Here is a 288,358-nt window from a genome sequence, read left to right on the forward strand (position 1 = left end):
CATTTTTGTATTTTCTCCTTTCATCAATTAAATTCATTATCTCTTCTGTTACCCAAGCATTTCTATTAGCCCTCGTCTTTGTACCTACTTGATCCTCTGCTGCCTTCACTGTTTCATTCCTCAAAGTTACCCATTCTTCTTCTACTGTATTTCTTTCCCCCATTCCTGACAATTGTTACCTTATGCCCTCCCTGAAACTCTGTACAACCCCTGGTTTAGTCAGTTTATCCAGGTCCCATCTCCTTAAATTCCCACCTTTTTGCAGTTTCTTCAGTTTTAATCTACAGTTCATAACCAATAGATTGTGGTCAGAGTCCACATCTGCTCCTGAAAATGTCTTACAGTTTAAAACCTGGTTCCTAAATCTCCGCCTTACCATTATATAATCTATCTGAAACCTTCTAGTATCTCCAGGGTATTCCATGTATACAACTTGCTCCCATCAGGTTTATAAAATCTTAGCCAGCCAAACTACAGGCTAGCTTGAGTGAAACAGGCCGTCGTGCCCTCATGTGCTAACGGAATATCCCAAGCACATCAAAGCAGGGGAGCAAGCAGCAAATGAAAAATTTGGGCTGGGGTTCCGAAGAATGTTTTGAAAGATGTTATCGTGTCTTGCAGAAACCTGCTTCGTAGGCCAGCACGAACGGATCCTGGCTAATGGCACTTCCAGTTGTTGAGCTGTGTTTCTTACAGGCGGTATGATACATTGGTGGCCCCCGAGCAACGTGACCGCTATTGGAGGATGAGCGTTGACCATTACAGTGGGTAGTTCCCCTCGTTGGCACAGGGGCGAACACTCAAGGACTTCGCAAGATGCTTGCATTTGGAACCGAGTCCCATATTTGCCTCTCCATAGCAGATGTTTTGGTGTGAATAAAATGAAAGAAATTACTATAGTAAGTTTGGCTGTATAAAGGGAAATAAAAATGAAAAGTCATTGATCTAAATTCCCATTACAATCATCCTGCGGTCATTCAGCATGATATATTGAACGAAATAGAAAATTAAACGGAAATTAATCTGTTCAAAAATCTTGTGAATGAAAATAAAATGAGAGAAAGGTTTCAGGAATTACTACAACCAATCGCCGTTTTTTCCTCAATTGTTATTTATTCATGACTGGTTTCGAATCGCCTGGCGATTGATCATCAGATGAAACAATTTAGTTTGGAGTATTGTGGGGGTCGTGCATCTGTGTCAAATACAGAGACGAAAAAGTAAGCTCTGTATGTGGAAAAAATACTACGATTGTAAGATTAATTTGATGGTATTACTCACTGTTTTTATACTTGTGGCAGGCACTGCTTTGGAAAACATAATGTGTGCTTACCAGTATCGTTAAATATCAAGTGAAACAGGTACTTCTCCACCGATGGCGATTCTCACATACTTCACAAAATATAAACAAACCAAAGAGTGTGGTTGTTGTTGTCTCCAAAGAGTTCTGTGGAGGCAGAGAATTTTCTTTGCTCATTTTTCGTTTTGTGTGGCATTCGTAATAAATTATATATTTATTACATTGCTTTCTTCATAAAAATTATTATTATATTTTAACATTGCAACATTTTCTTATGCTATTTACAAAATGTACAACAAAGTGATTAGGACAATATTTCTGGTAGTTGTGTTTGGCATGTTTCTCATTGCTCAATAAACAGAAGAATGAGAGGGAGTGTGTGTGTGTGTGTGTGTGTGTGTGTGTGTGTGTGTGTGTGTGTTGTAAAAAAAGGTAGAGAGGATGGTGTATAGGTGTGGTATGAGCGAGGTGGGGAATGGGTATGCGAGTGAATGAGTATTTATCAGTTTTTCAAATTTAAGGACTCTTTAAAATTTTGGAAGAATGGGTGGTTTGCTAAATCAATTTGTTCATTTAAGATGGTGTGGGGTGTTTTATTGTTATGTATGAAAATTTCTAATTGTTCCAAGAGGTCCATTTCTATTCCTTTGTCTACAGTGAGTAGAATGTGGAGGTTGGTTTTTATATCTGTGATTGAATGACTATTTTGGGCTAGATGGGCTGCAAAAGTGGGTTTATTTTAATTTTTTAAATGGAGTGCATCAGTGTGCTCTTTGTATTGGATTTCAAAATTTCTCCCTGTCTGTCCTATGTAGTAGCAAGAACAGGTGTCACAAGCTAATTTGTATATACCTGATTTGTGGTATACTGGCCTGGTTCTTTTAATGTTGTGAATTATTTTGTTTTGTATTTTGTTGTTTGTGTGGAAACTGATTTTGACTTTGTGTGGTTTAAAGAGTTTTGTAAGTTGATATGATACATTATCAAGGAAAGGCATATTTAATTTCTTCTGGTGCTGAAGAAAGGTTTGTTGATGGTTTTTGCTTAGTTTTCATTTTTGCATATAGTTTGTCAACTATGGTTGGCTCATAAGCATTATTGTGGGCTATTGTTTTTAAAACGTTTAGTTCCTTGATTTTTACAGCAGGTCCAGCATGAATTTTGTTTACACAGTTGAGTGCTGATCTGAAAAATGCTAGTTTATGCTGGTTTGGGTGGCATGATGTATTATTTATAACAACATCTGTTGTGGTGGATTTCCTGTAAATTTTGAATTTGTGTTTGGTGTTGTGACATGTTATGTTTAAATCAAGAAAACTAATTCCCTGTTGTGTTTGGTGTTCATCAGTAAACTGTATTTTGGGATGTATATTATTTAGTTTAGTGGCTAAGTTTTCTACTTCAGTTGTTGTTTCATGGGCAGGTCTTGCATCTTGGTCCTCCACTGGGGTATGATCCCTGTGGCAGGTGATTGAGGGAGTGGTATAGGGACGGACCAGGATGTTGTGGCGGTTGGGTGGGTGGTGGAACAGCACTTTAGGAGGGGATGGAAGTATCTTGGGTAGAAAGTCCCTTATTTCAGTGAATGATGGTAGATAATCAAAGCCCTGATGAAGGACATGGTCCAGTTGTTCCAGTCCGGAGTGGGATTTGGTGACAAGTAGGTGCTTCTTTACAGTCTACATCAAACCCAGTATTGCAGTACCTACAATTTGACAGCTACCACCCCTTCCACACCAAAAACTCCCTCCCATACAGCCTGGCCACCTATCGTAAATGCATCTGCAATGATGAGAACTCCTTCTCCCAGTATACTGAAGGCCTCACAAAGACCTTTGTGGACAGGCAATACCCTCCAGACCTAATTCACAAACAGATCTCCAATGCCGTATCCTCACACGCACCTGATCCTCACATACATCCGAAGAACCAACAAAAAAGAAGCCACCCCTTGTCACCCAGTACCACCCCAGACTGAAACAACTGAATCATGTCTGCTGTCACAGCTTTGATTATCTATCATCATATCCTGAAATGAGGGACATCGTACCCAAAATATTTCCAACATCTCCCAAAGTGATCTTACACCTCCCACCCAACCTCCATAATATTCTAGCCCATCCCTATACCACTCCTTCCCTCCTGACCCCTGCCGTAGGGATCTTATCTCCATGGAACGTCCAGATGCCAGACCTGCCCAATCCATACACCGACCACTACCTACTCAAGTCCCATCACAGGCTTATCCGACCCCCTCAGAGCTTGGACACCTGTGAAAGCAGCCATGTTACATTGGTGTCCAACATTAAAGCAACAAATGCAAATTTTGCAAGATTGCATTTATTTTGCCACAAAACATTATAAACAGGTGTTAGTAAAGTAGAAACAATGTAAAGAATAAAGAACATAAACATCTGCAACATGCATAATGGCAGACAAAAATGTTCTTTCTTCTCTCAACTTAACAGATCTGCACACACATTCTGACTACAGGTTAATTTGTTCAGTGTAGAGTGTAACCATCTCTGGCAGTAATACAGGCTTTGCAATGATGGGGCATGCTGTAGATGATGTCATCACTTTATGTCGAAGCAATAACGTCCGTTACTCCTGCAGAGCTGCTCGCAAGTCTTTGAGAGTCGTTGCTGGATGCTGATGCAGCCAGTCTCCCTAGTGCATCCCAGTCATGGTCTATGGGATTCAAACTGGAGAGTGAGTAGGCCACACCATGTGTGAAATAACTTCAGCTCCCAAGAAAATAGCCACCTGTGCCCTTTGAGGTCGAGCATTATCGTCCATCACTACAAAGTTTGGGCCAACATCATCTTGAAACAACTGCACACAAGGTCCCAAAATCTCGTCATGATACCTGGCAACAATTAAACCTTGCCGATTCACCTGTACAAGCCATGAAGAGGTGTTCGAATGGTCAATATAATCCCTGCCAATATCATTAGGGATCCTCCTTGATATTGGTCTCTTTCCATAATGTTTGGGTCCTGGAATCGTGTTTCACGAACCTGCCGTGAATCACTCTCGCCGGCCGAAGTGGCCGTGCGGTTAAAGGCGCTGCAGTCTGGAACTGCAAGGCCGCTACGGTCGCAGGTTCGAATCCTGCCTCGGGCATGAATGTTTGTGATGTCCTTAGGTTAGTTAGGTTTAACTAGTTCTAAGTTCTAGGGGACTAATGACCTCAGCAGTTGAGTCCCATAGTGCTCAGAGCCATTTGAACCATTTGAATCACTCTCCAGACCGAATTGGGACTCATCTGTGAAAAGAACATTCGCCCATTGTTCGACCATCCAGGTGGCAAGTTGACAACTCTACACTAGATGTTCCCTTCTGTGAAGATGTGTCAGAGGTACACATACAGCAGATCTTCGACAATAAAGGCCACTCTGCTGAAGCCTTCTCTATATTGTATACAACACGTCCAGTGGATGCTGCGAGGTCAGATGCCGGTTGCCGTTCAGTACTAAGGCTGCACTGTTATTCCCTTACAGCCAAATAATGGTCCTCTCTCTCTGATGCAAGACGTTGTCGGCCCTGTCCTGGTCTTCAGAATACATTTTTGGCCTCTATAAGCCGTCATCACATCCGAGAAGCAACAGAACGATTCGTACTAAGCCATTGGACCACAACACTTTGTGACTGTCCTGCTTCCATTCTTCCTAAGGCCCTTTACAGTAGAGAGTCTGGTAGGTGTCTTCTCTGTGCCATACTGCACTGTCTGTGGCTGGTACACAGCGACTGTGGATGTGGGACTATCCAGCAAACACTAACCAATTTGAGAGGTGTCCTGACTTCATTGTTGACGTGGTTGTCCATTGACTCGAATGCCATCTTGCGTGCAGAACACGATTGTAAGAACATCTGTCGATAGTTTGTATGACTACATCAAGAATTAGACAGTAGCGGTTTGTTGCTTTAATTTTGGACACCAGTGTTTACACCAGCTCTGCTGAAACCACTGCACCGAGTTTTACATTGGTATGACAACCAACCAGGTGTCAACTGGAACGAATATCTATCGCCAAACTGTTGCCAAAACAAGGTGCACCACCCAGTGGCACAACATGTAGCAGAGCACAACATGTGAGATTTCAATGGCTGCTTCACAACTCATGTCATCTGGATCTTCCCCATCACCACCATCTTTTCTGAGCTGCCAGGTGGGAACTATGATACAGCACATCCTTTGCTCCTATAACCTTGTTGGCCTAAACCTAAGGTATTCACTGCCCCCCCCCAATAATTAGTATATGTGTGTGTGTGTGTGTGTGTGTGTGTGTGTGTGTGTGTGTGTGTGTGTGTGAGTGTGTACACCATCCACTGTCCCAGTGTCCACACCCAATTTGCATCCCCACATCACCTAGTTGTCTGCTGGTCTGCTGTTATCTATCCGCCTGCATCTGCACCTCTAGCTAGCGCACAGTCGCTTCGCACTCTTCCACGAGCCACAAGACACTTCACCCTCCCCTCCCCAACCCCATCCCTACCTCCCGCCCCAATCCATCCCTCACCCCCCCCCCCCCCACCGCACTCCAGTACACTCACCATGGGCCAGGAAAGAGCTGGCTGTCGACTGAGGACAATGTAGAGAGACAGGCGTGTGCGCGTGCGCGTGTGCGTGTGCGTGGGCAAGCGCATGTTTTTCCTACAAGCTTGAAAAAGGAAGTGCATTTCGAAAGCTAACCAATCTCTGTACCTTCTGTTTGTGTACCTATCGACGACTAAGGGCTTCTGCATTTCTGTGAGTCGTCTTCTTTATCCATAACTAATTCGGAATTTTAGTAATATTATTTAAATATGAAAACAGACAGTCTCATGGTACAAATGATACGAAAGTACCACAGTTTGTTCAAAAACACGTAAATAAGCATTGCTTCCCGTGGAACTAGCCATTTCCCAATTTCAGTAAAATCCCATATTATAACAAAGTTATTTCATTCACAAACTATACTTAGTTTTAATATGAAAAGTAACTGATAAACCATCTCCTTGCACAAAATCTATTAGAACATTACAATTTTAAATTACTGTTACAATATTTCTCAACACCATTCACCATAATTTTCTTTCGAAGTTTAAAATTTATAATTTTTAATCAACTAAATAATACGTGCTGAAAACTATATAAAAGACTAATATACAATTCGATCCATGAACCATGGAACTTGCTATTAGTGGGTAGGCTTGCGTGCCTCAACAATACAAACTGCCATACCGTAGGTGCAACCACAATGGCGGGGTATCTGTTGATAAGCCAGAGAAACGTGTGGTTCTTGAAGAGGAGCAGCAGCCTTTTCAGTTGTTGTAGGGAGAACAGTCTGGACAATCGATTGATCTGTACAATGTCAACCAAAACGGCCTTGCTCTGCTGGTATTGTGAACAGTCGAAAGCAAGGGGGAACTACGGCTGCAATTTTTCCTGAGGGCTTACAGCTTCACGATATTGTTAAATTATGGTGTCATCCTCTTGGGTACAATATTCCAGAGGTAAAATAGTCCTCAATTCGGATCTCTGAGCTGGGACAACAACGGACGATGGCGTCATCACCAGAAACAAAACTGGCCTTCTACGGATCGGGACATGGAATGTTAGATCGATAAATCGGACAGGTGGGTTAGAAAATTTAAAAAGGTAAATGGATAGTTTAAAGTTAGATATAGTGGGAATCAGTGAAGTTCGGTGGTACAAAGAACAGGACTTCTGGTCAGGTGAATCTAGGGTTAAAAATACAAAATCAAATAAGTGTAATGCAGCAGTAGTTTTAATAATGAATGATAAAATAGGAATCCGAGTAAGCTACCATGAACAACAAGTGAAAACATTATCGTAGCCAAGGCAGACACGTAGCTCACACCCACCACAGTAGTACAGGTTAATATGCCAACTGGCTCCGCAGATAATGAAGAGATTGAAGAAATGTTTGATGAGTTAAAATAAACTATTCGGATAGTTAAGGGATATGAAAATTTAATAGTGATGGGGGATTGGAATTTGATGGTAGGAAAAGGTAGATAAGGAAAAATAGTAAATTAATATGGACTGGGGAAAGCAATGAAAGAGGAAGCTGCTTGCTGGAAATTTGTACAGAGCGTAATTTAATCGTCACTAACACTTGTTTCAAGAATCATGAAAGAAGTTCGTACACGTAGAAGAGATACGGAGACATCGGAAGGTTTCACATTGGTTATATAATGGTAAGACAGATTTCGGAACCAGATTTTAAGTCTTAAGACATTTTTAGGTGCATATGTGGAGTCTGACCACAATGTATTGGTTATGAACTGTAAAATAAAACTGTCGAAATTGGAAAAGTACAGGAAATTAAGGGGATTGGACCTGGATAAGTTGAAAGACTCGGAGATTGTCGAGAGTTTCAAAGAGAGCATTAGGCAACGATTGACGAGAAATCAGAAAAGGAATAAAAGAGAAGACGAATGCGCAGCCGTGAGAGATGAAATAGTGAAGACAGCAGATGATCAAATAGGTAAAAAGACAAAGGCTACTAGAGATCCCTGGTTAATACAGTAGATAATGAATTTAGGTGATGAAAGGAGAAAATGTATAAAGCAGGCAAAAGGAAAAACAAACGTTAAAAAAAACCTTATTCGTTAGATGGTACACGACTGAAACCGGCATAAGGAAAATTAAAGAGGCCTTTGTAGAAAAGACAAGCAGCTGTATGAATATCAACAATATGGATGGTCTATACAAGGGATATGTACTTGAGGGCAATATTACAGAAATGGAAGAGGACGTAGCTGAAGATGGGATATGATATGTGACACTGAGAGAAGAATTTGACAGAGCACAGAAAAACCTAAGTGGAAACAAGGCCCCAGGAGTAGATAACATTGCGTCAGAACTACTGATAGCCATGGAAGAGCCAGCCATGACGAAACTATTCCACCTGGTTGTAAGGTGGTGTGGTCTCTTGACCTTCATTTCTTACATATTCTGTCCTCATAACTTGACAAAATAAAACCAGCACACTCACAGATGGTGGGCAAGATGTATAAGGCCGGCGAAATACCTTCAGATTTCAAGATTAATATAATTCCAATTCCAAAGAGATCACGTGCTGACATGTGCGAATATTATCGAACTATGAGTTTAATAAGTTATAGTTGTAAAATACTAACGCAGATTCTTTACAGAACAATTGAGAAACTGATAGAAGCCGACCTCGAGGAAGATCTGTTTTGATTCCGAGGAAACGTAGGAACACGCGAGGCAACACTAACCCTACGACTTCTCTTGGAGAGATAGGTTAAGGGAAGGCAAACCTATGTTTATAGCTTTTGTAGACCTAAAGAAAGCTTTCTACAATGTTGATTGGAATATTCTCTTTGAAATTATGAAGGTAGTTGGGGTAAAACACAGGGAGCGAAAGGCTATGTACAACTTGTGCTGAAACGAGACTGCAGTTTTAAGAGTCGAGAGGCATGAAACGGAAGCAGCAATTGAAAAAGGAATGAGACAGGGTAGTCGCTTATCCCCGAGGTTATTCATTCTGTACATTGAGCAAGCAGTAAAGGAATCCAAAGAAAAATTTGGAGTAGGAATTAAAGTCCAGGGACAAGAAATAAAAACTTTGATGTTTGGTGATAACATTGTACTTCTTTAGAGACAACAAAGGACATGGAGTAGCAGCTTAACGGAATGGACAGTGTCTTGAAAGAGGGCTATAAGGCGAACATTAAAAAACCAAAACAAGAATAATGGCATGTAGTAGAATTAAATCAGGTAACGCTGATGGAATTAGATTAGGAAACGAGATACTTACAGTAGTAAATGAGATTTTCTATTAGGGCAGCAAAATAATTGATTGCCACCAAACAGAGAGGCTATGAAGTGTAGACTGGTAATGGCAAGAAAAGGGTTCCTGAAGAAGAGATACTTGTTAACATCGAATATAAATTACGTGTTAGTAGTCTTCTCTGAATGTATTTGTATGGAGTGTAGCAATGTATGAAAGTGAAACATGGATGATAAACAGTTTAGACAAGAAGGGAATATAAGCTTTTGTAATGTGGAGCTACAGAAGAATGCTGAAGACTTGGTGGCTAGATCACGAAAGTAGTGAGGAGGTACTCAGTATGACTGGGAAGAAAAGAAATTTGAGACACAATGTAACTAGAAATGATCGGTTGGTAGGAGACATTCTGAGACATCAAGGTATAACACTCCTTTCTGCTACAGCTATACCATAACCTCGAAGCTGGAGGCAGGTTGTGAAATAAAACTATCTTATTAAAACAATTATGGTATAACGCAACAGAACAGTGTTACCCTCTGAGAGGAATTTTGCTAGGTTGACCGTGTTGTACCTAACGGAAATGGCTTATCGGAAATGAAAGTCAGAATTACGTAAATATTCGAACAGGAACAAACAATATTTTTGCCTAGCTATACTGTTTAAAGAATAAGGAAAACGGTCGCCAGCCTAATTAGGCAAGAGAAAGATTAACGTTCTCGTTTAAGAAAGTAGGTATGAGTAACTTCAACGGATAAACACAACCTATATTTGGCCACACATGAGTGCAATGAACTCTGACACATACATATGTTTACGATAAGATTGAAACTAACAGCTAGAGCAGCACAAACTATTCGCAAAAATATAACAGATACCGAAACACACTGTTACTTTCAGGGCTTGTTCAAACTGAATGGTCTTTATAACATAACTAGTAACATTCACTGAAGGATCATTAATTGGACATAGGTTCAATATTATTGTTCAAACATTTTCCTAGCTGGCATGAAATTATAAATGTAGTTCACTGCAAAATTATGAACTGGTCACAGGTTAAGTATCTCTCAACTAAATACTATTCTGTTTAGAATGAAAGTTACATGGAATTCATTTACAGGTTATTTCTTACTGTCTTTTGAATAAAGAAACTATTGTTTTCATAAATAATGGTAAAGGATAACCTGTGGATTTTATTACACTATTAGTATGCACTTTCAACACCCAAAAGAAACAAGTGCTTAGCAAGCATGAGTATATAACTTTCCATAAATGCAGTTCACGACTTTTACTACAGTGAGACACGATGTTGACAACTTTACAAGAAACTGACTCACGTTTTAAAATTTACTACAGGCAGCACTGTGATCATTAACTAAGCAAAACTTTATAAGCCTCAATTTTAAAAACTTTAATTTATAAAAGAAAAAAGTAAATGATTAAATAGGTGACTTTGAAACTTCACAAAACTACATTTACTGCCTCCCACAGTTTCACTAAATCCACAGTAAATCTGAATATGCCCTTCTCATCCAAGATCAAACAACATTATGTAATTAACCGTCTAACTTTGAGGCTTTCATTTTTTCCACGAAATAGGACAACGGTAATCATAGTTCAGATGGAGAGGAACCTGAGAGATGTTGTGATAGGGAAAAAGTCAAGGTAGGTACATAAATTCAGTTATAAGTTACCTTATATTTGTGCACACTAACACATCCAATAAGCTGATCCTTCACTGTACATTATTATAGTACTCCTTTACAGTGATTGCGCAATGTGGTGGCAACTGCATGTTGGTAGGTGGATTTGCAGGCAGAATTGCTGAACTCTGTCCCTTCTTGGTGGCGATGATGGATACCAATTCCAGAATCGTTCCAGCTATTTATCCATCAATCTGAGGCATTGGAAAGTGGCAGAAAAAGCCTCTCTCGGAACCAACACAATATACAAAATTTACATGGCAGTGCACTGTGTAGCAGCTCGTCCCCGACTGACTCTTGTTCCACCTTTTCTACCTAGGTCAACCACAATTTGCGCGCGCTACACAGTTCCGTTCCCGAGGGGAACCACTACACCTTTTACATACAAACTAACTAAGAACCATAAGTGAGGATCAGCAGTTTACATAACAGTAATCAAATACATTAAATAAAACAGAACATTTGCACATATTGACATTTCTACCAAAAATTATTCACACAGAAATTACAATTATATACAGTAAGTTTTGTTCCCTCCAAGTGGGACAAAGAATTTAAATGACAGATACACTACATTGCACAGAATCAAATCAAGACATCAACGTTCTTACAAAGAAAGGAGTATACAATTTTATGTTATCGATTCAAACACATTCACAGATACTCAATGTTATAACATTAAACCAAAGCAAAAGGCAAAATAAATGGCTCAAATGGTTCAAATGGCTCTGAGCACTATGGGACTCAACTGCTGAGGTCATTAGTCCCCTAGAACTTAGAACTAGTTAAACCTAACTAACCTAAGGACATCACAAACATCCATGCCCGAGGCAGGATTCGAATCTGCGACCGTAGCGGTCTTGCGGTTCCAGACTGCAGCGCCTTTAACCGCACGGCCACTTCGGCCGGCCCACAAAATAAATCCGTACAGCATTAGAGCTATGGTGTTACAAAGGGCTCGCCACTTTAGTACTGGAGGAAGTGTGTGTGTGAGTGGGGGGGGGGGGGGGGGTTAAAATCGTAGAGGAACGCTGAGAGATGAATACAGTAAATAGATTCAGAAGGACACAGGTTGCGGCAGTTATACGGAGATGAAGAGGTTTGCACATGATACAGTAGCATGGAGAACAGCATCAAACCATTCTTCGGACTGCAGACAACAGTAGTAACAATAATAATCAATTTCTAAGCTAATTGTGTAGCAAGATTTCATACCAATAACACTTTTAATTTACAATATAAACTATTATATATAAATGTAGAATTATTTTGATTAAAAGTCTTATTTCCGACTATGTGAATAACATTACACACATTTTTTTCTGACCATTTTCAAATGTGAGAGAGAAAAAATGCATGCAGCGGGTTAACTATATAAAATTAACTGGCAGATCAAACCTATTACATGGCATGCACCATAACTATCTGTGTAATCGTCTTGCAAACCAGTTCCTACCTCTCGACCACGCTACGTCCGAACATTTCTTTCCCACTTCAAAGTAATCCGTTTCGAAGCGTCTATCACCTCGTTTCTATGCAAGGGTTTCAGGCCACGTTTTAGCATCTAAAAGAGATTAAATATAAAGAAAACGCAGGAATTCTGAGTTGTACGAAAATCTGATACGGCGTGTGAAGTATCATTGCACACCATGACTATTAGAAATCGTTTCATTCCAGCTTTCGTTTCCTCCTGCTGACTTCGGTGAATCAGTTTTATTATTTACTGTTATAGAAGATACAACTTCATGACCGGTAAGTGAATCTAAAAGGATATTCGCTGTATGCACTCGTGAATTCGTGTGTGTGTGTGTGTTTGTGTGTGTGTGTGTGTGTGTGTGTGTGTGTGCGCGCGCGCGCGAGTGTGTGGATGTAGGGCGCTCAACGGCGAAGTTTTTACTTTCTTTCAGTTGTTCGAGGTACAGCTCTGCTTTCCTCGCCATCACTAATAAAGTCATAAATGTTGCAACGAAACAGTAAAAATCAACAGCCAAGATGTCATAAAACCGATCTGCTTTCACGGCTTACACAACAGTTTAAGTTTATTGCAGAGTCTTTCTTCGTATTAGTTATCACCTCAGTTTAAAACAAATGTCTCAAAATGAGAGCGAAAATAGTTGAATTACTAGCAAAAATATAGATCAAGCACACTATTATTCTCTATAGCGTTTATAAAAGAAAAAAGAACCATGTCCAATTTTTGAAAGAGTTTAAAACGGCTGTTATTCGCATTGCTCATTCGGGTGTGCAGGAATTGTTTATAAAACGTGAAATTTAGCTTGTTTGTTAATATCGACGTTATAATAAACATGACCATTAACTTTGTTATCATTAACAGTAGAACAAATATACGCTTGCACTGAGGGAGGGGAGGGTACCTTTTTTGCTCTTTGTGCAAAAGTAGTTCCCTGTGGCAATATTTCCCTCATACCATACACACTTCTCTTCTCTAGGCGCCTTTCATACTAAAGCGATATAAGATAAGCTATATATCGTAAGCGACATACGATTTGCGACACGCACGGACAGATACTTGAAATCTAGAGTGAGGTGTAGAAAAGGGTCACAGCGCGGTAATTGCGCAACATATCGTAAATGACATATCTCTTCCAGTGCCGCTTGCCGGTCTCTGCAGCGATTAGTAGCGTACGATATTTCGAACCGTTAACATGACGGGAAGAAGAGAAGACAATTCTGTACTTCATATCATTAATTTAGTGAAACCTCATCAGTGCATCTGGAATTATTCCATTGCCGCATACAGTAAGACAGATGTGAGGAGTGCCGCATGGAGGGAAATTTCATCAGAAATACACTACTGGTCATTAAAATTGCTACACCACGAAGATGGCGTGCTACAGACGCGAAATTTAACCGACAGGAGGAAGATGCTGTGATATGCAAATGATCAGCTTTTCAGAGCATTCACACAAGGTTGGCACCGGTGGCGACACCTACAATGTGCTGACATGAGGGAAGTTTCCAACCGATTTCTCATACACAAACAGCAGTTGACCGGCGTTGCCTGGTCAGACGTTGTAGTGAAGCGCACCATCACGTTTCCGACTTTGATAAAGGTCGGATTGTAGCCTATCGCGATTGCGGTTTATCGTATCGCGACATTGCTGCTCGCGTTGGTCGAGTCCCAATGACTGTTAGCAGAATATGGAATCGGTGGGTTCAGGATGGTAATACGGTTTCGTATCTCTAGCAGTCGAGATGACAGGTATCTTATCCGCATGGTTGTAACGGATCGTGCAGCCACGTCTCGATCCCTGCGTCAACAGATGGGGACGTTTGCAAGACAACAACCATCTGCACGAACAGTTCGACGGCGTTTGCAACAGCATGGACTATCGGCTCGGAGACCGTGGCTGCGGTTACCCGTGGCGCTGCCTGCGATGGTTTACTCAACGACGAACCTGGGTGCACGAATGGCAAAACGTCATTTTTTCGGATGAATCCAGGTTCTGTTTACAGCATCATGATGGTCGTATCCGTGTTTGGCGACATCGCGGTGAACGCACATTGGAAGCGTTTATTCGTCATCGCCATACTGGCGTATCACCCGGTGTGATGGTATGGGGTGCCATTGGTTACACGTGTCGGTCACCTCTTGTTCGCATTGACGGCACTTTGAACAGTGGACATTACGTTACGGATGTGTTACAACCCGTGGCTCTACCCTTCATTCGATCCCTACGAAACCCTACATTTCATCAGGATAATGCACGACCGCATGTTGCAGGTCGTGTACGGGCCTTTCTGGATGCAGAAAATGTTCGACTGCTACCCTGGCCAGCACATTCTCCAGATCTCCCACCAATTGAAAATCTCTGGTCAATGGTGGCCGAGCAACTGGCTCGTCACAATACGCCAGTCACTAGTCTTGATGAACTGTGGTATCGTGTTGAAGCTGCATGGGCAGCTGTACCTGTACACACCATCCAAACTCTGTTTGACTCAATGCCCAGGCGTATCAAGGCCGTTATTACGGTCAGAGGTGGTTGTTCTGGGTACTGATTTCTCAGGATCTATGCACCCAAATTGCGTGAAAATGTAATCACATGTCAGTTCTAGTATAATATAATTGTCCAATGAAAACCCGTTTATCATCTGCATTTCTTCTTGGTGTAGCAATTGTAATGGCCAGTAGTGTAAAAGACACAGGTAAGTGCATTATTTATTTATTACGTAAAAGACAAGTAATTAAATTGTAATATTATTAACTCAAGCTGTAAATATTTTGAAACCCTCACACTAAATAAGTAATTGAATTTCAAAGATTAATTATAATTCAGTTTGACAAAATTGTCATTTACAAAAATGTTGCTTCAAATTAAATTTTCATTAACGTGATAAATTTAAGAACTGAAAATTATTTTAAATCAACAAATGGTGCTCTATAATGAAGTACAAAAAAATGTTCAATTGTGTGAGAAATATTATGGGACTTGACAGCTAAGGTCATCAGTCCCTAAGCTTAACCTAAATTATCCTAAGGACACACACACACACACACACACACACACACACACACACACACACACCGATGCCAGAGGGAGGACTCGAACCTCCGCCGGTACCAGCCGCACAGCGCCTTAGACCGTTCGACTAATCCTGCGCGGCAATGAAGTACATACAACTGTTTTATTTTAAATTTTCGTAATCTTTTATTTTAATTTGAACCGTTTAAAGGTGTATAAAGAATTTATTGTACAAAATGGCTGGGTCTTGTAAATCTACACATCGCCATTGTGTAGGGATTGCACCAGTTCGTTTCAGAAAGTATTCACCTAATTTATTTCGTAAGGGATTTGCATCGTTCAAATTGTTGCTTTGACTGAACGCACTGTTATCTGGTAATGCTGGTATCACAGAACACTTATTAAATTGTTGTGGTACATACGGTTGGCGTTCTCGTCTGCGCATAAAATTATGAAGAACTCATGCTGCCTTAATAGTCTGCACAGCGTTACTTCTGTTGGTATAAATTGGTCGCTCAAATAGACGAAATTTTGAGGTTAGCATTTCAAACTTGCGTTCCACACTTTTATGCCTCCTGATAGTCGAAAGTTGAATATTCTTCTGGCATCATTTAAAATTCTTTTTGGAAAGGGCCGCATTATATTATGCTGGAGAGCGAATGCTTCATCTGCCACAAAGCAGAACGGAAAAGGATTGTCATTTGCCTCGCCTAGGCAGGGAGTTGCTTCGGGTATTCTCAATCTATTACTGTGCAATAATTCTCCGAGTGTTGATTTGCGGAACACAGCACCGTCACTATTCCGTCCGTAGTCTCCAACCTCTATTGCGATGAACATTCCATCTGCGCCAGACAATGCCATTAGAACTATTGTAAAGAATCCTTTATAATTATAATCTGTGGACCCAGTATTTGGGGAACACTGAATGCGGCAATGTTTGCCATCGAGAGAATCAATACAGTTAGGTAAATTCCATAACTCATAATAACGTTTTGATATTTGTCTTCAAGTTTCCTCCGTTGGTTGTGACATCTACAGCGGTTGTAAGTGAGACCATATAACAGCACAAGTCGAATGAACAATGTAACTGAGAGTTGATTTACCTCTGTAAAATTGCAAGGAAAGATTCTGAAAAAGTTGCAAAAATTTTGTGTCTTCGTTTTCAACATGTTTGACACTACAATAAAAACAAAATAAGAACTATAACATATATATTAACTAAATTGAGGGCTTCAAATCGTAAATCGTTGCAAAAGTCTCACTTTGTTTTCATACGTATAAACAACGTTGTGTTTTCATTTTATTAAACAAAATTGTTAAATAAATCCTATTGATGTCTACTTTTTAAAGTCTTGTTTCAGAAAGGAACTGTCGAGAGCGATGGAAGAATATCAGAACCAGCATACGTGCGTTCGCTGAGACCACCCGTCTGGAGCTAGCCAGAATTCAAAGGAAACGTATTATTTGACTGAGCATTTAGCCTTTCTGCAACCGCATTTGAAAGGAGGAAATGCGTCCGGCAATCTTCGCGTTAGAGAGACAGCAGTAGAGGAGTGCAATATTACTCAAAACGATGAAAGCGACACATTTGTTGAAGAGGAAATGCCTGACGAAGCTTCTTCCGTGCAATTACTTGAAAAACCCGTCCGTAAAAACTCAAGTGAAACACACAGAAAAAGTAAGGATGGATGAACATGAAAAAATCTGCTAATAAAATTGTCCAAGATGCTGAACAGCATTTCCTTCTTTCTCTTTTACCTGATCTGAAAAACCTTAGCACACATCGGAGGAGGATTTTCAAAATACAAACAATGTCTCTTTTACGTAAGTTGTTGGAAGAGGACGAACGAGAGAATATGGAATACAGTGTTTCAGTTGGTTCCAGTCCTTCTACTTGGAGTTCGTCGTCCCATCATGACATCTTACAAACTCAGTCTAACATGAACAATATTGCACAATATTGCAACGACTTTGGAATTCAAACCGATTACCCCAGTGCTGCAAGAAAGTGAAACTAACTGGTACAATTTGTAAAATATTATAAACCGTTATAAAAATAAAACTGCTCAATTTCATTAATATTACTGTTTACATTTATTTCTATTTACCTTGCAGCAATCAGAAGTTTTTTTTTTTCAAGGGTTTGTGACACTAGGCGCTTCAGAAAATGGAAGTTTTCAGGGTCCATTCGATAAAACTCCCTGAATTTTGATTCATGTTGAGACGGCTCTCGAGAAACAACAGCCGAGCTGTGGTACGCGTTGGTAAGATTGCAGGGATGTATCCAGTATTTCCTTTTTCTCATCCTACACCTGAACCAATAAGCCACTACAACGTCTTTCTCACTTGAGCTCATATTTGTAACTGAAGCAGTGAGACTTGTGTTCACACCACGTTTTTATCGCCCAGGTCACGCCGATTTATCGCCCATTGTCATGGACCTTCCCAGCAATACATCATCTCAATACCTTTCTTACTACATATAGCTTATCTTAAGTCGCCTTAGTATGAACGGCGCCTAAAGGCTCCGGTCTATTGTTTACAGAATGCGAGCTAGATCATTTCCTAATTATTCTTTAACACCAGGTGCGGAATCAATAGAGTGGCTGTTCTTAGAGTAGTAGCCGAAATACGTAGTGGTATACCTCCATCGTAAGAGAAAATGAGATTTGCCGACTGTAAATCATGGGAGACTTGAGTTTTTAGCATACTGCTTTTTTTATATAGCTATTACTTGAGACAGAATAGGGGTACCAGTTGAGAGTTCTACTCAACATACACAGACGGAAAGAAATCGCAACACCAAAAAATAATCTAAAGAAATGAAATTTAGGGATTACTTTTGTCTAGGTAATATATGTAAGTGATTAACACTGCAGGATCACAGGTTAATGTAAGCGTGTGACAATCCATTACCAATGTGGAATGCTGGTATATTAACAATCGGTGTAACCGCCAGGATGTTGAATGCAAACATACAAACGCTCATGCATTGTGTTGTACAGGTGCCGGATGTCGGATTGTGGGATGCAGTTCAACGCCTGTTGCACTTGGTCGGTTAATACAGGGACAGGTAATGCTGTTTGTGGATGACGCTGGCCGGCCGCTGTGGTCGAGCGGTTCTAGGCACTTCAGCCCGGAACAGCGCTGCTGCAACGGTTGCAGGTTCGAATCCTGCCTCGGGGATGGATGTGTCTGATGTCCTTAGGTTAGTTAGGTTTAAGTAGTTGTAAGTCTAGGGGACTGATGACCTCAGATGTTAAGTCCCATAGTGCTCAGAGCCAATTGAACCATTTTTTTGGATGATGCTGGCGTGGTCGTCCTACGATGTCTGATATGTTTTCCATTGGCGACAGTTCTGGTGATCGAGCAGGCCAACGAAACCTGTCGGCGTTTTGTAGGGCATGTTGGGTTACAACATCTGTGTGTGGACGAGCGTTATCCTGTTAGAAAACACCCCCTGGAATGCTGTTCATGAATGGCAGCACAAGTCGAATCACCAGACTGACGAACAAATTTGCACTCAGGGTGCATGTGACAACCACGAGAGTGCTCCTGCTGTTATACGAAATCGCCCCCGAGATCGTAACTTCAGGTGATGGTCCAGTGTGTCTAGCACACAGACAGGTTAGCTGCAGGCTCTCAACTGGCCTGCTAACTAACATACAGCCACCAATGGCACCGAGGCAGAACTAGTTTTCATCAGAAGACACAATAGACCTCCACTCCACTATCCAAAGAGCTCTCAGTTGACACCACTGAAGCCGCAATTGGCGGTGGTTTGAGGTGAGTGGAATACGCGCTATAGGGCATCTGTCTCGGAGCTGTCATAGAAGTAACTGATTTTTAGCAGTTCGTAGTGTCACTGTGGTGCCATCTGCTGCTCAAATTGCTGCTGCAGACGCAGTACGATGCGCCACAGCCGTACACCGAACACGATGGTCTCTCTCAGTAGTTAGTGTCCTAAACATGATCTGGTGACAATATCTTCCAGTGACCACCGTTGTCAGCAGTCTTGTACAGTGGCTACATTCCTGTCAAGTCGTTCTGCAATATCGTTAAAGGAAAATCCAGCTTCTCATTGCCCTATCACACGACTGCGTTCAAATACAATGAGCTATTGGCAATGGCGTCTTCGTCATCTTAAAGGTATGCTTGTATAACAGCAACTCACTACGTCCAATCTCAAAAGTAACTAGCGCTCACGACCGTTACAGCACGTATTTAAAGAAAACCTGATTGGTATCCTCATAGTGGTGCTACAAGTGCCACTCTTACGTAACTGGCTCGTCTGAATAAAATAGACGTCCTCTTTCAGATGTAGAAACACACCTTCCAACTTTCGTTTATCTCGCACTACTCCTCCTTTGTGTTGCGATTTTTTTCCGTCAGTGTATGTAGAACACGGATTCAAAATCACATGCAAGCTGAATGGTTTGACAGACCAGGAACCTATTTCGACGATCGCCATCGATCACGAACTAACCATTCGACTTTTTCAGTATTTATTCTGATGTCATGCAGCGCCAAGAACAAAGAGGAATTCTATAAGGGTAGGGAAACCTTCACAAGAGTTAAAATATTTAAAGCTGAAGCGGAAACCGCGCTCAGATTCAGATCACGACTGAGGCAGGCCTTCATTTCGAAGTTTTCAAGCTCCATCTTAGGAAAACGTTTGGAAGTAGAAGCAGCTTGCGGCTGCTCTCACGAGGGAACTGATGCAAGTGGCGTACGCGAATGCGTTTGATTTCGTATTTGTAGGAACATACCTGAGGTGTAAATCACGAAAATGTACAAAATTTGTGCTATCGGCAGTTACACGTTAAGTTACAAACACTTTATATTCCTCTCGCAACGGCTTATATCGAACATGATATCCTGACTTTGGTATTTTTAGCAACAGCAAAAATTTCTGAGGAATTAAATTCAGAATTTGCAGTGTATGCTGTTGTAGATGCGTTTATATTTTTACATATATCAATTTCCATCGCTTTCCACGAACCATGGACTTAGCTGAGGTGCTGTGTCTTGCATGCATCGATGTAAATGGCCACACCATAGGTTCAACCACAATGGAATGACGTCTGTGCAGAGGTCAGACAAGTACTGTATGTGATTCCTGAAGAGGTGTAGCAACTTTTCAATAGTTGCAGCGGCAATAGTCTGGATGATTGACTGATTTGGCCTTGTAACATTATCGAACATGACCATGCTAAGCTAATATAGTACTGCAAACTCTTCAAAGCAAGGGGAAACTCAGCCGTTATATTTCCCGAAGATATGCAGCTCTACTGTTTGGCTTAAAGGTGATGGCATAGTCCTGAGTAAAACATTATGGAGATAAAATAGTTCCCCATTCGAATCTCTGGGTGGGCACTACTCAGGAGCATGTTACCATAAGGGGAAATAAAACTAGTGTTCTGCGGGTTGGCGAGTGTAGTGTTAAATCCGTTAATCGGGTAGGTAAGTCAAATAATTTAGAAAGGAAAATGGATATAGTGAAGATCGATGTAATGGGAATTAGACTAGTGCGGTTGTGGGAAGAACAAGACATTTTGACAGGTCCGTACAGGGTTATCAACACAAAATCAGATAGGGATAATATTAGAACAAGCCTAAAAATGAATAAGAAAATTGGAATGCGGGTAAGCTACTGTTAACAGGATAGTGAATGAATTGGGTGAGTTGAAACAAGAGGTTCCTGTGAGTTTCGCAGCGAGTGCTAAGCAACGATTGACAAACAGAGACGAACGAGTAGTCTCGAGAGCTGAAATAATGAAAGCTGCAGAAGATCAAATAGGCAAAACGTCAAGCATCTATAGAAAGCCTTCAATAACGCATTGAATATTGAGTTTAACTGATGAAAGGAGTAAATATAAAAGTGCACCAAATGAAGCAGACAGAAGAGAATACAGGCGTCGAAAAATAAGAATGAAAGAATGTGCAAACAAGTAAGTCATGAATGACAAGGTTGTAGAAGCATACATAGCTAAGCGAAAAATAGATTCAGAATATAGAAAAATTAAGGAGACCTTTGCATAAAAGAGAATCACCTGGAAGCACGTGAAGAGTTCAGATTCCAAGCCCGTACTAAACAAGGAAGAGAAGGCAATCAGACTGAAAGAATACATACAGAGTCTTCATAACGGAAACAAACTTCAGAACAATATTATAGAACGAGAAAGTAGATGAAGATGAGATGGATGTTATGTTGCTGCGAGAAGAATTGGACATAGCTCTAAAAGACGTAAGTCGAAATATACTAATAAACCAGAACTTTATGACCACCCAACTAATACCCATACGCCCAACTTTCGCACGGATAACAGCGGCGACGCGGCATGGAAGCAATGACGGCTTGGTAGGTCGTTGGAGGGAGCTGGCACCTCGTCGTCACACACATGTCTACACCTACATCTACGTGATTACTCTGCTATTCACAATAAAGTGCCTGGCAGAGGGTTCAATGAACCACCTTCAAGCTGTCTCTCTACCGTTCCACTCTCGAACGGCGCGCGGGAAAAACGAGCACTTACATTTTTCTGTGCGAGCCCTGATTTCTCCTACTTTATCGTGATGATCATTTCTCCCTATGTGGAGGGGTGCCAACAGAATGTTTAGGCAATCAGAGGAGAAAACTGGTGATTGAAATTTTATGAGAAGATCCCGTCGCAACGAAAAACGCCTTTGATTGCCACTCTAATTCACGTATCATGTCTGTGACACTATGTCCCCTATTTCGCTATAGTACTAAACGAGCTGCCCTTCTTTGAACTTTATCCAAGTCCTCCGTCAGTCCCAGCTGATGCGGATCCCACAGCGCACAGCAATATTCCAGAATATGGCGGACAAGCGTGGTGTAAGCAGTCTCTTTAGTAGACCTGTTGCACCTTCTAAATGTTCTGCCAACGAATCGCAGTATCCCTATGTATTTAGTTGAATTTACAGCCTTAAAGCGTAATCCAGGGTCAGTTGCCACTTTTCGCATCATACAGATATATTATCTTAATCATTTTGCAATTCGTTTTGGTCATCTGATGACTTTCCAAGACGGTAAATGACAGCATCATCTGTAAACAGTCTAAGACGGCTACTCAGATTGTCTCCTGTGTCGTTAACATAGATAAGGAACAATAGAGAGCCTATAACACTACCTTGGGGGAACGCCGGATATTACTTCTGTTTTACTCGGTGACTTTCCGTCTATTACTACGAACTGTGACCTTTCTGACAGGAAGGACCTTTCTGACAGGAAGTCACGAATACAGTCGCACAACTGAGGCGATATTCCAGAGGCACGCAGTTTGGTTAGAAGGCGCTTGCGAGGAGGTCACCTAATTCCGGTAAATTCCGAGGACGAGGGCGATGATCTCTGACGCCACGCTCAATCACATCCCGGATGTGTTCGTTCGGGTTCAAATCTGGCGAGTTGGGGGCCAGCACATCAATTGGAACTCGCTACTGTGTTCCTCGAACCATTCTATCACATTCCTGGCCTTGTGACATGGCGCATTATCTTGTTGGAAAATGCTACTGCTGTTGGGAAACATAATCGTCATGAAGTGATGCACTTGGTCTGCAGCCAGTGTACGACACTCCTTGGCCGTCATGGTGCCTTGCACGAGCTCCACTGGACCCATGGACGCCCACGTGAATGTTCCCCAGAGCGTAATAGAGCCACCGCCAGCTTGTCTCTGTCCTACAGCACAGGAGTCAAGCAGTATATTGCTCCCTCCTACGTATATCTCGCGAAGAGACCATGAGGATAAAATCAGAGAGATTAGAGCCCACAGAGACGCATTCCGACGATCCTTCGTTCCACGAACAATACGAGACTGGAATAGAAAGGAGAACCGATAGAGGTACTCAAGGTACCCTCCGCCACACACCGTCAGGTGGCTTGCGGAGTATGGATGTAAATGTAGATGTAGATGTAGGTGCCAAGGAGCTGTTCCCCTGGGAAACGACGGATTCAGGCCCTCCCATATGCATGGTGAGGAAGGTATCGGGATTCATCATACCATGCAACGCTTTGCCACTACACCAACGTCCAGCACCGATGGTCACGTGCCCATTTCAGCCGTAGTTGGCGATGTCGTGGTGTTAACATTGGCACACTTATGGGTCATCGGCTGTGAAGGCCCATCGTGAGGAGTATTCGGTGCACTGTGTGTCCAGACACGGTTTTATCCTGCCCGGCATTAAAGGCTGATGTTAGTTCCGCCACTATTCGCCACCTGCCCTGTTTTACCAGTCTGCCCAGCCTATGACGTCCGACATATGTAATGAGGGGCGGCCGCACAACCCCACGACGCCTGGACGTGGTTCCAACTTGGTTTCGCCACGTGTTGAAGACACTCACCACAGCGCTCCTCGAACACCCGGAAAGTCGTGTAGTTTCCGAAATTCTCGTGCCCAGCCTCCGGGCCATCACAATTAGCCGCCGGTCAAACGCAGATAAATCGTACGCTTTCCCCACTCTGCATACGGAGAGCACACTCACTTATACTACAAGCACCGTGCATGTTTCTGACTAGCAGTTATTCCTCGCCAGGTGATGCTGCTCTCGTCTGGACAGGTTTATATCGATAGTGGGTCAGAGGGCATAATGATCTGACTGATCAGTCCCCTGGAGTAGACATTTCCTCAGGATTGCTGAGCGCCTTGGGAGAGTCAACGCTGTTCCACTAAGAGTTAGCCTCAGATTTCAAGAAAAATGAATAATTTTAATTCCAAAGAACGCAGGTACTTACAGGTAGGAATAATCGCGATGTGTGCAGACAATGTAGTGCTTTTCCATGTTGGTTTTGCAGTGGCTTGACAATGACACGTAGTCGAAATTAGCTAATCGTACGATTAAATAAAAATCGCATTGCAGCCTACTACAGACCATGTGTATGTTTATTATACATGTATCAGGGTTGTAAGTTACTGAAACAAATTGTTTATACGAATGCGTGGTGACTGTTCCTTCGGACATATAATTGATTCGCCTAGATGAACAATAGATCCGCGTTCTTCAGTGCGGATGTAAAAGTACATCCGACTTGCAGCAGGAATCTCAGAGTAGCGAGCGTGGAGGAAATGGACAACGACTGCGGATAGGAGATGCTCATTGGGAGTGTGGGTGGGCCGTGACGCTTGCCGAGATAGTCCTCGCAGTTGCGATAACACTCTGTGCCGGATAACGCAGTGGTTAACTCACCTGCCTAGTAGGCAGGAGATCCTGCTTTCGTATCCCCGTGTGGTACACATTTCCACTCGTCGCCGCTGATTCCGCATTATGTCCCGGTGCAGCTGACATCAGTAATCCCTTTCCTTTCGTTTCTCCCCCTCCACATTCAATTTACATATAACAAACAAATTGTTTACAGAAAAATGGAAAAGTGGGAGAAGCTGACTTCAGAGAAGGTCACTTTGGATTCTGGAGAAATGTAGGAACACGCCAGGCAGTACTGACCCCACAACTTACTATAGAAGATAGGTTAAAGAAAGACAAATCTCCGTTTATATCGTTTGTAGGCTTAGAAAGAAATTTTGACAATGTTTACTGGAATACACTTTGTGAAATTCTGAAGGTACGAGGGAAAAAATGTAGGAAGAAGAGGTTATTTGCAGCTTGTACAGAAACAAGACTGTAGTTATAAGAGTCGAAGGATATGTAAGGGATGAAGTGGTTGAGAAGGGAGTCAGACAGGATTGCATCCTGTCCCCGATGTTATTCAATCTTTTCAGTAACCAAACGCTAAAGAAAATAAGGAGTGATTTAGAAGGGAAATAAAGTTCGAGGACAAGAAATTACGTTTATGAAGCGTGCCAGTGACACTGCAATTCTCTCAGAGACGACAAAGGACTTGGAAGAGCAACTGAACGGAACACATACTGTCTTTAAGACAAATTACGAGATTAATAGTAACAAAAGTACAAAAAAGGATAATGAAACGTAGTCCAATTAAGTCAGGTGATGCTGATAGAATTTCATTAGGAAAAGACACCTTAAAGTAGTCGATGAGGTTAACTATTTGGGCAGCAAAATAACTGACGATTGGCGAAGTAGACAGAATATAAAATCTTAATGTGAAGCATGTAAAGTGTTATACATGGCGATGTGTGCAGACAATGTAGTGCTTTTCCATGTTGGTTTTGCAGTGGCTTGACAATGACACGTAGTCGAAATTAGCTAATCGTACGATTAAATAAAAATCGCATTGCAGCCTACTACAGACCATGTGTATGTTTATTATACATGTGCAGGCCGTGGATCCCCACAAATACAAACTTTGAAGAATATAAAATGGGTTAAAAAGAGTATTTTGTTAACATCGAATATAAATGAAATATTAGGCGTCTCTTCTGAAGGTATTTTCATGAAATGTAGCCTCGTACGGAAGTGCAACTTGGACGATTAAGCAATTTAGATAAGAAGAGAACACACACCTTGGAATGTGGAGTTGCAGAAGCTTACTGAAGAGTGGATCAAATACCTAATGAGGAGGTGTTGAATCGAATTGGGGAAAAAAGAAGTTTATGGCATAAGTTGACTAAAAGAAGTCGCCAGTTCATAGGACATATCCCAAGGCATCAAAATGTCGTCAGTTGCGTCATGGAAGTAAGTGTGTGTGGGGGGGGGGGGGGGGAGGGGGTTAAAATTGTAGAGGGAGACCAAGGCTTGAATACAGTAAGCAGGTTCAAACGGGTGTAGGTTGTTGCAGTTATGCAGAGATGAAGAGTCTTGCACTCTATAGACTAGAGTGGAGAGCTGCATCAAACGTCTTCAGACTGATGACCGCAACGACATCAATAGTCAATTTCCATATTTCATAGCTATCTTTCGTTGAAGTGGCTTGAAAACTCAAAAGTCTCCAAAATGGTAAGGAATTCAAAAACATACGTTTTTGAAAGTTTAACACAGGCTACTTTTCAGCTGTTTGCGTGAGGGTGTCCTCACGTGGATGGACTTGCTCCTTGAACGGTAATATGCGAACCATGTAAAGGAACACATGCGCGGGCATTTTTACCAGCTTTCAACAAAAAATCAGACAAAGCTGATGAATTCACAGCTAGAACCAGCAAACCACTCGAAACTGTGTAAAGAAAGACAACAGGAAAGCCCCCCTGCTAAGAAAACAAATAACAGAAAGACTTCCCGAACGTAGACAGAATCGAGTGAAAGGAGCAGCAGTCCCCTCATTGACACGCTCCTTCAGTCACAGTTTGCATTGATTTCCATAGTCGTGGTGCCAAGTGAAATATTAATAATTGTAAGTGCACACTCTATTTTATATTGTGTAAGTTATAATATTCTCGAAATTAAGAAAGCTTGTTGCTATTAAAGTTCTTAAATTAATTGTGTGACACTTTTCAAAGAAGGGTACATAGACCGTTGGCTCAGTATTACAGAAGGCGAAACCGATTTAGTATGACATATGGTTTAAGATCGCGGTTTTATGTCAGACAATACTGATTCCTCTTATTTGTTTGCTTGCAAAAGGTTAAAAATAACATGAATACTACACAATTTGTCTGGAACAATTCTACGAAAAAAATGTGAAAAGAGGCTCATATTGCAGAAGACTATATCATCTTACGTCATCAAAAATCGCTTTCCTACAAAGGTGCTTTGAAAATGGCAGAACTATTGATTTTGACTTCTGAATTGTTAGATCATCATTCATTGTTACCAAACTTGGTACTCCCTGACTTATAGATAATGGCACAAAAATTTAAATTAATGGCTCGAGTCCACTGAAGAAGTTGTGGCAGCCATAGATCGGTATTTTGGAGACCTTTTCTCGCCTTATGGGTGAAATCTACGTAGTGGAAAAACGTTGTATTATTGACCTAAGGTTGAAAATAAAACGTGCTTGATTTCAAAAAGTTTCTCCAAGCACTCATTTTCCTTCAGCGGATCACACCAACCTCAAAAGCAGCATAAGTTTCATAGCCTTTTTCCGTTAATGATGATACGTCAAACTCTTTTGCGAATGGTATACGGGAATGCAGCGAGGTAATCGCAAAAATCAGCCTACATTTCGACTGTTAATTTCCCCACTATTCTCAATACACTGTATGTACCGCAGCCACCTTGGTTGCTTGCACCCTGCAGTTAAGGGGGCGTTGGAATGCCGCAAAATGGTAAAAAATCACATTTTGAGTTGTGAGTTTATAAAAAATTTACAATTTTCTGCTTAAAATTTTGCAGAATTTGTGTAGAAATTTTAATTAGAAACAGGTTTTATTCATTCCTTAAAACGATTATTAATGATTCCGTCAACAATCGCAGTAATACATACTGTAACTATTGACAGAACCGTTAATAAACGCTTTAAGGAATATTTAAATAAAGTTGCTGTTCCCTGTCAACGAAATGTTGAAGGTGAAGAATTTTTATTTCAGTTTTCAAGAGGAAAGTTACCTGATCACTGATGTATTCGTATTTAGACCTTCCCATTTGCAAAACGTTAGGTACAGAAGGCTGTGGGTTTCACTCTTATGTTGTAGAAATTTTAGCCTATCAGTTGGTACCATTATCATAGCAACCAGCTGTTTTAAGTCTAGAGTTTCGTTCGCACCTCATTTAGAGTTTGTTATTTGTCTTCTTGTTACTTTTGGTGGTGAGTGACATAAATTGGTTGGCTGGTTGCTTGATTTGGGGGGGGGGACCACGTAGCGAGGTCATCGAGATTAGGGAAGGCAGCCGGCTGTGGCCTTTCAAAGAAACCATACCGGCATTTGCCTGAAGCGTTTTAGGGAAACCATGTAAAACCTAAATCAGGATGGCTGGACACAGGTTTGAACTGTCACCCTCCAGAATGCGAGTCCAGTGTGCTATGACATGGTTTCTACGATATCTAGGATTGCATAATTATTTATAGAGAGTGAATTTTGTGGGAATCTGTTTACAGACACCTTTTGTGTGATTCTGTTATAATTTCTTAACACTCTCGGTATAGATATGTCTTGATAATTATTGTCTACTATAGTTTCTTACCTCCATAAAAATTTCGTCCCAGTGTTTGTTTATGGAAGCAATTAATGATATGAACTTCATCTGAACTGCTACAAAAGTTTCTGAAAATACTGTTGTATGTTCATAATTTAGTTTTGAAATAAATGCATATATTTTCCTGCAGCTGTTATGATTTTAGTATTTTGTCTATTTCTACTATTTTCCATTGTTTTTCCAAACGCTGAATTACTCATTAACTTGTAGAAACCATTTTCAAAATCGTTAGCTTCTTTTTTCTCTTTCTGTGTTAAAATCAATGTCTTTTCAACCAATCTGATTGTTCAAATGATTAGATTCTATGAATTTTTTTAAATTTTAATCAAAGTTTTAAATAATGTTAGAGACTTCTTCTAATTCAACTTCGAAAATAAAACTATATTTATAATTATCTGAAATTGTGAGTAGTTTTTCAGCATTAAAATATTATGAATCCATCAAGTCGAATTTTTAAATGGTAAAAACTGAGATATTGCACAACCATATAAATTACTTGCATCTAAATATGCAATATAATTTAATTGTTTTGTTGGCTTAAAATTTTTCATTTTTTCTTATTTGATTTAGAATGTCTTTTAATACTTTGAGAAATTCCAACTCGAATTTCTTTTTCGAGAAGTAAAATCATATCATAATTATGTAATAAATCTAATCCAATTTTTGTCAATTTTAACATAAGTTCCCAAGATAATCCAGGAACTGTAAAACACCAAGATGGATCAAGTTGATAAGATTTAATATATGTATCTCTAAAATTTTTCGAAAATATCTGCTGTTTTGTATCTTTATCTAAATTTTTAATACTGATTTTTTTCCAAATTCTTTTTGCTCTTTCATGATCTTCATCAGAAAAATTATCTTTATTAAGTCTTGAATAAAAACATTCTTTTTTAGGTAATATAGTTTCTTGTAATTTTTCTTCTGAATCCATATATTCATAAGAATAAATTCCGTTTTTAATTATTTAATCTAATGTTTCACCTTCAAATTCTTTTGCTGTTTCTCTAAATTGTTCTTTCGCAAGAATAGAAGGAACACTTCTTGAATGATTGTACTTTTTAAATTCTATTTTTTGACCTTATGTTCTTTAGAATGTCTAATTTTTCTTGTGATTCAAAATATCTTAAACATCTGTTGCAAAGATAAACTCTTCCATTGTGTTTGCTTGTTTGTGCACTAATTAATTTAGAAAGTTTTTTTACCCTACAGTAATTATTTTCGTTTCGAATTAGAAGAAGATTAAAATGTTTTCCTTGTTTATTTTGTGTATGGTAAAGAGGATTTATAATTTTATCTCCTTCATCGCCTTCATATGCATAAATATTAATTGAAATCTTTGATTTCTTTTCAAATTTTGGAATATCTGTTAACTCAACTGGAAAATTAATTTTTCTTTTCCAAATATTTCATCTAATTCCAATCCAATATTTTAGTATTCACTAGCTCTTTCTCCATCACGATCTATTTGATATAAAGCTGATTTTACTGCATAAATAAAACCTTTTTGATCTTTGTTTTTTTACATTAACTACAGCTTTTTTTATCTTTAATTAGTTTTGGTAAATCTATATAGGAAGAACCAAAAATTGGATTGTGTCTATTAGTATTTAATTCTAAATTATCTATATAAAATAAAGACCAACCCGATTTTTTCCTTTGCATTTTCTTCATTTCAGTCAATAGTTTATTTGTAGATTTTTGATAACAATCTTCTAAATCTTTTGCTCTTAATAAAACTTCATCAGTTGTTTTAATATTAAAGTCTTGTATTTCATCTTGTCTTTTAAAATTACAATTAAATTTCATATTAACTTTAACTGGTCTTCTTTGAATTAAACTATTCTATAATTTAGTGATTATTTCTTCTTTAATTTGATTAAAAAATTCTTGTGGTTCAAGAATTATGAGTATTATTAATTCCATAAGCTATTATTGATGATGCTAATGCAGATGCTTTTTTATAAATTCGTTTAGTTGATTTGAAAGAACTTCATCATCTACGAAATAGAAACTTGGTACATTTTTCTGATAATTCTTTTGCTTAATTTCTTGATATTTATCTACTAGACGATTTTGAAAATAATTCTCATTATCGATGTTAATAATTCTACCCTCAGATCTAGTGATAAGATTGATTAACTGGTTTTTAAGATTAGAAATATTTTTAATTTTTTTCGTTTTACAGATTTGATGAAGTTTGGCTCAGCTTAGGACATTATAGTATCGTTGTGATGATGGCACTGGTAGCAGCGCATCAGGTTTGGAATGTATGGTCAGACTGTGATTACTTCATAACATGCTTTGATTTTTGATGGAAGCACTGCTCGATCAAAAGTGAGAAAAAGAGTGCGTGTGGGCATTAAGGAAGCATCTACCTTTTTCATCACCCAGTGGACTGCAATAACACTCTGATCAGAGAGGTACATTTGGATTTGTGCCTCTATCAGACAATCGAACAGCCTAGTATAAATAACTCAACAGGAAGATTTCAGCATTAGGTGGGCCTTGACATGAACAGGATAGCTGTGGTGGAGAGAAGCTGCAAGCAGTTGTTGTGCTTGAGAATCAGAAGTAGTCTCCAAATCAAAGTGCCATTGTGTAAATGAGAGCAGGGTTTCACAGGGCCAGCAATTTTATCAACACCTTTCTGAATAATAAATGGATTTGCTGTAGCTAAGGACTGACCATCTTCAGTACATGAAACGATGAGGAACCGTGATGCAGCTGGGAGGGTCTTTGAATCATTAGCCACATTCTATTTACGTTTAGTAGACGTTGACTGTGAAGATAATTGGCTCATAGCAAGAAAATCCCCCATGACTCCCAGTAACTCCGATGGCGCACTCCCAGCTGTTGGCCCCCCTCAGAGGCGATGGGTTTATTGTGAATTCTGTGTACAATACTGATCCCTGCCCGATATAACATCAGAGATATCGAGAAAGCCCCATTTATTTCATTCTTGTTACTGTTGTTAAAATTTCTGAGGTAGTTGTCTCTGGCTGGGAGGTTGGTGAGAGTGCTCTCCACATAAAGTTTATCTGCAGAATTCGCTCCTGTGTTGTTTCCACCAGCACAGCTCCAACCACTGTGAATTTAAATTGTGGAGCACAAGAAGGCTGCTAACCAACTCGAACTTCCCAGTTTGCTGTCATTGTTAAAGAAGTCACCGTTGCTGTCGCAGTCGGGGCCAGACATCACGTGGATCACCACTGGAAGTTGGCGTGACCGCCGCCGCCACCTCCGTCACCACCGTGTGTAGCTCTGACCGATATTGCCGAGGAGGCTGTCGCTGTCGCCGTCTGTGACCAAGAATCATCGCCTTGCACCAGCTGGACGAGGGAATTCTCGCCCAGTCGTCGCCCTTACCACTCGCCTCATGGCCGTTGAGCGTGCAGTGTGTTCCACCCTTGGAAGTGTAGTATCAACTAGTGATGGGAACAGTCGAATGAAAAAAATCGATTGAGTCGGTTATTGGTAAACAAGCGACCCATTTTTCATTCTATATTTTCATGTGGTACTACTCTGTATATTTTCTTTCAGTTGAACCAGATATTCCTTTTTTCAACTGAAACCACTTTTTATTGTTATAGTTGATTGAGCCATCCATCCAGGCATTCTTCTGAGTGATGGTGGTGGTGGTAGTGTTTAACGTCCCGTCGACAACGAGGTCATTAGAGACGAAGCACAAGCTCGGGTTAGGGAAGGATTGGGAAGGAAATCGGCCGTGCCCTTTCAAAGGAACCATCCCGGCATTTGCCTGAAACGATTTAGGGAAATCACGGAAAACCTAAATCAGGATGACTGGAGACGGGATTGAACCGTCGTCCTCCCGAATGCGAGTCCAGTGTGCTAACCACTGCGCCACCTCGCTCGGTTCTTCTGAGTGAAACTAACCTACAGTACATCCACTAGTTGAGCTAAAACAGTGTTAGACAATCTGGGTACGCATACCTCCAGAAGGTAGCCCTTCCCTCGAGGGTACTGAAGAAAAAGTTTAAATAAGAATTATACATATGCATTTAATTATGTACTGAATATAATAATTCTCTCTTTTCATAATTTAGAATTGATTAATACACTGAGGTGACAAAAGTCACGAGATACCTGCTAACTTCGTGTCGGACCTTCTTTTGTCTGGCATAGTGCAGCAATTCCACGTGGCATAGACTCAACAGTCGTTGATAGTCCCCTGCAGAAATAAAGAGCCATGGTGCCTTTATAACTAAACTCCTCCCTAACAGGCCATGAAGGCGCAACGGTAGCGACTGGCCGCAGTGTTATCCTCTGCCCATAGGCGTCACTGGATGAGGATATGGAGGGGCATGTGGTCAGCACACCGCTGCCCCGGTCATATTTCATATGACTGGAGCCGCTACTTCCGAATTAAGTAGCTCCTCAGTTTGCCCCACAAGGGCTAAGTGCACCCCGCTTACCAACAGCGCTTGGCAGACTGGATGGTCATCCATCCAAGTGCTGACCCAGCCCGACAGCGCTTAGCTTCAGTGATCTGACGTGAACCGGTGTTACCACTGCGGCAAGGCCATTGGCATGCTGCCTTTATAGCTGTTCAATATTTGATACAGGATTGCCAATGCAGGCTGTTGTGCACAAAGTTACCTTTCGATTATGTCCCATAAATGTTCGATGGGATTAAAGTCGAGCGATCTGGCTGGCCAAATTATTCCCTCGAATTGTACAGAATGTATTTCAAAGGAATTGTAAACAATTGTGACCCCGTGACACGATGTATTATCATCCATAGAAATTCCATCGTCGTTTGGCAACAAGTAGCCGGACATGACCATTCCCAGTCAATGATCGGATGAGTTGGACCAGAGGACCCAGTCGATTCCCTGTAAACAAAGCCCAAACCATTATGGAGCCACCACCAGGCTGCACACTGCCTTGTTGACAATTTAGATCCATGGCTTCGTGGTGTCTGCGCCACACTCGAACCCTGTCATCAGATCTTACCAACTGAAATCGGGACTCATCTGACCAGGCCACTGTTTTCCAGTCGTCTAAGGTCCGGCCGATATGGTCACGTGGAGAGGCGCTTCAGGTGATCTCGTGCTGTCAGCAAAGGCACTCGCGTCCATCGTCTGCTGCCATAGCTTATGACCGCCAAATTACGTCACTCTGTCCTAGGGGATGCATTCGTCGTACGCCAAACATTGTTTTCTGTGATTATTTCACACAGTATTGTTTCTCTGTTAGCACTGACAACTCTACACAAACGCCTCTGCTCTCTGTCGTTAAGTGTAGACCGTCTGCCACTGCGTTGTCCGTAGTGAGAAGTAATGCCTGAAATTTAGTATTCTCGGCACACTCTTGACACTGTGGATCTCGGAATATTGAATTTCCTAACGACATCCGAAATGGAACGCCCCGTGTGTCTAGCTCTGCTTTCAAAGCCTGTTATTTCTCGTCGTGTAGCCATAATCATGTCGGAAACCTTATCACATGAATCATCTGCTCTGCCAGTGCACTGCCAGTTTATACCTTGTGTAACGATACTACTGCCATCTGTATGTGTTGTAAGTGAGGTGCACTTAAGTGCTGTTTATGAAATGAGTGGAGCCCTGAGCTATACCTGATGGCTAAAAGAGCCAGACACAAATGGAAATGCTATCTGACATTAAAATCAAAGCAAAATATTGGGTCGCCACCAACTCTAGCCACACGACAGACAAGAGGTTCAACTGAGCTGGAAAATTAATCAATTCAGTGATAAGGGAAAAAAAACTCCTAAAAAACCATTCATTGTAATGTTACTCATAGAAAACGGGATGCAATTATCAATATGATCCAGGGATTGTTCACATGACTCAAATATTAGAATAAAGTGAAAAGTGTGTGAACACTGTGAATAAGAGCAGCTTGCAGCAACATTCCTGAAAACAATATCTATTCTGAAGAATTTGTTTTAAATAAAAAGGGAACGCTACGGATGGGCTAACAAGGAAACTACAGGGTGAATGGCGTAGGTCACGGAGACGTAACATCGGTACACTGGATAAGACTTGAAACAAAATTATTTATTTCTTAAGACATTGATATAAGACGTCTATACAACTGCTGTTGCCTGGTAGCTACGTACGATTGCTTGTGAAACGCTACACGATTCACAACGTAATCTCTTAATTTAGAATCGCGGTCGTGATTATAGGGGGACGGGAAAGGTTAATTTTCGCATTCAGTCAAAGTATAGCAAGGACGGCCCGAACACCAACATGCAACGAAGCCAGGAGGTTTGTTCCGCTGTGTTGAGAAATGATTAAATAAAAGAGTAAATTTGAATATCACGGTTGCATTTGAATTTGAACCTCGATTTGGAGAAACCGCCTCAACTAGGGCCACGCATACACGCTTACGCGCTTAACATGAAATCACAAACTTCAAATACAACTGAATAATCCGGACAGGGTATATTTAATATTCCAAAATCAGATCAATAAGTAAACTCTATGACAGAGGCAGCGGGCCACCAGGAAGCTATGCCCACAGTTAACTCGTGTGGCCACGTGGTTCGCGGAGACACAATTTCTACGTACCGTGGCCAAATTTTAGCAACTTTAATCCACGCAGCCACGAACAATTAACATTTTACAGAGGACACATTTGAATAGACAAACGGTAATGGCAGAGGACCAACAAACTCTAATATTAACCCACGTGGATTGTTTCCAACGGACATATAGCAATGAAACAAAGAAAATTCACAAAGAGGCAAAAATTATCAATTTTGGAAAAGATTAGCATGTACACACACGCAGTCGCAGACACACAAACATTCACACTGAACCAAGGGCGCACTTCCTACGTGAGACCGCTTCAACATATGCAACACCTTTGTGCTACGTTTTTCTTACGGACCAAAGTCCGCATTAGGAATCAAACTGAAAGTCTGCAAAAGCCTTGCATTCCTTGCTGCGACAAGGCGCAAGTTCAGTGAGACTGAATTACAAAATGTACCCCTCTCGCTACGAGACAAAGCGCCACTCGGTTAAATCAACTCACCCTTCTTCCAAGAGACCTCGGCTACAGACCCTCGGAGAGCTGGAAGCAGACTGCCCATCTCACACTAAAACTTCTCCCACACGACCCCAGGGCCAGGAGAGCCCAAAGATGAAGCTTCCGCCACCAACCTAACACCGGTAACTTCTACTCAAGGGGAACAATCCTCTTTGCCTGCCTGAAAACTGCAAGGGTTGGCCGTTCTGTAATACTACCGCTGATTCTCTGCAGCAGACTAATCCACGGTAAAGCAAAATGAAACACACCCACATTCATTCACTCATGCATGCCAGAGAGCTTTGGAATAGGAGAACAAGGGATAAACATTTTATGGGATCATAGTCGTGAGATGGGTTACATACAAAAACATGGAAGACCTATAACGGCGTTATAGACGCATTTGCAAATCTGAGAAGAACCAACATAACAACCATATGATGCTTGCAAATCGTAGAAAGAAACAGGCTACGGCTAGATTGAATCATAGCTCAGTCTTCTCTGGTAAGAAGTTTAGCAACGAAAACACCCAAAGTGTTCTGTAGGATGCTAAGTGCACTGGAAATCAAATAAAATGATAATGAAAGGGGACTATAGGAATAACACATAACTAATTAAGCTGATGTATCGTTGGTGTTACAAAGTTGAGATTGGAGTTCCCTGAAGGTATGTCAAGAAGGAAGGAATATTGTCAAATTTTAGCGATTGTTTGCATTCCAATTTACTCAAAATGTGTGGCGATGTCCATTAATTAAAATTCATTTGAGTCTAGCCCTTAAACACTTAGTCATTTATGTGTAAAATAAATATATAGTGCAGAAAATTACTATATCAGCCACTTTTGTACAAATCTTACTCAAGTAGCAGCCAAATGTTATTTTATACGCTCCACACATGTAGGGACTATTTTTGACAACATCATTGGAGGCATCAGCGATCCAATCATAATCTTTGAAAATAATTAAGACATTCTAGATCACAAGGCACGTTTATTCAAAGATAACCAGTTTCGATCATCAGATGATAAATTTATGTTAGGCCAACAGGAAGAAACTTCAAAATAAGGTTTAGAAAACATATTAACGTTAGCGAATACAATCCTCAGCATTTAGAGTTCATTTGAGAGAATACATGTGTTTTGTTAATGACATCACCAGAAAAGTCAGCAGTCTTTAGAAGGCAGAAAAAGGTAGAGTATTGAACATCCTAGAAGAAACTGAGATATGCACTCACATGAGGAATCAACCTAACAATACCCTTCATGAACAAACAGAGTTAGATAATAATATGTATATACAGAACTTCAACGATGTTTTGACTGAATAGGTTCAGGTTAGAGTTCCCCTTGTTTCCTGCATGTAAAATCGTCTAATTTTACATCATATGCTGGTTCACCGTTTGATAGAGATGCGAACTGGCAACCTTGTTACAAGGTAGACACAGATTTTGCCTTATATCCGTCTTAATATATTGTTCATGACTATTCACTTCAGTTTTTCTCTCTTCATGTACAGGGTTATTACAAATGATTGAAGCGATTTCACAGCTCTACAATAACTTTATTATTTGAGATATTTTCACAATGCTTTGCACACACATACAAAAACTCAAAAAGTTTTTTTAGTCATTCACAAATGTTCGATATGTGCCCCTTCAGTGATTCGGCAGACATTAAGCCGATAATCAAGTTCCTCCCACACTCGGCGCAGCATTTCCGCAGCAATGAGTTCGAAAGCATCGTTGATGCGAGCTCGCAGTTCTGGCACGTTTCTTGGTAGAGGAGGTTTAAACACTGAATCTTTCACATAACCCCACAGAAAGAAATCGCTTGGGGTTAAGTCGGGAGAGCGTGGAGGCCATGACATGAATTGCTGATCATGATCTCCACCACGACCGATCCATCGGTTTTCCAATCTCCTGTTTAAGAAATGCCGAACATCATGATGGAAGTGTGGTGGAGCACCATCCTGTTGAAAGAGGAAGTCGGCACTGTCGGTCTCCAGTTGTGGCATGAGCCAATTTTCCAGCATGTTCAGATACACGTGTCCTGTAACGTTTTTTTCGCAGAAGAAAAAGGGGCCGTAAACGTTAAACCGTGAGATTGCACAAAACACGTTAACTTTTGATGAATTGCGAATTTGCTGCACGAATGCGTGAGGATTCTCTACCGCCCAGATTCGCACATTGTGACTGTTCACTTCACCATTAAGAAAAAGTGTTGCTTCATCACTGAAAACAAGTTTCGCACTGAACGCATCCTCTTCCATGAGCTGTTGCAACCGCGCCGAGAATTCAAAGCGTTTGACTTTGTCATCGGGTGTCAGGGCTTGTAGCAATTGTAAACGGTAAGGCTTCTGCTTTAGCCTTTTCCGTAAGATTTTCCAAACCGTCGGCTGTGGTACGTTTAGCTCCCTGCTTGCTTTATTCGTAGACTTCCGCGGGGTACGCGTGAAACTTGCCCGCACGCGTTCAACCGTTTCTTCGCTCACTGCAGGCCGACCCGTTGATTTCCCCTTACAGAGGCATCCAGAAGCTTTAAACTGCACATACCATCGCCGAATGGAGTTAGCAGTTGATGGATCTTTGTTTAACTTCGTCCTGAAGTGTCGTTGCACTGTTATGACTGACTGATGTGAGTGCATTTCAAGCACGACATACGCTTTCTCGGCTCCTGTCGCCATTTTGTCTCACTGCGCTCTCGAGCGCTCTGGCCGCAGAAACCTGAAGTGCGGCTTCAGCCGAACAAAACTTTATGAGTTTTTCTACGTATCTGTAGTGTGTCGTGACATATGTCAATGAATGGAGCTACAGTGAATTTATGAAATCGCTTCAATCATTTGTAATAGCCCTGTATATTCTACACTTTTATTATTATATATTGTACCCTTATGTACTAATTGTCCAAGCACTGTATTTAATACGTATGTGAGTACATGGCACAGATTTATCTAGATATTATCTGTTGTTTGTCCTCTGCATCAGATGCCACTGATGATTGGTTCTGCACCCAAATACCGGTATGGAAATTAAATATTTTACATGCTGCTCATGGTGATAACAAGATGTCTTAAATATTTACAAGCTGCAGAGATCCAAAGTTGCAAGATTTTAATATTTAAAGACCGAGTTGGCGTCTCAGCTTTCGCTTTACTACCCTCAGTTTCAATCCTTGTCTCGGACATGAGGACACTAGCTTTGGTAGCAATAACAGACTTCACATTTGATCAGAATTTCTTTGAGCTTTGTGAGAGATCCTAAAACTAAATTAAACTCCACCCGAACAGGCCTCGGAGTCCCAACAGTACTTACTGACTGCCGTGTCTCCTCAGCCTATTGGCATCACTGGATGCAGGTATGGAGTGGCATGTGGTCAGCACATCACTCTCCGAGCCGTTCCAGTGATATTTTGCTGTAGCAGTCGTTGAGGGCATCACACATTGCCCCTTGCCAGCCAAGTGAGCATTATTCAGCATTTCCCTATCTCTTGTTCTATGCTTTGTTTTACACCTTTTATCAGTAGTCTGACTTTCTTCAGAAATCTCTTTATAGCGACTGCATACCATAATGGATCCCTCTCATCATGAACTTTTCTGTTGGGTACATATCAATCAATTGCATGATCAACTGTATATCATAGAGTGTCCCTCTCATCATGAACGTTCTCCAGAGTTAAATATTTCGAGTTCCTTATATTGAGATATGACACTACTAGAAATAAAACAAGCTGGAACTTACTAATATTCTACTCCTGTACACTACTTAACTATGCCATTTGTATTTCAACCGTGTATGACTAAATATAACATGGTTATTACCAAACTCCTGTAAATAAGATATTCCTCCTCTTCTTCTTCTTCTTCTTCTTTTGGTGACGCCTCTGGCCTGCAGTTTTTGCTGGGTCGGCGTGGTTACAATCGGATTTGACAAACTTAATGTGAAAGGGTGGCCGGATGCCCTTCTTGCCGCCACCCCCCCCCCCCCCCGCCCACCATCCCCCGCCTGAGACGGAATCAGTGTGCCCCACTTGTCTGCATCTAGTGTAAATCATGAAATAGTGCAAACATGTTGCAAATATCTGCAAGTCGTGGAACTGAGGCTGGACGTGGGTACCAGCTCGGTATTCACCTAGTGGGATGTGGAAAACCGCCCACAAACCCCACCCATGGTGGACAGCACACCGGCCCTCGAAGTTAATCTGCCGGGTGGATTCGATCCAGGGCCGGCGTGCCTGCCCGAGACCAGGAAGCAGCGCATTAGCGCTCTCGTCTAAACTGGCGGGTAAATATGATATTCCTCCATAATTTATTATTCAGATGACAGTTTTCCATCTGTTGACTATCGATACCTATACTACTATATAAAGAAAAATCTTAATTTAATGTTGGTACCAAAAATATCTATACATTCTTGGTCGATTTATTTCAGATTTTTATACATTACTCTGATAAACGTTCAGATGATTATGTGGTACATATTCATTTAATAAATGATGTATAAATACATATATACTGTATAAAATAGAAACGTCGTTAGCAAAACGGATTTACTTCAAATGTTTACACAAAACATCTTTTTCATCGTTGGTAGTAAATATCTTCAAAGCTTCGTAACCAATTTATTTAAGATTTTTACACAACACACTAATAAAAATTCGGACACAAATAAACTACATTTTTATGTATGTGGTATATAAATATCTATATGTTATATGAAGGGGAACCATTGTTATAAAAAATCTCGAAATTTCAAATTCTTAGATGATATTAGTAAACGTTCAGATGGACAGATTCTACATATTTGTAAATAAATATTGTGTATAAAATATACGTATTACATAAGGAGGAACTGTTGTAAGGAAATATTTCGAAACAGTTTTCATCTATTTACTTACAATTTTCACAGTACGCTCAAATAAAATTTGGACAGCGATAGACTATATATTTTTAAATACATATAGCATTTAAATATGTACATAGGATACAATAGGCAAACGTTGGTGTCAAAATTATCTAAAAGTTCTTGGTCGAATTATTCAAATTTTTGGGCAATACTTTTATAAACATTCAGACGGGTATAGGCTACAAATTTTTTTTCACAACACTTCGCAAGTTTTCTGTTAAAACCAATTGCGAGAGTAAAAATGCTCTGCTGTGCTGTGAAAATGTGTGGTTTAACTGTCTTTCTCACAGTGAATTTTAACTACTAAATTAGGGAATATAAACCATTAGGTGAATTGGTTCTCCTGTTTACATTCCTTCTTCTAATATATAATCTTAAACAAAATTTGCTTTCACAACAATGTGCACTTTCGATTTATTCCTCGCAGTCGGTTTTAGCATAAAATAGGAAAGTTGTATTTGCGGCTTGTCGGCTTATGATTAGAGCACTACTATGGAATATGAATCGTCCGAAACTTTGTGATTGTACCTATTTGGAGATTAAAACTATGCAAAATACTGTCGTTGAAGTTACTATCCTCACAGGTTCAGCAGTTGGAGGGGCCTCTCTCATATCCTGTATAACAATGATCCCAATCGATTTACCAGTCAAGTTTAAGCCGTTTCAGTTTCCAGTGAAGTTTCCCTTTGCAATACTAATAAACAAAGCTCAAAGTCAGAGAAAGTGGGAAAGAGGAGGTAGACAGAAAAGGAGGAAGAAATGAACATAGAGAAGAGGACGGAGGAGATAGATGGAGAGAGGGGGCGAGAAGAATAACAACAGAGAGAGGGAGGAGGAGTCGATAGACAGAGAAAGGGGGAGGAGCAGGGGATGGACAAAGAAAGTGGAGGAGGAGATGGACAGAGAGAAGGTGGGAGTCAGAGATTAGGACGTACAATACATCCAACTCCCATATATATTTAGCAATTGCGAATCGATACCATTCTCGGTAGTAATAATATATTTCGGTTTGCCATAAATCATTTTAAAGAAGAATAAATGATGATTGAAATTGATACTACAGTATTAATGGAGATATTTCAATCAGCCAAGCAAAAGATTTGATGATATTGACACGTCTCATTACATTATAAAGCTAGCATTACATTTTTCCGGTGATCTGTTTCAGCTTTCCGAAAACTAATTAACTTACAAGCAATCTGTAATTAAAGTTAGCACCCATCTAAAATTATTGTTACCATTTAAGCTAATATGCATGTTTGCTTCAGAGATTTGACTTTAGAATGTTTCTCTGATTTTTCTGAACCAGATATCAGTCTTCATTATTCAGTTAAGCCCTTCATTTAAAAATCTGACTGAATTAACACACTTTGGTAACATTACAACTGTACTCATAAATAGGTAGTCCACAGTGGAGGCATACAGTGTGTTAATCAAATAACACTGAACTTTTATAATTTTCCAACTAACCAACCTTTAATTAAACCAAATTATTACTGATAGCAATGGGCCATATACATTGTTAAATTCTCACCCTAGAGTTTTCACAAAATATCATAAAGCCATTTTATGAATACCACTTCCAATCCAGGTATCTCCATGATACTTAGGCACCAGCATACATATGGCCAACATCGCCATGTCACTCATGCAGCAACTTGTATTATCTTTTATTAATTTATTTGAGTCACCAATGAATAAACTTCATTCTGGTTGTTTCTTTGTGCCAACACCATGGACGTCTGCGTATTTGTGTCATATCAGGAAATCTAGTGTGTTAATCGACTGTGTGAACTGCAATCAATGTTGTGACATTCTGTCAGAATTAGATTGTGAAACTGCAGTGTAGATAATTTTCACTGTCATATTGATTAATAGGATTTCAAAAGTGCCTGCCTGTGAACAATGTCTTACGTGAAATCTGAAATTGGTCATTCTATTGTCATTAGTGACAGTAAATGCGAAAACAAGTCAGAGATTAATTAAACGCCGTGTTGTGTATGTTACTGAAGAATTGATCATAAAACAAGTTTAGAGCAATCTGATGAACTTCCAACGGTGAGACACCGATTGCAATCAAGAAATCACAGGTAGGTAAGTTTCATACTGCCTCTTTATCTAGTTTGCAGAAAATACAAATCCTTCTAATTGCTTTAGTTGCCTTTTGTACTTTGATCATCATTGTATATATTCAAAGGGTTCAGGCATGTTTGTTGCTATTAGATAAAATATATGTCCAGGTTGACTGGGCTTCTGCACAATCTGTTCTAGGTAGTTCTCAGAGAACACATTTAGTAATGCTTCGTAGGACGCCTTGTCATGCCCAGCACTTACAAAACTGTAATTTTTCCAATTGATTATTCGATGATTAAAGCCTTCTCCAGGATGACAGTAGTACCTTACACATTTGTGAACTTAGGTTTCGTTTAAAGTTTTCGGTTACAACTGGAGTTGATTATGAGTTTATGCTCATCCTTGACACTGAATCTTGTGTAGACAATTGCGCAAGCAGTTTCAGTTTCTTTCTCGGTGGATTTGAGTTTCTTGTCTATTGTGACAAATACACAAGCCCCAGCCAATACAACTAGGAAACTTCTCAATAGTGCAGATCAATCAACAGACAAAAAACTCAAGCCAAAAAAGACAATGTGAAGTATAAGGAAATAACATCCTCCCCCTCTCAATCACGCCCACCAATCCACCTATCCTACCTCTCAGATCACCTACACATTCTCCCCAGATCACCTATATCTTCCTTTTATTCAGAACAGCAACCAAATTTCTAAACAAGAAGGCACTTTCCCAAGAAATTCGTAAATACAGACGCCATCACCATATATCTCAAATAATACCTAGGAAAAACTCTGTCTTTATAAAATCCACTGATTCTCATCTCCACAGCGACCTACACTACCATCTACCATCTCCTGGTACCCATGCTATCCCCCATCTCTTGTCCCCGCCCCATCCAAACCAATCATATATGCTACAGTGCCAACTAACCCTCACTGACATGGTCAATAAGTTCAACCATGAAATTACAGTGCAAGTGATTATGATGGAAAGAAATTCCAGCTCTCAACTAGAAATTTGTACAGTAGCCTATATCTGTAATGACCAAGGCCTTACATACCTATTCCACCATTCCTCAGTATCACCAGCCACCAGTGACCATGTCATTGATAACCAAGCCTTCATTTACCTCCAGTGCTACACAGAAGAACAGCATAGATCCCAATCCAAAACCATCTCATACCTTCGTTGCCTACAGGATAATATCCACTATGCTAAGGAATGTAGAAAGTTCCTCACTTATCCACACTATTTAAGTCCCAACATCTTCACAAGGATGGCCTAAACGTCAAATTCCTCTTCGCTGCAATACATGCAATGATCCCGATTTCGAGTTTACACACTAACACAAAGCCAAACTTCCTAAGTCACAGCCCAAAATGACTGCTCTCATACGACTGATGGATAGCCCATCCACTGTAGCAACTGCATCCCTTCAATCCAACAACTGAAGATATAGTTCTTTTCATAGTCCTACAAAACATATACCCTTCTGAACGTCTCCACACTGTCCACCGTATCGTTCTAGCTATCCAGTCTGTTATTCACCTCAATGTCACAGCTACCTATTCCCACAAACAGGTTAATATCGTCCATCGTTTTCAGCTGTTTATCAGGCCTCCATTCTAACGTCCTCTCCTATGCCCTGCCTTCCCCTCCCCCTTCCCCCAAGCTTTGAAAATGGCGTAACGTTAGTGTAACATCCTAATATCCAACAGTCAATACCTTAAGACAAGAAACATTAGTCTCTAATTCCGTCATTAAGCAACATATCCACGATGTGGTCCTAAATGAAACCTTCCTTCAACCCCCACGACGCAATCCACATGTCTAACTATAATCCTCAACAAATTGTCAATGTCTAAACTGTGACTCATGTTATAGTCGCCATCTGCTACCTTTAACTTATCCCCAATTGCCTAGTTCAACCACTCTGCTGAACATATAATCCTTACTATCTCTTTTAACACCTTAACGATCACCTGTGCCACTAAATTCATTCAATCCAATCATCCCAACCCTTAAATCTTCATCAATGTAAACCAGTACTTCTCCACCTATATTATTGCTGCCACCCTAAATATTCATACCTAGTTCCAAGCTAAATTCAAGTGGTTGCCTCAGTTTATTACCTTCACACAGCACCACACTCGTCCAGAAAGAAAATTAACTCCTGATGTAATATTTTTCAGTAACCTCCCTGGCAGCATGCATGCAGAGGTCTAAGATTCAATAGCCAGTGATGATGACCTTGTTCTGCTGTCAATCCTAATCCAAATCTAAACCATAACATAATACCTTAATGAATCTTAGATTGCATCCTCATCGATATTAGTAATTACCATGTTTCCTCTACAGTCCAGAAGATGTTGCCACCACTGCTCCTGCCATATAACAAACCTAGGCTGAAGTTGTGGCTACGCACATACTCATTCACCCATTCATCCCGTCTACCTTAATCGTCCTCCTCTTCTCCCAAAAGATCTTGGAATACTTATAGGCTCCTACCATTTCTTCCACAGTTTTTCTGCGCTAATGACCAACCCTGGTGACAGACATTCAGTAAAGTCAACCTACCCAAAAGTAAGTAATGGAAAACTTTTCACTGACACAAAGACCACAGCCCTGCTCAAAACTAACCCTTTCTCCAAAGCAAAAATTTTCACCCTGCTAACCTAAGTAAAGCCAGTGTCCTCGTCTCTTACTTCCAAGAGACATTCACCAATCCTGACAATCGTAGTTTTGACCACACCATGGTCTTATCATTGCATGGACTTGCTAATAGGACTGCTATGCCTATTCTGGAAAAAAATTGACCTTTGAGTTTTGGGTTGTCTGCACGTCAAGGGCAATGATGGCATCAGTGGCGACTGACCTTTACCACATGATACCATCACCTTTACCAATGATATCATCATCATCATCATCATCATCATCATCATGATGCGAAACAATACAATCCTCCCTCTCTGCTCTACGCTCTGCCCCTCCCCCCTCAAATGGCTCTGAGCACTATGGGACTCAACTGCTGAGGTCATTAGTCCCCTAGAACTCAGAACTAGTTAAACCTAACTAACCTAAGGACATCACAAACATCCATGCCCGAGGCAGGATTCGAACCTGCGACCGTAGCGGTCTTGCAGTTTCAGACTGCAGTGCCTTTAACCGCACGGCCACTTCGGCTGGCCCTCCCCTCTCCATCACTTAGAGCACAATATTTTCGCTGCCATTAAAATGAATCAGCCAGCTACAGTGTAATATTTTAGTGGGCGCTAAAATGGAACACCAAATACAAATCGTCCCAGTACAGTCATCTTGTCTGTACTCGGTATCTGATTGATATGGATTTTTTGCGTTATGGTCAGAAGTATGTATCCAAAAAATTGCGCAAAAGATTTAACTTGCAATATTTCCACATATAAAATGGATCAGCGCGCACACACACACACACACACACACACACACACACACACACACACACACACAAACACACCCACACACACAGCCAAAAAACAAACGAACTGACGAAATAGAACTTCTATTTTTGTAATTCACTAGGAGAACTTCTACTTTGTTTACATTCAACACAACATGATTAAATACGGTGCTGTAACAAGGCATAGATGAATCGTAGCCAAAGATTATGGTTCAAAAAGACGGGTATGAAAATACGATATCTCGAATACACATTTTTTCCACCGGAATAAATTTATTTATCATAATAACTAACGACTTCAGGTACAAAGAACATGCAAGTGGCTTGGCATAATAAACAGGTGTAATTACGAATCTCTAATCACTGTGGATGTGAATGACCTTAAAGTTGGTGGTGGTGCTGGGCTGATCAGGAAGACCTGCAGTTCACCACCCTAGATGTCGTTGCAGTGGTGTGGTGGGTAGATACCAAATGGTTGCCTGAAGTCCCACAACAAAAGCAACCATGTTAAATACTCTTTATATCCCCTGGCGCCGGCCGGTGTGGCCGAGCGGTTATAGGCGCTTCAGTATGGAACCGCGCGACTGCTGCGGTCGCAGGTTCTAATCCTGTCTCGGGCATGGATGTGTGTGATGTTCTTAGGTTAGTTAGGTTCAAGTAGTTCTAAGTTCTAGGGGACTGATGACCTCAGATGTTAAGTCCCATAGTGCTCAGAGCCATTTAAACCATTTTTTTATCCCCTGGCAAAATACAACAGTCGTGTTGGTATTAGATAGTGGCTAATCTCTCCAAGACATAGGTCACGCTTGGTCTGCGAAGTGTTTTTAGATTAGCAGGCAGCCTTTTTTCACAGCCAGCATGAAGTGTCGCTCAGGACAGTGGGCAGAAACAAGTGTGGCATAGTGCAGTCAGCACTCCTGTGATAGTGCTGACTTAGGGCCAGAAGCAGGGCTGCGCATGTCTACCGGCGTAAGCAGTTGTGCTACCTGGGGCAAATTCACAGCTCGGTGCAGGACACATTGGGGTTGAGATATCAAACTGTGGACCTCAGTGTAGATTTCTGGATTAGCAATTTTTGAAATTTCTTTGGAGTGTATGAAGGTGAAGTGAATGGAGAAATGTGTTGATAGAGGCCTAGTACTGACCCATGCTCGGTAGGGAGTGGAGACATGGTGAATATTGTTGATAAAGTGTGTGTGATGTTTGGGATTTCTGGGTGTGGTCTAGAAATTTGACAGGGGAGGACAACTAATAATCACAAAAACAATACACATAGAGGAGAATGTATATAGACGAAGAATATCAAGCAGAAAAAATTTATAGCAGGTAATCAACTCATGGAGGAACAGAAATTCATGAAACGTGAACAAAAGTAGGGATTACATATGTAATTTTTAGGTGTGGGGGTTTTTAGGTGTGAAAGGAGGTATTCCGCAACAGCACTGTTGGCTTTATTAGTTGTAATATGTGGCCAGTAACTCCCAGGTATTATTGGTCTCCATCTTCCAGGTGTTAATAGTTCAAGTCTACAGAGGCCTCGTTTTTGGAAGCGCAGTAATTGGTGATTTGATGTCGGTTTGCAGTCGACTGTATCGTAGTGTCTTGTTGAAATGGATGGGGTGAGGTGGAAGTCAGGAAGACAGTGTTGGCAGGTGGTACGTCCTATTCTCTACATCTATACATTTACATGTGTGCTCTACCAAGCCAATCTTATGAGTACACTCCTCATACAGCAGTCACTTTGCAACTGAACTCGGGCTCGTTTACTACCTATTTTTCACGTGGCTCATCTGTAAAGGGGGTTGGTAGTAAACGGTTGCATTTGCGCCCCTATTATTGAGTCTGATATTGGCTGGCTTTTGAAGAGCAGTGAATTGAACTATACACGTTCAGATTGAAACTTATTTATTCAAAAGAAACACTTTAACGTTGTGGCCATGCATTTTTAAGTTCACAAATAATAATCCGTGCAATTCGTACACTGTTTGTCTCACACCCACACACTTTCACTTTGTTCCTTCGCATACCCTGGCGTCCATGCTTGCACTCGCGGCACTTTGCCGCTCCCAGCTCGCCACCACAACGGCCAACGACAAAAGACCCCGATTTTCCCGCTCACATCCACAGTCCTGAGTCGGGTCACATGACACCACAGTAGTCAAAATAATTGCTAAACATGGCCACAATTCGTTTACAGTATTTTATAATATTTCAATACTTAAATCTAAATACATTATATAATTTTACAAATTATCACCACACTTATATAATTCGTTGCAATTAAAAGAAAACCAAAACACTATCCAACGGAACTACAACGTCCATCAAAACACAAACAAATATTTTCCGGTCTATTTTGCCCAGCATATTATCTCTGCTGCCGTGCTTTAAATTTTAAATTACTTGAAAGAGTTCCATATTATCCCCTGTTACCTTACATACCCCCACTTCATGGAGACATTACCTTAGTAACGGCAACATGAAGTAGCACCAAATGGAGAGAACCCATATTACTTTATATATTAAACATTTTAATTATAACTATAATGGCACCAAAACACGTAGAACAGTGTTATAGTGGTGAGCTAATCAGTGTATGTACTGTCATTAGGAAACATACATACATAATCCAACAATGTATCCAACTCAAATATACAATTAGATAGTATCCTATTGAGTGACTGGGCAGGCAAAATAAATGCCCATGTTAGTCTATATGTAGGTTGCCGACCACTGCACATTAACACTTCCACTTTTTACACAGTTGTTTCTGTAAGTTGCACGAAGTTGTTGTAACCAGATCCTTGTGTTCACAGGTTTATGCATTGGAATACAGTCTTTCCAAACTTGTCAGCCAACAGCACTGTGCTTCCTCTCATTAGCCAAGCCATCCTATCAAAATTTAATCAAATCCTCATAAATCTTGCCTAGACATGCAGACCCACATTTCCCAGGAATCAGGCTATCCAAATCCTCCCTGGAACATCATGTTTTCACTGATCAGTTCTTATTGAGGTTTGTACAAATGACAAACATGCACACAAATCAAACACAAACATGGCATAATTAAATATATTCTATTTCACCCTTCAAATGTTCCCAGATCAGGACCTCCGACACTTCTACCCCCACGCACCAGTATCAACTCCAGGTGCCATAGATACATTAGAAATTTTAATAAAATCTCAACTTTTTTTTTTTTTTTACAAACTATTTGCAGATTTCCTCCCTCCTATATTCTCCACATATTAATACAGAAATAGACTATATGTACAGTAGGTTTCAGTTCCCGTATGACTTTCAACAAGGCTTCTATCACACCCACACCAGTTGTGCAAATCCATTGGGCAACAGATTCCCCTATTGCAAATATATACAGTATAATGAAGTTTGTTGACCACCAACAATGGCATCGCAACATACACAGTAACACAAATAATACTCCAATTATAAATACACGTATACATAGCCCCCAATAATTTTTTTTTTTTAACTTGACAATAGTGTACATGGGAATCTCACTTCCTTAACCTTTATTCTTTTACCACATATTTTTTCAACTCCGTTACATTTCTCAGTCCAAATGGCTTTTTGGACACTGGATATACCAACCTATATGCATTAGGGTGTGGACAACCCGTTATCTCAAAGGGTCCATGGTATAATTCAAATAACTTTTTGATTTCGCCATCAATGTCACTGGATTTTTTCTTGTTCCTCACCAGCACCTTATCTCCCTCCTCGAATTTTGTTGTCTTATACCTTTCTCCATGCCTCCTCTGTCTCTCATGTCCTTTCTTTAACATTTGCTGTCTGGTCACCTGCATCTTCTCTTGACTTGTCAAGTCTTGAGATGGAGGAAAATCTATGTGTTCTGCTATTAGATTGTCAGGCTTGATATCTTTCATGAGCTCATAGGGTGAGAATCCTGTTGCACAACTCTTCACTGTGTTCATAAGATCCTCAAACGCAGTTATATATTCTGCCCAAGTACTATGCTTTTTACTACAATATGTCCTACATAGCCTACCCAGCTCCCTCATATACCTCTCAGCAGGGTTCCCCGCAGGGTGATACACTGAAATCCTTATATGCTTCATCCCAGATCTTTGCATTAACTTCCCCCACACACTAGATACAAATTGTGCTCCATTATCAGACAGAACATTCTCTGGTTTTATAACATTCACAAAGTAATCTTTCTCTAGCTTGTTAATTATATTCTGGCTAGTGGCCTTTTTCAGTGGATACAGCCTTACAAACTTTGAGAATACATCAACAGCTAAAAGAACATACTTTACACCCCCTCGACCTGTTGGCAGCCTCCCAAATAAATCAATAGCCAGCAGTTCACCATTTCTTTTAGGAACAATATTCTGCATCTCTCCTTGTACTGCAATAGTATTATACTTCACTTTTTGACATTTGTCACAAGAAGCCAACTGTCTCTTTACTCTCCTGGCCATGTTGTTAAAACTAACATAGTCCTGCAGTATTTCCAAACATTTTTGAGCCCCATAATGCCCATGGCTAAGGTGGATGTAATTTATTAATTTTTCCACATGCTCATCTGGAAAACATACCTTCCACTCCTCTTTGTCCAAATTTCTTCGTCTAAATAAAATACCTTTATAAATTCTATAATATTTAGCTATTTTTTCATGTTCTTTACTTCCAAAGTTTGTTTTGATAAACTTCAAGGTTTGGTCCCCATTCTGAAGTCTCCTCATGTCCTTACAGATGGATCTGATTTCCTTCTCCCCACCCACTCCTTTCATATACAATATCTGTAGTTCTTTCTCGTCTCCATTCCCTTCATGTTCTTCTCCAATGAAAGGTAATCTTGATAAGGCATCAGCCACATTGTTGTCTGTGCCCTTAATATATCTTATCTCATAGTTAAACTGCTGCAAAAACATGGCCCATCTCATGAGTCTATTATTTAACAGCCTACATTCTTGCAAATAGCTCAGAGCCTTATGGTCTGTGTAAACAATCACTTTCCTACCTTCCACATATATCCTGAACTTCTGAAATCCAAAAACTATGGCTAAAAGTTCCTTCTCTGAGATACCATACATCAATTCATGTTTGGATAGCATTCTGCTTGCAAAAGCGATTGTCCTGTGCTCGGTCTTCCCATCTACTACCCTCTCCTGAAATAGCACTGCCCCTATCCCATAATCTGAGCTGTCTGCCCCAATACAGAAAGGCAAAGACAAATCTGGATAGAACAAAATTTTGCTGTTTTTTAAGCTATTCTTGATGGCTTTAAATTCCCGGTCACAGTCAGATGTCCAGCACCAGGTTACACTTTTCTTTAATAGTCTACATAAGTTAGGTGAATTCAGGCTATAATCACTTATGTACTTCCTATAGAATGAACATAGTCCTATAAATGATTTCAATTGTTTCCTGTTCGTTGGCACCTTGCAGTCAACAATAGCCTTGATTTTCTCTTTATTGGGCAGAATGCCATCAGGAGTTAACTGATGACCGAGAAATAGTAATGTTGCTTGAAAAAATTCACACTTACTTAACTTAAGGGTCATCCCCCCTTTAGATATAGCCTTGAATACATCCTCCAACAGCTGACAGTGCTCTTGCCAATTGCTACTCGTAATCAAAATGTCATCTACGTACATGGTCAATTTTCTCATTAGTTCATCACCCAACACATGACTTAAAGCCCTTACAAAAACTGCTACAGATATTGATAAACCAAATGGCACAACTGTAAACATATAAGTCCTGCCCTCAAATAAGAAAGCAGTGTACTTTCTGCTCTCTTCAGCCAATTGCACCTGCCAGAACCCTGAAGTCAAATCAACACTTGACAGAATTTTAACATTATAAAATTTTTTGCAACAGCTCATCCATGTTCTCTGGCTGATCATTTTCTTTGACTATTATTTTATTTAGCTTTCCTGCATCCAGTACTATTCTTATAGAACCATCCCTCTTTTTCACCACTACTATTGGATTACAATACTCACTCCTCCCCATTTCCAGTATGCCCCACTTCAACATCATCTGTATCCTTGCCCTTACAGCCTCTCTATTAGCTATTGCTATAGGATAAGGTTTGGCCCTTATCACTTCATGTGGCAATACCCTCAAAACATAACTGAAATCTATGACTTTTCCAAGTATGTCAGAGAACACATGCTTATGCTTACAAAATAAACCTGTAAGCTGCACCTTTTGTTCCTCATTTAAATGTCCCATTTCATTTACTTTGTCATGTATCTGCTGTTCAGTGCAGATCTCATCACCTACCTCTTCTATCCTTTGTAAATGAGTAACTGTCTCACCTCCTTTTAATTCCCCTTTAAATTTTATTCTTCGTCTATTTCCACCAGCATCAAATTCTACCACTCTGTCCTTTACAAAAATGCTACAGTCATACTTGTACAAGAAGTCCATACCCAAAATTACATTCAATGCCAAACCCTTCACCACAAAGCAACTAATATCAAAACAATACTCATTACTATTAAATTCCAGTAATACTTCCCTGCTGATGGGCTTGCTACATGTCCCAGTTGCTGTCTTAATTTTGACTCCTGTAACTGGTAATTCTATTAATCCTAAACCTTTAATTTGCTGCCAGAAAGATTCAGAGATTGCAGATAAACTTGAGCCAGAGTCTAATAATGCTATATCTGCAACTCTTCCCACACTGATATCAATTATTGGCTGTATCACCTCTATTTCTACTCTGTTCAGCCCTGATTCCTGTAATAAATCTCTTTCTACTTCACTCCTGCTTTCCTCTTGCATAATGCAAATATCTTTAGGTCTTTCTCCAAAACATACATAAGTATCCCCTTCAAACAGATCCTTAATAGCAAACTCAACATTCTCTTCTTCACTTAATTCTTCCAATTTTCTGGCAATTTTAAATTTTATTTTACCCCATTCTTCAGGCAGCAAAGCTTTATGTAATTTTGCATAGGACACCCAATCACTCAAATCATAATCAGCCTCCTCCTTTCCTAACCATCCACAATTAACATCTTTGAGGCTTGCATCATCAGTTAAGAAAACATAGGTTTCAATTTTATCTTCTGGGCAACCTACAGCAAGATTCTCCATATCATTACACATTTCCCTATCCACACTGAAGTCATTATCACTACCACAGTTAACACCTGCACCCACAAGCACAGTAACCTTATCAGTAGGTGATTTACCAGCATTTTCCACATTGTCAAATACACCACTCATATTAGCCTTTACATCACACTGAATAACCCTCACCTCACCTTTTCCACAATTCTCCATACTATTTCCAATAGACATCTCTACCCATTCATCACACCCATTATTACTGTGAACATTGCCCCTTAATTCCATATCCACTTCTGTTCCCCCTTTTGATGAAACTACCTCTGTCTCTGATCTTTCAATGAATTTTGCTGCACACAAACCAATATTGTCCTCCTCTGCTTGTAATTTCTCCTCCCTTTTAAACATGTCATCAATGTAAAACTCCCACTGTTCATTGCTGATATTAGCCTTGTTCCCTTTTTTCCTCTTATACCTTTTATCTGTATTTCTATAATTGTTAAAACCACCCCATAGATTTTCATTTCCTAAGACAGCATCCATATGACATATCCCAATATCCCTATTTTCCTTGCTAACTTTATTACTCATCCCATCATGTCCTTGTCCGGCCCTGTTCACATAATTACCAGCCCCCCTGCGGACCTTAAGTGAGGCATCAATTAGTTTTTTGATTGCCTACCCTGTCCATTTGCATCTGGCATTCCTACTCTCATGCCTTCTCTATCACTCCTCATCTGATCAAAATTGTCTCTTCTCCCTCCAAAATTTCTGTTATACCTTTGTGGCTTGCTTCTCCAATCTCTATCCTGATTATTCTGATCACTTCTATCTTCTCTCCACCTGTTATGGTTATTACTGTATTCATAATTAATACTGTTTCCCCTTTCATGATACCTTCCACTCTCCCTATGTTCCATGTACTTAGGTCTGTAACACAATGCCCTGTCCATATTATCCACAAAATTAAGAAATTCTTCCACTGAATCTGTTGTACTGTGAATCAAATCCCATTGCAAATGCTCTGGTAATCTTCTCTTTAGTGTAGATATTTCTGTTAATACGCCCAGTGGCCTATCCAGATGATTTAATTTATTCAGTTCTCTAACACAGAACTCTCTCATACTTTCCCTTCCACTCTTGTAACTGGATCCATTCAAAAAATCGTTTTGCAATCTTAATTGTTTTGCTTGGCCCCAGTATTTGTTCAAGAACAGGTTTTCGAAGGTTTTAAAATCACAAAATTTATCATCATTTTGGTTTGCCCATGTTTGAGCTCCCCCTTCCAACTGCCTCTTAACGTATTTAATTTTTGCCTGCTCACTCATCCCTGTCACAAAGTTATCCTTACACGCAGCTAGAAAGTCAACTGCATGGTATTTATTCTCCCCATTAAAAGGTTTTGACTGAAATCCATGCCCCAGAGGATATTCCAACAATAAATTTCCATTCCCTGCTGCCACAGTATTAACTGTTTCCCTCAAGACATTTATTTCCCCTTCTAATTCCTTCTTATTGTCAGTAATTCCCTTATGGCAATCCAGCACTCCTATCTTAATGGATTCAATGTCTGCCTCTGTTTGTCTTTGAAATAATGTGCATTTCTGTTCCTGTCCTGAATCTGCCCCACAAGATTACTTTGCACAGTGTCCACCTTGGCTACTAGGCCTCTTTCAACCTCATCAACTCTCTCAATAATTCCCTCAACAATTTTAACTGTGTTTTCAACTTTATCTGTAATTTGAGTGAATTTGAGATCTAGCTGATCAAATTTTTCACTCATTGTCTTTATTTTATCACTAAGCCTTAATTCCATATCCCCTATTTTCGAATCCATTTCTCCAACTATTGTAGTTTTTATATTCCCTATTTTCGAGTCTATTTCTCCTAATTTACTAGTAAGTTTTACAAAAAATGTGCTGAGGTCACTTCCTGGTATCCAGCCTATTTCTTTTGGCATGCTAGGGCTACTACAGGTACTCCTAACATCCACTGATTCGCCTTCACTTTGAGATTCACGCGTCTCATCGGCGATGGCTAATGAAAGGACACAATTTTGCAATGTAGCTGCTGGCTGTACTTATCTTTTAAATCCTCGTGTGACGCGACGTCTGCAGTGAGCTCCGCATTACAGCTATGCAATGAATCTTAATCGGCGGCGTGGACACACAGCAAACTCAATCAGGAGCGAGAACACGTTGCGTAGGCCCCTGGCAGCATGTAGTCGTGTTGGTCGGTGGCACGGACGACGGCGTTGATCGTCGGCAGCACGTGGATACAGCTTCGACTGCTTTACCCGTAGCAACACATGGACGTGGCACGGACGACGGTTTCTTCTCGCGGCAGCACGTATCGCGGCACGGACGACTGTTTTACCCGCGGCAACACGTGGATACGGCAAGCACGGCGGTTTCACCCGCGGCAACACGTGGTCGACTCATCAGACTGTGTAACTGACTGCTTCACAATCGTGGTGGCCTTATATCGGCGTAACCACGGGGCAGCGCGTATCTTGTCCAGCACAAACACTCCGGTACTGCTAATGCACCGATTTAGCTCAGAGCCCCCACACTGACTGTTCAAAAGCCTAACAGCAGACGGACATTCGATTCCGAAATACTATGGAATATGGAAGAAAGTTCTATCCCGGACGAGCCCCCAAATTGCAACTGAACTCGGGCTCCTTTACTACCTATTTTTCACGTGGCTCATCTGTAAAGGGGGTTTTTGTGGCGGCGTTCGTAGCGACAAATAATTCGCTGTAGAAACGGCTTACGAAGTCACCGCCACACTTTTAATAGCGGGCCGACCGGTCCGCTGGAACAGTGAACAGAAAGATGAAAACCCAAACACTCTGATTAAATAAAAGTCGGTACTTATCTTTATTACGAAGATACAGAAATACAGTAGTGAACTCCGTGTCTACAGAAATCTGTCTAGTTCGAGTCGGAGCGGCTAGGTCAGCGTCGGCTGACGACAAACAACAACTCTGCTGCGATGAACACACAACTGACTAGCAAGTACACAATTCGGTGGCGAGTATACAACTGAGCGGCGAATACAGAACTGTCCTAGCGCTCGCGACTCCAGCGCTTAAGAAGCCAGAAGCCAGCGGTGGTGCGCGCAGACTTGCGGCGATTTGCTGTCTCGCTGGCGCTGCTTATGCGGACGGCGTCCGGACTTTGATGCTGCCAACCTTTTGGCAGCGGGCTCGGGTGGCATTACTGGCTAGGATATAACAGGGTTGGTAGTAAACGGTTGCATTTGCGCCCCTGTTATTGAGTTTGATATTGGGTGGCTTTTGAAGAGCAGTGAATTGAACTATACACGTTCAGATTGAAACTTATTTATTCAAAAGAAACACTTTAACGTTGTGGCCATGCATTTTTAAGTTCACAAATAATAATCCGTGCAATTCGTACACTGTTTGTCTCACACCCACACACTTTCACTTTGTTCCTTCGCATACCCTGGCGTCCATGCTTGCACTCGCGGCACTTTGCCGCTCCCAGCTCGCCACCACAACGGCCAACGACAAAAGACCCCGATTTTCCCGCTCACATCCACAGTCCTGAGTCGGGTCACATGACACCACAGTAGTCAAAATAATTGCTAAACATGGCCACAATTCGTTTACAGTATTTTATAATATTTCAATACTTAAATCTAAATACATTATATAATTTTACAAATTATCACCACACTTATATAATTCGTTGCAATTAAAAGAAAACCAAAACACTATCCAACGGAACTAAAACGTCCATCAAAACACAAACAAATATTTTCCGGTCTATTTTGCCCAGCATATTATCTCTGCTGCCGTGCTTTAAATTTTAAATTACTTGAAAGAGTTCCATATTATCCCCTGTTACCTTACAACTTTCCCCTTTTCCTGTGTCATTCTCGAGTGGTACACGGGAGGAAGAAATGTGAGCGAGGCTCTGTATGAGCTTCAGTTTCTCTAATTTTCCTGTCGTGATCGTTTTGCGTGACGCATGTGGAAGGAAGTAATTACGTTGTCCAACTCTTCTTCAATCGTGTGCTATTGAAATTTCAACTGAAAACCTCTTGGTGATGCACAAAGCCTCTCTTGTAGCGTCTCTCACTGGAATTTCTAGAGCATCTCCGTATTATTATCACAATACTAAAAGAATCCATGTCTGCCCCCTTCGCTGAGCAAATCCACCATGCAGCGGGCCCGAGCTCGATTCCCGGCTGGGTCAGATATTTTATCCACTCGGGGACTACATTTTGTGTTGCCCTGTTATCATTTTATCATCATCGAGATGCAAGTCACGCAATGTGGCTTCAACTGAAAAGAAGGGCAAATTGGCAGCCGAACTTCCCCAGGTGGGGACTCCCCGTGACGAGTGCGATACAATCATTCATCAACCAACCCGTCACGAAATGCTCTGCTTTACGTTTGATTTTACCAATCCCTTGGATTAATCCAACCTGGTGATGGTTCCTGACTGACAGACAGTACTCAAGAACCGGTCGAACGACTGTTTTGAAAGCCACATCTTTCGTCCATGAATTACATTTCCTTAAGTCTCTTCCAATGAATTTCAGCCTTGCATCTGCTGTTGCTAGATTTAGTTTTATGTGATTATTCCACTTTAAATCACTCGGACAGTTACAGTGAAGTTTTTTACGGTTGGTATTGTTTCCAATGATATATCCCCAATAATGGAATTCAACAGCAACGGATGCCTCTGTTTGCTTATGCAAATACAAAAAAAAAAAAAAAAATCTAAACTCCGTCCGAACAGCCCTCGGAAGGCCCAACTGCATCGATCGACCACCGTGTCATCGTCAGCTGATAGGCGTCACTGCATATGTTCAGCACATTGCTCTCCTAGCCGTGGTCAGTTTTGGTTACTGGAGCCCCTAATTCTCAATCAAATAGCTCCTCAATTGAAGTCGCAAGGGCTGCGTCCAGCCCGCTTGCCAACAGCGCTTGGCATACACAGACAGTCACCCATCCAATTGCTAGCCAAAACCGACACCACTTAAGTTCGATATGTAAATGTAAATGTCGTGTGACTAGGGCCTCCCGTCGGGTAGACCGTCCGCCGAGTGCAAGTCTTTCGATTTGACGCCACTTCGGCGACTTGCGCGTCGATGGGGATGAAATGATGATGATGATTAGGACAACACAACATACAGTCGCTGAGCGGAGAAAATCTCCGACCCAGCCTGGAATCGAACCCGGGCCCTTAGGATTGACATTCTGTCGCGCTGACCACTCGATGATCTGACAGGAACCAGTGTTACCACATCAGCAAGGCAATATGCTAATACAGGAGTTTAAGATCAAGAAAAGGAAGCAGTTGAGCAGAGAATCTACATGTACATCTACATCTACATCCATACTCCGCAAGCCACCTGACGGTGTGTGACGGAGGGTGCCCTGAGTACCTCTATCGGTTCTCCCTTCTATTCCAGTCTCGTATTGTTCGTGGAAAGAAGGATTGTCGGTATGCTTCTGTGTGGGCTCTAATCTCTCTGATTTTATCCTCATGGTCTCTTCACGAGATATACATAGGAGGGAGCAATATACTGCTTGACTCTTCGGAGAAGGTATGTTCTCGAAACTTTAACAAAAGCCCGTACCGAGCTACTGAGCGTCTCTCCTGCAGAGTCTTCCTCTGGAGTTTATCTATCATCTCCGTAACGCTTTCGCGATTATTAAATGATCGTGTAACGAAGCGCGCTGCTCTCCGTTGGATCTTCTCTATCTCTTCTATCAATCCTATCTGGTACGGATTCCACACTGTTGAGCAGTATTCAAGCAGTGGGCGAACAAGCGTACTGTAACATACTTCCTTTGTTTTCGGATTGCATTTCCTTAGGATTCTTCCAATGAACCTCAGTCTGGCATCTGCTTTACCGACGATCAACTTTATATGATCAATCTATTTTAAATCACTCCTAATGCGTACTCCCAGATAATTTATGGAATTAACTGCTTCCAGTTGGTGACCTGCTATTTTGTAGTTAAATGATTAGGGAACTATCTTTCTATGTATTCGCAGCACATTACACTTGTCTACATTGAGATTCAATTGCCATTCCCTGCACCATGCGTCAATTCGTTGCAGATCCTGCTGCATTTCAGTACAATTTTCCATTTTTACAACGTCTCGATACACCAGATAGGGTGTCAGCTTATCCGTAACATTATTCAATCTGCACATATAGCTAACAAGTAAGAAAAAAAGGAGAAATTTGGAAAGGAAATTAAAGTTCACAGAGAAGAAATGAAATTTTTGAGGTTTGTCAGTGACGTTGTAATTGTGTCAGAAGAGGTTATAAGATGAACATCAATAAAAATAAATCTAGAGTAATAGAATGTATTAAATCCGGCAGTGCTGAGAGAATTAGAGTAATAAATGTGCCGCTGAAAGTAGTAGATCTGATTTGATATTTTGGCAGCAAAATAATTAAATTCAGACCAAAGTAAGAAGGATATAAAACATAGAATAGCAATAGCAAAAAAAAGAGTGCTTGGAAAAGAAGAATATAAATTAAAGTGTTTATAAGACTTTCTAAACTTATTTGTGTGGGCTTTTGGGAAGATTGTAGATAAACAGTAGAGACAAGAGTGGATTAGAAGCTTTTGAAATTTGGTGTTAAGGGGAATGCTTAATATTAGATAGATAGATCGCGTAAGTGATAAGGGGAGACTCGCAGTGGAGAAGAGTTTTATGACCCAACTTGACTACAAGAAAAGGTACGTTGTTAGAACACATCCTTAGGCATGAAGGGAACAGAGAGAAATGTGTGTGTCGAAGGGTGGGCGGGTGGTAAAAATTTTAGGGGGTGACCAGGGCTTGTTGATGTTAAGCCGGTTCAAATCGCTGGTGGTTACAGTACTTACACAAAGATAAAGGAACTTGCACAGAATAAAGTAACGTGGAGAGCTGCATCAGACCAGTCTTTGGACTGTGGACACAGTTATACTACTACTACTACTACTACTACTGTTGTACAGGATGCCCCATTTATCTTGAACTTCCTAAATAACGTTTTTTTTTCAGAAGCAAAATTTTAATGACCCAGCCAGCAGACGATGGGTGCAGATGAGGCGGCGTGCGTATCGCAGCTGAATGATGCAGATGCTGTCATGGCGGTGAATGCAAAGTGTCATATGGGCGAACCATTGAGCCAGGAGCTTATTTGCCAGCGGCTTGTCCTGGCAGTTAATGCAGTAACATCTACATCCTTGGTCCTGGCTCTCACCTCATGCATGTTCAGTTATTCAGTTGTTTGTGCTGGTCGCCTTGTATTTTTCTCTGTGCTCATCTCTATGCGGTATTCGGACACTATGCTCTCCCTTGTACATTGACTCCCAGGTTGAGTTTGTTCCCTCATCAGGGATCCTTCTCCCCAGATTCCACCATCGCCAAGTATTGTGCCATTTCTGCTGATGGTGATCGTTTCGCAGCATTTTCGTGACTGTTCATACAAAAGTGGCGAAGAGGATGGGATTCCACGTGTAACACTTTTTCCTCTTAGTATTAGTTTGTGGCCACGATGCACTTGTCATTTCTGCAGTGCTAGCAGGAGCAGTTACGGCTCCAGAAACAAAAATAATAACTGGCTTGCTCAGACAGAATGCGAAATTGACCTGCAGTCACACTGCCCTGCAGTCCAACCAGGCGGCGCCTTCAGAGAAGCCTTGCCCAATGCCCAATGCCGTGCGCTGGCTTCAACCAGTCTATGGAAAAGTGGGAGAATTACCTGTGCTGGTTCTTGATGCACTGCCAGGTAAGGCATATCACTGATCCAGTGGGTAAGGATGCCGCCGGCCGTTGTGGCCGTGCGGTTCTAGGGGCTTTAGTCTGGAACCGTGTGACCGCTACAGTCGCAGGTTCGAATCCTGCCTCGGGCATCGATGTGTGTGATGTCCTTAGGTTAGTTAGGTTTAAGTAGTGCAAATGGCTCTGAGCACTATGCGACTTAACTTCTGAGGTCATCAGTCGCTTAGAACTTAGAACTAATTAAACCTAACTAACCTAAGGACATGACACACATCCATGCCCGAGGCAGGATTCGAACCTGCGACCGCAGCGGTCGCTCGGTTCCAGACTGTAGCGCCCAGAACTGCACAGCCACTCCGGCCGGCGTTTAAGTAGTTCTAATTGTAAGTTCTAGGGGACTGATGATCACAGATGTTAAGTCCCATAGTGCTCAGAGCCATTTGAACCATTTTTGATAAAGATGCCTTTTTATTTTCCAGCAGTACAGGATTGTATGAAATCGTACAGAATTTGAAGCCCCAACTCGAGCCTCATTCACGAATAGCATTAACCGTCCCTATACTGACCGACTAAGGGCAACAGGCATAGGACTCCATCTCACAAACTGATATCCAGCACCTGTACAACACAATGCATGCACGTTTGCATGCTTGCATTCAACATTCTGGCGATTACACTGGTTATTAATGTACCAGCATTACACATTTGCAATGACGTATCTCGCACGTACATTAACCTGTATTCTGCAGTATTAATCACTTAAATGTTTTGTAAAGCCTGTACTACTACAAATGTTATTGTGTACTGTCATTTCGGATTCCTGAGACGAGCTGTTACCGACCGATCGATCGATAATGCTTCCCTGTTAACTAATTATTTCACTGTCTACGCCATTATTTGCCGCCCGCTCCATTTCCCTATGCACAATTACCAAATTACCACTTTGAATGTCTGTTAATTCACTACACAGTGGTGCTGATAAGCTACGCTTGTCGTCACTATTATTTCTCAGTTTACTTTGGAGCCTAGTGTTACGTTTTTCACTCGCCATTATTGTCACAATATTTCACATGATAACACAGAAAAGCACAATTTGAAGAGCAAAATAAGAAAACACATTAACATAGCACTGAAAATAATATCTAGTTAATTGCAAGCGCAGCTGTGAAATACTTGGTGCAAATCTACATGCATGCCACAACTGTTTTACTGTACAACAATGAAAAACTTCAGCTACAAAGGAAATCCTCTCTATAATTACATGCTAGCAATAAACAATAGCTACACTAATTACACAAACTACAAGAAAAAATCAGAAGATTCCAGTGAGGTATCCTGGCAGGGTCGCCATATGAAATGTCCCCTTAGAAAAATTTATGAATAACTGTGCTGATAAACCTCTTACATTATTTGATTTTCAAACAGCTGAGCAGAACTGAACGTACTCAGACATTTCGCTCTTTCCCTATTCTGATCAACACTAAACTGACACACAATATTTTTAGCGCAACGCAATCTGACTTTCAATAATCCCTACAAAAGAATGGCCCTGACTAACATTAACCTATACCTTTCACAAATCACTTACCTCACAAAAATCTTCATTACTCGAACTACTGCAATACAGCGAGCGCCACTACTGCCAGCTAAATAAAAGATTCAAACTACTGAAGGCACTAACTAGGCATAGTTAGCAAATGAAAGATTTTGATAGAGAACAAACAATGTATTTACTTTAATAGTGTTCAAAAGTCATAATATATATAACAGTTCTTGACATCCAGTCTTACAAATTTACTGTCTCTGATGGACACACGTCCAGATCATCCGCTCTCAAAACTCCGCCATCTCTCTCCCCACATCCACCACTGCTGGCGGCTCACCTCCAACTGCGCAACGCTTCGCGCTGTTAACAGCCAACTACCCAACACTACAATGGCGAATATTACTCCAACAATGCAAACCAACCACAGCCTTCACACAGCACAGTCAGTGATTTTTCATATAGAGCGCTACATGGCGTTACCAACATAAAAACCTGAACAGCCTACTTACAATGTGTATTCCCAAAATTTTATTATTCTGCATTAATTTTTTTTTTTTTTTTTTGGACGTTGCGATTTTTTCCGTCAGTGTATTTGACAGTTAATTCAGCTCTCGTAGTGAACCGTGCACTGGGTACGAGTACTCGATTCCAGCGAGCCTTTGGATTTCGGTGGTGCTGATGATGGGAGTGCGGTGCATTTGGGCCTCTGACGAGGAGTGGCTGCCGGCTCGGGGAGTGGGGCAGGTCGCGATGACGCAAGGCGGCTGTGGCTACGGCGGGCAGGTGGTGACTTTCCCGGCAGTCGGCGCCGAGATGTCCGGCGCGTTACTGTTGCTGTTGCTGCTGCTGGCTGCGCCCGCGCTGGCCACGCCGGCGCACTCACACCTCGAGTGGCTGCTGGACCTCTACAACCCGCTGCGCTGGCGCGCGCCGCCCGCAGACATTCAGGTGCGGCCTCCAAACTCTGTGCCATCGACACTTAGCCTACATATATTTTACACTGTTGCTAATAGTTGCATCGAAGATGTCACAAAACTTAAGGCTACTGACAGCAGCATTAGACTCTTCACATTTCCCTCTTTGTGTTCTGGAACCGCGCGACCGCTACGGTCGCAGGTTCGAATCCTGCCTCGAGCATGGATGTGTGTGATGTCCTTAGCTTAGTTAGGTTTAAGTAGTTCTAAGTTCTACGGGACTGATGACCTCAGATGTTAAGTCCCATAGTGCTCAGAGCCATTTGAACCACCCCTCTTTGTGACTGCTAACACGAAAGTATGTAGGGCGAAAAAAATACAGACTTTAAGACATATAATTTCTTCATTTTTGTGGCATATTGTCCACAGTTGCTTTACAATTCTTGAAGGTATTTTTGTTCTGTCGTTTCAACTACAAAAATGCGTGATTTTTTTTTTTCACCAGACGCGTTTCTCTTTATTCAGTTAAAGCATCATCAGTGGTCTGTAATTAAGTTATTTACATTTTGATTTGCTTTAAGATCGAGAAACAGTTCGTTAACAATGCATTAGTACATACTTACGGTGAGTTTCGCTTGCTTTCTCGCTTACATCAAGTGAAAATCACCCTAAGCACAAACCAACATATTGTTAACTGTTTTTCGATCTTAAAGCAAATCAAAATCTAAATAAGTTACAGACCACTGATGATGCTTTACCTCAATAAAGCAAAACACGTCTGCTGGGGAAAAAAAACGCATTTTTGTAGTTGCAACGGCAGAACAAAAATACTCTCAAGAATTTAAGGCATTTTCTGTAGCTCGTAAATATTTGAAGGAAATCACGTTTAAGAGTCACGAAGGGCTGCTGATAAAATAAACTTTAATTCGCCACCAATTTCGGTCAGCCGCTCGATGTTGCCGCGCGGTCTTAGGGGCCTTGTAACGGTCCGTGCAGCTCCTCATGTCGGAGGTTCGAGTCCTCCCTCGGGCATGGGTGCGTGTGTTGTCCATAGCGTAAGTTAGTTAAAGTTAGATTAAGTAATGTGTAGGCTTAGGGACCGATGACCTAAGTAGTCTGGTTCCATAAGTCCTTACCTCAAATTTCCAATTTCCAGTTTCGATCAACCGATAAGCTAACATACAATCATGTACATCAAGCTGTATGCTATTGTTCTTACTGTAGTGTCAAAAATTAAAAAAAAAAAACACCTTCTGCGTCGCTGAAACTGCCGTCAGTAGTAAAATGAATTAATATTGTACAATTATTTTAGTACAGCATTTTGCTATTGACTGCTGTTTCAGTGACTCAGTGTGAGTTTGTTTACTTTTTTGACTCCAAGTAAGAGCGATGCCATTCAGGCTGCTGTAAATAATTTTATTTTACCTGATGAACGGTTGATCGAAACTGGTAGCGAATTAAAGCTTATTTCATCAGCAGCCCATGGTTATCCTTAAATATGACATCCGTCGTAGCAAAGCTTTTTCGCTAGTTCTTTACTGATTTATTATTAGTCTAAGTTTTTTTGACTGAGAACAAAAATTTTACGCTTACGACACGACGAACATTATTTCACGCCTAGAACGACCGCAATCTGATCCTCTACATGGTGCTGACTAATTTACTTTTCCTCAGTTTTTTATTTTTTCGTTTTCGCTTAATTCCTGTTGATTCTACAGAAAACTTGAAATGTTATGCAAAACGACAGTCTAATGGCAAGAAAACTCTATGGTGCACTGCTTTAAAGATTCTATAAACTAATCTCCATTTTATTAATTTACGGTATTTAAGTAGGTCACTAATTTCATTTGAATAAACTACTCATTATAGCTTCAGTGCTTCTAATAAGAAACCAAAGTCTTTCGATTTGTATCAACAGATTGTGGCAAAAACGCGTAGAAAGTCCTTTCGTTAATAACTTTCGTTTTTATTGTGTTGAACACAGTTTATAGACAAATGTCAAATATCACGCCAATTAGCCACAGTCACTTTTTTTGTTACGTTTGGGCGTGATGTCGATTAGCCGAAAGTGAAACGAAGCGTTGGCTCTCTCTCCCGAAATAACGGAAAGAACACGTTGCACGTGTTTTTGGGCTTGAGGAGTGCTTATTCAAAACAAGATACCAACTGACAACTGGCAGTGGGGGAATTAATGAAGGAGCTAAGGAAGAGAGGTTTACATCCTGGTTTCGTCTAGGTTATTAGAGACGAAGCACAAGCTCGAATTGAACAAGCATGGAGAAAGAAAACAGTTGGACCTTAAGAGGAGCATCCTCGCATTCACCTCGAATGAAGTGGGGAAACTGCTGAATACCTAAACCACATTGGTCGAATGCGGCATTGAACCTAAAAGGATATTATGGTTTGACGTACCGTCGACAATGAAGTCAATAGAGGCGAAGCTGAAACTTTGAGTGGGCCATACGTTCAAACGTTACCCGTCAGATCACTCCTCTGAAATAGTCACGTTCTTAGCAAAGTAGCTATTCTGGAGTGTCTGCATTGATAGGCTATACATTAATATAACATCTCCTTACCTAAATAGTTTTAAAGCGACTTGAGTCACCAGTGGGTTGCAGTCTTCCTATGTTTTGACAGATGTATCTCTGTCAACGACTCGAGTGCAGCAGAAATAATTTCTAATATGTACATGTTAAACAGCAAACGGTGTAACACGGAAGTGGGCGATGCAGCGCTAAAACCGTGAATTCGTTGTCTTAGAGAGAATTCGATGCAGTTCACGTTCCTCTTATGCTGCCAGCTTGACATTCTCTTCCTCATGATCAAGTTGTAGGGAGCACTGAGCTTCCCAAGGCATATTACAGAGGTCTTTGTACCTTCTATGGTATTACACGGCGAATCTTCCTATGGAATCCCTTTTACAAGACCTTAGTTCTTATTTCTTTTACACACTTTTCACGTGACACAGGAATTAACATAACGGCTACGTGTTTCTGCTGCTGCTACTGTTGCTACTCCTACCACCACCACCACCACCACCACCACCACCACCACCACTACTACTTACTACTACTACTATTACTGCTCTGATATAAATCAAATGATTAAGCGCTGCACTTAAATGTGTGCTTTATATTACAAGTACCCAAGTTGTTAAATTTCTCTTACCTTTAAAATTTTTCTGTGGGTGTATGCGTGATTCATGTAATGACCAAAAGACTTATCACTCCATATCTTCTATATGGATGAGCTGTCGACTGTTATATAGTAAGTTAACTCACTGACACTTAATAAAATTATAAACAGCCGACAAGTTGCAATGGATAAAGAATTCTTTACCTAGGTTTCAACAAATTTAAATTTGTCTTCTTCAGAAGGTGGCTTAAGGACAATGAACATCATAGCTTACATTAGAAAGGTATGAAACTTAAGTCAAGAATAGATTTTAACACAAATTAGAGAGCTCTTGCATTACAAAAATATGAGAACGACGACTGGTACTTACAATTTTACATTAGTATGGACTGATGTATCATCGCCGTTTTTACAAATGTCTGCATTGATCCATTTGTCAAAATTAAAATATAGCCCTAAAAATAGGGTTTGTCACGTAAATATAAATTAGTACATGGATGTTGCAGAGCTCGCAACCGACTGTGTGTAATCGGCCAGCGTAGTTACTCTGCGGCCAGGGCAGGTGGGGCTCATGGCGCGAACAATGTGCCGATTGGCGTACAAAAGCAACGTGTAAATTATCAGTATTAATAACGTCCTTAAATAAAGTAACAATAAAAAGAAGGAAAGCGTTTAACACTCCCGTTATAACAGTATGGGAGCCTTGGTACAATTAATGTAGTTACACATCAAAAAGGCAGGTGGCGCTTACGCCGACAGAGTTACGTACAGTGGCATATACAGCCAGAATATAAAAATTACATTACAATATTAGTGAAGCCCACACACGGTATATATGTCAGAACTTTAAAATTGATAATAATAGCTCTTAAGACAGACACTTGTTCACTGTTTTGCAACTTGATATAACATAACGTTGCGGTTAAAAAGATAAAGGTATGTTTCGTTGTTTGTTTTGTCTTTGCAATCCTAGGATCAAAAAGGATATTAATCAATAAAAGATAATTCCGAGAGGTTATAGTTTGATCCGATAGTTTTAATCCTACAATATTAGAACGTATGTGTAATTTCTAAACACTGCCATGAGCCGTCGTCTCTATTGATTCGTTTATTTAACGGATTAATACAGGTAGATTTATATTATGCAAATTACGTAACGTCCGTGGCAAAGGATGTTTCATATGGTACCATATGAAAGAGTTTCCTACCTTTCCATTTTCAGACTGAACGTAGCAAGAGTAACTGCTTACACCTTCGTACTCTCTTGCTGGTTGTATTTTCAGTATCAAAATGTTCAAATGTGTGTGAATTGCTAAGGGGTTGGATTGGGTTGGGTTCTTTGGGGAAGGAGACCAGACAGCGAGGTCATCGGTCTCATCAGATTAGGGAAGGATGGCGAAGGTAGTCGGCCGCACCCTTTCAGAGGAACCATCCCGGCATTTGCCTGGAGTGATTTAGGGAAATCACGGAAAACTTAAATCAGGATGGCCGGACGCGAGATTGAACCGTCGTCCTCCGGAATGAATTGCTAAGGGACCAAACTGCTGAGGCCATCGGTCCCTAGACTTAGACACTACTTAAACTAACTTATGGTAAGAATAACATACAGACAGCCATGCCGGAAAGAGGACTCGAACCTCCGGCGAGAGGGGCCACGCAATCCGTGACATGGCGCCCCTAACCGCTCGGCCACTCCGCGCGGCTGTTCATTATCACAGCATCATAGATGTTTATGGGATTGTGAGTCTAAATTCCACGCTGAACACTTGAATCTGAAGTTTTATAAGTAGAAAATTTCGCAATACAATATCCTCCTTCTTCGCAGGAGCTCGTGATTGAGAATTCCCTGAATTCCTCTGATACTTCCTCCGAATCTAATCGTTGGACATTTCTATAGGTCACAGGAGGATTGAATAAAAACGCATTCAGTCACAATTTTTCGTGTTTTATTAATACACGATGCATTTCCGCTCCTGTGGATCCATCTGCAGATGAAAATCGTCTAATACATAACTTACTTTTGCTCTTCAGTGAGGGGAAAGGTACTTTGCTGCTATGAGAAAGTTAGATGTTAGGTTTCGAGTGTGGAACTAGAAGAGAAACAACGGGGAAAAAAAAACAGAGAAAAGCTTAACGCACTCTAGTCACGAAATACGAAATCTAAGATCTACATTTCTCATAACAGGAATATGCGCTTCACCCTACTCAAGAGCAAATATAAATGATATTCTAGACGATTTGCACCTGAAGATGGACCAACAGGGTCAGAAATGCATCCTGTAATTTAATGACGCACGAAACAATTGTAACTGAAGGTGTTTTTGTTCAAACATCCTGTGTATCGAATACAGTCATGTCCACAACTGCAAAATATGGATAAAATTAGATTTGAACAGCTGTTGTTTATGCTTAATGTTTCCTTTCAATTAAGTATGATAGGAATCGCGTAGTATTCCGGTACAGGTCGTTGATGCATCTTATACGAAATCTCTTCCTCTATCCCACCAGAGAATAGAAGCTCGCCGTTTGCCTTACACGTGTCTGAACCTATTTGACAGCTCCATTGCATAGACCAGTGCACTGTTACACCCAAGAATTTTCACAACACGATTGACTTCGATTTTCAGTCATTAATATACTGTCTGATAAAATAACGTGAAGCATCCGAAAGTGGTGCAGGAAACAAAATGAAACGTCACAGGGTGATTCACTTTTCTAGTCGGGCAGTGAATATAGTAATACTCTCCTGCTTTCATCTACAAAATTACATGTTTATGCTCGCTGTACAGAGAGGCGAGGTAATTGAGTGGTTAAGGCACTTTGTTCACGTTCGGAAAGCGCATGGTTCAACTTCCCATTCCGTCATCCGCATTTAGGGTTTTCTTCGTTTTCCTGAATCACTTTACGCTAATGGGCGAATCAGAAAGATATGGAGACTATATACTGCACTGATTATGTGTGATAAGTAAAGTGTGTTCAGGACCTAGGTTCTAACCCGGATTCTGGAGTAATCCAGACAGTGCACTATAACAAAGTACGCTGTCTACGAAAGACAGGATCCTGTCCGAAGTACAGATTTAGCATCTCACACTTACTAAATAGCGGAATGTTTGTGTTAACAAGACCCTAAACAAATTTCTTCGCCCCCCTCCTTGCCCTTTTCGGATGTCCTGCCGCGTACGCTAAACGCGAACCATATGTCCTTCACGCGTACGTACGACTGCAGATCAGGAAGTCACTCAATCTGCTGTAATGAGGTTTTATAACTTATTGCATCTCATTTAAAATGAGTGACGATGCGCTAATGTAACAGCAGGTGAAGTGGAGCCTGGCGTCTTTTCTCTCGCAGCGTCCTACTGAGCGGCAGGTCTGAAAAACCGGACAGCGGCCTCTGTTGCATAACTGGCGGTCACTTGCCTGCCGGTAGCGCAACCGTGAAGGAAAGGGTAGTAAACATATCGCGCCCGCATCGGCACCGACTGAGGTGATGTAGGACGGGTTCTTGCTAAAACAAAAGTCCGCTATTCGCGTTCAGGTAGATCTGCCCGGCGTGGAGGTAAAGGCAAAGGGGAACGTGGGAATGGTGAATCACTATAGGCTAGCTTACCTGCGCAGGCTGCCGGAGCGAATGTATGTTGCTGTTCCATGCTACCGTGGGGTCTTGCCGCACAAGCAAACCGGTGCGTGTTCACGCCGTGGACTGTTCTCTTAAACCGCAGAACAAACGTAAGTAAATGGCCATGTAGGGCCAGTAAATCGGAAACGCTGCACTGAGAATTCTACATTATTAAGCGACTATCCCGGAAAACGGAACCTGAGAGCAATTGCAGGTTGCCTATCTTTCGGCTACAAGGAGCAACAAAAATACACTACTGGCCATTAAAATTGCGACACCAAGAAGAAATGCACATGATAAACGGGTATTCATTGGACAGATATATTATACTAGAACTGACGTCTGATTACATTTTCACGCAATTTGGTGCATAGATCCTGAGAAATCAGTACCCAGAACAACCACCTCTGGCCGTAATAACGGCGTTGATACGCCAGGGCATTGAGTCAAACAGAGCTTGGATGGCGTGTACAGGTACAGCTGCCCATGCAGCTTCAACACGATACCACAGTTCATCAAGAGTAGTGACTGGCGTATTGTGGCGAGCCAGTTGCTCGGCCACGATTGACCAGACGTTTTCAATTGGCGAGAGATCTGGAGAATGTGCTGGCCAGGGCAGCAGTCGAACATTTTCTGTATCCAGAAAGGCCCGTACAGGACCTGCAACATTATCCTGCTGAAATGTGGGCTTTCGCAGGGGTCGAATGAAGGGTAGAGCCACGGGTCGTAACACATCTGAAATGTAACGTCCACTGTTCAGAGTGCCGTCAGTGCGAACAGGAGGTGAGCGAGACGTGTAACCAATGGCACCCCATACCATCACGCCGGGTGATACGCCAGTACGGCGATGACGAATACACGCTTCCAATATGCGTTCACCACGATGTCGCCAAACACGGATGCGACAATCATTATGCTGTAAACAGAACCAGGATTCATCCGAAAAATTGACGTCTTGCCATTCGTGCACCCAGGTTCGTCGTGGAGTACACCATCGCAGGCGCTCCTGTCTGTGATGAAGCGTTAAGGGTAACCGCAGCCATGATCTCCGAGGTGATATTCCATGCTGCTGTAAACGTCTTCGAACTGTTCGTGCAGATGGTGGTTGTCTTGCAAACGTCCCCATCTGTTGACTCAGGGATCGAGACGTGGCTGCACGATCCGTTACAGCCATGCGGATAAGATGCCTGTCATCTCGACTGCTAGTGATACGAGGCCGTTGGGATCCAGCACGGCGTTCCGTATTACCCTCCTGAATTCACCGATCCTATATTCTGTTAACAGTCATTGGATCTCGACCATCGCGAGCAGCAATGTCGCGATACGATAAACCGCAATCGCGATAGGCTACAATCCGACCTTTATCAAAGTCGGAAACGTGATGGTACGCATTTCTCCTCCTTACACGAGGCATCACAACAACGTTTCACCAGGCAACGCCGGTCAACTGCTGTTTGTGTATGAGAAATGGTTTGGAAACTTTCCTCATGTCAGCACGTTGTAGGTGTCGCCACCGGCGCCAACCTTGTGTGAATGCTCTGAAAAGCTAATCATTTGCATATCACAGCATCTTTTTCCTGTCGGTTAAATTTCCGATGCCTTTTTTACGACCTGTTAGTGAAGTATCAATTGACTATCTGTATTCTGTGGATAAAGATGAACTTGTGGGGTGCAATGTTTAGATAATAGTTAAGTGTCAAATAAAAGAAAGGAGAGGGTGAAACCAGGTACCGGCACGAAGTCTGCGTCCTTCGGTAACCACGCCGAACGAAGTGGTGCAGTAAATAAGGCGCTAGACTCGTATTAGAGAGAAGTAGGGTTCGAACCCGATTCCACCCATGCACATAACGGTTTTCTGTGATTTCTTTACAACACTTAAGGGAATGTCGGGATGGTTCCTTTAAAAAGCCCAGTGCCGAATTCCTGTCCCATCTTTGTCCAATCGAAACTCGATTCGTGCCTTCCGACGTCACAGCCGGACGTTACACCTTAATCTTGTTTCCTTCCTTCCTTACTTACTCCGAATAGCAGAGTGGGCTGCAGAGCTTAACGTCACATTTTGAAGGATTACAACGAAGTTCTACACATTTTCAAATGACACCGTCTTCACAAACTCCGTACTCCTTCACCAATATTTTACAAATAATATGGAGGGTATTCCGTCCTTTACGATTGTAATAAAAGCTATAATTGGACGAAACGTATTTCGGTTTATTTCAAAGCATCTTCAATGGTCACTGTCACAATTGTGGTTTTCTTTACAAATCTGTTTAACGATATCATGAAGAATTCTCATCTTTTAAATTACTTTTAACGCTCACTTTTTCTGGCTGATACCTTATTTCCTTCTATTCTTATACACACAATCGTTCTATATTTTGCACACTGCACTTAGCTGACACACAATATGTTTCCGTTTTCACGAAGCAGCCGAAGAATGTGGTTTTATAAAAAAAATGAAAATATATTTTATGTCAGTGAAATGCAGTGTGCAAAGAAATGAACCACTGTCCGTAGAAGAATGCGCGGAAATGTTGCAGGAGTCAAAAATCGTGAGTAATAAACGTAATTTGAACTATGAGAACTGTCCATAATCTCGCTAAACAGTGTTGCTACAGTGGCCACTAATGATTTAAAATAAAGACTTCTTACAGTCACGAGTGATGAACTGTCTCTTATATTACTTGCAAAGCTGCGTCTGCGGAAGAAAGATCACGAAGATAAAAAGACAGGATGTACCAAAACTTTGCCGGCCAGTGTGGCCACGCGGTTAAAGGCGCTTCAGTCTGGAACCGCGCGACCGCTACGGTCGCCGGTTCGAATCCTGCCTCGGGCATGGATGTGTGTGATGTACTTAGGTTAGTTAGGTTTAAGTAGTTCTAAGTTCTAGGGGACTCATGACCTCAGATGTTAAGTCCCATAGTGCTCAGAGCCATTTGAACCATTTTGAACCAAAACTTTATTTATGAACACCTGGTAATGTAATTATCAACAGCCAGAAGTATAAATTGTAGGGTACATACAGATAACTTGGGCAACCTAAATTCAGTACTTTACCACTGCGTCACCTCACTTGGTAAGTATTTCTTGACTGTAGTATACAGAAATATAACTCGATTTATCCACGTATTTAATGGCGTACGTACATTCCACAATTCTTATAGCGGTATAAAAAAAACTAAAGTTAAATGAAGTCATATTGCATGTAAGACCGCACGCCGCTAGGTATATTTAAGATGTTGACATCCAAGAAATATTTGTTGACGAAAAATCATAACCCTCAGAAAATGAAGTTTCACTTTGTGATATATTGTGCGAGATGTTTGGAACTTGAAGCCCAAACTACACAATGACCTAATGAACTAAATCCTAACGCAGAACACTGGTGAACAGTGTGATGCCTATTAACAGTACATCATGAATGCTTATTGCGTTTTTGTTCCAATGCTTGTTCTTCTTTCAGCACAAATATTCGCACTCTGTATCTCTGAACAGAGCGCGACCGCAATAGCGCAAGGCAACGGCCTCTGTTATGAAAGTTAGTTTAACCGGTATATCTAGCCTGAAATAAGTGTGGCGGGTCTCCATTTCACGCAGAGCCCCTCGTTAGCGATCCTAACAGAATTTAAGCGAGTATGAAAATTGCCAAGCAGCCTCATTTCTCGAGGAAAGAAGTGCCTATAACGAACGAGACGCCAATCGAATGCACTCACTGGATTTACGACTGTTGGTCTGACACACCGCCCAGTCTCACTGTGGGCCTTAGGCGTTTACAACATCCACAATGGAAAGTGATGGAATGGTTCCCAATATACACCTGAGAAACGCTACAGCAAAAACACAAGCCAGATGAGACGGCGCAATACGTAAGACTGTGTGGAAGTAGCGGGTTTCAAATCCCCTTCCAGCCAGCCTTATTTAGTTTCTCGCGAGTTACTTCGAATCTCAGGAAAACACACAGTACAAAATGTATTCTACCCGTAGCAGACGAACGTCAATACTTTCCTTCTTGTTATAAAATTAAATAGCTGTGCATCTACAGTAATGGCACCGAACAAGGCGACGCTGCATTCGCCAATCCAGAGGACGTCAGTCAAATCCCCGTTAGATCATCCAGAAGATGGTTCTCCGTGGTTTTCATAAATTACTTAAGGCAAATGCCGGAATAATCCTTTTGCATAGTACACAGTCGATTTCCTTCTCCTTTCATCCCCCAATCGGAGTTTGTGCTCCATCTCTAATGACCTCGTCTTCGACAGGATATTAAACCCTCCTCATTTTCTCTCCTGTTTCGTACAGGAATCCAGTCCGTGAACAAAAATGATGGCAATGTTATTTTCAGGACGAGTAATGTCCGATAGGTGTACACTGAAGGTAAAAATAGCAAGGAAGAAGATTATGGTTAAGGTCCCATCGACGACGAGATCATAAGAGACGGAGTACATCTACATCAGTACTTCACAAGCCACCTGGCGGTGTATGGTGGAGGGTACTTCTGGCACCACTAAATGATCCCCCTTCCTGTGCCACTCGCGAACGGCGCATGTGATGAATGATTGTCGATAAGCCTCTGTAATAAGTCTAATTTCTCGAATGTCTCGTGGTGAACATTTCGCGAGATGTATGTGGGAGGAAGTAGTATTTTTGTAAATTTGTGGTAAGTTGCTATGGGACCAAACTGCGGACTTAATCTAACGTAAACTAACTTACGCTAAGGACAACACACACGATCATGCCCGATGGAGGACTCGAACCTCCGACGGGGGCAACAACGCGAACCGTGACAAGGCACCTTAGACTGCGCGGCTATCTCGCGCGGCGGGAACTAGTACCGGGTGATCAAAAAGTCAGTATAAATTTTAAAACTTAATAGACCACGGAATAATGTAGATAGAGAGGTAAAAATTGACACACATGACTGAAATGACGTGGGGTTTTATTAGAACAAAAAAAAGTTATCTGGCCTTTTTTCTTCGAGGAAATGTGTGATTCTGGTTTTGTAACTGCTACCGTGACGGGTGAGAGGTACGCCGATATGTTACAGAACCGCATAATCCCAAGCCTGGCTGATAAATAACTGCTGGAACGTACGATGTTTATGCAGGATGGTGCTCCACCCCATATTGCTAGACGCGTGAAAGATCTCTTACGCGCGTCGTTTGGTGATGATCGCGTGCTCAGCCGCCATTTTCGTCATGCTTGGCCTCCCAGGTGCCCACACCTCAGTCCGTGCGATTATTGGCTTTGGGGTTACCTGAAGTCGCAAGTGTATCGTGATCGACCGACATCTCTAGGGATGCTGAAAGCCAACATCCGACGCCAATGCCTCACCATAACTCCGGACATGCTTTACAGTGCTGTTCACAACATTATTCCTCGACTACAGCTATTGTTGAGGAATGATGGTGGACATATTGAGCATTTCCTGTAGAGAACATCATCTTTGCTTTACTTTGTTATGCTAATTATTGCTATTCTGATCAGATGAAGCGCCATCTGTCGGACATTTTTTGAACGTTTGTATTTTTTTGGTTCTAATAAAACCCCATGTCATTCCAAGCATGTGTGTCAATTTGTACCTCTCTATCTACATTATTCCGTGATTCATTCAGTTTTCAAATTTATACTGACTTTTTGATCACCCGGTATATTGTCTGATTCTTCTCGGAAAGTACTCTCTCGAAATTTCAATAGAAAACCTCTCCGTGATACACAACGCCTCTAGTGAAGCGTCTGCGACTGGAGTTTGTTGAACATCCCTGTAAATTTCTCGCGCCGACTAAACGACTCGTGGCTCGTCGTTCGATCTTCTCTATCTCTTCTATCAGTCCTACCTGGTAAATGTTATTATGTCTTCCTTTGCACGCTGTGTGATTCTTTAGTTGATGCAGGAGCGAGGAACAGATGCCATTTATGAACAGAGAATTCAGATATTTATTTGTTCTACATCTAATACCAAATAGTAAAAATAATTCATACCCTTGTTGCTGAAGAAGCAGCGTCAGTTGGTAACAGTAGATATCAATGTAGAAATATATACAGATACGAAAGATTGATAAATCTGTCACTCTTCACTACAACAACTATTCAGAAGATGTCGAACCACTATGAAAGTCTGTAAACGTTATGCTACTGGCAAGCACACAAAATCGGTCAGTGCAGGAATGTTAGAACTTCACTACACCCAACGCTGGAGCTCCGGAGAGAAGATGCTTGCATCTCGTTGGGAACGGCGTCCGCTCCCGGTAGCTGAGTGGTTGCCGGCATGGTAGCTCAGCGTGTTCGGTCAGAGGGCTAGCTGCCCTCTGTAATAAAAAAAAACTGAGTTAATGGATCAACAACGAACTGAAACGGGTGCCTTTCGACGTCTGCCCAGAGCAGATACAACGAACGAAAACGAACAAAATGAGATTAAAAAAAAAAAAAAAGTGGTCAGCGAGACAGACTGTCAATCATAATCAGTTGCAAAGCGATTTAGAAAAGATTGCTATATGGTGTGGCAGGTGGCAGTTGACGCTAAATAACGAAAAGTGTGAGGTGATCCACATGAGTTTCAAAAGAAATCCGTTGGAATTCGATTACTCGATAAATAGTACAATTCTCAAGGCTGTCAATTCAACTAAGTACCTGGGTGTAAAAATTACGAACAACTTCAGTTGGAAAGACCACATAGATAATATCGTGGGGAAGGCGAGACAAAGGTTGCGTTTCATTGGCAGGACACTTAGAAGATGCAATAAGTCCACTAAAGAGACAACTTACACTACACTCGTTCGTCCTCTGTTAGAATATTGCTGCGCGGTGTGGGATCCTTACCAGGTGGGATTGACGGAGGTCATCGAAAGGGTGCCAAAAAGGGCAGCTCGTTTTGTGTTATCACGTAATAGGGGAGAGAGTGTGGCAGATATGATACGCGAGTTGGGATGAAAGTCATTAAAGCAAAGACGTTTTTCGTCGCGGCGAGATCTATTTACGAAATTTCAGTCACCAACTTTCTCTTCCGAATGCGAAAATATTTTGTTGAGCCCAACTTACATAGGTAGGAATGATCATCAAAATAAAATAAGAGAAATCAGAGCTCGAACAGAAAGGTTTAGGTGTTCGTTTTTCCCGCGCGCTGTTCGGGAGTGGAATGGTAGGGAGATAGTATGATAGTGGTTCGATGAACCCTCTGCCAAGCACTTAAATGTGAATTGCAGAGTAATCATGTAGATGTAGACATAAGGGCCCGGGTTCGATTCCCGGCTGGGTCAAAGATTTTCTTCGCTCATGGACTGGGTGTTCTGTTGTCCTAATCATCATCATTTCATCCCCATCGACGCGCCAGTCGCCAAAGTGGCGTCAAATCGAAAGACTTGCACCAGGCGAGCGGTCTACCCGACGGGAGGCCCTCCTAACGCGACATTTTTTTTTTAATTGGGAACGGTGTAATCGTCCGTGGCGGTGCCCCCGCGCCTCGGTGGCAATTGTAGGAAACGCGGCGGCGTAACTGGAGGCGCGTGTATTTGAAAGTGCTGAGGACCGAGCAGCCGATACCGGAGTAAGGTTCGTTGATTTGGGGGGGAGAGAACCAAACAGCGAGGTCATCGGTCCCACCGGTTAGGAAAGGATGGAGAAGGAAGGCGGCCGTGCCCTTTCAAAAGAACCATCCTGGCATTTGCCTGAAGCGATTTAGGGAAATCACGGAAAACGTAACTCAGGATGGCCGGACGCGGGTTTGAATCATCATCCTCCCGAATGCGAGTCTAGTGTGCCAGCCTCTGCGCCATCTCGCTCTCTCCGGAGTAAAGGTCCCAGATTGATGAACAATACTCAAGAATCGGTGGAACGAAATGCCTTTCGTAGTACGAGTTCGAACTGGGGAAGAACGGGGAATGAAACCCGCCGTTTCAGAGAAACAATCCCCATATTTACCTTCCGAGATTTAGGTAAACCACAGGAAACCTAAATCTGTATGGCTGGACGGGTATCTGAATCACCGCATTTCCGATTGCGAAACATAGGTAACTGCTGTACTGCTGCGCCACTGCAGTCGGTCATGACCAACGAAGAGGTACTGAAGAGATGGTGGGAGAAAGGGAAAAAAAGAGAGAGACCGGATGATTAGACGTGTATTGACAGAGCACGAAAAAATTTTGAAAAATAATTTTAGAGCCATAGGTGGAGGGAAGGGAAGGTAAGGACTGAAGAGGATTTACGTTCTGGTGTTGAAGAAATGGGTATAAATACAACGTCAAGAATGAAGTGATAGATTGCAAGAAGTGGAGATGACAAGAACCTTCTCACAAAGTAGAAAACCGATGGTGATTTATCCGATACTAAGATGCGGGAACTATACTTATAAATTTAAAGACATGAGGTGGAAAATAACTCAGGTAAGTGTCTGTGCTTCACCTTATAATGGTCGCCCAATCGTTGATATTCCTATATTCGCACAATATCACTCCAATATACGTAGCTTGTTAGCACTTGATGTAGAGAATTGGGTTGGCGCCATTAAATTGTATTGTAGTAGTTGCTGCTGCTGCTGCTGGCTGGTTCACTGCTGTATCTTGATGTTAATGTTGGCTCTATATGTATTCGTCTAGGGGTAAAAATATGAGGTCCCGTGTTGTTGATGTGCTTGTTGATAAATAATGAGCGACAGCATAAGAGAACTTCAACTATTTATTGGCATCTTAGCTCCGCTGACCACCCAAAGACGTCACAGTACAGAGTAACACTTCTTTTACAACATCTTTGCATTGTTTTTCCACATAAGACAATAACACACACACTTTACAAAAGTTCTATCAAGACTGAGCTGACGAGGCTTCTTGCTGCTTGTATTTATAACCTTGTCAAAGAACTACTAAGAAGAGATGTGGTTTATAAGTCAGGCATCTATCTGTCATCGTAATTTGTGCAAAAAAGTTATTAATTTACATCGAGTGACATAATTTAACAGGTCATTAAAATGACAGACAGATTTGTCAACTTGTCAGAACAATTCTTTGTTGCAAAAAGGCCGTTTTTCAAAGGTACATTTATTGACTTCTCTCATTTGCATACATAAGTAAATAACGTGAATTATTAAAAATTACAGTGGTTCTCGTTTAAAATAGATGTGTTTGCGTGAATAGTGAGTGAAAAGAGTCCTAGTGAATAAATAGGTTTCACTGGGTAATTTTTATTTAAGGAGATCCAAAATACGTAAGTTCGCCAATATTATTCGTATTTCATATTAATTATTTCAGTTGAGTATAGTGTTTTTACATAATGACATCTGCTGTATCAGTGTTCAAGTGATGTTAACTTTTGTGCGGATCAGTTATTAATTATATTTTAATGGGTTGACTGTTTATGTAGACATGTTACGCAATCATTGCTAACATACACAATTACTTTTTCTATTACCGTAATTGCTAGTTAAACTGGTTGAATTAGGAAGGTATCGCAAACTTCGTTATAATAAAGCCTTCAATAGGTTCCGTTACAACCTCTAGAACGGTATACGTACTAGTAATAAGCGGTGTGATCTTTACATTTTCCTCGAAACATCTAGAGAATATTTCTAATACGTTCGTAAGTATAATTTTGCAAGGTGATGTGGAGAGTATGGGTGAGGTTTCTTGCACAGTGTGCACTCGCTGTGAAGCGGCGAGCTGCCGGCTGCACGCAGAGACACTGCCTGCTCTATTTAACACGGCTACAATTCTCGCTTTCACCCAAACCACTAATTTCACTTTGTGCAGAAATGATTATAAGAGGGAAAACGATGAATTCCGCGGTAACGAGAACACTGCAAATGACCATTAAGCGTCTTGGTTAATAATTAACGGTGGTCGTACGGGCCTCTTGTACGTGTTGTGACTTATGAGTAAAACATTTCAATTCCTACACATCATATCATTTATTTTGTTTTACTTCAATACGCTGCGACGCGTTTGGAACATGGGTTGCTGAGTATATAGCCGATGATGGACGCATGGAGATTTTTACCATCAGTTGTTATGTCGCACTTGTCACTTAACATTCACTCGGCATGTCAGACGTTTAACTTGTTCTTTCTGCACTCCAGCCTCATTTAGACCGCATTTCCTGCTGGAACCACGATATTATATTGTTGAATTATATTTGTACATCACAAAAATGTTAACACTTAGCACCTTTCTGGGGACTTTTAGGAATGTCACTGAAGAATTCGGTTTGTTTGCTTTGTAACAGCACATAATCACTAACAGTGTTACTCAAATATGGCGGAAGTGCAGTTCAGGCGTGGAACAAGGCTTCATATATGAATATGATCACAGTTTCTTCGTTATTTCGAGTGTGTTTCGAAATATGTTTCATTTCCAGCCTCTCTCTTACGGGAAGGGCGGACGTGACTAACGCGGGGGACTCCTAAAGGTTTTTATTGTTCAGTCAGAAGGCTACTTTCACTTTAAATTTTCCGCGTCCACGGTTACTCTTCGCCGCCTCACCCCTCCCCCACCCAAAAAAAGTAACAAACACAATAACTCGCACATTATGAACCTCCTTGAAGAAAAGGACTTATTGATACATAACGAACACAGATTCAGAAAATATCGTTCTTGTGCAACACAGCTAGCCATTTATTCCCACGAATTAATGAGTGCTGTCGACAAGGGATCTCAGATGGAGTCCATATCCCTAGATTTCCAGAAGACCTTTGATACCGTTCCTCGCAAGCGACTATTAATCAAATTGCGTGCATATGGAGTATCGTCTCAGTTGTGTGACTGTATTCGTGATTTCCTCTCAGAGAGGTCACACACAGCCCGTAGTGATAGACGGGAAATCATCGAGTAGAACAGAAGTGATATCTGGCGTTCCGCAAGGTAGTGTCATAGGCCCTCTACTGTTCCTGATTTATGTAAATGATCTAGGTGATAATCTCAGCAGCTTCTCAGATTGTTTGCAGATGACGTTGTAATTTACCGTCTAGCAAATTCATCAGACGATCAATTCCAATTACAAAATGACCTAGACAGAATTTCTGTATGGTGCGAAAAGTGACAATTGGCACTAAACAAAGAAATGTACGATGTCATCCACATGGGTACCAAAAGAAATCCGATCAATTTCGGGTATACGATAAATGGCAGAAATCTAAGGCTGTCAATTCGACTAGATACGTAGGAATTACAATTACGAGCAACTTAAATTGGAAAGACCACATATATAATATTGTGGGGAAGACGAAACAAAGACTGCGCTTTGTTGGCTGAAAACTTAGAAGATGCGACAAACCCACTAAAGAGACAGCCTACATTACACTTGTCCGACCTTTGCTGGAATATTGCTGCGCGGTGTGCGATCCTTACCACGTAGGATTGACGGAGGACATCGAAAAAGTGCAAAGAAGGGCAGCTCGTTTCGTGTTATTGCGCAATAGGGGGGAGAGTGTAACTGATATGATACGCGAATTGGGGTGGCAGTCACTGAAACAAAGGTGGTTTTCTTTGCGGCGAGATCTATTTACGAAATATCAATCACCAACTTTCTCTACTGAATGAGAAAAAATTTTGTTGACACCCACATACGTAGGCATAAATGATCATCATAATAAAATAACAGAAATCAGAGCTCGAACGGAAAGATTTAGGTGTTCCTCTTTCCCACGCGCCATTCGAGAGTGGAACGGTAGAGAAGTAGTATGAAAATGGTTCGATGAACCCTCTGCCAGGCACTTAAGTGTGAATTGCAGAGTAACCATGTAGATGTAGAAAAAGAAATAGAAAACAACAAAGAACGGAGAGTAATTCAAGTTGTTACGTGAACCTAGCTGGTCAATCCGAAGATGAAAACAATAACCACGTATAAAATGTTTTAATGCAATAATATTAATTTGTTTAATCCCTGCTTAATATGTCGCCGAAGTATAACAATATTTTTCATCATAAGTTGGCTAACGAGTTTGGAAACAGACATACGCAAAAGTGAGAGGAGTCGAGAGCCCCGTGAATCCATGCCTGATGCAGTTTGCGACAGGATATCGAATAGTAGGTAATAATAGTTGGGCAGTCATTTGTTTTCCTCTGGCACACCTTGCAACTATTGTTTTAGTTTTTGGCATAAGGCTATTGATGTATTCTGAACTTACAAATTAGGTTATTTCAATAACAATAATATTTCATTCATTGTATTACGAATGAATATTTCCATTTATCTTGTGCGGAATTGTTATTTTGTCTTCAATTTTCAAACTGTGGCCTATGTCTTTCATATGTTTTGCTACTGCTGGCCTGCTGAACGATACCTGAACGAAAGTATCCGGACGTCACTATGTTATGCGTAATTGACGACTAGTACACAGGGTGTTACAAAAAGGTACGGCCAAACTTTCAGGAAACATTCCTCACACACAAAGAAAGAAAATATGTGGACGTGTGTCCGGAAACGCTTACTTTTCATGTTAGAGCTCATTTTATTACTTCTCTTCAAATCACATTAATCATGGAATGGAAACACACAGCAACAGAAAGTACCAGCGTGCCTTCAAACACTTTGTTACAGGAAATGTTCAAAATGTCCTCCGTTAGCGAGGATACATGCATCCACCCTCCGTCGCATGGAATCCCTGATGCGCTGATGCTGCCCTGGAAAATGGCGTATTGTATCACAGCCGTCCACAATACGAGCACGAAGAGTGTCTACATTTGGTACCGGGGTTGCGTAGACAAGAGCTTTCAAATGCCCCCATAAATGACAGTCAAGAGGGTTGAGGTCAGGAGAGCGGGGAGGCCATGGAATTGGTCCGCCTCTACCAATCCATCGGTCACCGAATCTGTTGTTGAGAAGCATGCGAACACTTCGACTGAAATGTGCAGGAGCACCATCGTGCATGAACCACATGTTGTGTCGTACTTGTAAAGGCACATGTTCTAGCAGTACAGGTAGAGTATCCCGTCTGAAATCATGGCGGTGAATCGAGGAAGTACAGTACATACTGACGGAACTAAAATGAGCTCTAACATGGAAATTAAGCGTTTCTGGACACATGTCCACATAACATCTTTTCTTTATTTGTGTGTGAGGAATGTTTCCTGAAAGTTTGGCCGTGCCGTTTTGTAACACCTCGTATAGTCACGAGGGGCTGACCCACCAGCATAAAAGGAGACGGGGAGTACTCTGTTGTCAATTGAGAGACAGTAACAGCAGAATGGGTCAGTCAGGAGAGGTCAGTGACTTCGAACGTGAAGAAGTCATTGGACGTCACCTGAGTAACAGATCCAACAGGGACATTTCCAACCTGCTAAAGCTGTCCAAGTCTACTATTGGTGATGTGACTGAAGTGGAAACGGAAAGAAACAATCACAGATAAACCAAGACCAGGCAAACCTTATATTCTGACAGATAGGCACAGTCGATCATTGCGGAGGGTGGCTGTAAAAAATCTCATTAAATCAGTGGCACGAATTACTCGTGAATTTCAAAGTACTACAAGCATTCCAGGTAGCACAATGACTGTGCGTAGGTAGGTAAATAAATGGGTACAATGGTCAAGCAGCTCCTCAAAGGCCTGCCCGCATCTCGTGGTCGTGCGGTAGCGTTCTCGCTTCCCGCGCCCGGGTTCGCTTCCCGGCGGGGTCAGGGATTTTCTCTGCCTCGTGATGGCTGGGTGTTGTGTGATGTCCTTAGGTTAGTTAGGTTTAAGTAGTTCTAAGTTCTAGGGGACTGATGACCATAGATGTTAAGTCCCATAGTGCTCAGAGCCATTTGAACCACTTTTTTTTTTTTTTTTTTTTTCCTCAAAGGCCACACATTTCTGTAGTCAATGCTAACCAGTGCTTGAGCCGGTGTAAATAGTTTGGACACTGACAGTCATGAATCACGCTAGATCCTGTGACAATCCGATGGAAGTGTTTGGGTTTGCTGAATGCTTGGAAAACCTTACCTGCCATCATGTTTAGTACCAACAGTGAACTATAGAAGAGGGGATGTTACGGTATGGTTTTGTTTTCCGTAGGTAGGATTTGGTCCGCCTACTGCGCTTAAGAAAAGGCTAAATGTGGAAGGATAGGAACATAAGTTGCAGCACTGAGTACTGAGTACAGTAGAGGAACAATTTGGAGATGAAAACTGATTGTATCAGCGTGATGGTGCACCCTGTCATGAAGCAGCATCTGTGAGGCAATGGTTTGTGAACAATAACATTCATTCAGCTGCCCAGAGTTCCAATCTGAACCCAGTGGAACACCTTTTGGATAAGCTAGAACGTCAGTTTCACTTCAGACTCCAGTGTCCAATATCGTTACCTTCTCTGGGTCCATTTCTTGATGGATAATGGGTTGCCATTCCGCCACAGAGATTCAGACACTTCATTGGGAGGATCCCCAGCAGGGCTCAAGTTGCCATAAAGGAGAATGGTGGATACACCCGATATTAATGTCCACTAATAGGTGTTCAGATACTTTTGTCTGATGTCAGCTCTTGATGGAGAATGGCCTGTCATTCGTCCACAGAGATACAGACACTTCATTGAGAGGGTCCCCAGCAGAGCTCAAGCCGTTAAAAAAGGAAAATGGTGGACACACCGCATATTAGCGTCCACTATTAAGTGTCGCGATACTTTTGATATTATAGTGTATTTCTCGAGCCTGTCCATATGGTCTTTAAACCGAGTCTTGATGTTTCTGGTAGTCTGGCCTATATAAAATTATAGATACCAGATGCGTCCAGATTCGTGCAAGTGGAGTTCATATTGTGAACGAGTCTACTCCATAGGTTGTTAGAGGAGTGTGAAGCTGATTCTTATGTTTGTGTTTGTGAATAGCCTAGCTACTGTACACTACTGGCCATTAAAATTGCTACACCAAGAAGGAATGCAGATGATAAACGAGTATTCTTTGGACAAATATATTATACTAGAACTGACATCTGATTACATTTTCACGCTATTTGGGTGCATAGATCCTGAGAAATCAGTACCCAGAACATCCACCTCTGGCCGTAATAACGGCTTTGATACGCCTGGGCATTGAGTCAAACAGAGCTTGGATTGCGCGTACAGGTACAGCTGCCCATGCAGCTTCAATACGATACCACAGTTCATCAAGAGTAGTGACTGGCGGATTGTGACGAGCCAGTTGCTCGGCCACCATTGACCAGACGCTTTCAGTTGGTGAGAGATCTGGAGAATGTGCTGGCCAGGGCAGCAGTCGAACATTTTCTGTATCCAGAAAGGCCCGTACAGGACCTGCAACATTATCCTGCTGAAATGTAGGCTTTCGCAGGGATCGAATGAAGGGTAGAGCCACGGGTTGTACCACATCTGAAATGTAACGTCCACTGTTCAGAGTGCCGTCAGTGCGAACAGGAGGTGAGCGAGACGTATAACCAATGGCAGCCCATACCATCAAGCCGCGTGATACGCCAGTATGGCGATGACGAATGCACGCTTCCAATGTGCGTTGACCGCGATGTCGCCAAACACGGATGCGACCATCATGATGCTGTAAAGAGAATCTGGACTCATCCCAAAAAATGACGTTTTGCCATTAGTGCACCCAAGTTCGTCGTTGAGAACACCATCGCAGGCGCTCCTGTCTCTGATGTAGCGTCAAGGGTAACCGCAGCTATGGTCTACGAGCTGATAGTCCATGCTGCTGCAAACGTCGTCGAACTGTTCATGCAGATGGTTGTTGTCTTGCAAACGTCCCCATCTGTTGACTCAGGAATCGAGACGTAGCTGCACGATCCGTTACAGCCATGCGGATAAGATGCCTGTCATCTCGGCTGCTAGTGATACGAGGCCGTTGGGATCCAGCACGGCGTTCCGTATTACCCTCCTGAACCCACCGATTCCATATTCTGCTAACAGTCATTGGATCTCGACCAACGCGAGCAGCAATGTCGCGATACGATAAACCGCAATCGCGATAGGCTACAATCCGACGTTCATCAAAGTCGGAAACGTGATGGTCCGCATTTCTCCTCCTTACACGAGGCATCACAGCAACGTTCCAGCAGGTAACGCCGGTCAACTGCTGTTTGTGTATGAGAAATCGGTTGGAAACTTTCCTCATGTCAGAACGTTGTAGGTGTCTCCACCGGCGCCAACCTTGTGTGAATGCTCTGAAAAGCTAATCATTTGCATATCACAGCATCTTCTACCTGTCGGTTAAATTTCGCGTCTGTAGCACGTCATCTTCGTGGTGTAGCAATTTTAATGGCCAGTAGTGAATTAACTATTACACCAAGATATGGCTTTATTATAAATGTAGGTGCTACAGCACTAGCAGGAGGGTTAAGTTCCTTTTGTTCATTGTTCATTTCTTATTTGTTGTGAGACTGTTTTAATCAAAGAATGGTCATGTTTCTTTTAACATGCTTTCCAGCTGGATCAATAGAGAGCTTATTCTAACTTCCTCTTTCAGATAGCACAGTGCGCCACATGTGTGAAAAAAATTGAAAATTTTACCCGGGTCTGAATTTTATGACTTCGACTTATGAATCTGGTAGTTGTAATAAACGTAAGGCGCCAGTTACTCCACACGGAGACTTTGGGAGAGGACGGGGAAGGGAAGAACAACCTAAAACTATGTTCACGCTTGCTTGAACCGCAACATGCATACACAGGGAGTAGTTCCCATGTATGCAGCTGGAAAAGCAGGAGTGAGATAGCATACGATTTCCTTCTGGGCCGTGAGGTTGTTTCAGAGTTTAGTAGCGCTGAAGTGACTATGAAAGAGGCTGAGTTCAAATGCTGTTCTAGTATGCAGCTGGAGTAGCATGGAAGGAAGATCACCTGGTCCATACTGTGGACATCAAACACGAATCATTTGTTCGGATGGAGAAGAATAAGGATCGAAATTAATCGTGGTGCTTTCTTAGAGGAATATCTTCTAAAGTGATTCAGAGAACCACGGAAAAGAATATCAGGAGGGCCACGTGGTTGTCTGAAACCCGCTTCTCGTATACATCAGCACTAACATTTTAGAAATATTATAATAACCTTCCACACAGACTCAATGAGGAGTGTAGGCAATCGACAGACCTACTGCTGACTGGGTAGGGAAACAGTTTCTTCAGCTATTTGCGAAGGTTGTCTTCTGAGACAGAAAGAATAGCTTCGTGTCTGTGAAAACAATAAGTACAGCAACACATTGAGACGAACCATAGACAAAGTTGGGAAGACATTTGCGTCATCATGATACCATTTGAAGTCCACCTCCTGTAGACTATTGCGTGCATTACGATCTTATGTTACATGCACCCATGTTGCTCCTGAACGTTTTTTAATGTCAGCTGTTATATGCCATTACATTATAGCGACGACCTTTTCTCGTCTGTTAAAGTCTTAGTAAATAACTTCCTTGCACCATATACCGTTCATTCGCCGATCTACATTTCCAGCGCGATTCCTTTTTAATTTTCGGTCATGAGCACATTCTCTACTCCAGAATATCTCCTGATCGGTTTGTTTATTTTCATGTTCCTCTTACTAATTTCCATCACGCATTTCTCCATTTGCGACTATAAATCTAACGACTATAAATCTAATATGTACATGTGGTATATGTAATAGCAATTACGTCGATATATGGGTAATCGCATCTTAGTGTCTGATATGCTCCTTCAAACCACGTTCACTGTATAATGAAAGTCTCTTTTGCGTTCTAAAGAAAGCAAGTTTTGTGAAACGGGAGCAAATATAATGACACACTGGTTAGACTGACACGTGTTCGGAACGTTCGGCGTTTTATATTTCCGTTCGCTCATCTTACCCTACATTATCCGTGGTTTCCCTAAACTACTGCAGGTGGATTCTTGGCTATTTCCTTCAACAACATCACGGCTGATTTACTTCACCATCCGTAGCCAACTAATCTAGTGCTCCGTCTCTTATGACCCCTTTGTAGAAGGGGCGTCAGACCATAACCTGTCTTTTTGTAAGGCTGACACGCACAGTGATTTATGCTAGTACTAAATAACGTTACTCATTGTGAGGTCTTAAATGACGACGGCACAAGCCTTGGCAGTTAGTTTATGACTCCGGCCTGGATGTGTCCTGACTGCGGTACGGTACTAACCGCAGCAGTCCATCTGCATTTCCCGTTAGGTGCACATGTCCTACGGCGGTTCTTAAAGACTGCGTTCCGCTAACGTTCTTAATAATCATATATCCATGAGAGGTGAGAACACTGCGTTCTTTTCACTTCGAAAATACGAGTGTTGAAGTATTTAGATGTCAAGCTTGTGTTTTCACTCACCACCATTTCACCCACCAAGAAAGTGAAAATGATCGCTGTAGTACGACTGTAGTCAAAGTGATACAAGGACACGTATCTTACACTATGATTCAGCTGCCACTACAGATGTCGTTTTATGCAACTCGCAATGCTATATCTGGCCTCCAAAAGCCGTGGTGAGGTTTTCATATTGGTGCAGCCATTACTTCTAATATTTTATCTTTGGTATTTCATCATTGTCCTGAATAATGTTATTTGCAGCTATCCTTATGTGTCCTAGTATTTATTCAGCTAAGCTGTTCACCTACAATCTTTCCGTGACCGTTTAAAGTATCTTAATTCGATGGTAATTTCGAACAATCAATGACACAAATGAAATGTGAAGGAAATGTTCGTGACCAAATTCTTTTGCAATTCCCTTTTTTTTATGTTACTGATGTAATTTTGCAATGTAAGTGTTTATCTTGATATTAAACTCATGACGAAAATTTATTATTTAACAATCTCAAATCCCTATTTTACATATGCATGAATGTTTGACGTGCACGTTTCTTTCACGACTCTGGAAGAAACAAGAGCAGAACTGCTACCGTTTTTAACTGGTGAATCATTCTTAGATGCTGCGTTATTTGCCTTCCAGTTGGTGTGTCCATTCAAGGAATATATCCAAATGTGATAATATCAGTTTTAAATTAAACATTTCTCTTACTCCGCTTTTGTAACTAGGCTATCTTCGCTGTGTGAAACTGGAGCGCCCCATTAGCCTGACTCTACATTGCAGAAGACAGTAGACGGTTTTCAGAAATGTGTGTGAAATCTTATGGGACTTAACAGCTAAGGTCATCAGTCCCTAAGCTTACACACTAATTAACCTAAGGACAAACACATACACACACCCATGCCCGAGGGAGGACTCAAACCTCCGCCGTGACCAGCCTCACAGTCCATGACTGCAGTGCCTTAGCCGGCCGCGGTGGTCTAGCGGTTCTAGGCGCGCAGTCCGGAACCGCGCGACTGCTACGGTCGCAGGTTCGAATCCTGCCTCGGGCATGGGTGTGTGTGATGTCCTTAGGTTAGTTAGGTTTAAGTAGTTCTAAGTTCTAGGGGACTGATGACCACAGTAGTTAAGTCCCATAGTGCTCAGAGCCATTTGAACCATTTTTTTTGCAGCGCCCTAGACCGCTCGGCCAATCCCGCGCGGCGTAGTCGGTGTTAATTCCCCTCTTTAGTACTACGATATTAGCAGCAGGAAGTAATATAGTTCCATTCGAAAAATTGAGACTGGTACCGATGTCTCTGTAAGCAACATACGTATTAAAAGATACTATCTCTTAGCGAGGACTTTTACACAATTTATTTTCGTGAAAACAGAATTACGATATCTTAATATCGTAATCACCCTATATTGTGGTCGAATGTGCACAACAGACACTCAAGAAATAGTGAATTAGAAATGCGTGCTGTGTTGGAAACTGGGCGCTCTTGCACAAATTGCGAATGGATCTCAGTTTGCGTAATTGAATCGGTTGTCGGTTGGTTGGTTGGGGGGGGGGGGACAAACGGCGAGATCATTGGTCCCGTCGGATTAGGGGAGGATGGATAAGGAAGTCGGTCGTACCCTTTTAAAGGAACCATCCCAGAATTTGCCTGAAGCGATTTAGGAAATCACGGAGAACCTAAATCAGGACGGTCGGACGCGGGTTTGAACCGTCGTCCTCCTGAATGCGAGTGCAATGTGCTAACCACTGCGCCACCTCGCTCGGTGATTGGGTTGTCGTCACAACTTGTGCCGCTCGTCATCGTAACGTAAGACGTTAAGCGCAGCATCAACGAATTTGAACGCGGCTAAATCATGGACTTACGACGCATAGAATATTTCATTTTCTTGGACAACGTCGCCCACCGCCGATTGTAAGAGTAGATAGAAGTACAATAGTGCATCAAATTATTGACCAGCTCAGTGAAGGACAACAATAAACTGAACAGCCAAGCCATCCAGAAATACTCCTGTTTGTGGGGAACAGAATCCAACAGCCCACACTTTTAACTTTGCTCATCGCCCGTCACCAGGCATGGGGATTAGAACTGGTGCAGGCAAACAGTCAATGGAGCCCCAAAAAATGGAAAAAAGTCGCCTCGACTGACAAGTCGTGGTGCACGTTTAAACACGCCGATGACAAAGTAGATTTATTTCGAAAACTTCTGTTTGCTAACAGGACACCGTTACCCGAGCTGAGGAACAATACATTGCCCCATCCCATCGCTTCTTATGTGTTTCAGAATTCCAGAATGAATCTTTCACTCTGCAGCGGATTGTCAGTTGTTATGAACCTTTCTGGCAGATTGAAACTTGCCCGCACAGATTTTGCGAAATTTGGAACGTAGAAGAGAGATAGTGGAGGATATAAAGCCGTGAGGGAGTCGTAAGTCACGCTTTGATAGCTCAGTCGCTAAGAACGTTGCCCGCGAAAGTTAAGATCCCGGTTTAGAGTACCAGTGCGGCACTCAGTTTTAATCTTCTGCATGAGACTTGTCTGAGCCAACGGCCTTGCCGCAGTGGTAACACCGGTTCCCGTCAGATCACCGAAGTTAAGTGCTGTCGGGCTGGGCTAGCACTTGGAAGGGTGACCATCCGTTCAGCCGAGCGCTGTTGGCAAGCGGGGTGCACTCGGCCCTTGTGAGGCAAACTGAGGAGCTACTTCATTCAGAAGTAGCGGCTCCGGTCTCGTAAACTGAAATACGGCCGGGAGAGCGGTGTGCTGACTACATGCCCCTCCATATTCGCATCCAGTGACGCCAGTGGTCTGAGGATGACACGGCGGCCGGTCGGTACTGTTGAGCCGTCCAAGGCCTGTTCGGACGGAGTATGAGACTTGTTTGATGAACATTTCATGGACGTGCGGGTGCTTGCGTGGCCTCCACGTCTCCGAACTTCAATCCTACAGAGAACTTCTTTCACAATATCAGGCGAAATATATGTGACTTTGAGCCTGCTGCAATCGATCTCCGGGAGCTGTGGACGGCATTTGCGCGGACGTAGATCAGAACGGCTGCTCAACACATCCGGCATGTCACTGGGAGCGCCACGACGCGTCACCACTTGATGGTGTGCTACAAGCTACTTTGTAGTAGCCTCTCATTCAACTTTATATGAGAGTAAATTTCGCTGTATGATGTTTGGCAAACAGGCTGCCGTCGCGTGAATCTTGAGCTGTTTATAAACCGACCCATGGATTAAGAGGGACAAAAAAGAAAATAACGGAAATTTAACTCTACAAAACCACACAACTGCGTCAGCCAATGTTTCTATCTTTTCGAGACGAAATTACTGTTTATAAGGTCGACAACTTTGCTTCCACCGTTTTTTCTCGAAGTTGGGGGCTTCATTGTGAAAAAGTTACTACAAATTTACGATTCAAAGTGTTGGCCATCGCTGGTACTTTATCGCACTGGGCAGCATACGAACTCCACGACGGAAGAACTGGACGCTTTCTGAGGAGATCCATGAATCGATCCAAGTTTTCACTTGTTCATATGAGCGGAAGTACGAGTCAACCAAGCCGTGTCCCACTGATCGAAAAAGGTAGTAGTCAGAGGGATCAATGTCTGGAGATAGGACTTTCATTTCAACGTTTCCGAATATGTTTGACAGGTTTTGAGACATGGTGTCGAACACGGTCATGCTGCAAAATCACCTTTTCATGTCTATCGCTGTATTGTGGAAATAAATGGTTCAAATGGCTCTAAGCACTATGGGACTTAACATCTGAGGTCATCAGTCTCCTAGACTTAAAACTACTAAAACCTAACTAAACTAAGGACATCACAAACATCCATGCCCGAGGCAGGATTCGAACCTGCGATCGTAGCAGCAGCGCGGTTCCGGATTGAAGAGCCTAGAACCTCTCGACCACAGCGGCCGGCTGTATTGTGGCCCTTTTGTCTTCTACATCTACACCGATACTCCGCAAGCCACGAACGGTGCGTGGTGGATGGTACCTTGTACCACTATTAGTCATTTCCTTTCCTGGTCCACTCGCAAATATAGCGAGGAAAAAATGTCTGTCTATAACCCTCCGTATGAGTCCTAATTTCTCGTATCCTTGTCCCGTACGTATGTTGGCGGCATTAGAATCGTTCGGTACTCAGTGCAAATGCCGGTTCTCTAAATTTTCTCAATAGTACATCTCGAAAAGATAGTCGCTTTCCCTCCAGGGATTCCCATTTGAGTTACCGAAGCAACTGCGTAACATTTACGAGTTGTTCGAACCTACCGGAAACAAATCTAGCAACTCGCCTCTGGACTGCTTCAATGTATACCTTCAATCCGACCATGTCCCGATTTCCTATATGCAGTTTCCTTTACAGGTGAACCACCGTTTGCTAAAATTCTCCCAATAAACCGAAGTCGACCATTCGCCTTCCATACCAAAGTTCTTACATGCTCGTTCTATTTCATACAGCCCTGCAAACGTTAAGTCCAAATAATTAAACGACTTGACTGTATCAAGCAGGACACTAGTAATACGGTATACGAACGTTGCAGGTTTGTTCTTCCTACTCACCCGCATTAACTTACATTTTTCCACGTTTATAGCTATCCGCCATTCATCACACCAATCAGAAATTTTTTTCTAAGTTGTCCTGTATCTTTCAGTGCTCGGCTCAAACGCATCAACTGCTGTCGACAACAATCTCCTGTGATTGTACCCTTCGTTTTCAGTAGATTCAAAAACCTTCTTTCTTGTACCACCATGCCGGTCCTCGACGTCAAAATCACCGTTCGTGAAACTTTGAAGCCATCCTCTGCACTTTGTTTCACTATCAGGTGCCTCACCATAGGTCTTACGCAGCATTTTATGAGCCTCAGCCGCCGATTTCTTCATGTTATAGCAAACAATTAAAACTTCCCGCAAATCAGGAGTTGATATAGTCAATCGAGAATAACTTTATGATGTAATCACAAATCAAATAATATTTTGATGGCTTTACGTTTACAAATGCCTAAGCTTACTGTATGGTACTTACGACCTACCACCTGCACCAACATACACCTTTACTGCCATCAATTGCGAAACGGCGGAAGCGAAATTGTAGACCTAAAATACACCGAAGAATCAAAGAAACTAGTACACCTGCCTAATATCGTGTAGGGACCCACCGAGCACGACGAGGTGCCGCAAAATGACGTGGAATGGACTCGACTAATGTCTGAAGCAGTGCTGGAAGGAATTGACACCATGAATCCTGCAAGACTGTCCATAAATCCGTAGGAGTACGAGGGGGTGGAGATCTCTTCTGAAAAGCACGTTGCAAGACATCCCAGATATGCTCAATAATGTTCATGTCTGCGGAGTTTGGTGGTCAGCGGAAGTGTTTAACCTCGGAAGAGTGTTCCTAGAGCCACTCAGTATCAATTGTGGACGTTTTGTGTGTCGTATTGTGCAGCTGGAATTGCCCAAGTACGTCGGAATGCACAATGGACATGAATGGATGCAGGTGATCAGACAGGATGCTAACGTACGTGTCACCTGTCAGAGTAGTATTTAGACGCATTAGGAGTCCCATATCACTCCAGCTGAACATATCCCATACCATTATAGAGCTTCCACCAACTTGAACAGTCCCCTGCTGACATGCAGCGTCCATGGATTCATGAGATTGTCTCCATACCCGTACACATCCATCCGCTCGATACAATTTGAAGCGAGTCTCGTCCGACTAGGCAATATATTTACAGTCATCTACAGTCCAATGTCGGTGTTGACGTGCCCAAGTGAGTTGTAAAGCTTTGTGTCGTCAAGTCATCACGGGTACACGAGTGGGACTTCGGCTCCGGAAGCCCATATCGATCATACTTTCTTGAACGGTTCGCACGTTGGCACTTGTTGATGGCCCAGCATTGAAATCTGCAGCAATTTGCGGAAGGGTTGCACTTCTGTCACAATGAATGATTCTCTTTAGTCATCGTTGGGCCCGTTCTTGCAGGATCCTTTTCCGGCCGCAGCGATGTCGGAGATTCGATGTTTTACCGGATTCCTGATATTCACGGTACACTCGCAAAATGGTTGTACGGGAAAATCCCCACTTCATCGCTATCTCAGAGATGCTGTGTCCCATCGCTCATGCACTGACTATAACACCACGTTCAAACTCACTTAAATCTTGATAACCTGCCATTGTAGCAGCAGTAACCGACCTAAGAGCTGCGACAGACACTTGTTATCTTATATAGGCGTTGCCGACAGCAGCGTCGTATTCTGCCTGTTAATATAGGTCTGTATTTGAATAAGCATGCGTATACCAGTTTCTTTGGCGCTTCAGTGTATTAGCTGCTGCATCGGCATAACGAAAGCTTCGAGGTTCTTTAGTATTACACGTTAATAAACTTGTCTTAACTTGAGAAACGGTTGTTGAGAAATAGCGGACGTGCCGATGTACGAAATACATATCTAAGAATAAACGTGTACTCGTGCTTCAATAAAGTGTTCCATTGGTAACATCAGGGAGCGAACGCGGAAACTAAAAGTGTGTAATACAGCTTTATGAAGTCTCAGAATCTGAGAGAGCTAAGGAAAGTGAAACTTGACAGGACAGCAGCGAGGTTCGCACTGGACCATATCTCGGTCAGGCGTACTAGTGGCACGTTTGCCGGACTCACTTGCGCCGAATTACGTAAAGAGTTACCCCAGTTCTCTGCCGTTCTTCGACATTCCGGCTCCGCTACTAATACGTGGTTCGCCTCGTTTCTGCAACTTCCTCTGCTCTCTGCAAATGTTTGCCGCGAGAGCGGCGTGTAGAACCAGCTACAGGTGTTAGTGCACATCTTACTCGTTACATGACTCAGCTGTTTGCAGAAAGTCAAGAAGTATTTCACATCTGCTCTTGCTCTCGCAATCTTGTCACGGCCTTTATCTAAGTGACTGAGGAGTGTAAACAGTTCTAAACCCTGACCCAACTAACTTACATTAGATTTCCGTAATTCTCCTACATCTTTTGTAGTGAAACTACAGTGATTTCTATAATACAGGATGTACCAAAAAGAACCGTCCGATTTGGCACGTCTATATTTCTGAAACTAATAAACATATACAATTAATTTATTTTTTGATGAATGTGAAACTCATAAAGTTTTATTTCACGCCTTTTCATAGGTGTTCAATATGCTCCCCCTTGAGATGCACGGCATGTGTCAGTGGGTATTCAAATTGTTCCCACACCACAGTGAGCAAGTCTTGAGTTACAGCTTCCACAGCTGCTGTTGTGCGATGTCTCAGTTCATTCATTGCTATTGGTAACGCAGGCACATGAACAGTCTTTTATGAACCCCGAACCCCTACAGGAAATAATAACATATAGTCAGGTCCGGTGACCATGGAGGTCAGTAATGTAAGGCTGAATCATTTGGTCCAGTGCGACCGATCCATCGTTCAGTAATCCTTTGATTTAAAAATTCCTGCATTTCCAGATGCCAGTGTGGAGACACCCCATCCTGTTGGTAAATGAAGTCGTTCGAATCAGTCTCCAACTGCGAGAAAAGAAAGTTCTCAAGCATATCGAGATATGTGCTTCCTGTAACAGAGTCCTCGGCCAAGAAAAATGGACCATACACCTTTTCCTGTGAATCTCCACAAAACACATTAAATTCTGGAGAGTCCATCTCATGTTGTACAACTTCATGTGGTTATTCCGTACCCCATGTTCTCACATTATGACGGTCCACCTTTCCATTTAAATGTAATGCTGCCTCGTCGCTAAACACCAAGCGTGGAAGAAAACTGTCATCCTCCACCTTGCCAAGAATGAAACTCCACACGTTGTTGTTCGTCACATTCACGAAGAGCTTGCAGTAGCTGAATTTTGTATGGTTTCAAGTGTACACTTCGACACAACGCACGCCAGATGGATATCGGGGGGGGGGGGGGGGGGGCGCATGTTGAGCTGTCGAGCTGCACAGCGAACGGATTTCTGCGGACTTCTTGTGAAACTATGACGGATGCGTTTGGTGTCTGTGTCAGATCCTCGCGGACGGCCCGGAGATTTGCCTTTACACAAACAATTTGTTTCTCGGAATTTTTCATGTCATAGTTTAATGCTCTGTGCTGTATGAGGATCTACACCATACCTTATACGAAAGTCACGCTGAACAGTTATACTGGCCCGCACTGCGCAAAACGTAGAACAAACACGCTTTCTGTTACACCGACACCATTTTTACTAGATCTGAAGTGGGTGCACACTGCTGCTACCTAGCGGGAAGCATGTAAAACTCGAGAGTTTGCTCTTTCTAACAGTACGTTGTTCACGCACATATCTCAAATAACGTTATAGTTATGATTTCTTTTTTAAATCGGACGATGCTTTTTGACACGTCCTGTACTAATACGAGACTGCAGGAGATCCGTACCGTCAGAAACATCACAGTGGAGTGACGAATACGCGTCATCATCATTATGGCTCGGGGGATTTCTTCGTGCACCCTTGTCGGTATGAGCTGCTAATTCGTCGCTAGAGACTTCGACTTCTACGGGGCGTAAAACCCCAACAAAACAGCGAACTTTTGTTCTTAAGGTTGTCTTTTCCTGACATATGTGGGAGAGGGAGAAAAGGGTTACTGGTCGATCTGCGTTCCCAAGGGGTACAGAGCAGAAGGCAGAAGGACAATTCACAGTGAAGTCGTTTGATTGTTTTCTTATGTCTGAGCCAACACTGGTACAGGCATTTACTAGAAATTCAGATGGTGAGACTTGGTAGGGTACTCGTTGTGTAGACTCTTGAAAAAATAGGGTTTTGAAATAGTTGTTTATTTCAGACAGGACTTACTGATACACTGGAGGCTAGTTCTAGAGTTAGAAAAAGCATGAATAACACTGTTACAACAGAAACCAGTGCAGAAGTCCCAGGAGTGGATGCTAACCAGAGTGGCAAACACTAGCAGCATCTTAAGGCAACAACTTAGTTGCAAAACAAAACATACTGAATGTGACACTGTTCACTGAGGCACTCCAAGTGAGACAGCAGACTTATGCGGAGCTGGACCGAGGCTGGACTTGACGGACGCGGATTCGGCGCTCAGATCGTCTGACTGAGAACTCCGCCAAAATGCGGAATCTACGGGTTTTAAGGAGTCGCGTGGAGGCACTGTTTATCGCACTTAAAGCCACCCAGCCAATCCTGCAGGTGTCTGCCAATCACGGTTTAGTTAGGTTCGCTCTACTGCTTATAAGTGCAGTTGCACTAAGTCCGTATTTGGTATCAACATTGTTCAGCTGAAAGCTGAACGTAACTGCTCTGCCAAATAAGGCTTGCAACATTATTGTTATACGTCATTTAGCCCCGCCCCTCGGGCTCCCCGGAGTAGGGACTGCTAGGTCAACAGTTTTTGGCGTTTTCGCCCTCTTTCTAACCCTTGTGAGCCTACTGACGTTGCTGTTCTCAGGGCTGGTATCAAGCTGGCTTTATTCGCTGTTACGTGCCTGTTGGTTACAAAGTTCTACGGTGGCAACCTACCACAGCGTCTACACAACATATGAAGTTACATGTTAATTCCTTGAAGAGTAACTAACGCCCTGGGACGGCGTCTGGGGGCGTGTGCATTTTCGCAAGGCTCTCCCCTTATGGTTTACTTCATGTAACAATATCTCTCCTAGTTTCGTCTGCCCTCAGCATCGTCTCTGCTTCCACGCCTTGGAGCTCCTGTCCTCCTTTCTCACAGCTTCAAGATAACACTACAGTAGCAAGGAATAATCAATATATTACAGGGTTCAGTAACTCAGTCGGTAAAAACAGAATCGTTATAGGATCACTTTGTTGTCCGTCTGCCTGTATGTCCAACTGTTAAGCGTCCTTTTTTTTTTCAGGAACGGATACACGTATCAAGTTGAAATTTATGTCACATACTAAAGTCTATGATCTATTGGTGGTGTAAGAAATTTAAGCTTCTATCCTTGCGATCAGAAGATTGGCCGTTTATGTCACATATTTTGATGCTTGCCACTGTCGATATCGATAACAGGAAAAGTCGTCGTAATCCTCGATTCCTGGGGTGGATGAACTATCCAATATACATAATTAGGTTGTTCTGAACCCTCGGTGAGCGAGTCACACTCGCATTTACCCCTGTTTTTTTATGCTAGTGGAGGATGCAGAAAATACAACTGCTCCTTCTCTAATGATCTTGTTGTCGACGGGCTGAAGACCATTAGCAGTTTCTGCGCTGAAAGAAGATTCCTGACGTTTGCTAAGCAGCTTTTCGTGAGATGTAAAGCGTCTTTCGTCCAGTGTATGCCAGTTAAGATTTTTTCAACATTTCTTTTACATCCCTTCGCCATTCAGACAAGCCTGTAACCATTCTCTCCTGTTAATCGTACTGATACGTGTCCTGTAAATTTGAGCAGGTATGAGCCATACAGGTGTTTTGAATACAGTCTCTTTTGTAGAGAAAATGTAGTTTCCCAGGATCCTGTCAATGAATCGAAGCCTGTCATTTGCTTTCCCTACAACTGACCGTATGTGGTCGTTCCACTTTCATAATTCTACTCATTGTTTCTGACTAGTTGTCAGTAATTAACACTGTAATAAAGTAGTATCACTTATAAGGTGCACAAATTTGCGTTTCTTTGCATTAAGAGCTAGATTTCAGTCTTTAAACTAGGCTAATATCTTCTCGAGATCTGGCTGGATACTGCTGCAGTTTTGCACCACATTACATTTTCCCATAGACAGTTACTTCAACTTCGAAAAGCCTGAGATTGCAACTAATAGTGTTGCTAAATCATTAATGTATAACATGACTAACAACGACCCTGTTTCACTACCTTTGGGAAAACCTAATGTTATTTCAGTGTCAGTAGATGACATTCCAACCAAGAACCGGTGCTGTACCCTGCCTCTCAGGAAATTTCAAACAATTCGCAATACTCGTTAGATATCCCATAGAAACGTATTTTCTTTAAACGGCTTCCGTATAGTGTTGCATCGAACTCTTTTCAAATGTTTAGGAACACCAAACCAGATTGGTTCTCTCTATTCGTGGCACTGAGGATGATGTGTTAAGTTCGCACATCAGTGCTGATATCCACGAATAAGATTTTTTTGTTTCAGGTTGTTCATAATTTCTGATATCTGAATATATACTAGTATTCTGTTACAAGTAAATTCAAAGGCCTTGCCGCTCTGGATCCACCGGTTCCCGTGAGATCACCGAAGTTAAGCGCTGTCGGGCGTGGCCGGCACTTGGATGGGTGACCATCCAGGCCGCTATGCGTTGTTGCCATTTTTCGGGGTGCACTCAGCCTCGTGATGCCAATTGAGGAGCTACTCGACCGAATAATAGCGGCTCCGGTCAAAGAAAACCATCATAACGACCGGGAGAGCGGTGTGCTGACCACACGCCCCTCCTATCCGCATCCAAAAATGAGGATGACACGGCGGTCGGATGGTCCCAATAGGGTGACCATCCAGGCCGCTATGCGTTGTTGCCATTTTTCGGCGTGCACTCAGCCTCGTGATGCCAATTGAGGAGCTACTCGACCGAATAATAGCGGTTCCGGTCAAAGAAAACCATCATAAAGACTGGGAGAGCGGTGTGCTGACCACACGCCCGTCCTATCCGCATCCAAAAATGAGGATGACACGGCGGTCGGATGGTCCCGATAGGCCGTTTGTGGCCTGAAGACGGAGTGCTTTATGTTACAAGCAAAAGTGAGTGATGTAGAACGGTAGTTCTGTGGATGAGGTACACTTACTTTTTCACAGATGGGTGTCAACATTGCTCTTTGACAATAACTGGGAACTCATCTCTTCTCGTAGGATCTACAGTAAAATTTGCTCAAGACCCGAGATAATTCACTCGCTAACTCTGTGTAGAACTGGACAGGAACTGATAGCTCTCTGATGCCTTACTCAGTTTTAGTTATAAGAGGCGATGAAAAGGTTTCCGTTTTAGGGCGTGGTACAGCGTGTGTGCAACTTAGTGTGACTACAATGCAGGTATATAAGCACTGGCTTACAGGCAAGGGAATAGTGCGGCATGCGTGTCGTTCCGGAGAGCGTGCAGTAAATGCGGAGAAGTGAAATACAGTGACGTTATAACCAAATGCGTCAAAACAGGACCAACGTGCTTTTTTATTCTTTTCTTGGCTTCCGGAGGACAAAAATGGTTCAAATGGCTCTAAGCACTATCGGACTTAACATCTGAGGTCATCAGTCCCCTAGCCTTAGAAACTATTTAAACCTAACTAACCAAACGACATCACAAACATCCATGTCCGAGGCAGGATTCGAACCTGCGACCATAGCAGGTTCCCTGCGACCGTAGCAGGCGCGCGGTTCCGGACTCAAGCGCCTAGAATCGCTCGGTCACAGTGACCGGCTTCCGAAGGACAAACATAGGAAGAGATCTATAGGATAATGAAGAATGTGCATAAGGCAGCCTGTTTGTCGGAAACTCTCGTCCCAAGAAGTTGACGAGTCAGCCATCAGCTAGAAAGTTGATGATCATCCCGTTCTTTCATTACCGGGGTCCACTCCGTGTTTATTTCAAGAAACTTCGTGTCTCCATCTCTGGGAAACAGTACTGCGCAACGCAACGCAAATTACGGGGTGCGGTTATCGCGAAGCATACGGCAAAACTGCGAAAAGGGGTGCTGCTGCTTCATGATAACGCACATCCCCATTTCGGAAATGTCGTAACGCAGAGGTACGCCAACTCAAATGGAGACACTCGAGCACCCACCTTGTACTCCTGATCTCACTCCATGCGATTGTCGCGCCTTCGGTCTCTTTAAAAAAAAAAAGGCGTTGGAGTTGTGAGGTCCAGCCCACTCGTCTCATTTAGGGTACCTAAAGGATGCTGCGTTCTCGGAATGCTATACAACAATTCACGCAAATCACATTAATAGTTTTATTACAAATAAGAGGGCAAGAACCTTGCCGCAGTGGATACACCGGTTCCTGTGAGATCACCGAAGTTAAGCGCTGTCGGGCGTGGTCGGCACTTGGTTTGGTGACCAACCAGGCTGCCATGCGCTGTTGACATTTTTCGGGGTGCACTCAGCCTCGTGATGCCAAATCGAGGAGCTTCGGTCAAGAATACCATCATAACGACCGGGAGAGCGGTGTGCTGACCCCACGCCCCTCCTATCCGCATCCCCCACTGAGGATGACACGGCGGATGGTCCTGGTACACCACTCGTGGCCTGAAGACGGAGTGCTATTACAAATAAGAAGATTGAAAATACTTAACTTTGAATTTACAACGGTGTCGCAAGCGATGGGCGACATGCAAACAGTCGAAGCCCTTTGCTGTATACAAGGTCCACGTAAGCAATTGATATGCATCACACGTCACTACTGTCGTGCTCTCCTAATACAGTCCGAATACTGACGGGCCGAGATTGGCAGGAGCGGCACTTATATTCTCTTCGGCTGGAGGCTTGTCGGACGAGAATATGTAGCAGGCAGTTTCGGATTTCTTCACGCAACATGTCTCTGTGTTTTACCAAATGGATATCTTCAACCTGGTGTGTCGGTGGGATGGTTGTCTCAGTGCTCACTGCCATTTTGCGTGATTGGAATACCAATTCTGAGTAGTACGGCGTTCGAATGGAAACTTTTTGACCACCCCTTATATTTGAACTGCAATTCAGCATCGCTAGTACCGATTAGCTGTGATAGGGCTATTTTGTTTTTGAAAATAGACCTTAATTTTCTTTTGTGAGGGAACATTTCAGCTTTTTTGCTGTTTTCTGTTTCGATTTCCGTCTGGTCCACACATATCTCGACAATGATTTTCGTGCCACTAAAACCCTGTTTTCCGATTTCTACTGATAAGTGTATCCGACAATACACTGAAGAATAAATTAATATATAGTCTCTTTGTGAGGCTATATTTTCTTTTCCCTGTTTTCTTTTATTATTTGTTCATTACTGTGCAATTCGTAAGAATGTATGCAGGAATCAGACACAGACATGAGTCTAACATTTAACAGCTTGCCAAAGCCAGTCAGCCAGCTTTCCACATACTATTCTGTAAGTCTAGGGAAACAAATCAAAAGAGTTTATCGATGCGACATTCACATAACGGGCCATAAAGGCCACAAGTTCTGAGGTCCATTGTTTGCATTGACCTCGTTAAGTCTGCGAGCTAGTCCTTTGCCTCTGGGCATATATATGCACCCCAAATACAATAGTTCCAAGATAGGTGTTCAGTCAATAGTCACAATTGTCAGTCTATTCTAAGAGTATCTGAACGGACTTAGGATACTACGAAGGGAATATTTTATGCTGGTACACTGAATGATCAAATGGAAACTCCTCGTGAGAAGAATTTCAACACAAAGAATGGACCCTCCGACTGGAGTATCGTTTCACACTTGCACAAGAAATCGGTATCCATGCAAATGAGTGTAGCAGTTGTGATCTGTAATTTACAGACCAGTTGCCCGAGTTCATTGGTGGAGCATCACATCATAATATCATTGAGAATTTAGCACTGATTGCGTAGCGGCAGAGGGTTACTAAACACAGGCAAAGTATTGAAAAAAAGTCACTTCCACACTAAAGAAATTATCGTATGGGGGAGCAATGCAGTCCCAGATAAGGCCAATGAAGAGATGTCTTGCCATTTTTATTTTTCTTTTTTTTTTTATTGTGATTTCATTCCCCTGCCCCATATGGGCAGGGGAGGGCTGTCAGCGGCACAATCCGCCGCTCTTCAGCCGAGTGACACGACAACTAAAACAAGAATAAAATGATACGTACATAAGGAGATAAAAAAGGGGAACATAAAACAGAGTAAGGGGAGAAAATGGAGGTAAAAATACACTGACATGTAAACGTTCATGGGGGACAGTTAAAAAAGTCACCAGAAAGTTAAAAAACACAGTCGGCGATTCTTAAAACACAGAGAAGACACTGAATGTGCATGCACAGGTTAAAAGTTGGCCACAGTAAAAAACACTCCGAAACAACACACTTAAAATCCACTTGGAGCACACGACGAAGAATAAAACTACCAGGTGGGACCTGCCGAGGGAAAGGTCAGAGAGGATGGAAAAGGAGGGGAGAGCATGGGGCAGCTGGGGAAGCGGCGGGATGAAGAGAGGAGGGGCAACCGTGGGTTCACGAAGAGGCAGGAGACACATGGGGCAGGAGAGGAAAAGGGAAGACAGGGCAGGAGGGAGTGCAGAGACACTGAAAGAAGGCACAAGAGATGGAGGGGGAGTAGGAGGGGAAATCCGCTCAGAAGGAGGGAGGGGGAGGAGAGGGAGCCCGGAGGAGGAGGCAGGAAGAGGGGGTTAGAGTTGGTAGGAAGGGTAGATGTCAGGGCGAAGCTGATCATGCGGGAGGGGTAGACGGTGGAAGTTGTGTTGGGAAAGAAGGTGGAGGGTGTGGAGATGAAGAGAGGGAGGGACACAACGGTAAAGGCTCAGCAACTGGTTGGGAGTGGAGAGGAAGGGGGACACCAGGGGGTGAGGGGGATCAAGGCGGCGGACAATATATAGTGTGCGGATGTGTTCAAGGAAAAGGAGAAGGTGGGGGGAAGGGGATGAGGTCATAGAGGATGCGCGTGGGGGACGGAAGGTGGATGCGGAAGGCGAGGCGGAGTGCATGGCGTTCGAGGATTTGGAGGGCTTTATAGAACCGGGGAGGGGCGGAAATCCAAGCGATGCTGGCATAACAAAGGATGGGGCGGATCATGGATTTGTAGGTGTGAAGGATGGTGGAAGGATGCAGACCCCACGTCCAGCCGGACAGGAGTTTGAGGAGGCGGAGGCGGTTGTGAGCTTTGTTTTGGATGGTAAGGAGATGGGGAGTCCAGGTGAGGTGGCGGTCGTGTGTGAGGCCAAGGTATTTGAGGGTAGGAGTGAGGTGGATAGGACGGCCATAAATGGTGAGGTAGAAATCATGGAGGCGGAAGGAGTGGGTGGTGCAGCCTATGATGATCGCCTGGGTCTTGGAGGAATTAACACGGAGGAACCACTGGTTGCACCAAGTGGTGAATTGGTCAAGGTGGGTTTGGAGGGTACGTTGGGACTGTTGAAGGGTAGGATAAAGGGCTAGGAAGGCGGTGTCATCAGCGAACTGGAGAAGATGAACAGGAGGGGGAGGTTTGGGCATATCAGCAGTGTACAGGAGGCCTTGGCCTTGGCTTCCTTTGACCTTTTATGAAGTGTCAAGTGAGCATCTGTATCCTCTGGATGACCGTGATTAGTGCTTGTAGAGTGTAGTGTTTGTGTTGCTGCAGATCAAGGGAACGAAAGAAGATGAGACCCCTAACTTTACTCCCATTTTCAGGGCTGTTGTTTTACAAATTACTTACATTGTGATTTAGAAGGCTATTTATTTATTTATGTGAATACGGTCCTACGCAGTGGTTAGTGTAATAGATTGGCCAACGCCATCTGTCTGATTCCACTGAACTACTTGCAATCGTGGTCCGATTGCCACACTTTTCGCATTATATGTTTGTCAGCGGGGCCGCTCTTACATGTGCTCCCGTTCCATGAAGCTATGCTGTGCATCTGTTGATAATTTGCAAATGGAACCGAGTGAGGTAATTAAAGGATTTTTCGGTATTTATTTTCAAGATCTCCTTAGCTGCCCTTTTCAAATCAAATTATTTCCAGTTTAGCCGCGCAGGTTAGCGCAGCTACCCCCGTCGGAGGTTCGAGTCCTCCCTCGGGCATGGGCGTGTGTGTTGTCCTTAGCGTAAGTTAAAGTTAGATTCAGTAGTGTGTAAGCTGAGGGATCGATGACCTCAGCAGTTTGGTCCTTACCACAAATTTCAAAAATTTCCACCTTATCAAACCTTAAAAAATTTTTCGCTGCAATTTTTCATGTGTCCGGTTCTTTCCATGAATCCAGTTGACAGACAGTGGGCATTTTCAACTTTTTGATATCCCAATCGGATTTTGCCGATGTTTGTAGTCATTATACGCATCGCGTTTACCGTGACCGTTCGTGAAGTATGATGAAAACTTTCCCGTAGAGTACGTTTCTGCACAAAATGGGATCGGGACGTTTCCTTACACTTATTTTTATAATTTTTTGCTTTGTAGTTAATCTGAAGATGCCTGCCACAGGCGTAACGCGTCACTGAAATTTGAAAGTAAAACCTCTTCAACCAAGACTGTATTCTTATCTCAAAATTTTGCACTGGTTTTGTATCAGACGAGAAGATGAAATGGAATACATTTCATCGAAAATTTAATTCCAGTAGCCAGAAAAGAAGTGGAACTCCGCTCCTCGTGAATTAGAGTTCATTGTCTTACCCACTGATGCACCTTCCTTTATCTGAGACCTGGAAAAGAAAATAGCTATATTTTTTGTCCATTTATAGTACCCTAGTGGGGGTACGTTCCTTAATTCTTCATTGCCTTATAGTACGTATTTGAGAACTATGTGATGTATCTAGGTAGCAAATGTGCATGGTCTTTGGCTACTAGCACCAGGGTTTCGCCATTTCCTCTCCAAGAAAGGAAGGATGCGGTATCCGCACCTACACTCCAAACGTACTGCAACCGCAAGCACACCCGCGTTCTGTGGATGACCTAGCATTAGGTGTCTGCCACCACCAGTGCTGGCGTCTATAGTCCAGCTACAACAACGACTCCTGGTAGCAAGCCAGCTCAACAACAGTAGCAACAACAAAAGTAATAATAAAATGGTTCAAATGGCTCTGAGCACTACGAGACTTAACATCTGAGGACATCAGTCCCCTAAAACTTAGAACTACTTAATCCTAACTAACCTAAGGACATCACACACATCCATGCCCGAGGCAGGATTCGAACCTGCGACCGTAGCGATGGCGCGGTTCCAGACTGAAGCGCCTAGAACCGCTCGGCCACTCCGGCCGGCAAGTAATAATAATAACGCGGCTTGTTATCATCGATAAACCAGGACGCCACCACTTCAGGGGTCACGTACCTCGAAATAGTCTGCACTAGTAACAGGAATCCCCACCTCAGTAGTACGGGGGCTATTGGGGAAGTAAGATCCGATGGGTCATGAAATGGAAACCACTGCGAAAATCAAAAAAGTTTTATTTATAACAGTTAGCTACACCTTCCAGCTACTTCTCTACGTAGTCACCGCTCCGACGTAGACATATGTCATAGCGTTGTACCAACTTTCCAATACCCTCGTCATAGAAGACAGCCGCCCGTGCTTGCCTCCAATTCTCAATGCTGGTCTGTAGCACGTTGTCTGAGTCAAAATGTTTTCTTCATAGCCAGGAGTCTATGTGAACAGAGATGAAACTCAGGGGGAGCAAATTACGGGCTTTATTATGGGTGATCAAACACTTCGCAATCGAAAATGCCGCAGGAGCATCTTCATTGCCCCTGCAGAGCGCGGCCGAGAACTGTCGTCAATAAGGAGACGCATGACAGTTGTGTTATGTAGGCTGCTTGACATCAGGCGAAATCTCTCACCAGGTCCTCATACTTGGCGGGAGACACTTTTTTCTAGGCATCTTTACGTGGCCATTGTGCTCTCAGAATTGAGAAGAGAGACGTGACGCGATCGATGGGAATACTAGAGACACTGCCCAACATATCTGTGCAAACCTTTATCGGATATTCACTTTGGTCTCCATTTCGCGCCCGATCAGACCTTACTTTCCGAATAGGCCTCGTACTTACGCCGTCGCACGGCAGCAGAGGTGTCAGTCATCGTGCAGTCCCTCATACGGAGTATACTCACGACCAGTACAGAGCGGACCTTACATCCAGGTAGACATCCAACTTGCAGAACAAGCCTTCGTGCTATGCCCCACTGTGTTCGGGCTTCATTAGGAACCTTGAAACGAAATAACTCGACAGTAATATCTCTTCATGTAAATCACCTCAGAGCTGTACAGTAAACAGTAATGTTATTTCTTCGTTTAAATGTGCCCAGAAAAATCAAGTTATTATTTTCAGTCTACTTGACTGCTGTTATTACTGTGTGCACCTTCAGCACTCACACTGGCACTGACCAGAGTTAGTGAAGAAGAAACACAAGCTAGGAAGCACATCTAGCATTGATACGGAGTAATTGTAGGAAACAGTGGACAGTACACGCGCATAAAATAGTTTTAAGAGTGAAATCCGTGGCTGCATTCTTAATTCCGGAAATTACAACTTCTTGTTAAAAATAAGAGGCCAGCATTTATTTGCTATTTTGTTAAAGGGGCCTTTTCCAAACCAGATACGTTAAAATTCTCATAAACTGCCACGTATGGAAAGTTTCTTTCCAGGAAAATGAGTCCAGGTATAATAATTTGTTTGAAATAGCCTAAGGAAGTGCAGTATTCGCCGTGAAAAGGTCAAACAGAACAATCTTGAAAAACATTTTTGTGCATTGCATTAATCACAATCTGTATGGCACCCCTTGAGGACCAACACTGAACTTTTATCTACGCGTGCCGTAAACCATTTGGAAATCTATGCCCCGATGGAATTGAGGAAGACTGGCGTCGTGCGAGTCCTGTCTAAGAAACAGTGACTAAAACAGCCTCCTGGCGTGTAAAAAATCTAAAAGACAGACCGTACAGAAAGATAATGATAACTGAACAGGAATCAGATTCTAAACAGCTGATATGTAATCGATGAATATCTTGAAAGCTACCAAAGACATTGCCAGGAACAGAGAGACGCGTCTTTCTTAACCTTCAGGTGTGAAAGTAACTTCGGAAGTGCCCCAGAAGAGTGTTATATGACCGTTACGGTTCACCACACACCCACAAATGAATTGGTGAATAACGTAAAAGCTCCGTGAGTCTATTCGCGGACGATGCTGGTGTGTATAGGTAAGCACCTACGTCCCAAAATTGTAGCTGTAACCAGCGAGCCCAGCAGAGGGTCGAAGTTGGCGCAGGGACTGGCAGTTGACCCTCAACACAAATACTCTGTTCTTATAAAAATGTCACGGATTCCTTCATGAGGAGTACTGGTCACAACTAGAAGAAAAGCTCCTATAATGGTATGCCCGGAAACTAATACATCTTGATGTTAGAAAGAACTCCGCTGACAGCTGGGAAATTGTTGTCTATTAAAACGCAACCGATGTCGCGGCTTAAAGACGCATCATCGGTCTCTCTTTGTCGTTCGTGCGGGCCGCTTTTGCCTTACCCTGCACCGAGCTGCCCTGCTATCACTCTGATGCGGGCAAATTTTAAAGAATGGAGCACATCATCTTTACCTTCCGCTCGCCATAGTATTAACGATATTCTCTGAGTAGTAGATTTTGACTAGGAGCGATGAGTATGCCTATGACCTTTTAATGTTGTTGTCCCTCATGATGCGGCTTTAAGGCTCCAGACTAGTTGTGTTTTATTAAGCAACAATTTTAGCAGCTGTCAACAGAGTTCTTCCTAACATCATGCCTTTCAATTGTCCGGAATATAAAATACTTTGTGAATGCATGTTGAGATACGGGCCTATCTGTCCTCATTGTCCCATCTGCTGTTACGCAGACAGAAACACTATGGGCTGTACTGCATTTGGTTATCACGCATCCTGACACGTCCTTCAACCTTTCCTCGCAGTGAATCCCGCAATATTTCGAATACAACTGGTTTCATCCGGAACGTGTCAGATGCATTGATCACACGCTCATGCAAGGTCTCAACACTGTCGATATGTTCGGCACAGATCAATGCAATTGCCGGCCGGTGTGGCCGAGCGGTTCTAGGCGCTTCAGTCTGGAACCGCGCGACCGCTACGTCGCAGGTTCGAATCCTGACCCTGGCATGGATGTTTGTGATGTCCTTAGGCTAGTTAGGTTTAATTAGTTCTAAGTTCTAGGGGACTGATGACCTCAGATGTAAGTCCCATAGTGCTCAGAGCCATTTGAACAAAAATTGCAGTCATCATCCCATTGAACTAGAGAAGAGAGAGAGAAGAACCAACGGAGAGCACCGCGTTTCGTTACAGGAGCATTTAGTAATCACGAAAGCGTTACGGAGATGATAGATAATCTCCAGTGGAAGACACTGCAGGAGAGACGCTCAGAAGCTCGGTACGGGCTTTTGTTGAAGTTTCGAGAACAGATTCGAATCCTGCCTCTGGCATGAATGTATGTGATGTCTTTAGATTAGTTAGGTTTAAGTAGTTCTAAGTTCTAGGGGACTGATGACCTCAGATGTTAAGTCCCATAGTGCTTCGAGCCATTTGATTCGAAATTTAAAAGGAGGAATTACGTCCTCCTAGATAGTATTTATCAGAGTGAAAGAGGTTAAATGGCGGGGCTGGTGGAAGACGGGAGTAATAATGTCCAGATAAAGACACGCATCATATAGAAAACAGCGTCAAAAACACGGAAATAACATTAAATCGACGAAAATTTACTTTATTTCATATGTATATCTGCCTCGGAAGTCGAATTTTTGTAGTAAAATATGTGCGACTAGAGTACATGATCTGTTTTGTAACCAGCAACTCTTCTCCCTTCGCAGCGGAAAAATGTAACTTGAGAAAACTCTGATAATATTCGCTTCAAAGAAGCAAACGAAGCAAAAAAACCTCTAAGAAACTAGTGAGAGACAGAGTGGGTGGTTTCACTCTGGTACGGAGCGGCGTACGGATGACAGAAAAGAAAGTCGGAATCCGCTAACAAGGTCGTGTAAGGAAAAGCTGCCTTGCTGACGATGTGAAAGTAACAATGCGGTCTGTTACATGCTGGTACGTAAGCGCAGCTAAGTCGATGTTGACGCCATTAGGGAGGTGGAGCCAAAAGCAACAGCATACGACACAACTGGCGCTTGATGGTTTTCATAATGTTCTTCAGACGCAGGAAACACAATTTTTACTACCTGTTTATCGTCAGATGTTTAAAAAAATGGTTCAAATGGCTCTGAGCACTATGGGACTTAACTTCTAAGGTCATCAGTCCCCTAGAACTTAGAACTACTTAAACCTAACTAACCTAAGGACACCACACACATCCATGTCCGAGGCAGGATTCGAACCTGCGATCGGAGCGGTCGCGCGGTTCCAGACTGTAGCGCCTAGAACCGCTCGGCCACCCCGGCCGGCGTCGGATGTTTAGTGCTAACATTTTCTCTCATATTTTCCCCTCTTAATATTTATTTTTCGTTTGTCTCCTGTCTATTCTCCATCTCTTCTCCATCAAAGCAATCAAACATTCATCTGCAAGACGTGTACCCCTAAAAAAAAAAGAAAAAAACGTGTAACAACGCTCAGTCCACAGGCTACTGTTAGTCATATCCTCACAGAATGGGAACGTAGTCTGATCACGATTCACATCGACTCACTTCCTTAATCCACGACGACGGCTTACACTGAGGTGACAAACGTCGCGGGATACATCCCAATATCCTGTCGGACCTCTTTTTTCCCGGCGTAGGACAGCAACTCGACTTGCATGGACTCGCAAGTCACCTGCGTAAATACTGAACAATGCTGCCGCTGTAGCCACTAATAATTTCCAAAGTGTTGACGGTGCAGGATTTTGAGCAGGAACTGAAATCTTGATTGTGCCCCATAAATGTTCGATGGGATCCATTTCGGGCGATTTGGGTGGCCAAATCATTCACTTTGAATCGTCCATAATGTTCTTGAAACCGGTCGCGAACGACTGTGGCCTGGTGACATGGTGCATTATCATCCACAAAAATTTCATCGACGTTTGGGAACAGAAAGTCCATGAATGGCTGCAAATGGTCTCGAAGTAGCTGCACATAACCATTTCCAGTCAATTACCGGTTCAGTTGGACCAGAGTACCCAGTCTTTTCTACTTAAACGCAGCCTACACCATTATGGAGCCACCACCAGCTTGCACAGTGTTGTCAACTAGAGTCCATGGTTTCATGGGGTCTGCGCCACATTCGAACCCTACCATCAGCTCTTATCATTGAAACCGGGGCTCATCTGACCATGCCATGGTTTTTAGTCATCCATGGTCCAACCGATATTTTCACGAGCCCAGGAGATGCGCTTCAGGCGATGTCGTGTTGTTAGCAAAGGCACTCGAATCGGTCGTCTGCTGCCGTAGCACATTAATGCTAAATTTCGCCGCACTGTCCTAAACGCATATCTTCCTCGTACGTCCCACATAAATTTCTGCGGTTATTTCACGCAATGCTGCTTGTCTTTTAGCACTGACAACTCTACGGTATGCCGCTGCTCTCGGTCGTTAAGTGAAGGCCGTCGGCCACGGCGTTGTCCCTAGTGAGAGTTAATGCCTGTAATTTGATGTTCTCGGGACGTTGATGACACTGTGGATTTCGGAATATTGAATTCCCTAACGACTTACGAAGTGGAATGTCCCAGGCGTCTACCTCCAACTACCATACCGCGTTCAAAGTCTGTTAGTTCCCACCGTGTGGGCGTAATCACGTCGGAAACCTTTTCACATGAATCACCTGAGTACAAGTGACAGCTCTGGCAAAGTACTGTTCTTTTATACCTCGTGTACACGATACTGCCACCATTGGTATAGGATCATATCGCTGTCCCACGACTTTTGTCACCTCAGTGTACATCAGAAGAGAGAATTAAATGAAATTTATTTCCTTTACATCACTCAATACTCTAACAGAAAGCCTCATAACAGCTTTGGAACTCATAGCTTACTCGTTTCTCACCAAAGGTACTATGGGCTCAGGGCAGCATGTGGCGACAATATCAGGCACCGTGAAATCGTCACCTCTGAAATTATTGCCAGTGTTATCCATCACCCATCCCCCCATATGTGAAGACAAACAACTCTGCTAAGAAAATGGTTGAAATGTCGTAGTAACCCTCAGCTGCCCTTACATCTCGACTACAATACCCAGACCGAAATCCAGGAACCCTTAGTCGTAGCTCTGTGAATGGTTCAAATGGCTCTGAGCACTATGTGACTTAACTTCTGAGGTCATCAGTCGCCTAGAACTCAGAATTAATTAAACCTAACTAACCTAAGGACATCACACACATCCATGCCCGAGGCAGGAGTCGAACCTGCGACCGTAACGGTCGCTCGGCTCCAGACTGTAGCGCCTAGAACCGCACGGCCACTCCGGCCGGCTGGTAGCTCTGTGAGAAACGCATCAAAACAAATTTCGATGGTAATCAGACCTGGCCTGATAATGGGCCTCTCCAAATCCCGACCACTTTGATTTAATCAATAATACGTGCAGAGATCCACCTGATTTCAATTTACCAAGAAAGGTATGGGCATATTTAAACAGAATTAGGACAAATCATGGAAGACAGAAATGCTGGCTCCACAAGTAGATAAAAGCTGAAAACGCATTTGACGGTGACAACGTGTAACAGATAATACAGTATGTAATTATGTGGTATCCAAGAAGGAGGTGTTGAAGTAGTACGCAACATGTACACAATGCGACCGATGAAGTTGCGAACTCGCTGTAAACACTGCATTTTAACACACCAAAATCTTACCTACGAACGCCCGGGTTCCCGGGTTCGATTCCCGGCGGGGTCAGGGATTTTCTCTGCCTCGTGATGGCTGGGTGTTGTGTGATGTCCTTAGGTTAGTTAGGTTTAAGTAGTTCTAAGTTCTAGCGGACTTATGACCACAGCAGTTGAGTCCCATAGTGCTCAGAGCCATTTGAACCATTTCTTACCTACGATGTGATTCGTAAATATAAGCTTTTGTAAGATGTTCATATTACCAATGTATGCTCATTTTGTTATATGCCGTATACGACACCGAGTGAGGTAACAGATGTTGAGACACAGGACCTGTAGTTGGGAGGACTGGCATGCAACTACCCACCTGGCCATCCAGGCTTAGGTTTTTCCTGGTTTCTCCAAATCGCTTGAGGCAAACTGTGGTATCAGACCTTTTAGAAGGACACGGACGATTTACCTGCTATCTTTCCCAATCTGTGTTTATGAGGCGGCTCTAATGATCTCGTTGTCGACGGCACGTTAAATCCTAACCTTCCTGGCTTTATTATTTATTATTTGAGAGCTAGAAGCAGCACTGTTAATATGGGCAGATAATATTAAAAACAACTAGAATACCAACAATGACAAATATAGAGTCAGTGTTTTCACTGGAATTTATGAAAATATATCTACTTTTAGCAGCCACACTTTTGTAATACCTAATTCGTCTTTCCACACTTCTTCGCGATAAGTTTTATAATATATGTAAACGAAAACTCATAGTTTATTACGTTTTTTGACCTGTTGATTCGCCAGTTATAATATAAGGGCAGAATAGGTATTTTTTTATTTTTCTTCGTGTGATGGTTTGAATCGAACACACAGGATGCGTGCAGGTGCACTACCCTAAGGTACTCATGACTCTCATGGCCTTTTTACGAGCCACAGCAACTGATGGGATGTTGTGCGGCCCCTCTAGAAACCGAACTGCTCATGTGAGATGAGGGCCTGAACAGTGACGTGATGTAGAAGCCACCCAGTTTGCCTAACGGATTTTCTTCGATCCTACAAGCTTGTGTTATTTTCCTTTGTTACTATATCTAAAGCATTACTCTTCTCAGTGTCCGGTCTTTCTCTTCCTTCGTGTGTTTTTTGATCGCCTTTCAAACAACAGATGCTCTGACTTCCGAGCCCCACTGATTCCGGTCGAAGCTGCCTGTGGTAGCAGTTCTGTGTGTTAGAGTTGTGTGAATGTGTGTGTGCTTCTTTGCTAAAGAAGGCTTTAATCGAAATGTAGAACAGTCTTTTCATTGTGCCTGTCGGCAACTCAACTGTTCATCTTTATGGTGAGTAGCAATTTATCCTTCTCCTAATAATGATGATATTCCGACCTTGAGTCTCCAGAGTTTAACGTCTCGTCGACAGCGAAGACATTAGAGACTGAGCACAAGCTCGAATTACGAAAGGATGAGGATAGAAATCGACCGTACCATTCTCAAAGGAACCATCCCGGCATTTGCTTGGAGCGATTTAGGGAAATCTTGGTAAAACTAAATGTGGATGGTGATATGAACCGTCTATCTTCTGAACGCGAGTCCAATGTGCTAACCACTGTGCCAGCTCGTTCGGTCAAGGTAGCAGTAACAAAAATTCACATGACATGAAGTGTACTACATACTTGGATATACAAACGATTAGCACTTACTTTTATGGCTCATTGACCTGGTGCAAACCATAACGTTGTGTTGTATGGATTAAATTCTGCTACTTACACTAGCTCCATATTTCATTGGTTGGGAGTAGCATGGACGTATATGGTAGCTTTGTCTTTATGGACCTCTGATTGGTCAGAACCAAGGAACAGAGACTCCTCTGAAGCTTGACGATGAGTGGTCGTGAAGTTCGTGCCCAGAGCAGAAGTGTGTTCATTGCTCAGGGTAGTTATTATTGATCCAGTGATATCAATCTTTAATTGCATTCCTATCAATGAGTTGGGTTTCTTTCAGGCATAGCCAGGAGTGATTGTAAGCCAGGTATCAGTCACTATTCGTAGCATGAGTAGAAGGGTGCTTGCTGCTCAGCTTGTTTAATTTTAATGTTTTGTGGTTCAACAGTAAATACACTTCAGTAAGTTTGCGGCTTGCGTTCCAATAAGAAGGTTGCATGGAGCAGTCATTTATCCCAAGATATAACTTCATGCATTCATTTGGAAGTGGGTAGCGTGAGGTAACCACGATTTTAGCAGTAGCTGTGAAAAATATTGCTGGATTGACACATCTTATCTTTCATTCATAACAGATTTGAAGTCATCGCAATCAGAGTTCTATCCCTATCACATAATAAATATTTAACTCTTGTAATAAGTAACATCAGTGATTATATTTTCTGTAGTTAAGTTGGGTCCACATAATGAGCCAGGATTGGCAGAGAGTACCAGGGCAGTGACTCACTGTCCTGTTGCCCCCCCCCTTTCCCTCCCCCCCCCCCCCTCCTGAGGATATCGGCTCGCCTCTCAGAGGAAGATGCAAGGGGGATCAGTCGAAGTGTCCGTGCGCGCCAGGTACACTGCCACAACCAAAGCACTATTTGCCCCGGGCATGTAGGAGTCTCACTCCGGCATTGGGTTTCAGGTCTCAGTTCAACTAAGTCGTATAACTTACCGTGACAAGCACCTGCCCTAGTACACAATCTTGGTTTTTAGAAGCTGTGCCATTCTGTCAAAACACTTTTCGAAAGAACTTTGTTTTCCACCGACAAATCGCCTTCCTGGAATGCTGTGAAGGTAGAAGTTCAAATGGTTCAAATGGCTCTGAGCACTATGGGACTTAACTTCTGAGGTCATCAGTCCCCTAGAACTTACAACTACTTAAACCTAACTAAGCTAAGGACATCACACACATCCATGCCCGAGGCAGGATTCGAACCTGCGACCGTAGCGGTCGCGCGGTTCCAGACTGTAGCGCCTAGAACCGCTCGGCCACCCTGGCCGGCGGTAGAAGTTCACCATACACACTGATCTCTGCGTTCTGTGACAAGTAACACAGCTGCATTGTGTTCAGGAATTCTTTTCCGCCTTTGCAAGTCGTTGGGCCGAATCTATGGCCCTACTTTACGCAGAGTGAACACCCTCTTGTCTAAAAAGTTGTAAGAGGGCTGGTTAATCTGAAAAAAGTAGCAGAGAAAAGCAAGTCAGGACATTAGTTATCAAGAAATTCGGACTGAAGATTGAGAGCGTAAGAAAACTTGTATAGGATCTGCATACGTAGGACTTAGGTGATTGGTTAACATTGTAAAACATTTGTTTGGTGAGGAGTTAGTTATTTTGTTAACAATAATATCAGTTGCCAGCATTTTGCAGAGCCTTTCTCATTGACATATGAGGAATGTGAGGACTTGTGGAGGGGAGACAGAAGTCTGCTTCGATAGGGAGCACTTGGTCTGTGGACTCTGGAGAGAGTAGTTCGCTTTGGGATTCTGAAGAGAAGGCGTCATCTAGAGAGCTTGAGGGAGGCACTGACCAGCGGATGTGTTGCAGACTGCAGCGCTAGGAATTTTCCGCACTACTGAATACAGAATATCATGAGAAACTGCAGCTTAGGTGAGCAGGATATGAGACTCTCCAAGCATTTGTGGGCACTTTATTAATATCAAGTAGGTTTCACGTATCTTATGCTTTTCCCAGGTCACTGAAAGTTCATTTATGACTCGATCAGTTATGTTATCTGCATGTTTCAGCTTTTTATTCTTCTGGCGCAACGAGGCAACCACTGCGCAATCACTGCGGATTTGTTTTCCCGTGACTCAGCTGTAAGATCCCAGTTTGGCCCCTTTTACCTAAACCACCCAGTCATTTCTAGGTCTTTTAAGTGTCAGATTAGAAGTGTTCCATGTTAATAACTGGCAATTTTCGTGATCTCTACATTTTTCAAGACTGAATAGATCCTACGATTATATTGCGTGGGCCATTGTTTCACTCCATTGTTAGATGATCACCTTGGTTATTATCTTTTGTGAGGTGCAACACCAATGACTCGTGTTTGCTAGTGCCACCTCCGTCCCATTAGTTATTTGTCGCATTACAGTTTTATTAAAGCATGTGAGTCCATTAAGAGCAATTTGAATATCGGCTAGTTCAACCGACACGGATAATTCTGACATCCATAGGGGTATGTCAAAAGCTCAGTTGACCCTTCAATGTTACATCAAGCATTGCAAATATGGAATAAATTCCTGTAATCCCTTAAAATTTACGCACTCATTACTATAAAGTAGACCCGTACATTCCTGTAATAGTTTTACAGAGCCAAATCATTAACAGACCCATGCCTGTGTGTGATCTTCTGTGAGATGGACTCAAGTTTTGAATACCCAAGGTGACCTATCAGAACTCCGGTGACGTGTGCCTGACATTGTATATTTCCACTTCCTGCAACTCTCACATGAACTGTTAGGTTCTTAAAACCAGCCACACTCTCAAGTCTGCACTTAAACAAAGATGCTGCAAGCATTTTAGCTGAACCATATAAAGTGTAGGTGTAATACCATCTACATATTGTATATAAGAAAATATTGTGCTGCCTGTTTCTCATTCAGAAACAGTATTTGGACGTTGTTTGCGAAATAGCAGTCTTATGCCTCAAGACCAAAACATTTCGGAATTCGACAGTGGCAGTATTGTGCTGAGGTTTATCGTTCCACAATACTGCTTCTCGCGTTGGTCGAGATCATACACTGTCATTGAAGAATATGGACTCGAAGGCTTGAGAACGCCAAGCGAGATATCAACGGTCCTACTCGACAAGCGCCTGAGAGGATGGTTCACTTGGGTGTGCAGGATCATAAAGCCACGTCACGTGTTATGAGTCAGCAAATGGACTTTTCTACTTCAAGAAAAATATCTACAAGGACAGTGCGACGATATCTGGAGCCCCATGAACTCTCAGCTCGGCGACCACTTTTACAGCTTCCTTTGATATGGCAAAAGAGAGATGCGCGACGGCAGTAGTGCATCCAACGTCAACATTGAACACGGGAGTGGCACCACGTCGTCTTGGTGTCGTGGTTCTATGAACAGCACCATGATGTATGTACCCGTGTGTCGAGACTCTGAGGACAACACACTGCTAAATGGCATTTGTCATCGCCATAGCGGCACGGCACTTTGCGTGATGGTATGAGGAGCCATTTTATACACAAGGAGATCACCTTTGGTTTGCATAGGTAATTTGATCAGCAGCTATTACACTTCAAATGTGTGAAGGCTGGCTGATGTGCCTTATCTTCTAGATCTTGTGACGTTATCTTCCAACGTATAAGATAGACTCCACGTCGCTGGTGCTGTTCTGACACACTTGATAGACTGTTTCTCTGGTCAGCATGTTCTCCAGACCTTTCACCCACTGAAAACATTCCATCATGGGTTGGCGAGAGACTGGCACGCCAACACTCTGCAGCCACTACGATTCATAATCTGTGGCAGTCAGTTGAAGCAGCGTGGAATTACGTGTGCGTATGTCATCCTTGTCCAGTTCGACTCGCTAATTGGCCAGGTTAGAGCCATTGTTGTTGCCAGATGTGGCAGCTCATTGTGATAAGTATCGCAATCTTTTTACGACCAAATCACCAAGAGATATAATCATGTGTTCTAATTACTGTGCTGTTCGCGTAAAATAAGTAAAATTTAGCTAGTTTGCTGTCCCACCTGGTGCTGCAATTTTATGACCAACAGTGCACTACCACGTAAACAACTTAAAAATAGCTCCACTTATCCAGTTCCGAGAAAATGGTTTTTGTAGGTCTTCCTCCAGTCCTACATATTCCGAAATAAGAATCCCTGCTATCAGGGATTTTTTTAAAAAAAGAACCGAGATCTTTTATGACCCAGTTCTCGAATATCTCACCTTAACCATCCTGGAAAGAAACGAGAATTAAAAATAAGACTTGTCAAGTCTAAAAACAAGACTTGTCAAGTCTAGATGCGTATTAATCATTACCAACAAAACAAGTGACCTAACAAGGGAACCTCCCCATCGCACCCCCCTCAGATTTAGTTATAAGTTGGCACAGGGATAGGCCTTGAATAACTGAACACAGATCAATCGAGAAAACAGGAAAAAAATAAGCAAAATATACAAACTGAGTAGTCCATGCGCAACGTAGGCAACATCAAGGAGAGTGTCGGCTTACGAGCGCCGTGGTCCCGTGGTTAGCGTGAGCAGCTGCGAAAGGAGAGGTCCTTGGTTCGAATCTTCCTTCGGGTGGAAAGTTTAATTTTTTATTTTCAGATAATTATTAAAGTTCAGGCACTCACACATAATCAACTTCGCTCTCCAAAATTCCAGGACATGTTCAGATTTGCTTGGACATAAGCAGGATTTGACGGTCTACGCACGGAAACATTTGAAAACGTAAAAAACATATGTTTTGACAGAGCACAGGGAAAACTGTGCGACTGTGAAACTGTTGCATTCATTTGTTGCAGTTTATGTGGCAAACTCTTATGTTTTCATCACTTTTTTGGGAGTGATTATCACATCCACAAGAAAACCTAAATCGGGCAAGGTAGAAGAATCTTTTTACCCATTCACCAAGTGTGCAAGTTAGGTGGGTCGACAACATATTCCTGTCATGTGACACACATGCCGTCACCAGTGTCGTAAAGAATATATCAGACGTGTTTTCCTGTGGAGGAATCGGTTGACCTATGACCTTGCGATCAAATGTTTTCGGTTCCTATTGGAGTGGCAGGTCCTTTCGTCTACTAATCGCTCGGTTTTGCGGTGCGGTCACAAAACACTGACACTAAACTTATTACAGTGAACAGAGACGTGAATGAATGAACGGACAGATCGTAACTTTGCGAAAATAAAGAAGGTAAAATTTTCACTCGAGGGAGGACTCGAACCAAGGACCTCTCGTTGCGCAGTTGCTCATTCTAACCACGGGACCACGGCGCTCCTCCGCTTATCTTGTCCTTGATGTTGCCTATTCTGCACATGGACTACTCAGTTTGTATATTTTGCTTCTTTTTTCATAGTTCCACACAACTTCTTCCGGTTTTCTCGATTGATCTGTGTTTAGTTTTTCAAGGCCTATCCACTGTGTCAATTTATAACTAAATCTGAGGGGGGTGCGATGGGGAGGTTCCCTTGTAAGTATTAAGGGAATTGCAGTCCAAGGTCATACGTAGAAATACTATTATATTTTTTTCATATGTTCTCTTATTTTGTGATCTCGGCATCTGTGCAGAGTTCCGCTTATCTTACAAGTTTGTAATTAGTGTGTCATCAGGGATTGAAAAAAATTATTCTAGGTAATAGGAAAGCATAGAACAGCACTTGAATATTCAACACTGAAAACTCAATGAAGGAAAAAGTTAATGAGTATTTCTTTTTGCAGGGAGACTGCGGTGACAATTTACGCCAGCTGATCGAGGAGTTGCGCAATGGCTCTCTGTGGGCTTCAAGCAGTGAGTACTTATTTTTTAACAGTATTTAACGATATATAGAAGAGACGCGAAAGAGTTTTATACGAAGATTTTATCTTATAGTATGTGGTACTGGCATACTAATCTTGCTTTCGCTCAAAAGGGCAGTACACTTATTGATGACCAGCTATTACTACCGTTAACATACACGGAGTTCGTTTTGCAATATTGCGACACGCGCTATCGAAATCTACTCAAACTTAACGACGAGAAGTTATCTGTGTGAATAGAAACAACTGGAGCCATTGTTGCACAAATTCTGAATTGTAAGTCGCGACCAAGTTCGTTTTTCCTAAGGAAGTAAAATTTAGAGAACAAAAAATTACTGTTCCTCTGGAAGTGCGACGGGCGTTCAATAAGCAATGCAACACATTTTTTTTCTGAAAGCAGGTTCACTTTATTCAGGATTACAATACGCCATGTTATTCCCCATTTTTTTGGCTACAAAACCGTAATTTTCAACATAACCGCCGTTCAGAGCGACGGCCATACGCCACCTTACTGGGAGGGCCTGAATGCCTGCAAGCATTTCCGCACGGATGATCCTTCGTTGCTCTTGATGGTTATCTGTTAGGCGACGATGAATCCGGCGGAAACACATCTTTTAGTACCCAAACTGGTGAATGAGTGTGTCAGCACGACCAACAGAGTCGCCCAGTTCTGCAGCGAGGCGTTTGATTGCGATACGTCGATCACCTCGGTTGAGAGGGTTCGCACGCTGAAACATTGCGGGAGTCACAGCTGTGTGCGGTCAGCTAGCACGCGGGAGATCGGATAGGTTTGCACGTCCTTGGTCCGATAGTGACAGACGCCTCATTCAATGACTCACCGTGCTTTTGTTCACTTTCACAGAGTTTTATTCCTACCTTTCCCAGCCATGTAATTGTAACATAAATCGATTGGAATCCTCAGGGTACCATCACGCTGACATTATTGTTTTCTTTTTCGCCCTCAACTCAAGATATAGTGTCTTCGTTCCTAAGATAATATCGTTAATTTCCGAAACATCGTTGAACATATTTTTCATTCATCGAGGCCGGCCGCGGTGGCCGTGCGGTTCTAGGCGCTCCAGTCCGGAGCCGCGCTGCTGTTACGGTCGCAGGTTCGAATCCTGCCTCGGGCATGGGTGTGTGTGATGTCCTTAGGTTAGTTAGGTTTAAGTAGTTCTAAGTTCTAGGGGACTGATGACCACAGCAGTTGAGTCCCATAGTGCTCAGAGCCATTTGAACCATTTTTCATTCATCGAACATAAGATTCGTTACTAAATGATTACTTCACCGCTAGTCTCCCTTCATGCAATAGCTGTGAATAGTGTGACTCCAGCTTACTGCTTCTCTTCCTAGCAGTTTATCAGCCATCACAAATGATATTACACCGATTACCACTTATCACAGAAACAAAGATAACTAGAGAGAACACAGAATACTTTAAGTGAAATTTGACTGTGTTGCTGTTGTGTCATAGCAGTTCTACGCGTAGATAGCACATAGGGTCCAGTGGCACTACAATCCTCTTGCGTCAGTTGAACATTGTGACTGCATATTTGAGGAAAGTACGGAAGTAGTTTGTGTCGGATAAACGTAAGAATATATCCAGATGCAAACTGAGTCGACAAAAAGTTGAGCAATCTGGATATTTAAAATGGTGGTACTAATAACGGAACAGCTTGCGTCTCCACTTCTCCCTCAGCATCGACTGTAAATTAAACCCTGCCTACTAATCATCAAACAGAAAATCCACAATAGACTATAAATAACAGCTATCTCACCAAGGGAATTTCCCCCTCCATTATTATCCTTAGCTACTAAACTTTGATCCAATGCAAACTCTCTTATGATAACGCCCTCTCATCAGGTTCATAAGATTCCCATCCCTCTTCATCCATAGTGGACACCTCTCTACATCCTACACATTCAGAGTACTTGACTCCAACAACCTCATTGTTTACCTTTAATGTGCAACCCTTGCATGCTTCCGAGCCAATACCAATACATTCCACCGACCCTTAGTAAACAACAAGGTGTGTTAACAAACCTGGATGCAGTTCTAAATGGGAAATACGGAGCCTGCCGATACCATCCTATCGCTTTGATCAATGTCTTCACAAAAATGATGGACATGACCCGCTCATCACAATCCAGTTGCATAATTTACGCGCCATAGCAAGAATTGTAATTATTATAATGGCATCACAACCACTGGCTTCGCTAACTCACAACCGAGCTGTCACGTTTCAATCTAACCTGGACCTTGGGCTACGCTACGGATCAGTATGCTACCACAGCTAAGACTTCGAATTCACTTTAGTTGGCTCATAGCACACAGACCGAGCTGGCCAAGAGCTAAGACACTGGACTCTTATTCTGGAGGACGGAGATTCATATCCTCGTCTGGCTATCCAGATTTAGGGTTGCCATGATGTCCCTTAACTACTTGAGGCAAATGCACAGCCGACTTCCTTCCCAAAGCGTCCCTTTCCGAGCATGTGGTCCGTCTCTAGTGACGTTGTATCGGTGGGACAATAAACCCCAATGTTCCTCCCTTTCGCTAACTCACAATCAAACTATTACCTTCCAACTTAATCTAAACCTCGGGCTACGCAACGGATCAGTCTGTCACCACATTCTGCCTTCCAGAAAATAGTACAGAAACAAAATAAATATATTGTCAGCGTCCTGTTCTATTTTTGCACAAGTCTGAAGCCACATGCCACAATATCATTAGCTCATTGTCAAATCCGAGATCCAGTATCTCTAAGCTCAAGCCATGGCCGTTATCATCATTTCCTTGGGTTTTTGACCCACACTGGCGTAGGGTCGGCATGGTTATTAACGGATGTGGCGTGGTTAATTAAGGCGGTGGCCGGATGCCCTTCCTGTCGCCACCCCATGTCCCCCTGGACAGAATATGTGTACCCCCCAACTACACTGATCAGTCAGAACATTATGACCACCTAGCTAATAGACAGTCTGTCCGCCTTTGGCAGGGACAACACAGGCGACGCATCGTGGCAGGTAAGCAGTGAGGCCTTGGTGGATCGCTGGAGGGAGATGGCACCACATCTGGACACACAAGTCACCTAATTCCCGTAAATTTCGGTGGCAGGGGAGATGAGCTCTGACGCCACGCTCAATCACATCCCACATGTATTCCATCGGGTTCAGATCTGGTGAGTTTGGGGGCCAGCACATCAACTGGAACTCGCCATCGTGTTCCGCGAACCCCTCCACCTCACACTTGTGACATGATGCTTTATCTTCTTGAAAAGTGCCACTGCTGTCGGCAAACATGATCGTTATGAAGGGGTGTCTGTGGTCTACAGCCAGTGCACGATACTCCTTGGCCTTCATGGTGCCTTTCACGAGCTCCACTGGACCCATTGATGCCCATGTGAAAGTTCCACAGAGCATAATGGACCCGCTGCCACCTCGTCTCTGTTCCGCAGTACAGGTGTGAATGGGTTCTTCCTCTGGGAGAAGACGGATTCGCACTCTCTCATCGGTATGATCAAGAAGGTATCACGATTCATCAGACCATGCAACGCTCTGCCACCGCACAAATTTCCAGTGCCGATGGTCGCATGCCCATTTCAGTCATAGTTGACATCGTGGTGTTATTGTTTGCACATGCATGGGTCGTCGGCTGCGGCCGCCCATCTTTAACAGTTTTCGGTGCCCTGTGTGTTCAGACACACTTGTACTCTGCCCGGCCTGAAAGTCTAATGTTAGTTCCGCCATGGATAGACACCTGTCCTCTTTTACCTGTCTGTCCAGCCTACGAGGTCCGACATCTGTAATGAGGGGTAGCTACCCAAGCCCACGACATCTGGACGTGGTTTCACCTTGGTTTCGTTACGTGTTGAAGACACTCATCACAGCTCTCCTCGAACACCCGAAAAGTCGTACAGTTTCCGATATGTTCCTGCCGAGCCTCTGGGTCATCACAATCTACCCTCGATCAAACTAAGATAGGTCGTGCGCCTTCCCCATCCTACACACGGACAGCACTCTCACTGATACTACAAGCACCGTGCGTGTGTCTGATTACCAGTCATCCCCCACCAAGTGACGCCATCACCTGGACGGGTTTATATCGACAGTAGGCCAGTGGTGGCTAAAATGGCTCTGAGCACTATGGGACTTAACATCTATGGTCATCAGTTCCCTAGAACTTAGAACTACTTAAACCTAACTAACCTAAGGACATCACACAACACCCAGCCATCACGAGGCAGAGAAAATCCCTGACCCCGCCGGGAATCGAACCCGGGAACCCGGGCGTGGGAAGCGAGAACGCTACCGCACGACCACGAGATGCGGGCTAGGCCAGTGGTCATAATGTTCTGGCTGACCAGTGTATCTGTTATTCGTGTGAAACTGAGCGAAAGTTTTTCGATATTTATGAATCATGTAACTGAGGCGGGACTTGGGTACCAGCCCGGTATCCACTAGTGGTATGTGGAAAACCGCCTAAAAACTACATCTAGACTGGCCGGCAGACCGATCCTCGCCGTTAATCCACCGGGCAGATTCGAACCGGAGGTTCGAGTCCTCCATCGGGCATGGGTGTGTTTGTTGTTCTTAGCATAAGTTAGTTTAAGTAGTGTGTAAGTCTAGGGATCGATGAATTCAACAGTTTGGTCCCTTAAGAATTCACACACATTTGAACATTTTTTGATTCGATCCGGGGCGGCACACTTCTCTGTCCCGGAAGTAGCGCTTAAACACGGATGGCTATCCAGGCGAATTGTTTAAGCTACACCACAACGTAGAAAAATAGAAAATTAAGCAAAATCAGGCATGAAAACATTCTGAGAAAAGCACCCAAGATTAGCGTTGTACAATTATAACACAATTTTTTTAGGTTTTCTTGGTTACTTGTTAACTTATTGCCTGTTGGCTTTTCTCTCGGGATCTTCGGTAGACGTTTGTGTAACGACTTTCCTGACCTTTCGCCATCATGAGTGGTTGGCATTGTCAAAGGAAAACACTCCACCCGCCACCAGTGATATAGCACTAACCTTTCACAACGCAAGGCAGTCGTGCTGGCGAAACGACAGAAAAATCGTTAAGCAGATGTCCGTTAAAGATCCATAGACAAAAGCCAACAGACAATACCTTAATTATAACACAGTCATAACTATGGTTCCAGCACTTCTCTTAATAATGGTGTTGCTACGGTGAATAGGAATGTATTGCGACAAGCACAGCAAACCTATTTCACCTAAAGAATTTGAGTTTGTTACCGCCATTGATCGCATTATGTAGCAGCCAATTCCCACGCGCTTGGGGAGCCGCCGCCGATTCTAGTTGGTCACGTGCGAGCGCATTCACGTGTCTGGTCTGGTGTGTTAGGCGGACGCGGTGAAAGTCGCGTCTCCCAGCGCCACGGTCTGGCTTTCCGGCCCAGAGGCACGTTCTGCGGCCACCGCAATCCAGCATTCCAGCGGTGCCTCAGCAATAGTCGTTTCCTAAAGGGTCCACAGAGCTGGTGCAGCCGGGAGACACTGTATGACCGTCCCAATGTACCGAGTGATCAAAAAGTCAGTATAAATTTGAAAACTGAATAAATCACGGAATAATGTAGATAGAGAGGTACAAATTGACACACATGCTTGGAATGACATGGGGTTTTATTAGAACCAAAAAAAAAATACAAAAGTTCAAAAAATGTCCGACAGGTGGCGCTTCATCTGATCAGAATAGCAATAATTAGCATAACAAAGTAAGACAAAGCAAAGATGATGTTCTTTACAGGAAATGCTCAATATGCCCACCATCATTCCTCAACAATAGCTGTAGTCGAGGAATAATGTTGTGAACAGCACCGTAAAGCATGTCCGGAGTTATGGTGAGGCATTGGCGTCGATGGGGTTTTATTAGAACCAAAAAAAATACAAAAGTTCAAAAAATGTCCGACAGGTGGCGCTTCATCTGATCAGAATAGCAATAATTAGCATAACAAAGTAAGACAAAGCAAAGATGATGTTCTTTACAGGAAATGCTCAATATGTCCACCATCGTTCCTCAACAATAGCTGTAGTCGAGGAATAATGTTGTGAACAGCACCGTAAAGCATGTCCGGAGTTATGGTGAGGCATTGGCGTCGATGGGGTTTTATTAGAACCAAAAAAATACAAAAGTTCAAAAAATGTCACACAGGTGGCGCTTCATATGATCAGAATAGCAATAATTAGCATAACAAAGTAAGACAAAGCAAAGATGATGTTCTTTACAGGAAATGCTTAATATGTCCACCATCATTCCTCAACAATAGCTGTAGTCGAGGAATAATGTTGTGAACAGCACCGTAAAGCATGTCCGGAGTTATGGTGAGGCATTGGCGTCGGATGTTGTCTTTCAGCATCCCTAGATATGTCGGTCGATCACGATACACTTGAGACTTCAGGTAACCCCAAAGCCAATAATCGCACGGACTGAGGTCTGGGGACCTGGGAGGTCAAGCATGACGAAAGCACACGATCATCACCAAACGACGCGCGCAAGAGATCTTTCACACGTCTAGCAGTATGAGGTGGAGCGCCATCCTGCATAAACATCGTACGTTCCAGCAGGTGTTTATCAGCCAGGCTGAGGATGATGCGATTCTGTAACATATCGGCGTACCTCTCACCCGTCACGGTAGCAGTTACAAAACCAGAATCACGCATTTCCTCGAAGAAAAAAAGGCCCGATAACGGTAGATGTGGTAAATGCAACCCGTACCGTGGCTTTCTCGTCGTGCGATGGAGTTTCCGTGACAGTTCTAGGATTTTCGGTAGCCCAAATTCTGCAGTTGTGGGCGTTGACAGACCCTCGGAGCGTAAAATGAGCTTCATCGGTCCACAGCACGTTACTCAACCAATCGTCATCTTCCGCCATCTTTTGAAATGTCCACACCGCAAATGCTCTCCGCTTCACTAAATCGCCAGGTAACAGTTCATGATGCCGATGGATTTTGTACGGATAGCATCGGAGGGTACGCCTTAGTGCCAACCAAACAGTAGTGTATGGAACGCCGGTGCGACGTGCGACTGCACGAGCGCTGACTTCCCCGTGCATAGGCGAACCCGCTACAGTCTCCATTTCTTCCTGAACTGTCTCAGCAGCATTACGCCTTGTGCTTGGTCGGCCACTACGGGGTCTATCGTCTAAACAATACGTGGCTTCGAACTTCGAAATCATTCTCGCCACAGCTGCATTTGTCAACGGACCTTTACCCGTTCGAATCCCCTTCCTATGGCGATAGGATCGTAAAGCTGAACTAGCACGTTCCCCATTCTGATAATACAGCTTCACTAAAAGCGCCTTTTCAGGTAACGTCAACATGCTGCGACTGCTGGCGCATCTGATTCTCTCTCTCATTACAGCTCCTTTTATACACGATTGTCATGCGCAGTCACTGACGTTTTGCTGTCCAGCGCCATCTGTCGGACATTTTGTGAACTTTGTTTTTTTTTTTGGTTCTAATAAAACCCCATGTCATTCCAAGCATGTCTGTCAATTTTTACCTCTCTATCTACATTATTCCGAGGTTTATTAAGTTTTCAAATTTATACTGACTTTTTCATCACCCGGTATCTTGTAGAGGTGAACGTGATCTCTGAGAGTGGATTCGAAATCAGACAGCTCAAGAGTGCGTTCTGCAAGTATTAATGGCCCTAAGGATACCAAGGAAGCATTCTATTGCCCCATTGCAGCCTGTTAACGGTTTACGAGCATATGGAATAAGTTCACAGACTGTGAGTGGCTCGACGACATCTTAAGTAATAAGACCCAGTACGTTGTCCCTGATGGCGAGAGTCCATCAGAGGCAAGGGTATCGTCAGGAGTGCCCCAGGAAAGTGTGATAGGACAACTGTTGTTCTCTACATACGTAAATGATTTGGAGGACAGGTTGCTTGCTGATGATGCTTTGGTGCACGGCAATGTTCCGAAGTTGAGTGACAAGATACAAGACGACTTAGGCAAAATTTCCAGTTGGTGTGATGATTGGCAGCTAGCACTAATGTGAAAAAATGTAACTTAATGCAGATGACTAGGAAGAACAATCCTGGATACAGTATTACTAGTGTCCTGCTTGATACAGAAAGGCGTTTAAGTATCTAGGCATGACATCGCAAAGCGATATGAAATGGAACGACCACGACCATGTGAGAACTATGGTGGGGAAGGCCAATGGTCGACTTCGGTTTATTGGGAGAATTTTAGGAAAGAGTGGTTCACCTGTAAAGGAGGCCGCATATAGGACCCTAGTGCGAGCTATTCTTGAATACTGCTCGAGTATTTGGGATCCGTACCTGGTCGGATTGAAGGAAGACATCAAAGCATTTCAGAGGGGGGCTACTAGGTTTGTTACTGGTAGGTTCGAACAACACATAAGTGTTACGGAGATTCTTCCGAAACTCAAATAGGAATGCCTGGAGTGGAGGCGGCGTTCTATATCTACATCCATACTCCGCAAGCCACCTGGCGGTGTGTGGCGGAGGGTACTTTGATTACCTCCATCGGTTCTCCCTTCTATTCCAGTCTCGTATTGTTCGTGGAAAGAAAGATTGTCGGTATGCCTCTGAGTGGGCTCTAATCTCTCTGATTTTATCCTCATGGTCTCTTCGCGAGATATACGTAGGAGAGAGCAATATACTGCTTGACTCCTCGGTGAAGATATGTTCTCTAAACTTCAACAAAAGCCTGTACCGAGCTACTGAGGGTCTCTGCTACAAAGTCTTCCACTGGAGTTTATCTATCATCTCCGTAACGCTTTCGCGATTACCAAATGATCCTGTAACGAAGCGCGCTGCTCTCCGTTGGATCTTCTGTATCTCCTCTGTCAACCCTATCTGGTACGGATCCCACACTGGTGAGCAATATTCAAGCAGTGGGCGAACAAGTGTACTGTAACCTACTTCCTTTGTTTTCAGATTGCATTTCCTTAGGACTCTTCCAATGAATCTCAATCTGGCATCTGCTTTACCGACGATCTTTTCAAGAAATACTATTGGGAAAATTTAGAGAACCGGCATTTGAAGGTGACTGCCGAACCATTCTACTGTCACCAACATAAATTGTGCGTAAGGAACACAAAAATAAGATTTGAGAATTTAAGGCTCATACGGAGGCATCTTGACATTCATTTTTTCCTCGTTATATTTGCGAGTGAAACAGGAAAGGAAATGACTAGTAGTGGTTCAGTATACCCTCAGCCACGCACCGTACGACGGCTTACTGAGTATATATGTAGATGTAGAGGTAGATGAATCCATTAACGTATGGAGCGAGGGAAAAATGACTGCTTAGTTATGCGCCCTAATCTCTCTTGTAATGTTGTAATGATCTGTACACGAAATATACGAAGTAGGTAATATAGCTGTCGTTCGCCGTATCTACTACAATAGATTATAAACGAGGGAGCAATACAATATAATTGTTCGTACTAGACTCTTGCGAAATATTTCCGTTTGAACGCGCTCGACCTTCCCATAATCCTTCCAACAAATATGTCTTTCAGTCGTCTCCCCTAATATTTATTTCACATATTCATTTCTTAATATGACACCTAAAAACTTAAACGATGTGATCGGCTCCAGAAACTTAGAGCTAAGCCTGTTATCGAAGAGTAGTTGGTTCTTTCTCGTAGTTACGCGCACTGTCTTGAATATCTCCGTAATGAAAGAGAGCAGCCATTTACAACACTAAATGGAAATTGTGTCATATTCTTAAAGAATTTCCTTGCGATCGTCTAACGATGATAATTCATGTGGGCAACAACATCATAGTGAATAATCTAGTAGTACTGCTGAGCCCATCTCATAACTCGTTTACGTATATCAGGAACATCAGAGGAGCTATTATGATTCCTTGGCGCTCATTCGACGTTACCTATCGTTTCATTTTGATCATGCGCCCTCTAGTAATGGATACTGCGCTGTATTAGTCAAAATTTCAGCGACTTGTCGCGTGTCTGTGTAGATAATCTGCATATGTATGGTCGTATTTGGTTATTAGTTAAGTCTGGAAAAAGTTGAACGCATTTCGGGACTATATGAAGGTGTACATTCATCAACGGTTTTCAAGGCTTCGTGTACGCATAATACAAGCGAGTTGTGAAAGGTCATAACAGTTGAGCCCGGAAGTTCTCTAGGAACCTGCAACGGACGCACGTCAGTGATGTTAGCCTGTAGACCACTGCATCCATTCTAACCAGCATTCGTTTCCACTGTTGCGGTACCAGCCGGCCGTGGTAGCCGAGCGGTTCTAGGCGCTTCAGTCGCAGGTCGAAGGTTCAAATCCTGCTTCGGGCATGGATGTGTGTGATGTTCTTAGGTTAGTTAGGTTTAAGTAGGTCTAAGTTCTAGGGGACTGATGACCTCATATGTTAAGTCCCATAGTGCTCAGGGCCATTTGAACCATTTGAACAATACGTTACACTCGTCACCAGCTTCACGCTCTAGACACTACTTACAGGCAGGGCCGGTTCAAGGCCAAGGCGACGCAACCCGGCCCGTTGGGCGACAAGTTGACAGGGGCGTCAGAGGCGCCACAACTGTAAGATTTCTATACAAGACTGATCACAATTACACTCATGTTCAAAAAAACAGAACACCTTGAACGAATAAAAAAAGGACGTTCATATTCACAGGACACGTACATTAGTATGTTCTGCAATAATGCTTAGCACTTCAGTCACCTCGGTTCAGCACGTGTCCTGTTGCCTAGTGGACAGCGTGTCCACCATGAGCCCTGGTAACTTGCCCCATGCATGATGGCATCGGCGGGTATAAGGCGAGAATGGCGTCCTGTGGTATAGCCATCCCTGCTGCATTCATCTGTAGTGGTTGGAATCATTCATCTGTAGTGGTTGGAATTGGCTCACAGAGCTGCATCCATTGTTTCACCGTATACTACACATTTGCGATTGGCGACAAGTCTGGTAATCTGGTGGTCCAGGGCAAAACGCTGACATCCTGTGACACGTGTCCGTGCAGCAACGTGTGGTCATGCATTGTCTTCCTGAAAAATGGAATCTAGGGTGTTCTGCAGAAAATGTATGTCTACGGATCGTAGAATGTCATTCATATAGGTCACACTGGTCGTAATGCCCTGGACATGCACCAACTGTGATTTGTGGTTGCTCCAATAGCACCCCACTTTGTAACGCCTTGAGTTGGCGCTGTATGTCTTATGCGAATGCAGTCACTGTGATGCCAGTCCCCCCTGTCTGTGGCGAACCAAAATGCGGTCAAAATTTTCAAACAAACAGAACCTGGATTCGTCCGAAAACACTATCTGGTTCCATTCCTGTCCCCAGTGACGTCGTTCCATACACCATTCCCGACTAGCATGTTTCTGCACATTCATCAAAGTTAGGCGGAGAAGTGGATGACGCTCACATGACCCGTGCCGTAATAACCGGCGACGGACTGTCACCGCTGATAGTGTACGATGTGTTACACTGCTGCGCTAGAGCGGAGGAGGATGCAGGGTTGTCCTGCAATGCCATTGTGCACACACCCATTGCACTGCCGAAACACTTCGTTCCACATAAGCAGCAATTTAGTAGTGAAAACTGAGGAAAGAGTGGGGAGGGAGGGGGCACCAAATGATAAGTCGCTTCTAGGAAGAAACTCGAACCGGCCTGTGAAAAAACTGAAACCGGCCTTACATGCAGCGGATGGCTGTAACGATGTGAGCCGGCCGGTGTGGCCGAACGGTTCTAGGCGCTTCAGTCTGGAACCGAGCGACCGCTACGGTCGCATGTTCGAATCCTGCATCGGCCATGGATGTGTGTGATGTCCTTAGGTTAGTTAGGTTTAAGTAGTTCTAATGATGACCTCAGATGTTAAGTCCCATAGTACTCAGAACCATTTGAGCCATTTTTTAACCATGTGACTCAAAAACATTGCGAATAGTTCTGTTTTGGAGCAGTCTGATAAGGCCTTACCTTGCCTCAGAGACGATGAAAGTTCATTTCAGAATAAGGTGTATGCTTGTCTCGACGGATAATGAGAGTTTTTACGTAGGTTTGAGATGCCATCTGGATTTCTGCGGTCGTCGTTCATAAAGGAAGTAGTTTTCACTTTCCTATTTTCTCCACCTTACCCCTGAATTCCATATTACTTACTTCCCAAATTCAGGTCGGAATTTTATAACGTGTTCGCTTTTTGGAGGAAATACTGTATAAAGTGGTTTCCGAAATTTCAAAGCTGGATTGACAGTATCTGAAGACAGTGGTAATCATGGCCATTTCAGCAGCACATAGCTCTCATCTTAACTTTGTTTCAACCACGGTAACTATAGATCACTCCTGTCCACCCCTCACGGCGTATAAACAATGGTCGTAAAAAAAAGACTGTGATAGGAGATCAATCTCGCGCCTTTTCAGTGACAGTCGGTTTCTAGCCCGACATAAACTGTTGCTGTCAGTGAAAGCTGTTCACCTAAACCACTTCCAGTGCAAACTTTATGAAGAGAGCTACATCCAGTGGATATTAGAAGTCGTGTACCTTTCAAAGGGCCATTGTTCACTGCAACACATTAGCTGCACGTTTTCAGTGGGCCAAACAACAGAGAAACTGCACAGTAGTTGATAGAGGCGTTTAGCGTGGTTCGACAAATCGCGATTTTTTTTTCAATTTTATCTAGTGCAAGGTATCGAGTGATCCACCGGTCCAATGAAGCATTTAACTCGCAGTGTGTGACGGGTGTAGTTCAGGCCGGAGGTGGTTCTGTGATGTTTGGGGTATATTTTTGGTACCACTGCTTTTGTTCACTCAACCAAAATTACCGTGAATACGTACTAGGATGTTTACTTCAACATTTACCAAGTATACCCTTTCTTCTACATCTTCGTGATTGGTGTACTGTGGGAACTGTAGTCTTCCAAGATGACAATATCCTTCATCTGAGCGTTCCTACTCTGACAAAGACTCAGGCATCATATCGCACTTCAACTGACCCGTTACATCATCTGATCTTAATCCTGTCTGGTCCTATTTGGAATAGTGAGTATAAGTCTAGCATTTATATCAATGAGTGGTTTCTCCTGGATATGGCCTAGCTGAAGAAACTTGTGAACTGTCTTTCTCGCTGAGCTACGCCGTTATGAGGACAAGAGGCGGTTTTAGACGGTATTTGTATGATGTCTCCTCGGGGTGACTAAATTTTGGTCTGGTTGTGCTTGTTTCAAGCCAGTGTTTAGCTTTTTGACAAATGATACCTCATTTATGATTCTTCTGAAACTGGTGATTATAGCTCTCTTCTACATTGGTATGTTTATTCAGTAATTTGCGCGTTTGTAACCCTTAGATTCGTATACTTTCAAACATTGATTGTACGTAAATACAGAGTGTAGCACATAAATTACTTCGGTGGGTGATAGAAAAGACTCATCTCTGTGTTTTCGAAACACATCTTTATTCGGTTCTAACCGTTCTAGTTTCGATACTTCCCTCGTTAGAAGATTTTGAGTCTTCGGTAATTCTGGAAGCTTCTCCCGTTTCTGGAACAGAGTACAAATATCTGTAAATGCGTAGCGTCTCAAGAGTAAATCCTTTCATTTATTCTTCCACTCTCCACCACATGTTTAAACAAACGCGTGTAAAAATGTTGTAGTTTATGGGCGGGGCTCCTTAATTTACAGTGTCAACCATTTTACTTTCTCTTATACAGGGTGTCCCAGAAGGAATGGTCAATATTCAGATATACGTCAGGAATGATCGTTCGAAGTAACAAAGTCTCATACACATCGGCTTTAAAATGCGTATCCTGAGAGCTATGAGGACTCCTTCATTTCCGACAATGTGAAACAATTCTCTTCTACCTCAAGCTCATTGCATTTTGAGAGGAGATAGTATGGATCGAAACAAGAAAAAATTTTCTGGTAAAATATGGACTCTAAAGTGCATACCTTAAGAGCTATGAACACTTGTTCAGTAGAAGAGATGAGTTTCGCAGTAGCGATGATAACAAATGCCCAATGCCCTTAAGATATGCAATGTTAGCTCATGTTCACCGGATACTTTTTTTATTTTGTTCGGTACTACCACCTTTGAAAATATGAATATCAAAGAGTTTGCAGTAGAAGAGAATTGTTTCACAGTTGTGAAAATGTTGTGGGTAAGGCTAACCGAAGACTGCGTTTTATTGGCAGGACACTTAGAAAATGTAACAGACCTACTAAGGACAATGCCTACACTACGCTTGTCCGTCCTCTTTTAGAATACTGCTGCGCGGTGTGGTATCCTTACCAGATAGGACTGACGAAGTACATCGAAAAAGTTCAAAGAAAGGCAGCACGTTTTGTATTATAGCGAAATATGGGAGAGAGTGTCACAGATACAGGATTTGGGCTGGAAGTCATTAAAAGAAAGGCGTTTTTCGTTGCGACGTAATCTTCTCACGAAATTTCAATCACCAACTTTCTCCTCCGAATGCGAAAATATTTTGTTGACACCGACCAACATAGGGAGGAACGATCGATACGATAAAATAAGGGAGATCAGAGCTCGTACGGAAAGATATAGGTGTTCATTCTTTCCGCGCGCTGTACAAGATTGGGATAATAGAGAATTGTGAAGGTGGTTCGATGAACCCTCTGCAAGGCACTTAAATGTGATTTGCAGAGTATCGATGTAGATGTAGATGAAGATGCGGTCATCATAACTCTTAAGGCATGCATTTTAGAGGCCATGTTTACTAGACTTTTTTGATTCGAGCGATCGTTCCTGTTATATCCCTGAATATTGCCATTCTTCCTGGGACACCCTGCATGTGTCTTCATATTCTGCTGCATACTCAGCGAAGTTGTACGGTAATGTGATTGTTAGCTTGCCGCTAATTCCTTGCATATGTGCATCTAACACTACACTTAGATGTAACAGGAAGTTGATGCACTCTGATTTATAACAACAATTTCGAGGTACTAAGCTATTGGGTGACAACTTAACAGTAAGAGCTCAGATTCGGATGGGAAAGCGTCCATGTCCTTTTCTCAAAAGAATCAACGAATATACAGGGTGGTCCAATGATAGTGACCTTTTCCGCAATTGGTAAACGGTTCATTTTAACACGGGTAATGTATCACGAAGCAAATACCGTCCGCACTGGCGGAATGTTACGTGATACCACGTACTTATACGTTTGTGACTATTACAGTGCCATCTATCACAAAGCGAAAAAAGTGGTCCATCTAAAACATTCATATTTCTTTACGCACTACACGAATATGTAATAAAAATGGGGGTTCCCATTTTTAAAAAACGCAGTTGATATCCGTTTGACCTATGGCAGCGCCATCTAGCGGGCCAACCATAGCGCCAGCTGGTTTCCACCTTCAAGCTAGAGAAGTTTAGCTCTTTGTAGTTTTTTCATTTGACGCTTATTTCGTGAGATGCTTGGCCCGATCACGATCTTTGAACCACCCTATATGTCTGAATCGCCTTCCTCCCGAATGCGAGTGCAGCCTGCTAATACTACCGACATCTCTCGGCCACGGAGGAGTGATACATGAAGACAGATCTCAGGGAAAGACAGGCACCGAGAACAACGATGCGACGCCTGGCTACCCGTCACACTGCTTCCTTGTTGCGGTTTCCGATTCTCCGGCACTTTTTCTTCTGGGTGCTCTCTCCTTGTTCTCCCGCCCGACGACACAGACTTCTCATCACTCCTTCTGCGGCCTCTTCTTTCCAACAGTATTGCAGGATATGCGTCGTAATGCGCCGTGTAAGTAACATTTAATACGAATACAGTGTCAGTAACAAGCGAGCTGTATGAAACAACTGTATATCGCTCAGTAGAGGCATCTGACGTGTACAACCCGTGAGCATTTCTTCTAAACGTCGCTATGTATTGTTTTCTCTGTTTTTTTATGTTGTCTGTGTTTTCTAGAGACCTGGGACATTTACTAGGTATCTGTACATGTGTCCGAGAGATGCATCTGTAACAATTCTTTACCTTATTTGTGAAAACTTGATAAAATCACAGCTTGCGACCTGCCAGATTTTCACTTTGATGGCCCCAAGGTCTACGGTAACCGTGCAAAAGACTCTTTCGCCGCTGTCAAACTCTGCCTAAAATAAAGTATACATTTTTCTGTACTTCTCGGCGCTAAACATATTAAGACCTGTCGCGCAAATATACATAAAAATATTAATTCATAAGGTAAAATAGAAGAAACAAACAGAAAATGGTAAATACTATCTTTTTAACAAGTTAACGGCTCTTCCAGAAACACGATAAAACTTTACGCTATGGCAACGTTGTGCGGACTAAACTGTGTCGGAGATCACATAAACATACGTAGGTACTTCAGAAAGTAAGTTGCACATCTCGTCCCACGCCAAGACCATAACACAACATTGACGCATTGTCATATGGCCCAAAGATAAACCGCTTCCAGCCGTCGTGAAATGGTGTCAACAATTAAACCAAGGCGGCACAGAGATTGGCGATGCTGATCCTTTACACAGTCCACATGTTGCGCCATGCGATTTTCATCTTTTCGACAAGCTCAAAATAGATCCGGAGAGAAAGAGATGAGGGCGTTCACACAGCTGTTCTCCGCCGGCCGGAGTGGCCGAGCGGTTCCAGGCGCTTCAGTCTGGAACCGCGCGCCCGCTCTGTCGCAGGTTCGAATCCTGCCTCGGGCATGGATGTGTGTGATGTCCTTAGGTTAGTTAGGTTTAAGTAGTTCTGAGTTCTAGGGGACTGATGACCTCAGCGGTTAAGTCCCATAGTGCTCAGAGCCATTTGAACCATTTGAATGGCTCCGTGAGAAATTCTATCATCGAGGAACTGAATCATTGGTAGAGAGTTCCGAACGTTGTTTACAGAGACTTGCTGATTATGCTGAAAAGTAACGTCATGTATCTATCTCGGTTTAAAGCGTTGTGCAGCATTCAATAAAAGTTACTTGGCCTGCCACAATAACGTGCAACTTACTTGTTGAGCCCCTCTCGTACACGGTTCACTCACATTAATGTGACCACTGCCAATGTTCAAAATCAGTGTGAAATAACCACTCACAGACGGCAGGTGGCAGCACTAGCAGTGGGGGGGGGGGGGGGGGGGAGGATGGAGTATACAAAGCGTGTCGGGAGGACGCGGAAAACAGTGCAGTCGTTGTGGTAATGCGGAAACGGCACAAATGATCTGACGTTCAAAAGGGCGTATCATTGGTAACGCAATTTCTACATCAATGTATCTTTTTATGCGCAAAGTAGCCGGGCCTTAAAGAGGTGACATTCCATTTACATAGTTACCAAATGCTGTCCGCGAAATATTTCAATTTTTCCTTTAAATCTCTAAGTTTCTCTTAATTTCCAAGATTGCTTCAAAGCAATTAATTCTTTTTTTCAAAGTTAGGCCTCTTACTGGTCAGTTGAATTCCCCATTTGTCCATTTCCATTCTTGGTTTGGCTATGAAAATTAGGATAAAAACTATCCGTCAAACAACTAATTAAATTTTTCTTGCTTGTCCTGATCACTTTTAAGCAATTGAACCTTTTTTTGCAAAACTACACAATAGGCTGGTTAATCTGATTTCCCATTTGTCCATTTCCCACTCTTCTTTTGGCTGTGAAAATTCGAACAAAAATTTTCGCTCAAATCACTGATTAAGTATTTATTAATTCCCTGATTATCTTCGAGCAATTAAATCATTCTTTGCAAAACTATAATTCACACTGGTCAATATGATACCCCATTTGTCCGTTTCCCAGACTTCGTTTGGCCGTGAAAATTCTCAAAAAAATCCATTGCGCAATTTCTAGGCAGTCTCGATTTCGCTCCGCTCAAATATTTCCCCAGAAAAGAGCCTTTCCAAGGTAGAATGGCGGAGAAACAAATTATGTAAGTCTGCAAGCCTTCGTCGCCATTGATGTTCAAATGTGTGTCTTATGGGACTTAACTGCTAAGGCCATCAGTCCCTAAGCTTACACACTACTTAACCTAAATTATCCTAAGGACAAACACACACACCCATGCCCGAGGTAGAACTCGAACCTCCGCCGGGACCATAGCCGTTGACATTGATGATATAATCTTCCGAGTCGCTAGGCCGCGTCATATTGCTCTTCAAATTTCTTCACTGCTCGACGTTTCGATCCCCTCCCTGGATACTCTTCAATGTCCCACTGGTGTCCTTGGATGGCTGAAAACTTATAAAAGACTGTTTTCCTGCCCCTTTTCGAATAATTGTAGTTACTGGGGAAAATGTTTCTGCTACTATTAGTCGACTGTCGTCATTGGGTAAATATTGAAAGCAGATACTGACAGAGAGGAGCAATTCAAAATATTATTGTAGTTGTGCCGCCTCGGTTGTCTCCTTGTAGGTGTTGACGTTCCTCGCTCGCCGTGGCTGGATGTTCACTTCCACGATAGCAGATAGCCACAAAGAATAAAACCTGTAACGACCAACACTACTGAAATTGTATTTCGACTACTTCATGGACTTTCCTTCTATAAATATTACATTCCTTGACTAGCACCTGTATGTTCTTACAATGTGTAATGTGGCTGTCAGATTATTTATTCTTAGTGCTCCATTATCACTGATTTTACCTTTCGTCTTAAACGTCTGTAGCGTTCGTGCTCTTTAACGTGTTCTTAATCTGTCCCACCAGTTTCTGCGATAAACAGAGTGTTAAAGAAAAGTATGCATTTTGGAGCCGATGTTCGCTGGACATTTTGTTCTTGTTTTAGTCCGTACTAGCATCTCCCAAAATATTGAGACATTATTTTTAATGCCCTTTATACTTTGCCACATTTATGCGTCACTTCATATACTCTTGCAATGTGAAGGCGGTCAGGCACCACCGTCGTAAGTCGGAAGATGCTTTTTTATATCGTGTGTTGGCCGAAAAACGTAGTCCTTAGACCATTCTTCCGAAAGACTCTGCCTATGCAGTCGGTTACGCTAGACGCAAGGTTTACCTTAGATAATACACAGGAGTCTCATTCTGAAGCCAACCGTTGTGCCCGAGCGGTTCTAGCCACTTCAGTCTGGAACCGCGCTGCTGCTACGGTCGCAGGTTCGAATCCTCTCTCGGGCATGGATGTGTGTGATGCCCTTAGGTTAGTTAGGTTTAAGTAGTTCTAAGTCTAGGGGACTGATGACCTCCGTTGTTAAGTTCCATGGTGCTTAGAGCCATTTGAACCATTTGAATCATTCTGAAACTTCGTGGCAGATGAAAACTGTATGCGGGATTAGGAACAAAGTGAGAATGAGCACTTGCCCGCAAAAGCCAAAGGTTCCATTCGAGTCTCGGGCCGGCACAGGAAGTTTCAAAGCAGCACACACTCCGCTGCAGAGTGACGGGTCATTCTGGATCCTCGTTCTTCTTCGCTTCGTTTGAAGGCCCTATTAATGGAAACGTCATCGTAGCTACTGGCCACCAGTGTCTCCCTATCTACTCTAGCTCTTATTGCAAGCTCTTACTTTCACTCGAAGATAGTGTGTTCAGACTGAAGAGCATTTTAGAATGAAATTTTCACTCTGCAGCGGAGTGTGCGCTGATATGAAACTTCCTGGCAGATTAAAACTGTGTGCCGGACCGAGACTCGGACTCGGGACCTTTGCCTTTTGCGGGCAAGTGCTCTGTCAACTGAGCTACCCAAGCACGACTCACGCCCCGTCCTCACAGCTTTACTTCTGCCAGTACCTCGTCTCCTACCTTCCAAACTTTACAGAAGCTCTCCTGCGAACCATGCACAACTAGCACTCCTGAAAGAAAGGATATTGCGGAGACATGTCTTAGCCACAGCCTGGGGGATGTTTCCAGAATGAGATTTTCACTCTGCAGCGGAGTGTGCGCTGATATTTGGAAGGTAGGAGACGAGGTACTGGCAGAAGTAAAGCTGTGAGGACGGGGCGTGAGTCGTGCTTGGGTAGCTCAGTTGGTAGAGCACTTGCCCGCGAAAGGCAAAGGTCCCGAGTTCGCGTCTCGGTCCGACACACAGTTTTAATCTGCCAGGAAGTTTCATATGAAGAGCATTTTGCTTCTGGGCTGACTGGTGGCGGTGGAGGTGGTGGGGTGGGGTGGTGGCTGTATTGGTGGAGAAACAAATTGTCCGTTGAGGCACGGAACGCCACGCTAGGAAAAATGTCAGTGTTTAATGAGAGGAGCAGCCTATGAGCCTCGGGACGTGCTGACGGCGACCGCGTGTTTTGCAGTGGTGGACGCGAGCGGTCGCTACTCGTCGCAGTTCCTATTCGGCAATGACCTGTGGCTGGGCTCGCAGACGCTGTGCGACGAGACCGCAGCCAGCGCGCCGTGGCCAGTCACCTTCTACGTGGCGCGCCTCCGTCTACGTCTCTCCCCCGCGCTGACGCCGCAGGTAAGCGACTTTTCAGTCACGCGACCGCTCCTTATGTCATTTACTACTCTGAGGACTTCCAGCTCCATACCTACCACAACGTACGCTACCTTTCAGTCGTCATTTTTGAGTGTTCGTATTAAGCTCTCCCTCCTCTCACCGAAGTCATCATGAGCCCTTTCTCGTTCAGAGCTGGATAAAGGCCTCCTCTTGAGTTTTCCTTCCGTTACGGTCTTCAGCTATACGCACATGTTTTCTGCTGGCACTGCAACGTTCTTTTCGTCCGTCGACGCACTCTTGGCGATGAACGGCGCACGAGACAAATTACACGCGCCTTGAGTAGAAGGGCAATGGGCATTTAGGGCAAAGAATGCACTCCAGCCGTATGCAAGACGCAGATGTGAGTGGGTACGGTGTGCTTTCTCCACCCGCTTCTGGAGGGCGGACGAGGTCGGCCGGAACCTTAACGATAAGTATGCCTGCCGTCAAGTTTGCATGCAGAAAACACTAGGTCAACGTCACATCGGAATGTCCCACAAATCCTGATACTGCCCGATTCGAGCAGCCGGCTAAATGGAGACCCAGAATGAGGCTCATTTCAGATTGTCAGATGCTGATAACGCTGTCTCACATGAGTACACGACATCTCCGTGTCATTCACAGTGATCAGTCAACATCTGACCCTGTCCACGACTCTTATAAACCCTACCAGGCATGGTAACAACACTAACCACGAGCAACACTTACACACTGTGGTTCAAACTGGCACATAGAATTGCAACTCTAATTATTTACATATCCGACGATGGCATGTACGTGCACCAAGTTACTGTGGTGTCACCGCCAGACACCACACTTGCTAGGTGGTAGCATTTAAATCGGCCGCGGTCCGGTAGTATACGTCGGACCCATGTGTCGCCACTGTCAGTGATTGCAGACCGAGCGCCACCACACGGGAGGTCTAGAGAGACTTACTAGCACTCGCCCCAGTTGTACAGCCGACTTAGCCTGAGATGGATCACTGACAACTACGCTCTCATTTGCCGAGACGATAGTTAGCATAGCCTTCAGCTACGTCATTTGCTACGACCTAGCAAGGCGCCATAGCATTTGATATTGAGATTATAACATGTACCGACAAGAGCGATGTACACCAATTGTGGATTAAAGATAAGTATTATATCAACTACGTACTTTATTTGCTACTATTAATTCCCTTAACTGTTCCAGACCTCGCGCCAGTCAGCGTGTAATTAAACGCGTGCATTTCGGCCTCCTCTAGCAACAGTGTTGGCTCTTCTGCCAACACTTCACTTACAACGACATTCAATCATGTCTTTTGGGTGCTTCAGTCTTTTTGTCAGGCTATGTACCGGGTGATCAAAAAGTGAGTATAAATTTGAAAACTTAATAAACCACGGAATGCCGGCCGCGGTGACCGAGCGGTTTTAGGCGCTTCAGTCCGGAACCGTGCGACTGCTAAGGCCGCAGGTTCGAATCCTGCCTCGAGCTGGGATGTGCGTGGTGTCCTTAGGTTAGTTAGGTTTAAGTAGTTGTAAGTTCTAGGGGACTGATGACCTCAGATGTTAAGTCCCATAGTGCTCAGAGCCATTTGAACCATTTTTTGCGTTGACAAATGCAGCTGTGGCGAGAATGATTTCGAAGTTCGAAGCCACGGGTTGTTTAGACGATAGACCCCGTAGTGGCCGACCTAGCACAAGGCGTAATGCTGCTGAGACAGTTCAGGAAGAAATGGAGACTGTAGCGGGTTCGTCTATGCACAGGGAAGTCAGCGCTAGTGCAGTCGCACGTCGCACCGGCATTCCATACACTACTGTTTGGTTGCCACTTAGGCGTACACTCCGATGCTATCCGTACAAAATCCATCGGCGTCATGAACTGTTACCTGGCGATTTAGTGAAGCGGAGGGCATTTGCGGTGTGGGCGTTTCAAAAGATGGCGGAAAGTGACGATTGGTTGAGTAACGTGTTGTGGACCAACAAAGCTCATTTCACGCTCCGAGGGTCTGTCAACGCCCACAACTGCAGAATTTGGGCTACCGAAAATCCTAGAACTGTCACGGAAACTCCATTGCACGACGACAAAGCCACGGTACGGGTTGGATTTACCACATCTACCGTTATCGGGCCTTTTTTCTTCGAGGAAATGCGTGATTCTGGTTTTGTAACTGCTACCGTGACGGGTGAGAGGTACGCCGATATGTTACAGATTCGCATCATCCTCAGCCTGGCTGATAAACACCTGCTGGAACGTACGATGTTTATGCAGGATGGCGCTCCACCCCATATTGCTAGAAGTGTGAAAGATCTCTTGCGCGCGTCGTTTGGTGATGATCGTGTGCTTTCGTCATGCTTGACCTCCCAGGTCCCCAGACCTCAGTCCGTGCGATTATTGGCTTCGGGGTTACCTGAAGTCGCAAGTGTATCGTGATCGACCGACATCTCTAGGGATGCTGAAAGACAACATCCGACGCCAATGCCTCACCATAACTCCGGACATGCTTTCAGTGCTGTTCACAACATTATTCCTCGACTACAGCTATTGTTGAGGAATGATGGTGGACATATTGAGCATTTCCTGTAAAGAACATCATCTTTGCTTTGTCTTACTTTGTTATGCTAATTATTGCTATTCTGATCATATGAAGCGCCATCTGTCTGACATTTTTTGAACTTTTGTATTTTTTTTTTGGTTCTCATAAAACCCCATGTCATTCCAAGCATATGTATCAATTTGTACCTCTCTATCTACATTATTCCGTGATTTATTCAGTTTTCAAATTTATACTGACTTTTTGATCACCCGGTATATGGTTCAAATGGCTCTGAGCACTATGGGACTCAACTGCTGAGGTCATTAGTCCCCTAGAACTTAGAACTAGTTAAACCTAACTAACCTAAGGACATCACAAACATCCATGCCCGAGGCAGGATTCGAACCTGCGACCGTAGCGCCCGGTATATTGTAACCAGTAATAATCGTGTAACACTACCATTGAGCACCCAGGAATTTACCGCTACATCTCTTTATTTATCTCATTAAGAGTAGATTATTGGGTTCTGTCTCGTAGAAAGTCGAGAATCCAGTATCAAATGCGGTCCGATACACGGTAAGCTCGTATTTTGTTAACTAAATGACAGTGGGTAGCCTGAGTGTAATGGTGCTGTGTGGTACCGTGTCTGAGGCGAGTGTGGCGTGCGCAGACTCGCACCGTGCTGCTGGGCGTCTGCGTGCCGGCGTCCTGCGGCCCTCAGCAGCTGTCGCGGCTGCTGGAGGCGGCGGGGGCGGCGGGGGCGGCTGGCGCGGGCCGCGAGCTGAGCGTGGTGCACGTGCGCCCCGTGCCCGGCGGCTATCGCGTGCTCGCCGACCCCAGGCTGCACATCATCTGGTAAGCATCACTTAAGCAGAATGAGATTTTCGCTCTGCAACGGAGTGTGTGCTGATATGAAACTTCATGGCAGATTAAAACTGTGTGCCGGACCGAGACTCGAACTCGGGACCTTTGCCTTTCGCCAGAAGAACTTCTGCGAAGTTTGGAAGGTAGGAGACGAGGGACTGGCAGAATTATAGCCGTGAGGACGGGTCGTGAGTCGTGCTTGGGTAGCTCAGTTGGCAGAGCACTTGCCCGCGAAAGGCAAAGGTCCCGAGTTCGAGTCTCGGTCCGGCACACAGTTCTAATCTGCCAGGAAGTTTCATCACTTAAGCAGCTTCCCTGCTCCCAGAGCTGATTCAATGCTCTCTTACGGAATATGAATCTAAGTTTAAGTGCCATACCATTCAGCACGCGAGTAAGAGTTCTGCAGATCGCAAATACGTGAAACCACTTTAAATATCGAGCTCATAGGTACGCCGTCATACCTTACTCGGGAACAAATTGCTTACTGCTACTTTCTGTACTACGTCGTCATCTAGGGATATTTGGCTTATGGCTATAGTACAGGCGCTTTTCCTACAGCACATACGGAAGGCTCAGGTCTACTCTTTGAATAAACACCTTCGCTGAGAGAAGAATGGTATGGCATTGTTATCTGGGCCATCCCGAGCGATTCATCGAACAATCCTTTGGAAAAGGTTTTCTTGTGCCACCTTGTGCCACACACTGTGGCTCCTTGCGACGAAGTATGACGTGTGTGTTAAGTGTATCCACTGAATGCAGCTGACTGTATTGGGCGTGTGGTGTCATGTTTGTGTTTTTTGGCGAAAAGAGAAGGAGAGACATTGAAACACAGTGCCGGTACATATCGGATGGTTATAATTAAAGTGCAGCTACTTACGGCGGTCCAGTGTGGGCTGTAATTATTCGGTAGAGATGCTAATGCATTAATGAGGAACCGTTTCACACAGAAGAGAAAAAAGTTCCTGTTTTGACCACCAGGTGCAAATCTGGCGCTGTATAGCATCTCGCCGCCCTCTCCAGTGCTCATATTGAACAAATTGTGTAAGCGGTGTTTAATAATAAAATCAACATTATGCCTTTCTCATTTGTTTGACATTCTCCATCCACGTCCCGTTTCTAATCCATTGCATATGAAATCATTTCTATACGTCTTTCTTGGGTTCTCAACGCCAGATTTGCATCTGGTAGCCAAAATCGGAACTATTTTTTTCCAGGGTAAATTAGTTCCACATTAAGGCATTAGAAAATCTGTCAAGTTTCGCTGCCATACGATAATTACAGCCCACACTGGACATCTGTGAGTAGCTGCACTTTAATTATAACCTCCTGGTCCTTGGCTCCTTTCGAATAGCACCAAGGAGGCCGTCTGGTGATATTTCTGATTAATCTCCATCAACAGTGTCAGATGCACTCACTTCAGGAGACACTGTGAAAATGTTTGAAATTTAATCAAGGATACTGGCGCCAAATCTTGTGGTCAAGAATTTCACGCCACCACCTCACCTTTCTTTGCCGGACAAATGTTGACAGTGAAAATTTCATCCACCTCAGAGGATTCGAACTGACTTGCCTTCGAGTCGAGAGCTACTGCATAGGCGTGCGCCAGCGACCTTGGGATGGAAACAGGTAGCACATCACTGAAATTATCGCATTAAGAAAAGCTTTTGTATATCTCCTAGCTTTAAGTGCGTGACTATGATATTTCAATTACATTTTCTTAAGCAGAATGGCATTACTGATCCTTTGTTTACAACTCGTGGTCTAGTGGTTAACGTGGCTGTCTCGGGATCACGGGGCCCTAGGTTCGATTCCTGGGCAAGGTGGGGATTTTTTCCGCCCGGGGACTGGGAGTTTGTGTTGTCCTCATCATTTCATCATCATTCAGAAAAATGGCGAGACTGGACAGTGCAAAGATTGGGAATTTGTACGGGCACTGATAAACAAGCCGTTGAGTGCCCCACAAACCAAAATCATCATCATCATTTCTGACTCTTTAGGCGCAGCTTCAAGTGCAGGAAATTTTCAGTTAACTGCTTAGTTTCAGATCGTTCTTTCAAAACACCTTATTTTAGCGTCTTCTGCTATTCACGCTCAGTATGTTTGCTAGATAGCACCCTCCAGCCCACTTGCGTGCCATGACGTGCAACAACAAGCAGAGCTTCTCACTGAACGATGTTAAACTAAAGTTTTGATTGAAATTGCGTGACCTGCTGACAACCTTTCATATCTTCGCCAAGCAGCGACCTAGTAATGGAAACATTTGACCATGTCAATCCGTGACGCTGATATGGTATTCATAAACGACACACTGCTGACCATTAAAATTACGACACCAGGAAAAAGTTTTACTTATTTTGTGTGTACAGTATAATAGGAACGAAACATGACTAACTTTGTAGGCGATTTTGAGAATATTCTAGGTGCGAAATTTAACACAGAGCTGCCATCTCTGGTAGCAACAAAGCTCTAACAAGGCTGGGCATCGAGTCGAGCTAAGCATGGAAGATAGATATGGGTATGTCATTTTGCGCTGCTTCTCTCTATGGCTGAGTTAGTTAGTCGTTGTGGCAGATGAGTTGTAGCAACCCACGAACAGATATTTTCAGTGTGTGAGATATCTTGAGAAAGTGCTGACAGTGCAACAATAGAACACTGTCTGCATTAAGGTGCGTTAGGACAGCACGACCAACATGCAGTCTTGCGTTATCTTGTTGGAAGATAATGTCAGAGACGCGCTGTAGATAGGTCACAGCCATCTGCCTGAACACGTCAGAAATGCATGTTGCTGCTGTCGAGCTACGGAAACAGAGATGAAACTATTGGGTACCCAATGGCACCACATACCGTCACACCAGGTACCGGTCCCATATAATGGTGATGGATGAAATCTGGCGACGTTCGTTCTCCTCGAAGCACCCACACATTCGTACATCTTGTCACTGCACACAGAACTGAGACTCGTCTGTAAAGACGACCTGGTGCCACAGTTGTGTCCAGTGTTGGACACAAAACTTACGGTGCACCTGCCTCTGCCATCGAATCAAGGAAGCTGCAACAATGGTCACTGGGTAAAAATCAATTACGCCCGATACAAAGGACACCATTTCGAAATTCAAATGATAACCTTTCTTATATTTATGAAATTCCTAGTGTTTATTCCACTTTCTCGTCGAATTAGTTGGCAGCATATTTGGGGGGACGGTGGTTAAAATCCCTGCCCTGCCATCCAGATTCTGGTTTTCTGTCGTTTCCCTGAACTCCTTAAGGCGAATGTTGGAGGATTCCTTTGAAAAGTCCTTCTGTCTGTTCGGTACAAATTTAAACTAACTTCACGATCAGCTAGAAATTTTAATCATAGCTGAGAACTGGATGGCAATGTAATAATGAGGCACTTTCTTGTCGGACTATTCGGTGGGGGTGGGGTGGGAGTGGGGGTGAAAAAAGGGTTGGTAACGCCTGACTTCTAGATGGCCCTGCAGGACCAGCATGTTGAGTGAGCAGTATTGGGAAGTGTTCCAGGCGATATGTGACTAGACAGGCGTGGCTGAGCAGAGAAATGGGAGAAAAGTAGATTGACCAGAGAGGGGAAGGAGGAGATGTGTGCATTATATGTGACCTACGCTTACGTGGGTGAAGCTGTCGGTAAAATGTGTATATATTTACTTCAATAAAAAATACGATCCCATCAAAATGTTTAAAATCTATTGAGAAATTTCACACAAAAGACTAAAAACCGAAGAATAATTATTTAAATAAAAGTAAATTTATAATAGAACATGTTTTTTCAATTGGACTAAAATTTTAAAAAATATCTCTTAGCTCTTTACAGATCCCTAATTCCATACACATAGTCCAAAAAATTTGGTATTGTGAATTTTTATTCGTTATGACAATATTTGTAAGATTTATAACGAAAAACGTGGGGTGCATGTAGTAGATAATAGCTAGGAGGTGAACTAATCATGCCTCAATTATGTCTTGCATGTGCCCCACATTTTATGTTATAAATTTTACAAATATTGTCATATATATAAAAATTTGACAGTTAATCATTTCCAGGACTATCTAATAGGGTTAAGAATCTGTATGAAACTAGGAGAAATTATTTTATACTTTTTAGTTCGATTTAAAAATATCCTAATCTTTCCCCAATTCGAGTTTGCGCTCTCTCTAATGACCTCGTTGTCGCTTGGCTGTTGAATCGTAATCTTCCTTTCACTTCAAAAAGCGTTTTATTAAATTAAAACAAATTCAAAATGTAATTCAATTCCATACTTCCAAATCTTGATATATTTTATTAAATAATGACCGACGGAAATGAAAACCTCATTTTAGAATTAGCTGTAAAATAGTTGAAAACTTGTTATATAATTAGCTCTTAATACCTTACGTACGGCACCGACAGTGTTCTGCACACATATCTAACGTAAGAGTAGCCTTTACTAACACTTTGTTTTAAATTTAATTTTGTAAAAAAGTACATAACATTTATTCCGTAACATGATAAGGAATTTAACTTAACGAAATCCGACAGCCATGAAAAAGTACCACCATACGCAAAGACTTGGACAGAAAAGAGTGCCGGCTGGAGTGGCCGAGCGGTTGCACGGTAGCTCAGTGTGTTCAGTCAGAGAGCTGGTTGGCCTCTGTAATAAAAAAACTGAGTGGAAGGCCCAACAAAACGAACTTGACCGGATGTCACGTGACGTCCGCAACGACCAAACACATCAATCAACAACGAACAAAATGAAAAAAAAGCGGTTCTAGGCGCTTCAGTCTGGAACCGCGCGACCGCTACAGTCGCAGGTTCGAATCCTGCCTCGGGCATGGATGTGTGTGATGTCCTTAGGTTAGTTAGGTTTAAGTAGTTTTAAGTTCTAGGGGACAGATGACCTCAGATGTTAAGTCCCATAGTGCTCAGAGCCATTTGAACCATTTTGAACAGAAAAGAGTAGATCGATACACGCCAGATATAAAAGCCAGGGTGGCGCAGTGAGTCAGACACAGGTCTTGTATTCTGATTGTACAGGGTTCAAATCTCAGTTCAGTCATCCTAATTTAGTTTTTCTTTATGCCTACAAAAAGCTTGCTGGGAATTCCAGAATGATTCCACTAATAAAATCATACCCTACCCCCTCACGGTAAAAACTGAGCTTGTTTGCCAACTTGATACTGACTTTTTTTTTACATTTTGTTCGTTATTTTTGGTCGTTCCGGACGTCGCAAGACATCCTGTTCAAGTTCGGTGCTTGATCGTTCCACTCAGTTTTTAATTACAGAGGCCAGCCCGCTCTCTGACCGAACACGCTGAGCTACCGTGCCGGCCCAACTGAACTACCCAAGCACGACTCACAGCCTTACTTCTGCCAGTACCTCGTCTCCTACCTTCCAAACTTGATATTGACTTTTGTCGAGTTCGCTAGATACTACTATAACTTTTCCGCTAGAATTTCCTCATAGGTAACTACACCATTTGTAAAAGACCCGAGATTGTAATTAGTACCAGCAGTCTTCTTTAGATGTTTAATTAGTTTGCTCTGTGGTATCTTTAGGCTTTTTATGTAAATAACATTAGTATTAAATGTAACTGTTTTCATCTGATGAGAACAATCGACATGTCACCTTTGCAGTTCAAGACTGTGTGTTCTCCCATATCAAACAAAAGGATGGAAAATGTATTGAACTTCACGCTCTGAAAACATAAGCAGCCATATCTCTGTTCTTGCTAGGTGACAAGCTGTTGTAGGGTTGCTAAAAGCCGTAAATAATTAGCTACGCTGGTGGCACCACGCAATGAATACAGGAGCTTCCGACGTGTTTACACGGTTCGTTGCCACATGCAGGGAAGGGCCAATCTCCTCTTCTGTAGCAGTAAAAGTCACAGAGTTACTTTCGCAAAAGGTTAAGTTCTATAATGTTATTTAGTGACAGTTTGTCACGATGTATACTCAGAGTTTCATTTCTGCGTCAACATCTGTCCTCTGAAAGCCATGTTCTGGAGTGTGGCGATGGGTACTTTGCGTACCACTGTTACTTCTCCCTTTTCTTATTCCAGCCGTTTCAGCCGCGAATGGTTCGCGGGAAAAGTAATTATTGGTAAGCCTCCGAGTGAGCTCTACTCGCCCCAATTTTACCTTCCTGGTCTTTTCACAAGATGTACAGGGGGTGTACAAAAATATGGAATCATCACGAGAAATGAATGCACTGAACATAAATGCAGATGCTACCCAAACCGGCAGGTAGTGTTGTTGTATTTGACCACGAGCGGCACCTGTCCAAAGTTCTCAATATTTAGTAAATGTGAGCCGTCGTTCTGACAGTCTTCTGTGTAGTTGTGAGTGCATTACGCCTAAGATAAATGAATCCGAACGTTGAAAAATTGCCGGTGCTGCTAAGCTGAGTGCTTCTGTAACAAAGGTAGCCAAAGTGTTTGGTGTTGCAAGAGGCACCATATCGAAGATTTATACCGCGTACAGGGAATGTGAAAAAATACTTTCCGCTAAGTCACAACGGAGACGAAGGTGTGTGTTGCGTGGCCGGGACAGATGGTCATTGATGAGGATTGTGACGAAAAATAAGAGGACGACAGCTGTAAAAGTCACTACAGAAATGAATGTCACACTCGCGAACTCTGTCACCACCATAACAACACGAAGGGCGGTCCATAAGCATGGAACTGTGGGGCAAGCTGGCATTCCAAAACGACACGGCACTGATGCAAATTCCCATGACAGGAAATCGTGGTGCCAAGTCCATAAAACCAGGAACGTGGGGCAAAGAAAGAAAGTAATTTGATTGGATGAGTCTTATTTCATACTGTTTCCAACTTCCGGCCGAGTTTACGTCCCAAGAGTGAAACAATGCTGGGGTTCGGTGCTAATTTGTGCAGCCATATCGTGGTCTTCCATACGACCCATGGTTACTCTGCAAGGTCTCATTACTGCCAAGGATTATGTGCCCATTTTGGCTGATCAGATCCATCACATGCTACAATATTTGTTGCCCTACGGTGATGCTGTGTTCCAAGATGACAAGATATCTGTTCACACAACTCGCATCGTCCAGGACTGGTTTTCTACATCTACATCTACATTTATACTCCGCAAGCCACCCAACGGTGTGTGGCGGAGGGCACTTTACGTGCCACTGTCATCACCTCCCTTTCCTGTTCCAGTCGCGTATGGTTCGCGGGAAGAACGACTGTCTGAAAGCCTCCGTGCGCGCTCTAATCTCCCTAATTTTACATTCGTGATCTCCTCGGGAGGTATAAGTAGGGGGAAGCAATATATTCGATACCTCATCCAGATACGCACCCTCTCGAAATCTGGCGAGCAAGCTACACCGCGATGCAGAGCGCCTCTCTTGCAGAGTCTGCCACTTGAGTTCGTTAAACATCTCCGTAACGCTATCACGGTTACCAAATAACCCTGTGACGAAACGCGCCGCTCTTCTTTGGATCTTCTCTATCTCCTCCGTCAACCCGATCTGGTACGGATCCCACACTGATGAGCAATACTCAAGTATAGGTCGAACGAGTGTTTTGAAAGCCACCTCCTTTGTTGATGGACTACATTTTCTAAGGACTCTCCCAATGAATCTCAACCTGGTACCCGCCTTACCAACAATTAATTTTATATGATCATTCCACTTCAAATCGTTCCGCACGCATACGCCCAGATATTTTACAGAAGTAACTGCTACCAGTGTTTGTTCCGCTATCATATAATCATACAATAAAGGATCCTTCTTTCTATGTATTCGCAATGCATTACATTTGTCTATGTTAAGGGTCAGTTGCCACTCCCTGCACCAAGTGCCTATCCGCTGCAGATCTTCCTGCATTTCGCTACAATTTTCTAATGCTGCAACTTCTCTGTATACTACAGCATCATCCGCGAAAAGCCGCATGGGACTTCCGACACTATCTACTAGGTCATTTATATATATTGTGAAAAGCAATGGTCCCATAACACTCCCCTGTGGCACGCCAGAGATTACTTTAACGTCTGTAGACGTCTCTCCATTGATAACAACATGCTGTGTTCTGTTTGCTAAAAACTCTTCAATCCAGCCACACAGCTGGTCTGATATTCCGTAGGCTCTTACTTTGTTTATCAGGCGACAGTGCGGAACTATATCGAACGCCTTCCGGAAGTCAAGAAAAATAGCATCTACCTGGGAGCCTGTATCTAATATTTTCTGGGTTTCATGAACAAATAAAGCGAGTTGGGTCTCACACGATCGCTGTTTCCGGAATTCATGTTGATTCCTACATAGTAGATTCTGGGTTTCCAAAAACGACATGATACTCGAGCAAAAAACATGTTCTAAAATTCTACAACAGATCGACGTCAGAGATATAGGTCTATAGTTTTGCGCATCTGCTCGACGACCCTTCTTGAACACTGGGACTACCTGTGCTCTTTTCCAATCATTTGGAACCTTCCGTTCCTCTAGAGACATGTGGTACACGGCTGTTAGAAGGGGGGCAAGTTCTTTCGCGTACTCTGTGTAGAATCGAATTGGTATCCCGTCAGGTCCAGTGGACTTTCCTCTGTTGAGTGATTCCAGTTGCTTTTCTATTCCTTGGACACTTATTTCAATGTCAGCCATTTTTTCGTTTGTGCGAGGATTTAGAGAAGGAACTGCAGTGCGGTCTTCCTCTGTGAAACAGCTTTGGAAAAAGGTGTTTAGTATTTCAGCTTTACGCGTGTCATCCTCTGTTTCAATGCCTTCATCATCCCGGAGTGTCTGGATATGCTTTTTCGAGCCACTTACTGATTTAACGTAAGACCAGAACTTCCTAGGATTTTCTGTCAAGTCGGTACATAGAATTTTACTTTCGAATTCACTGAACGCTCCACGCATAGCCCTCCTTACGCTAACTTTGACATCGTTTAGCTTCTGTTTGTCTGAGAGGTTTTGGCTGCGTTTACACTTGCAGTGAAGCTCTCTTTGCTTTCGCAGTAGTTTCCTAACTTTGTTGTTGTACCACGGTGGGTTTTTCCCGTCCCTCACAGTTTTACTCGGCACGTACCTGTCTAAAACGCATTTTACGATTGCCTTGTGTGCACGAGGATGCATTGTTGCATCTGCTCCGGCTATTATAGTCACAATAGCTCAATATTATTAAGCCTCTGTGGTCTCCTTTGGAGAGAAGGGTGCGCGATCGCTATCCGTGATTGCTATCCACCTCCATAAGTTTTACCTGAAGTTGTCATTAGTTAACAGGAAGAATAGAATAAGATCCCCTTGAAAACCGAACAGGGACTGTATTTATCGATTTCGGGACAGGAAACTGTTTTGAATGCCAACGGGCTCCCTACATCGTATTAGTCATGGTAATGTGTTGTGTTTTTACTATTTCCACATTTTTGTCCATCCTGGACGTAGGAGAAAGCAATATATTGGTAGATTTTTATACGAACGCACGATCTCGGAAGTTTAAATGGAGTTGGCTGGTCATCTCCGTGACGCTTTCGCTCTTGCTAAACGCGCTACTTTTCTCTGGATTTTCTCTACTTCCTCTGTGGATCCTATCTGGTGCGGCTCCCCCACTGATGGGCAATATTCAAGTGTTGGTCGAACGAGGGTTTTGTAAGCTACTTCCTTTGTGGGTGGACCGCATTTCCCGAGGATTCTTACAATGAATCTCACCGAACGAGGTAGCGCAGTGGTTAGCACACTCGACTCGCATGCGAGAGGACGACGGTTCAAACCCGCGTTCGGCCATCCTGAGATAGGTTCTCCGTGATTTCCCTAAATCAATTCAGGCAAATGCCGGGATGGTTCCTTTGACAGGGCACGTCTGATTTCCTTCCCCATCCTTTCCTAATCCGATGGGACCCATGAACTCGCTGTTTGGTCCCCTTCCGCAAATCAACCCACCAACCAATGAATCTCAGTTTGGCATCTGCTTACCTTTGATTATTTTTATATGGATACTTCAGTTTAAATCGTTCCGTACGCATACTCCCACATATTTTATGGGTATGACTGCTTCCTTTGATACTTCTTCAATCGTGTAATCACGTAATAATGGGTATTCTGCTTATTTATGGGGAATACGTTACATTTGTTTATATTGAGGATCAATTGCACCACGCATCAATCTTCAGTAGGTCTTCCTGCATTTCGCTACAATTTTCTAGCGATTCTCTAGGTTGCAAGAGGTCCATGACAGGAATTTATTGCTAGCGCATTCGAGTAGATGTAATTTCGATGGATTACTCACGCGCTGCCTGCGATACGTAAGCTATAAGAGAATCTCAGACCAGAGAGCAGTGTTGGCGGCAGTAAGAGCTGTGTCAGTAGTAGGAGTAAGCAGTAACTAGCAGTCTGGTGTATGGAGTTGGCTGGGCCGGTCGTGGGGAGCGATGACGGTGCCTGAGCGATGTAGTATAAGGTAAAAACAGCCACCCGCATATGTAGTTTGTTAAACTAAATTTGTACTATTGTTATATCAAGTCCCATGTAAATATTTCAAAAAATATTTTAATAATAATCCTTTTTATATAATTAACTTTTTGACAATCATTCATCTGAATTTAAAGAATTTGCTAATTTCTCCAATCCATGATCATCCCGACTGTCGTAAAGAAAAATCAGTTGTTTCTTTCTATACATGACAAATCTAGTGGCCAGCATTGCACTGGGCTGTGCCAGAAAAATTTCTTAGAGGAGCAGATATATACGCGTTATCCGGCGGCTTCACTGAGGTAAGAATTTTCAATTTATTCAGAATGAACTTTCAGGGCCATGACGCAGCACTGCTGACGTCCAAATTTACCAGTTTAGATTCGCAGTTAGTCGATAATAATAATAATAATAATGACGTGTGACGAGGGCCTCGCGATGGGTAGACCGCTCGCCTGGTGCAAGTCTTCCCATTTGACGCCACTGCGGCGACTTGCGCGTCGAAGGGGATGAAATGACGATGATTAGAACAACACAACACCCAGTCCCTGAGCGGAGAAAATCTCCGACCCCGCCGGGAATCGAACCTAGGCCATTAGGATTGACAGTCCGTCGCGCTGACCACTCAGCTACCGGGGGCGGACAGTTAATTATTGAAAGGTTACATATGAGCCACAATTTTTTTTATTGGGAAGTTAGTCACGTTATTATTGCGAGGTTACGGAATAATAAACTGTTGCGAGGTTACACTGAATGTGAATGTTATACATATAACTATTTTTACTGTTGGGAGGTTACAAGGTCATTTATACAGGGTGTTTCAAAAATGACCGGTATATTTGAAACGGCAATAAAAACTAAACGAGCAACGATACAAAAACACCGTTTGTTGCAATATGCTTGGGACAACAGTACATTTTCAGGCAGACAAACTTTCGAAATTACAGTAGTTACAATTTTCAATAACAGATGGCGCTGCGGTCTGGGAAACACTCTAGTACGATATTTTCCACATATCCACCATGCGTAGCAATAATACGGCGTAGTCTCTGAATGAAATTACCCGAAACCTTTGACAACGTGTCTGGCGGAATGGCTTCACATGCAGATGAGATGTACTGCTTCAGCTGTTCAATTGTTTCTGGATTCTGGCGGTACACCTGGTCTTTCAAGTGTCCCCACAGAAAGAAGTCACAGGGGTTCATGTCTGGCGAATAGGGAGGCCAATCCACGCCGCCTCCTGTATGTTTCGGATAGCCCAAAGCAATCACACGATCATCGAAATATTCATTCAGGAAATTAAAGACGTCGGCCGTGCGATGTGGCCGGGCACCATCTTGCATAAACCACGAGGTGTTCGCAGTGTCGTCTAAGGCAGTTTGTACCGCCACAAATTCACGAAGAATGTCCAGATAGCGTGATGCAGTAATCGTTTCGGATCTGAAAAATGGGCCAATGATCCCTTTGGAAGAAATGGCGGCCCAGACCAGTACTTTTTGAGGATGCAGGGACGATGGGACTGCAACATGGGGCTTTTCGGTTCCCCTTATGCGCCAGTTCTGTTTATTGACGAAGCCGTCCAGGTAAAAATAAGCTTCATCAGTAAACCAAATGCTGCCCACATGCATATCGCCGTCATCAATCCTGTGCACTATATCGTTAGCGAATGTCTCTCGTGCAGCAATGGTAGCGGCGCTGAGGGGTTGCCGCGTTTGAATTTTGTATGGATAGAGGTGTAAACTCTGGCGCATGAGACGATACGTGGACGTTGGCGTCATTTGAACCGCAGCTGCAACACGGCGAACGGAAACCCGAGGCCGCTGTTGGATCACCTGCTGCACTAGCTGCACGTTGCCCTCTGTGGTTGCCGTACGCGGTCGCCCTACCTTTCCAGCACGTTCATCCGTCACGTTCCCAGTCCGTTGAAATTTTTCAAACAGATCCTTTATTGTATCGCTTTTCGGTCCTTTGGTTACATTAAACCTCCGTTGAAAACTTCGTCTTGTTGCAACAACACTGTGTTCTAGGCGGTGGAATTCCAACACCAGAAAAATCCTCTGTTCTAAGGAATAAACCATGTTGTCTGCAGCACACTTGCACGTTATGAACAGCACACGCTTACAGCAGAAAGACGACGTACAGAATGGCGCACCCACAGACTGCGTTGTCTTCTATATCTTTTACATCACTTGCAGCGCCATCTGTTGTTAAAAATTGTAACTATTGTAATTTCGAAAGTTTGTCCGCCTGAAAATGTACTGTTGTCCCAAGCATATTGCAACAAACGGTGTATTTCTATCGCTGCTCGTTTAGTTTTTATTGCCGTTTCAAATATACCGGTCATTTTTGAAACACCCTGTATATACTGTGAAAAGTAATGATCCTGTAACACGCCAAGCTACTTTTACGTCTGAAGATTGCTCTCCATTGAGAATGACGATGTTTGCTTGTTTCTTTATTTGCGACATGTATAAACGTAAACGGAGGTGTTTCAAATAGTGTTTGCGTGATTGTATTGTGACAGTGCCTTGGTGTGTCCGCAGGGGCGTAGCTGCGGTGCTGTTGGTGCTGATGGCGGCGGGCACGGTGTACGACCTGGTGCTGCGCTGGCGCCGCCCTCCGGCTGACAAGGCGGCCGCATCCGCCCCCGCACCTGCCGGTAACTAAACTCGCGCTTCTCACCTGAGGCTTTCCTTTCCCGGTGACACAACAAACTCAGACATGTAAATAGTGCAAACCACACAGATCTTTCCTGTCGTCATATAGCGTGTCCTTTTTTCTGCGTAGTTCCTCACCAGTTAAATAATCGGTTGGTTGTTTTGTCGAAATCAGACATTACGGAAAACGTGGCCGTAATGAGAACTATAAGGGTTATAAGTTGAATATAGCAATCATCCACAAGTATGATACAAGCAGTTTATTTACATTTTCCCATTACCCGTTCTGGATTTTTATTACTCCAATGTCAGCTTGGTCTTACAAGCTTTCATGCTTTGGCCTCGCTTTGTAGTCATTAATTCTTTGGTGCCTTAAGAAAAACAGGACATTTTCCTTTAAAATACGGTAAACATATAGGAAACATTTGCAATTTAAGAAAACATACGGAAAATAGTGTTACAGTCGACATAATTTTTAATAATTTTTAAAGTTGATATAATGTGAAAATTCACATGGTGAATGTTCCCGAGCTATGCCTTCATCGAATATTTCTCTTTTACTTTTTTTTAATATCACTGTTTTATGCGTGTACTATGTATTTGTCATGCGTGTACTATTTATTTGTCATTAATAACTTTAATTCCTGAGATAGTCAGGGCACGGGGACAAGCGACCTTAATACTTAGAAAAAGTTTTAAAAGAAATTCACAAAATCTCTGTAACAGTACTAGTTTCGGCTGTTCATATGACCATCTTCAGATCGATTATAAAATCAAGCGTAGTGACAGCTGGTAAAATGAAGCTAGGATACAATGCCTGCACATCACAGTGCATTCTCATTCAAGTCTATCTCAATAAAATAAGATAAAGCAGTAAGCATTCAAGTCCATCCGTAAAACGTCAATCGTTAGTACACAACATTTTGCATACAACATCGTTACACAAGTAACTTGTCAACTATAAAACTACTAGGTAGAAGTATGCAAGTAGTTCTAGTAATAAGTGACCCATTATGAGTATTAGTGCCTAAGATTTTGAATGTGTCCGTTACTACTAGGCCTACCTGCATTTTCATGATTGACAATTTACTTAATCGACGACGTATGCAAAATGTTACAAAGGATGGTCTTGAATACTTAACTGCTTTATCTCAGTGGTATAGCCAAAATTTTATTCAGATAGACTTTTCTATGAGAATGCACTAAGATGTGCAGACGTTGTCCCAGCCTCGTTTTACCAACTGACACTATGCTTGATTTTACAATTTAACTGAAGATAGTTGTATGAGCAACCGAAACTAGTCATCATGTACTGTAGTTTTGTTTGCGATCTCGAGTGTTAAAAGATTTTTGTGAAAAAAATTTCTTGGAAATCAGTATTAATTGTCTTAAGTATCATTCCGAGAATAGGATATGCTGAGCCTTGAAATTTATGATTTATTTCCATAGATCATCAATGTACATTCTCCAAGCAGTTGTCACACTGTCTACACGCTACACCTTCTATTAGCTTAGACACGACTGGTAACAATTTTTGTGAACACATTTACTGTATTTGGTAATTTCAGATGGACTACCAAGGTGAAATTACATTCTATAAAAATAAAAAATAAAAGCACACACACATCGACATCGTTAATGAAGCTGTCTGTACTCCATGGTTAGATTTTTGAATATTTGTCTTTGCCTTTCAGGAAAATGTTCAATGCTGCTTCTCGCATTTTCTGCGCGCATAAACGGCCAAAAAATCTTGAAATGTGAAGGATCAGACGAAGCTCTGGGATGTGTCCATGGGATGCGTTTCCTAAGCTTGGCTTGGGTCATCATGGTACATACTTACCTGCAGGTTTTCTCTATTGCAGGTTAGTAAACAGTTATTTGTCAATTTTTCAATATACGAGATGAATTCAAAGCGCCAAGTGGAAGTTGTTGCAGAGATTAATGCTCTGATTGTGAATTCAAGTACAAACGACTTGACTTCAGTTTACTGGAAAACAACAGTATATTTAACTCTTTCGTCTACTGAATGTTAAACACTGGCTCTTAATATTTCAGAAAACAAGACGCTACGGAGTGTCACTGAGAGAAGCATCATGTACCAAACTATCAGCAACGCTACATTTTCCGTGGATACGTTTTTCTTCATCAGGTAAGGACATTGTAAACTAAAAATTCTGTTTCGAAAGTCGTGCCAAAACTAGACAAAAATTTAAACCATATTTGTAACAGTGTACTACATTTACTCACGTCAATGAAGAAATTGTAATTATTATTTTAATGGAACAACGAAGAAAAACAGGTTGTTGTAGTCTGCAGTTCGATAAGTTATTTTATGTCGCTGTCCACGCTAGTCTATCCTGTATAAGTTTATTCATCTCATTCTACAACTGTTACCCGCCACACTTCCGTCGGCTTCCTGTTGAACTATTCTTTGATGTCTGAGGATGAGTTCTGTTGACCTATCCCTTCTTGTAGTCACGTTGTGCCAGTAAAGCTCTTTCGTTCCCGACACGATTCACTACTTATTAAATGATTTCTCGATCTACCCATCAAAATGGTTCAAATGGCGCTGAGCACCATGGGACTTAACTGCTGAGGTCATCAGTCCCCTAGAACTTAGAACTATTTAAACCTAACTAACCTAAGGACATCACACACATCCATGCCCGAGGCAGGATTCGAACCTGCGACCGTAGCGGTCGCGCGGTTCCAGACTGTAGCACCTAGAACCGCCCGGCCACTCCGGCCGGCTCTACCCATCAAATCTTCAACATTCTTCAGTAGCAGATTTACCAGGACCCCCTATTTTCTTCCTGTATGCAATGTTTATCTCCCACGTTTCACTTCCACATGAAGCTACACTCCAGGCGAACAATTTAAGAAAAGGGTTCTTGACATTTGAATTTATATCCTGTATCATCATAATTTTCTATTTCAGATTTTATCGTCTCATTCGTAAGTTAACTCCCCAACCTAACGTGACTTAATCAGACTACATTCTTGTGGTTTACTTATGTTCATCATATAGCTTGTTTCAAGACGTTATCCATTCTATTCAATTCATGTTTTACCTCCTTTGCCGTCTCTGACGGAATTGCAATGCAATCGGCAAACTTTAAAGTTTTTCTTCTTCCCCCTGAACTTCGACGCTTTTCCAAAATTCCTCTTTACGTGTCTTTATTGCTTGCTCTAACAAAGATTGAAAAATCTGAGGGATAGGCTACAACCATTTCTCATTCCTCAACTGCTGTCTCCATTTCCTGTACTCGACTCTTAGAACTGCTCTCTGGCTTCTGTACAAACCCTAGATAAAGATTTGGTCCCAATATTTTATCCCTGATAACTTCAGAATTTCGTTCAAGATAATTCGGATGATCAGTATTGCCTCACGTGTTCCTAGATCTCTCTAGAAACCAAATGTAACGATATAACCATTCCAAAGTTAGCGACGGTATAGCTGGGACATACGTTCGTACATATCATCGTTGAAATTATGATGCAGACAGCACTTGTACATTCCTGGCTTTGCTTTTCCATACTTTTCCCAATTATAAATGGACTAACACGGAAATCACTGCACTCTCTTCAACAAAACCGCGCCAAATACTTATTTCGAAGACGGTGTAAGTAGTAGTAGTAGTGACACTGCATGTTAACAGAAAGAATTTTGCTGTTGTATCAGTCTGAAGTCTGGTTTCATTGACCTCTCCACGCTACTCCATCTTGTTGGTGTATTTTCATACATGAAAGAAATTTAAAATAACAATTTATCTGATAAAACGCGCACGGAAATTACCTATGCATCACAGTTACGATAATGACATGCATTTGACGGTCAACCGTCTCTCGTTGTCTGCTGCGCTTCGGAGCTGCGTCCCTGACGCTTGTGATAGGTCTAACGTAATTCAGCTGAGCCAGCCGCGTACCTGAGCTGACCCCTCAAGGCCTCCGGACTTCCTCTTTTTATTGGAGACTTTCTCCCAGGTAATTGCTTGGCCCGCTGCTATCGAATTTCACGTGCCTGCCCTCTTTAGGGGCTTCTCACTTCCTGAAGGCAAGGTCCCCCTCCCTTTCAGCGGAGTACACACACGATCTGTATCCCGATGGTTTCACCACTCTCTTGTGACGGTATTACTACAGCTATTGCCGCAACTCGGGTCTCGTGACGCCACAGCTCTTCCTCGTTTTTATTAGTTTCTGTTTAACCGAGGGACGTGGCGCAGTGGTTGCGTGGCACCACGGTCCGGTGGAAGTCTCTCAATTGGACGCCACTTCGGCGACTTGGGTGTCCTTAAAACCAACGGCACCCGGTTTTTCCCGGACGGTCACCCATCCAAGTATTAGCCGAGCCCAACGTTGCTTAACTTCAGTGATTGGGAGTGAACCGGTGTTACCAACATGGCAAGGCCGGTGACGGTGCAGTGGTTAAGATCCGTCCGTAATCACCCCGTCGTCGCCGAGACGCTAAAACCTAATTATCCTTCATTCCAATTTCTGTTTCATTCGACTCCTTTCTAACACTCACAGATAAGGATGTTCATCGTATTCCTCTCCTCCGTTCTTCGGGAGATTCTTATTGCATTGTCGTCACTGGTTATAATGCGTGACTCAAGGCAATGCATTTTTTTCTATTTTCAGGTTATGCAAGTGTCACTCTGAAAGACGGGTGGTATGTCGCAAATGATTTAGCTAACAGGGTAGTGGAAAATGTTAGTTCGCGACTTACAGAAAACAGATTGACGATTAACTGCGGAAAACACAGTGCATTCACTTTCTGACTTGAAACTCTTGTGCAAGCGAAGTTTTATTGTTGAGACTATCGTGGCCACTTGTTGACGATTTCCCTGTTGGCTTCTGCCTCACGACGTTTTTTGAACACAACGCCAACCACACGTGTTAGTGAAAAGCCAGGGAATCGTTAAATAAACGTCGACCGAAGATTCCGAGACAGAAACCTACAGGCAATATGAAATTTTATTGACACCAGGTAATCAAATAACTAGTAAGGTCAAACATTTTAAACTATTCGTTCTGGAGATAGAGGGAAACATTCTTGCACGTATCATATTCAGGTTCTTGTGCAGATTCTATGTGCTGCTATCTTTACTCTGACACTGAAACGAATATAATGGTGTGCTCCGCATACTTCAGTTCTGTTATATCGTATGGCTTAATTCTATGCATTCACAATGAATATTCTTATCCCAGAAAAAGAAGTACGAACGATGTGCAATGTGAATTCGTGTTGTTCAAATGGTTCAAACGGCTCTGAGCACTATGGGACTTAACATCTATGGTCATCAGTCCCCTAGAACTTAGAACTACTTAAACCTAACTAACCTAAGGACAGCACACACATCCATGGCCGAGGCAGGATTCGAACCTGCGACCGTAGCGGCCGCGCGGTTCCAGACTGTAGCGCGTAGAACCGCTCGGCCACCCCGGCCGGCATTCGTGTTGTTAATGCAGGGCGTTGTTCAAACGTCTTGGAATTTTAACTTTGCTACCCCTGAACATATCCTTCCTCGTAGTTAATAGCACTCGCTAAAAATGAAGTGACAACTTCAGTCAGTGAACACAGAAAAAATAGACTTGGACAACATTTCTTTAACCACTGTACAGAAAGATGTGCACTATTCATTATCAACAGGATCCTACCATTCTACGAAAACTGAAAGATTACAAGTGATAACCCCAGAGTTTGAAATGCAAGTTGGAAAGTTTCCTTGTGGCACACCCCGTCTGTTATGTACAGGTTCCCATGCGCTGCAATGTGTTATTTATTGCATTCACGTCGGGCCTTTTGGTACATGAGTAAAGTCTATGCCTGGAAACCGCGACGTCGCGCGCTCGAATCCGGAGCAAACCACGGAAATTTTTCAGTCCTCCTCCAACATAATTTCACCTCTCAGTGATGTGAAGATTGACCAGGAGCGACAAGTGGTTCGTATTCCACGTTAATCGGCAGGTCCTATTCCCCCGTAAACCGAGTGGGGTAGCACAGTGGTTAGCACACTGGACTCGCATTCGGGAGGACTTGATTCAAATCCGCGTCCCGCTATCCAGACGGAGATTTTCTATGATTTTCCTAAATCGCGCCAGGTAAATGCAGGTGTGGTTCCTTTGAAACCGCACGGCAGATTTCCTTCCTCATCCTTGAATCGGTCCGAGCTTGTGCTACTTCTCTACTGACCGATACGTTAGACCCGACTCTTCCGTGTTTCGTTTCCCCGGTAAGATTACTGGTGAAGTTTCGGAACTCGCAATTCGTTGAAGTGGCATCCAATTGAAATACTTGCATCAGACTGTTGAGCTACAAGAAATTATTATTATTATATGCATTATTGTAAATATTTTTGTGTTTTCGTTCATTTTTTATATTGTTCTTTCCTAGATTTAAAAGTTTCTTAACTGTAATCTGTGAATTATGTACTGATTCGTTACGTGATCAATTAGATTCGAGTCGCATGGGTCACATGGTCTTACGGAACCTGCTGAGTAAGTTAAATGATGTGTTACGAATATTCTTAGTGGATTTTCATGGGCCTACGAGGCAGGAGACTATTCTTCAGTCTTACACTACTGGCCATTAAAATTGCTACACCACGAACATGACGTGCTACACACGCGAAATTTAACCGACAGGATGAAGATGCTGTGATATGCAAATGATTAGCTTTTCAGAGCATTCACACAAGATTGGCGCCGGTGGAGACACCTACAACGTACTGACATGAGGAAAGTTTCCAACCGACTTCTCATACACAAAAAAAGTTGACCGGCGTTGCCTGGTGAAACGTTGTTGTGATGCCTCGTGTAAGGAGGAGAAATGCGTACCATCACGTTTCCGACTTTGATAAAGGTCGGATTGTAGCCTATCACGATTGCGGTTTATCGTATCGCGACATTGCTGCTCGCGTTGGTCGAGATCCAATGACTGTTAGCAGAATCTGGAATCGGTGGGTTCAGGAGGGTAATACGGAACGCCGTGCTGGATCCCAACGACCTCGTATCACTAGCAATCGAGATGACAGGCATCTTATCCGCATGGCTGTAACGGATCGTGCAGCCACGTCTCGATCCCTGAATCACCAGATAAGGACGTTTGCAAGACAACAACCATCTGCACGAACAGTTCGACGACGTTTGCGGCAGCATGGACTATCAGCTCGGAGACCATGGCTGCGGTTACCCTTGACGCTGCACCACAGACAGGAGCGCCTGCGATGGTATACTCAACGACGAACCTGGGTGCACGAATGGCGAAACGTCATTTTTTCGGATGAATCCAGGTTCGGTTTACAGCATAATGATGGTCGCATCCGTGTTTGGCGTCATCGCGGTGAACGCACATTGGAAGTGTGTATTCGTCATCGCCATACTGGCGTATCACCCGGCGTGATGGTATGGTGTGCCATTGGTTACACGTCTCGGTCACCTCTTGTTCATATTGACGGCACTTTGAACAGTGGACGATACATTTCAGATGTGTTACAACCCGTGGCTCTACCCTTCATTCGATTCCTGCGAAACCCTACATTTCAGCAGGATAATGCACGACCGCATGTTGCAGGTCCTGTACGGGCATTTCTGTATACAGAAAATGTTCAACTGCTGCCCTGGCCAGCACATTCTCCAGATCTCTCACCAATTGAAAACGTCTGGTCAATGGTGGCCGAGCAACTGGCTCGTCACAATACGCCAGTCGCTACTCTTGATGAACTGTGGTATCTTGTTGAAGCTGCATGGGCAGCTGTACCTGTAAACGCCGTCCAAGCTCTGTTTGACTCAATGCCCAGGCGCATCAAGGCCGTTATTACGGCCAGAGGTGGTTGTTCTGGGTACTGATTTCTCAGGATCTATGCACCCAAATTGCGTGAAAATGTAATCACATGTCAGTTCTAGTATAATGTATTTGTCCAATGATTACCCGTTTATCATCTGCATTTCTTCTTGGTGTAGCAATTTTAATGGCCAGTAGTGTAAATCCACGTTGAAAGAAAACTCCAGGTGTTATGCATGTAAAATGAAATTTCTTTTCGGACAATGCAAGTTGAGATTCTTCATCATTTCTGTGGCCCTGCCACCAGTCAACTGCTGTGAGTAACACTGTCTAGAAGACAGGGCTTGCCACAGCCTAGTGAGATTTTTATCGTTGTATAAACGTGACACGACGGTGTTAGCCACCCGCTAACTCAGTCCTGAATAACTCTGTCCAGTAAGCAGAGATAGCATCCACAACCTCCAGAACTGGAAAACAAAAATCTCGGAATCTTGTGTTTGGAACACACTGCTGGTCACTGAAATTTCAGCATCAAGGAGATGGCATGCAACAGACGTGAATTTGTCACCAAGTGTAATCATATTTGAATATGCAAGTAGTTAGCATTTTAGCGCAGTCGCAACAAATAGGAAGGAGTAGCGCCATCTACAGTCTGCACATAAAAAAAAAGATTATGCTACAGTTTTCTCACTCAGAAATCACATTCAACTGCGATTTTTTGTGAGAAGATCGTGTTATGTCTCATGTAAGACGAAGGAATGTCTAGCAGTCCGTGTCGGAATTCAACAGCGGCAGGATCGTGGTCTATGGAGATTGCCGTTTACCGTTCCGTGACACTGCTGCTAGCGTTAGTCAGGATCCCACGACAGTCATGTGAACATAGAAACAATAGATTCGCGAGGGCCATATTCGATGTAACGCAGGATCTCAGCGAGCCTGTGGGACTAGCGCCCGAGAGGACAAACATATTGTTCGCTCGGCCGTGCAGGATTGTACAGCCAAGTCAAGTGCTTTGAGTCAAGAAATGGGCTTGTTCGCAGCATGACAAGTACCCACAATGACTGTGCGACGATGTACGGAGCACCAAAGACTGTCAACGCAGGTACCATTGTTGCTGCTTCCATTGACGTGACAGCAGAGAAAGGGGAGCTGACAGTGGTACGCCCAACGACAACTCTGAACACATGAGAGGCACCACGTCCTGTTCTCAGACAATTACGGCTCTGTGTGCTGTACCACAACGGGCGTAGCTGTGTTCCTAGATCCCCAGGAGAACTAACGTTGTCAGATTTCATTTGTCATCGCCATACGTGCGCGCCACCTGGAGTGACAGTACAGGTGTCATTAGATAATCGGCATGATCACTTCTGGTTCGCAAAGCCAGCAGTCTGGACAGCAGGCACTACATTTTTGCGTGTTAATGTTGGTGACTGTGTTCTATAACGTCAAACTTCTTGTTGGCCGCGCTGTTCTTGCTCATCTCGGTACAAAGTATTTCCGACCGTTTCCCTGGCCAACACGTTCTCCTGATCTCTAACCCACTGAAAACATCTGGTCATGGGCTACCGAGAAACTGGCAAACCAGTCATTACTCTGGCTAAGATTTGAAGAGTCACTGAATGACGTACCCGTATCTGTCATCTAACCTCTGTTCGACACGTTCCACAACTGGACTAAGGCCGTTGTTCCTGACAGAGGTGACAGGTCTGTGTAATATGTTTTTCACTTTGTGTATACCCAAACTACCTAAGAATTTAATCATATATTCTTCTCAGTAACTGACCTTTCGTTACTTGCTATTCTTCATGGTTCTGGAATTTTAAATTTTGGCAGATGGGTGACACTGCAGCGAGAAGTGTGCAGTACAGCCAAAAACCGAACTCAAGCTGATTATTGTGCCAGCGTGTGTTGAAATTCGAAGAGATTACCATGATATCTCTTGCTTTGAGAGATGGTGAATTATCGCATGGAGACGTTTCATTGAGTGTCTAATCACGACAAGACTAATCAGTAAAATAACAGATAGAACACAATGGGCTTTAATGTGAATCTTATGTTAATATATGGAGGATTTACATGCTCGTACGTACGTCCTTCCCACTTAACCAGAGAAGTTTTGATATTGGACTTATTTGAAAGCTGCACTGATTGTAGTCTTGCTTGGTTGCCTTGAACTGCTGCTGTCTCCTCAACAAAGCCACGAACTTTTCCGTTCCCCACCTCTTCAGAAATGAGCTACTGGTCTATCTCCAACGACTTCATAAAAACGTGTTCAGCGCGCGCCTTAAACATGATCGGTGTCTCTCCATCACTATTCATATTTCCATCAGGAAAAGAAAGAACATTCCATCAGCACACGGTGAGTTTGAAACTGTTCACACGTAAAAACCACTCACTAGGCAATCCATTTTCAAAGATTCCTATCACTTACTAATCACGTCATTAAATCTGGGTTAAACCTCAGTTACGACTGCAACTGCGGGTGCACTTTATATCGGAATAAATGCAATGAAAAATGTTTGTAGAAACAGTCATTTAACTCCAATTGCAACAACAAAAATGTAATGGTTTCTTTTCTTTTTCAGTGGTCTGCTGGTAACTTTCTTATTCCTCAGGTCAGCCGCTTCCAAAGACAATGAAACCAAGACAAGGGCTCCAGCCACTATAAAATCAGGAGTGCTGCAATTTATCAAGCTCGTATTCTATCGTTTCATTAGGTAAGGGAGAGCTACGCCAATAATAGGTTAAAAATTTCCACTGTTTTCCACTGCTTTTACTTTGTCTTGAAACAGACTTCTCTGAATTTTAATAACCGTGCACGCACAATAGCACACGTATCAAAAGCAAATAGCAACATGATAACCTAATCACCATTCAAATGCGAAAGAGCCTTTACACGTGCTGAATAAAGATCGTGGGAGTCAAAAAACGGAAACCAAAACAGTATTTGTAGAATCGACATTGAAGTGTTTACATGATCAACGAGAAATGATATTGACAAAAAGGTTCATTGTGTACTTTAGTGTCCGACATGCTATTTTACGTGGCAACAAGGGCACAGAGGGGAACACGTGCAGATTTCTTTTCCAGATGACGGAAGTTGGTTCCTCCTCTCAGTCCTCAGAATTCTTTATGAAAAATCTACTTAAATTCTGATGCTACTTCCACTGTCATTGACTTAAAACGATTTATTTCTACCTTGAGGCACAATATTCTAGTCCCGCTTCCTTCTGTTAATGTATTTCAATGATTTTTTGATTTTGTTTCGTACTAGACTTTACAATTAATACACTTTTTCTTTATTGTGGCAGGTTAACTCCGGTGTACCTTTATGTGTTAGGCTTGGTAGAACTGAGTATGAAGTGGCTGAATAACAAATCAGTATTTGAGCCCAACGTGTTCGACCACATAAATTGTGAAAACTTCTGGTGGCGCAACGCTCTTTATATAAACAGCTTATTCCCCAGGAAAGAAATGGTAAGTACTACCCGTGTAACTTTTCTTAATGTATCTCAGCTTCACCTATTTTTTTCTCCATTGTGGCCAACGAGGGACAATGTTCAAGTTTCAAATCCAACTTATTTACTATTTTTTAAATCTAATATCCTTACGTCTTTTCACCGCGTTTCGTTTTCCTTTCCTCAGACCACCTGGTGCCTGTTTCCTTCGCACTTATATCTTAGAATCCTTCAAATTTTTAACATTTTCTTCCTTCTTTCTGTTGCTTCTTCTTTTTCGTATTGCGTATTTTTAAATCCTATTTAACCTCTCGAATCTCTCTTGTTAATTTATTGTACGAAGATCTACTCTAAGACTTGTTTTGTTAGACTAGTGCCGTTCATTATTTATAAATAGTGGCACGCTTACATTTCAAAATTTCTTTATTCGTATACAGGGCGAGTCACTAACTATTGTCACCTGGAATAACTCCGAAAGTATGATAGTAGCTGAAAAGTTTGTGGGACAAATGTTGGATTGGACGCGGAGGAAATGTGTCGTGGACGGCTCATTCGCCAGACTTGACGCGTATGGATTTTTTTCTTGTGAGGATTCGTAAAAGACATTGTTTATAAAGACGTTCCAACTGCACCTGAAGATATGCGAGAGAGGATATTGTCAGTGCATGTACTTCGGTACGTGCCGAAGTGATAAGGAATACCACTCAATCCATGATAAGAAGACTGCAACACTACATTGATACCAATGGTCATCACTTCGAACACCTTCTCTAAATGGGCGTTCATGCCATCTTTTTGACCCTCGTTGACTGTCAAAGACCTTACTGTTACACATCATTGGATTTGTCTCGATAACCGCTATCAGAAATTAAGTACCAAACTATAGCACCCCATTTAAAAAAAAAAGTTGACCTTCATATCTCTGACGCGACTCCACCTAGCAACAAAAAACCAGCGTCATAATACGGCCCCCGTTGTTCCATGCAACTTTTGTCCCACAAACTTTTCAGTTTCTATCATACTTTCGGAGTTATTGTTGGTGGTAATAGTTAGTGACTCACCGTGTATAGTTTCGTATTGTCGCTTAAGTGTTGGATTCGCAAAGTATAGGCCATTTCTAGCGCCACTGCTAATTTTATCGTGCTGTGAACTTCCTCTCTGCCGTTTTCTTCTCACTCTGTTATTTGCAATCACATACGTAAAATTCCTTATCAGCATTTCATTTGCAGTACTGATAATCCCGTGAAGAAACGTTGTCAGACCAGTCTATGAGGCTATCACTATCGTCACAGCAAACAGTCGTAGCGAGTAGGTTGGTCTTCCAATCATCTGAGAGTCCGGTGGTTACCGTACAGACAGATGCAAGAGGTACACAGTTTGCCGCAATTGTGACAGGTGGTTCCAGGTTCGTCTCAGTATTCCGTTTTCTACGCTGCCTCTCATTAGTTGCTATTTTTTGCCTGTTTCCTCCAAGAAGAAGTTTCCCGCGATGGACTAGTGATCTGTAGGATGTACGGTCAGGGGCTGAGATCTCCCAGTTGTTAACATTAATATGACGCCTCTCCATGTTAGCCTTAATTGCATCCTTAAATCGTTTTCTCTAACCTCCCACACAGCATTTGCCCACCGGTAGCTCATAGTAAAACACTTGTTTGGGAATGTGATCACTGAGCATGTAGACAACATGACCTGCTATTCGCAACTGGCATCTTAAAGCCATCCCTCGTGTACTGATTGTATGTGCCTCCTCGAGCATGTTAATATGTGTGCGTCTGTCTTGCCATGTTACATGCAGAATCCCCTCAGGCATCGCTAGTTATATTGTCCCAGTATTTAAGATGTCACCTGTAACATGTCCAGGATTCAGATCCACAAAGCAGTGTGGGAATTACAGCTGAAATGTAGGGATCATAATCTGCCAAAGGGCGCGCCAGCACGGTTAATTCCGTACTGAATTTCCAAATCATTATATGCACTTGATGATAATATGCTGCCAAGATAAGGAAATATGTTAACTACTTGAAGACTCATTCTTCCGGTGGTGACACTGGTATTTCCATTTCTCCCGACATAGAGGTTGGTGAAGAATCTGTGTTTTAGTGATATTCAGTATGAGACCAATCTTTATGCATGCTATGGAGAAGCCATTCAGGATTAATCCTAATTCTTCATCGGGGTAAGTTACAACTGCGCTATTATCAGCGTACTGTGACTCAGCTGCAGAAAGTTTCAGGACGAGCGGTTCTATGCGCTACAGTTTGGAGCCGCGCGACCGCTACGACCGAAGTTTCGAATCCTGCCTCGGGCATGGATGTGTGTGATGTCCTTAGGTTAGTTAGGTTTAAGTAGTCCTAAGTTCTAGGGGACTGATGACCTCAGAAGTTAAGTCCCATCGTGCTCAGAGCCAAAGTTTCAGGACCCTTGGTTTTAGACAGCTCAAATTAAAGTTTCCCATACATCCTGTAAGTTAATTGTATTCCTGCAGGAATATCATCTACAACCGACTGTATAACAGCAACAGCATAGTAGGAAAACAGTGTAGGAACAATGCTGAATAACGGCACTGATATGGAATGGCTCACCAAAAAAGTCATTGCCCGCGAGAGAGCCTATCCTATCTGTGTAGAGCAATTACAAGGTGGCAATAAATTTCTGTGGAAAACCACACAGAGCTGAAATCTTCCACAAAGATTCGCAGTTTATTGATTCAAATCCCTTAATGACGTCAATAAAGCTAATGTAAAGAGGTATATTTTGTTCCTTGCATTTCTTATGAAGCTGGACGATATAACGATGAGCTTCCGAGTGCAGACATCGGTAGTAACCATATCAACATGAAATATCTGTAACAGTTATTACATATTAAATAATATCGTAGGGATTTCAGGATGATGTTAGGCTTCAGATACAGGGGTTAGACAAAAATATGAAAACACCACAAGAAATGCATCCTTCAGATGTTAGCCAAGACTACAGGTTGCGCTGTTGTATTTGACCACCAGCTGCGCAATGTCCTCAGTACATTGGAAGTGTCAGTCGTGATCAGAATAGTGTTCTGTGTAGTTGTGAGTGCATTATATCGACGCCCAGTAAATTCGAACGTGGGCAAATTGTTGCTCCTCGAATGGTGGGTGCTTTCGTAAACAAGGTAGCCGAAGTGTTTGGTGTTTGAAGAGGCACCGTATCGAAGATCTGTACCGCATAGAAGAGAAAACGGAGAAAAAAATCATGCGCTACCTCACAACGTGGACGAAAGTGTGTGTTGAGTAATAGTAACAGACAGTCATTGAAGAGGGCTATAAAGAAAAATAAGAGGACGTCATCTACAAAAGTCACTGCAGAATTGAATGTCGCACTCGCGAACCCTGTCAGCACCAAAACAACAAAAAATGGTTCAAATGGCTCAAAGCACTATGGGACTTAACATCTGAGGTCATCAGTCCCCTAGACTTAGAACTACTTAAACCAAACTAAGCTAAGGACATCACACATATTCATGCCCTAGGCAGGATTCGAACCTGCGACCGCAGCAGCAGCGCGGTTCCGGACTGAAACACCAAGAACCGCTCGGCCACAGCGACCGGCACCAAAACAACACGAAGGGAGCACCACTAGCAAGGAACTGCAGGGCGAGCTGGAAGTCCAAAATCACACATCGGTGATGAAATACCCGATTCAGGAAAACGTGGTGCCGAAGCCATAAAACATGCGCTACGAAGCAATGGAAGAAAGTCATATGGTTGGATGACTTCTTTTTCACAATGTTTCCAACTTCTGGCAGTGTGTACGACCCAAGAGTGAAACATGGCGGAGGTTGGGTGCTGTTTTGAGCGGTGTTATCGTGGTATTCCATGGGCCCCAGGAGAACTCTGCAAGGTCCCCTTACTCCCAAGGATCATGTGAACATTTTGACTGATCAGATCCATCCCAAAGTACAGTATTTGTTCTCCAATGGTGACAGGCCTCTTGTTCACAACCAGTTCGGTTTTGTGAGCACGAGGATGAATTGTCGCATCTGTCCTGTCCAAAAGTCACCAGATCAGGATCCTATACAGTCTTTGTGGTCTACTTTGGAGAGAACGACACGTGGTTGCTATCCATCTCCATAATGGTTATCTGGACTAGACACTATTTTGAAGAAAAATGATATAAGATTCCGTTAAAAATCGCACAGGACCTTCATTTATCCATTCCGAGACTACAGGAAGCTGTTCTGAATACCAACGGGTTTCCAACACCGTATCAGGCATGGTAATGTGTTGTGTTTTTGGTATTTCCATATTTTTGTCTACCCCCTGTATACATGCTTGTTGATTGTCAAAAAACTAAGAAAGTGTCCTTCGGGTTCGTAATGGTTTCATTTTTTTTTTTTACACAAATTGTTATTTGAGAATACGTACTAATGCTGATAATCCTTCATCATGTTAACGCAGAGCTAAAACTACCTGTGTAAATATGGTTTGTAGAACCACTGGCAAATTTCCCAGTAATTTGCCATTAGATGTAATATAGACTAACGTAATAAATTTTAGGAAAAATCCATCAAAATATTTCATACACTTATATGTTAGAAGTTAAAAATCGAATTATCTCATGTTAATTTACTTAACAGAGTTAGCTTTCATGCGCTGCGTCTGACAGCAAATAACAAAGCTACCTTTTAACATAGAATTAATTTACCCAGGTTTAATCTGTAGGTATGCCATGCTGCCTATCAGTCCAAAAGAAAATTAAATTATCCATAGAGGCATTTCAAATTAAAAGTATTTAGTTAACACACTCCTAATTTGAGAATCAGATTATCAAATGCTATGTTCTCATTATTTCAGTGTATGCTGTGGAGCTGGTACATGGCAAATGACACACAGTTTTATGTACTTGGAATTTTATTACTTCTCATATCTACCAGGTAAGTTCAGAAAGAAAACATCTCCTAGACAGGTACTGTTTCAAGCATAAACGCATCCGCATTAGTGTGTGTGTGTGTGTGTGTGTGTGTGTGTGTGTGTGTGTGTGTGTGTGTCACAATTTCTTGTTCAGTTGTTCTATTGGCCCTAACATCCCTCTCATGTAAAAAGTGTACGAATGTGGGGTGTCTGCTCTTTAGGACATGTCCGAAAGAACAGACACCACTTATTCGTATAACTGTTTCACCTAGATGGGTAATGGATCCACCTTCTTCAGTGTGGATGCACAAGTACGACCGACCTCCTACGGAAATCTCAGAGTAGCGAGCATGGAGGAAATTGACAGGGACTGCTGATAGATGGCGATCAGTGGGAATGTGTGTCGCCATACGGCGTGCCAAGATAGTCCGTGCAGTTGCGATAACATTGTGTCCCGGATGGTGCAGTGGTTAACGCACCTATCTAGTCAGCAAGAGATCCCGGGTTCGAATCCCGATCTGGTACACATTTTCACTCGTCGCCGCTGATTCCGCATAATGTCCTGATGCAGCTGACATCAGTAATCCCTTCCCTTTTCCCCCCGTCCAACTTCAATTTGCATGAAAAGTTATAATTGTTGCCGCACTGTCTTAACTATTTAACACGTTATTCGTGAAGCAATATATTCCGTAGCCTATGGCATCAATCCCCCCATGAACCGTGGACCTTGCCGTCGGTGAGGTGGCATTCGTGCCTCAGCGATATAGATAGCCGTACCCGTAGGTGCAACCACAACGGACAGGTATCTGTTGATAGGGCAGACAAACTTGTGGTTCCTGAAGAGGGGCAGCAGCGTTTTCAGTAGTTGCAGGGACAACAGTCTGGATGATTGACTGATCGGGTCTTGTAACATCAACCAAAACGGCGCTGGTGTTCTGCTACTGCGGACGACTGAAAGCAAGTGGAAACTACAGCCGTAATTTTCCCCGAGGGCACGCAGCCCTACTGTAAAGTTAAACGATGATGACGTCCTCTTGGATAAAATATTCCGGAGGTAAAACCGTCCCCCATTGGGATCTCCTGGCAAGTACTACTCAGGAGGATGTCGTCATCAGGAGAAAAAGAACTAGCGCTCTACGGATCGGAGCATGGAATGTTAGATTCTTTAATCGGACAAGTAGATTAGAAAATTGAAAAGGGAAATGGATAGACTGATGTTAGATGTAGTGGGAATCAGTGAAGTCGGTGACAGGAGGAACAGAACTTCTGAACAGGTGAATACAAGTTTGTAGGGTAATGCAGGAGTGGGTTTAAAAAAAATAGGAATGTGGGTAAGCTACTATGAACAGCTAAGTAAACGCATTACCGTAGCCGCGATAGACACGAAGCCGACGCCTACCACAGCATTACAAGTTTATATGCCTACTAGCTCCGGAGATGATGAAGAGATTGAAGAAATGTATGATGAGATAAAAGAAATTATTCAGATAGTTAAAGCAGACGAAAATTTAATTGTGATGGGGGACTGGAATTCGATAGCAGGAAGAGGTAGAGACGGAAAATAGTGGGTGCATATGGACTGGGGGAATAAAATTAAAAAGAAAGCCGCCTGGTAGAATTTTGTACAAGGCATAATTTAATCATAGCTAACACTTGGTTTAAGAATCGTAAACGAGAGTAGTATATGTGGAAGAGACGTAGAGACACCGGAAGGTTTATGATTGATTATATAATGGTAAGACAGAGATTTAGGAACCATATTTTAAATTGTAAGGTATTCCCAGGGGCAGATGTTGACTCGGACCACAATTTATTGGTTATGATCTGTAGATTAAAACCGAATAAACTGGGGAAAGGTAGGAAATTATAGGGATGGGGCCTGGGTAGGTTGAAAGAACCAAAAGTTGTTGAGAGTTTCAGAGGAAGGGTTAGGGGACGGTTGACTAGAACAGGTCAAAGGAATACAGTAAAAGACGAGTGGGTAGTCTTTAGAGATGAAATAGTGGAAGCAGCGGAGGACAAAATAGGTACAACGACAAGGCCTAATAGAAATCCTTGGATTGCACAAGAGATACTGAATTTAATTGATGAAAGGAGAAAATACAAAAATGCAGCAAATAAAGCAGGCTAAAAGGAATACAGACGTTTAGAAAATGACACTGACGAGAAGTGCATATTGGCTAAGCAGGAATGGCTAGAGGACAAATGTAAGGATTTAGAACCATATTTCACCAAGGGAAAGATAGATACCGCCTATATAAAAATTAAAGAAGCCTTAGGAAAAAAGAGTAGTTGTATGAATAAAGAGGTGAGATGGAAAACTAGTCTTAAGCAGAGAAGGAAAAGCTGAAAGGTGGAAGGGATGTATAGAGGGTCTTTACATGGGAGATGAACTTGAAGGCAATATTATAGAAAGGAAGGTGGTCGCAGATGAAGATGAGGTAGGAGATATGATATTACGAGAAGAATGTTGACAGAGCTTTGAAAGCCGAAACAAGTGGCCAGAAATAGACGATAGTCTTTGGAGAGCCAACAATAACAAAACTCTTCCATCTGGTGTGCAAGACGTATGAGACAGGCCAAATACCCTCAGAATTCAAGAAGAATGCAATAATTCCAATTTAAAAAAAAAAAACAGTTTTTGACAGTCGTGAAAGTTACCGAACTATCAGTTTAATAAGTCATTGTTGCAAAATACTAACACGAATTCTTTACAGTATCCTATCTCAGGGTATATTAGTTTAAATTTCAGAGGAAGTTAGGCAAACGTACGGTTATAGCATTTGTAGACTTAGAGAAAGCTTTTGACACTCTTGACTGTAATAATCTCTTTGAAATTCTGAAGGTAGCAGGTCTAAAATACAGAGAGCAAACTGCTATCTACAACTTTTACAGACACCAGACGGCAGTTATAGGGGTCGAGGAGCATAAACGGCAGCAGTTGCTGCTATTTCTTTGCAACTTCTGAATCAGGAAATAACTTACTTTTACAGTCTTGACTTGAATAGCTGTGGTGATGTTTAATTCCCTGATATACAGATGTAACTTCAGAGGAAGTAAATAAATTTTCTTCTTGTGAATATTTTTTCACAAAAAATCTAGAAACTAATTGCTTCGCAATCTTGTTTTTGAGACATAACTTATGCTTTTTTTAGCATTCCGAATGCACGATTCCCTTCGTATTTCACTTAAACATCGGTTCTTCATACTTTACATTCAGTGATGAAGTCATCTCGTTTTTTAAAAAAACAAGCACTAATCAAAGGATCGTTCAAACAAGTTTGTCAAAACTTGTATGATAGTTCTTGACTTTTCCCTTTTTCGGTGGTGTCTGCGTTGGGCTTTCTGAACCCGACGTAATGCTTTACTAAGAATATAACAGCAATAATATTTACACGTTAATGCTTACAATACAAAATGCGTTCAGCTTCAGCCACCTCTGGTCAATAATTAATTACACGATCAAGGTCGAGGGAGAATGCAGAATTACTATCGATTCAGAACTGCCAACCGAGAAACTCGCGTACGCGTCTCATACCAAACAGTGGCAATGGTGTAAATTTCATATGCACGTGCACGTTGGAGGCAATGGGATTCAGGTGACGGTGACGTGCAATGTTCCAAATGATTTCGAAATGCCCTGAGGGAACTTCAGGACCAGCCGCCAAGACAAACTCAGTGAACTGTGGGTATTTTTTTGGCGCGGCCGACGGCTACGCGATGAAAAAATTCGGAAGGTTTTAGCTGCATTCCTGGAGCTGAGAGATTTTAAAAAATAATCGCCTTTTTTCAGGAGAATCCCGGAAATGCGGAAGGTTGGTACCAGTAGCAGCATACAGTGTCGCTCCAACCTACTGCACTCGGAGCTTGTCCGGTATGCCACTTAAGTATTGAGACTACCAGGATGTAGCGACCGCAGTACTATCTAATACATATGTGGCCATCACAGTGAGACAGATAGAAGCAAGACAATCGGAGCTGACGCAAGAGCGTACGCGTTCCCGTTTCAGCCTGCAACATACGACGTAAATCATCGATACAAACACATCCACACGCGTGGCATTGCTCCAGCACTGAATTATCACTATGCACATAGCTGTACTGTCCGTTGCAGCAATGCAGGCAAGAGTGTGGTTATCCCTTGCTGTTGTTACCTTGACTGGCTGGCACCTGCTCGTCGCTGCGTATGATATTCTTCAAGTTACGGATTCCACATCTGCATCACTGTGGTAGTGGTATATCCATTACGAACCAGAAGTCAACATACACTAAACCTGTTTCCCAGAGTCCACTTATTCTGCTCCTTTTGAACCCAGTTACGTACTGATATTGCGCGCTTTAATGTCGAAGAGGCATACTGTAACTTGATTTATACGTTTCGAGTGTGCGATCAGATATTTCCAGTCAGACAAGCGTGACCGAACTTACGCCATTCTTTCTGGGTCTTTCAACTTTCCCAAACATTAGGGAAGAAAGAAAAGTTTATGCTGTATGAAAGTTTCTTACCTTGAACACTGAGAAAGTATTTCACGTTTTTAATAAGATTAAATAAGATATACTGTTCGATTCCCAGACCCATAGGGGATAGGATGTTGAACATGTCACAAAAACAAAAATACATAAATCATATGTACAAACGCCTGCTTCCGTAGTCGAGGCACGCCCGCGTGTGGGTGGCACTCGACGCGGAGATAAGCAGGTTCGTCTAGCGGTTCTAGGCGCGCAGTCCGGAACCGCGCGACTGCTACGGTCGCAGGTTCGAATCCTGCCTCGGGCATGGATGTGTGTGATGACCTTAGGTTAGTTAGGTTTAAGTAGTTCTAAGTTCTAGGGGACTGATGACCACAGTAGTTAAGTCCATAGTGCTCAGAGCCATTTGAACCATTTTTTAAGCAGGTTCGAGTCCTGGTGGTCGAAAATTGTCACTATCAGTATTTGGACAGCAAAGGAGGAGAAGTGGTGGAATAAGTTCCTGAGCACCAGTCTCTGTGCCAACTTCCTGGATTAAATTCCAAACCTCTCTGCAGTCTCTCATGAAGTGAGGGCATGTGATACTCTTATTAGTGATCCGTCTTTCGTATGGGGACGCTAATCTCAGCGAATCCGTTGGTGCTATTCGAGAGAAGTAGGCTATGTGCCGGCACAAGGTCTCACCCTTAGCCGGCCGCTGTGGCCGAGCGGCTCTAGGCACTTCAGTCCGGAACTGCGCTGCTGCTACGGTCGCAGGTTCGAATCCTGCCTCGTGCATGGATGTGTGTGATGTCCTTAGGTTGGTTAGGTTTAAGTAGTTCTAAGTTCTAGGGGACTGATGACCTCAGATGTTAAGTCCCATAGTGCTTAGAGCCATTTGGACCATTTTTGGTGTCACCCTTCCTCTTCCCTTCATCCAGAACAACACATACCCAACACTACCTTGGACAAACACTCATCACAGCCATCCATACGACACTGATACACATTTGACACTTCATAATAGGTCGAAAGAAGCTACTGGCAAACCACCTCGACTAGGACCTTGCCTTGAAAGGCGATGCAGCATTCCTGCATCTTCTCTCCTACGCTCATTCCCTGAGTATGGGACTACTATACCAATGTCTCTTCCGCATGTTCTAAGAGAGATAGTTCTCAATGGTGTAGAAAAAATCGGAAACTTTGTACATCTATTCCATTTACACGTTAATTAAGAGCTTACCACACCGAGCGAGGTGGCGCAGTGGTAGCACACTGGACTCCCATTCGGGAGGACGAAGGTTCAATCCCGCGTCCAACCGTCCTGATTTAGGTTTTCTGTGATTTCCCTAAATCTCCACAGGCAAATGCTGGAATGGTTCCTTTCAGAGGGCACGGCCGACTTCCTTTCCTAATCCGATGAGACCGATGACCTTGCTGTTTGGTGTCTTCCCCCAAAACAACCCAACCCGAGCTTACCAAGAAATTTAAAAGTATACGTAGTGGAAGTGCATATCATAATTCTGAGCATTGTCAAGAGCAGAAACAGTTTGCGTGACTTACACAGACAAACCGCGTTACTGCACTGAGGTTAATTGATAATACGTACATCAATTCATTCTGTTAATAATTTCACGGATTGAGTAGGAGGAGATGACTACTGAAGTCCTTTGAAATACTAACTCTTCGAAAATAGGGATTATATGTTGTAAAAAAACGCGCAGTATAACGATGAACTAGAATATAAATTCAATGGTGTGCAGCATAAACAGCAATATCCTAAAGACGACATTTTTGCAATTTAAAACGTGTACGTAAAAATGTTGCAAATATTTATTCTATTGTACACTATGTGATCAAAAGTACCCGGACACCCCCAAAAAAGCCGGCCGGAGTGGTCGAGCGGTTAAAGGCGCTACAGTCTGGAACCGAACGACCGCTACGGTCGCAGGTTCGAATCCTGCCTCGGGCATGGATGTGTGTGATGTCCTTAGGTTAGTTAGGTTTAAGTAGTTCTAAGTTCTAGAGGACTTATGACCACAGCAGTTGAGTCCCATAGTGCTCAGAGCCATTTTGAACACCCCCAAAAACATACGTTTTTCATGTTAGGTGCATTGTACTGCCACCTACTGCCATGTACTCCATATCAGCGACCTCAGTAGTCATTAGACATCGTGAGAGAGCAGAAGAGCGTTTCGCGGAACTCACGGACTTCGAACGTGGTCAGGCGATTGGGTGTCACTTGTATCATACGTTTGTAAGCGAGATTTCCACGCTTCTAAACATCCCTAGGTCCACTGTTTCCGATCTGATAGTGGATTGGAAACGTGAAAGGACACGTGCAGCATAAAAGCGTACAGGCCGACATCGTCTGTTGCCTGACAGAGAGCGCCGACATTTGAACAGGGTCGTAATGTGTAGGCAGATATCTATCCAGACCATCACACAGGAATTCCAAACTGCGTCAGGATCCACTGCAAGAACTATGACAGTAAGGCAGGAGGTGAGAAAACTTGGATTTCTTGGTCGAGCGGCTGCTCATAAGCCACACATCACGCCAGTAAATGCCAAATGACGCCTCGCCTGGTTTAAGGCGCGTAAACATTGGACGATTGAACAGTGGAAAAACGTTGTGTGGAGTGACGAATCACTGTACACAATGTGGCGATCAGATGGCAGGGTGTGGGTATGGCTAACGCCCGGCGAACGTCGTCTGCCAACGTGTGTAGTGCCAACAGTAAAATTCGGAGGCGGTGGTGTTATTGTGTGGTCGTGTTTTTCATGGAGGGGGCTTGCACCCCTCGTTGTTTTGCGTGGCATTATCACAGCACTGGCGTACATTCATGTTTTAAGCACCTTCTTCCTTCTCACTGTTGAAGAGCAATTCTCGGATGGCGACTGCATCTTTCAACACGATCGAGCACCTGTTCATAATGCACGGCCTGTGGCAGAGTGGTTACACGACAATTGCATCCTTGTAATGGACTGGCCTGAACAGAGTCCTGACTTGAATCCTATAGAACACCTTTGGGATGTTTTGGAAGGCCGACTTCGTGCCAGGCCTCACCGACCGACATCGATACCTCTCCTCAGTGGGGCACACCATAAAGAATGGACTGCCATTCCCTAAGAAACCTTCTAGCACCTGGTTGAACGTATGCCTGCGAGAGTGGAAGCCGTCATCAAGGCTAAGGGTGGTTCAAATGGCTCTGAGCACTATGGGACTTAACAGCTGTGGTCATCAGTCCCCTAGAACTTAGAACTACTTAAACCTAACTAAACTAAGGACATCACACACGTCCATGCCCGAGGCGGGATTCGAACCTGCGACCGTATCAGTCGCGCGGTTCCGGACTGCGCGCCTAGAATCGCGAGACCACCGCGGCCGGCGCTAAGGGTGGGCCAACACCATATTGAATTCCAGCGTTACCGGTGGAGGCCGCCACGAACTTGTAAGTCATTTTCAGCCAGATGTCCGGATACTTTTGATCACATAGTGTACATGTATTTATTGAATCCAAGAAAATTAATATAAAATAAAGCAAGCGCTGATTTTCGTATGTGGCAGAAATTCGAAACTCTTGTCTCTGTTTACAAATACTTGCATTAGAAGAATATAATCTTAATTAATGCAGCAAAGCAGTATGGCTGAATTAAGAATTTTTGTTTCAGGTTCTTCAGAACTGCGTGCGTAGCTTGGGCTGCCCTGCTGCTGTGTTCTTGGTCGACCACTGCGTTTATCTCGGTCCAGTACGAGTACAAAGCCAGGTACTTGCCTGTCTTCTACATGTTAAAAAGATTATAGATGTTGCTCATGTTTCCTTACTTCACAAATCTTTTTATGTGACTTCCAAGAGTGATGACTTGAGGCGCGACAGTGATATGTTACCTCACTAACCTCTCTCATTTCCGGCTTCTTGTGTTCTGGAATCACAATAATTGGTTAAAATGACAAGGAAGGATGGAACATAAAATGTATGTGTGCGTCTCTTGTATAAGATTGATTTGTGCAAACCGCATCGTGATCCAACTTATGGATCACGAGATACTGGATTTCAGTTTTGATTAAGCCCTGCAGTCAGATTTTGCTATACTGTATTTCAGTTTTGATTAAGCATTGCAATCAAATTTCGCTGTAGCACGTCACAGCTGAAGTTGCCCAGTCAACGAAGACCAAGAAAGGTCAATAGGGGATAATTTCGTGTAGTCACAAATTTTTGTACAGTGGTAGCAGGGAGTGTTATGAACAACAGACTAAAAACTCCTGACCTGTGGGGAGTGGCCGTGCGGAGGGGACATTTAAAGATCATTTTTTTTAAATTATTCTTGAATAACTCGAAAACCGCGGCTTCTAGAGAAAATATTTTCCAGTACAGTGTTAAACTACATTAACTTTCCTACAAAAAAGGTAATACTCATTTTTTCTCTAGGACCATTATAAGATTATTAAAAATAGTGTTTTAATGACATAAAGCCGGCCGGAGTGGCCGTGCGGTTCTAGGCGCTACAGTGTGGAACCGAGCGACCGCTACGGTCGCAGGTTCGAATCCTGCCTCGGGCATGGATGTGGGTGAAGTCCTTAGGTTAGTTAGGTTTAATTAGTTCTAAGTTCTAGATGACTGATGACCTCAGAAGTTAAGTCGCATAGTGCTCAGAGCCATTTGAACCATTTGAACCAATGACATAAAATTGATGTTTATTGTTAAATGAAGTGGGTTAAGAACAAATATTAAATTATGAACCATATCTAAGTGCAGTATAACTGTATTAAGAGATAAACTGTGTTCTGGACTGTGACAGGCTGAAGGGAGAACGGGAGTGGGTGGTGGTGGAGAGGATAGACGCGTGAGGTAAGGCAGGTCGCCGTATTGCGGTCATACACTTCCCTCCTCTGTAGATCTGAAGAGCGAGCAAGCGAGTCCTCAATTTCATTACTCCGCTAAAGGGTGTGGCGCGTAAATCCGGACAAATGAAACGTTTTTAAAATCAAATTTAGTAAAACAAGATACAAATGAGAATGAAAATATTTTTACATATAAGTAGTGGTATCTTTCAAGAGTAACATTACTCGATGTAACCCCTGTCAACCGCAATGGGCGCCTCCAATCTTGTCTTGAAGCGATCGCACACACTCTTTAAAACAGTGCTACCCATATTCGCGAACGCTGCCTCGATAGCGGTGTTTACAGATGCGACATTAGGGTGGCTCATCTTATTGGTAACTCTTTCGACTACACACTAAACATAGTAGTTGAGGGGGTTCAAGTACAGGCTGCCAGAACTCCTTTGACCAGAACATGTCAACGTTATCCGAGAACCAAAGGCTAAATGGCTCGAATGAGGTCGTCCTCTACCATATTGCTCCTGACATTCAATGCTGACGCCAATTTCCTCAGCGATTGTCCAGAGTCCTCCGAAATCAGCGCCTGAGCCTTTTCGATGACTGCTCCAATTCGTGACATGCGTTTCCTTGAATGAGGTTTCTCGCCAGGGTAGAAGAACCTTCCCCAGACTTCTCCGAAGCTTTGTACTTGCCCACAATATCGTAAACAGTTGATCTCGGGTACCTGAAGAATCGAACTATGAGGGTTGCCCAGAAAGAAAGAACCGCATTTTTTTCTTCAACAATTCTTTATTGAACATAATGAGAATACCACACGAAAGAATGGTATTTCATCTACGCATCATGTTCTTCCACGTAATCTCCATCCCATTCTATGGCCCTCCTCCAGCGCGAAACAAGGGCGTGTATGCCCTGTCGGTACCAATCCTTGTCCTGGTGGCAGAGCCAGTGTTCATTGTGTGAACTTCATTTGCTGATTGACAGATGCAGCAGTAACTGCAAGGTCGTAGCCGTCCGGGGTGGCCGAGAGGTTCTAGGCGCTACAGTCTGGAACCGCGCGACCGCTACGGTCGCGGGTTCGAATCCTGACTCGGGCATGGATGTGTGTGATGTCCTTAGGTTAGTTAGGTTTAAGTAGTTCTAAGTTCTAGGGGACTGATGACCTTAGAAGTTAAGTCCCATAGTGCTCAGAGCCATTTGAACCATTTTGAGCAAGGTCGTAATGCGTCCGTCCTCGCGAATGACAACAACAGCTCGCTACAACATGTCGGGTTTAATAGCCGTGGATGGTCTCCCCGACCGCTGCAAATCGTGGAGCTCTGCCAAACCACCTTATGATGACCTCACCCTCCGTGTCCAGCGACAAAGTATACTTCTGTCGACAGCAGATGTTCCATAAACTTTTCACAAGCGATTGTGAGTATTCGCCACAGTTTCTTTCTCTGCAGTGAAAAATTCAATGACGGCACGTTGCTTGTAACGTACTTCTACAGACGCCATTTTGAAACTGTCCTGCAGCTACGCTATCTGTCGGAAGTGACGGAAACTTAGCGCTCTCACTCAAGAGACTTCAAATAATATATACGTAACGATTCGAATTCGTAGCATTGTTTTTGACTGAAAAACAAAATGCGGTGGATTACTTTCCGGGCAACCCTCGTATTTTAGTGGGCTAACGCCCAGGACGAAGACTTCCGATAACTGCGGCTCTTCGGTTGTAGTCTGTACTTGTCCGTAACATCTCGGCCATTTTGAGGTTCTGATTGTTTACTAGATGCCTATGGCTTTCAAGAGCACTAATCGCGACCTCCGGCGGAACTGCGATGTGGAGCGAAACTCAAATTGAAATTTGTTCGGATTTAAGAGCCGCATCCTGCACCAGATGTAGAAGTATGAAACCGGAATTTGGTTGCAATAATCACACATCTGTATTTTGAAACTGATAAAAAATATTTTATTCAGAATAATCTCCATTGCTATTTATTCATTTCTCCCACCTCTCCTGCAGGCTATGTACGTCAAGCCGAAAAAACAGTTCTTCTTTTGAAGCGAACCAGTTAGCATGCATTTTCATACGAATTAAAGTGTTGTTCAGCGAGAGCGTGTCCCAGTGATGCAAATAGATGATAACCGGACGGAGCCAAGGCTGCAGAATAAGCCGCATGCCCTAGCATTTCCCAACTGAACGCCTCGATCGCGTCCCTGACTTTGTGTTGCGTTTTTCCGTATTCCGGTCGTTTTTCACGTAATGTACGACATAAATCTATCATTTGCTGTTGGTAGCGATCAGTGCTCATAATAAAAGGCACCCTTATGATCCCACCGAACACAGAGCATTGTCTTCTTTCCAAAGAGATTTGGTCATGCAGTGAATGTCGATGGTGTGCCTGGATTCACCCATGATTTATGACGCTTAGGATTCTCAGAATATATGTTTTTCATCACCTGTCACTATTCGGCGAAGATACGGCTTTCTTTTGTATCTGGCGAGCAGCATTTCACAAGTGGTTTTTCGATTTGCTTGCTGTCTTTCTTCAGTTCATGCGAAACCCATTTTCCCACTTTCTGCACCTTTCCCGTTACTTTCAACCGTACAGAAACGGCTTTCTGTGTTACATTCAATAGTTCCGCGAGTTCCTGTTGAGTTTGACTATTATCTTCACCCAGTAAGGCCTGCAATTCGTTGTCTTCTAATTTTCTCGGTGGTTTCCCTCGCTCGTAGTATCTCACGTCAAAATCACCACTTTTGAATTTTTTGAACCATTCGGAACACTTTGTTTTCCCAAGAGCATAATTGCCGAAAGCGTCGACAAGTATTCGATGCGATTCTGCAGCAGTTGTCTTCAAATGATAACAGAAAACCAATGCTGTCCGCAAACCGTAGTTCGTAAGCACAAAACTCGACATGTTTACGGGCTTGAAACACATACCGATGTATGGAACTTGGGTTACTGTGTGCTGACATTCGTCCTCCGGAGGCTGAACCGCACAATAACCCTGAAACAGTGGTTCAGTGTGGGGCGGCGGAGACGTGAAGTGGACTGCGGTAGTCGTCGTGAGGTTATGGACCACTGCGGCTGCTGCGGGGACAAAGCGTCTCCGTCGTTTCTAGGCCCCCGGTTAACATACAATATAATACAATCAGATGTAGCCTCCACCACACACCGTCAAACGGGAAATTGATGAAGTTGTAGATGTAGATAATCTGTTGTAATGCATTACTTGATTTATGTTGAAATATTTGAAATTCCATAACAACATAGATGATCTAGTTCTGTTACAGACGGAGCAAATTTATGCTCTGGGTCTCTTAAGATGTTGGGAGAACTGGGGCTAGGATAGTGCAGTTGATACCCTTCATGCCGTATTGAAGCCGTTGAGAATGGAGACAATGAAATCAAAATTGTTGGGTATATTTTACCAGCGTGTTTCACTTGGGACAGGCTCTTCAATGTGGTAGACAGTTTAGTGGAAAAGAAACACGCCAGGTTGTCTGTACTCTCCGTCGCCCGTAATTCATAAGACGAGCTGCGGAAAGGTGGATATAACTTTGTGAAACACCCTGTAGTCGCATTTTGTGACGTAGTGGTGTAGAAACATTGGTGGCGCGCCTGGTCGCTCTTCAGTCTACAGACATGCAAATGAGGGAAATAGATGAATACAATCCGGCAACCGGTCACGCGTCTATCCTCCCACTCCCCCCCCCCTTTCCCTACCCTCTCCACCCTATACAACAGCACAACTCAATTTCTCCCTTATACGGTTCTACTACACATACATGAGTACCACTTCATTTAATAATAAGCATAAAGTTTATACCATTGAAACACTATGTTTAATAATCTTTGATTTTTCCATCCCCTGCAACTTGGAAGCTTTTAGTCCTAGAGAAAAAATGAATAAGACCCTTTTTGTAGGAAAGCTAATGTAGTTTAAGATCTTCACTAGAAGCCGCATTTCTCGAGTTATTAAAGAAAAACATTAAAAAGTGACATTTAAACGCCCCCTCCCTCCCGCACACTCATACTCCTATGACCAGAATTTTTAATATGCTGTATATGTCACCACCTCCTATCATTGTAAAAAAAAAAATTGCGACTACACTAATTTTTTCTCCTAATTTTCCTTCGTTGACTAGGCTAAAGACAACCATTGTCGAGTGACGGTCAACTGAACACTCGAGAATGCCCAAGTCATCATGGCGGGGGTTCGGAGCATGGCGTCGGAAAATTTCTGCAGCGCTGGCGTAAGAACTAACAGTCAGATGCAGTTTGTAGGGCAGAGGCCCCATAGCAACAATCAGGCGGACCCATCCCAAGACCTGAACCCAGGGAAAATAAAAATAGTCCATCTGAAGAGCCAGCTAGAGGGTAAAATTATTTGAAGTGGCATTCAAAAAGAATCTCCACTGGAGGAACCAATGTAGGACTCTTATGTTATTCGGAGCGAAATTAGTAAAGTGGATGGTCTGACATCACAGAAGCTCGAAAAGTTATAAATAGTGGATGACATACCAAATGCTGCAATGCAATAAGCCATCATTTTTCTCAGTAGGAAGTACGTAAAACTTTGTATGCCCACAATGACATCAGTTCTAAGAGATGACAGCTGCAAATGGTCTTCAAGTTCCCGAACATAACCATTTGCAATCAGAGGATCCAGTCCATTCCATGTAAAGACAGCCCACACCATTATGGAGCCACCACGAGCTTGCACAGTGCCTTGTTGACAACTTCGGTCCATGGCTTTGTGAGGTCCTCGCCACACTCGAAACCTACCATCAGCTCTCACCAACTGAAATCAGGACTCTTCTGACCAGGCCACGGTTTTCCAATCGTCTAGGATCCAAGCGATACAGTCCCGAGACCAGTAGAAGCGCTGCAAGCGGTATCGTGCTGTTAACAAAGGTAATCGCGTCGATCGTGTGCTGGCATAGCCCATTACCGCCAAATTTCGCCCCACTGTCCTAACGGATACGTTCGTCGAATGTCCCAGATTGATTTCTGCGGTTATTTCACGCTGTGTTGCTTGTCTGTTAGCACTGACAACTTAACGCAAACGCCGTTGCTGTCGCTCGTTAAGCGAAGGCCGCCGGCCACTGTGTTATATGTAGTGAGAGGTAGTGCCAGAAATTTGGTATTCTCGTTACATTCCTGACAATGTGTATCTTGAAACATTGGCCGCGCGGGATTAGCCGAGCGGTCAAAGGCGATGCAGCCATGGACTGTGCGGCTGATCCCAGCGGAGGTTCGAGTCCTCCCTCGGGCATGGGTGTGTGTGTTTGCCCTTAGGATAATTTAGGTTAAGTAGTGTGTAAGCTTAGGGACTGATGACCTTAGCAGTTAAGTCCCATATGATTTCACACATATTTGAACATTTTTGAAATATTGAATTTCCTAACGATTTCCGAAAGAGAGTGTCCCAAGTTTCTACCCTCAACTACCATTCCGCGTTCAAGAGGTCCATTAATTTCCGTTGTGCGGCCATAATCACGTCGGAAACTTTATCACATGAATCATGTGAGTGCACTGCCCTTTTATACCTTGTGTACGCGCTATTCCCGCCATGACTTTTATCACCACAGTGTAAAACGACTCCAATCTTTATGAAATGGTCTCGTGCACTTTCTACTTGCAAATCTCCAATGAAGTCATCTATGGAGGTTCGCCCCAAAATACTATAGGGTTCAAGTGTTAAGAAACGATTGCATATTTCCTAAAGAGAATGTCTAAGAAATACAGAACAAGATAAAACTTAATCTCAAGAATTTCTTTCAAGAAAATGATTTAAAAGTCTGTTTTATGTAGGTTTTTAACAAGGTCGCAACTGGAACTTTTTTATGGCTGCTTATAAGTCACCGTTCGTCTTCCAAAATATTAAAAATACCCCCAGGTCTTAGTAAGACATCCCAGACATACTTCATATCAGTACTCCCTCAGTAGCCGAGATCGCTGACGCACGCCTCTACAGTGGCTGTTAACCCCGAGGCAACCGAGTCGAATCATACAGTATTTGACCGGCAAGAGATGCGCCAGGTGGTGACGTATAGTTCCTGACCACCAGAATTTGCATCAGTGACCTAGGTTAAATTCCAAACGTCTCCGCAGTGTTGCATCAGTCGGATGGGGATGTTGATCTCGGCAGTCCCCCATTCGAGAAGAGTAGGCCACGAGAGTAAATAAAAAAGCAAGAAAAAATGTTTGTTTCCTAAACAGCTCAGCTTCCTTCTCAACATAGTCTCGTTTGAGAGATATACACTTGGTCCAGCGATCCTACAGCTTTTTCACCCTTTCGGAAAAATAGGTTCCGTCAAACGCTGTAAAATACTCGTTGACTGCAACTATCGCTTCCTCATTTGATGAAAATATCTTCCCAGATAGCTTAAGTTCCAGGTTAGGAAACAGAAGGAAGCCACTTGGGGGCTAAGTCTGGTGAAAAGAGTGTTTGAGGAACCAATATAAAGCCCAGTTCATGGACTTTCACCGTTTTTATCGCTGATATGTGGGATGGTGCATTGTCCTGACGAATAATCACGTTTTTAAGTGCCAACCTCGACCTTTTTGCAGCCTATTCAGATTTCAAACGATCCAGCAATGAAACATAATATGGTCCAGTTATGGTTCTGTCTTTTTCCAAGTAATCTACGAGGATTGTTCCTTGCAAATCACAACAAACAGTGGCCATCACCTTACCAGCTGATAAAACGGTCTTTGCATTCTATAGTGCACTTTCAGCAGCTTTTGTCCCTTGTTCTGACTGCCGTTTTGGCTCCGGTGTGTAATGGTGGATCCAGGTTTCATCAACAGTCGCATATCGGTGCAGAAGGCCTTGCAGATTACGACTAAACAATGCAAAACACTGTGTTGAAATGTTCTCCCAGGTGTGCTTTCAGCTGACTGTGAGCAATAGCGAAACCCACCTCGCACACAGCTTCTTCATAGCCTGTTCTCCATGCAGGATATCATGCACTCACTCAGCTGAGATGACTACAGTCTCAGCAATCTCACAAATTTTAATTCGGTGCTCTTACCTTACCATATCATGGATTTTATCAATGTTTTCCTTTGTGGTGACCTCAGTTAATTGGACAGCCAGAGTGCGCTTCATCTTTGGTGCTTGTCCGACCACGTTACAATTCATGAATACAAAAGTAAATGGTCTTTAGTGATGGCACAGAGTCTGTGTGAACTTCATCCAGACTCTTTTGATTTGTGCAGCACTCCAACCTTTCTCCATTTTAAATCACAGTCAACACACTGACCAATTAAGATGACTGTCAACAATGAAGTGTATGCTGTACATTATTGAAATATTTTGTATTATCCTTGGAATAATAAAGCTTACCAACCATGAAGGCGCAACAAAATGTTCCATTCTTTCATGAAAACTTACCAGACCTATCAAACCACCCTTAATTGTTTCTTTAAAAAAATACATAAAAATAAAAACTTAGAAATGTTCAGAAGTAATCATATATACAAATTAATTTGTGATGTAAAATTGAAATGACCCAGATCACATCATTACAATCTACTGTGCAAAATGATCCATGGTACATGAACCTAACTAAATAATTCTGCTGAGTGTTTGTGGCTACAATGGGCAGGTGTGGTCTCATTGTTTATTTTTATGATGATGAAAGAAGGGAGAGGGTGAAATCTGACACTGGCGCATAACATACTCCTCTTTAATAGCAGACTGCTGAGATCAGCATCCCCATCTGACAGACAGATTGGTGTCAATGGTGTCGTATGCCCTCACTCCATGTGACACTGCAGAGACATTTGGATTTAACTCTGGACACTACTGATGATGTGCAATTCGTCTCCTAAGACATCCTAGACATGTCAGTACTGCCTCCATATCCAAGGTCACTAACACACACCTCTACAGTGGGGTTCAATTTGGAGGTAGCTGGTTCAAATCATGGTCAGTATTTGGCTGGCAAGGTGTGTAAGAGGTGTTGATATAAAGTTACTGATTACCATACTTTGCAGCTTTGTCCTGTGTTTAATTCAAAAAGTATCCACAGTGTCATGTGGAGTGAGTCCATATGACAATATTGATTGTGATTTCTCCATCAGATGGGGACGATGAACTTGGTGGTCCTGTCTGTATACATACCCATTACAGCCACATACGCTTAGCAGATTCCCTTATGGTACAAGTCTAACACACCATGAGAAAAGCAGCCATTGTACATGTAGGAAGAAAACGCTTTCGAATTAGATGGCTGAAACTCGCATTATGGTCTCTCAGCCAATTCCACATGATTCTACCCTTCCTCTCTCGGTTAGCAGTTTCCAACCTTTATGAAATCATTACTGTTACACTACATCAAATATCAGTGAATGGCCCCAATCAATTTTGGGATATCACCAAACTATTAATGCTCCTACTTTTAAATTGGCAGCTGATTAACAATACTTAATTAAATGTAAATTAAATAAAACTCAAGTTCTATTTAGATTTTTTGCTAAAGTAAAAAATGATGAGTTGATGAGACTGTTGGTTCTGCCAATTCCAAATGCTTCTTTTTTTTATATCTAGTCTGTTTGTTGTCAGCTAATGCACATCGCAAGTCACACACAATGTTCATCCAGCTCTACATGTGTCTTTGGATTGCTACCATAATTGAAAGCTGAAGGTTTACTTTAACACCTGTAGATTGTGGCAAAGAGAATCACTATTCTTACAAGTTCTTCCAATAGTAAAAGCTACTAGCCATTGGTCATTCATCAAATTAATACAGTTCTTTTTTTACAAATTCCATTTTTAATTTATTGTCTTTGTGAAGTTCAAGAAATTGTAATTTTGCTTGACATTTACCATCCTAAAATATTGCTTTACTAACCAAAAATGATTTTAGATCCCAGACATGTACTTGTCAATTTTCCATTCAGGAAAATAGTTTCTGTTAGAATCTATTAGGGGATAGAGTTGTAGCCTTCCTTAGTACACTTTTCGGATTTTCACCTATAGCCAGCCAGCCCTGTAATGGAAGTTTAATATATTTTCTTACCCGGTGTTTATATGATGACATTTAATTTTTATTTACTGCAGTTTTTTTTTGTAAAATTTCAAAAAATACTTTAGGAAATTAAGGTTTCCCAAGGGTGAAAACATGTTCTAAGGTACAACGTGGCCATGTGCCTAGGAGCATATATTTGACCGAAGTTTCAGCCATTGAAATCAAGAAAACCTTGTCAATACATATTTAATAGTCTATCTGTATCTTTATACTCTTCTACACGCCAGTAATCAGTAAATGAAATCAAACTAAGTGGAAATATTATCAAAACTAGTTAAGAGTTAAATACATTTTGAAATACATGCTATTGGAAACTAACACAAATTTTCACTTTCAAGACAGGTAAAATTGTTCAGGTATTAAAGAAACTCAGTTCATTCACAAGTATCATATGTTTCATGGTAAAATACCTCCTGTTTCATGGCACAAGATGTTGTTTGCCTGCATAATATGGCTTAACTGTCCACAGGTTACATAAAAAGTTCTAAAAATATACAACATTTTACTCATCATAAAATTCTGTACCAGTACATGAAGAATTGAAATATATACCAAATAACTTTAATATTTTATATAGCACTTACATGTGTAGAACATGAACTACAACTTCTGCACAAAATACAGCTCATTTGCAACAGCAACAAAGACTTTAGAAAATGGTGGAAACTGCTTATAGCGACCTCTAGTGTGCATTCCTTTGTGCAATTCTAAAATCAGTCAGTAGACTAAAGTAAGGACCAAAAAACATTATGTGTTCCTTGGTGCACTATCCTCTAGGTACAACACTCTCCCCTTCTAATGACAAATGGTGACTACAATCCTGGACGTATAGCAAATATAAACACAAGTGTAAAAATAGCCTACTGTGCCTTTAGTAAATCGAATAAGTTTTCAAAAGAAGCTCCAATGTAATGAAACTGAAAGTTTACAGCCAGTGTCCATTACCAGTTTTGACTTATATCAGTAACAAATTGATTTTTTACATGAAAACCATTCATAGATTAGGGGTTGCTATGTGAACAGTTGAGAAATGTGTGTTGAAAATTGTTATTAGAGTTGGGAAAACAGATTAAAAGATTAGAGAACAGACTTGTGTGGGTGATTTAATTATGACTGTAATGAAGTAATGTGGAGATGGGTGATACTTCTAGCTGGACAGATGGGTGACAAAGTCCAAAGGAAGTTCTTTACTGGATTTCAAGAAATGAGAAAAGGCTGAGAATACAACCTAATGGATGATGGATGGTACAGCAATCAAGTTATAAAACACACAAGAGTGAGAATGGACGTGTATTTCTGATTTTAGCATTCCAACTAGGTGTGACAGTAATTAGTCAGAACTTTGTCACTTAAACTTGATTCCTCATACCCTTTTATCGAGCTGTATGCTTGTTTTCTTAAACTACTCTTTTAAAATAATTTTAAATATACTGTAAGGAACAGAATCAGCCATTTCTGGGAGCCTCTTATAAAAGCTGAGGCCAAGATATTTGTGTCTGTTAAGAACCTTAGCTAGCCTACTGTTGGGTAAATCAATTTACCCTCCAGTTTTTGTGTTTTGTTAGTGTATTGACATCCTAAGGTTAAAAGCGCTTAAATAGTCTTTAACACTGAGGAGTCAACTATACATATAGAGGCTACAGACCACCATAATAATAAGCTCTTTGAAATGATCTTTACATATCTCTTATGAGTCTGTTAATATAACAAATGATATAATTTTTTTCTGTGCCTGGTTAGTAACATTTATATTTCTGTTATGTTTTCCCCCAGCATTCAAGAACCATTTGCTCTGTTTGATCAACTTTATGACAAACCATGGACAAGGATTGGCCCATATCTAGTTGGAATGGCAACAGGATGGATTCTACTCAAAACAAAATGTGTCATCAGGATACCTTTGGTACGTAGGAGACAAAAATATTCATTTACCTTTATTTCTGTAACATAATCAGAAATAGCTCAAGTTGCACTACTTCGGTAACATATTCAGAAACATCTGAATTTACACCCTATAAGCAACATTCAAAAATGCAAATTGTTAATGATTTAAAATCTGCATAATAAGCATATGATCTACTTTATTCGTAGGGAATTACCATACATCAACAGATTTTCCCAGAATTGGAAAGTAAAATGTAATCTACATTTAAATTAACAACTCCATGGATGGCGAAAGGTATTATGAATATATCTTCAGAAATAGTTAGCCTCTCTTCATCACCTAAGCAAAGGACTTGTACACATGAAGAGTAAGATTCAAATCCTCATCCAGACATCCTTATGGAGGTCTCACATAATTTCAGATGCAGGTGAATGCCCAGATTATTGTTCTACAATGTCATGACTGGTTCCCTTACTCACCTGAGCTAACACTCCACCTTTGATGGATTCAATGTTGATGACATGTCATTGAGTGAGCTTCCTTGGCTCCATTGACAGTTTGTTACACTTAAATGTCACAACAGTCTTTTTTATATCTACAGTGAAAATTTTCCTGTAAATAATGCCTTGTAAACAAAATGTTACAAAGCATGTTTCCATTGGAATTCAGATACACTCCTGCAGTTTCAAATTCACATGACAGAAGAAAATAATCATAATCATTTGACATCATTATCATTTTCAGATGGCTGGCTTTGTCTCACTGCTGTCTTAAATTTTGAAAGTACGAACCTGTACTACAATACAAAAACAGCCCTAATACTCTGAAAGCTTTTCTTACTTTTGGACTCAGTAAAGCAAGTAAGGGAAAACTGAAGTCTGGAGCTCTTCTTCTTCTGGGTGAGAACAGCTTCAGCACAAGGTCATTGGAGATGCCTGGCATAAATAGCCTGAGAAGCAGATAATATAAACTGAGACAACATTTTGCACCACATACACTGCTGGTATTAAAATTGCAACACTGTGAAATGGTCATCCTAAAAGGGTCAAATTGGTGTGAAGTATAAGGGACAGTCAAATGAAACTGAGACACAAGGGAAAAATTAAATACACTGTTTATTATTCCAAAAGTAATTGTCATAACTATTAATACATTTATTCCATTGTGAGACAAGACAGTCAGTGCCTTAATGGAAAAATGTTTGTGATTGCCAGTGGAACCGTAATTGTACCCACGTGTGCACATCTTCAGCTGAAGCAAATCAACAGCCATGAATGTCTTTCTCTAGGACTTCAAAAATATAGAAATCACATGGAGAGAGATCAGCACTTGATGGGGGATGTATAATTACTTCTCAGCAAAACTTCTGTATCATAGTGGAAGCAACCTTGGCAACTTATGAGTTGCTTGACAGGTCATCAATCACAATAAATGAGCCTTTAGATTTCCTCATAAACTGTAAATATGATTTCTCTGTAGAAAAGAGTACTCTTCAGTTCAAAAGGGCAAAATTCAAAGATGCTGAAAAATAATGTATTGGACTACCAGTGACTTAGTCATCTTTGCGCCTTAATTGTATGCAGTATCTTGGTAAAGATCACACCTGTAACAAACATTAAGAAACAATTGGAACCTATTTTGTTTTATGAAATACTCAGTAACTGGGTCAGATATATCTACAGTCAGAATTTGACACAAAGTGACTCTGTACCATTTTTTTCCACAAAAACAATGCACTCAGTGTAATGCGATATTATGAATGGAATGCACACTTCTGCTTGTATGCAAAATCAATACAATATTATATGGATGTATAATATTCAGGGAAATTGACCATCATTAGTGCAAAAGATCAATGTTCCAAAAGTTTAAGGATTATTTTCTTTTTGCTCCTGGCTTCTACAGCTAACAGATATCATAGATTTACAATATATTGTATTCAAAATCACAAATCCAACAAATTTTTTTATTGTTCACTTTTCAGTAAAGTTTCTCATGTTTTCCAATATCTATCAGTATTTAAATTCTTTCAGATCTGAAATACTCTTTTTTTTCATAAATTAGTAATACCATTTCCTCTCTTGGCAGTGAGTGCTGTCTGTGTAAGATTTGGTTTATCAAAATAAAATAAAAAAATAAAAAAAATGCATAGCTTGTCTGAACCTTATGCTGTCACAATCCAGTACATATTCCAGTTTACAAAATGAAGTTAAATTCATAGCTACGCTACATATAACTGAATCTTTTTCACTTTTCAGGTGTGTGTTTTCATGGGATGGGTTGCATCACTGCTTTGCCTTATCAGTTTAGTGTATGGGCTTCCACTATCCAAGCTGGAAGTCTATGCATCAGCTTCTTATGTATCTCTTGGACACACTGCCTGGTGTCTAGCTCTTGCATGGATCACAATAGCCTGTTGTGCTGGCTATGGAGGTAAGCTGGACACTGAATGTTTTAAACATATTTGCTAGTCATAAAGGAAATTTTTACCAGAGAATATGATAGATTATATGATAGACATAGCCATCTATATAATTGCCTAAGACATGACATGGGCCAATAGTTGTAACAGAGCCTTTCTGTGAAAAGGGAACACTTCCCTTTCTGTATGTATTCTCTTATATATTCTACAAAAAAATCTTCTGAATAATTCAATGCATATCCTTAAAAATGTTTGGCAATTATTGGTAGAATTATGCAGAGCCTAAGCACACTTGTGAGCAGTTGTTAGCATGCGGCATATGCTTTCACCCTGATAACACAAATGACACAATATGTCATAGACTTTGCAAGCAATTGCCATCCATGACTCATGGAACTTGGTCAGAGCTGAATCTAAGGCATGCACATCTCATTTAGATATATTCCATATTATGTGCTCAGCAGGACTGAGGCATAATGAATTGTAGGGTCACACCACCATCTTCTTGTCTGTGGAGCATTCCTCAAAACATTCTGACAGAATTCAGTGGTATCAGGGTGATGTATTGTCTTCCTGAAGTTGCAAGTTCTCGAAAGTGTATTTTGCACACAAGCAAATGGATGCACATGATCTGACAGTCGATTCTTGCATTGTTTGCCGATGTGACTGGTGGCTGATGTGTTACGGTACATTTCATCCCACATAAATACTGCCCCCCCCCCCCCCCATGATACTCATCTACCTGAATGATGTCCTGCAGGATAGTGGGATGGACCATCTCCTGTGGTTTTTATGCACGTATGTCCCAGAGTGGTGGTACAATTGTAGAGTGATTGTTTGTGTGTTCCACAGAGCAGATGTGGTTCCAGATTGTATTACTTCTCCCTGGTATTATTTTCCAACATTCAGCTGGCTTGTCATTGCTGCACAGTGAACCATCTATCTTCTGTTGCAGTTTGCGATAGAGATAGCAATCCCTATCATCAACATGTTGTCCACAGTCATTGACCGTGCCTCAGAAGGTTTTCCCCAAATTGAGGTACAATACTTACAGCACATGGCTAACACAATGGCATGTGAAATGCCCAATGCTTTAATGAACTTATAAACAGAACATTCCATGTCTAGAGCACTTATGACCCAATCCACTCATACTGCATGTCTTGCCCAGTCTCCATTCATCTGTCATGTTCATGGCCACCTCCAAGTCTGAAGAAATCTCTATGATGTGACATGACAAACTACTCCATTTGGCATAGCAACAACAGTGTAGCTATCTATAATTCACTTTGGACATTACTGAACTTAAATGCCTCTGTCCTGTTATTCAACAGATGAACAAATAAATTCTGGTCCAGGTTTACAAAAAAGGCAACACTGCCAATATTTAAACTGTAGTCAAATGTTTAATTTCACATACTCACACACAGTGATCAGTTTTCATCTCATATTGTCAATACATTCTCAGAAAATAAGGTCAGTTACTTACATAGACTCTATGGATCTGATCTATTTACATGTGTGACACTATTAACCAACAGTTCTTTCAAACGAAATTACATAACTAGCTGCAACTTGAATGCTTAACAAAGACTCAATTTGACAGTAACTTAGCAGCGACTGTTCAGAGAACAAGACTCAAGACAAGGATACTATTGACAGGATTATACTGTGGGTTAACACTGATTGACTCAGGTGCTGTCCATCGTGTTTATTTGGAGACTCACGTTGGAATGTTTTTACAAAATGTTAAAATACAAATCAATTTGATACTTATTAATGACATGAAAGATAAGGATTGTAGGTACACATGTATTCACTTGGCAATGATTATTATTATTATTATTATTACTATTATTATTTTGCTAATTATTACTTGCATATTCTTTTAATGGCATTAAATTTGGGTTCTACTTTTATAAGTAGATTTCCAGGTGTACACATTTATCCCACATTTCCTAATAAAGCCCAATCAGATCAATCTAGGAACCAAAATTCATGCTTTACATATTTCTTTAATTTACACATTTTTCCAGTAATAGTAAACATTTCTAGAAAAAGAAAATTTAGGGCTACAATTGTAATGTTGGATTTTTGAAAGGGTTTCTTTGTCTTTGTACTATTTGGACAATCTATGTTTCATATGATAACATCCTCTTTGAGTGGAAATATTGCCTAAACTACCAAATTTTGAAAGAAGACATAATTTTTCTTTTATAGAAGAAGAATGGAATTTGAAACAGAAGTATTCAACCCTGGGAAAAAGAAAGAGAGAGAGAGAGAGAGAGAGAACCATTTATTAGTGAAGTCAGATTTTTAAATTCACCTAGTTTTGCTGACTTTTTCGAATAGTTTCTTAAATAAAATATCCCTTTACAGAATATTTATCTCTTGGCCATTAATCAATACAAACTGTCCTCTGAACAATAAGGATTTGAAGGATACTGTTTGTAAAAGAATCTGGTCTTTTGTGTAAATACCCTATATAGGGCAGATAAGAAAACAAAAGAAAAAGAAATAGTTTTCTTGTTTGGTGAGACATAAGAGCAAGTGGAGCTATTTTGTTTTGTTTCATTTCAAGTTTCTGCTCATTACGTGTACACTACAGGTCATTATAATTAAATCTGTACATGATTAGGGGTTCATATGGTGCACAATTTAGTACAATAGGCTACTAATTATGGCAGAGACAACAACACTAACCTGGCTGGACATAGATTTGAAGTGATTTTGGATGAAAGACATAGGTACATCAATCCATGCTGCTTTAGCTCTGTGCTAAGGCTCATCAATCACAATGACTGGTAGTAATGGTTTGCTAGTGTCTTGACAACTCAAGATCAGGTGTTTTCAGAAGGAGACAGGTCTGAAGAACATATTGGCCACAGCAACAACAGAGCATATTTTATATTATGGTAGGACATGACAACACTTGGAGCATGCAATCTTGCATTATTTTACCGAAAGATTATGTCACAGAGACCTCAAAAATGATTACAGCCACTGACATGAAAATTCATAAATGTAACACCCACTCTCCAAACACAATCTAGAAGAACTGGAACTGATTGTGACATTGATGCTTGGTGCACCTCTTTGATGTCGTGTTAAGGGAAGCTACAACACTGGTCACTGTTTACTCAGTCTCTATGTAGAGAGCTGGTATTGTAGTTGTGATTGGTATTTTGCAGTAACAACATAATAAAAAGTATCTGTTAAACTGAAAAATGAATGGAGCTTGGTTTCTGAATAGGCACTGATGTGCAAAGGAAAGCATTGGAAGAATCTGTTGACATTTATATATCATTAATAATGTCAAATAATGTGAGTGTTACATAAAATCTGACTTCTGCATATCTTCAGTGCTGTAACTTGATTACTTTAAATAAGTATTGTAAACTGATTTTCCATATGATGATGCTTGGGTACAGTACCCAAAGTAATTTTGTATGTTCCTCACCGTGTTTCAGATTTACATGTTTTGTTACAAGTTTGTTGCAACTTCTTAAATGAAAGTATGTTTAAGACTTTTTGACCTTTCCACATCTATGGGGACCATTTCACTTACAATCTGTGGAAGGGACACCAGCAAATCACTTTATTGCTAATACCAGGAAATTTTCATTCTTTCAAAATTAAAAATGAAGAAAAAATTATCTTATGGTGAGCATACTTAAAGGAGTATATTTATGTAATTATGAGTGTTGTTAGTTGTCAATAATCAAGGAAAACCTGGAAGACCCTGAGAAGTTGTTAAGTCACCTAATCAGAAAGGTTCTTCTTGCAAGACACATATTGGCTCATTCTATGCCAAGTATGAATGTTTTGTCTTTATTGAAGATTTCTAAATCAAGTGTGAGTAAAGGTTAGTCTCTTGTTACTGCCTATCAACGTTGATGAGAAGACAGAAAAAGGGAAGGAAAGCCAGGCTCCATCTGCCACTTGTGACACATCAGGATAGTAGCAAGTTACATAGCTAACTTTTTTGTTTGCTTTTGCAGTTTAATTCTCAAGTTACCAGTAGTAAGATGGATAAGGTGCATGCATGCTGTGTGCAAATGCTGGAGGAGTTAGTAACAGTTCATGAACAGTTGAAAATAGTATCGGCCATGATCAGCCATCTGCAGGCTGCTGCCTTGGGGTGTAGTGTTGATGCTGAATCTGGAATGTTGCATGAGACACCTCAGGTATCATTTTTTTTACCCATGGGCTCTGCTAATGAGGAACCTTAAATGTACCTGATAGGAGAGATTTGCCTCCACCATAGGGTGAGTAGTGGGTTTTAATACGTTCATGTCACTTGAGGTGAAGAGTCAATGTGGAGACTGACCATCTGGCCTCGCCAGTTGACCCAGTGAGTGGACAGGTGGTCACTCCTTCAGCAGGGTCTGAACAGGCACACAGGGGAGGGGTTTACTAGTTATCAGGAGGTCCAATGTTAGGCACGTTATGGAACTCCTAGGAAAATAGCATCCAGAGCTGAAAAGAAATCCAATTTGCACTCAGTATGTCTGCTGGGTGGAGGGTGGCTCATTTGAGATGTGAGAGTTACCAAGTACACAGGATGTGATCATCTGCAGGTTGTGGTTGTGGCTCATGTCAGCACCAATAATGCCAATCACTCAAGTTCGAAGGCCTTGCTCAATACATACAGGTGCTCACAATCTGTAGTATCATACCAAGATTTGATCAGGGACCTTTTCTGACCTTTTTCTTGGAGTTGTGTGAAGAGTTTCAACCAGAGGCTCAATTGATTCTGCTATGGTCTTGGCTGCAGATTCCTGGACCTGCATTATGAAGTGGAGAACTGTAGAATTCCCTTTGACAGTTCAGAAGTGCACTACACGCAGGAAGCAGATACTTGGGTGCTGTCATGCACATGGGAGTTTTTTAGGCTAGGCAATAGTTGGAGGTCCTCTTATGAATGCTCACCAAGTGATATGTAGAGATCAAAATCAGATTGTATACAAAGTAGAGGCATATCAACTGTCAAAATATTAACAGTAAATTGCTGAAGCATTCATAGCAAAGTTCCTGAATTACTGCCGTCCAGGAAAGTTACTGCACTCAAATTATTCTCAGAACCAAGATCTAGATGAAACTTGAAATAGAAAGATCTTAAATATTCAACAAGGCATGGAATATATATATTGGGAACACAGGTTCACTGCAGTTGACAAAAATATTGTCTTTACTGAGACTGAAATTGAGTCTGTGAAGTTATTTTGATATAAATAACCAGCCTAGATGAACTCAGGTTAATCATCAGATGCTTTTACTGACCACCTAATTCTGCTGTGAGAGTTGTCATTTAAATGAAGCTTACATTCAGTAGTGCAGAAATACCCCAATCATGCAATATTAGTTTGGGCTGACTTTAACCTGCCGAGTATAGACTTGTACATCTATGGATTCATTGCAGGTGCTATTAATGGACAGTCTTGTGAAGTAGGCCTGAACACAGTTTCCAAAAACTGTCTTCAGCAGTTAGTTTGACAACCCACACAAAATGGAAATATTTTAAACCTTGTAGCTACAAAGAGACCTGACCTTATTGACAATTTCAGTACAGAAATAGGAATTAGTGATCATAATATCATCACAGTGATGATGCTTACTAAATTTAACAAATTCATCAAAAAGCCTTGTAGAGTACTTAGGCTGGGAAGAGTAGTAAGCAGCTGTTAACATCCTACTTAGACACTGAGTGGAAACAATTTAATTCCACTACAGAGGACATGGAGGAATTATGGTCAAGTTTAAACTGATTGTAAATCACACTCTGGAGAAGTATGAGCTGATCAAGTGGATTAAGGACAGGAAAGATACATTGCAGTTCAATAACAAAATTCAGAAATTCCCAGGAAGCAGAAACTGTTACACTCTCAGTTCAAAAATTAAAGTGGAAATGTCGATAGGCAAAAGTTAGTAGGAATTCATGCCTCTGTAAAAAGATCAATCCATAAAGTATACAACAACTTCTGCCATCATACCTTAGCAAAAGATCTTGCTGAGTATCTGAGAAAATTTTGGTCCTACGTAAAATCACAGAGCAGGTCAAAGTTTGCTATCCAGTCACTCATCAACTAGTCTGGTGTGGCTATATGGAACAGCAAAATGAAAAATGAAGTTTTAAATTTCACATTTAAAAAAATTATTCATCCAGGAGGATTGTACAGATATACCATCACACAGACTCTGATACTGAGGAAACAGAAATAACTATCCCTGGCACTGAGAAGCAACTGAAACAGTTGAAAACAAGTAAGTCTCCAGATCTGGACAGAATACCAGTTTGGTTTTACAGAGAGTACTCTATGGCATTGACCCCTCACTTAGCTTGCATTTATAGTGAATCTCTCACCCAGTGCAAAGTCTGAAGTGGCTTTAAAAGTGCAGGTGACTTCTGTAAATAAGAAGAGTAAAAGAGCAAATCCACGAAATTACAGGCTCATGTCATTAACATCAGTATGTTGCAGAATTTGTGAACATAAACATATTTCAAATACAATAAATTTCCTTGAGACAGAAAATTTTCTGTCTACTGATATCAGCATGGATTTAGAAATCATCATCCTTGCAAAATTCAGCTTCAGCTTTTCTTGCACAATATCCCGCAAACCATGGATGAGGGGTAGCATGCAGATTCCATATTCCTAGATTTCTGGAAAGTGTTTGATGTGGTGTCTCTATGCAGACTTTTAATGAACATCTGAGCACATGGAATACATTCCAAGATATGTGAATGTTTCAAAGACTTTTTACATAATAGGACCCTTTATATTGTCTTCAATAGCAAGTGTTCATCAGAGCCAAGCATGCCATCAGCAGTGCTCCAGGGAAATGTGGTAAGACTACACTTATTCTCTACATTCATAAATGATCTGATGAATGGGGTGAGCAGCAATCTGTGACTATTTGTTGATGATGCTGTAGTATGTGGGAAAGTATCATCATTAGATGACTGTAAAAGGATACAGGTCAACTTAGACAGAATTCTATTTGGTGTGATGAACAGTAGCTTGCTCTAAATGTAGAAAAATGTTAGTTAACGCAGATGAGTAATTTAGTGTTTGTGGCCAAGGTGTCCTACATGTGACAAATGAAATGCACAGGTAGCAGTAACAATTGTTTGTGTGTTACTAAGAAATGGAACTCAGTACAAAGTTTCTGGAATGAGTGTCCACACGACTTGATTACAAACTGAAAAGTCAATACTTTATGTTGCCTGGAAGGTACCCACAGTTATGATGTCCATGAAAGCCATAGTCAGTGGTGGGTTGATTGGGTGGTGGTGGACAATTAGCAATAAGGTCCAACAAGGCTCTGGGTTTGTAGATGGTTCAGACAGGACAAGTTATTTCATGTAGAAAAGTTGTGCCTGTGCCACATAATGGTGAGGCTGGCACCTCACAATACCATGGAGGCTGTGTGAGGCTTGCTTGAAATGGCCTGTCAAGTTGTGTTGATGTCTTCTGTGTACATGTGGTCTCCTGGGGTATTGCTACTAACACCAGGGCTGCATTTACCCCCAGCACATGCCTGCAAGAGTGGTGGCTGCCTGGTGAGATTGGAGCCCACCATATACAATACATAGGAAAAACAATCCTGTAATGCTGCTTGACACCATCACCTAGAATAAATATCTAAACATAATGTTGCAAAGTCGTATGAAATGGATTGAACACATAAGGTTGGTAATAGGGATGACAAATGGCCAACTTCAGTTTATTGGGAGAGTTTTAGAAAAGAGCACCTCATCTACAAAGAGACCACATATAAAACACTTGTGTTAACCATTTTTGAGTACTGCTCAAGTGTTTGGGATCTCACCAGGATGGGTTAAACAAAGACATTGAAGCAATTCAGAGGTGTACTGCTAGATTTGTTAATGGTAGATTTGACCAATATGTGAATATTAAGGAGATGCATCATGAACTCAAATGGGAATCCCTCGAGGGAAGACTACATTCTTTTTGTGAAACACTGCTGATAAAGTTTATAAAACATTCATTTGCAGCTGACTACAGATCAAATCTGCTGCCACCAATGTACATTTTGAATAAGGACTGCGAATATAGGAGAAATTAGGTAAGAGAAATTAGAGCTCATTTAGACCCATATAGATAGTTGTTTTTTTCCATTGCTACATTTTTGAGTGAAACATAAAAGGGAAATGACTAGTAGTTACATGGTACCTCCTGCCTTACACCATATGGTGGCCTGTGGAGTATGTATGTAGATGTAGATGTAGATATCAGCATCCATCTAATGGATGAATCATCATCAACTGCATCACTTACCCTCACTGCTCTAGGTACTGGGATTTAAACCAGGAGACTTGTTCAGTGCTTGTTGACAAGAAACCATATCTTTTACTCTAGCTGGTCCAATGCTGATGGTGGAGATCTTTTACAGTATTGAAATTTTAACCAGCTACCACCAGCTAAAGCATCACCACACTAGCTTGTGTAATTGTTTAGGACTGGAAACTTTTTTCCCCTTAAAGTTATATGCCCTTTTAAATTCTTATTTTAAACATTATTCTTCCTTTAAAATAGCCAACAAATCAGATGGTATCTATAAAGTTTATCATAATATCAATACTAAAAAATTTTTGGACATACATTTGTATTACAGTTATGTTTCAGTGTATGATTTTTCTTCCTAAAAATATAATACATTGTACTGTACAAACATTATCTTTGTTGTAGTTGCAGTAATCATACATCAAATGTTTAAACCACAGGTGCTGTGAATTCACTCCTGTCATTTCGTGCACTGTATCCACTCAGCAGATTGACGTATTGTGCATACCTGGTGCATCCACTGATAATGTTCCTGACAAGCTTCCAGATGGATGGTCCTTTGCATATTCATAATGGCCTTGTGGTAAGTAGAAGAGGGACATTGTGTAAAACAGAACTGATTATGTTTTATTAATAATTTATCTTGATTTCACTGTAGCTGCATGGTGAAACATTACTATATATGCTGAAGCACCAAAGAAACTGGTATACGTATGTGTGTTCAAATACAGAGATATGTAAACAAACAGAATATGGTACTGTGGTCATCAACCCCTATATAAGACAAAAAGTGTCTGTTGCAGTTGTTAGATCAGTTACTGCTGCTACAATGGCAGGTTACCAAGATTTAAGTGAGTTTGAATGTGGTGATATAATCAGTGCATGAGTGATGGGACTCAGCATCTCCACGGTAGCAATGAAGTGGGGATTTTCCAGTGCAACCCTTGCACGAGTGTATCATGAATATCAGGAATCTGATAAAAAATCAAATTTCCAACATTACTGTGGCTGGAAAAAGATCCTGCAAGAAAGGGACCAACATCGACTGAAGAGAATCGTTCAATGTGACAGAAGTGCAGCCTTTCTGCAGATTGCTGCAGATTTCAATGCTAGGCCATCAACAAGTGTCAGTGTGTGAATCATTCAACAAAATATCATCAATGTGGGCTTTTGGAGCCAAAGGCCTACTTGAGTACCCTTGCTTTATGCCTCGCCTGGGCCTCTTGACACTGAAATTGGACTGTTGGTGACTGGAAACATGTTACCTGGTTGGACGAGTTTCATTTCAAATTGTATTGAGCAGATGGATGTGTATGGGTATGGAGACAACCTCATGAATCCATGGACCCTGCATGTCATCAGAGGACTATTCAAGTTGGTGGAGGCTCTGTTATGGCATGGGATGTGTGCAATTGGAGTAATATGGGACCCCTGATATGTCTAGATACAACTCTGATAAGTGACATGTACGTAAGCATTCTGTCTGATCACCTGCATCCATTCATGTCTGTTGTGCAGTCTGACAGACTTGGGCAATTCCAGTAGGACAATGTGACAACCCACACATCCAGAATTGTTACACAATGGCTCCAGGAATACTCTTCTGAGTTTAAATGCTTCCACTGGGCACCGAACTCCCCAGACATGAACATTATTGAGTATATCTGGGATTCTTTGGCTCTTCAGTGTAGAAAAACACACTTAATTGCCACTTGCAACCTAGGCTAGTAACTGGAAATCTATGTCACAGAAGTAAATAATTAATGAAACAAGTGGCAAATAAGTGTATTTTTCCCACAGTTCATTAAATTATATTTCATTTGCTTATTTTATTTGGTAACTTACACAGTGTAGTCAGTACAAACACAAAAAAGAATTTTGTATCCAACAGGATGTAAAATTATTTATCAAATTCAAGAATTTACCTACCTTGTTTTGCTCCTATAGAGAAAACAAACCCTACTTTACAAAATATACTGACATTACAATATAGGAACATGCACTATCATTGCCACTGTTAGTATTTGTTTAATTTAATTTAATTCAGTTCACTTCAAATAGGTCATAAGAGAAGGTGTTCTCAACAAAGAATATTTAGGACTTCACAAAGCTTTACTAAGCACAGTCCTATTGGAGGTGGAATGTCTGTCTTCTTTTGACCTCAGAAATATCTTACCCAGCCTGTTACAGCAGTACTTACTGTTTAACATGGACTCTGGAACTGCAGTATGGCTTGGTAATTTTATATCAGTAAATCTTTACCATTGATGCAAGCCATGATAAGCGGGAAGAAAAATTTCTAGGATTGACTGAGGACCCAACATCAGAATGTGTTACATATGTTATCTGACACCCACTTAGCCAAGGAGTTGCACTAAGTAGTTAAAAACTTGTGTAACAGAAATCTTTGGTTGCATACAGCTTAAAAAGAAAACTGCTTAAACTTATGTACACTCTTTTTTTTTCAGTTCATTCAGATTTTAATATTTTAATACTGCTAGCTATGCAAGAAATTGTAATAAGAATCACATAGTTTTAGGCTGATAACTGATTACTTAAGACAAAATCAAAGTGTGTGATATTATGCAATCAAACACAGTTTCCTAAGGATATGTATCTCTTATGTCATTTTCACTGTTGTCTGCATTTGTTAGCAGATTATCACAATTTTCTTTTTGTACTAAGGATAGTGCAATGCTAAAATCCTATTTTTGCAAGCAGCTAGTTTCAAATACTAGTCCACCTACTTAAAAGTAGGTTATTTACATAAATCATTATTGATGGATGTTAAAAGCTTATTTCCCATTAAGGTAAGGGGGTGAGTTAGGAGGTAAAGCTTTTCACATCACAGAGAACTCAATCGCTTGCAATATAAATGTTTTATGAACATATAGTTCCTGAGATGGTGGAAAGCCAGCACTTTAGTCCCACCAGAGTACTATGGATGTTTTAGTGACCACTCTTCAGAATACCATGAATTTTAACAAAAGTGTTATTTTAGCAAAAAGAATCGAACTTAAGCTCCGCTTACACACTTACATTCAGTTCCAGCACCATACCATATCATAATATACCATACAATACCATATCAAAGCATGTTTTGTTGTTTTTAGGGTGTGACCTTATGCTCCCAATTTTAGGAAGTAAAACAATAGAAAATCTAGAATGGAATAACAACAATATGAATTATGATAGATTGCTACTCATTGCATGGAGGAGGAATTGAGCTACAGACAAACACATTTAAAAGTAGATTTTTGGATATTATTCACCAGTCTTTGATAAGGTGAAGAAACACTCAGACACACATTGATACACACACAACTCTTTCTCTCTCTCTCTCTCTCTCTCTCTCTCTCTCTCTCTCACACACACACACACACACACACACACACACACACACACACACACAAACACACAGCTGTTGTTGTTTCTAGTTACTGTGGCAATGTGTGAGAGTTGTGAGATTTTCTCTCTCTCTCTCTCTCTGTGTGTGTGTGTGTGTGTGTGTGTGTGTGTGTGTGTGTGTGTGTGTGTGAGTTTTGCTTCTTCTTGTAATGAAGGATAGCTGAATAATATGCAATAGTCTACTTTTAAATGTGGTAAGTAGCAATCTATCCTAATTTGTATTGTTATTCAAAACTATGGAGTGTTTGATATGTTGATGGTATGAACACATTGCTGTATATGGCAAGAGCTAAGCAACCAGTCGTAAATGTGATAAAACTGTGCACAATGTATTAAAATCACATTAATCTCCACAAGCTTATTTAGAAAATCCTGGGAATAATATAGTATGGAGCTTTACCTGCCAATCACCTGTTGATGAGGAAAAAGTACAATTTATGGAAGTCATCAAATGAATCCACTGTTCCAAAGCTAAAATATTTATCAGCCTACCTAACTATTTATCTACCACCATCATCTAATAATTTTCTGAATGTACATCTAGTGAACAGCAGAATCTGGAGCAAACACAAACTGCAACTAATGTATCTGCAAAGATAAAAGTTAGTTACAGATAAGCAACAGACACTGAGCATACCCATATTTATTTTGACTATATACAATTCGGAAAAAAGTTTCAAATTATAAAATTTTTGTGATAAAAACAACCAGTTAAAAATTTGTAGAATCTGGGTAAAATCCATAACACAATACCACATTAGCCCTGCCTGATGCATCTGATTGATCTTCCAAGAGAGTAACAGGATTTTGAGGTCTGCCAGCCACAAATCAAAAGTCCTCCATCCACTGTAGGCTCCCCTACTTGATGTAAGGAAAAGGTAAAAGACAAAGCAACAACTCAATGACAAAACTGTCTAAGCTAAAGAGCTTCATGAAAGGATTCAAAGTCCATACTGGTATGGAGTAACAAACTTTCAGCACAGCTCTGTGTGTTTATACACAAGAGACATTTTGTGATGTATGAAGCCATTGTGTTATGATGTTATGAGGCTGCAGCATTTTCTGCCAGGATGTCTCATTGTAGTAGGACCAACAATGAAGTTATCATCTTTGTAATTAGCATATGGGACTTCACACATCTGTAACATTGCAGATTCTATTACTTTTTTACTTGTTTCCTTTTTTAACAATCAAAGAACCTCTTCATAGAGACCATTTCTCCTTTTAGGGAATTTTAACATTAACATTAACATTGACATTAACAGAATGCTATATTATTTCACTTTCACTTACCTCATCTGACAAGCTGTTGACAGTCACAGGCTGCTGGAGGAATTATGTTTCCTGAATACTGATGATAACATGCACTTCAGTGCTAAAGCAAAATCGTTCTTAATCATTGTCCTTGTGCACTGTTCCCTTGCCCACTCAGATTCAGGTTAGCAGGAAGCAGTTTAGTGGTTGATGACTTAATCAGGTTACCTGTATCAAAGGCTTCTGGGCTCCAAGAATAAACACATGACAAATAAACTAAGAAAGAAAGAAGAGATTGTGGCAAATGTTCATCAGTTGTTAAACTGGTTCTAAAGTGGAATGGTAACACACCAGTGTAAATTCCAGTAAATGTGCAAGATCAACAGTAACTGTTACAACTGTAGAATGCGTGTCTCCAAACTGCATCCAGAAACATCACCTGAAACACAAGAAACTTTAGTTGCATCCAGTATGGGTTTAGAAGATATCATTCTTCCCTCAGCAACCTGAACTTGCTAGAGATGGCTATAAAATAGGATTTTCTATTCAATTTTATGAAGCTCTGTGATGCTATTTGGAATCATGAAATCATCAGAGAACTTCAAAGAATATGTTTCCAGCAATGTCTTCTATCTCCATATAATCCGCCCTTCCATTTAAAGTCTTGATATAATTGTCAAACCTGTTACACTGTCATTTCAAGTGTCACTACATTCACATCAGCTTTTAAAGTAATGTTCTGTACAGAATATTCTGTACAGCTGTATCCATTACTTGCTCTTTGTAGGTGCCTTCATCTGTCCATCTTAGCTCATGATTTATGAACTAAAGAGGGTTAGATATATCACTGGCTTTGGATTTCCTTTTAAAAAGTTGTGTATGTGAACAGTTATAATTCTCATCATGTTTTTAACATACCTGAACTTTGTGTTTTAACTTTATCAGGATACAGAATTAGCTACATCCCAGACTACATTTTTAAATCAATGCTTTTCTCAATATGTTAAGGGGTCTTTGAAGTCCACACAATGACATGAGGCAATGCAATAAAGTGTTGTGAGAATGTGCACAGTTCTATCTTCATTCATCATTAGTTACAACAATGTGAACCCTGCAACCCAGTCTACAGGGGCAGCTCAGATGGATGGTATTGTCATACGACAATTATTGGAAAATGCAGTGATGCTGGCTGTCTCCATATCTGCAGGCTCCTCCAGGTATTTTGCCTGAAAAACAACTCCTCCACTGTAGCTATGAAATAGATTTATTGAGGTGGCAGCTGCCTACGAAGAGAAACATGCTGTGTATACCGCTAAGTATATTCTGAAACAAACTCTTCAAAAGCATACATTGTGAACATCCCTTTACAGCAATAGTTTATGTAATATTACAACAGAGTTCTTCTTCAGTGTCAAAATTCGGAGCCTCCATTCACCACAGCTTTATAAACTAAAGTGGGTTTTTAAAACATAGAGCTCAGTAATAAGAAAAGAATCCACTCATCATGGTGTAGTATATGTTCACATTACACAATAAAAAGGTTATATTGTTTACAGTACTTAACCTACTTAATAAAATTTAGAGTGCAAAACTGAGTGAGTAGGTTTTTCTTATGTCCGCCATCTAGAATGACGAAAACTCTCCTAAGTTCAGACACAACATGGTTTCTGAGCCAGAGTACAGACTAGCACAGTGATGGTGTCCTTATGCCATGATGACTTTTTTCTGCCCAGTGTGGGTTGCAGATTTCATTTTGTGGAGTGGACAGCCATCAGGACATTCTCCTTAACTTGCTGGTGGCTGCTTTCACTCCGAGAAAAATATGACACATCCAACCAACTATACCACTCATGGGCATCCCAACTGGGTATCTGCTATGGCTTTATAATTTTTTAACATTCAGGGATCTTTTGCTGAGTGAAAAGTATCATCTTAATCTGCAAAACAAAGGTGCAGGAATTTATTAAAAATGTGGCTTGCTCAGCTGTGAGCTTGAAAAGAAATCATAGAGACCTCATTTTGGCTGGAGTCATAACTTTACATTGATGCAAAACCACACATTCCTATGAATTTTTATAATTTACACCATATAAAAATATTCATACTGAGGGCTTAAAATGAAAGGTAGTTAATCTAAACAGTTTTTACAATATTTAGTCAAAACATTAATTTCAGACTAATTTGATCAAACTGAAGGATATATCTATATAGGCATGGAGAATGCTTACTGTATTTGAAATACACATTACTTTTGAATTATAGATCTCTAATGACATTCTCTAGCTGTCACAAATTCATCTATGAAACACCAGTACCAACAAAAATATTTGTTTAACTTTGAAGAAACTTTGAAAAACATGCTTTCTCAGTATGTACTTATGCATTGACAACATTGTATTTACTGCACAAGCTTTGTTCAGTGGTGCTAAAATGAGTACGTAACAGGCTGTGAGGTGACCTCTATGCTCTTTACATGGACAATGGACAGATTCACAGTGTTTATTAAAATATGAGCTGACAACATGTTGACACATGAAACAATGATATAAATAGAAGGGGAACATGGAAACTGGCCACAGAGCATGGGTCACAGCACTTGCTGCACTTTGTATCCCTTCACCAGTGGCATACAAGTAGTCAGTATGGAGTGTGATGGCCTGATGGCAATACAGAATGCAGACAGGTCTCCATTCTGCATGGACTTGTAGTAACACATTACTGGACAAGCATTGTATCGAGTTAGCAGTGATCCATGATAGCAATGATAGGGGTGAAATCCCCTCTTCTACAGTGCACCTAGTATGTTCTTTTTAATTCATATCCAGAGAGCAAGATGACCATCCTAAACACGTGATGTCTTCATATTTCAGGCACTCGTCCATCAGGACAACTCAATATAGTTTAGCATTATCATGTATCAGAGGGAATCCAGGTACATATGCACAACAAAACAGTGTGTATACCCTTGGAGGATATGGGTCGTATAGACTGTTGCTATCACAGTACCCTTAAGACACAAATGTTTAGATGTACATGCACCTAACCTGATGCCTTCCCAGATAAGAGCATTGGCACCACCATATTGGCGCCATTCCACAATATTAATGTGGTTTGTGACACGTTGCAGGGGCATATCAGATGAACATCCAGAGAGAATCATCCTCCAGCTTAAGTACAAGATGTCTATGGATAGAACATACCTTACTGTTCTTAAGTCCACTCAAGATAGAACGATACTATATTTGCTGAGCCAGATAGTGCAGGGGAATCCAACTGGCAGATCATTAAGCATACACAACAGTCTGTCAGAGCTGATAATCCACTGGCTGATGGGGAATGTGTGACCCAAAAGATACCAAAAATATTTTCTCCTTTCTGAAATTATCTCCTTGTTCGTTAAATGATGCTATTGACAACATTCAGTTCCCAGTCTTCCTCATGATTACTGAAGCCTGTTTCTGGTCTATCAATAATCAAGTCATGCAAAATGCCATTCATATGCATTTACCATCCTGCTTCTCTGTAACACAAATTCTGTATTCTGAATGCCTGCGTTCATGATACCTGTGATGTTCAACTCTTGGATCACATTTCACCATCATATCCACAGCTATTCTGGCTACGTGCAGACGAACACAGTGATTTCCATATCTTCTATCTTCTCTACCATCATATCAATGAACACTGTCCTCCAACTCTCCCCTCAACCTTAACCCTCTTGTCTGAACAACATGGCCTTGTCAGTGGCAGGAACCTGACTCAGGGACAACCTCCCACATTACATTAACCTGACTCTGGGACAACCTCCCACATTACATTAGAAAACTAAATAACAACTCCAGCTTCAGAAGACAGACAATGTCATATCTATTAAAACAATAATAGTGATTACCATTGTCTTTTTACACTCCTATAACCCTTGTACATCCTTCTTTCCAGCCTGATCTTGCTCATTTCCCAGTATTCCTAGCCGATGCAGTCTCCTTAAATTTACTTTCCCCAGAACTCTCTAATCTGCTCTGTCCACTTAAAAATTCTTCTTATATCGATTATTGTCATTATTATTATTATTATTATTATTATTATTATGACTACTATTATCACTATTAGTGTCAGTAGCTGCAGCAGTACAAGTAATGCCAGTATTAACATTGTTAGTTTATAATCAGTATAATTTACTCGCACCACTACTTCAGACACTCAAACCATCTTAATACTAATTGTCATATTAAAATTGTTATTTCTAAGGTAACAGGAAGTAATCTCATGCCAAGATATGATCTTCAAAAGTATTACCACAAATAAGACTGAGTCAAAGAATTTTTGACTAAATAAACCCAGTATGCTAGACTCGATGCTGAATGTTCAAGAGAATGAAAGTAACTTCTGATGTGCTTCAAGGAAATGTAACAGGATTACTTACATTAGCAGTACCAGTGCACATAAATGATTTATCAGATACGATTAGCAGTATTAGATTATTTGTGGATAATGCTATTGTCTACAGAAAAGAGTTGCCACTGGATAAGGCAAGAAAATTCAGAATTACATGGACAATTTGGTGTAATGAATGTCAGATCTTGAAATGTAGATAAACACATCATAATGTTGATGGCAAATGTAAATAACCCAGTAGCATCAGACTGCAAAATTAGTGGTAAACTTTTGGAGCTTGTTGCATTGTTTACATATTACAGGGTAATACTACAAAGAAATAAATGTGAAAAACATTTAAAACCAGTAGTATCAGAGATGAATGGTAAACATACATTAATGGAGTGGGTTCTTGGGAAGTGCAATGTGTGTGTAAAGGAAATGGCATAAAGCACTGATACAACCATTTTTGAAGTACTGCACCAACATTTGGAGTCCTTATGAAGTAGGTATCACAGCAGTCATCACACAAATCCACAGATATGCTGTAAAGATCATAACAGGTAGGTTAAATCAATACAAAAGTCTAATAAAAATGCCCAGGGAACCAAAAAATTAAAATATTTTCATGGAAAGTGATCTCATTGACAAAATTTAGAAAACCAGTGTTCCAGGGAGACTGTGTAACAATTCTTCTACCTCCATTGCACATCTCATATGATGATCATGAGAAAAAGATAACACAAAGTAGGTTGTGCACCAAGGCATATAGACAGCCATTTTTTGCAAATATTTGTATGAAGTATTATCCACCATGAACTGCACAGTGACTTCCAGAGTATAAATATAGATGTAAATGTAAACCTTCTACAGGTATGTGAAGTATGTAAATTTTCCATGTTACCCTACCATAGTGGCACCCGCGCAGTATTACCATGATGAAATATTATTTCATGTATGCTAAAAATAAGTAACTTATTAAAAAGGTGTATGCTATTGACAGTACTGGCAAATGCCTGCAGATATCCACTTATATATCAAGATCATGGATATTTATTCTGTCAGAATAAGTCAAGTGAATTTAAACAGTGCATTATTTGAACTCTATCTATCAGATAGATTCCACAGGTACTATACCTGTCTAAGTACAATGCCACTGTCAAGCTGAAAAGTTAGGGGAGTACTACACCCAGTCAATACTTTTGTACTCCCAAAAAATTAAATGATACATGCCAAGCAATTATAAACTGTACTGCATGAGACAATATTATTGAAATCTGTAGAAAAAAACAGTTGTTATTCAGAAGCTGTTGTTGTGGACATTAGTCTGAAGACTGGTTTGATGAAGCTCTTTGTGCGAATTTATCCTGATCAAGCCTCTGTATAACTACTGCATTCTGCATTTATTTGCCCACAGTAGTCAAATCTCTATCACTCTCTGCAATTTTTATCCTCCTCCCTCCCCTGCATTACCCAATCCCTTGATACCTCAGAATGTGTCCTAGAAGCTAATCCCTTCTTTTACTTGAGTTTTACCATAAATTTATTTTCTCTCCAATGTTCCTTTCAAACTATGGACAGCCTCTGGTTCTCCCTGCTTATCAAGGTTCCATATGTTTAATTTCCTACATCTGTGCTATTTCTTCAGTTTTAATTTGCAGTTAGGCCAGATAGTGTGCTATTTTTAACTGGTCATTGCAACTGAGTCACATTCTATACTAATGGACCCAATCAGGAGTATTACCCTGGCTGTTTTGTGGTATTTTCTGAAGTTGTCGATGTATCCTCAAGATTCTCATGCCAAAAGAATTTGCTGTTTCTCATGTGCATCATGCAGAGAAGCAAGTTAAGATGGTATAGAACCTCTTTGCCCATAAAGGTATCACAAAGAAATGTTATTCCACTGAGTACCTCAGCAGGTAAGAAGTAAGCCTGCAGATGAAGCAGTTAAGAATCCATTATCAGATGTAGTGTAACACAGTGTGCCTTTTCCCACCATGGTTTTACTTTGCAGTAGAGCAGGGGTGGCCAAGAATTATGCTTGTGAGCCATGCTTGGGCTTGCATGCCATAGTGCTCAGCTTGGCTGCACACTGCACGTACTGCCACATGACACTGTCTGAGCTAGAGGAGGAGAAGAAAGGGAAACTGTGAATGCACTGAATTTGAAAGGCAATTCAGTCGCTCTGCATGTGACTAAGTTTCATATTTTATACCTCTCAACAAAATAGATCACAAACAAAACAAAGTTTCAGTATTATTTAATTATTTTTGACATGCTGAAGATGTAATGTAATTTTTACCTGGTACAAACTGTCAATATATGTTGTTGACTGAAATCGCAAATGGTCTCAGAAATGACTCAGAAACTGATGTAAGACTGTAAATGTCATCAAAATGTTTAGAAAACTATCCTTGTAATTTTTCAGTGCCACACTTAATTCTTAAAACCTCATGTTTTCTTTCATGCCAGTGAGTTTAGGGAAATGGACTGTGTTTTTTGTCAGAGTTTGTTCCTTCTGAAAGACAATTTTCTTTTCAAATGCATCCCCATCAAATTAAGAACAAGTTCTTCTTACCTTGCAATGTCTTTCTGTGGGCAGTGAACAGTCAAGACCATTAAAATTCAAGCTCTACAATCCATTCCAGATGTTCTAATTTTCATTCCTGCTCTCCTTTTTACATGATAAATTCAATGATAGTGAGTTTTAAATTTAAAAAATTTTTCCAGGCATGCTCTTTGCCTTAACTACTATTCTTTTCAGTAATATATAAAGTCTTCGCACCCTTTGTTCAATTACATCAAAACTGTTGCAATGTCATTTCATACCAAATTTGTGGTACCTGTGGACTGTGTGACTGCAAAATATACAGAGTAAGTCACTAACTATTGCCACCTAGAATAACTCCGAAATTATGATCGTAGCTGAAAGGTTTGTGGGACAAATGTTGCATGGAGCAGGGGCAATAATATGACACTGGTTTTTTGTTGCTAGATGGGGTCATGTCGGAGATATGGAGGTCAACTTTGTTTCTTTAAATGGGATGCTATAGTTTGGTACTTATTTTCTGATAGCGTCTATTGAGACGAATCCAATGATGTGTAACAGTAAGGTCTTTGAAGGTCAATGAAGGTCAAAAAGATGGCATGAACGTCCATTTACAGAAGGTGTTCGAAGTGATGACCATTGGTATCAATGTAGTGCTGCAGTCTTCTTATCATGGATTGAGTGGTATTCCAGAGTAATGTTGTTCATGTTCCGCATCACCACAAATATCGTCCTTACCATATCAGTCTCCACCAAGAATTGACTGGTACAGATTGTATGCATCACATTGAATTCTGTCAATGGGCTCAGCTTCAGATTCAGAGAGATAATACATTTATTAATTTGATTTTATTTATGGATGAGGCTACATTTATGAACCATGGAAATGTTAATTTGCATAACATGCATTATTGGACAACTGAAAACTCATGTTGGCTGCAGCAAGTTTCACACCAAAAACCGTGCTCGGTGAATGTAAGGTGTGGGATTCTAGACGACAGAATTATAGGACCCTATTTCATCGATGGAAATCTTAATGGTAGGAAGCACACCACATTCCTGCGAGAAACGATACGTCTGTTATTGGAAGAAATACCTTTAGGAACAAGGAACAGAATGTGGTATCAACACAATGGGTGTCCAGATTTTTTGCTGATGGCTAGAAATGAGTTGCAGAGACAATTCCCAAATTGTTGGATTGGATGCGGAGGAGACGTGTCGTCATCAGCTTGTTTGCCAGCCTTGACACCTCTGGATTTTTTCTTGTGGGGATTCGTAAAAGGCATTGCTTATAAAGATGTTCCAACTACACCTGAAGATAAGTGAGAGAGAACTGTCAGAACATGTGCTTCGATAAGTGCCAAAGCAATAAGGAATACCACTCAATCCATGATAAGAAGATTGCAGCACTGCATTGATACCAATCATCATCGCTTCCAACACCTTCTGTAAATGGACATTCATACCACCTTTGTGACCTTCGTTGACCTTACTGTTACACATCATTGGATTTGTCTTGATAGCCACTATCAGAAAATAAGTACTAAACTATAGCATCCATTTACAAAACAAAGTTGACCTTCATATCTCTGAAGTGACCCCACCTAGCAACAAAAAACCAATGTCATATTATGGCCCCCTTTGTCCCATGCAACTTTTGTCCCACAGACTTTTCAGCTACTATCATACTTTCAGAGTTATTCTTGGTGGCAATAGTTAGTGACTCACCCTGTATACTGAGAATTTTCATCCCCCTCTTCTGTCATTCTCATTCATATTAAAGGATGTGATAATAGATTGCTACACTGCCTCAAACAGCCACAGGACCTGTGAATATCCTTTAGACCATGAACAAATAGGGATGCATAAACAGTAGTGACACAACAATTACACTGAACTGAGCAATTCCCTTTAAGGCAGTGTCCTCCTCTGCAACAATAGTATACTCCAGTGTACAATACTTGAAACATTCAGGTTTCTGAATACTTCATTAAATAGAATCTGTTTTGTATTGTGGCAATAGGATAAAATTTACTCCAGGGCCTGATTTTTGTCCTGCTTTATCAGCCAATGAGATCATGTCTTTACTTTAACAGTTAGGCATTTTAGTAGTTTCTTTATGTAATCAGCGAGTCACATTTCATGACAAAATGTTTTAGCTCCTGTCCCAAGTTTGTATTTTAAACCAAAAACCATGTTAAAATATCAATTTTTATGTGATGCACTATAAATATGTTAATGTGCCTGAGAAAAAGAAGGCTAATTTTAACAAAAATTTTCCTACCCGTATTTGTGTTTTAGATACATTAATCATATTTGTCTCAAAATGGTTTAGTCAGAGTCCCAACAATTACTATGTTTAGCATCATCATCATCATCATCATCATCATCCAAACTGTCAATAGTGATTTACTACTCAAAAGCTTTGTTGAATTGTAACAATTCCCCATCCTCCATTAACTTGCTATCAAAGGATAATAAACTTTGATGAAACAGCAGTAACTGTTGCTACAGACCTTCTTTCTGTTGTATACTATACAGACTAACCATCTCAGTAGAGAAATCAAAATGCCTGTCAGTCTTGCAAAATATTGCTAGAGTTATCTTATGGCTAATGTGAATTATATGAACATATTACTATAACACAAGAAAGTTGCTATAAGAAACTAGATTATAATAGAAACTAATATTTTTATCTGGGACTCAGGTGTGCCTTTTAAGGGTTGTCAGGCATATTTCTCTCTAGTTTTTGAATAGATATTTGCAATTTGTAGACGGAATGAGCCCAAAAAAATACTTCACATTTGTTTCGTGCAATTCCATTAGTGAGCAGAAAATTGTAGTTTGCTTCTCATTACTAACAAAGGTTTTAAAAATGATATATATATTGTGTGTGGGGGGGGGGGGGAGGGGGGGAGGAAGGGGGGGGAAAATAATACTGCTGCATGACAGCAGCAGACAATGTGATGTGGGCTGGTACGTAAGAAATGACAAGTCGGGCAAAGAAGACATGGAAAATACATGTTAACCGATGTTTTGGTGTCTATTGTTGTCATCAACTATATTGGAGACAGACTGACAGCAAGCCTTCAATTCATAGTACTAACACTGTCCAGTGCTGTGTCACTTTAAATATATATTTGTAGACTGGCCAGGTATTTCAGTTACCATATCCTCATTTTCCCCATCTCAAGTCTCACTATGCTGTTTGTCTGCTACTGCTTGTAGCAAGTGCAACTCAGCTGCTGCTAGTGTACATGTTATTCTTCATGTTTTACTGTCACTGTTAATATGGCTCACTAAACTGAATATCAAACCAGATTAATTTTACCACCTTAATGCATGGACATATAAAATATTACATACACTTTTGTTTGTTTCTTTCTTTTAGAAAAAGTAAATCCATATTTTCCACTGTCATTTGGTATTGCATGAAACATGTGATTTGCAGTATCTTTTTGAGCTGAAATCATCTATACATTGCAAATATGAAATTTCAAATATTTAGCAAAATAATCACAAAAAAGTACTGAAGTACTATTTGAAACACCATGTTACACCTGTGATTTGACTACAATTATATCTCTGTAAAAAACAGTTATAACATATTCTCTAAGATGAGATGTAGATGGGGATACAAATCTTCAGGTAGATATAAATCTGATGAGTTTAACTTGAGAAGCATATCTGTATAAATTAAAGTGGACTTTCTGTCAAGTTGATTCATCTCTGACACATTGTTCTCATTTATATTATGTAATAATTTTTCCAGTTGCTCCATACATTACATGAATTCAATAATATTTCCAGTTATTACTTTTTTTACACAGAAAGTCATTCTAATTGATAATCACTTGCCTTAATCATTTCTCTCATATGTCTAAAATACTTTGTTTTCTGATAAAAGAATCATTTAAAGGAGTTCAAATATTACAGTACAATTAATCTAAAAGAGATACCTTTTTTATTTTATATTTTTTTGTGTGTTCTGGTAATCCACATTGTGAATATACATCACAGGTTATGGAACATATTAGTTTTACAAATTTGTTGTGGTATTACATAAACAGTTCTAATGTGTTACATATTAAAGTATCTACAGCTTAGGTTCTATTACACAAAAATAAATTTAGCAGTTAAATAAACATTACAGAAAAAGTAAACATCACAGAAAATATATTACACAAAAATAAATGTTTATTGTCATAAATAGAAAGGATCACAGTGATAAATCTATATTCATCAAAACAACTTTATGAACAGCTACTACACAAATTAACATCACTAACTGTCTTCATAATGAACTTGAGTAGGCTACATTTCATAGAAGCCTTATTGTTTTCCAACATTTGTACTATTGCCATAAAATTAGTTATACATTTAGATATATAATACTATTTCTCAGTTATCAGGTAAACTTGTAGAGTACCTGTATTTCTTCCTATTTCAGTGTGATAAGACACACACACACACACACACACACACACACACACACACACACACACACACACACACACAAAAAAAAAAAATAGTAAATAAATATTGACAGCTAAGATATGTGTCAGTTGTCTAGTTTATTACATCACTAGAAGCCTAATTATGATTATTTCTGCTTATTTTTGCAATTCTCCTAATGCAGTATTTAATGTTGCAGGTTGTCTTGTATCTTGGAAATGTAGTGGCAGCATTCCTCCTAGCATTTCTCATATCTCTAATGCTAGAATCTCCAATTGTCAATATTCTAAAATTAGGAATGCAAACAAGAAAAAGGGACAGCTGAAAGACAGCATAAATATGTTGATAAATTCTTCTCGGTTATCAGCTGAGTGGTGGCGTCGTCTTGTCGCAACATTTCAATGAGTTTCATACCCATCATCTTCTGGTGAGAAGACTTCATCAGTTGAATACGCCAAGAAAGACTGCAATCACATATAGCATAAATATGCTGTTTTCAACAATATTCCATGGTTTTATTGTTGTGGAATGATCAGTTGAAAATGAATATTTTCATTTTGTTATGAGTGTAACATGTTCCATTTAAAGGCACATATTTTAAGTTATTTATATTATGCATTTATATGAGTTTTTCAACATGTTTAAATCAAAGGTGAAACAAAGCTGAAAACTTTTTTATTCACTATTCTAGCATTCCTGACACCATATGCTGTTAAATGTGCATATTTGGAAAACATACTGTTGGAACCAGTGACATATTGAGAGTTCCATTTGCAAAGAGGTGAAAGATACTTGTATTATGTCACAATTAATTGCAGAATACTGGATATTTTCATCTCTGATGTTTAAAAGGTGGTTGTGCTCCTTAAAGACATCACAATAAAAAAAAAAAGACTGCAGATTTTGATGGCAGCATAAGCAGTGTGCAAAAGTTTATTGTCTTTTTTTAAGTTAGAATGCAATTTCTGCCAGTGACATGTATAAAGGGTATATGCATATCAGTTGAAGTCAGAAAGTATTTTTGCCTCTGTAGGCAATATAAATGTATGACTACATCAATATCATATGTAATCTGCTTATGTTGCAGTGGGCACATTATAATTTTTTTTTTAAATGGATACGAAATTATGCATATCTTTTGTGAATATTAATGAATCTGCTGTGAAAAAAATAAAATGAGAAATAAACTTGTGTTCTAATGAGAAAGGGTGGATAAATATCTCATCACTTGGTATTCATCAATTACCTTAACTGTTGTGCAGGGTTAAAAATGTCCTCATAGTAACAGATGTCAACTTACATGTGTAAAAACATCAGTGAACCTTTTGCACTGATTTTCTTTTTAAATTAAATTACTCACATTGAATCAGTCTCACAGAGAATAGGCTCTGGGATGTGGGAAAAGTCAAATATATATTTGATTTTATGTAAAGTCCACCTCTATAGCCAACTGATCAGTGCAGCTAACTGCCTTACGTGGAAACCTGATTCGATTCCCAGTACTGCAAAGGATTATTTTTGTGTGTATGTGTATGTGTGTGTGTGGGGGGGGGGGAGAGGGGGGGGGGAGAAGTGGTACAGGGTGCACACACCCTTGTGAGGCCAACTGAGGAGCTACTCGATTGATTAGTAACAGCTCTAAGGGCAAGAAACCTGGCAATGACTGGGAGAGGGGTGTGCTGACCACATGCCCCTCCATACTGCAACTGATGATGCCACTGGCAGAGGATGACACAGCAGTCAGACACAATTGGCTCATCTGTGGCCAGAACACAAACACTCTTTCTCCTTATTTAATTGAAAAGCAATACAATGAAATTACTTCACATTACAAAAGACTATTAAATTACACTGCTAATTCTTATTATAATATAATCTAGAAGAGTAAATTTAACAGTTTTTGTTAAGATACTCCTCAGAAAAGTAAAATGAGTTTTCCGATGGGAAGTTCCGTACTTCAGTCATAACTCGTCACTTTGTCTACATGGCATTTAATGTACTATGCCAGCTTGTTGGAAACATCCGATCCATACATGTGTCTCCTTTCCATATTAATGTTAACTTCTTGAAGCCTTTAGAATTTGGTTTTGGTCCTAGAGATATTTTTTTACAAAGCAGGAATACTTGTAATTTTTGTACATGCTTGTTTAATTCCTGTGTGCTAACATGCACAGTTATTATTAAGTCACAATTAAACAGCAATAGAACAAATAATAGTTCACTAATCCTGAATGAGATGGCTCAGCGAGAGCAATCAAACTTGATGGTTGAAAAATAATACCATATTATTCATGAGTCCTCACAATGCCATTATCAGCACATCAATTCATAGTTCATATAACAATCCAGAATCCAATGCAGCAGAGAGATAAGTGGAGTGAGGATGCACAATAGCAAGTCACTCAACCACATATTTCATGTTCAGATCTCCAATCATGTTTTGCAGTGGGCCACAGAAGGATGTTGTACCTTTTGAATCATTAAACCATGGGACACCGACAGCTGCCTGCTGGTTGTTAGATAATGTTATCACGCTGATGTGGGTGGCTCTTGGGTGTGGGCAGAGGCAGCCTGACTTGCCACACAGCAATGTGATATGGGCTGTATTTATGTGGACCATATTGTAGGTTGTCTCCGAGGAACAGAATTTAGAATCTGCAAATGTGTACCTCTAATGCAATGTAAGCTATGCACAATATCTAAAACACCCACACATCTCCTGTATCACCCATCTTCAAAGTATCACGTAAACTGAAGTGCTTATAGTGAAAACTGAGAAACAGGTTAAACTTGTGATAACTGTATTAATATTAGGCAAACACTAAACAATAGTATAGTTGCTAACCTAAATGATAGAGATAAAAGTAGACAATATGTGTTAGGTCATTACAATCCAGCCAGTTAGGGGGATGGTAACCTTTATGAACTAATCTGAATTTATTACTGTCAGCTGCAGTATTGTAATTGAAGTAACAGATTTTTTTTTTTTTTTTGCTTTATAATCTAGCATCTGACCAGCCGAGCTATGACTTCTCCACATCTTTACAGTCCTTATGGGTGAATTTTATCCCTCCACAGGTGGATAGTGACCTAAGAGGAAAATGGCTACAATGGTGTTATCATTATCAAGTTTTTGTGATTCGCTCATTACCCATAGTTTAATATTTATTCCATATTTTTATATATTCTCCATATTTTTCCACATTCTGTGTGTAAATGCACAAGAATATTTGTGCTCTTATTGCTTACCCTACTAGATTTCTTTAGCATCCAATAGTGATTCAGATTCCCCCACCCAGCCAGGAAATCTGCAAATTCTCTGCAAGATCACTTATTCCTCTTCTTCTGAATGGCCACCCAGGGAAAAAAAATCTGTCAACACACAATGCTTACTGCCAGAGCCAACCCTAATATACACTAAAACACACACATGCATTGCGGATAACACTACTGCTTGCCTGACAGTCTCCTCAATGCACACAGTTTGTTGTTAGGTGGTCATACATCTCAATTTTTTTTAAAAATGCCAGTCTAGCCTTGCATTATACCCACATCCATATAGCCACATCCAGAAGGTGATAACCATCTACATGGAGCTGAAGCTATATTCCAGGCACTTGATCCATTAGAATATGCATTTTAATGCTGGGCAACTCTGCTAAATACGACATAGCAATAGGTTTTTTATATATCCTCAAAATGGTTTCCAGCACTACCCTGCTAAATTTTTTGCTGATATGCATATTGCTCCTATGTATCTAGCGCCTACATTAACAACTTATGGTTTTTGCAGCAAAGTTTGATTACTCCCTCCATATTAATAAAGATATCTTGTATTTCTGTTGCATATCCATTTTTTTCCTTTTTTGATATTTTATATATTTTTCATATTTTTCCATATTTTCTATATTTTTTCCATATTCTGTGTGTAAATTTGTGCTCTTAATGCTTTCCTTACCAGATTTCTTTAGCATTCAACAGTGATTTGGATTCCACCACCAAGTCAGAAGTAATCTACAAAAGTGTCTTCAAGCTCACTTGTTCTTCTTTATCCGAATGTCAATGCAAAAAAAAAAAAAAAAGTTAACTGCCAAAGCCAACCCTTACATACATTAAAACACACATGGATTAGAGTGGGCACAGAATGGTAACTTTAGTTATCTTAAATACAGCTACTTGTTTACTGATTCTTACAAAATATGCCTCCATTGCCAGCTACCAACAATGACATTCCCTTGTACTTTCTCATATTTTGAAAACACTGAATACTATCCAACTTCAGCTGTCTAAGCTTTGTAGAGTGGCTATTGTTCATAAGCAAACTGCATTTCAAAATAATGAGGGGGCATATATGCCTTAGAAGACTGTAGTTTCAGTGGAACATTTTTTGCTGGAGGGAACTAGTACCAAAGAGCAACACACTACTAAAAAAAGGGGGCTCACAGGTGTATTGTAGATGATCTCTTGGTGGAATTACATATTGGGCATCTGATTCCATTGCCCTGCTGGAATACATGCTATTCTTCATAAGCAAGTTCCATTTGAAAATCAGGAAGTGGTGTATATGCTGTAGAAAGCTGAGCTGACTGCATGCCATGAAAAATACCCTACTGTATTATGTAAAAACTATCAGTACCAAGAAAAGATTATAAACTATGCTCTGTCTGCCTATAGTTTTAATTCGGTAGCTATAACCTAGGAGGAGATTGTTAACACTGACAATATAGGACTTATACACAAGTGCTATATTTGTGCTAGTGATATAACACACATCAAAATTCTATATAGGTATATAAAAAACCTAAATTGCACATTAAGGGCAGCAGATTCAAAAGGCTCAACACACTTCTGTGGTCCACTGCAAAACTTGATTGTGGCCTGAACATCAAAGATGTGGTTGAGTGACAGGCTATTACATGTACCCGCTACATGTGTATTTTTGCAATAGCATCATCAAAGCTTAATAGAATCTATACCACAATGGGAATTGATGCACAAAGTTATATCATCCCTATCAGATTTTCCAACCACCACGCTGTAATCACTGAAGTAAAAGCTCTACCTCATCCAAAACTAAATGGTAGTTGGCAGAAGGCATAATGTTGTGTGGCTGTACTGACCTCCAAATCTTTGAACACGGCACACTCACTGGTCACTGTCACTGTTCTCCTTTCTCATGTGTGTCTTTTCAGAGGTGCATTCAGCTGTGACCTAATTTTATGGGTGACAATGGTCGACCTCATCAAACTGTGCAAATGGAAGAGCTCTTGGAAAGAGAGGATACTCAGTGAATGGACTGGCCTGCCTGTTCTCCCAACTTAAATCCCATCGAGCACATGCACAATGCATTGATGCACTGGGGAGACATACTGCAGCACATCCACATGCACTAACAGCCATCCAATATCGTCAAGTGCACTGGTGAAAAAATACAATGTTCAACCTCAAGTACTCCTTACCAACCTTGTTGCCAGTGTGGGAACATGTTGCAGGGCATGGAGTGGAGTCCATAGAGATCACACACCCTATTAACATTCATTTCCCGTCGTTAGTAATGTCCAGGGGATCATCACGAAGTGCAGTCACTTCAGTACAATTATTTTATTTGAATGAAAGTGTCATTTCTGTTCGTCTGACTGTACCCTTCTTTAAGTTAACTTCTGTACTATACTGTGCTGTACTGTACTATACCATAGCAGTTCTTTCTATGTATGATCCAACTTTCATCAGACTATGTTATTTGCCAGTGACACATCATGCAAAAGTTTCTTTCGTCCTTAAGATTTGCACACCGGTGTATCTTATGGTTATCACTGTTTCCATTGATTTATTGGCAATAGTATAATTGAACAGTAATGTTTCTTTATGCCAAATTATGCAAAATGTGTGATATGTTATATTTATGATTAAGGTCAACTCATAGTCTCAAATGTAAGTTGATCCTCTGTAACTTCACTACAGCTTTTTGACACAGCAACTTTTCAATATACAACAGCATCAGCCACAAATAGCCTCATGGAACTATCCATGCCATTCACTAGATCATTTACACAAACTAGTCAACATTGGAAGAATCCTCAGAAAATTTAATCCATGCACACGTGAGGCAAAACCCTCATTCGACCAATACTTCGATATTGTTCGTCTTGGGGGATCCGTACCAGAGGAGATACAATTAATCCAGCAAAGAGCAGCATGTTTCTTTACAGGTTCAATTAGTGAGCACAAAAGAATCACAGAGATGCTAAGCCAACTACAATTTACAGCTCTGAGGGTGTATCTTCCTAGAAGAGTCAACCAATATATTGCTTCTTCCTACATTCGAGGGGGGAGGGAGGAGGGGGGGCAGAAGGGGGGGAGGGTGAGACACAAAAATATGGAAACAACAAATTACCATACCCAATTTGGTATAGGAAATCAGATGGTATTCAAAACAGTTTCCAGTCATTTCAGAACAGGTAAATACAGGTTCGGCATGGTTTTCAAGGGATTTTTCCTGGAAAATAATGACAAGTTCATGTAGCGATGGTGGAGATGGATAGCGATCATGCACCCTTCTCTCCAGAGTAGACCTTAAAGTCTCAATAACATTGAGATCTGATGACTGTGGTGGACAGGCAAGATGTGATGATTCAACCTCGTGCTCACAAAACCAGTTCCTGGACGATGCAAGCTGTGTGCACAGGAGCCCTGCCACCTTTGTACACAGCATCACCACTGGCGAAGAACACCTGACCATGAGATATACCTGATCAGCCAAAATGCTTACATAATCATTGACAGTCATGCGACCTTGAAATGTAACCATGTGACCCTTGGACTATCATAATACGGCTGCCCAAAACATCACTGAACCACCATCATGTTTCAATTTTCAGACGTAAACTCAGCCAGAAGTTGGAAACAGCGTAAAACAAGACTCATCTAACCAAACAACTTTCTTCTATTGCTCAATAGTCTAGTTTTTGTGGCATGTTTTTCTGTTACAGGCATTTGCATCAGTAATGAGTGGTTTTGGAATTCCAGCTTGCCCTGCAATTGTCCACTTAGGGAGATCCTTCGTATCATTTTGGTGCTGACAGGGTTCACGTGTGTGATATTTAGCTCTGTAGTGACTTTTGCAGCTGTTGTTCTTATTTTTTGTCACAATTCTCTTCAATGGCTGTCTGTCACGACCACTCAACATGCATTTTCACCTGTGTTATGACTTAGCAGATGATGTTTTTCAACTTTCACTGTATGCCATATAACTCATTGAGACGGGGCCTCTTGAAACACCAAGCACTTTGGTTATCTTGGTTATGGAAGCACCCACAATATGAGCACCAACAGTTTTCTCACATTGGGATTCACTTAGCTCCAACTTAATGCACTCACTATTATACAGAACACTGTTCTAACAATGATGACATTTGTAAAATATTGAGGACATTGCATAGGAGCCATTGGTACTCAGATACAACAGCACAACCTGCACACTTAACTAGCATCTGCATTTACATTCATGGATGCGTTTCTCATGATGTTTCTATATATTTGTCAATCCTTGTATAATTGGTGAAGAATAATGGCTCTATAACCATCCCTTGGCATATTCTCAAAGTTGCTTTTAATCTCTGACCATGTCATCCTGTCATGAATGACACGATGAGTTCCATCTGCTAAGATGTAGGAAGACCTGAATTCAGATACTAATAGTCTGTAGCTCATCTTTATTTCATTAAGCAATAGCAAGGAACTGTATCGACTGCCCTTCAGAAGTTAAGGAACACTACAACAGCCTGGTGTCTTGTCTATGTGAAATGTGGCAATGTGCTGTCTTAACACTGTGCAAGTTCCTCAAGTTGATAATAAAACAAATTAACCAACTAAGCATAATAATTAACAAAAGTTATTAGTTTGAAAACATGTTAATTGATGCAGTATTTTATAACACTACAAACAATGGTGAAAACTGTATGTGATTGGAGTATACATAGTAAAGATATTCAAGTTATAATTCAGTGAGACTGTCAGAATTTACTCGGAGGTGGCTGGAGCATGACAAGACCAGATGGCACATTCAGAGGCAGACATGGCCAGTGTCTCCCAATGTTTCCAGTCACCATGCAAAGCCAGCAGGCTCTCGAAAGGGAATGAGCAAGTGTAGGAATACTGAAAAAAACCCTGAAGTAAAAGTTAAGATGTAATTTACAGGGATGTAATACTCAGGACAGTGGGGTGACACACCAATGTTAGCGGGATGCAGCTCAACACCAGAACTGATGCACATGTGTTGAGTGTAGCACTGGTATGATTGCACAATTAGCTTTGCTGGTACACGTACTATGCTAGTAAGGTTGTCTAAGTCAAGTCACACAGGCAGTGAAGATTATGATTGTGTTTCAAATATATTTCTGCTGGCAACAAACTGCTGAGACACAAGTAATTAATGAGCAAAACTAATGGCATAGGCAATGTATCACTCCTGTGTGTGTGTGTGTGTGTGTGTGTGTAGGTAGGTAGGTAGGTAGGTAGGCAGGTTGAGCACTGCATACTGGCCTGCTGTTAACTACTCAAGTGTTGTGATGTAGTTGTTGCTGATGATCCTTTGGTCATGATTCACAAGTTATAGGTTTTGTTGACTTGGAGAGTATGTAATTAATTATTTCAGGTTTTGGAAGTATCCTGGCAAGGTGTGATAAGTCCCACATGGTAAAGAGTATGGACCACACATCCCCAACATAGATTAGCTGTGTTGTTGCAGCATTGGTCACATGTAGCTGGGCACTGGACAGATTGACCCTGGTGGAGTGACCATCAGGGGTCCTTGCAGCTGAGCTGTGGTCAGTACATAATGACAGTAAGACAGGCAGCACAGCGGGTGGCTACACACAGATGGTTGCAACGAAAGCTACGCAAACTCAAATAAATCAGGGTAATGAAGCAACAAAGTATCATGCATTCTCAGAAATGACAAGACTGAAAACAGAAGTAAAATGTGACATTGATGAACAGTTTACAAAATATATGTTGCAATTAGAACAGCAGGTGAAGCCACAACTGAAAAAGATATTTGTCAAGGTAGTTTCTGATATTGTTGAGGTGTGCAACAATCGTGACGAATCCCACAAAGAATCAGTATCACAAATTTCAAAAAGTTTGAAAGGGAATGAGACTGGTTATCACACCTTCATGGCAGCAATAGAATTACACAAACACAGTATGAACCTAAAATTAATGACGAGTTAACTAGCTTATGTAATAATGTAAGTTTGGAGCAGAATAATAATTTTAAGGGGCATGTTACAGACATGACTCAGGGCCTGGCTACAGAGCGAACAGGGACTGAATTGTTTAAAGAGAACAGGTTGTGCATAATCAGACAGCGGTTGTCAAGAAGGAGGGTGCAAGCCTCATCTGGTACTTCAGCAGACACAGCATTCATTTGCTGTAGGAAATCCAATTACTTTGATCCACACGGAAATGTGCACCCAAAATTGAATTCCTAGATGTGTTAACTATATACTGGTCTGAGCAAGAACAAATTTCCTATGTTATAGGACATTTATGAGGGGACGCAGTTCAACGGGCTAATGAGATGTCCAGTATTTTTACTGATCTATCAGGGTTTAAGGACATATTATTAAAAGAGTACTTATCTGAGGAAATTCAAAGGGAGTTGTTAGTGGATTTCCAGAGTGGTAGCAAATATCAAGCAGATCGTGGGATCATGAGGGAATTTTTGTGGAAGTGAATTAAATATCTTAACTCAGGTGTGGCTATCAAATTGTCCACCATGGGCATAGAATGAATATTCTTTGGGAATTAGTAGCTGTGCCTACGGATAATTACAGGCATTATGTGAGGTTCCTGGAAGGAGTGGAAGACTTGCATGATACAGAAAGCAGCCAGCAAAACGTGCCACCACAGAGGGGAGGTCAATACAGCTTATGCATGGCAGTAAGCACTCATGTAATGTGCAGCTGGCCTGCAAGGATGCAGTACTGGCAGGTAATTCAGCACCAAAACACTGGCCTACAACCCTGTCAACTGACACCTACTGCAACAGTGTCCAACAGTGGATTGTCAGTTAGGGTTTATTATTCCATATTCTCTCAGATTCAGTTGATGCAGTTTTCTTGTGTTCAGCACCAAGACAATTTTTAGATTTATAATAAAATTTAATCTCAACATGAGAGGATATTGGAAATGTTACATACAGACCTCTGGACTTATGGATGGGCAGAGCAAGCTGTGTTTCACAATATCTCTGTTTGTCGAATTCATCAGTTTGCCTACAAAGGAAATATTTTAGATCTAGAGACAGCTAGGGAAATGAGTTATGAGAGGCCATTCAAAGGAGCAAGATTGTGCACTGTTTAAGACCCTGGACTCGCAGGGCGCGCTTCAAATCTCCATCCAGACATCGTGATTTATGTTTTTCATGATTATTACTTTATGTTCCTAGATTTGCTTTCAGAAATAAATAATATGAATAATAATTTAGCAAGTTATAATAAAACTAAATTCCAAATACAATTTTTACCAGTTTGTAGCTACAAAGACGGCTTTGTCAATGCATAATGAAAGGTCCTGGCTAGTACTTGTTGTATTCAAGTTTTGTTACTAGGAGAGAGTCTTCAGTTTGTAGCAGTCCACAGTCACATTCTTTCCCATGCAGGTATCCCCATCTAGCAAGCTATATTTTACATCTTAAAACCCAAACCCTTAGTCTATTATGGGTCTTATAACAAGAAATAATAAATGAGGTAGAAAATTATAATTTTTAGGTGTTTTATCGATTAAAACTTAAAGTGGAAAAACATATAGTAGATCTGCTATAACATTTAGATTTGTCATAAAAATTATTATCAAACATATTTTCATTAACTGGTGTCTTGTGGATGCCAATTGCCTTGCCACAGTGGTAACACCGGTTCCTGTCAGGTCACCAAAGTTAAGTGCTGTCGGGTTTGACTAGCATGTGGATGGGTAACCGTCCAGGTCTGCCAAGTACTGTTGGCAAGTGGGGTGCACTCAGCCCTTGTGAGGCCAATTGAGGAGCTAGTTGATTGAGAGGTAGTGGCACCAGTCACGAAAACTGACAATGGGTGTGAGAGTGATGTGTTGACCTCATGCATCTCCATATATAGTAACACCTAAGGGCCGAGGACGACACAGTGGCTGTCAGTACTGTTGGGCCTTCAAGGCCTGTTTGAGATGTGTGTGTGTCTTTTTTTCATTTAGGCAAAAAGTATTCATTGCACGAAATAAAGTAATTACAATTACATTTGGCATTCACCCAAGTATGTCTTGCAGGCATTTCTTTAAGCGGCTGGGAGTAATAACCACAGCCTCTCAGTTTATTTATTCACTTATGAAATGAGTTTGACAGTAACAGAGATATTCACAAGTAGAACACTACAAGAAAAGCTGATCTCCAATAGCATTTAATGTATCTAATTTTGGCATGGAAAGAACTGAAATATGGAGTTATAAAACTATTTGATAATGTATGCATGGAAATAAAATGTCTGACTGACAGCAGAAGTATTTTGAAATTAAGATTAGTGATGTTTCTCTTCAACAACTCCTTCCACATCATAAAAGAATTCTTAAACAGAAATAATTAATCACTTTTACAGAAAAGTATTGTAAATGACTACCATGTAGCCATATAGACATATAAATTATTTTATATGTATATATCCCCCCCCCCTCTCCTCCAATCAGAGCCCAAAAATATACTGGCCATTAAAATGAAACAGCCAATTACAGTCCAGTATTTTACCAGCCATTAAAGTGAAACAGCTCTATCAGTAAGTAGCCAACATTTTGGCCATGTTCAAAAGTATCTGAAAAACCTATATTATTTATCAAAAATAAATAAACACCTAAAATTCTGCCTCATTGGTAATTTTAATACCACACGCACATGCACATGCATGCATGCGCACGTGAGGATTGACTGAAAAGTAATGCCTCCACCTTCGTAACTCTTCAACAGTTGGCAGCATTGGTATGCGGCAGGTACTGGCTCATTCTGTAGCCTCTTCTCTACAGCTCCAGTTGGCGGGAAGCCGTAGCATTAAACGATTGTGTTGTTGCAGTGTAAAGTATGGAACCCTGTGCAGACTGTCGGTCAGTGCGATTTAAGCAACGTACAGTCATTGAATTATTGACAACAGAAGGTGTCAGCCCAAAGGAGATTCATCAGAGAATGAAAGCAGTTTATGGTGAATGTGTTGATGTGAGTACTGTGCATCATTATGTGAGTAAGTTTGAAGATATTGAGGCGAGAACATCTGACCTGCATGACAAACAAAGTGTTGGACATCCTCTGACAGCAACCACCGAGTTTCACAAGCAAAATGTTGATAGATTGATTCAGGGCGATTGTTGTATCACTCAGAGAGAAACTGCAAGCACAATCGGCATTTCACAAGAATGTGTAGGTCTCATTATTGCTTTGCTTGGCTATCAGAAGATCTGTGCACAATGGTTGGTTGGTTGGTTTGGGGAAGGAGACCAGACAGCGAGGTCATCGGTCTCATCGGATGAGGGAAGGACGGGGAAGGAAGTCGGCCGTGCCCTTTTGAAAGGAACCATCCCGGCATTTGCCTGGAGCGATTTAGGGAAATCACGGAAAACCTAAATCAGGATGGCCGAACGCGGGATTGAACCGTTGTCCTCCCGAATGCAAGTCCAGTGTCTAACCACTTGTGCACAATGGGTATCCTGGAGGCTGACTCCTGAAATGGAAGTGCACAGACTTGAAATTTGCCAGGAACTTCTCTCGTGTTACGAGAATGAAGGTGACAACTTTCTCCATTCAATTGTGACAGGAGACGAAATGTGGGTACACCATTACAACCTGCAGACGAAACGTCGGTCTATGGAATATCGACACAAAGACCCACTCTACAAAAAGAAATTCAAGATGCAGCCCTCAGCTGGAAAAATTATGGCCACAGTGTTCTGGGATGCAGATGGTGTTATCCATGTTGATTTCCTTGATCGTGGAACAACAATAAATTCAGAGCGTTAGATTGCAATGCTGCGAACTCTGAAATGATGGCTAACAAGGGACCGAAAGGAAAAGGGAAATGTTTTCCTGCAGCATGACAATGACAAACCACACACTTTACGAGCCACCACAGCAGAACTTCAGAAACTGAATCTCACCACTGTAAGGCATCCTCCATACAGTCCACATTTAGCACCGTCTGACTTCCATCTGTTCCCGATAATGAAAGGTAATGTGCAGGGACATCATTATGCTTCTGATGAAGATGTTGAGAGAACTGTGAGACTGTGGTTGCGGAAATTGAGTGCTGACTTCTTCCATGACGGCTTCAGAAAACTTGTTCATCGTTGGCAGAAATGTATCCAATTGGCTGGTGATTATGTGGAAAAGTGCATATTGGTAATTAAAGATCACATTCTAAGGATTATTTCTGCATTTGATTTATTAAAATATTCCAATCCAAACCCAATTAACGAAGGTAGAGGCATTAGTTTTCATTCAACCCTCATATTATGCAGCCATCTCCACTGCTTGCAGATTTGAGAGCAGCTCGTGACTGAATGAATAATCCCAAACAAGAAAAAGCAGCTGTGAATGCCTTTCTAACTCAGCATTAAATAGCACACATTTGTGCAAGCCTTTTTAACTCAGCAGCAGCTGGAGTGAGTTGATGCACTGGGGGTAAGACTGGCACCCACAGACAAGCCAGCACCCTACTATTAAAATCATGTTTTATCATTTTCATTATAGATTTGTGTCTGGGATGTATAAATACCACAAGAGTTGAGGTTTTATGTTCTTGCAGGCAATAGCTCAGGAGTTATTAGCATTTTATCAGAAACTCAGACAAATTAAAGCTACAAACACCAAGGGTGTAATTGTACATTGTATTCTCTGGATTTGTGTCATCCTGCAGTTTTTGAGCGATAGTAAAACTGCAATGAATCTACCTTGCTGTATTTTCTAGTCACAAGAATTTTTAATTCTGTGCTAATAAACTTTCAATTCAAATTACACTTTAAATAATTTTGCACAGAACATTTTCATACGCATTCCATCATAGAAAACTATGTGGCGTTTTCAACATTTACAATCATAGGTCTTGGGTGTTTTAATAGCAGCACATTATTTACCATAATCAGCAATTGTGCAAAGTCATACTACTTATGTTTTGGATTTATATTATGCTATAAACCAATTGGAATTGCATTACAACATATTTGTCATGCAGCTCTTCTCTCTCTCTCTCTCTCCCTCTCTCTCTCTCTCTCTCTCCCTCCCCCCACCTCCTGCTCCATATTACGTTTTGGTTGAACAACTGAAACAGTATAATATGATAAGTGGGCAAAGCAGTGATAGGTGACAGATCAAACAGGTATTCTGAACTCAAATAATATTCAAACACCACAAGCTGATGGTGTATGTGGCACAATCTGATTTCAAGAAATCAAAAATTGTGTGTATTATTTATCAACATCTGGCCCCCAGTGGGTAGCAACAACTGGATTTTAAAACTGTATTTTACACCAAAAGCTGACAGTATGTGTGTCATAATCTGACAGTGGGGTGTCAGCCAATGCATCCCCATGATTTTCTATTTGCTTACAGATAAGCCTCAAACAAATTGCCCCAATTTATATTTAGATTTTTTTTCAACAGCTGCCTTCCAGAAATGCCTCCTTGTCAAGAAAATATTGCTCTGAACTCATAAACGCTGCTCATATTTCAACACAATATGTGTATAGAACTTTTGCAAATGAATACCTTTTAAATGTATGAGTTTTAAACTGTGTAAATTGGTTAGACACGCAATGTTGAGATACAATATAACCCTGTATGAAGCTTGGACTGAATTACGTATCAGTTTATCATCATTTAATACCTCATTCAAGTGCTAAATGCTACAATGATCCTGATACAGCTATGTGAGCAGTAACATGTGTGTGTTAACCCCATAAGCATCACAAACAGAAGTTTGAAAGTATACACTGTGGGAATGATTTAAGTAATCTGAAAACTGCTTGACATTGTTCCTCAGAGACACTAAATACACAATGTAAGTAGCATAAGAGAAAGCCATATGACACACAGATAGGAACAACATACGTGTCAAGTTGCCTGCATGACCTCAAAAAGTTGGCAATCATAGGCTGAATTACTTTGATGAATGGTTAATACCTATCAAGTCATGTGACAAAATTATGGCTTCTGTTCAGTGAAGCACTGAAATATAATCCACACAATATTAGTGGTTGTGGTTATAGTCAAGTCCATTAAATGTCCATACACAATGCTGGAAATGAAATGAGCACATAAGATTCAAGGAGGGAACAAGATGCAAGAACTGACATGATTCTACTGCCTGCAACATTTATGAGCATATACAAGATGTTACATGTTTTCCTTTCTTGTATATGAACAACAGTACGTCATCTCCGAACAGCGTACTATCATAACGTTATTTAAAGCGTAACATAAAACTGCTTTGATTCTCCTATATAAGCACACACTGCAGGTAATATAACTGGTCCAGGGCAACAACTGTTCACAGGTGGCAAAAAACAGCTTTTGTTGATAACCAAACAGTGGATCACATGTCACCAGTGCCTCATGGCATGCTCACATGCCAAGCAGTCTTTAATTTCACATTACGGTCAACCAAAAAGGTTTTCCAGTAGTTATTTTTATCAAGTCAGTCAATGTATTTGTAAACCATATTGCAAATAACTGGATGATTTGTTCTGCAGCTTAGGGGCAGTAATGCAAAGGCTTCTGGCAAACACATTTGAGTTGGTTAAGCAAAATATGGTGCACTTGGAGTTTGTATCCCCTACTTCTCGAATATGCAAATCCTGACTTGTATGAGGAAGCATAAGTTCATTTATGTCAAGTTATCAAATTGTGATATGCTTGAAGATTGCATCAATGTGCATGCACAGATATTAACACTTGCTAAGTGGGAAGACAGATATTAAAAGCAGTGCTGCTACTCACAGCAAGTTATTAGTGTCCTCTGTTTGTGTGTCATTGGGAGACTTTGTGTGCATATCAGTGATACTACTACCAATAAAACAATTTCTTCCCACTTGTCTCTCAGTTTTTACCAACAGGCTGCAGGAGCTGAGGTGGCCACTTAAGGTAAATGTCTTTCTCAACAACCACTCTCGTAGACCAACTTATATACACATAGTGAACACACAGGAAATTTCCAAAAGTGATTGCAAACAAAAGAACTGTCATAAATGTTGATCGAAAGAATGCTGATTATTGCTTCGAGTGGCCAATTATAGCTTGTTCGTATCCAGAAAATGACAACGTGAGCCACATCTCTAAATATCTTCCTTATTCAGATGCATTAAACATTATGAAGATTTCATTTCCTACTGAACTGAAGTATATGTAAATATTAGAAAAACTATGACACTGGAGCTGTTATGTGTACAGTATACAGAGCTCTGGGCACAAGCAGATGATTATGAAGGGAGGGGGGGAGGGGGTGGGCAGAAGAAGTAGTATCACAGTTATGCAAAAATCATTATAGAATTATTTATTCAAATTATTCTATTCATGCAGTAACCACTTTAGAAAATGGCAAACATGTTATAGCCTATAATACCCAGTGCTCATTTTTCTCATATTATCATGTATTTTGGATTTTTGTTGGTGTCCTACAGCTCTGGTTTCCTGATTCTATTCCATTGTTGTTTGAAGTTCCAACTGCGACACTTCTACATCTACCTTTATGATGAGACTTTCCCTACAGCATCATAATTTGTGTTGTCTTCACTACAATGGGCATCTTTTGATAAATGTACATCTTCTGCAGTGACAGTATATTTGTGGCACTCATGTTGACAATAGACTGGTTCAACAACATTAACCTTACTATTAATGAAGTGCCATTGGAATTCGTGAGAGTGATGAAATAATCAGTTGCTATAAAGTTAGCTTACTGGTAAATAATGTTAATAACTGCTACAACAAGCAACCAACTATCATTCAAAATTATGTAAAGCTTATATTGTTAGGGAACTACAATAACTGTAAAGTGAAATTCATATTTGTATGCAACCAAAATAAAGTGTTTCTTTCCTATGAATTAGTAATTAATGCAATAATGTGAGAGGTATTCAGAATGTGTGATTTAGAACCAAAGTAATTTTCACATTTGGATGAACTAGTACTTTTTTTCTGTTACTTCACACTGAAATCATTATGCTGGCAAATTCCTGCTTCACTGACATGTAGTTTAATGTTTTGTTAATGCAAAGTATGAATAATTTATTCTGCAGTGCAATAAAATCTCCTGACAAATTAAAAGTGAATGCCAAACAAACTCAAATACCAGACCCTTGTTTTTTGTAGGAAATGGTCTTACTGTATACTATAAAACTCTTACTTTTTCTTCCAAGGGTTCTGGTCCAGTAAAAACAGGAAGACCAATCTGTAATTTCCCATTTACGACAGGAACAGTAGAGACAGAGCACAAGCTGAAATTGTGCAAGAATAGCACAGGAAATTGATCAAGTACTGTCCATGTCATCCTGGTGTTCACCTTAAGTTACCGAACCATGACGACATTAAATGAGGATGGCCAGATGTGGTTTGAGTACCATTCCTCACGAACGCAAGTCCATTGGTTAACTATTGCACCACCTCTGGTACAGTAATGCACGCAAAGTTTCGACAGAGGGAAGAAGGTACTGTCACATTGAATCTTACAATCCAATCAAGAGTCCCGTGTGGACAGTTCAGTTACTAAGAGGGTACAAGTTCATGTCTTGGCCAGACACGCATTTTATTTTTGTCTGTCAGAAAGTTTGCAGTCACAATACACTGAAAAACCTACTGCAAGCTTACTACTCATAACCCTTTCATACTTCAGTGTTGTCATTTCATTTTTAAGATTTCTATTAAGCATAAAGAACCCATACATATCACTTGTTCATTCAACATGATAATTATATTTTAACATGAATATAATACATATTTTAACACCTCAGCTATGGAGATCCTGTTTGACAAGTAATACTGCATGATGTGTATTATACAATTTATTGTACTATGTTTTACTGTCAATAAGAAGAAACATGCCTGACAACTATTAAATCCTCATGAAATTAACTGACACAGTTTTTGGATTGACATCTTAAGTGTCATTAAGGAACAGGAGTTGAATGATGAAAAACAGAAAAGAAAAATCTATAAAAATAGATTTTTGTGTGTTTGTGGTTTCTTAACAGTCAACACAGAGAAAGAGAACCCTGTAAATATATTGGATACACCCAAAACCTAGCTCGCTCTTTTGTCACATGACATCCTGAAAGCCATGGATTGAGGCAATCAGATGGATGCAGTATTTTTTTGATTTTCTTATAGCATTTGACTCAGTACCACATATACACTTATTATGGAAAGTACAATTGTGTTGGTTATCAAGTGAAATTAACAGGTCCAGAAGAAACATCAGTCACACCTCAGAGAAGTCTGTTGGAACCATTGTTGTTCACAATACTAATGGCCTGGCAGACAATATTAACAGTAATCCCAGGCCTTTTGTGGACTATACAGTTATCTGTAATGAAGTGCTGTCTGAAAAGTGCTGTGCAAATATCCAACCAAGTGTTGAGAAGATTTAAAAGTGGTGCAAAGATTGACAACTTGCTTTAAATGTTCATAAATGTAAAGTTTTGCTCTTCACAAAATACAGAAACTTAGTATCCTATGACTGTACTAAGACACAACTGGAATCTGTAAACTCACATAAAGACTTGGGTGTAGAAATATGTAGGGATATAAAATGGAATGATCACATAGGCCCTGTTGTAGGCAAAGCAGGTGGCAGATTTTAGTTCATTGGTAGGATACTGGAAAAATGCAGTAAGTCTGCAAAAGAAATTGTTTACAAAACACTTGTGGGGCGCATAATAGAATATAAGTGTGAGGGACCCATACTAGATAGCACTAACAGGTGACACTGAACATATACCAAGAAGAACATCATGAATGACTACAACATGTTTGTCTGGCCAATCAGAGAGCATCACGCGGATGCTGAAAAACCTGAACTGTCACACTAAAGATAGATGCCAAATATCCAGTGAGAGTCTACTTAAAAGTTTCAGGAACCAATAATAAGTGGATGCTAGAAATACACTACAGCCATATATGTATCACTCCCGCACAAGCCTCAAAGAAATATTAGATTAATGACAATGTGCATTGTCACTTAAGAAGTTATTCCTTCCACCCTCCATACATAAATAGAACAAGGAGAACCTTAAAACATGGTACAATGGGAAGTACCCTCTGCCATACAATTCATACTGGTTTGCAAAGTATAGATTTATGAAAAGGACAGGAAATAATTTTGTGTGTAAGTAAAACACAATGTTGAGATAGTAATGGAAGGAATGATGCAGGAAGGAGCAAAGTCTGAACATAACTGAAGCATCTTTCAAGATGGCAGAAAACATATAGACAGCCTTGCTGGTTGCATGACAGAACTGCTTCAGGTAAGTTTGCATCTGGATTTATGCCCACTAATGAGAAAGTACTGTCTGTAGCATGGAGCAGATATACCTGTAGTTGAGCTCCAACTGCATTCCACAGCTCTCAGTCCATATGGCAAGGGAATCCATAGCCGGGGGCAAGGGGGTCCACTCTAGCACTTGGGGGCAAGGGGTTCCACTCTAGCACTTAGGGAAAGTATAAAATATAGTGTAGTCGGGTGTTTTTCTTTCAAGAAAATGATTTAAGAATTTGTAGAGCATGTAGGCTTAGAGAAACCTTTTGGCAATGTTGACTGGAATAGTCTCTTTGAAACTCTCAGAGAAGCAGGGTTAAAATGCAGGTAGCGAAAGGTTATTTGCAGCTTTTACTGTTATAAGAATCGAGGTGCATGAAAGGGAGGCAGTGGTTGAGAAGGGAGTAAGACAGGTTTGTAGCCTACCCCCAATGTTATTCAATCCATACATTAAAAAAGCAGTATAGGAAACCAAAGACAAATTTGGAGCAGAAATTAAAGTTCACAGAGAAGAAATAAGAACTTTGAGGTTTGCTGGTGACATTGTAATTCTGTCACAGATAGCAAAAAGACAGTCTGAATGGAATGGACAGTCAATGTCTTTAAAGAAAGATATAAGATGAACATATACAAAAGCAAAAAGATGATAATGGAATGTAGTTGAATTAAATCATCTGATGCCGAGGGAATCAGATTAGGAAATCAGACACTTAAAGCAATAGATGAGTTTTGCTATTTGGGCAGCAAAACAACTGTTTTTCTTTTCTTTTTTAAGATGATGAGAAATTTGTTAATGTCGAGTATAGATTTAAGGGTCAGGAAGTATCTTCTGAAAGTTTTTGTATTGAGTGTAGCCATGTATGGAAGTGAAACATGGACAATAAACAGTCTAGACAAAAAGAGAAGAGAAGCTGTTGAAATGTGGTGCTAATGATTTTTATGGATAGATCACATAATTGATGAGGAGGTACTGAACAGATTGGAAAGAAAAGAAATTTGTGGCACAACCTGACTAGAAGAAAAGAAAGGATCGGTTGGTAGGAGACATTCTGAGACATCAACAAGGGAAATGGGGGGGGGGAGTAAAATTCACAGAGGGAGACCAAGAGATGAATACAATAAGTAGATTCAGAAGGATGTAGGTTGCAGTAGTTGCTTGAAGATGAAGAGACTTATACAGGATAGAGTAGCATGCACAGCTGCATCAAACCAGTCTTCAGACTGAAGACCACAACAACATGAAACACATAAACAAACACTATCAGTGTTTATTATTATTTAATAGTGAAACTCTGTTCAGTAGCTTCATCGGTTAGTTTGTATTTATGCTTATTCAATTACTTATGATTCTACACTATTATAGTCTTAATGTGTCAAAGGCATATAACATGCATCATTTAGTGTATTGCCACATTTCTTGTACATTAATAGTCAAATTAGAGAGAAATAGTATTGGCTGTCCTGCTGTATTGTTTTACTTAGGGACCTACCTTAATTATAACACACACAGTGTTCTGCATTAGGACTCTTCACTCATCATTGATTCATGCAATGATTCTTCTGGTCAGATATTCTGCTGATACTGCAGTATTTCTGCCACTCAGTGGTCATGTACACAAACAGCAGCGAGCCATGTACACAGATTGGAAAAAAATATTATGAACAGCTACATAATATACCCTAGAACCACCTTCAGCAACCACAACAGGTATCATTCAGTTTCATTTAATTCACAACAACTGTCCTAATTCTGAGGCACAAGCTAGAGTACCAGACCCTTAGCTGTTTCACAGTACATACTGTAATGACTCTTTAAAATGCAAACAAGTAGAGTGACAGGGCCAGTGAAAGTGTTATTTCAGTCTCATCTGTGAAGTGCAATGCATCTACACCTATACTCTGCAAATCACCATGAGATGCATGGCAGAGGGTACATCCCATTGTACCAGTTATTGGGGTTCCTTCCCATTCCATTCACATGTGGAGCACAAGAAGAATGATTGTTTGAATGTGTCTGTGATTGCAGTAATTATTCTGATCTTATCCCCACGATCCCTATGTGATCAATACGTAGGTGGTAGTAGTATATTCCTAGTAATCATTTAACGCTGGTTCTTGAAACTTTGTTAATAGACTTTCTCGGGATGTATCTTCAAGAGTCTTCTAGTTCAGTTCCTTCAGGATCTCGGTGGCTCTTTCCCATGGATCAAAAAAACCTGTGACCATTCATGCTGCCCTTCTCTGGATACATTCACTATCCCCTGTTAGTCCTATTTGGTAAAGGTCTCCCACACTTCAGCAATATTCGGGAACTGATTACACGAGTAATTTGTAAGCAGTCTTCTTTGTAGACTGATTGCACTTCTTCAGTATTCTACCAATAAACCGATGTCTACCACCTGCTTTACTCACAACTGAGTCTATGTGATCATTCATTCCACATTCCTACAAAGTGTTACACCCAGGTATTTGTACAAGCTGGCAGATTCCAGCAGTGACTCATTGATATTATAGTCATAGGATACTACATTTTTTCATTTTGTGAAGTGCAAAATTTTACATTTCTGAACGTTTAGACCAAGTAGCAAATCTCTGCACCACGTAGAAATTTTATCAAGATCTGACTGAATATTTATGCAGCTTCTTGCAGATAGTGCTTCATTAAAGATAACTGCTTCATCCACAAAAAGCCTGATTATAATATTAATATTGTCTGTAAGGTCATTAATATACAATATGAACAGCAAGGGTCCCAACACACTTCCCCGGGGCACAACTAAAGTTACTTCTACATATAATGATGACTCTCCATCCAAAATAACATGCTGTGTCCTCCCTACCAAAAGGTCCTCAATCCAGTCACAAATTTCACATGATATCCCAAATGATCGCACTTCTGACAGTAAGCGTATGGGTGGTATTGAGTCAAATGCTTTTTGGAAATCAGTAAGTTTTGCATCTACCTGACTGCCTCGATCCAAATCTTTAAGTATTTCATGTGAGAAAAGTGTGAGTTGGGTTTCACATGTGAGGAGGTACTATGCAATGCAATGAAATATATGTAACAGTGTCAAGTGAGATGTAACAAACTTTAGAAAAACATGAATATCTATTACAACATCAGTCTAAAAAAAGTAGCTGTCACCTTCCCTCAGTAGCACAATAGACAACTACACTCATTAGGGTAATTACACTGCAAACTGTTCTCACACACAGGAATTTAAATGGCAGGAACCATTCTTGGAACTGTTTGTATTAAGTATGGAAACAGTTACTACTCCCATGAATATAAATTATACAATGAAATTCAACCACCATTTCTGTACTATGACTCTAAAAAATAAAATAAAATTAAAAAAGGGTGAATTTTACAATTTCTTAAGTGTGTCTATTATACACTAAAATAATTCTAGCTTATTAGTAATGGACACAGCTGTTAAAAGTTCAGAGTGTGATTTTTGACAGCCTGACATAAAATATTAATATTTCTCAGGATTTACTAAGCCCCTCATGTCAAAGGGGTATGGGGAAATTTGCATGTAAATGAAGATGGGGATCTGCCTTTCCTCTGTTTACTATGTTGAAGATTTACATTGTAGCCATCAACTGATAGCCTGAAGCCATTCAAATTTATATTTTAATTCTCCATCCTGCACACAAAACAGACTAATCAAGTGCAACAATAGATAAATGGAAACAACAGCTGCTAGTAATACAAGGTGTGAAATGTTGATGAACTCTGTTAACGAGTCATTCCTTATTGCCTGATACTCATTGTGTCAACATAATATCACACAATGGATCTCAAGAAATGACTCTACAATAAGGAAAAGACTCAAACCAGACTATACTGACATTATACAAAATGTAACGTACACCACTTTGTAACTCCTCAACAAATCACAGTTTGGATTTCAAAAGAATTATTCTACTGAGGTTGCATTACATGTTTACTCACCAAATTTTATAAGAATTAAATAATACAATAGTGTCAGCTGGTAGTTTCTGTGACATTTCTAAGGCATCTGACTGTGTGAATCATGATAGTCTCCTAGATAAATTGTAGTTTTATGGGACTGATGGTATAGCCAACCAGTGGATAAAGTCATATCTAACCAAATGAATGCAAAAAGTTGTACTTAGTAATTCAGTCAGTGTAGTCTAGGGACATTACTCTCATTGGAGGGAAGCCTCATATGGGGTTCCCAAGGCTCGTGGGGGAGATAAATCAGTAAGTTGACATGTTTTCATTCAGTAATGTCATATGTAATAATATTCTGGAGTAACTCATCTTGAAAGCAAGTCTTTATTGCTCAAAAACGTGCTGAGAGTCTACTGTCATCGTGCGGACATCTTTTTAAAGAGTTGGGCATTCTGACTACTGCTTCAGTGTGTTTATCCCCTATGAAGTTGGTTGTAAATAAACCACTGGAGTTCAACAGTAACAGTGATGTCATTTTTTCTTCTGCTATTGTAATAATGTACATTTATTACTCCACATTAAGGTCGTCTTTAGCACAAAAAGGGGTGTACAATGCTGCATCATTAAAAGTTTTGGGAACTTATCCAGGGATACAAAATGTCTGACAGATAGGAAAGTAAAATTTGAAAACAAACTAGAAAAGTTTCTGTTTGACAACTACTACTGTTCTGTAGAAGAATTTCTATTACCGTAATATGTAGAAGTTGATGGGTACGAATTACTAATTCACATCTGTAGATTTTTAAAATATATATATGTTCAGCATGTAACCATATTTAAAAATTAAGCTGTGATGTCTGCGTAAAATGAGGCGTTCCACATCAGTATAATTTACCATGCAAATAATCCATGGAACATGAATGTAACTGACTAATTAAATTTTGTGAGACTGACATTACAGTGAGAAATGGTTCACGTGAATAACTTAGTCTGAAAGTGCACTGGTGAACTTTTATGAAAACAGAGTTCAATACTTCACCTGCTTTAAGCTCTCTTTTTTTTCTTCTACTTCTTCCTTCTATCCCTTTCATTATCCATCACAAAATTATAACTCCCACCCCACACTTTTATTTGATGAGGTTAAATTAAGAAAGATTTTGGAAGACAATATTTCATACAAAAATGAAACTAACAAAATAATATTGCATAAACTTAATATATTCACAAAATTTTACAGTTCACATGTTTAAAAACAGTACAGATAAACAATATCAAAAATAAAATCACCAGACACATAGTGAATAAGATCTTTTTCTTTATAATGCCATGCCATATGTCATCTTTAATGATTACTTAGTGTTAAAGTTCAGCCTTACTACACATAACATCAAGCATAAATATGTTAATGAATAAGTACAATTCTCCAATGCCAGAAATCTGACCATAAATGCATTTGATCTGCAGTTCTGAATTGGTAATATTCTTGGAATCATGAAAAGATAAATAGTAATGATGAAAACACAATGACAGTGAACTAACACTCTTACATATTGGAATTTGAAACAATTAGAAAAAATATATAATTATGTGGGAACAATTGACTCATTCTAGTTCCACTATCTTTCTTGATGGCTATCACTACTGAACTTAATGTCAAGTGTTTTTCTATACTCTCCATCAATTATGTATTGGTTCCACATCTCTATGCACTAGCATACAATTATAGACTACAGTATCCAAACATATGAATCAGAGATAGTAGCTTTGATTTGCTGCAATATTTTGGAGTGATTATGGCAGTGGGGGTGTTAACTGCAGTGCTAGTTGTACACAGTGAACCAACTATTAAATCTCAACTGGAGTATGTCTGACAAAAAATGAAGACTAAAACTGTATTGTATAGTTGAAACTTATGTTTAAGATAAACCAGATCAACACAGCCAGTTACAATACAATGTAGCTTGTATCTGACCAAGTTATCAATTATGCCAAAATTATGAAAAAAATATATGTATACGTATATAGACACACACCCATATACGATCACTAGAGAAAATAGATTTCAACGAGATATGTAATGCCTTAAAAATAGTTTCAAAAATATAAATAAAGGTCACTTAGGTATGAGCAGGCATTACACAAGAAATGAAAAATGGTACTCAGTACATACGCATTCTCTCACAGCAACACAGTTTCCAAATAAATTAAGTGTTTCATACATAGCTGTCAGCAGTTACTATTTGACAGTGATAATACAGTACTTGGAAAAAAGTTTGTGGATTACAAAACATTTGATGCAACTAGACAACCAAGATTTTGCAAATGTTACACAGGTTGTCAATTTTATCAAACTTAAGCAGTTATTCCAATCATCGCACATTTTCTCTTGCAGAGGCAAATAGAAAATACAAGTTTCAAATATCTCAATAAGTGTATAAAAATATATAATTCCTGATGAAACATCTCATTTCCTACTAAAATATAGCCTTAAAACTCAAATTTGATGAGTAAAAAGACTATTGTCCTTTCGGACATTCATTTCACTTTAGTACTGGAGAGCACTAAAAGTTTGTTTTTCACAATTGCAGGGCCTGTCCCACTACTTTGCTTATGAGAAGGCAACAGCAATATGAAATCTGTCAAAAAGAAATTCTAAAAACAAACTGCATGCTCTCATGTTTTCACTATAACAGAACCCACAGTCTCCACGTAATGTATCTTTCTTTAAGATGATGACAAGATCTAGTGAAAAATTAATATCAAACCCCAAAGGATGTTTCTCAAACAAACAGAGAAACTAAACACACTCCTATCTAAAAAGTCACAGACTCTGTAAATCTATCAATTCTATTCCCGGTTTTGATTTATTTACTTAGTTGTACAACAGTAATAAAATTTTATATAAAAATTTAATAGAGTTACTTGCACTGGATCAAAATAGATCAACACATTTGTTTTATTTTGTTACAGCATCAGTGACCCACAAAATATATTTGGAGTGTTGCAGTTATGTTTTCCATAAAATTTGAAGCTGTTCCCCACTGATTAACATACGCCCCTATATTTCACAACATGAAAATTATGGTTAAGTCATACTGGCAGGGATATATATTCTCTATAGACAACACAATCAAATGCTGCTCTAGCCAATTAACTAAAGTATCACAATACATTTTTACTATTAAAGCTTTGCAACCTTCAAATATGTTCCTCAAACTCAAATATGATCATATTAATCATTATGGACAAACCATAAACTTTGCCAACCTTATGGCTAAGTCTGTCAGTCATTGCAGTGCAGGAGTTGACCCACCAAGATAACATGCCAGTTCAGATACACTACTGGTAATCAATTTAGCCTTTATGGTGGGTCGCTTCAGTCTTGAATGTGCTGCGAACCGATGGCAACCTCCAAATGAGTAGTAGTAGTCTCCACCCATGCTTCCCTTCACCCAGAGAACATCTATTGGTGGTACTTCATGGCATCTTTTTGGATCCTGAAAAAAAAATAAGTTCTTGAATTGCACAGAATATACACTCACAAATGTTTAAAAAGTATTACTGTTACTTCCCACTTGCCTCCAGAGTTGCCATAATACTAGATACTTTTGCTTCATCAACTTCTAATGGAAAAGGTCGTATGAGTACACACATTGGAACATCGTACACTTCCTTTATTGAACGAGTGTGGATTGTATCATTATTCAATTCGTGTGTTTTATCCATATCTGCTGCTTCACCTAAGAATAAAAGTTACTTGTCACTACAAAAATAAACTTTTTCCTCTAAATTATTCTACCAGGTGAACCAGAACAGCGTGTTACATCATAACAAATACCAAGTACTACCTGTTGCTACACTGCGGCGACCTGTTTTCAAAACAAACTCTTTTAAAAACCGACACCGTAGCGACATTTAAAGATTTACCACCGTTAGCTTAAACACTTCACAGTCGGTTGTGGAATAACTTCCGAATTATAGTATAACTGCACGATATTCACACTAACAGAACTGAGTGGCTTTCCCTCTGAGTCAACAATACGCCTTACGTCTTCCTGAACGATTGATGCTGTCATGTGCACATTACACAACTTCCTGCGAGAAATTCTCCAACCAAGGGCAAAATTTTTTCGCATACCAAATGAAATATAACAATAAATGTGCAGTTTCTTCTCAGAAAATGAAATAATAAAAAATATGGAGCTAAACAATGTCTCTTTGAAAATTGTTGTAATCGTCGTACAATTTAATCTTCACTATTTTACAATGAAAATAAAAAATAATAGTTTTTCTACAACGAGGGAGACAAGAAAAATAATACATTTAAATTCTGGCGATAATTTTGTATTACCGAGATAACGTTACTCTTTTCCTAAGACATTGAAAGCGAAGTCGCTGCTTAGCGGTTGCGACTGTGTAGTTATAGTCTGTGTATGACGTTTGAGCATGGCGCCAAAATTTGCAAATGATATTCGCACACGCTTAATGTTCCGCACGATATTTATTTTGAATGCAAATCGTAAATACATTTAGGCTAAACGCAAGACTTGTACGCCCGAGGTCTAAGGTAAACTTCAATAATTCTGTATTTTCTTCGTCGTGCGCGCCAATACAAGATAAACATAAAACTTCTGAAACCGGAATTCAAAACCACAAAACGGTCAAATGACTTTACGATACGGAAACACTCTTCAACAATGTTGTACTGATGTTAATGGAAACACTTATTCAATTTAGGATACACAATGAACACTTTATACCAACCGTCGAACCAATCTGAAAAGCTATTGCAGTCTTCTTTGAACGGATCATAACGCATTTTGCTAAGTGGTTCTTCAAACATCCAAGGCCTTTTACGTGAAGTCATTTCTGCTGCAACAGTCATACACGAGCGCACTTTGTAAGTACGGATCACTGCGAGCTTACGCGCTTCACTCAGCACACTTTCTACTGCAGCGTCTAACTACAACTGGTACAGCAGTCTTAGTGGTGGTTTCTCGCAGGCAGCCGAGCATCAACGGAAACGCACGAGTCTTACCGGCGTCCCCAGAGCTGTGCTACGCGTTTCGCACTTCCCGTATCAGCATTGATTAGTTCACAGCTACAAAGAAGACCATCCACAATGCCTCTTCCTGATTTTAAAGAGATTGTAATTAAAACTTAAATCGATGAAAAGATAATGTTAAATTTTTAATGCGAATAAATATTGCTACATCGATAGAAAACTTGAAACTTTAATTTACAGTCCGTTACGTAGATTTCTCTCTGTCGTAAGAATGAAACTTAATTACCAGCCAAACAAGACTTAGTAAACCTGAGAAACAGCGGACAATTTTTGAAAATAAGGTCTACCTCTACATCATACTCCACAAGCCACCTAACGGCGTATGGCGAAGGGTACTTCTGGCACCATTCCACTTGCGGATGGTGCGTGGGAAGAGTGATTGTCTGTGACCCTGTGTATAAGTTCTGATTTCTCGAATTTTCTTGTCGTGATCATTTCGCAAGATGTATGCAGGGGTAATACGTTGTCCGACTCTTGTCGGAAAGTACTCTCTCGAAATTTCGATAGTACATTTCTCCGTGATGGACTAAACGATCCTGTGACGAAACGAGCCGCTCTTCGTTGGATCTTATCTCTTTCCTCTATCAGTTCTACCCACTAAGGATCCCAGGTTGATGAAAAATACTCAAGAATGTCGAGCAAACGCCTTGTAAGCTACTTCCTATGAGTTAACATTGAATCTCAGGTTGGCCTATGCGGTTCCTGCTATATACTGATGAGCCCAAATATTATGACCGCTGCTCACCGTGAGGTTGAATGCCTCCTGATGGTGTTGGGCGCACGTGACGCAGTATGAAAAGAATGTAAGCGGAAGAGAGAAGTCATTATAGCGAATATACGGGCCGCAAATGCGGAAATCCACTGATATAAGCGATTTTGACAAAGAGCACATGGTTGTGGCGCCGCGGCTGGAAACGAGAATCTCTGAAACGGCGAAGCTGGTCGCCAGTTGGCGTACTACTGTCATAAGCAACTATGAAAAGTGTTTGAAGGATAGTGAAATAACGAGAAGGCTATATGGTTTTGCACGAGCGATCTGTGGCAGATCAGTGCAGAGTACAATTAAGAGCGACGTGTTGAGTCCTATCCGTAAGGAAGTCTAGAACCCAGTCACAAATCTGGTGCGATAATCGGTAAGCTTGTACTTTTTTCACTGTTTCATTTACAATTTCATGAGTTCGTTTATGTGTGAGACATGGAAGATTAAGTCATATGGCATTCGCATGCAATTTTCTTAGCACATCATACGAAATAGCCGGCCGCTGTGGCCGAGCGGTTCTAGGCGCTTCAGTCCGGAACCGCGCTGCTGCTACGGTCGCAGGTTCGAATCCGAGTGTGTGATGTCCTTAGGTTCGTTAGGTTTAAGTAGTTCTAAGTCTAGGTGACTGATGACCTCAGATGTTAAGTCCCATAGTTCTCAGAGCCATTTGAACCATTTGAGCCATACGAAATAATTTAGTTATTGGTCCACTTAATGGTTCCTGTACATTAGTACAATGAGTTAACAGACAAGTCCATTTCTGATGAAACTGAAATGATGATAATGTGTTTCAAATTATGATGGACATCACATTTTTCTTTTATTTTTTTATATTTTTTTGCAATACACTTTGTTAACTAAACCAGATATTGACATGTAGACAGATAATAACAAAAGACCATACATTCTGTACAGTACATAAGCAACTAACCATACCATGCTGTGTGTTGTATAAGCCTACAGGAAAATAAGGTAAGAATGAAAAACTATACATATTTTATGGTAGAGTAGCTGTATATCTGAATACATACACAGAGTGTTTAAAAAAAGTGTCGAATTATTTGAGAGGTGGTAGTACTCATCGCAAGAAGAGTAATAAGTCTAGTAAACATGGGTCCGGAAATACATACTTTCTGCGATGAACACGTGTTTACAGGAGGCGTTCAACGTGGCGTCCATTCATGATAATGCACGTCTCTGCCCTCCACCGTAAGGAATTACGCATCTCTTGAAGTATACCCGGCTGTTGTTGTACCCGCTGGCACGCACGCACTGAACACACGGCGGTGTAATGTCCGTACATCGTTGATTGGCGTGGCGTTGACCAATTCCTTCAAGTGTCCACATAACCAAAAGTACGGACCGCGGAATGTCGAACCTCGGACCGCCAAATATTCTTAAATACAGTCCGACGTCCAACTAAGTATCCCGGCGCCTCGTTCGCACTAGGCTAGTAATTTAGTCGAGTACTGAGTAATTTAGTAACTAAACGTGTCTGGAAAACAAAAATTTACTCGAGTAGATTAGCGAATCATATAGTCGAGTCGATACATTTCATTCTATTTTTCTCGGTGAGTAGCACCTCCCACCACGCGTCACTGCTCACTCGTTCATTTGTTAAAGAAGTCCAAACTTGTCGTTTTAGTCAAAGAGAGCACAGTGGACGGTCGGTCTTTACTTCGTTTCGTCAGTCGCGCGCAGGCCGCAGAGCAATTATTCATTTGTTTTAACATTTTTCGTGTGAAAAACCTTTCGTACATACATACCTACATTAATAATGGGTCCTAAAAAGCGAAAAGGGGACACTGAAAGTAGGCGACTTTTGACTGAATGGACTGAACAATATTGTTTTACGCTGCCTGATAGGCCTCAAGCGGTTCCGGTTTGCTTAATATGTAATAAAACTGTCGCTGTTATTAAAAGCGGCAATTTAAAGCGACACTATGAAACAACTCATCAGCAATTCCACAAAAACTTTCCTCTTGGCAGTGAGGCTGGTAAAGAAAAACTACAGGTAATATAATTCTATAAGATAATGTATAAATGTGATATGTATAACTGCTTTGTAAACTTATCACGATAAAATTTAAATTTAAATTACAGGAATATCTCACTTCTTACGAATAAGGCACGAAATTGCTGGTTCGCTGCATGAGTGAGCAAGAAAAATCGTCAGAAGCAGCGTTACGTGTGTGCTGGACACTTAGTAAACACCAAAAACCATTTTCAGATTCTGAAATTATGAAAGAATGTATGTTGGAAGTAGCCTCAGCACTTTTTGAAGAAAGAAGTATGTTGTCGCTACAATTCAAAGTATTCCAATGTCGGCAAGAAGTAATATAAGAAGAACGGAAATTTCAGCTACTGATATTAAAAGCACTCTGCTGGAACTTTTGGAAAAGGCACCATGCTACGCCACTGCACCTGACGAATCATGTGACATTGTTGATGATGAACAAATATCTATTTTCGTGAGATTTTTCGACACTGAAAATAAGATATTCAGGGTAGAATTGCTCGCAATATCGCCTCTGAAAGGTAGCACTCGAGGAGAAGATTTATTCAAAGCTATTGACGAATTTATTAATAATTTCAATATTTGTTATGATAAAATAGTGTCGCTTTCAACTGACGGTGCCCCAGAGATGATTGGCAAAACAAAAGGTGTAGTAAAGAAAATCAGGGATCAGAATCCAGGTCTAATATCGTATCTACATCTACATCCATACTCCGCAAGCCACCTGACGCTGTGTGGCGGAGGGTACCCTGAGTACCTCTATCGGTTCTCCGTTCTAGTCCAATCTCGTATTGTTCGTGGAAAGAAGGATTGTCGGTATGCTTCTGTGAGGGCTCTAATCGCTCTGATTTTATCCTCATAGTCTGTTCGGGAGATATACGTAGGAGGGAGCAATATACTGCTTGACTCTTCGCTGAGGGTATGTTCTCTAAACTTTAACAAAAGCCCGTACCGAGCTGCTGAGCGTCTCTCCTGCAGTCTTCCACTGGGGTTTATCTACCATCTCCGTAACGCTTTCGCGATTACTAAATGATCCTGTAACGAAGCGCGCTGCTCTCCGTTGGATCTTCTCTCTCTCTTCTATCAACCCTATCTGGTACGGATCCCACACTGCTGAGCAGTATTCAAGCAGTGGGCGAAAAAGCGTACTGTAACCTACTTCCTTTGTTTTCGGATTGCATTTCCTTAGGATTCTTCCAATGAATCTCAGTCTGGCATCTGCTTTACCGACGATCAACTTTATATGATCATTCCATTTTAAATCACTCCTAATGCGTACTCCCAGATAATTTATGGAATTAACTGCTTCCAGTTGGTGACCTGCTATTTTGTAGCTAAATGATAAGGGATCTATCTTTCTTTGTATTCGCAGCACATTACACTTGTCTACATTGAGATTCAATTGCCATTCCCTGCACCATGCATCAATTCGTTGCAGATCCTCCTGCATTTCAGTACAATTTTCCATTGTTACAACCTGTCGATACACCACAGCATCATCTGCAAAAAGCCTCAGTGAACTTCCGATGTCATCCACAAGGTCATTTATGTATATTGTGAATAGCAACGGTCCTATGACACTCCCCTGCGGCACACCTGAAATCACTCTTACTTCGGAAGACTTCTCTCCATTGAGAATGACATGCTGCGTTCTGTTATCTAGGAACTCTTCAATCCAATCACATAATTGGTCTGATAGTCCATATGCTCTTACTTTGTTCATTAAACGACTGTGGGGAACTGTATCGAACGCCTTGCGGAAGTCAAGAAACACGGCATCTACCTGGGAACCCGTGTCTATGGCCCTCTGAGTCTCGTGGACGAATAGCGCGAGCTGGGTTTCACACGACCGTCTTTTCCGAAACCCATGCTGATTCCTACTGAGTAGATTTCTAGTCTCCATAAAAGTCATTATACTCGAACATAATACGTGTTCCAAAATTCTACAAGTGATCGACGTTAGAGATATAGGTCTATAGTTCTGCACATCTGTTCGACGTCCCTTGTTGAAAACGGGGATGACCTGTGCCCTTTTCCAATCCTTTGGAACGCTACGCTCTTCTAGAGACCTACGATACACCGCTGCAAGAAGGGGGGCAAGTTCCTTCGCGTACTCTGTGTAAAATCGAACTGGTATCCCATCAGGTCCAGCAGCCTTTCCTCTTTTGAGCGATTTTAATTGTTCAAAAGAGGAAAGGCCGCTGGACCTGATGGGATACCAGTTCGATTTTACACAGAGGACGAGAAGGAACTTGCCCTCCTTCTTCCCAACAATTCTTGAGTATAAAAAAGAGAACTCTGAAGAAGATATTGCAGTATCAGTGTATAATTCATCAGACTGCCCTTTGTGGAAAACTCAGTGCTACACTGAAAGAAGTAATGGACGGCTTGGTGCAGTTGATTAATTTTGTGAGATCTCATTCTTGTCTCCAACACCGAAAGTTGAAGAAGTTCTTTCAGAATGGGATGCAGCGTATTCTGACTTATTGTAATACAACAATCTTCGTTGGTTAAGTAAAGGTCAAGTTGTTGAACGTTTCTGGCTAATAAAGGAGGAAGTAACCTCCTTCTTTCAAATCTTGGATACGCAGGGAGCAAAGAAGCACTTAGAGTTCATAACAAACGAGCGCAATATGCTAGCTGTGGCTTTTCTGAAGAATATTCTGAAATATTTAAATGCGCTCAACATAGAGTTTCAAGGCAATGGACAATTAATATGTTATCTGATACAAAGCGTGTCTGCTTTTCGTCGTAAGCTGGATATTTTTGAAAAAGATATTGCAAGGCACGAATTTATTCATTTCCCAACAATTCTTGAGTATAAAAAAGAGAACTCAGAAGAAGACATTGCAGTGCTTGTAAGATTTCTGTCCGATCTAAGGGACGAATTTGCTACAAGATTTCAAGACTTTGCATAAATTGGAAAGCTGTCTCAATTCCTAAAATTTCCTTATGAAGTTGATGCATCGGCAGAATGGACTGATGTGTGTGTGAAATCTTATGGGACTTAACTGCTAAGGTCGTCAGTCCCTAAGCTTACACACTACTTAACCTAAATTATCCAAAGGACAAACACACACACCCATGCCCGAGGGAGGACTCGAACCCCCGGCGGGACCAGCCACACAATCCATGATTGCAGCGCTTGAGACCGCTCGGCTAATCCCGCGCGGCGAAGGGACTGATGTGACTGCTAACTTGTTCAGCGTTTCAAAGAATTCACTTCAAGCGGAGATAATCGACTTGCAAGAAGATATTTCTTTGCAGATGTATAAAACTGTATCCACTGAAGAATTCTGGGGTAAACATGTTTCAGAAAAATATGAAAATTGTAAGAAAGTAGCTATCAATCTGGCTACTATGTTTGGTTCGATATATATATGCGAATCGTCGTTCTCGAAAATGAATTTTTCGAACACATATCGGTCAAGGTTGACGGACGCCCACCTTGAAGACATACTTCGCATTTGCTGTACCCCTCGTACACCGAACTTCAAAAAACTGGCTCAAGTTTTGGAAACTAACTCGACTTGAAAACAAAATAAAAAACAGTACCTTTTAATAATTATTTTTTCTCTGGACCTCCATAAAAAATTTTACACCGAATGCGGACCCCACTGAAAACTACTTGCCGACCCCTGGTCTAGGGCACTGAGGCCTGAGGAACGAGCAGGACAAGGTATGCCCAGTGTCGCCGTCCGCCCCCCCCCCCCCCCCCCCCCTTCCCCAAGCGATCAATCCAACGGTCCTGAAATGTCTGCATCCTATGTTCGCGCACATTGTGACGAAAGTGTGCTTGTGTGCCATAATGCATAAGCCACATTTGTATTCGTTGCTGCATTGGACATCTTCCAGCAAGGTAGGCAATACATTAATGAGAAAGTCCATATAATGTGCCGCAGTTAACCGTTGTAGTAGCACGTATGGCCCTATTAATCTGTCGCCAAGTACGCATGCCCATACGTTGATTGAGAATCGGTGTTGATGCCCTCTTTCCTAAATTGCTTGGGGATTTGCATCTGTCCATACATGCCGGTTATGGAAATTCATAACACCACCTCTTGTGAACCCTGCCTCCCCGGTAGATAAAACTTTGGATGTGAACAGTGGAGCTGCGGGTCATAGCAACAGCTATTGACAGAACCGCCATCTGCCAAGATGATCCTGTGGCCTTAGGGCCTGAAAGCGCTGTAGATGATATGAGTACACCAAACTTTCGTGAAGTACCATCCAGACTAGACAGTGACACACGCCTTCTGCTGCTGCTAATCGTCGCACACTGGTCCCAGGGGTTTCTTCCACCGAACGCAAAACGTGCTATTCAATGTCAGGCATGTGGACTGTGCAGAGCCTTCCACTGTTCAGTCTTCCGAGGTGCAAGAGTAACTGTGTCCCTCGGACGCTGAAAAAATCTGTCGAACAGCTCACCACAGGGCACTATGCGCTGTCGATATTTTTCAGCGTAGAGGGCACGGGCTCGCAGGCTACGTTTATTTGCTAAACCATAGCAGAATATCGTATGCGTCACTTCACTCGTCGAGTAATAGGCTTCCATTGTTAACAAGTGGTGGAACAGAGGAAATGTATTTGTACTACACCATTTGTACGTACAAAAAGCGCAATAACAGTAAACACATAAGTGAATCCTCGCTTGGAAGATAGTAAAAGACAATGATACGTACCCAGGGTTGACTGTACTGTACAGTAAGGCACACAAACACGACGAAAACTAACATAGCCTACAACACGACTCGAACCACACAACTGACTGCAGACCACTAAATGGTAGGTAGAGTACTGTGAGTAAGACATCATAATACCCTGCCGACACATTTGACGTAGCGCCAATGCAACCACTGTGCTAATATCCGCAACCAAGCGTCGTACAGTCCTTCCTATAAACACGTATTTATCTCGGAAAGTATGCGTTTCCGGATCTATGTTTATTGGACTTATTTGTCTTTTTTCAACGAGTTCTGCTACCTCTCAAAGTATTCGACACTTTTTTTGAACACCTTGTATCAGTCTATTGGCAAAAGATTCCGGATTACTGCCGGCCAGAGTGGCCAAGCGGTTCTAGGCGATTCAGTCTGGAACCGCGACCGCCACGGTCGCAGGTTCGAATCCTGCCTCGGGCATGGATGTGTGTGATGTCCTTAGGTTAGTTAGGTTTAACTGGTTCTAAGTTCAAGGGACTGATGACCTCAGATGTTAAGTCCCATAGTGCTCAGATCCATTTGAACCATTCCGGATTACTTCCCTATTCGGAACTGCGTGATGGGACATTCAAGGGGAGATGATAATGAGAAAAAGACTGCATAACCGACGCAAGGGTACCGTAACATTCTACAAGTCGGAGCATGGAATGTCAGAAGTCTGGATGAGAAAGGGAAGCTAGAAATTCTGGAAAGGGAAATACAAAGGTTCAGTATAGGTATAGAGAGTGTCAGTGAAGTGAAGGGGAAAGATTAGGATTTCTGGTGGGATGAATATTGGGTCTGATATCAACAGCAGCAGAAACTGGTGCAACGAGATTAGAATTCATCATGAAGAAGAAGGTTGGACAGGGAGTGAGTTCAAAAATGGTTCAAATGGCTCTGATCACTATGGGACTTAACTTCTGAGGTCATCAGTCCCCTAGAACTTAGAACTACTTAAACCTAACTAACCTAAGGACATCACACACATCCATGCCCGAGGGAAGATTCGAACCTGCGACCGTAGCGGTCGCGCGGTTCCAGACTGTAGCGCCTAGAACCGCTCGGCCACTCTGGCCGGCAGGGAGTGAGTTACTGTGATCAGTTCAGTGATAGAACTGTTCTCATCAGAACCGACAGCAAAGGAGCAGTAACAACAATAGTTCAGGTACATGCCGTTGTCATAAGTAGAAGATTAAGAGGTGCAGATAGTATTGGAGAGCTGCCCCAATTGTACCACTTTTAAGTCTTATTTGTGATAGCCTAAGCAGTAAATTACAAAATTATCCAAAAATTGCATTCCTCAACTGCAGGGTGTTGTTCTAGGTATCTGATTCAAAAAATGGAAATTATGAGATGAATAGACACTACTCCTTACTGTCTAAATACCTGCAGCTGGTAAGAATTTGGAATCTCCTACTTTCAACCAGTGTCCGCCTCGATACCTCGGCGATAGTCTGCCTTCGGCTGCGGCACGGACGTCTGTTTACGTCCCTGCCGTGGAAGTACGGGCGCGCGCGGTTGTTTAGCTATTCGGCGTACTCGCACGTTTCGAAGACTCGATACAGAATGGCACATGCATACCGAAAGTCGACTCTCAAGATCAGTTTTTCGAATTAATATGCGAGACCGAAAGCCTATGAAATTGAAAGCTTACTACGAGACGAAGTTAAACTTGACTACAACGAACTTATTGGAATACACCTCTCCATAGTGAACAGTGTCTTGTACGTCAAACTGATTAACGATGCGTCATGGACTGTGCGGCTGGTCCCGGCGGAGGTTCGAGTCCTCTCTCGGGCATGGGTGTGTGTGTGTTTGTCCTTAGGATAATTTAGGTTAAATAGTGTGTAAGCTTAGGGACTGATGACCTTAGCAGTTAAGTCCCATAAGATTAAAAAAAAAAAAAAAAAGAACTGACACAACATGTACCCTCATAGTTGTGCATGGGCGGATGCAGGGCAATAGTCATCTACGCTGGGCAACCCAAAACATGCTCTGGACGCGGGAAAGAGGGCCTCGTCCGTTCCGAATGTATGCAGCGGGGGATCGTGCAAGTTCCAGTTGGCGAACCCGTGCCTACGTCCACGCTGAAGCCGCCGACACTAACGTATGCGGACGCGTTTCGAACAGATCCCATACCGAAGAATGACCAGCTCCAACATCCTGACAGTTTACGGCAACCGACTGCAGCGGAGACCACCTGTGACGAAACACCGCACACTTCTGCCACTCCGGCGCCGACGACGCCGTTAACCGACCGGAAATGATCGGCAGCAGGTATGGAAATTGATTCTACGTTTGTGCCGACAGCTGCTTTCGTTCCCGAGCACCGGGAGTCACTTCTGCACTCGGACACGGAGGCGCACACGCCCAAACAACGATCGCCGAAGCGCCACAAGAAACGACGGCTAGCTCCGTCGGACACCTGCTTAATGCATTCCACTTCAGACGGACTTGCGTGTAACGACGATACAGTGAATCCGGATGCGCAACGGGAGTTTCTACCTCCCACACAGCAGTATGAAGCGAATCACACGAGGCAGGGGTTGAATACAGACCCACCGGACGGAGAGACGCCGGTAGGAGTCCCTCCACCCACCGCGGCAACACCTCCGCCTTCAGTCAGCCCGGCCGGAGAAACACGAAGAGATATGGACCTCCAGCACAGGAACTGGCCCGATAAATCGGATACTGACTGTGGGGTAAAGGGCGAGTTGCGGCGCCCTGGAAATATTCAAAGTTCAGAGTTGATGGCCACCGCTCGGGCAGCGCGGCAGGGCCGAGCTCGTTAGCAAACACGTGGTGCCAAACGTTAGCCGGGCGAGAGGGGTAGCCCCAGCGCATGGTCCAGCCGCGTGGCTGGGAATTCCACTGTGACGAGGACGGTGCTTTGTGTGTCGATGAAGGAGATGTCTATGCAGGGAGTGCCAAAGATGGCGGCCTTTGTGAAACCTTAATGGGAGACATTTCACAGTTCGTATAGAAATTAATAGTAGCCAGATGAATCATGATACCTCAAAAAGAAACATGCACATTCCTATTATTTGCACGCCGATTCTGATGGTGTAATCAGATTTTCAATATATTTATTAGTTTAAAGTTTAATATTTGACGATAAATTATGCAAGTAACACCCAGCCACGAATTTCCAAAATATAAACGCTTCATCCGATTTTGTCGATCGCCGTGTCTTTAGAAAGCTGTTAGTGTAAACCTAAATAGGTATGAATTACAAAAAAAAAAAAAAATTGGTTCAAATGGCACTGAGCACTATGGGACTTAACTTCTGATGTCATCAGTCCCCTAGAACTTAGAAGTAATTAAACCTAACTAACCTAAGGACATCACACACATACAGGCCCGAGGCAGGATTCGAACCTGCGACCGTAGCGGTCGCGCGGTTCCAGACTGTAGCGCCTAGAACCGCTCGGTCACCTCGTCCGGCGGTATGAAGTACATGCATGTAACTTAAATAGTACATGAGTTATTGGAGGTCAAAGTGGCCGATTACTATCGGTCGCGTCAGGCCATAAGTACTACACAGTTACATGAAAAAACGGTAGCAGCATGCTTATAAATTTATTTATTCATCAGTGTCTTTGTTTATATCCGATATGTACCCCCCCCCCCCCCTCCATGAACCATGGACCTTGCCGTTGGTGGGGAGGCTTGCGTGCCTCAGCGATACAGATAGCCGTATCGTAGGTGCAACCACAACGGAGGGGTATCTGTTGAGAGGCCAGACAAACGTGTGGTTCCTGAAGAGGGGCAGCAGCCTTTTCAGTAGTTGCAAGGGCAACAGTCTGGATGATTGACTGAACTGGCCTTGTAGCAATAACCAAAACGGCCTTGCTGTGCTGGTACGGCGAACGGCTGAAAGCAAGGGGAAACTACAGCCGTAATTTTTCCCGAGGGCATGCAGCTTTACTGTATGATTAAATGATGATGACATCCTCTTGGGTAAAATATTCCGGAGGTAAAATAGTCCCCCATTCGGATCTCCGGACGGGGACTACTCAGGAGGATGTCGTTATCAGGAGAAAGAAAACTGGCGTTCTACGGATCGGAGCGTGGAATGTCAGATCCCTTAATCGGGCAGGTAGGTTAGAAAATTTAAAAAGGGAAATGGATAGGTTGAAGTTAGATATAGTGGGAATTAGTGAAGTTCGGTGGCAGGAGGAACAAGACTTCTGGTCAGGTGACTACAGGGTTATAAACACAAAATCAAATAGGGGTAATGCAGGAGTAGGTTTAATAATGAATAGGAAAATAGGAATGCGGGTAAGCTACTACAAACAGCATAGTGAACGCATTATTGTGGCCAAGATAGATACGAAGCCCACACCTACTACAGTAGTACAAGTTTATATGCCAACTAGCTCTGCAGATGACGAAGAAATTGAAGAAATGTATGATGAAATAAAAGAAATTTTTCAGACAGTGAAGGGAGACGAAATTTTAATAGTCATGGGTGACTGGAATTCGAGTGTAGGAAAAGGGAGAGAAGGAAACATAGTCGGTGAATATGGATTTGGGGCTAAGAAATGAAAGAGGAAGCCGCCTGGTAGAATTTTGCACAGAGCACAACATAATCATAGCTAACACTTGGTTTAAGAATCATGAAAGAAGATTGTATACATGGAAGAACCCTGGAGATACTAAAAGGTATCAGATAGATTAAATAATGGTAAGACAGGGATTTAGGAACCAGGTTTTAAATTGTAAGACATTTCCAGGGGCAGATATGGACTCTGACCACAATCTATTGGTTGTGGACTGTAGATTAAAACTGAAGAAACTGCAAAAAGGTGGGAATTTAAGGAGATGGGACCTGGATAAACTGAAAGAACCAGAGGTTGTACAGAGTTTCAGGGAGAGCATAAGGGAGCAATTGACAGGAATGGGGGAAAGAAATACAGTAGAAGAAGAATGGGTAGCTTTGAGGGATGGAGTAGTGAAGGCAGCAGAGGATCAAGTAGGTAAAAAGACGAGGGCTAGTAGAAATCCTTGGGTAACAGAAGAAATATTGAATATAATTGATGAAAGGAGAAAATATAAAAATGCAATAAATGAAGCAGGCAAAAAGGAATACAAACGTCTCAAAAATGAGATCGACAGGAAGTGCAAAATGGCAAAGCAGGGATGGCTAGAGGACAAATGTGAGGATGTAGAGGCTTATCTCACTAGGGGTAAGATAGATACTGCATACAGGAAAATTAAAGAGACCTTTGGAGATAAGAGAACGACTTGTATGAATATCAAGAGCTCAGATGGAAACCCAGTTCTAAGCAAAGAAGGGAAAGCAGAAAGGTGGAAGGAGTATATAGAGGGTCTATAGAAGGGCCATGTGATTGAGGACAATATTATGGAAATGGAAGAGGATGTAGATGAAGATGAAATGGGAGATACGATACTGCGTGAAGAGTTTGACAGAGCACTGAAAGACCTGAGTCGAAACAAGGCCCCCGGAGTAGACAACATTCCATTGGAACTACTGACGGCCTTGGGAGAGCCAGTCCTGACAAAACTCTACCATCTGGTGAGCAAGATGTATGAAACAGGCGAAATACCCTCAGACTTCAAGAAAAATATAATAATTCCAATCCCAAAGAAAGCAGGTGTTGACAGATGTGAAAATTACCGAACTATCAGTTTAATAAGTCACAGCTGCAAAATACTAACACGAATTCTTTACAGACGAATGGAAAAACTAGTAGAAGCCAACCTCGGGGAAGATCAGTTTGGATTCCGTAGAAACACTGGAACACGTGAGGCAATACTGACCTTACGACTTCTCTTACAAGAAAGATTAAGGAAAGGCAAACCTACGTTTCTAGCATTTGTAGACTTAGAGAAAGCTTTTGACAATGTTGACTGGAATACTCTCTTTCAAATTCTAAAGGTGGCAGGGGTAAAATACAGGGAGCGAAAGGCTATTTACAATTTGTACAGAAACCAGATGGCAGTTATAAGAGTCGAGGGACATGAAAGGGAAGCAGTGGTTGGGAACGGAGTAAGATGTTGTTCAATCTGTATATTGAGCAAGCAGTAAAGGAAACAAAAGAAAAATTCGGAGTAGGTATTAAAATCCATGGAGAAGAAATAAAAACTTTGAGGTTCGCCGATGACATTGTAATTCTATCAGAGACAGCAAAGAACTTGGAAGAGCAGTTGAATGGAATGGACAGTGTCTTGAAAGGAGGATATAAGATGAACATCAACAAAAGCAAAACGAGGATAATGGAATGTAGTCGAATTAAGTCGGGTGATGCTGAGGGAATTAGATTAGGAAATGAAACACTTAAAGTAGTAAAGGAGTTTTGCTATTTGAGGAGCAAAATAGCTGATGATGGTCGAAGTAGAGAGGATATAAAATGTAGACTGGCAATGGCAAGGAAAGCTTTTCTGAAGAAGAGACATTTGTTAACATCGAGCATAGATTTAAGCGTCAGGAAGTCATTTCTGAAAGTATTTGTATGGAGTGGAGCCATGTATGGAAGTGAAACATGGACGATAAATAGTTTGGACAAGAAGAGAATAGAAGCATTCGAAATGTGGTGCTACATAAGAATGCTGAAGATTAGATGGGTAGATCACATAACTAATGAGGAAGTATTGAACTGGATTGGAGAGAAGAGAATTTTGTGGCACAACTTGACCAGAAGACGGGATCGGTTGGTAGGACATGTTCTGAGGCATCAAGGGATCACCAATTTAGTATTGGAGGGCAGCGTGGAGGGTAAAAATCGTAGAGGGAGACCAAGAGATGAATACACTAGGCAGATTCAGAAGGATGTAGATTGCAGTAGGTACTGGGAGATGAAGAAGCTTGCACAGGATAGAGTAGCATGGAGAGCTGCAGCAAACCAGTCTGAAGACTGAAGACCACAACAACAACAACGTACTATTCATGAAGAAATTGGTTAAATATTTACCGTGTTTTAGAAAGCACAGAGACATTAGGCTACTGGCATGCCTTTTGTTGCTATTCCTTTGATATGTTTATTTAATTTGTTTAGGTATTTAATATTGTGCGTTAGAGCGTGTTTATGGTCCAGCCGTAGGAATATTTATTTAATTTCAAGTATTTAAACGTAAAGCCAGTATTTCGTATGGCCGGCCGATGTGGCCGAGCGGCTCTAGGCGCTTCAGTCTGGAACCGCGCGACCGCTACGGTCGCAGGTTCGAATCCTGCCTCGGGCATGGATGTGTGTGATGTCCTTAGGTTAATTACGTTTAAGTAGTACTAAGTTCTAGGGGACTGATGACCTCAGATGTTAAGTCCCATAGTGCTCAGAGCCATTTGAACCATTTAGCATTTCGTATGTACTTAAATATGTTTGTGAGTATACGTGCGCTTGGAGACATGGAGGGAGCGCTCTAGCCAATCACAGCGCTCGTTAATGGTTAGACTGTATGGAAGTGGAGGAGGAGGATGATTTCGAGAGAGGACACGGGGGTGGTTCGGAGCAGTGTGGCGCGAGGGAGAGTCGCACAGGACACGGGAAGTGCTGGACGCGACGGACGCTCACTCGTGGAGAGACTCGGAGAGTGTGGAGCGGTTTGGGCGTGGTCGCACCGGATATAAATACACTCCTGGAAATGGAAAAAAGAACACATTGACACCGGTGTGTCAGACCCACCATACTTGCTCCGGACACTGCGAGAGGGCTGTACAAGCAATGATCACACGCACGGCACAGCGGACACACCAGGAACCGCGGTGTTGGCCGTCGAATGGCGCTAGCTGCGCAGCATTTGTGCACCGCCGCCGTCAGTGTCAGCCAGTTTGCCGTGGCATACGGAGCTCCATCGCAGTCTTTAACACTGGTAGCATGCCGCGACAGCGTGGACGTGAACCGTATGTGCAGTTGACGGACTTTGAGCGAGGGCGTATAGTGGGCATGCGGGAGGCCGGGTGGACGTACCGCCGAATTGCTCAACACGTGGGGCGTGAGGTCTCCACAGTACATCGATGTTGTCGCCAGTGGTCGGCGGAAGGTGCACGTGCCCGTCGACCTGGCACCGGACCGCAGCGACGCACGGATGCACGCCAAGACCGTAGGATCCTACGCAGTGCCGTAGGGGACCGCACCTCCACTTCCCAGCAAATTAGGGACACTGTTGCTCCTGGGGTATCGGCGAGGACCATTCGCAACCGTCTCCATGAAGCTGGGCTACGGTCCCGCACACCGTTAGGCCGTCTTCCGCTCACGCCCCAACATCGTGCAGCCCGCCTCCAGTGGTGTCGCGACAGGCGTGAATGGAGGGACGAATGGAGACGTGTCGTCTTCAGCGATGAGAGTCGCTTCTGCCTTGGTGCCAATGATGGTCGTATGCGTGTTTGGCGCCGTGCAGGTGAGCGCCACAATCAGGACTGCATATGACCGAGGCACACAGGGCCAACACCCGGCATCATGGTGTGGGGAGCGATCTCCTACACTGGCCGTACACCACTGGTGATCGTCGAGGGGACACTGAATAGTGCACGGTACATCCAAACAGTCATCGAACCCATCGTTCTACCATTCCTAGACCGGCAAGGGAACTTGCTGTTCCAACAGGACAATGCACGTCCGCATGTATCCCGTGCCACCCAACGTGCTCTAGAAGGTGTAAGTCAACTACCCTGGCCAGCAAGATCTCCGGATCTGTCCCCCATTGAGCATGTTTGGGACTGGATGAAGCGTCGTCTCACGAGGTCTGCACGTCCAGCACGAACGCTGGTCCAACTGAGGCGCCAGGTGGAAATGGCATGGCAAGCCGTTCCACAGGACTACATCCAGCATCTCTACGATCGTCTCCATGGGAGAATAGCAGCCTGCATTGCTGCGAAAGGTGGATATGCACTGTACTAGTGCCGACATTGTGCATGCTCTGTTGCCTGTGTCTATGTGCCTGTGGTTCTGTCAGTGTGATCATGTGATGTATCTGACCCCAGGGATGTGTCAATAAAGTTTCCCCTTCCTAGGACAATGAATTCACGGTGTTCTTATTTCAATTTCCATGAGTGTATTTCCCCATGCAGACTTGTGCACTTGTGAGATGTCCATGGCTTCTACAGTGAAGATGTAGTGTGCATTTAGAAGTGAATATCTCGCGAGCTATGTTGTTCATAACTAATTACGGGCAGTAGGAATCTATTGTTTCCCTGTTACTCAACTTATATTTTATTTAATTGCTGGACCATCGACACCAATAAGTATTTAGCAGAAATATACCGTATTCTCAAAAGTACCTCTACTATCGTACTCATCATTTAAAGTTGTTAAGATAATATCTGCAGATTTTATTTAATTGCAATCTTTCATTTATAAATTTATATGTTATATTCATAATTCGCAATTGCCGATTGATAGAAACCTTCGACCATTCGATTCATGTGTGTATTCTTATCGTATACTATAGACTCAGCAGTATTTGGCCTGTAATGTGGCAAGCACGTATTCCAGCCCCTGGACGAGGAAACCAGCCAAAATTTTTAATATTGCAACTCTGAGTCGGAGGGACGTAGTTGAGGGCCACCTAATTTCATTCATTTCCTTTTTTGAAAGCCCGCATGATCCACAGACCGACGACGCAGCCGCAATGGCGAGCGCGGCGTCCACCGGATGTTAACCACGCAGAAGACGCAGACTGTCGCACAGATCACATGTCACCGAGCAACAGCGTACAAGTTGACATAAGCGTTCATGTGTGCTTTACGCGCTGAGGAACAGTGGCAGACGTATCGAACAGCCTCTATTAATATTAATACAAGTAGAATGCCGGTCAAATTGCAATTATTACGAGACATGCTGCATGCGTCAGACGTCGACATCGTCCTTCTGCAGGAAGTATGTGTCGAGAGCTTCCCCGACCTCTGTGAGTACGATACATACATAACACCCACTAAAGACGGCGGCAGTGGAACAGAAATTCTTCTACGTGGAGGCATAGCAGCCGAGGACGTGGTGTACCTGCCGTCAGAGCGAGGACTGGCGCTCACAGTGCTAGGAATACGGATTGTTAACATCTACGCACTGTCGGGGTCCGACAGACAGCACGATCGATCCCGATTTTATGCAGAGGAGATTGCACCACTACTCTTAGGCTGGTATGAACATGTCTTATTTGGAGGTGACTTCAACTGCATGCTCGCGGTTAAAGGCGCTGCAGTCTGCAACCGCAAGACCGCTACGGTCGCAGGTTCGAATCCTGTCTCGGGCATGGATGTTTGTGATGTCCTTAGGTTAGTTAGGTTTAACTAGTTCTAAGTTCTAGGGGACTAATGACCTCAGCAGTTGAGTCCCATAGTACTCAGAGCCATTTGAACCATTTTGAACCAACTGCATGCTCACACTAAAGGATCAACACCCACGCTACAATTCCGGCCCGGAGCTGCGGCAACTGATAGAGGACATGAACCTCATCGATATATGGGAGACTATACATGGCGACAGACGCGGATATACCTATGTCACAAGTCACTCTGCAAGTTGTCTCGATCGAATTTACGTAATACGTCGTCTCGAATCTGCGATCCTCGATGCGGAATTGTGGCCCGTCGCCTTTTCAGATCACATAGCGTATATATGCGCGGTCTCCCTAAGTCGTCAACGAATGTGGAGGAGTCGCAGTGTTTGAAAAATGAATACAGCACACCTCAGGGAACCTGAGTGCAGACGCTTAATCGAAGACACTTGGCATATATGTGAACGACGCCTCCCGACATATCACACGACGTTGCAATGGTGGCTGGAATGCGGTAAGCCTGCATTGCGCTGAGCGTTAATTGCATGCGAAAGAGAGCAGATGATGTGGAGCGCCACACGACGGAATTTTATTTCACGACGCTCCGCGAAATTTCTGTACAAGCGCCTTCACAGGATCGGAGTGATGCTATAAAACGAGCGCAGGTCCCAATGATTTCCATCGCGTGCCGCCGTCTGGAGGGCGTCGCAGTCCGCGCAAGGGCCTTTGAAAGTGTCCGTGGAGAATCACCGTCGATGTATCGCGTTATCAGAAAAAACAACGTAGTCGCGGAAACTTAATACAGACGGTCGTACTGCTGGACGGTCGCCCTATGACGACGCAAAAAGACATTGCCAACGCCTCTGTGGAACAAAAAAAAAGGCTCTAAGCACGATGGGATTTAACATCTGAGGTCACCAGTCCCCTTCACTTAGATTGGAATGTATACCGCAGAGACAGGCTGGACAGTGCAGGGGGAGGCGTGTTTATAGCGATAAGAAGTGCAATAGTATCGAAGGAAATTGACGGAGATCCGAAATGTGAAATAATTTGGGTGAAAGTCACGGTTAAAGCAGGCACAGACATGGTAATTGGATGTCTCTATAGGCCCCCTGGCTCAGCAGCTGTTGTGGCTGAGCACCTGAAGGATAATTTGGAAAATATTTCGAGTAGATTTCCCGACCATGTTATAGTTCAGGGTGGAGATTTTAATTTGCCGGATATAGACTGGGAGACTTAAACGTTCATAACCGGTGGCAGACACAAAGAATCCAGTGAAATTTTTTTTAAATGCTTTATCTGAAAACTACTTTGAGCAGTTAAACAGAGAACCGACTCGTGGTGATAACATATTAGACCTTCTGGTGACAAACAGACCCGAACTATTTGAAACAGTTAACGCAGAACAGGGAATCAGCGATCATAAAGCGGTTACTGCATCGATGATTTCAGCCGTAAATAGAAATATTAAAAAAAGGTAGGAAGATTTTTCTGTTTAGCAAAAGTGACAAAAAGCAGATTTCAGAGTCCCTGACGGCTCAACACAAAAGTTTTGTCTCAAGTACAGATAGTGCTGAGGATCAGTGGACAAAGTTCAAAAACCATCGTACAATATGCGTTAGATGAGTATGTGCCAAGGAAGATCGTAAGAGACGGAAAAGAGCCACCGTGATACAACAACCGAGTTAGAAAACTGCTGCGGAAGCAGAGGGAACTTCACAGCATACATAAACATAGCCAAAGCCTTGCAGACAAACAAAAATTACGCGAAACGAAATGTAGTGTGAGGAGGGCTATGCGAGAGGCGTTCAATGACTTCGAAAGTAAAGTTCTATGTACTGACTTGGCAGAAAATCCTAAGAAATTTTGGTCTTATGTCAAAGCGGTAGGTGGATCAAAACAAAATGTCCAGACACTCTATGACCAAAATGGTACTGAAACAGAGGATGGCAGACTAAAGGCCGAAACACTAAATGTCTTTTTCCAAAGCTGTTTCACAGAGGAAGACTGCACTGTAGTTCCTTGTCTACACTGTCGCACAGATGACAAAATGGTAGATATCGAAATAGACGACAGAGGGATAGAGAAACAATTAAAATCGCTCAAAAGACGAAAGGTCACTGGACCTGATGGGATACCAGTTCTATTTTACACAGAGTACGCGAAGGAACTTGCCCCCCTTCATGCAGCGGTGTACCGTAGGTCTCTAGAAGAGAGTAGTGTTCCAAAGGATTGGAAAAGGGCACAGGTCATCCCCGTTTTCAACAAGGGACGTCGAACAGATGTGCAGAACTATAGACCTATATCTCTAACGTCGATCAGTTGTAGAGTTTTGGAACACGTATTATGTTCGAGTATAATGACTTTTATGGAGACTAGAAATCTATTCTGTAGGAATCAGCATGGGTTTCGAAAAAGACGATCGTGTGAAACCCAGCTTGCGCTATTCGTCCACTAGGCTCAGAGGGTCATAGACACGGGTTCCCAGGTAGATGCCGTGTTTCTTGACTTCCGCAAGGCGTTCGATACAGTTCCCCACAGTCGTTTAACGAACAAAGTAAGAGCATGTGGACTATCAGACCAATTGTGTGATTGGATTGAAGAGTTCCTCAATGGAGAGAAGTCTTCCGAAGTAAGAGTGATTTCAGGTGTGCCGCAGGGGAGTGTCATAGGACCGTTGCTATTCACAATATACATAAATGACCTTGTGGATGACATCGGAAGTTCACTGAGGCTTTTTGCGTGTGATGCTGTGGTATATCGAGAGGTTGTAACAATGGAAAATTGTACTGAAATGCAGCAGGATCTGCAACGAATTGACGCATGGTACTGGGAATGACAATTGAATCTCAATGTAGACAGGTGTAATGTGCTGCGAATACATAGAGAGAAAGATCCCTTATCATTTAGCTACAATATAGCAGGTCAGCAACTGGAAGCAGTTATTTCCATAAATTATCTGGGAGTACGCATTAGGATTGATTTAAAATGGAATGATCATATAAAGTTGATCGTCGGTAAAGCAGATGCCAGACTGAGATTCATTGGAAGAATCCTAAGGAAATGCAATCCGAAAACAAAGGAAGTAGGTTACAGTACGCTTGTTCGCCCACTACTTGAATACTGCTCAGCAGCGTGGGATCCGTACCAGATAGGGTTGATAGAAGAGATAGAGAAGATCCAACTGAGAGCAGCGCGCTTCGTTACAGGATCATTCAGTAACCGCGAAAGCGTTACGGAGATGATAGATAAACTCGTGGAAGACTCTGCAGGAGAGACGCTCAGTAGCTCGGTACGGGCTTTTGTTGAAGTTTCGAGAGCATACCTTCACCGAGGAGTCAAGCAGTATATTGCTCCCTCCTACGTATATCCCGCCAAGAGACCATGAGGATAAAATCAGTGAGATTAGACCCCACACAGAGGCATACCGACAATCCTTCTTTCCACGAACAATACGAGACTGGAATAGAAGGGAGAACTGAATGAGGTACTCAAGGTACCCTCTGCCACACACCGTCGGGTGGCTTGCGGAGTATGGATGTAGATGTAGATGTAGATGTAGATGTAGATGTAGAACTAACCTAAGGACATCACACACATCCATGCCCGAGGTAGGATTCGAACCTGCGACCGTAGCAGCTACTTGGTTCCGGACTGAAGCGCCTAGAACCGCTCGACCACAGAGGCCGGAATTTGTGGAACAATACGGTCATTTCTATCAAGAAGCAGAACACAATCAGGCAGCCTTCCATGAAGTCCCACGAACGCTATCCGCGTGCCTCGACGAGACGTCCGACCGAGAGTCAACAGGGGAAGTCACGGAAGCGCTTGATAGGGAGCGTCGCACAAATCGCCGGGGTCCGACGGGTTTCCGTTAGGATTTTATCGTACATTTAAATATCTCATCACTCCGCGATGGACTGCCATGTACCGCGAATTGATGTCTCCCAATGTGCCTCTTCCACCCTCCTTCGTGGAAGGACTGATCGTTCTTATCCACATACCATCCAGCGGCACAGGGATACAGGCCTACCGACCATTGACCCTCCCAAATTGCGACTACAAGATCTACATCAGGATACTTACAGCACGCTTTAGACACGTACTGCGCCAAATGATATCACTCGACCAAACCCAACTAGTAGGGGATAGCAATATACAAACGACACTAAGCGACTACCACGATATTATCGCACTGGCAACAATATGTCGTCTCCGGGGTTTACTGATATCGACAGAATTCGATCGCGCCTTTGACAGGGTGAGCCACGCCTCTCTCATGGATGTGATGGCGCAAATGAAGTTTCCAGAAAGTTTTGTCACCGTCGTTATGAGACTACTCCACGGTACCTCGTCCAGAGTGCTCATCAATGGATGCATGGTGGAGCCCACGATCGGTCAGACAAAGGGCGCCCGCGGTCGACGATACTGTATGCCATCGCTGTCGAGCCGCTGCTCTGCGGGCTCCGGAATCGACTCCAGGGAATGACGATAAGGCACAACAAGTGGGCAGACGTTCGACGCACAGCGGCACTGAGCTACAGACATCTTCTGCAAACAATTCGTGCAAGTGTCCGAAGTCACAGGTTAAGAGCTCTGGACATGATACAACGGGTCACCTCTGCCAACACTTATTTAACTTCTCGCATCCCCCACCGGGCACAAGTTTTTCCTATGCTGGTGGTGTTGGCGCGCCGAATCCTGGCGGCATTAGGATATTTTGTGAGCACAAGTCTAATTTTTAATGTCGGATACGAAACCCTCACACTTTCTAGTAGTCATGGAGGTCTTGGACTAGCCCACGTTCGCGACCAAGGAGTGGCTATTTACATAATCACGATGATAAAGTGTGGACACGACACCGAACAAGTCTCACGGGCACCTTGATAGACGAACTAGTTCCATCTTCTCGTCAGGCACCGGTAGCGGTGGCTCACATCTCACCATCGCTTACCCACATTCGAACCTTTTTTGTGGAACACAGTTATGTACGTATGGAACTACCGACTAACAGGACGGCGGCAACGGTACGTGATATATATCGCATCTTGACTCGGCGACGGCCGAATAATGCCATAGAGCGCCGACAACCAATAGTCACGTGGTCAGTGGTATGGCATACATTGCACCACCCACACCTTGTTACGGGGACGCGAGCACTGTGGTATCAGGTGGTAAATGAGAAATACGTGACTCGTTCCAGGTTGCATACAATTCATATGACGGAGAGCCACTGTGTCCACAGTGCAATGTTATAGACGCAGAGGAGCATCGTCTGATATGCCGGCCTTTGGCCGACGTATGGTGTTTGGTCCAAAAAATGATCGCCTTCCTCCTTCGGGTGGTGCCTCAAGCAATAAAACCATGGATACTACTTCTGCCAGATATGACCTATTATCCACGAAAGAAGACAAACGCAGTGACCTGGATTCGGAGTCTGACTGTGCTTTACCTTTTCCGAGAGGGCAGTAAGAATGTACTCGACTTTTGGGCTTTACTACAAGAACATCACTCACAGATTATGAGACATCCGAGATATCGAAGATATTACACTAATTTTTTAGCGAGTGCCTTGCATGATCACCCACCCAGTTGGGGTGTCCCGGGTAGGAGAATGTAATTATTGCCTATAAGTATTCAGAACAAGAAACGACCAGGACAGTGGAGAGGATCCACCACCGTATGTGAAGACGCACCCGGCACCAACACGAGGTACAACGGGGTTAGCGAGGAATGCGCCCAAGAAGAGGGACGTGGTCCGTTATTGTGTTGTGATTATAGAAGCAGTTTATGTTTGCTATTGTTACAAGATTATGTAAAAAAAGTACACTTATTTACATTATTTACATTATTTTATAAAGGACATCGTCTTACATATATAAAAAAACTGATTAAAAAAGTGGTCAGGGATCGATTCGCGGCTGGGTCGGAGATTTTTCTCCGCTCAGGGACTGGGTATTGTGTTGTCTTCATCATCATGTCAGCCCCATCAGACACGCAAGTCGCCGAAGTGGCGTCAACTAAAAAGACTTGCACCAGGCGACAGGTCTATCCGACGGGAGGCTCTAGCCACACGACATTTCATTTGAACCAGTGGGTGTATAAATTGTACCATCTTCGTAAATTACGTCCCTGAACTTAAAGATATGTACGAGCCTAAGTTTAAGGAATTGTTCCACATTTTAGATCTTACATCATTATTTGCAAGCACTGTAATATAACATTTTCCCTTCTTTCCCACACCTACACACTTACATGAATCCACGTTTTGCATTTCATGCATTAAGTCATTTCTTCCATTCGATTTTCCGTGCACAACTCGCAGTACCATTCCTCTGTTTTACGAGTGAGTTTCTGTGATGACGTCCCCGTAGAGTCTCCAAATCATTTCCTTTTCACAGGTGGTGCTCCAGCACCCAAAATTTTTCTTAATCCAACATCGAGGTTGTAATCTGATTTTTCGATATGAGCTCTCGAATTTCATATCGTCTGTTTCGGTTAGCTTTTCTTTTTTTCGCATAGGCTACGAGTCAGTCCACTGTCTCCTTGGCTGTGTCTTTAAATTTTTCTTGGAGCTTTCACCATTTCTCTCGGATTAGGCGATACCAAACTGCTATTCAGGTTGGTATACAGAGTCTATGAGTCGAGAGACTTTCGGAAAAATAAAAGCACACAATATTGTAGACAGCGGGGCAGATAACTGCGAGAACTACCGTACTATCAGCTTAACAATTTATGCATTCAAATTAGCAACAAGAAAAATCTACAGAAGGCCGGAAAAGAAAAGTTGAGGATCTGTTAGATGGCGATCAGTTTGGCTTTAGGAAAGTCAAAGGTTCCAGGGAGGCAGACCTGACATTGCAGCAGATAATGGAAGCAAGACTTGAAGATAAATCAGGATACTTTCATAGATTTTGCCGACCTAGGAAAAGTGTTCGCCAATGTGAAGAGGTGCAAGATGTCGAAATTCTCAGTCAAACAGATGTAAGTTATAGGGAAGACGGATAATTTACATAATGTACAAGAATCAAGAGGAGAAAAAACAATAATGGGAAGCCAAGAATGAAATTCTCAGATTGGAAAGGTTAAGAGACAGGGACATAGTCTTTCGGCTCTATTTTTTGGGCTATACATCGAAGAAGCAACAATGGAAACAAAAGAAAGATTCTGGAGTGGGATTAAAATTCAGTGTGAAAGGTTACCAGTAATAAAATATTATAAGAATAGTCTTGATCGCATTAAACACTTTTATTCAATAGCGGTGACCGATTTCTACCCGATGTGGATCATCTTCGGACCATACTCCATCTTCGGGCCATACTCCAATGATGATGTGTGGAGACGATGGCACTGAGCAATCGACATCAATGAGTGGTATCCACAGTTCCTGCTCCAATCCATTGTCTCTACATGTCGTCACTGGATTATGGTCCGAAGATAATCCACATCGGGTCGAAACTGGGCACTATTTATGAATAAAAGTGTTTTATGCGATCAATACTGTTCTATATATTCTATATTTTCTCCTTAGTTTATGATTTCCGTAAAATGCTGTATATACACATACAGGGTGGTCCATTGATCGTGACCGGGCCAAATATCTCACGAAATAAGCGTCAAACGAAAAAACTACAAAGAACGAAACTTGTCTAGCTTGAAGGGGGAAACCAGATGGCGCTGTGGTTGGCCCGCTAGATGGCGCTGCCATAGGTCGAACGGATATCAACTGCGTTTTTTAAAATAGGAACCCCCATTTTTTATTAAATATTCCCGTAGTAGGTAAAGAAATATGAATGTTTTAGTTGGACCACTTTTTTCGCTTTGTGACAGATGGCGCTGTAATAATCACAAACATATGGCTCACAATTTTAGACGAACAGTTGGTAACAGGTAGGTTTTTTAAATGAAAATACAGAACGTAGGTACGTTTGAACATTTTATTTCGGTTGTTCCAATGGGATACATGTACCCTTGTGAACTTATCATTTCTGAGATCGCATGCTGTTACAGCGCGATTACCTGTAAATACCACATTAATGCAATAAATGCTCAAAATTATGTCCGTCAACCTCAAAGCATTTGGCGATACGTGTAACGACATTCCTCTCAACAGCGAGTAGTTCGCCTTCCGTAATGTTCGCACATGCATTGACAATCCGCTAACGCATGTTGTCAGGCGTTGTCGGTGAATCACGATAGCACATATCCTTCAACTTTCCCCACAAAAGAAATCCGGGGACGTCAGATCTGGTGCTTCGACGACCAATCCATCTGTCATGAAATATGCTATTCAATACCGCTTCAACTGCACGCGAGCTATGTGCCTGACAGCCATCATGTTGGAAGTACATCGCCTTTCTGTCATGCAGAGAAACATCTTGCAGTAACATCGGTAGAGCATTACGTAGGAAATCAGCATACATTGCACCATTTAGGCTGCCATTGATAAAATGGGGGCCAATTATCCTTCCTCTCATAATACCGCACCATACATTAACCCGCCTAGATCGCTGATGTTCCACTTGTCGCAGCCATCGCGGATTTTCCGTTGACCAATAGTGCATATTATGCCGGTTTACGTTATCGCTGTTGGTGAATGACGCTTCGTCGCTAAATAGAACGAGTGCAAAAAATCTGTCATCGTTCCGTAATTTCTCTTGTGCCCAGTGGCAGAGCCGGCCGGTGTGGCCGAGAGGTTCTAGGCGCTACAGTCTGGAATCGCGCGACCGCTACGGTCGCAGGTTCGAATCCTGCCTTGGGCATGGATGTGTGTGATGTCCTCAGGTTAGTTAGGTTTAAGTAGTTCAAGTTCTAGGGGACTGATGACCTAAGATGTTAAGTCCCATAATGCTCAGAGCCATTTGCACCATTTTTTTGCCATTGTTGAAGCCGGTGGCAGAACTGTACACGACGTTCAAAGTCGTCGCCATGCAATTCCTGGTGCATAGAAATATGGTACGGGTGCAATCGATGTTGATGTAGCATTCTCAACACCGAAGTTTTTGAGATTCCCAATTCTGGGGCAATTTGTCTGCTAATGATGTGCGGATTAGCCGCGACAGCAGCTAAAACACCTACTTGTGCATCATCATTTGTTGCAAGTCGTTGTTGACGTTTTACATGTGGCTGAACACTTCCTGTTTCCTTAAATAACGTAACTATCCGGCGAACTGTCCGGACACTTGGATGATGTCGTCCAGGATACCGAACAGCATACATAGCACACGCTCCTTGGGCATTTTGATCACAATAGCCATACATCAACACGATATCGACCTTTTCCGCAATTGGTAAACGGTCCATTTTAACACGGGTAATGTATCACGAAGCAAATACCGTCCGCACTGGCGGAATATTACGTGATACCACGTACTTATACGTTTGTGACTATTACAGCGCTATCTATCACAAAGCGAAGAAAGTGGCACAACTAAAACATTCACATTTCTTTACGTACTACACGAATATGTAATAAAAAATGGGGGTTCGTATTTTAAAAAACGCAGTTGATATCCGTTTGACCTATGGCAGCGCCATCTAGCGGCCCAACCATAGCGCCATCTGGTTTCCCCCTTCAAGCTAGACGAGTTTCGTTCTTTGTAGTTTTTTGGTTTGATGCTTATTTCGTGAGATATTTGGCCCGGTGACTATCAATGAACCACCCTGTATATAAACACTGGTCTTAATTTGAGGAAGAAATATACACTCCTGGAAACTGAAATAAGAACACCGTGAATTCATTGTCCCAGGAAGGGGAAACTTTATTGACACATTCCTGGGGTCAGATACATCACATGATCACACTGACAGAACCACAGGCACATAGACACAGGCAACAGAGCATGCAAAATGTCGGCACTAGTACAGTGTATATCCACCTTTCGCAGCAATGCAGGCTGCTATTCTCCCATGGAGACGATCGTAGAGATGCTGGATGTAGTCCTGTGGAACGGCTTGCCATGCCATTTCCACCTGGCGCCTCAGTTGGACCAGCGTTCGTGCTGGACGTGCAGACCTCGTGAGACGACGCTTCATCCAGTCCCAAACATGCTCAATGGGGGACAGATCCGGAGATCTTGCTGGCCAGGGTAGTTGACTTACACCTTCTAGAGCACGTTGGGTGGCACGGGATACATGCGGACGTGCATTGTCCTGTTGGAACAGCAAGTTCCCTTGCCGGTCTAGGAATGGTAGAACGATGGGTTCGATGACTGTTTGGATGTACCGTGCACTATTCAGTGTCCCCTCGACGATCACCAGTGGTGTACGGCCAGTGTAGGAGATCGCTCCCCACACCATGATGCCGGGTGTTGGCCCTGTGTGCCTCGGTCATATGCAGTCCTGATTGTGGCGCTCACCTGCACGGCGCCAAACACGCATACGACCATCATTGGCACCAAGGCAGAAGCGACTCTCATCGCTGAAGACGACACGTCTCCATTCGTCCCTCCATTCACGCCTGTCGCGACACCACTGGAGGCGGGCTGCACGATGTTGGGGCGTGAGCGGAAGACGGCCTAACGGTGTGCGGGACCGTAGCCCAGCTTCATGGAGACGGTTGCGAATGGTCCTCGCCGATACCCCAGGAGCAACAGTGTCCCTAATTTGCTGGGAAGTGGCGGTGCGGTCCCCTACGGCACTGCGTAGGATCCTACGGTCTTGGCGTGCATCCGTGCGTCGCTGCGGTCCGGTCCCAGGTCGACGGGCACGTGCACCTTCCGCCGACCACTGGCGACAACATCGATGTACTGTCGAGACCTCACGCCCCACGTGTTGAGCAATTCGGCGGTACGTCCACCCGGCCTCCCGCATGCCCACTATACGCCCTCGCTCAAAGTCCGTCAACTGCACATACGGTTCACGTCCACGCTGTCGCGGCATGCTACCAGTGTTAAAGACTGCGATGGAGCTCCGTATGCCACGGCAAACTGGCTGACACTGACGGCGGCGGTGCACAAATGCTGCGCAGCTAGCGCCATTCGACGGCCAACACCGCGGTTCCTGGTGTGTCCGCTGTGCCGTGCGTGTGATCATTGCTTGTACAGCCCTCTCGCAGTGTCCGGAGCAAGTATGGTGGGTCTGACACACCGGTGTCAATGTGTTCTTTTTTCCATTTCCAGGAGTGTATATTCTATATTCTATTACTGTCCATTGTGCTCGCCATTATGCGCAATATGTTTACAAAGATTATCTATCAAAGGATATCGATAGTAAGATTCGTTGGTTGGTTGTGAAGGGACCAAATAGCGAGCTCATCGGTCTCACTGGATTAGGGAAGGATGGGGAAGGAAGTCTGCCGTACCATTTCAAAGGAACCATCCAGGCATTTGCCTGAAGAGATTTACGGAAATCAGGGAAATCCTAAATCAAGATGGCCGGACGCGGGTTTGAACCGTCGTCCTCTCGAATGCAAGTCCCGTGTGCTAACCATTGCGCCACCTCGCTCGGTAAAGATTCATTAATGGATTTACTATCCTTAGTGAAAATGAGGAATAATTGCATGATTCGTTGAATGGAATGAACCACGTAATGAGCACACACGATGAATTGAGAGTAAACCGAAGAAAGATGATAGTAATCATGAATAGCAGAGATGTGATTAGGGACAGACTTAGCACTAACATTGAGGACCACAAAAGTGAAAGAATTATTCTATTTTGTAATCAACACGTAACAGACGAAGCCACAAGGATGTGAGAAGCAGACTAGCACAGGCACAGAGAGCATATCCAAAGATGTTCGGGCTCACATGCGGTTCCTCTTCGTCGAAATGTCTTGGCTCAAACTCGTCTAGGGATTGAACCGCACATGTCGCGTTACACGCACTAAATTAGACACTTGTAACCCTTTGGTTAAATTGTCTGGCTGATGGCAAGTTTGCGAAATACAAAGTTAACATAGCATGTAATAACAGTAATAATAATATCGGAAACTAAATTTACGACCCATAAATGATGTAGGCCACACAGTTGCGATTTGGTTAAAATAATGCTTATTCAGAAAGCAAACTAATAGCGAAAGTGGTCGTATCTAGAATTACTATTACACTCGAGCACATATCCATTTGGCACTGCTCGATCATTCACAATCTCATCGCGAATTACAGGTTCGATACTCCACCCCGTGATCTATGCGAAAAGTTAAGAGTTCACACCACGCGCGCGGCTGCCCACCGCTCAGAGACTAAGTCCCGCGATACCACACAACGCGAAATTTTCTAAGGCGTTTCACTTCCTACCTGCCTAAAGACCAAGCGTCCACTTTCGCGTCTGCATCCGAACTGTACCCTTTGGTGTCTCCAGCCGATCTATTCGTTTTCGCGTCTCCATCCGAACTGTCCCCTTTGGTGTCTCGACCAAAACTGCCCTCCGCCCGTCTCCTACCGTGTTTCGCATACGCCGAACATCTTCGCTCAACTGACTAGCGCAGTTCCCTTTCCTGAAGCCGTCCATCTGATTGACTACAGCTTATTCTACATTACTTTACATTTTAACATATTTAAATAATCAAAGTTTGACCGCTTTCACGTTCTAAATAAAATAACAATAATATCCATTACATAATAAACGTTAAATTATTTTACATAAAAACAATACAATTTCCTTCTTAACTTTGAATGTCACGGCCAGTAGCCTTGCACCAATGTGCTTTCTGACAAATAAATAAAGAACAAAAGTAACTATTATGCACTAAACTTTACAACAAATATTCTATTACCTAATGATTCAGTAAGGCGTCATGTTGTCATCGTTCATTGTGTTTTGTGCGGAGGAAATGATGATCTGACGCTTAACTGAAAATACTGATAATTTAAATTTACTATATCTTTTAAACAAATTAAGCTACAGAGTTGATATTTACAACGTTTGTCATGTTAATGGTGCGCTTCAATATGAAATGTCGATCGTTAAGATCGACCAAAGTGTTCAGATTTTAGAATTCAGGTCCTTGTAATAAAACTTGTTAATTTCACTTTAACAGTAAATCCTAAACTATTATAGATATGATCAATATTCAAGTTTTATCGGGATCACCATGAAAATTTATGGAGGATGGCAGATTAAAATTACTGGGGATTGATTCCCTGCATTACTACAGAATTAAGTAGTTTTCATAAATGTTTCTCTTTATGGCCGATCTTAGGTCCACCATATTTAACACTGATACGTCTCCTCGGCCACAATTTGCTTCTACTGGGTTTCCATATGACGTAGGTTCTCGTCTGTCTCACTCGCACACTACAGCGCTTAGGCCTCAATAGACAATACACGCCTGTTAGTTTCCCCATCTCGTGGTGAATCTGCGCCCTTTGTGGCACGCTGTCCTGGACTACAGGGTTCGTTTCACAATTCCTGTAGGCTGACTCTTTCGGCCGTATATTTAAATGAGAACGCAATGCTCGTTAACTCACACAGTGGAAAAGTGTGTAGAAATTCAGCTTCCTGCACATCGATCTGACAACAAGATGTTGCGGTAGCATCGAACTCAGAATTAGGACAAACAGGAAGGCGAGAAAGGGCGTCAGCATTTGCATGCTTCGACGTGGGCCAGTATAAGATTTCGTACTGATATTGTTACCATAACAAAGCCCATCGTTGCAGTTTCTGAGCCATGAGTGGTGGAATAGGGTTGGACAGATGAAACAAAGACTGAAGTGGCTTATGGTCCGTCACTAGGTAAACTTCTGACCAAAGAGATAATGGTGAAACTTTGTACGCCATTGATAATAGCGAGCGCTTCCTTCTCGATTTGGGAATAGTTAAAGTTAGTCTTGGTCAATAACCTGGAAGCGAAAGCAGTCGGCCTGTCCTGTGAACTAAATCTGTGCGAGAGCATAGTTCTGATTCCTCACGAAGAAGCATCCACTGTCAAAACCACAGGTTTAGTGGGATCAAAATGAACAAGGCGTTTGTCACTCAACAAGGCATTTTTAAGTTTCTGGGATTCATCCTGAGACTCTTTGCTCCTAACAAAAGGCACATTCTTCCAGCGCAAACGGTGCAACCGAGCCGCAATCTGTGCTGCGTTGGGTATAATCCGGATATAGTATGTCATCTTCCCGAGAACTTACTACAAAACCGTCATATTCCACGGAGCGGGAGGGTCTCAGATGGCCAGCAAATGTGAATGAAGGGTATGAACACCTTTGCTATTAACAGCATGGCCTAAGTACTGAATTTCAGTCTGAAGAAAGGCACATTTGTCAAGGCGACACTACAAACTTGCAGCTGAAAGCACTTGAAAAAGCTTACGAAGGCTACTGATATGTTCCTCCGGTGTACACACTGACACAACTATATCGTCCAAGTAATTTGAACAGAATGGAAGTTTTGCAGTAAGCTGTTCTAAGTAGCGTAGGAATAGGGCAGGCGCGGAAGACCTGCCAGGGGGTAAGCGCAAAAATTTGAACAACCCTAAATGTGGGTTGACCACAAACACTTTCTGAGACTCCTCGTCTAGTGGAATTTGGAAATAAGCATCGCGTAAGTCAATTTTTGGAGAATAGCGGTCTGCACCAAACCTGCCTGCACCAGATCTGTCCATTAATTCCTCAGGGCGGGGAAAGTATAAGTATCGGTTTTTTTTTTTTTGTTTGTGGATTAACGGTGGGTTTAAAATCAACACAAAGACGAAGTCTTCCAGAAGGCTTTGGTAAGATGACTAAGGGAGAAGCCCATTGCCTAGCCTAGACAGGAGCAATAGCACCACTGTCTTGCCATTCTTTAAGTCCAAAATGGTTCAAATGGCTCTGAGCACTATGGGACTAGAACTTAGCACTACTTAAACCTAAGGCAGGATTCGAACCTGCGACCGCAGCGGTCGACTGAAGCAACTAGAACCGTTCGGCCACAGCCGCCGGCACTTTACGTCCATTTTCATCTTTGTTTCTAAGTGCATGAGGGATGGGACTCGCCCGAAAGAACTTAGTTTCCACATCGTCCTTCATTGTAACGTGCACCACAAAAGCATTTGCTCTCCCATATCCTTCAGAAAATAAATCAGGGAACACAGTAATCGGCTGAGTAACACTGTCTTTTAGGTTGAAAGCAGAAACAGAAAATACATTATCCTAAATACGAAGATAAAAAAAAATCAAATGAATCCAACCCAAAAATATTTTCACAGTCTCGCGAACGAAAAATTACAAATGACATTATTCTGGTGTGAGACTGGAATGCGGCAGTCGAACTACATGTACCAAGCACTGGAATGTCCTGACCGTTATACGCAGTAAGCTGCGTGCAAGATTTTGTCAGCTGTGATAAGCCCAACTGTTCGTAAGTGGAACAATTAAGCAATGTAACGGAAGCGCTCGAGTCTAACTGAAGGCGCACACACGTCCGGTAGTAAGTTCACAAACAGTTTGTTTGGCTGTCGTTGCACAGCTCTTGGGCGAGGTGAAGGCACATCCTGAACGTGGTCATGATTAGTACCGAAGGCCGGTTATGGAAAAAAAAAGGTATATTCACTGAGTAAGAAGGTTCTCTGTGCTTACGAGAGCGAACATGGGTAGAGTTATTTTTCTGTTGCAAGCACACAGACTGTACATGACCTGGCTTCCCACAAGCAAAGCAAATCGTGTTCTGCGAAGGACAATTTTGTCTTTTATGTGTGGAAAAGCAGCAGGGACATGATTTCACAGCAGACACGCGTGTTGACACTTGCATACTCTGTCCACGGCGTGGTGCCCTGTTTGCGCACGGTGGTCGCTCGCAAGGCCGTGCCTGTTTGTCACTTTGTGCTACACTGCAAATGGGAGCTACCTCAAAGTTTTCCACGGCACTGTCACATCAGACCTGATGTTCAGTAATTTGTAACACTTATTTCAAAGTAGGATCATAGTGTTTGATAACTTGTTAACGAGTCCTACTGTCTGGTACATTGTACATAATTGCATCACGAATCATTGTGTCACTATAGTACTGTCCACAGCTACAGTGAGAACGATACTGTCATGTCAAACCCTGAAGTTCAGTGACCCACTGTTGTGGCTTTTTCCACAAACGAAAGAACTTGTAACGAGCTGCAGCAGTCTGCACCTCATCTTTGTAATACTTAGTGAGGGATGAAACTAAATCTTCAAAACCTAGCAACTCTGGCCTACTAGCCGGGAATAAGTTCTGAGCGACGCGGAAAACTCCTGTGCCAGCCATTGACGAGAAATAAGAACGTTTCACAGTACCTTGCACTTGATGTATATATATTTATTTTTACTTATTTCTTTCCAAATTATAGACATGTTACCTGATGTTTCAAAACAGGTCGTACATCTTACAATTTTCGTTTTTTATCTCTTTGCAGTTTTCTTTTCTTTTGTTTTATCTACAAAATTTACAAAGAATGATACTTTTCAAAATAACAATAATTTAAGGTTGAAATATAAATAAATTTTGTTGTTTTTTAAGAAGAATATAAAAAGATAATAGGATAGAGGAGAGATTTGTTAGTACCTTCACCGAATGTGACTGACGATGAATACCTCTGAATGGTTTCTTTGAGCCGTTGACCGCCAGTCACACATACATACATACACACACACACACACACACACACACACACACACACACACACACACACACACACACAAATGGTTATTAGTAGAGAAATAGTATTGCTTATCCTATTTATTACTAATCCTATGTATTAACTGTAGGTGTCCATCCGTGCATTATTTGCTAGCGTAAAGTCGATATCACTGCTCGTACCATCGAACCCTTCATATGTTGGTATAGGTCCTTCCGTATTCATTACATGTAATTGTGTTTCTTGTATTAGGTCGGTAATTATGCGTCCTGTGTCATCTGTTCTGTCTGAGTTCCAGAGGGTCGATCTGAAATTAATGTCAGCACTTATCACTAATTTTTTACCTCTGGAATACATAAATAGGTAAGGTATACTTGATGTATAGCACAATGAGCTTTGAAATGAATGTGGTACTCGTTCCGCTCCTCTTGTTGTCCATTGAAAGCTCGGAACGTTGTAACGCACAGAGGCGGTACAGTGGATGTGGCTGTCTGTTGTGGCGGAGTTGATGCAGCAGCGGCTTGTGCATTAATGAGCCACTGGACTGCCATCATGAAATGCGACATTTGGTGGCATTGAAACTGAATAAACTGCATTAGACCAAAGCCAGTAGCAACCGGAGGCGTAGGCGCAGGTGGTGTAGGAGCCGTGTTCGAGGCCATTTTAATTGTCAACCATTACACATACTTGCTAGTCCCTGAGAGTTGTTAGTTCTACACACTGCAATATTTCTCATGTCTCCACATTAGCCTCTCTTCTTTACTCACATCCACTACATACTGATTAGAATTTCATACTCCTCACAGCAGATACATACTGCTGACTACACAATAATTACACAGTGCGATTATACCGGGTGATCAAAAAGTCAGTATAAATTTGAAAACTGAATAAGTCACGGAATAATGTAGATAGAGAGGTACAAATTGACACACATGGTTAGAATTACGTGGGGTTTTATTAGAACCAAAAAAATACAAAAGTTCAAAAAATGTCCGACAGATGGCGCTTCATCTGATCAGAATAGTAATAATTAGCATAACAAAGTTAGAAAGCAAAGATGGTGTTCTTTACAGGAGATGCTCAATATGTCCACCATCATTCCTCAACAATAGCTGTAGTCGAGGAATAATGTTGTGAACAGCACTGTAAAGCATATCCGGAGTTATGGTGAGGCATTGGCGTCGTATGTTGTCTTTCAGCATCCCTAGAGATGTCGGTCGATCACGATACACTTGCGACTTCAGGTAACCCCAAAGCCAATAATCGCACGGACTGAGGTCTGGGGACCTGGGAGGCCAAGCATGACGAAAGTGGCGGCTGAGCACACGATCATCACCAAACGACGCGCGCAAGAGATCTTTCACGCGTCTAGCAATATGTGGTGGAGAGCCATCCTGCATAAACATCGTACGTTCCAGCAGGTGTTTATCAGCTAGGCTGCGGATGATGCGATTCTGTAACATATCGGCGTACCTCTCACCCGTCACGGTAGCAATACTGACGTTTTGCTGTCCAGAGCCATCTGTAGGACTTTTTTTTTGTTCTAATAAAACCCCATGTCATTCCAAACATGTGTGTCAATTTTTAACTCTCTATCTACATTATTCCGTGGTTTATTAAGTTTTCAAATTTATACTGACTTTTTGATCACCCGGTATTTTATGAAACCAGTGGACGACAGTCGATGAAACTTATGCTTCCTATAAAAAGAATGCTTAGAGAATCCCCCCCTCCCCCCTCTCCTTACGCATCTTGTGCTGCGAACTTTATTTCTAGACAGGAGGGAATTCCTATCGTACTGAATTGGGAGGGGGGGGGGGGAGAGGGGGGGGGAGTAGGACACTGCCTCCCATAACTAGGTAGGCATAACAGGTAGCAGGAACCACGGTCACTGAACAAATCTAGTTACTAGCAGGGAGAAGCCCTGAGACCTCCCAGCTTCTTCGGAATGGTAGTTTGTGTTCTTATGTTTGAGTCTGGGACGCTATTGCAGTTACAGTGAGTAGAATGGAAAAGGAAATGCTGCTTCAGAATGATTACGTTTTCCGTTTCCAATAATTGTTAAAAGGTGGCGTGGCGCGATGGACAGAAAAGAGTTGCAACAGTTGTGATCAAACTGCCTCGATTGAAGACACAGACGTGCTCGGAAGTCAAGATGACCGCAACTACGCAAAAACAGCTGGTGACAGAATGAAGAGGCAGGAAATTGTTTATCATCTGGAGAGGATAGCTTCAGAAGATATATGCCACAGACCATAAAAGCTAATACATAATCAGCTGAAAGGAGAACATACGGAAGAAATAAACATTAAAGAGGTCGACAGCGCGCTTAAACCTGTTTACAAAGCTAAGCGTAAAATTCTATCGAAATTACCTACACGTACTCAGTAGGTTCACGTTGTTCTGAAAACATTGGTTCAAATGGCTCTGAGCACTATGGGACTTAACATCTATGGTCATCAGTCCCCTAGAACTTAGAACTACTTAAACCTAACTAACCTAAGGACATCACACAACACCCAGTCATCACGAGGCAGAGAAAATCCCTGACCCCGCCGGGAATCGAACACGGGAACCCGGGCGTGGGAAGCGAGAACGCTACCCTGAAAACATTAACAGGAAAAATTACAGATCTGGTGAATTTGTTATTGTATAATGATGCTGATAACGACATTGTACTATTCTGCGAAGCTAAGAACCTGACAGTACTTACCGTGACATAATATATGTTGATAGAACTTTCAGGTATTGCACAAAGCATGCCAGCTATTTGCGATCTATGGGCTCGTTAATGTACATTACATTCAATGGTTTTTTTCTTTGTTGAACGATAAGAAAACGTCTTATCAGAATGGCTTTTCAACAGTTGTTGATAAATGTGATAATCTAGGTCTGAAATTATCTACATCAACAATGTTTTCATACTTTGAAGAAAGGATTATGAAAACTGGAGTTGCAAAGCGTAGACTGATGTGTGATTCCAAGGCTGTAGATTTCATTTAAGACAGAGCTGGTGGTGGAAGATACTATTCCAGAAATGACGTCAGAAAGTTTCTGTCTTGTTCATTTGGTTTGCCAGTGCTGGATCCTTATATGGTTGACAACTGTTTTGTTAAGGAATTATGTCACCAGTGCGTGTATCTGAAAAACTGGAATCGTTTTGTGACTAGTTAGTGGATATTTATAGAAACGAAAGCGTACTTGCCCCTCCATCCATGTAGGTACAACTAAGTTGCAATAGACAGAGGATCACCAAGCTTGCGAAAGTTTCCACAGTAAGTTCAGCCTTAGTCGCAAACCTTGACCACCAAGCGATCAAATTAAAACGACCAGGCAATCTCACCCATGGGATCATTTTGCTCCAAGACAATGCAAAGCCTCTACGGTCAACACAGTCGTGGCACTACTGCAGAAATTCAAATGGGAGGTTCTCGGCCACCCTCCATACAGTCCGGACCTCTCTCCCTGTGATTACGCCATTTTTCTAGGGGACTGATGACCTCAGAAGTTAAGTCCCATAGTGCTCAGAGCCATTTGAACCATTTTCTTTTTGAACGCCCCTCATAGACTGGAGACTGTAGGTAGAAATGTGCTGGCTACATGCATACTGCGTAATTACTTGAGGACTGAAAACATGAAGTGAAGTGTCGTCGTCGAGGAGGAGGAAACGGGACCACTGAGAACCAAACAGCTTCTGTCGAGTGTTCCAATTAGGTGTCCAAACACGAGTGAAGCATTCCTTATGAGAGAATGGTTTAGCAAGTCTTTCAGTTTACCAGAAGGTTCTGTTCAGTGGCAGTATGAAGCTATAAAAAGAGGCTAATGCTAAAGTGAAAAATTTAATGTAATTAACATTAAATATTTACTGTGAAGATGCATATAAAATAAATAAATCAATCTGTCAAATAATAAATAATAGTTACAATTGCCCTCTACAATTTTCTTCCAGTTCCATCCATTATTTCATTGAAAAAAAATCTGTAGTTGCTTGAATATCGCCGTAGATATGGAAGTTTCGGATATTAATCATATGTTAAAATACTCTTCTCTTTGTGAGCTATCATTTGCCTAAACATTGTTTCGATATTTGAAACCGTTTATGAGCTACAAGGGATTTATGAACATTTAATACTGTTTCCTTTCGCTAGCGCGCGCTTTCTGGACGGAGCCCTTTACATACAATCCGTTTTCCCGATATGGGAGACAGATAGTGATATCCTTCCAAGTTTAAAGAATAATGCAGTATCTTAGCAATACTTCATATGCAGCAACATATGCTCTAGCTTGCACCAAACGCACATTCAAAGCGACCTCTGTTTTTCTATATAAACTTCAAGAATTTATAGTTGACGTAATCTCGAAATATCACATTAACCATGACTATTAACAAAATGATAGGCAGTTCATCATGAACCTGACGAAAGAAGGTCTGAGACCTGCGAGAGCCAATCTTTTTTACGAAGTAGTTTATTTGCAATCATATGAGAAAGTTTGCAGACCGGCCGGCTTGCGTGCTTTGCGTTTACGCGAGCCTGCTAGCTACCGCGTCGAATCAGAGGGCCCCGAGTGGACAACGCAGGTAGAAGTAAAACTGCGCGGCTCAAACAACAGGGCAGAGGGCTCCCCCAGCTACATCCTGCCCTAAGCCACGGCTGCGCGCAATGTGCGGTGCCTCACTGCAAAAAGTGCTTTATAAAAGCCACACAGCCCCCGCTCTGCCTCTGCTGCGTGCAGTGGGCTGCGGGCCTTGTCCGGAAGGGATGCATCCTATTTGGTTAAAAGAACAGTCGAGGTCACACTAACATTTGTTTATAAGTACCGGTATCGGATTATGTTAAGGGCATCTTCAGATTTATTCGCCCCCTATGGCTGGTTCGGAAAATTAAAGAGACCTTTGGAGAAAATAGTGCCACTTGTACGAATATCAAGAGCTCAGATGAAAACCCATTTCTAAGCAAAGAAGGAGGAGGAGGAAATTAGTGTTTAACGTCCCGTCGACAACGAGGTCATTAGAGACGGTAAGCAAAGAAGAGAAAGCAGAAAGTTGGAAGGAGTATATAGAGGGTCTATACAAGGGCGATGTACTTGAGGACAATATTATGGAAATGGAAGAGGATGTAGATGAAGATGAAATGGGAGATACGATACAGCGTGAAGAGTTTGACATGGCACTGAAAGACCTGAGTCGAAATAAGGCCCCAGGAGAAGACAACATTCCATTAGAACTATTGACAGCCTTGGGGGAGCCAGTCCTGACAAAACTCTACCATCTGGTGAGAAAGATGTATGAGACAGGCGAAATACCCTCAGACTTCAAGAAGAATATAATAATTCCAATCCCAAAGAAAGCAGGTGTTGACAGATGTGAAAATTACCGAACTATCAGTTTAATAAGTCACGGCTGCAAAATACTAACGCGAATTCTTTACAGACGAATGGAAAAACTGGTAGAAGTCGACCTCGGGGCAGACCAGTTTGGATTCCGTAGAAATGTCGGAACACGAGAGGCAATACTGACCTTACGACTTTTCTTACAAGAAAGATTAAGGAAAGGCAAACCTACGTTTCTAGCATTTGTAGACTTAGAGAAAGCTTTTGACAATGTTGACTGGAATACTCTCTTTCAAATTCTAAAGGAGGCAGGGTTAAAATACAGGGAGGAAAAGGATATTTACAATTTGCACAGAAACCAGATGGCAGTTATAAGAGTCGAGAGGCATGAAAGGGAAGCAGTGGTTGGGAAGGGAATGAGATAGGGTTTTAGTCTCTCCCCGATGTTATTCAATCTGTATATTGAGCAAGCAGTAAAGGAAACAAAAGAAAAATTCGGAGTAGGTATTAACATCCATGAAGAAGAAATAAAAACTTTAAGGTTCGCCGATGACATTGTAATTCTGTCAGAGACAGCAAAGGACTTGG

At 41.9% G+C, this 288,358-nt stretch overlaps 2 protein-coding genes and 2 pseudogenes across 3 annotated transcripts; 2 read left to right on the forward strand and 2 right to left on the reverse strand.

The window, feature by feature from the left end:
- The first annotated feature begins 62,817 nt into the window (after nt 1-62,817).
- LOC124722223 (nose resistant to fluoxetine protein 6-like) lies at nt 62,818-220,130 on the forward strand. Its single transcript, XM_047247417.1, has 15 exons — nt 62,818-63,015; nt 119,682-119,751; nt 139,942-140,105; nt 143,309-143,493; nt 156,462-156,577; nt 158,270-158,437; nt 158,631-158,724; nt 166,944-167,075; nt 167,670-167,835; nt 172,646-172,725; nt 180,824-180,919; nt 192,799-192,928; nt 195,169-195,343; nt 204,082-204,224; nt 219,880-220,130. Exons 1-15 carry the CDS (start codon nt 62,818-62,820, stop codon nt 220,003-220,005), a joined length of 2,043 nt encoding a protein of 680 aa, XP_047103373.1. The 3' UTR covers nt 220,006-220,130.
- On the forward strand, nt 90,468-90,585 carry LOC124723605 (annotated as a pseudogene).
- On the reverse strand, nt 160,871-160,990 carry LOC124723380 (annotated as a pseudogene).
- Nucleotides 220,131-244,334: 24,204 nt separating the features above from the next.
- Nucleotides 244,335-248,105, reverse strand: LOC124721495 (sulfiredoxin-1). Of its 2 annotated transcripts, none has more exons than XM_047246505.1 (3): nt 247,902-248,105; nt 246,717-246,877; nt 244,335-246,634 (listed from the first exon to the last, which is right to left on the reverse strand). In XM_047246505.1, the coding sequence occupies exons 1-3, from the start codon at nt 248,020-248,022 to the stop codon at nt 246,425-246,427; spliced, it is 492 nt and encodes a 163-aa protein (XP_047102461.1). In that variant the 5' UTR covers nt 248,023-248,105; the 3' UTR covers nt 244,335-246,424. The 2 variants fall into 2 exon arrangements, with proteins under 2 accessions (XP_047102461.1, XP_047102462.1); XM_047246506.1 differs by lacking the exon at nt 247,902-248,105 and adding an exon at nt 246,986-247,271.
- Nucleotides 248,106-288,358: the final 40,253 nt, after the last annotated feature.

This window comes from Schistocerca piceifrons, chromosome X, assembly GCF_021461385.2.
Source record: "Schistocerca piceifrons isolate TAMUIC-IGC-003096 chromosome X, iqSchPice1.1, whole genome shotgun sequence".
Taxonomy (NCBI): domain Eukaryota; kingdom Metazoa; phylum Arthropoda; class Insecta; order Orthoptera; family Acrididae; genus Schistocerca; species Schistocerca piceifrons.

Coding starts and splice junctions, on each gene's coding strand:
- LOC124722223 (XM_047247417.1), top strand. CDS start 62,818: ATGACGCAAGGCGGCTGTGGCTACGGCGGGCAGGTGGTGACTTTCCCG. Junction 167,076..167,669: donor GTATTCTATCGTTTCATTAG/GTAAGGGAGAGC, acceptor TTATTGTGGCAG/GTTAACTCCGGTGTACCTTT. Junction 180,920..192,798: donor CAGTACGAGTACAAAGCCAG/GTACTTGCCTGT, acceptor GTTTTCCCCCAG/CATTCAAGAACCATTTGCTC.
- LOC124721495 (XM_047246505.1), bottom strand. CDS start 248,022: ATGACTGTTGCAGCAGAAATGACTTCACGTAAAAGGCCTTGGATGTTT. Junction 246,878..247,901: donor CTTTTCAGATTGGTTCGACG/GTTGGTATAAAG, acceptor TTTTATTCTTAG/GTGAAGCAGCAGATATGGAT. Junction 246,635..246,716: donor GTATTATGGCAACTCTGGAG/GCAAGTGGGAAG, acceptor TTTTTTTTTCAG/GATCCAAAAAGATGCCATGA.